The sequence below is a fragment of the Rhea pennata genome, chromosome 2, assembly GCF_028389875.1.
Source record: "Rhea pennata isolate bPtePen1 chromosome 2, bPtePen1.pri, whole genome shotgun sequence".
Lineage (NCBI taxonomy): Eukaryota > Metazoa > Chordata > Aves > Rheiformes > Rheidae > Rhea > Rhea pennata.
The window spans coordinates 18,749,805-19,038,162 of record NC_084664.1 but is presented as its reverse complement, the minus strand read 5'-3'; the positions used below and the strand labels follow the sequence as shown (position 1 = coordinate 19,038,162).

The following is a 288,358-nucleotide window of genomic DNA, read 5'->3' as shown; positions in this document are numbered from 1 at the left end:
GGGGAGGCAGGTGCCCTCCATGGTCGCAGCGATGCCGGGGCTGTTTCTGCTCTGGGGAGGAAGACACAGGGCAGAGTCAGGCCGGCGAGGCCGAGGGGCGGTGGCGGCCAGGGACGGCCCCGGGGCTGGGGCCGTTCGGCAGCTCACTTGTTGAGTTTTAAGGGGAACAGCAGTAGCTGCCCGACGGATGGGAACTCGTGCTTTGGAAGACGTAAGAGTAAACGGACCAGTACGAGTCAGTACCTTGCTCAGCCAGGCTGGTGTCCTTCCTTCTGGAGCTTACGGCAACTTCAGCACAAGGATTCCTTCCCAGACCCGCTCCCTCACTGGCAAGGTTAAAGCTCAGAAGTTTCTGATTATTTTCTATCAATTTTTTGAGGTGTAAATGTGCGCAGAGGTGCAAGGTTGTCTTTCTGATTAAAGAGTGGATCTTTCTGAGTGCGTCTGTCTGAGACATTTATCATTTCTCCCTTTTTTTCCTTTCTGACCAACCCAGCAATTCCAGCACCTGAGGCTTAGCTCTCAGAGACAAGATCTCTCATTAAACATTGAAAACCTTCAGGGAGACCAGTGAAATTTCTCCGTGTTGCCAGTGGAGTAAATGAGACTAGAATGTTGTCCCCTTTCTGCTGAAAACTGGCATGAGCGTTGCACGGAAGTTCGGCCTAAGAGAGACATTTGATTTAGCCTCCGTGCACTCTGGAAGGCCGCTCCCGGTAACGTGGGTTGCTGTGATAAATCTGAACGCTTCAGGAGCATCTTCGGCCAAGCACTAGCAGAAAGCTCCTGGCACTTGGATTGACTAGGATTGACGAGTTTTCTGTTTGGAGAAATGCAAAGGCTAGATTTTGCTACAGTGCACTCAACTGGTAAGACACAGAGTAAACTCAGAAATTATTCCTTCATTGATTCAGAAGTGTTTGTTTACAGCTGAAGAAAACCGAAAAGTTTAATACAAAACTTATCTCTGGAACCACTCTGTAAAACAAAACAAAACAAAACAAAACAAAACAGTTTCTGTCCACGTACTCAGTGAAAAGTCTCATCAGTGAAAAGGAGCAATAGTTTAAACTGTGATTTATACTGGAGCTGACTTCTTTCTGGCAGTTACATCTGCCTTGACACGGAGAATCACTGATTTACCTATTCCTCATGTCTTTCTTCTTTGCCTTCACACATTTCTTTCTAGCCTTCCTCCAAAGCCTATCTCTTGCCAGCCCAAAGGCTGCAGCCTAACAGCAACTGCCTTCCTTGTTGATATGCATGTATTGCAAAAAATGCAGAAAATGTCTTTCCTAAACTGGGCTATGCCTGTTTCTTTGTGTGCAATTATCTACTTAGCTGTGAAAGCATTTTTCTCCTTTCGTGTATACATGTTCTTCTTGCTTTTCATTAGTATTTGCTATGGGAAATGGATTTCTGAGCCTCATTGTCTGATGGACAGGTTTGCCCACGTGACCAGGCTAGCACCTTCTCTCTGCCAGGCTTGTTTGCTTTTCTTTAGAAATTGTATATCGAATTCTTCATGGAGATTGCTGGGGCAGGCAGAGCCTCATGTGTGTTGTAGTTATGGCTGATTAAGACCAGAAGCTCTGTGTGCAGCTTATTTTTTCTGTATTTGCTTATGTATCATTTGGTATGCTGAGTAAAGACACTGCAAAATTTAAGTATATTGAATGTGTAAAGGCAGATTGACATCCCTCACTTGAGTTAATACTTCAGCTTTGTTCTGCCAAGGGAAAGAGATTCATGGCTGCCTGTTCCCTAGTGCTATGCACACTGAGGCCCCAGACTGAGGCTGGCTTCAGGTTGCTCTATCTGGAGCTCTCTTTTGTACTGTCTTTCTTCTAGCCTGTCACCCATGGCTAGAAGATGACCAGTTAAAGTTTCACGCCCGGTTAAAGTTTCATGTTCAGACAGGAATGCCTGACCCGTTTGTGCATGGGACATGCACACATTTCCAGTCAATACCTTGACACCATGGACATCTGCAGTATCCACTGGTCTGGACACATGCCCCTCATTCTTAAATATGTGAGGATCATGTAGAGTAGTTGATTACAGCACCTATAAGCCAAAATCTTTGCTGCACAGCAGCCTCCAGAGTAATGAAGCAAAATCTGTCTCTATTGATGTCATCATGTCTTGAACAGGCACCATCTGAATATAAGAATTCTGTCATGGGTCCCACACAGTTGGGGAAACTGAGTCGTCTGAACTTTTAGATGGCATGGAGAGGACATTTGTGATGCCTACAGTGCCCATTGATGGATGGCCTTGCGCCCTTCTTTCACCATCAGCTTGCATAAAATATCAAACAGGTCCTTCCCATCCTAAAGCTGTACTCATATTTGTGGTTTTCTGTAGTCCACTAGCAATGAGGTTGTTCCATTGGTTGCTCCTTGTTCCAAAACTGGCAATCAGGGGTAGGTATAGTGGGTAAAACTGCACTGCCAAGCAGGTGTTGTCATCCACCTGCTGATAGGATCCTGTGATAGAGGTGAGGGTGCCCTTGGGGAAGGTCTCTTCTGCTTATCTGAGTTTCATCTATCTCTCTGATGACAATATTACTAAACAGTCTGCTTTCTCTGAAAATTTAGCATGGATATTGGGAAGCTAATAAGACCGCATCTTCCTACATTGAATATTGTGAAGGTCATGACTGGTAAAGAAATATATGGATATGGATTTCATATCCTCAAAAAGACAGTCTGAAAAACCCACCATTGCTTCTTCAGGAATGTAGTCAAGTTTATTGACAGAGTAAAGCAAACTAGCTAGCTGGCATTTAGTCTGGTCTGGCACAAATAGCCCTGAAAGCTAATACCCAAAGTTACTCTTCCCAGGGAGACAGAGAATTTGTGTAAAGTTATGCATACTTCAAGGTTTCTGCCACCCAGTATGATATCTGAAGACTTTTGGAGGGCAGAATTCATACTTTACGCTTCTTCCTAGGGCTGGATAGATATTTAATAAGTACTTATGCTATCATAGCACATCTATACTGTTGGTAAACAGTGGCAAGCGATGGCTCGTGACAAGGTAAGTGTGCAATGGCAGGTAACACTAGTTAGTCTAGCTGGGTGCTTAATGGGAGCTCTTGGCCAGCAAGTGAGCAATATTGCTCTTTCATGAGTACACAGATAGTGTACTGTAAGTTTCCTAAAGTACCAGATGGAGGCTTGAACTGATGTCATTTAAGTGTTTTCAGATGGAATATTTAGAAATTGAACCCAGGCCATTTTACTGCCAGTTGGTTACTGACAGAAGAGATAAACAAACATCAAGGAAACAGAAGAGAAAATAATGTTAATGATCTAGTTTTCAGGGGTTCTTAACATTATATAATATTCTATAAAAACCATGCAGCAGAGAGATGACTCTCCAGAAAAGCGCTGTAGATGGCATAGTTCATTAAAAGTCTGAAAAATATTTTCATTCTGCTTAAGCAGCACATTTTCTGTGCTTAGTGTTTAAATCATTGCACTTAACTCTATTTCTTGCCAGCAAAAAGTTTAATTTCCTAAGAGTGAAAGCTACTTAGTTTATCATGTACAGATGCACAGTACAAAAATCACTGCACTGGGGGCTCAGATGCAGTCTCCTGCAAGTGCAAAGGCACAAAGCCTGTTCATCTAATCCAATGACAGACGTTATTACTGACCACACTCAGAGCATGACCCGGAGGTTTCATTGAGATCCAGGAGTGCCTTGGTCTTCAGGGGTGCTGGCCACTCACAGACCCAGGTGAAGCCATGATTATTCAGTGTTGTGAAAGCCAGGTCCTACAAGATTTGCAGAAGAGGGAGAAAAGTACCCATCAGCCAGGATGGGACACTGCTCAGATCTGAGGCACCTAAACGTGAATGTGAGTGAGCTGTACAGTGAAAATGTGATCAGTTGAGCCATGGAGCCAGAGAGCAGTTCAGACCACACTAACAGAGAAACCAACTGACTGACTGCACAAATCACACTCTAAGTTTCACTGACAATGTTGACTCCATCATCTATAACAAAGCTTACACATATAGCTCATGCTTACACACATATGCAGATAACAGGGCACGGATATGTATTAATACCATGCTGAATCCCACACCCACAAAGGTCCGAGGCCAATGCAACCAAAGCCAACCAAACTACTGATTTTCAGCTTAACTGTAAGACTGCATGTGAATTCATAGGAGATAACATCTTACTTAAAGCCATACTAAAGGATGAGAAAGCTTTTCTTAGTACTGTGATGTTTCTGTTTTCTGCCTCAGGCTAAAAATCAATAAAAGCAGTTTTGTGGTGTGTTGAGTACATCTCCTACAGGACTATGTCACATGCTTTCTTCATTGCATAGAATAAAGCAGATCATGATTTGCTTCATCTGACACTGGGATATCATGATATACCACATTTAGTGCTGCCAGATACATACTAACCTACTTCTAGATGGTGCAGAACCATCAGAAGATGAGCTCTTCTCCTTGGTTGGCTTCAGTACTGCTCCTGCACTTGTGGCAAAACTGCAATTTGCTTCTTTGTTGAAGAGCTGCAGCAAAAAAGGAAACCAAAGCAGGCTGCCAGCCTGAAGAGATGCCAGTTGCCAGTTGCCAATTGAGTGTAAGTGGTCCCAGCTGCAAAATATCCTGGAAATCTCCTATGGCACCAAACCTTTAACTCAACAAATGAGGCTGGCCTCTAGACAGATGCGCCAGACTAGTAGTGTTACTGAAAACCTAGGATGGGAAAGGAAGCCCTCAAAGCTGATGCACTCCGGCCTCAAGCAGAGAGTACTGCTAGCTGCCACATCTTCATTTCAGAGTAGCCCTCAGATAAACTAAATTCCATCTTGTCTCTGAAATATTTTCTTTGATACCAGTAAGGCGGAGACAGCCTAATTAGCATTTCCTTTTGACAGCTAGTTGTCTTTCTTGCAATACCTGAAACACAAACATGTTCTACCATGTGGTAGCTTGTGTTTAAAAAAGTGCTCCATTTTAAATGTTTGCTGATAAAAAGGTTATGTCTCTGTAGAAATGCAAAGCAGATGATGAAGTGTTCAAAGACATATGGCTTGGTGACATTGTAAATAAGATACTGTAATCACCACTTTGCTTATCTTCATGGATATCCAATATAATTGACTCAACATCTAGAAATGTGCCAGCTGTAAACTGGCACATTGTGAGGCACGCTGGTTTCTTACAACTTTAAAATATGGATTTATGGTGTATTTGTATTTTCTTCCAGTATTGTACCAACCAGGAGTATAAAATACTGCCCTACTTGGTTGCCCCCTTAGTACTCCTAATATTGTTTTCCAGTTTGTTCTTTGGCTGAAGATAAACCAGAATAAATGTTTCAGAGCTCTGTCACATTACAAATGTGTTTGGATTCTTGAGTAGGTTAAATTGTTGATAAATTTCCAAAGCTCACAAATCTCCTGTTCTTATAACAAGTAGCATCTGTTGATATTAGGCAGGATCTGCCTGTTCGCCATATCCAGTGCATTTTGCTTTAAGCTTTACCTGCAACCTCTTAGAGTGATGCCAGTTATTCTCTAGCTGCACAAGTGGATAGAAGTGAACTACAAGCCTGTAAAGAGGAGACTCTTAGAGCAGTTTCTGTGGATTCCCCCACCCTGCTGAGTCTCTGAATCATTTGTCCTGCTCCATCCTTCATGGCCTCAAAGACTGGTTGTGCTCCTCACACAGGCTCAGCTCTGGCTTGGGCTTACATAAGGATACATAGCAGGTCAGAGATCTGATACAGAAAAAGGATAAAAAAACCCCACAGGCCAGCACATCTAGAGTGTTACTAAAAGCCTGCCTTTACTGCAGAAATCTGAACTGATAGTACAAGGGCTTTGATGTTCCCAGATTCAGCTAAAAACACAAATAGTTAAAGGTATTCAGTTCTTGGTAAAAAAAATAATCCATCAGTGGAGAGACTGCCTGTGTGGTCTCTGGTATGGGTGAATCCTAAACTTTCCAAGGCTGGCTTTCCCAGCCAGCAGCAATGTGAGATTTGGAGGGCCATAGGTGGCCATGTTGCAAGAAGAGTTCCTCAGGGAGTTCAAGAAAAAGAGGTGATGGAGCGAATGCACTATAATATGACTTTGTTAGCCAAGAAGCAGGGTCTGCACTGCCTGGCTGCTCACCTGCTTCATTTTTCCCTGCCCCAGACCAGGTGAGGTAGCACAGATGAGTAAAGAGCACAGCTATGGGGCATCCTCCCAACCCAAACCTACCAATCATGGCAATGGAGCTCCCTTTGGCTTGAGAGTTGAATGGAACATCCTCTTTTTCTGCTAATACACCCACATAGGATTGGAGGGAAACTTAAAACTCTTGGAAAGGGGAAATTTATTCACTATCTCTATCTCAGGACTACACACAATGGCATGAACATACACATAGCAGTGTGACTCTGTCTTTACCATGGGTCTTGTGACATGCAGTGTGTTTCTTCCAATTCTTGGAGCCATACAATATGCAAACATCTCAGCTTCACTTTTAAAAAATGTATACAGCTGTGAAGAAAGACATGAGAACTTGATGCAAGCACAGTCTACAAATACCAAATTGAATAGACCCATCATACCTAGTGTAGAAGTAATAATCTGAATGATTTTAATTTTTGTCTGCTAATGAGATGATTTGGAAGCAATCCAAAATTGGGACAATTCTGTTCAAGCAAAACCTGTCCTACCAGAGTAAATGAAGATGAAGTCAGTTGCACAAACTGAAGGTGAAAACTTTAAAAAAATGTATACTCAAAACAAGTGAGATTTTTAATCCCTTAACGCTCTCTGTAAATGGTTGCCTTTTCTGTAGTAACTAATCTATGTGGGAATATGTTTTCTTACTATGAGAAACAACTAAAATTTTTAACTTTTGTCTTTTCCCTGCTAGCATCTGATCATATTTCTATTTTTACAGATCAGCAGCTCTGCAATAGGTAACAGCATTCATTGTACCTCATGTAGTTTCTGAGCAAGACAAAGACAATAATTAAAGAGTATGCAGAGCATGAAAGCTATTTCTCCTGGCACTGCTGTCAAAATTGAGTAACTTTATTATACTCTGCCTTAGTTGCATTGATTGAAATGTGAGATTGTGTTAGCAAGTGGCTCTCTCCTGCCTATTTTTTAGGGTTCATTTATTCACTCAGGTAGGCAGGCAATGGCCCAGGTCTAATGCTGAATCTTCTACTGCCTGGTACAAGTCTCTCCTCTGGCTAAATGAAATTTACCCTTGAAAATCATTTTGAAAACTGAAGTCAAGCAGTGCAATACAATGACAAACCTAACCAAGCCAATTAAATACTACGATTAGATTAATCTATTAGGAAAAGTCCACAGGTGATGATGGTAACATTGCTGCTTCTGATATCCTGGCAGAACAACAGCAGGGCTGTTGTTTTAAGCCACTTCAGCCATTGAAGCCATCTTTCCCTGAGGTATCGCCAGCCCATGGGTCATTACACTCCACCCATGCAGTTCATCACTCAGACAACTCACTTCTACCTGTGTTACTTGCCAAAAAAGAAGACCTGAATGCAAGAGGCCTGTATGGCTTTTTGACTCTCGTGCAGTTCTGAGCGACATTTTTCAAATTACCAAGTTCATTTTGTTCTGTGCAAAAGGTGTAAAGTTCATCTAACACCAGTCAACATTTGGACTTGAGAATTTGCCCTGTGTGTTAGGTTCTGTATACAAGGGGAAAGAACTTCTTCTGAGAGAAAGAGGTGTATCAGAGGTAGGAATGTGAAAGAAGGTGAATGATGTTCTACCTAGATCCCTTAGGCTAACGGAAATGTATGCCACAAATACACTATCAGCTAGTATAGTCTCTGCAAGGACCAGGAAGCTGGCTTCCTCCTCCAAGTTAAAATGCAATAGAAAGTTCAGATGTTTATTTAAAAAAAATACTTGGTCAGCCCAGGACACCTCAGCTCACCTGTCCCCAGAGCTGGAGTGCATTGCCCAGATTCACAGAGCCCTGGCTGGAGGGGCTGGGGGTGTCCAGTGCACTGGCTGGCCCTAGGCGAGCTGCTTTCCCAGCAGCTGAGAACTACATATGTATGAAGAAGATGCAGACCCGAGGCATTAGAAGACAGTGTCAGGTCAATGCTGTACCATGTGCTGCTACAGTAGAAATGACCACAGACCGTGTTGTGTCAGCTGCTAATGGCAAAACCTGTGGAGCCCAAAGCTATGCCTCTGAATTAAAAGCACCAGCATGCATTTTCAGTTATAACTTAGAATTAACTGTGCCATTTGCTGTGCTGAGTAGAGGACTGTTAGCCTTCAGAACAGAGAAGACAGAGTATAAAGAGGTTAAGAACCTGAAAGGGTGCTACCAATTTTTTGTTACAAATATTTGTTACAAATTTCAAAGATTTCTATTAGTCAAGAAGTCAGGCTAAGGGAATGTTAGCTCTACTATCCTTCTGTGGCAGCAGTTGTAAAAACGTGAAAATAAAAGAACTAGTATAGGTACAACCATGGTGGTCTCAGCGTAGAAGTGAAGCAAGGCCAAAGGAAGGCATAATATTTTTATTTTTCCAGTTGGTATGTAGGAAAAGCAGACAAGCTTTTAGACATGGAAAGCCTTCATCAGATGTGAAATATAAGCAGCAAACTTCAAAGCCAAATACAGGTTGAGAACAATTGTTCTGCATTTAACTGGATTATATATTTTTCAGTTAGACAATCTGGGAGGAAAAAAGGATTGGTTCCCAAGGAACAGAGATGAATGTTAGCGAGAAGATGGACAGCAAAACAAGATCACAGATAATCTCAGTTGCAAGCATAAGAAGAAGAAATCCATTATACATCTATGTGACAATACAAGGTATATTCCAAACACTGCTCGTTTGAAGCATTTATTCCTTATAAGAAGCTCATAAGTCTTCCTATCCACTACCGTACTAAATATGTATTTTATTACATCATGGCATGACTTAATTCATGGGCTTCAAGCCTCTGCTGAATGACATTAAACGCATACCTGCACTGAGGCAGTGTTACTACCATAAGGAATTGCATGCAACTATCAAGGTTTCAACCTGGCTAGGTCTCTGAAATTCATAACAAATAGAAATTGGTAGTGTGTTCTTCTCAGCCTTTTAATGCTCTGTCTTCTCTGTTCTGGAGGCCACCAACCACTCAGTAAGCAAATGGCACAGTTAGTTTTCTGTTGTAGCTGAAATTGCATCAATTTCTGTGAAATTCCAGTTGCGTGGAATAGCAGCATGCATCTGGGAGCCCAGCCTGCCCCAGCACTGTACACCATAACTCAGCATTGCTTTCCTATGGCCAACATTGCTGAATGCAGAGATGAAGTCTCTAGGTAACATAACATTTTATCACTAAATGTCTCCTTGACTATGTTAAGTTAAAGATTATGGATTAGTTCTAATAATGATTGTGCACATATAGATATCTGTGGTGCAGAGCAGCTGGCATGCAACTGATATAGGGGAGGAGCTGGGTCCCCATCCCGTACACCAGCATGCTTGTTCTGGCGTTCCCCATCTCCATAGCAGGTGCCTGGATCCCCAGCTGTCCGAACCCTGAATATTCAGTTGTAACTTTAGCTCACTCTGTAGTTACATCTCTTACTTTTAGAAAGTTATTTTGCTTTTTTAGCAACTGGTTTCAGGGTGGGTTGCCTATATTTCCATGATAATAACTATCATCAACTGTTTGTGTACAGCTCTATCCTGTAGGACACAGGACCCAGTTATATTTACGAAAACGAGTGTGTCGGAAAGTGCCAGCAAATTATACCAAAGAAATCTCAAGATAGTTGCACGAGTTGTTGTTATCATCATATGAGGTCAGGAGGAAGCTGGTTTGTTTAGTGACACATTGTTTGATTTAGCAGCTGAGTGACTCACATCATATTGAAGATTTGTTGCTACACTGAATGCTTAATTGCAAAGATAAGCCATGCTGTTAGTTCAAAGATAGTGTGTAGGCTGGGACAAGCGGATGCCAAATTCATGAAGACAATTAGTGAAGTTTAAATTATAAAGTCTGAATTGAAAGCTGTGATTAAATATGGACTGTTCCTCATTAATCACTATTTAGGTTTTCCTTCTTTGTTTCATTCTTCACTTTGACAGAAGCAATCCTATATGACTGCAAAACTCAGCTGTAAGGAACTGAAGCAAAGCTAAATACTAGTGTCTGATTTGAATCTTGCTTACATGGATCTTCCATTTGCTCAACTTAATTAACATCAGTGAAGCTACCCAGGTGCAAAAGTAATCAGGATTTTGGCCTTATCTGTTCTGTCTGAAATGTGATGACAGTACATAGACCTTTCCAATTGCCTATTTACCCTGTATTTTTCTTGAAAGGCGTGTACATGAAGCCTCGCAGAGAACTTTTTCATGTAATTACTGATATTCATTCCTTCTTCATTTACTTACCTGCCTCTGAAAGAAGTAAGAGCACTCCCCAAGCGCCCCGTGTGGGCGAGCGCTCAGCGGCAGCGAGCGTCCGCGGGACTGGGAGGGAACAGGATGCGTGAGACCTGGACAGCTGGAGCTCCTCGACCCAGCACTGCTTGGGGCGGGGGGAAAGGGCGGAGGGGAAGTATAAAAGTACCCCCTTTTCTCTCCCATTAAAAGTGTTTGCAGAGGCACTACCCGTTTGTTACTCGACAGCTGGAAGTGCCAAAAGATGCCCTTCAGGCCTTTGGAGAAGGGAGGCACCTCTGCACGGAAATAAAGTGGCGTGCGAGTGGCGTGCAGTGAGTGGAGAGTGAACTGTTTATATTCTTATCCAGTAACTATAACTTTTTATCTGATAAGTCCATGAATATCACAAGTCATGAGGGCTAGGAAGACTGTATTTGGTTAAAAGAGGATGTGCCACCTGAAGCTGTCATGCCTGTGACTCGATTGCCCCCATAATCATGGGGCAGGTATTAACTCCGGCCAACACTGCTACCACAGCATCCCACCAGGGAGCAGCATCCTCTGACCACCACGCACCTCCTGGCCAGGGCCACATCTCCCGGTCCCCTGCCTGTCCCCAGACGCATTCCCCATCACTTCAAAGCCATTGCGTTGGCGTTTCAGCACCTTCGTTACAAGGGTGGCAGCGCGTCGCGTGGGGTCTTGGTGCCGTCAGCAGGGAGCCCACAGGGAGCCCAGGCGGCAGCTCACCGCTCCAGCCCGGCCCCACCGGGGTGCTGCTGCTCCAGCCGCGGCCTCCAGCGTCCCAGGGAGCCCAGAGGCAGCAGGGGAGGGCTACCATGGTCCCGGCAAGGTGTCCTTGCGGAAAAGCGTGGGTATGACAGCAGGAACGCTCCCATGCTGCTGTGAGATCCTGTGATCCGCTCACCAGCAGATGGTGTACTCTCTGCCACCGGCACCCGCTCAAGGCAGCGAAGAAGAAAAGCTTAATGTTTTCCTCTCTCAGTTATTCCTGAAAGAGACCACATATGCTTCTGCTGCCCTGGATGTGTGGAAATGGGGAAGGGATTTACCTGCAGGACACTGCCTGCTTGTTTTCGTTCTGTGGACACCTGCTTAAACATTTCCTCTGCCCTTGTGTCAGCCCAGGGAAGAGGGTGCAAGACCACCTCCAAGTGGTGCCGTTCCTGTGGCTCCCTTAGCAGCTCTGCCCTGCAGTCGGGCGCCTCACCTGCTTCAAGATAGGCACGCATTGCTGGGTTTTGCTGAGAGGAAGCTACGGGTTATATCTGAACAAGGTAAGCCTCCAGTGAAAACTAACAACAGAAATAATCAGTAAAATAAGCCACAAAGCTGCTGGCTGAAATTCCACAAAACGGGTGCTGCAAAAGTTGCAGCCCTAGGCTTGTTGCACTCTCGGTGTTGCACTCGGTGTTTTGTACCACGAAAATGCCATGCAAATACACTGAGCAGATGCAAGGCTGGGCTCGTTGTGCACGCAGAGCTCTCACTGCTCTTAGTGACAGGCACAAATGTGCACAGAGGCGATAACAGAGCCCTTCATCCACCGTCATTTACATGGAAGGGAGCACCCTGAGCGCACCCAAGTTGTTCTCTTCATATCCAGCATTCATATCCTGAGAACTTGAATATTTTCAATAAGTTACAGAATAGAATATTCCTTATCAACAGAAAGCTGACAGACATCTTTCCCCATTGCTCTAGGAAAAATAAATAAGGACCCAAGAGTTTATAGAGGTATGAAAAATCAAAGCAATAATTGATTGGTTTGACTCAGAAATCACAGTTTTGGGGGGCAAGTTATTCACAAAGTAAGGCTTTCTCTTCTGTAAGAGGGGGAACAACTGCACTGGGTGAATCATCACTCACAGTGGGAGAATAGTTCAGTGAAAGCCTCCCCACTGCGCCTGTAAAAGTGCTGTCTCTGCCCAATTGTTCCTGTCGAATAACAATGTTTGCTGCAGGGCTTTTTCTTCTCCCACAAATAAATTAGGCTGCTGCCTCTCAAGCTTATTGGAGATATTACCCTCAGCCCTCAGGATTACCTTATCAGCAGCGAGCAGATGGAGCGTATCAGGACCATGTCAGTCATTCCACACCTGTTGAGCATGCGGGGGAGCCAAAAAAATTAATTGCTTAGAAATGTAAAAGCAGAAGACTGAAATTATATATATAAGATTAAAGGGAAAAAAAAAGGCAAGGTCTGGGAACTTTTGCCTGATATTGGTATCAGTGTCAGCACATTTTGGAGAATGACTTGTGCAGTATCTGATTCAGTTTACAAACGCAAGAGAGGTGGATACTCCAGAAAGCAGATATTTTTGGCAAGAAATATCTATTTAGCAGCTACCAGTCATGTTTAATTTGCATACATTTAACTTGTGGAGATAACAGAAAATGCAAAAATCCTTTTCTGAAGGGATGCTGCACAGCGATGCTGTCAGCTTCCAGCTCCCTGAAATCCTCCCATCATGACTGGGGCTCCCTTGCGCTTGGCTCTCAGGATTCCTGGAGCCACGAGGAGGAGCTCACACATCGTTGTGATTCCTTACACCAGGGCACTTTTTGTTTCCAAAACTCACTGCACTGTAGAGTCTAAAAGAAAAGTGTTTTTCAGCACCCTGTCCCTGATGATCTCCAAGTGGTTGAGTCAGGAGCATGAGCCAGGGTCAATACTCTCTGCTGCCATGGGGACATGCACCAAGAAATAGCTCAAGATATAAGCACACAGAGAGCTTTCCTGGACAGGGATCAGGCCTGCTCCATCTTATACAAGTTACTAGTCATGCTTTGGATGACAAAGCAATAATGGCAGGAAATTTGGGGAAAAAAAGGTAGATGCACAAATTGATATTTTTAGCCTTGACTCCTGTACTGAAGAACCTCAGAGCTGAATAAAAAAGTGAGAGTGAGGGGATGTTACTAAGGTCTGTTGACTTGTGTAGTCTGCTGTAACGACCACAGCGTCAGAGGGCAATGGAGGTCTGCAATTTCGTACTGCCCTAGGCCTCATGGCATCTCTCTGAACACTTTGCAGATCGCTTAATTTTATAAGTGTAACTGTGCATGCAGCTCTGCCTGTCACACACATTGACTAAGACCAGGCAGGCAGCACAGCAGTCTGCTTTGATAACAGCCACCCCTTTGGACATCAGTGCACAGAGTGAGCGGGGCTGGCTGGGCGCTGCGGAGTGGTGCACTCAGCTTTCTGCCCTGCCCAGGGCAGCGTGAAATGCTGTCTCCAGGGAGCATTGCACACCACAGAGCAATGCTCTGCGTGTCCTAGCAGGAACCACCGTACTGGTCGTCATGAAAACAAGACCCCCTACTCGCAGATAGGGTGTCAGCTGCAGTCACCTAGGGGACAAGCTTCCTTCCTCATCTTCACAGGTACAAATAGATCAAAGTCCCCAGTGATGATAGATGTTTGTGCTATTCAGTACCAGCATAACCCCCACGTATACTCCATCTAGACAGGAGGGAATTGGGTGGAGGCCCTTCCTAGATAACAGGTAACAGGATGAGAAGCAATGAGAACAAACTGAAACATGGGAAATTCTGCTTGAACATAAGAAAATTCATTTTAACTGCAAGTGTGATTGCACACTGAAATAAGTTTTCCAGAGATGTTGTGGAGTGTTCTTCCTTGGAGATACTGAAAACCCAACTGGACACAGTCCTGAGTAACCCACTCTATGTAACGCTGCTTGAGCGGAGAGATTGGACCAGACAATCTCCAGAGATGCCTCCTAACCACAGCTATTCTGGGATATTGTGAATGGGCAGAGGCAGAGAGTACTACAGCCAGAAGAAGATGAGTGTTCACAGGCTGACCTGCTGGGTTGCTTCATTTCCCTTTCCCCAGTGTGAGTGTTGCAAGCATCCTTACCTGCTGAAGAAGCTCCTGAGCAGGCACTTCTCCTCATAGCAGTGTTTTAATTCTCTCTCCATCTCATTGTCATGTTTCGCACTGGCCCTTAACTCCAGCTCCTTACCGCAATTTGAAAATACCTGTCACACCCCAGATGAGCCACATTTCATGAGGTTGTTCCTAGAAGCCTCATCTTTGGAAATGTCTTTGCATTTCAACTCCCTGATACTAATTTTGCATGATTCACATTTTTTTTTTGTGCCTTATCAAATGATGGTTGTTTTACACAAATCATTATACAATCTTTTATCTATGGCTACAGAATTAAAATAGCACTACTAAAAACAGTACCAACTGGAGTTTTTCAATTCAATTTGCTCAACTAGCAATATTCCAGTGAGCGGGTTTGCCATCATTTTATAATTCAAATTTGCAAAACTCTTAGGCCAGCCTGTGCTCTTGATCATTAACCCCAAATTTATTAACTCCTTGCAGGAATAATTTGGTTTTTATTCTCAGAACCTGTCTCTTTTTTTAATTCTACAACATCAAGTAATTCCAGAAACTCTCTGAAACTTCTTATTCTCCTTATTTATGCTTTTCAGACTTACCTGACATCTTAAGATGAGCTGGATTCTGATACTGAAGCCCACAGTTGATATCTTGCTGCATGGACCATTGGTGCTAAGTTAGGGGACTAGTATCTGGATGCTGAAGTAAATTCAATTAGTGATTCTGCAAGCAAACTTTCAGGGTTGGAGCCATGAACATGTGTACCAGGAGCCATTTTTTAAAGACTTTAGGAGCATTGATTCAAATTGATCCATGTGGGACCAGCACAGCCCAGGGACATTCCTGGGAGACAGTTTGGCATGGAGCACTTGGCATTGCATGCTTTTTATGGCATGTTTAACATTAGAGAAAGATGTGGAAAGTTTGCTCTAAGACCATTAATAGACATACATAATTATGTATGACAGATCTAGATATTATTTCAAAGAGAATCCTGCATTAGAAGTATCTCTAGCAAATAAAATGGGTGGGATTCATCTTGTCTGAATTGTATTAGCTGGTCAACATTTGGAGAGTCAATGGGGAAAAATAGGTGCTTTCCTCTTCTAATCTGTGTGGTAGAAGTTTGCTTGAAGATGGGATGATTCACTTTCCTAGAACTGCCTTTTTCTCTCTATTTCCTCTCCATGACTTTAAAGAGAGTCTTGTGTCTCCATTTGGCCACCTGAATACCACCTCAAGCAACTTAAGGAAAAAACACCTTTTCCCCTGTGCGAGAAACAGGGCCTGTTTTTCTCACTACTGTCTTAGTACCTGAGGCACCTAATTTAGGGGCAGAGTCGCTGCACACTCTCTATAATGGTGGAGAAAAGCAGCCATCGCCAGGAGAATTCTGATTTATGAGAGCTGAACTGCCTTCTGGCAACGCCTCTCTCCCCATTGACCGCAGAGAGAGACCCCGAGGTGATCCTGCTGCTAAGATGGCAGCTCGGTTGGTCACCTGAACATGGCTGCAATCAGTCAAGCTGAGGTCAGTTACAACATTTTTTCAGAAAGTGGTATAAATGGAACTGAAAAATTAAAAATAAAAGTATAATGTGTTATTGCAACTCTGCCACACTCTACATGTACCACTGTAGGAAGCAATTCTTTATGGAAAAAATGACTCTTAAAGTACCACAAAAGGAAATATAAATAAAATCAATGCAAAATAGTCATAAAAGTGAGAGTGGGAGGTGGAGGACTCACATTTTTTCTGCAATTCTGAACCTTGTGCGAAATGTTCAGGAAGGAGGAATATAAATACACAGATATTTATTTACAAACATCTGTCAAAAAGCTGTCATCAAACTTTTGTCTTTCATGAAACAACAGTGACATCCAGTGGTACTGTAGGTGTATCCAAGGAAAGGTAAAGTCGTCCCTGGAACACGCGTCTGCTCCCCGTGCCCTCGCCCGCTCCACGGAGCCTGGCGGGATCGGAGCAGCGCCGCTGCCCAGAGCCTGCTTCCGCAGGTCAGCAATGGATGAACCTGCAAAAGTGAGAAGAGGACAAAATGCACTTTTTTCTGACCATGAAGTGAGAACACATGCATTTCAGAGGCTTTGTAACTGCAGATAGAGCGGGGAAAAAAGAGACCAGCCTGTTTTCTGAAGAGCAACATCTGCTTGTCAATCAAAGTCTATTTCCATGTAACCAAATGCATAGTATAAAAATTATTCCCAAGCACTTCACTTCACTTGCTCTAAGATATAATTAAAATTGATTCTTTCTTTTCTTTTGTTTTCTTTTTACCTGTTTTCTATTTTGCATGCTGATTTTTATTTTAGAACCATTTCAAAAAATGTTTTCCTTGGGCTTTCTCTCTAACCTTTTACAATTTCCCTTTATTTTTTCTATCATTTAGATTTGGGTTGACTCAGTTAATTTTTATCTTCTAGTACAGACCCATTCTCTTTAATAAGTTCTCAGAGGATGTCTGTCTCATTTCATTGTCATTTTGACTTACTTCCTTGTCGCTTTTCATTGATTTTCTTGTAGGACTTAATTTTAATCCAATTTACAGTGCCAGTAATCTGGGTAGCTTCTTTTAGTTAGATTTAGATTCCAAATCATTTCCTTTCCATTGACAACTGTCCAACTTTCTCTGCTTAAATCATTATACTCGCTTTTTCTTTCCCAGGCTGTTCATTTTCCACCTGGGTCTTGCTGGTTCTGCTCTTGCCTGATAGTGGCTGAAAAGCGAAGGGAGGAGTTAAATGGCTCTGCGATCAGGTGGCAAGAAGCAGAGCATGGGGGAGAAAGATGCTCTCTTTGCTTTATGTTTTAGTTATTTAGCTGCGGAAGGAGCAAACAGGGGGAATGCCGATCTTTCTCACGTGCCAGTTCCCTCCCTCAGCAAAGAAAAGCGCGGGGTCCTGTGCCGAGGCAGCGTTGCGCTGGGGGTGCTTACACCTGCAGAGCCCCTGCAGACCGGGCTGCGCTCCCAGCGGCAGCAGGATCCAAATTCCCACTGGAGTCAGTGGGAGGAAGGCTCCGTCTGGAGTGGGTGCATCATTCCTGGTGTGTTGAGTAAGAGCTGTTTACTAGAGGCATGAGTAAAGAGGCATTAACTAGCAGTGCGAGGTCAACATTCAATAATTATAGCATTTCAAACACTCCCCCTGCCTCACAAACACACAGGGTGGATGCTCTTGTTTCCAGTGGTCAAAATGTACTCCTTTTTTACTGCCCTTTGTCAGGCACGAAGCCACAGCGAGCCACGAACACTTTGCTTCTCAGGGTATCTCTAAGAGGTATCTCTAACTACATCAGGCTCTTCTTCCTTTGGGGCCTTTCTTTTTCTTCTGTCTTTTTCTTTTCTTTCCTGCACAATTCACACATCCAATTTCTTCTTTGAAATCTAAATGGAAAAGCTGCTCCATCAGATCTGTACAGAGAATCCTGAATGTCATTATCTCTAAAAGAGGAAGTAAAGCCGTAACCACTTTTTTTTTTTTTTTTTTTTTTTTGGGGGGGGGGGAGTGAAAAAACCCTGTAACTTGATTATATTTTTCTCTCAGAAATGTATTTCTTTATAATTAATTAAAGATTGAAAAATAATCTTTCTAATGATTTTGTGATAAACCTGTCTCTCATTTCTTCCATAGGAATAGTGGTCACATACTTAAAAAGGAACTGAGAAGTAGCTATACGTAACAGAAATATTGTAGCACTTTCTGCCAATTACATTGAATAATGATTACATATACACTGTATTTACTAGAAAACGTTGTGGCTGGATGCTGGTGTAAGCTATCTTTGAGTGCTCTTTCACTATCATACACCACATCTTTTGTCCAGTTGCCAGGTATTTTAATCTTTCATCAGCAAATAATTTTCATTCAGTATAAATTTACTCTTAAGTACATTTTCCCTCAAGAATAGAGTTTCCCTCTTTGTCCAGCATGAATCTTTCTATGTAGATTGCAGCAGTTACTGGAGCATGATGAGCCTTATTATAGGTATTGATTGGTCTTAGGCTGCTGTCTAGACAACTATCTGCATTGAACCATTGCATACACAGGACCTAAGATTTGCTTTCATTTTTCAATGGCTACTTGTTTTACTTGCTGGGGCTTCAGCAAACTTATTCTGCTTAGTTTGATCAAGTCTGGCGAGCCTCTAAAGCTGTACTGCTCAATAACTTGTGAGGACACAGAAAGCAAATGGATGATAGAGGTTGTAATGGACTGTCACATTTCACAGACTGAAAATGTTTATTTTTAGATCAGTACATCAGAAACATATTTGAGTGATGGGAACTTGCACTTAGCTGCTCCTTTTCTAAGTGACTTTCTGAAGTAGCTCATCACTTCTCCCCACTATGCCTTCTCTAGCCTGCGCATGTGAATGGATTTCCTGAGGGACAGGAAATGGGCATCTGGCTGAGCACGATAGGAGGCAGGCAGAGAAATGGGAGAACTACAAGAGGAATGCTGAACACAGCAAGAGCAGCACCTAGCCATGAACATGGACAGAGTTGAAATTCCCAAATCACTATAAAAGGCAGAGGTCATTTAAACACCCCTTGATTGAGACAAGGAAGAAGACCTCGAAAGGACAGGTTGGAAGAGGGCGTAACAATTCAATGTTTAAAGTATATGTTTGGGAAGGAGGTAAGAGTTGCCTTCATGTTATACTTGAATTGGATGATGTGTGGAAATATGTATCCCATCCACCTGCAAGCAGTGGAGTCAAGGTCACTGCTGATGGGTTAGGAACAGACTCGTCTTATTTACTGGGTGAGCCCTTAAGTCAGCAAAGCTCTCCTTTGCTGTGTACCTCCCACCACCACTACTCCCCAAACAATGCAGATCTACCTTATTTCCTCTCTGTGCTCATGGTGACAGGAGAGGGCTGGCAGAAGCAGGCTGCCATGCTCCTCTGGGATCCCATCCTAGGTACTCACTAGGTACACTTTGGGCCAGTGCATTGAATAGTGCATGGCACTGTTTCCTTTATCAGATTTTTTTTCTAAATTACAATTCTATCTGTAAAATTTCTAACAAAGTTTTGAGAACAAAATGTGTCTGTGCATTTATTCAACATCTAGTTGTTTGACTTATTTTCACATAACCATTCCAGTCTGCATAGATCAGTCTTCAATTACTCTTCTTAATTCTGAAAGAAGTTAATAATTATATCAATCTGGAAAGATTTTGGGGGGCAGAACATATAACCTTGTTGAAGTCCTTGATAAACTTATCCTCAATACACTCTTAGCTTGGCATAATTTTCAGAAATCTTGGGGAATTTCTGAGGAACCAATTCATTTAAATAACTTGGATCTTCTCTTTATTGTACCTGCTTGTCATCTGTACCGCAGATACCACCACCAAGGAATTCTTCTTCACCTTACCTCTGGTATTTTTAACTGGTAGACATTTTCTTGCATAACCAGAAATAAGCGTCAGTGCTGATCCACCTAAGATCAATCTGTAGTTGATCAGTGGATGACACTGGTCATCCTCTCCAGAGGAGAGATGAGCTTTTCTGGCTTGTTTTTAATAAGCTAGATCTTTAGGCTGCTAACTTTCCTAGCAATATTATAGTCACTTCAGAATTAATTCTTTCCTCTGGAGAAAAATGTTCATAGGAAAAAAATCTCTGTGTAATTCTGTCATTCTGAGTATACCTACAGATTAGTGTTTTGTTTAGTAGAAAATATTTGTTCTATTGTTCTTTAATTTGTTTGTTATTCTTAAGAAAACCCCTGTCCCTCGAGGATTTTGAACACAATCATTACAAATGTCTTCCAGATGTTCTATAATGAACTTATCTTTAACATGGGTTCACTTCCTGCCACACTTCTTGCACTTGCTTAATTTTTAGCAAATGAGAAGTGCCACCAGATTCTTTGAATCCAAAATTTGATCCGTCTCTAACAACAAATAAAAATGCTTCAGGGAAGTTGTATGAGCAATGTCAGGCTGTTGTCTTGCATGTCTGCATTTTCATTTGCTATGTTGGTGACTGAATTTATAAATGCTTGTGTTTAAACCATGTTTCATTTCTGAGGAAAATGCTGCCTTGATACTCTGAGTACTACTGCTGTATGCAGTCCTACTCAGGACTTTCCAAATACCAATTTGCAAACAGAAAGGAGATTAATTCCCTTCAAAGCACTCCACTGGAAAAGATGAATCCTATTTCTTGACTGTCTCTAATACGCTAGAGCTGGTTTTCATAGGCATAAAGATCTTTACTGAAGTGGTGCTGTTAAAGTTATTCAATATTTATATATTCATATTTTAAAGACTACAGTTTTATTTCCACAGTCTTCATTTGGCTTCTTCTCTCAAAGGGGAAAAATGAATACTGAAATGATTATCTTGTCTGGCAAAAGATGAAGAAGCCCTGTTCTGGAGTAATTTTAAAATCATTAGACTGAAAGGTTCTTTTTAACAAGATGTGGTAAAATAGCTATAAAAGTAGCTTTTTATTTTTTATGTTGTATTCCGTGCTTACATTTGTTGGGGTTCTAGACCTGGCTTTCCAGACTTCATCGAACCATGAATTAAAACAAAGAAAAACACCTTGACAATAGGGCCACAGCTGACTACTTACTTAAGCTGCAGACAGGAGTTAGGCTTCCTTCCGTACTGCCTTCATTGGGTTATGCTGTGCTCCTGGCTGTGCTCATGCTCATGCTCAAGAAGAAAAGTCACCTCTTCAGCACAGCGCTGCTCTGCCGGGAATGATGCTCTCCTAGATGTGGGAGACCCAGTCCAACCCCTCTCTGGGGGGTTGCTCTGTCTCTTCCTGGAGAAGCAGCCTAACAAAAGCACAGTCCTCACAAGTGGTCTGGGCAGGCCAAATCCCAGGGGTGGGGAAGGGCACCTATCTTACCGATCCCTGGGATCTGGTCTGCCTGGACCCCCTGTGAGGGCTATGTTTTTATCGGGTGATGTCTACCTTAGCTTACCCTTGAAATGCAGAGCTGCCAGAGATGCACTGTTCCCAGATCAGCGCAGCACATGGACACATAGCCCTGTGCCCTGCTACTGTAGCACCAGAGCACCACTCCTCTTCCAGCACATCTCCTCCCAAGCACTGATTAAGATTTTTTTTCTTAAATTCAAGAATCCAAGGAAAGTAACATGTTAGTGAGCCAACTTAAAAAGAAAAGATATGTTCTTTTATTTCTGTATTGCAATAAGGATGCCAAATCTGCAAGTTTCCCTTTGATTTTTTGTCTTTTCTATCTATCGTAAGATTTCGAATTTTCATCTTCCACCAATATATTACAATTTCCATTGGTCAAAATGGAAATTGCCACTTAAACTATGGACTGTGAATGAGAGAATAACACATGCCCTCTGTATTAGCGTAGCATTCTGGATTTCGTTTCTTACTGTGATGCATATTACAGATCTTCAACAAACAGACATATAGTAATGGAAAATCTATGTCCGATCTTGGATCAAGACCCAGTTAAAGAGACAAAGTAGCAAAGTGAAGGCAGGCTAGCAGTCACACCTCCTCATATTTTCAGAAACTTTAGGTACGTTCCTGGGTGGCATTAATAAGGAGCCTCATCACCCCAGGATCCCTCAGTCCTGCCAAAACATGTAGTCATCTACAGAGTACATTTTATCCCATTGCTCCTAGAGAAAGCCAAGGCTTACTGTGGTCTTCTCCCAACTCAGCTGTCATAATTAAACAAGACTACTCCAGTCCCACTTTCACAGCTTTTAAGTTTGGAGGGATTTTTACAAGTACTCAGTTTGTTTGTGTAGGTCCAGGGTGTAGTTCATCATCTTAAAATATCTACAATCACGTGTCAGCTGTGTCAAAGTACTTTCGCCTCAGCCTGCATTTTCCCATTGACTGCTCTGCTGTTGCACTAAATAAAACAGTGTGTTCTCGTTAACCAACAGGAAGACCTACTATTGCCATCTTCTTACAAATCTAGTACCTTTTAATCAAAGAAGGAAGCTTTGTATTGCAGCAGGCAGCTTATAAAGTGGCTTTTACAGAGCTGAGCCACTTATTTGTAAGCCTCTCTATTAGGGAGCTACAGATAAGCCATTCCTGAACTGACCAACATCTGATGGCTGGAGACCAAATTCTGCTTTCAGCTACATTGGTGCAGATTTGGAGCAGCCTCCCTGAGGTTGGTAGATGGATGGACAAAAGCTGAATAACACTAACACCAGATTCTCTCACAAAACAATTTGCAAATATTTCTTTTCTAGGACTACCTATTTTTATTGAATTAAATATTTCTTTAGAGAGAGAGCTGAGAATTCTACTCTGTTTCTCAGCACCCTTTTAATCTTGCAGCAGGATTAAAATGCTTTTCGGTTTAATGCTAATCATATGCCCCCTGATTTTAGAGTGGCCTATAGTTCCTCTAAATTGTTAGTGCAGTGTGATGAGGTTGCTTCTGAGAGCATTAGAGAATTATACATGTCATCTAAGGTCAAAGGGGTCTTTCATTCATTTTTGAAATATCAATATTTATTTTCCTAAAAATTCATTTTCTCTACAAATACAGCAGTATATATAACATTAAGAACAAAAATACCTGCTGTATGCTTCAGAGGACAAAGTGGTAAGCAAGCAGCCAGTCTGTGACCAGGGTAGTGATTACTTTGTGCTTTAACTTCTAGAAGGGGTGTCCTGAGATACACCCAGTGTTCAGCTCATGACTTAAAATCCTGTCCAGCACCCTGTTTTCACACCAACGTGGCGTGTCCAAGCTGGATGCAGTCACAGTGTGGACAGATTTGCTTTGCAGCATGAGGTGTCTCCCCTGCCCAGCAGCATGCCTTTGCCACCTCTGTCCTGCACGTGGTGCATGATGTCAAGCTAACGGGCGAATCCAAACTCCATAACCCTTCACTTCCCTTCTCCTAGCAACTCCATTCTTTGCAAATTGCTCTTGCTTTACTTCAGGCTGAGATTTTACTTTTTGTTACTACTGGCATTAACTGTGCTAACAACTTGATAGTGGTTTCTTTCCGCAGTGAGGGTTGGTGCAAAAAATCCTGTTATCCTTGGGGGCTTTCCCAGGCCATTGAACAGCAGATTGACCTCTTCAGTGGTCTTCCTCTGGCCACTAATCCACTTACAGCATGGTTCCTGTCACCCTCCGTGCCCCTTCTTACTTGCATTTTTGCCACCAGACTGCTTTCTGAGCTGGAGGAAAGCTGCCTCTGCTTGCTTCTACCCTTGCATTTTGCAGCCTGACTTGGTTTCCAAGACTTGTATGCCTCCTACTTGTGTCTGAGGGCAAGGAAAAGTACATGCTTTGGCCCGCTGGCTTCTCTGAATTTCTTCTGCTTTTGCTAAGTTGGTATAACATTGTTTCTTTGAAGTATTATTATCTCCTTTACTTTGTTTTCCCCCCTCAGGCAAGGCTCCCAGGAAGCGTGGGTCCCGTTCCTGCTGACAATCCACTCAGGGTTGCATAAACATGGATTAAACTCTCCTTAAGGCTCAAAACGTCTGTCTGCAGATCCAGTGTGCATTTTGAAAAGAGCTGTTGCACTTATATAGCCTGCTAAGGTCTTAGATACAGTGATAAAAGGTAGAGAGATTAAGTTATCCTGGAACACTAAATTATTTTCTTATAAATTACCCCTATAGTCAGCTATTGGATATATTTAACAAAACCTTACAATATCTCTTTCTAACCCTCTATTATATTTAAGCACAGATTTTCAGTTCGTGTGTGATGCAGGTCATTTGAAGGCTCAGGATTTTTGTTAACAGAATTCACTGGCATCCTGGGGCAAAAATAACTCATCGTAGTGAAAAATGTACGGAATTATTAATTTCTAAAGATCAATTTCTTCTTGCGTTCAAATGATTTTGGGGAGGGAATTTTATATGTTGGCTTCAACTTCTCCCTTTCTTCTCCCCTCCTTAGGTGATCACACTCCTTTAGGAATCACACTTAGGTGATTCTTGCTAATAATTTTGCTGTTTTTCTATAGCTATATATATATATATATATATATGTATGTATTTTAATTTTGAGTGTTTCAATTTGTTTCAAGAGCAAAAGGCTAAATGGTGAAAATGATCTGACTCATCCTAATACTACCTGATCTCCATCTTCAAATAGTTATTCTTTTATAGGCATATTAGCATTATTTTAAAACATTTTGTTAAATTGTTTTACTTGCAGAACATCCATTTAATATTCAAATCTTGCCTGTAGTTATACATTCTACATAAAATAAGTTTAGTAAAAGAAGTTAAGTGCGAAGAGGGAAGACAGAGGCCAATAAAATCATAATTCGGACAGAGAAAGTTAAAAATTAGTGATTGCTGCTCACAATCCAGCAACTAAAGCGCATTAAATGACATTTCCAGCAGGTCTAAAAAATGAGACAACTTGACACAGAATGCATAATTAAACTGTGGAATTCTGTGCCTGCCACAAAATACCAAATATGGTTGCCCATGCAATGCTGGGCATGGGAGATAGGATAATGAGCTATATTAAGCTTCAGTCTGGCTTAGTCTACTGAGTCTTAAATTATCGGAATGTTGTTGTTTCTTACCTACCTCTGGAAAATTTAGGAATTTATCTAGTTTCAGAATATTAGATAACAAATAAGGCCATGCTAAAATGTAGATGTAGTGGGAATTCTTTCCATGATTTATTCAAAATACACTGAACACCTAACTCTTTCACCCCATGAGGGCAGGATTCATGTGGTTTTAGATGACTTACCAGTCGTAGCTAGATGCACCATTTGGCACGTGGAATAAATGCACTATTTTTTTCTTAGCCCTCAGGGAGACTGATTACATTCAGATGGCAACCTACTTTTTTAGAATAAGAAAATAGAATTTGGATAGACATGACAAGTAATGATACATCAAAGGTTTGACAGGGTAAAACATGTAGTTTCAGAGCCAGTCCCTCATTGTCTTCTCAGGTAAACACACTTCATGCCAAGCAGATCCACTATTTGCATGTACACAGAAATATGCAAACCGCTGTGGTGGTATTTCAAGGAAGGCAATAGGTGTGAAGCAGTCTGGACTCAAACAGTCCAGTCATGGTCAGACTTTGGCTTCATGTCTTTTTCCTTTGACTTCAAAGGAAAGACTATGGCTGTACTGTTTGAAAAGTTCTGCATGGAAGCTACTGGCAACAAACTTTTGTGTCTGTTCCTGCAAGCAAGACAAGCCTGTGGCTGGGGTGGTGTTGTGTGGCCATGGAGGTGACTCAGTGCAGAAGCCCTGCTCAGGAGCTTTGCTCCTTCCAGGCTCTTTGCTGTGGTGCTCCATGCCATTTCCTCACCACTGCCAACTGCCATTTTGTGGAAGAACCTGAATGCATTTAAATCGCAGCTGCCCATTCGGATGAGTCAGCTACAAAATGTCACCTCAGGAAGCTCTGCAGTGTTTCAGAGAACTCATGTCCTGTTTTTCTTTTGTAGGCTGTACACTACTGGATTAGCTAAACTGTGCAAAGATGTCTTGACTCAAACAACATGGTCAAGCTAGTCTAGCAAAAACACATGACATTTTTGGTGGAATCAAATTAGGTTGGTTCCTAAATTAGAAACTCTTTTGGTAACACAGGGACAGATTGAAACCGAAATGCTGACCTTCCTTCTCTTCATAGTATTTCTAGAGAAGACCTAGGGCTACTGCCAATGTCCTGGATTAAAATGTAGCTCTAACATACTAGTTAACAATGACAGCATCAGTCAAACCTTTGGTAATCATTAGATGCATATAAGAAATCAATGTTTCTCGCAATTTAGGCTTCAGTCCTTTAACTGATACACAAATTAAACACTTTTGATAGGAAATGAAATTGAATGGGAGAGCAGAAGTGGTTTGATAGCCTGTTTTAGGGGAAAGAGAAATTTGGCCTAACTCTTGCAGTCATTATGCTCTGATGATTTAGAAATATGAGCCTTTTCAGGTTGTTCCCCTTTTCTTTGGAGACAGAACATGCTGTGATCCTCCCTACCCTCCCTCTAACTACACCAAAGATTAAAAAAAAATGCTAGCTTTCTATATATACATATATATATACATAAATATCTTATTGTCAGTATGTTTTCTTGCAAGGCTGGAAGAATATTTGAGAGCTGCAAGGTACGAGCATGCTCACAGGATGTAGCACTGCCATCACTCTGGGGCTATCCATGTTTGCAATGCTCATTTGTGTAGCGAGCAGCCAGGATCCTCTCCTGTAGACAAGACGGTCGGAGGATGCAGCGTAGAGGTTCTACAGCATTTACCCACTCCTTCTGCCTTTAGGACTGTGTCCATACCAAGGGTCTATACCCAAGGTAGCTCTGTGGTGGCTCTTTTTGCAGGGCCACAGGGAGTTTTCCTGCTGCCAGTTGACCTCCTTGCAATGCGGTGACAGGGCACAGCTGCCCTGCTGCACTGAAGAATCAGTATGCATCTCTGTCATGAAACTGAAGAAAATACAATCTTTGCACGTAGTTCCTGTAACTGTCTCGGCTAAATCTTCTTTTTTGGTTTAAGCAATACTTTAAAATCATGCGGCTTCATAGGGCAGCATGGCTGCTCTTATACTTCCTCTGCTTGAGTTTTGCACCTCCTCCCTCTCTGCAGCTCAGCAAATCAGCTCCCCTTAGTTAGAAATAAACACCATGGAGTTCAGCACTGGAAAGCTCCACACTTTAAGAGGAGAAGAAGGAGTCAATAATCAGCTGCCATGTGCATGAGCTTTCTGTGAGGGCTTTTCTCAGACTCAGCAGGGGAAATGAGATTCAGGCTGGCTGTGTAATCAGTGATTCTCTCTAGCTCTTGAAAAAGGGCAAATAGACTTAAACATCCAAATTAAAAAATGCAGCTGAATGGGCCATGAAATACAGTACCTACAAAACTAGCTTTCTTTGAACAGTGCTGTTTGCTTTGCAGAGAACTCAGCTTCTGTATATTAGTAGCTGGGGGGGGGGGGAGGGAAGAAAATAGAAGACAGTTGTGCAAAACAAATATTGCTTTGCTTCTGTTATAAGTATAAAATATCTCTAAGCTCATCAGGGTTTGTAATAGAGGGGTATTACTTTTCATAAATGAAAATGTCAGAAGTCCAAAGTATGGGTTCGTGAGTTTAATAGAAATTGTCTCTGTTGTAACAGTGTGCTTTATATTCTAGTCACGATGCATCAGCAGTTTATTCTGGGGTTCATTCTGAGGAGGTAATGACTAGGAAAATGACAAAGAAAACTGTTACTGACCATTAGTGAGCAATCACTCTGTCATATTACCAAGATAATTTAGATAAATGTGGGGTTTAGCTGTCTCCAAGGGAGATGGGATGCTGATATCTTAGATAGCACTGCTTTTTAAAGCTTTTCCATTTGATGAATATATATTTTTGTCTCAAAGACATAGACTAGTTCCCTGAATCTTCTGGATGGAAACAGGAATAGCTCATTTCAGTGCTGTCATCTTTTGCTCAGTTGTGTAGTGCAGGAAACTACATAGTTTTGCAGCAAATATGGAAAGCTCTGTTTGGAAACATAAGGTATTTAATAAATGAATGTAGAGCATACCATGTTTTTCTTCAATTGGCTTCCTTTATTTTAGCAGCTGCTAATTATGCAGTGTTGATATTTGGAGAAACAGTAACAGATTTATCTGTTCCATCTGGATAATCAGGCTTTTAGAGCATGTCCTTCTACCAAAAAAAAAAAACTTAACTCTTACTGTTTCTTTTGTTTCTTTTCTCGAGGTCATATCAGGTTAAATTAAAAGATGCAGAATTTCAGTTGAGATAAGTAGATAATTTAGCTCCACATTTTAAAAGTAGTTTCATTGCAGTCATCACTGGCATGAGATGACTTACAACAAGCTGCACTGGATCAGCTTGGTGTTAACTTTGAAATCTTCATGATTTTTGCAGGGTTGAGTCATAATTTCTGGGCTATTCACATTGCCACTGCCAGGTGAGAGTAGACACAACTACCCAGACTAAATAAACACTCAGCAAAGTAGTCTGAACTAATTTTAGGTACTCAGGTGCAAGTAATTCCTCTCCCTACCACTGCAATCCCGCTGCCTGGGGGAAAGCAGTCCCTCTACATGTAGTAAAAAGAGCCAATGGAAGCATTATTAACAAAGGCTAATTTTTCCTGATTAACATAATGTTGGTATATTTTACTCCATTTGCTCTGTTGGTTTATTTTAGTCAGCCTAGAGTTTTCTGCTTTTTTAGCCTGATTTTTAGCACAGCAGAAGTCATATTATTGAACACGTGATACCACAGCTATTTCCATAGCAACAGGCTCTTCTAAATCTTGATTAGGATTTCTTGGCAGTGTAGTTTTATCAGTGCCTGGCTTTTGAAGGAGAAAGCTTTAGTCAGAAATAGACCTTTACAGAATAGGAAGACATATACAGTGAGAACAACTGGAAAAAGAAGATATCTATTGTATGGAAAAGCTCTTTAGGATGTTTTTCTATAGGGTTTCTGAATAAGCAACAGTTTATGAGATGAGATAGATATATGCTGCAAATACCAGCTGGTATGTAGAGGCAAAAAATAAGTAAAAATATCAGCCCTAGTATAACAGCTGTTGATTTCTTCCTCTCTAAAATACACATTTTTTCCAAAATAGCTTGTTATATCACCTCATTTTTTCTTTACAGCAAACTAATTCAGTGTGCAAGTTCGTATTTGAAGTCAGATGTGATTTCGTCAAAGTCGCTGGTCTTTAAACAGTGAACAAAGAGAGATTATATGTTCCTCAAGTTAATTCACTTAGCTTATTCTTGTTTCCATTTGTTTTCTTCTTTCATTTGTTTTCTAACACATCTTTACTTTTCTGAACTTTTCAGCTTCCATGTGTTTAATTCAGTGAAAGTGCAGTTCTCAGAGGGGAAAGGGAAAAGATATATACTTGTTATGCAGTCAAAAAAACTTGGACTGAAGATGCTGATGAACTAGCATAATCTCTCTAATACTATGTAAAGGTTTCATGAGCTTTCTGATTAATCTGAATCAATCCTAAGAAATAACAGAAGAACAACAAAGTCCCAACGTACTTTCTGCAAACAGTAGCATAAAGGCCAGCAATGATTTAATTTGATAATCTTACATGAACAAAATTTTTTGATTTATCCTAGCTGGTAAATCAGCATGAGCACAATCACCCTCTGGCTTCTGATCAGTTCCACATAGGCAGTGCAGATTCCTGCAACTAGGTCAGTTACAAAATTTCAGTTTTGACTTCTTTACTAGGATGAACAGCAGGTTACTCCACAGAAATCCCCTCTTTTTTTTTAGTCTGATTATAGGTGAAAGTATTCAAGTCTATCACAGATGGACAAAATATATAGAAACATATAGCCCAGACAGATACCAGCAGGACAGCAACTGCACAGGATCCGTTACTGCACTTTAAGAGATTTGTCCATTCGCTGCTTTTTGCCACTTTTTCATTTGTTTACTTATACTTTTATTGAAATAATTGTTATTAAATGAGTGGAAGGTACTTCTTGTTCAATACTTTTCTCATGAGAGTGGTCATAGTGGCCAGACCAAAGATACCCATGCTCACAATACTCTGCCAGCTGCAAAAATTTTTACCTCAGGGACTTTTTGAACCATAGATAATAGCTTTATATTTAATATCTGGTACTGTATTTTTCTTTCATATATTTATCTCTTTGATCCTATGTAAATATTCAGAAGCCACAACAATTCTGCAGCAAGGAGTTACACAGCTTTACATTACTTCATGGGAAAAACAACCTCATTTGTTCTAAGTGTATGATCTGCTTCATCTGATGCCTATTAGTTCTTTTCTCACTGTTATATTCACACCGACCAGGCCACTCACAGTTTTTACTCTTTTCATTTGTCCCTACTCTGAGCTGAAGCATCCTAGTATACTTAATCAGTGCTTAAATGGAAGCTGTGTTATACTAATAACCATTTTTATTCCCTTTCTCTGAATCTTTTCCAGTTCTACTATATCCATTGTGGGCCACCCTCATTTCTTGAGTTAGCTGAGAACTCTTCTCTTTACAAAGTGTAAAACACAGTCGTATTCCTCTATGTGCCTCACTACATTTTATCTATATTCAACTTCATTTTCCAATTCATTGCCTAGTCACTCAGTCTTGTAAGGTTCTTCTGTTGTTCTTGACAAGCAGCCCTTGTCTTTTCCTCCCTGAACAGCTGTGTCACCAGTAGGCCATGTCATCTCACCAGTCACTGCCTTTTCGAGACCAATGTACTGCACATCTCACGCCCCACTGGTAACACCACTATTGTTAAAACTGACCATTTATTCTTATGCTTGTTTTCATATATTGCAACCAATTAATTTATTCAGGTGACATCCATCTCTCTTCTCCCCTGATGGCTGAACTACTTGAAAAGCCCTTGTTAAGGGACCTTATCAAACAACTTTTGGAAATGTAAGTACATCACATCAGCTGGATCTCAGACACAGGTTTGCTGACTCCTTCAAAGAATAGCAGGAGGGTTGTGAGGCATGACTTCCATATTCAAAAACTACCTCTGGGTCTCTGGGCTGCTCTGATTTGTTTTTAAACATTGGCATCACACCAGTCTTCTTCTAACCCTCTGGTACTAATCTAATTTTGAGTGAGAAGCTGCACATCCCACTTACTTATTAGTCCATCCATTTCATCCTTGAGTTCCTATAGGACTGAGTGGATACTATCTGGTCTTGGCAAGTTGTTGCAGTTCGGTTTGTCTATATTTGTTATGTAACTTCCTCTACGGACCCTTTAATTTGGACAGAATCTCTGATGAGTCCCCCTGGAGAAGGATTCCTGGGAAGGAACTTACCCAAATTCCTCATTAGTGAATAGAGGAGTGACATTTATTCTTACAACACTATTGTAACAATTGTACACATTGATTTTATATCTCATGTGCTTTATAATGCTTTTTCCAGGGTGCTTCGGCTTTTTTTAGTGTTTGCTCCCATATGCTTCTAGTACAGTCTGACAGTTCATAACCAGCAGCTGAAGCACAATCTGTACCTGGCACATACAAAGAGTGTGGAAGGTAAAATAATCTGAGTATTACTAGGACTGTCTTTTCACAACTTTTCACCTCTTAATTCAAACACTTGTCCATTCATGCACAATATGGATACACCCCTCATACACAAACTTGTTCTTTGTTGACAATTTGACATAATTAATGAATACAGTAATTATAATTTTGAAAAAGAAAAAATGTAGCATGAGGAACGGGGTACAAAACCTCCTGTCCTCTTTAGAGTAGAGTAGATAAAGGTCCAATACTACTCTACACCTGCTAGTACTGCACACAAATAAATCAGTTTGACAGGGCATTGATGAGGTAGAGAAACCATTCAAAAGCTAAGGTGCCAAAATGAAGGTTGCTCCTGCATTGTTGAGAATGTATTAGTGATGTTCTCCCAGCTCCTGCTGGGACCCACCATGCTGAACCCCATCAAACGCAGGGACATCACCATGTCCCTCCCAGGGCTCAGGTCACAAAGTGCTCTTGTTACTCCTGCTCACAACTCCAGTCCCACAGGCTCACTGCACTGTTGCACCTCCCACACTGACACAGACCCCGTTGTCTGCCTGGCTGCCCCCCATGCGTCCTCCTCTGCAGTGGTCTGGAGAGCATGCAGCCACATCCTCACTGTATGGCCAAGAGAAATGGCTCCCACCTCTTGGTGTCAGCCATCTTGCAGGCTGTGTGGTAACATCAAGCCCTCATTGCCAAGAGCCAGGTGCATTTCTTGAGGCTTCCCAGGAGGGGAATCATGCTGTGGAGAGCAACAAGGCTGGGGTGCAGGCAGGTGGCTGGAGGTGTGGTTGAGCCATGGGGGGCTGCCCAGATGCAGACCATTCAGAGCAGGGTTTCAGCTGTGTGCTGACCCAGGAGCAAGGCACCACTATGATGGTCACAAACACCCACCTGCCACTGTGTCCCATTCCAGTGCAATGATTTACTGACTCTATTTGCACAGAGCTCCTCCAAGTCAGACTATTCCATCAGATAGGTGTTTTCACCTGTTGCCATGTGTCCAAATTGCAGTCATGGATGACCCCATAAAACCAGTTCACTACTCTTCTTTGACACATGTCAGAGACTGAGCTGTGCAATAACCACAGCCTGAACACAAGCTGAGGGAAGATAAATCACAGGATTCCCAGTTCTGTTTAAAAGCTAGACACAAACTTCCTCTAACTTCACATTTGCACAGCTACCTCTACGGTCATCTGGACACCGCACAACTAACGTGTTTTAATAAGCTAGGAGGGAAAAACATAGATGGAAACCCAGAAGCTGCCAGTCAAATAGCCTAGCAAGATGATATATTTCTCTGAAATGACGATGCTCTTACAAAGTCTAGTGAGATTTTAAAACTGCTGTTTCTTATGTTACCTTCATTCAGCCATAGATACCTAACAGTGTGAGGGGATGCAAACCGCACTGCTGGTGGATGAATGTGGCCTTTAAATGCAGGCTGTTCACCTGTGGGTGGGAAAGACTTATGACCCAGAGTTGCAAGACAAAGACCAAATTCTTTATTTTCATGGTGAAAATAATTCTATGCTATTCTTAAAGAAGTGACTGTACAGTATTATTTGGCTGTTCTGTCAGTACCTCTATCTCTGCAAACTCTGTTTTCCAAAAGCAGGAGAATAAAATCAACTTTTTATCATGCTTTTTAATGCCACGTAGGCAGTCACTTGAAGACACCATTAATATCTAGTGATAGACACCATTAATACAGAGTGCCAGCTATTGTTTAAGCAGGCGTTTAGATACATCATAGCAACTGATTATATGCTTGGGTTAGTCAATTTGTGGATAGAAAATGCACAGATATACGAAGTGAATGTGGTAAGTAATTGAGTTCTCATTCTTGCTAGATCACACATAAGGTCACTGTAAGACAAAATAGGGTCACTTCACATATAAAATATATTTTATAATATCAGTAAAGAACTAATTTGATTAAAGATAACTTCTACAGGAAGTAAGTGATGTTATGAAAGCAATTTCCAAATACAGTTGCAAGATAACCTTTACTGCACTGCCTTTATGGTTATCAATTAAAATACACATCCCCATGAAATTTAATCTGTCAGTTATAATACCTTTGTAAATTTAATGTTCTTCTACATATAGTTCAAAAACTAATTCAGGATGCAAAAAGAGGAGATATTTCTTCCCTTCAGGGAAGTATCAGTTTAAATACATACAAATTCTTACGTATTTGCCATACAATAAGGTTGGAAGGGACCTCTGGAGATCATCTAGTCCAACCCCCGTGCTCAGCAGGGTCACCTAGAGCACGTTAGACAGGGTTGCGTCCAGGCAGGCCTTGACTATCTCCAGAGAAGAAGACTCCACCACCTCTCTGGGCAACCTGTGCCAGTGCTCCGTCACTCTCACAGGGAAGAAATTCCCCCTCACGGTCAGGCAGAACTTCCTGTGCTTCAATTTCGGCCCATTGCCTTTTGTCCTGTCACACGGGACAACTGAAAAGAGTTTGGCCCCATCCCCTTGACACCCTCCCTTCAGGTACTTCTAGACATTGATAAGATCCCTCCTCAGTCTTCTCTTCCCCAGGCTGAAGAGGCCCAGCTCTCGCAGCCGTTCCTCATAGGGCAGATGCTCCAGCCCTCTGATCATCTTTGTAGCCCTGCGCTGGACTCTCTCCAGTAGCTCCACATCTCTCTTGTACTGGGGAGCCCAGAACTGGACACAGTACTTGAGGCCTCCCCAGGGCTGAGTAGCAGGGCAGGATCACCTCCCTCCACCTGCTGGCAACACTCTTCCTAATGCACCCCAGGAGACCATTGGCCTTCCTGGCCACAAGGGCACATTGCTGGCTCATGGTCAACTTGTCATCCACCAGCACTCCCAGGTCCTTCTCAGCAGAGCTGTTCTCCAGCAGGTCAGCCCCCAGCTTGTACTGGTGCCTAGGGTTATCTTCGCCTAGGTGCAGGACTCCGCACTTGCCCTTGTAAGTAGCTATATGCACGCATGAAAAAGTTATTAAAACCAATAATTTTTTACATGTGCTGCTTTTTACAGTGCTCTGTGTTGGAGTAGGCAATTAACTGCCTTATTTTGGGCAGTATGACTTCAACATCAGCATAAGCCAGCTAGACATGGATTCCCCTAGTTTAATGAAATGGAAGCAAGACAGATGAACAAGAAAAGTCACATCACCTTTTGCTTAGGTTTATTTTCAGGCAGCAGATCATGACCATGCCTAATGATAATATCTGTGGTATGTTTAGCAGCCTGGCAAGTTTCTTGAATATTTCAAACTCTAATTTGACCTAATTAATGCATTTCAGCCCTTACAAGCTAAGTTTGGCTTCCTAGCCCCATACACTTCAGTTCAGACTAAGCTACATGTACCTCATCGCAGCTGCTTTTGTTGACTGTGAGCATACCCCCTAACACAAGCATGGGTGACACGGTGGTACAATCTTGCACGGTCTTCATTAATTCTTTCCATGTCACACAACTCCAGGCAATTACCCTCCTTTTTCCCAAGCTGACAGAAGATAATCCTCAAAAGTACCTCAGTGGCAAAGCCTTTGGGAAGATTCAGCGTGCTATAGAGAACACACTGAGATAGTCGCAGTTTAGGTACCTGACTATACTGCTTTGATCTCGGATAGACTCCTTTTGTTATTATTCTATTTTAACAACCTGATTAGTTAAATGTGTGGGCTTCTTCCACATCAAGAGGAAGCACAGTACTAACTTTGTTCCAGAATGCTAATAGGGGCATTCCTTCTTCCAAAAGTTATGCCTTGGACAAGACATGTCATTGATTGTCATTGATCAAAGCATATATATTATATATATATATGTATATATATATATATTATTCAAACATAATCAAGCATAGTTTAGGTTTGGTGAGTTGCTTAGCATCAGAACCGTAAGTTCTATATGATCATTTCTCCAAAATAATGCAGATACCTCTGGCAAATGTCACTTATTACAGCATCTTTCTATTCATACATGCCTCTGCAGATTTATTAAAGTTTTCTTCCCTCAGATGTCCTCAGTCTGCTGTAGACAATAGGTGTAAACCCAGAAGTCTGACCTCCTCAAATACCAGGCAAACATAAAACCGTTGCAGTGCGTTACACAAATGCATCAGTCTGTCATTTCTCAAGGTTGCAATTTTTTAATCTGAAAGAGAACTTTCAATCTATCTTACTTCTTGCTTTCTGTGTCCTTTGTCAGGCTCAGGATTTGCCTGATCAAAAAGATGTTGAAGGGTCCCACTCAGAATGAGCTTGCTGTTCTTTGCCTTCCTCCTGGAAAATTTAAATTGATCTACTTTTTAGGGGAAAAGATTATTTCACTTTAGTACAGTTGTTCCATATTCTTCAAGAGGTGCCCTGGTGCTGCCCAGTGATGAAACTGATGGATTTTTTTTGTTTGTTTGTTTTAAATATTGCTTGTTAACCTCAGACTCCAGGCACCACTTCCATCTGGGTATCTTTTTTTCAGATCATTCCTTTCCATTGTAAGAGCTTATTTTCTACTAAAACAGAATCTTAGTAAATTATATCATGCTTACTCTTTATGTAGAGCACCTTGATTTAGCGAAGTGTTCATACCAGAGTATCACCTTAATCCTAAAGCTTGTCCCTTTCAGTCTGGCATGCTGACTTGATTGCATATGTTTTGGAGTAAAGCAGTGCAGAAATCCCTCTGTTCAGTATCATGCTTGATTCTTGGATTCTGATTCAGTTGACATTGATCATAACTTGTTAGATACAAAGTAATCAATCTTATCTGTGAAGACCTAAAATAATGTCATGAAGAGATTTTGATGTTTTAACTTGTTAGGCTGACATTTTGTTTGCTATTGAGCAACAACAACAAAAAAAAAAAAAAAAAAAAAAAAAAGAACAGTCAAATGCCAGGGTTCATCAGGACAGTCATATCTGATATATCTGATCCAGTAATTGACTATCTAGAGTATGTATACGTTTGTTCTATGTAGCAGCAAGAGGTACTGCTCTTAGCTTTGCATTTAGGGAACTGATCATCACTTCCTATTGTCTTTAGTTTTATCATAGAGAAAAACTTAATGACTTAGGAATAAAATCAGTATAATCATGATTGAGCAAGATAAGAAAAGAGTTTGCCAGGAACTGAGCAATTTCTGCTCCTTGGCCTCGTATTCTATTTATTGAATAATAATATCATTTGGAATACAAATCAAGACTAACATTAGTCTTGCTAAAGAGAAGACAAGAACTGCTATTGAGCAACATTTTCTCTGAGGTTATCAAAAATAATGTTCCATAGGTTTCAACATTTCTAATTTTGCTGATGTAAACATTTTTCTTTCTACTAGTGACTTAAACTATATGGCCTAAAGATCCAAAAAGACACTTGTTCCTGATTCAGATAGCCAGATCTTGCCTTCATGTCAAGGCTGATTAACCCTAACTTCATATTATAGTGTTATACTACTGGCTATGTGAGTCATAAAATGGGATTTTTCCTGTTTCTTGAAAACCCAGAGCAGATTGTCTAGCAGAGTTTCTCCATGACCGAGCCATTTCTATGCTATGTTGCTGGGTGGATGTCTACATTCTCATTGTGATTCCAGTCAAGAGACCACTGTTTAAGTAAATTTCCAAATCAGCACTTACCATGGGTGAAGCAGAACAGAAGCTGCACTCCACAGGCATACCTAGAGCACTTCAGCCAGACTGGGTATTTGGATCAGCAGTAGTCCAAGTAACCTCCCATGGCAGGTAGCATGGGTGTGCAGTCCTTAGCACCAGTTCTTGCACTCCTCAACTCTACTGCTGTTGTGCTATCCCACCTGCTAACACAGACAGTTACTTGCTTGCTCATGGATCAGGAAAAATGATGTCAAATGAGGAAGTGACAATTCTGCATTAGATATCATTGGTAACCACTGGGCTTTATGGGATTGACAGATTGGTGTATTGTAAAGGCAGAAAGTCTGTTGTGTTCACTGTAGCACGACTGTTAATATCGCAAAGGACAAGACAACCCCCTCCATCATTAATATCTGTAATATCCAATAGCCAGAAGAGCCAGCTATTTCAGAAAGAAACCCAAGCTTTGCTTACATTTTCAGGTGGAGGCAGTGAGGACACTTCATTTATAATAATTTGTTCCCATGGCTTATTACTCCCTCTATTCAAAACAAGTGACTTATTCCTAATCTGTTCAACTTGCTGAGCTTCAGCTACTCGCTTTTGCATGCACCTTTATTGCTGCCATGCTAGCTGGCTTTGAAGGCTGCCTCTGTGAGGGCACCTAGTCCACAAACCCTAACTGCCTCCTGCAGCTCCTCTCCACAACCTCACACATGTCCTCATGGCTCTATTTGGCTTTCTTGCTCTCTCTGAATGAAGTTGGAAAAAAAAAAAAAAAGAGCAGATGCGGACTTCTCTCTCACTCACAGAGCTGGAGACTGTCTACAAGAGGCTGCTCATTCACAGGAATAATTCCTCTGGCCTCCATGATAATCACTGTCTGCATGTATCTCTGATGTAAATATAGCATTGGCATCTGCTTTAAGATAGGGAGAAAATACAAGAGGTTAGCTGTGTCACACGCTTGTTTTAAAAAGACCACATGTTTCATTTGGCATTTTTGCCCATCATCTACCTGTCAGTTGGGGGTTAGGAGGCAGGAGTATCTTTCATATCTATGAATATTCTTCAAAAAACTTGTAACCAGTTAAGGTGAAATTTAATAGTCTCACACAGGGCAATTATCTGAATTCTAATAAAATATGTAAATATAGTAAGAATGAAAATCTTCCTGTCAATAAAGAATTTGAATCTTTAAAAGTTCACGCTAAACCAAAGGGACTCTCTCCTGACACAGCCCATTCAAATAAGCAAGATGTTATAGCTGTGGCTTTGCATTAAAGTCTGGTCAAGAATTAAAGTCATGTTCTGCTCTTTCCCCTGCACACTCCTGGACCCACAGTGTCAATTAGCTGAAGGGCTTGCAAGGTTTTCACTCATCACATGCCCTTATTTCAGTTCTGTGGGCACATCTGGCAGTGTCATGCTTCGCTAATACTAAGCAATAGTGCATAAATGGCTTGGAAACAAATGAAGGAATATTATTAACCAATATGAAACTCCATCAGTCATGTTTAGGTAGTTTTAAAGTAATAGCTATTGTCATTTTAATTATAAGAAAATGTGAACTATTAATAGTGTCTAGCAGGAAACTCTAAATAGTTCCCTATCAATATGCTATGCCTATTGATTTTATATAATAAAGCTGAATATAGTCATAATTGAACTGCTTTAACAAGACATTAGCCTATTTCTGTAAGGTATTTATTTCCAGGAGGTGACTTAAATCCTTTCAATGCATTTAGAAGAATGTGGGATGTCTTACTTTTTAGTTCATTTCTGTTTAGCTAAAACCAAGCACATTTATTCTGACTGCTGGACAAAGCGTCTATGAAATGACTTAGTGTATGGCATCTCTTTCAGTTCTTGTACTGACCTAGCATACTGTGTGAGAAATTCACAATATGCAAAGCTCATAGGCCTCCAAGTCCAGCAGCTGCTGCCTGATTGCCAGTGTCTATGAAACATAGTTAAGCAATAAGGCTTGTGCATGCAGATAAGGTGCTCCACTAATCCAATACAATGTTAGAGCCACTTCGCTGCTAGCAAGCGGGAAGCTGTGCAGTTTCACTGGAATGGGTTAATGAATCTCTATGAATGGCTGTATTTTGCCACAAAGTACAGAAGTTATTTAAGAAAAAGAAATACACCAGAATTTTATTCTGATGGTGTTTGGCTTTTAGGGATTCACATAGTTAAAAATTACTGAATAGATGAGAATATGAATCTGAATGTAAATGCAAACTGGTGGGGCAAGATCAATAGCAATCCATATAGCTATGCTTACTTCCTTTCTGTTTCTCAGGTAAATCCAGTCTAGATAGAAGTCCTTGTTTCTCTACAAAAAAAAAAAAAAGAAAGGAGCATAACTACTGCTACTAGTAACACAAAATTGACCCTTTTATCTTTAAAATATTTGCAAATATTAACAAAGTAAAATCCATAGCTCTCCAGAACGCATAGCCAAAATAATTGTAAACATTTTCTAGACCCTCAAGGCAGAATTTCTTTGTATTTTGGCAAGCTTTCAGAGCCTTAGCAAGGCATATGGTGGGATTTTAGAAAACATTGTTTTTGTCATTAAGGTGCAAGATGTCTCTGTACACACAGGCTGCAGTTTGATTTTATGAACTGCCTGCATCCTTATGTCTCAGGACTAACTTTCAGGACCCACGTAGACCATGTACGCAATTTCCTGGGCTTCTACAAGGCTTTTGAGAGCTGGGGCCTTGCTACAGCCTGCCAATGCCAGAGCCCTTGGCCACCAGCCTGGCAGCTGTTGGCACACAGGAAGGAAGGGCTGATTGACAAAACAGCAGTTACTGTCAAAAGCATCTTGAAATGCTTTTCCTCTCATCCCCATCCTGTCAGCAGCATCCAAATACACTGATGATCTTTCACTGCTCCTGTTTCCTCATCCCACAGCTCAGCCATACCTTCATCCTTGTTCAGCTGCTCCTCCTAAAGCTTTGCAAGACACTCTCCCTCAGCGAGGAAAAGTGAGGTTTACTGTGACAAACCTTTGTCAGCTATGCCTTAGCTTTTTCTATATATCCCCTGCTCTTGAGTTAAGAAAACAAAGAAATGGCACGCTACGAAAAGATCTTGTCTGAGAAGAAAAAGGACACTAGCAGAGCAGAAGGAGTGGAGGACAGAGGAAGCTCAGAGAAGAAACTGCATTTTGGTAGGAGGCGCCGGTTATGGAGTCCCTTGCTGCATGCCAAAGCGCCAAGTGCGGTGAGATATGGATTGTGCATTAACACATTATCACCTTGTTTAGAACTATACATTTTTTATATGATCTGAAGCAAAGAAAGGGCCTTTTCCAAAACATGGAGCCATTCACTTTCTGAAGCTCCTATCTAGGGAGAGGATATGCACTGAGCTGGAGTGAGAAATGAGGAGGGGCAGACACTACATTATCTGTGAAAGATCCCAGTGAGGCTGAAGCACGAGATAGATAGTTCTAGAAAGTTCCAAGAAAGTCTGGAGCCATTTTAAATCGTGCAGAGGCAAAGGAAGGACTTTTCGCTCAAGAGCATATCTATTTAAATAACATAATTCAAGCGATTAAAATTTCTGCACTGTGAGTGTAGGCAAGGCTGTTCAAACACACGGAGAAGTGGAACACCATATACCAGTGCAATGACACTAAATGCTGTGCAGCAAACACCCTGTACCTGCACACCCGTACAAAGCATTTAGGCTTGTACCATTTAAACTATAGAGCAAAGAAAACTCATCCCTGGAAAAAAACAACAGAACAACACAGAAGAGTCATGAAGGGGCAACGTTACAGATGAGCTGGAGGAGGTGGTGGATCACCCCAGATGGTCCTTAACAAAACACGCCTGGGATGGAGGCAAGCAAGGCTTACTCTTCACTCTCTGCAGATTCAATATGAGGACATATCCCAGAAGAATACTCTCCAAGGTATTTATCATTAGGAAAGGAGTGATAGCAAGAATCACATTTCTTACAGATTTTTTAAATATTTACATTTCCTCCTGCCCACACAGAAATGGAAGGAGAATAATGCTTTCCACTATTGCATTATAAACTGTTTTTAGTTACTTGGTTTTTTTCCCCCCCAGTGAATCTTCAAGCATTTTAAACAGCAAGGAGGACAAAAAGCACCCTTCATCATTATAATTATATAATGTACCTGCATCAGAAAAGGGACTTGGATTTAATTGCTTTAAAGAAACAAAAGCATCCAATAGCAGACAAGAGAATTATAAATCTATTATTTGAGGTCACTCCATGACCATAAATCAGTGGCTGCATCCCTTAGTTCCATTTTCAGCCTCTCTAAACTTCTTGGTACCCCTTAATTGGTTTGATTCTCCTATTGATTTTTACAGCTTGCGGGGGTCAGCAAGGTTACAGAGAAGCTGTCTCTCTCCTTAGTCCATTCTCTATTACCACCCCACTGTATAATAGGCCTCCTGTTACTTTTTAAAATGCTATCTTGCTGTCTTTCAACACTTGAAACAAGGTACTAAAAATCAGCATTAAGCATACAAAACTCAACTCTCATTGACTTTAAAATGCTAGATTTTTTAAAAAATAGCTTTGAGGGCAGTAAAATATTGCAAAATTTGTAGGAATTTTGGCACAACAAAATTTCACTTACATATTCCAATATCTATGTCTGGAAGAGAGATGAAGAAAAGGAAACAGAGAGTGTCACTATTCAAACCTCAGTTGCCTGAATTTCAAATCACAGTAGATATATGATAATGTCCCTCCCCTCCATCATTGCCATCACCTGCAAGGGTTGCTAATAGACATTCTGAGGATCTCTCAACTATAGAAGTGCAAATAGATGCCATTCTAATGCTGTCTATCATAACAAATTATAATAATTTACAGAACATCCTTAGAGAGGTAGGGACAAAGCAGAGATTAGTAATTGAAATAGTGCAGTGGCAATTAAAACACTTGTGGTTAGCAGCTGCTTGTAAATTGCTAGAAATGGGTATTTATATAAACAAGGGCTCCCCTTTAATGAAAGGAGTTTGTGTGCTGTGTAGGTTTTTGTTGTGCTTTTTCTGGTTCCTGTGCATCTACCAGCAAATGGAGAACTTCAGCTGCATGATCATATTTCATTCTTCCTCTGACTTACACTGAAAAAGCTGCTTTATGGCATTTGTATGACTGGGTCTCCCTTAGTAACAAAGCAATTAAATTACCCTGGAGAATAAATTGTGCTCTTATGTGGTGTTTAAAATACAGACATTTATTTTTTCATGTGGTTTTCAAAAGTCTTCCTTAGGTATTTTGAGATTTAATTGGAGATTGTCTTCTAAATAAATCTGTTTGCCCTCCAAATCTTTGAGGTAATTCCTATATGAAGCACAGGATTTGTTTGAAATTCCCCTCCATGAAATTGTCCTCTATCCCTAAGGATACACAGAGGGGTGATTTTGCAAGATAAGTTTTTACTACTGGTGGGTTTACTTTTCCAGTTCTTCTAGGTATTTTTCAAGCAGAAGTAAGATGAAACTAATAGGGGAATTTTCTATGAGAAGCAAAGAGAATAGTGTCAAAGAACATACTGTTTTTCATCACTTAAAAAAAAAATTCCCCTTTGCCCTCACTGCATAACAAGTAAGTGTTCTCATAACACAGATTCTGTGTAGGAAGGCATTGCTAGCCTCCACAGTCCCCCAGGGATTCTTTTTTTTCTTTGTTTTTTTTTTTTAACAAAAGCCAGTTTTCAAAATCTGTTGACAAGATGATGTGCTAATAAGATGGTGCCTTACTTTTTCTTCTATAGGAAAATTTTGTAGGTAAAAAAGAACTTTTATACAAGAGAAAAGAGATTTTATCTCCATGAATTGAATACTGCCAGTTAAGTTATCAAATACAACAATATAGAACAGTAATGTATTACAAATGTTTTTTGTTAACTTTTATAGACCAGCTACTTGACTTGACTGCATTCTATAAGCATCTGGAGAAGGTGAAGATTTTGGATTGCATAAGTTTCATTTTTTCAGCAAATAAAGGCATTTGATCTAAATGTCATCTTGCAGAAAGGCAATAAAATCTAATAGCAAGAAATTAAAACTGAACAATGTCAGCTTGATAAAGTGGGTACCCCTAATGTTATGTGGCAGTTAATGATTAAAATTGAGGCACTAGAATTGTAGTAGTTTCTCTTCTGAGGTCTTAAGACTGCATGTTTTTCTAAAAAGGAGATTCTCTGGATCAAAGTTTGCAGCTATTTTATGCAGGAAGTCAAAACTAAATGAACACAACAGTCGCTTTCTGCCTTTAAAAATCTATAACTCTATCAGCAATTTATCGTCTAGCCAGAAATATCAATTTGCTGGAAACTTCTTCACAGTTGACAGGGGATTCTGACATACACCTTTCATTCATTTTAATTCCCTTGGACAACTTTGCAAAGCCTTGATTAATATTTTTTTTTCTTGAAACACTAATCTTCTGAGCTACATATCATTTCAGTTTGATCTCTAGGCTGGCAATGATTACACTATGGAAAATAACAAGGATTACTATTATGGATTTCTATGTCATAATCTGTTTTGGGTTCTTCACCACTGATGAAACCAGCACTGGCTGAGAGCCTTTCACTGTTGCACATGCGGCGCCCTATTAAGCTCAGACAGTTGTAGCAACTCTGTTTTCCTGTTGTCAGGAACAGTCTTTTTTCATTCCTCACATTTTATGACACAGAGAGGTAACTGTGCTATAACAATCCTTTTCCTTGGTTTTGTTTCTTTTCTTTTTTTTATACACTCAATGATATAATATATCAGTCTTATGTGATAAAGTACCAAAGCCATTATTCTGTGTTTTTTGATTTGTGTTATAGCCTTCTGTTCCTTATCATTGATTAATGATTCTCATAGCCTTTTGCCTTTGACTTCTTTATTTTCCCATTCTTCATATTTTATGATGCATGCAGACTTCTGTGATAAAGACTCATCAAAGTCAGCATCATTCTACATCTATTTCTTTCCCAAAGATTACACTTTCTGGCTGCTTCTCTGTTTGGCCCTTTCAGGGCCATGTACTCAAGCTGTCTTTCTCCCTGATACCTTGCTTTATATTGGCTGTAATTTATGTATGTACATTTGGGGTTTGCTTTGGCTTTTTGTTTGCTTGCCTTTTTTTTTTTTTTTTTTTTTTTTTTTTTTTTTTTGATATGAGGTGTCCCAAATCAAAGGTGAACCAATGTATCCTTACAGCTTACACAGCACTGAAGTTTGGAAAATCTCTATGGAAAGAGTTATAAATAACTGAAACGCACAAGTCCTAGCTGCATTTATATCCTGCTGATCTACTTACTGGTGCTTACGGTTTTTCAGCAGAAGAGAGGGAATTTCCTTCAAAATTGCAAATGCCATGAGAGGATACTGTTAGAGAACTTGAAAGTGAGCAGGTTGCCATCACCATACACAAAAAAACTTGCTTCATGGAATACAGATGCTTTTTTTCTTGATGATCTGCTACAACTTATGCACTTTTCCAGTAGCATGGGTTATTGCTTCTGGCCAGCTTCACTGTGGGTCCAGCCTGTCCATCCATGCTATGTGCCACATCCCCATCCCAACTTGTCTGACAGGAAGAGGCACGAAGTGGTGAGTGTGAGAAAACAAAGACAGGAATAAATATGGATCCAATCTTTTTTTCTTCTAATGAGTATTCTGTGCAATAGCATGAAACATTGCAGGGCCAATCCCTCAACTCCAAATGTCCATCTGTATTAAAATAACTGATTTGCCACCAACACAGCAGCAGGCACTGCTCACATCCAAGATTTCAGTACACTCACCAGACTTGTGTATTGCACAAGGCATAGGTGATTTGGGGGCAAGGAACTTCTAACCTGGCATGACAAGGATCACACTTTTGCATGCTCCAGTGTGATTAACATGAAAGGGCTGAGAACTGATAGGAAACAAGAGCACTAACAATACACACTCCTTGGGACAGAGCAATCGCACATGAGGATGGGGCACATAGGCTCCAGTCTTTGATTCTGTTAGTACTTAATGACTGGATGCAACAGAGACCAGTCGTATTTTTTTGGAAAAGAAACACCAACCAAAAAAAACCCATGTCACATCGACCTCAAAATTCTTTTTGAATTCTTCAGTTTTGCTGAGGTACTGAAAAACTACAATTATTTACACAATTCCAATTTTAATATATGATTTGTAATTGCAGCTTTACAGTGGAAAGAACCTACCTCAGAGCCCACAGTTCTCTGTTAATCTTTCCAATAATCTGTCAGCTTCTGATCCATCACTTTCTCTTCAATGAGAAAATGACAGTATTGTCCCTGCCAGATCTTTCTGTAGAGCATGATTAAAAGTACCAGAATATTAGTACATATTTTCATGACTATATATGTGGCCAAATAATTTTCTTGCTAGAGTTCAAAGCCTTCATCAAAAGTCACTGTACACAGCAATATGGCATACCCAGTGCATAGCTACCAATGGCTTTAAATTACATATTTGTATTATGTTCATGCTAGAAAAAACATTTAAAAATTTTACATTCATTCCATTATATCATTGACAAGAGTAGAATTTTGCTGTTCTCTCTTCCTAATTAAGAGAAAGCTATGTAATGACATGTTGTGACATGAGGCAAAAATATTTGTTTCATTGATTTAACGTAATGCTGTAGAGGAGTCTTCAGATGCCTAATATTTATTTGTTGGAATTTAAATTACACTGCAAAGGCTTTTAACCCAAGCTTCTTCTACATGGTTAGTGTATTAATGGTATTACTGATTTCTTTTATTTCTAAGAGAAAGTTATGTTCTTCTTTCTTGGTCTAATAATTAATTCAATAGCCAGCTGGTACCAGATATGTCCTCTTCTAGTGATTATTTCCTTCTTTGTAGGGTTTATGAGATAGGCTTGATGATCTGATATGATTTCTTACCTCACATTAGGCTGTTTGCAAAATGAGGGAGTATTGCTGAATGAGTCAGCAAAGTACTTAATCACCAACTCAGTTTTAAGTAATTCTTAAATCTCATTGAAGTTTTAAGTGATTGTGCTTTGGTGAACATAGGTATGATATAGACCACCAGGATGGTCAGAGAAATGGTATCAAATACCTATATCTGTATAAACTTTTTATGGGAGGGCTAGGGTGAATCATTACTTGAGGACTTGCATTTTAGTTGACTCACTGCTGAGATAAGGCATAGAGGAGAGCTTAGCAATTGCACTCCTTTCTTGAGGGCGCTTGTGGATCCTATCTTGTCACTGTAGGTCAGATATAAAATACCAGAGGATGTACCTTGAAGAACATTAAATAGTCCCTCCTGAATCCATTGGTGCTGTGGGATAACTGGCAGCTTAGAGGGAAGCAATTTGCGTGACAGTGTTAAAACATTGTGGCCAATTGCTTCCTTCTAACATGGTATGAGGGATGTCACTAGGACAAGAGAACCTTGTCATAATACTATTGATCTCCACGTAATGATGCTTCCTAGAATCATCTCTGCCTTGGCCAGCCTGCCTTCCTGTAACAGCTTTTAAGGAACAGTACACAAGTCCATTGCTATTAATCACCTTTGGCTGGCCAAGAGACTGCAGACCTTACAGCATTCATCCACGACTCTGTCTCCGCTAGGTTTGTTCACTATAATGCAACTATTTAAAGTTGTTTGCTGAGCAGCACTGCTGATGGAGGGAACGCCAAAAGCCTTCTTGAAAGATTACCCCAATTAGGTATGTTCTTTTTTTAAAATAATTTCCCATGTATATTTATACTTCTAAGTACAATTAATTTCTTTTCGATACAGAAAAGTGATATAGTGAGATCTGGTATCGCATTATTTCTCTGCTATTTCTGCCTTTTAATGCTAACAAACTGTCTAAAATAATAAACAAGACATTATCTGTATTACGGAGTAGGAGTTTGCACACAATCCATTGAATTATAGACAAAAAGAGCTTATGAGCTGCTAATATGCTTTGTGGTAAAAATGTTTGTTGATTCCAGGGTGTGCTGGAAATGTACACTCAGCATACTTGGAAGCTTAGAGGTCACTTCTTTTAGGAGAGGAAATAAGCAAGTCAGTTGTCAGATTAATAAACTGGTTGGATTTTCTTTTATTTACCCGGATTTCTCCAGACAGACCTGGAGATTTGAAGCTGTCCAGCGGAGGTCTGCAAAAAGAAAGACTTAGTAATGAGATTTAACTTACTGTCTTCCCAGGATGAGTCTTTTCATATCTCCATATTTGCAGAATCTGGCTTCTTTCCAGTGAGGCTTGATCTCATCAACTCCCCTGACAGCTACAAACCTTTCAGGCTTTTAAAGGACTTTTAAAGAGCACTTGAGGTCACAAATTGATTCAAAATGGGCAGAAAGAGGTCCATTTCCCTATGTTCCTTGTCCCATCCTGTCCTGTCTTGTCCCGTTCCCCTCCCTCCCTTCCTCCCTTACTCACTCACTCATCCACAAGGATGGAGCAACGATCCCTACTGCATGGCTGTGGCTCTAACACTTTTTTAAACATGCTCCTTTTCTAGGCGAATTGAATTCCAGTACCACAGCTGATTTCCTGAGCTATTTGCTAGGATTGCCCCCTACTGGGCCAGGACCAGCCATGCTCACATCCCAGTGCTGCAAACAAGGGAGGCACGAAAGAACTGACAAAAATCGCTGTTACCTACTCACCGCTGTCCACTACCTCCCCCAGCTGTCTTGATAGCCCCTCTCCAACTCCAAATGGCACTGATGATTTCTCAAGCAGGACTGCCTTTCTCTGTAGGAGAGGCTCTCTGTGTTCCCTGGGAAGAGAACTCAGAAAAAACCCAGTCACTTTGCAGCCCTGTCATGCCCCCTGCTAAGTTTTGTTCTCTTTATTGAGAGACTGCATGGCAAAAGTGCACCCATGACTCATGTGTCTGGCAGCACTACTGATTCAACTGATTACGTCTTCTCATAGTAATCTGTCCTCATGGCACTTTCAGTGCATCCTACCCCAGGTGTCCAGCAGCCAGGGCTGACCCACATCCAGAAATTCCAGCTAAACGGAGCAACAGATAGCGCAGCTACTTAAAATCCTCAGTTACCATGTCTTAGTATGTTCCTGTAATAGGGTATGAGTGGGCAGCAGGGTGGAAGGCTGCTTTTCAGCTGCTTGCCAGTGACTGCCCTCCTGCTCTGATGAAACCTCTTGGAGAGGAAGCCACTTAACCAGCTCATGACTTAGAAGTGTCCAATATGCAGAGCAGGGAGGGGGAAAGGGTGAGGGGAATGCAAAAGCCCTGTGAGGAAGTAGGGTACTGAGAAAAGTAGGATGCAGGCACGAAACGGTTTACACAGAATTTGCTGCAACCTAGGAAGCCACTGAAAGGATGTTAGACAGAGGAGCAAGCCTCTGTGTGTCATATCTAGGGCTTCTGGGTCTACTAATGTCTGCATGTTTGGGCTTAAAACAAGTTTCCTCCAAAGTAGACAACCTAGTCAAGTGCTGTCAGATGCTTTCTGTTAACCAGCTCAGATGCTAGGGCTGATAATTCTTCCTGCCTCCCTTTCACTAAGGATATACATTGTGGAAAGTGACTGTAGGAGACAGACATGGAAAGCAACCTAAGACCAATAGGTAACAATGAGTGTCTAGAACTGATGCTAGATGTATTGTGTGATCAGTATTTCACAGTTCTGGAGAGTAATACAGCTGCAGAGAAAATTATATGCCCCAGTGACCATAAAAACTGAATGGTCATAGCCACCTTTTACTTAAGTGTACATAGAAACCCAATACCTTCAGAGAGCTTTACATGCATAATAAATGTTATTATCTATTAATTGTGGCATCAACTGTTCTGTGCATGCTGGATCTGCAGATCTGCCTACAAAGGCTGTGACTGTATTAGTTAACATAAGTTAACACATGTTAACACCAGGTCAGGTTAGTAATTGCATGAAGGACATCTGGATCCCACAGAGAGGCAGCAGGTAGTATTCTTCCCTCTGCGTCTGTCTAATGTGACATCTCAGTGTGGCTTAGGGACATTGCATTGCTATCCCCTTAGTTTTATAATACAAGAGCTATCTGGGTAATCTCCATGCACCTGAAGAGGCACAGAACAGTCCAGGAGAACTCTGGCTTTCCTGGTCGCTATTTCCTATGACATGTATGTTTGGCATAAGAAGGATCATTAGTCTCAACTTCCTAAACCATTTCCTCTTTGTATAATTATGTTCTATTGTAGCAAAATGCTCTCTGCAATTTCACCTCTCCATGGTAATCTTGGTGTGAGTTGTTAGATGTGGGGTATATTATGAATCAGCAACCAAGAATTACACCACAGCACTCTATTTCAGGTGTGGATAAAGAGCTTTCCCTTTACTCGTGCATGTGTGTGTTGTAATTTGCTATTACCCTTGCCTTATCTGGAACATTGAGACCATTAAAGTATTTCACATAGGTCTACTGTGACTATGGGGTCATTCAGTACTTAAAAAAGATATTGGAAGTGGCTAGAAGTAATGCCTTGAAATGCAAGACACATGCTAGCATGTGATATTACAGTTTCCAGTCTGTTTCGCACCATTTGCCCAGCATTAGCTGTAAACTGTCCCTTGTGCAGAGCATTTTACAGGAGCAGTTTACTGCACATGGTTTCACGGCTACTTAGTATCTTGGGATACTCTCCTTAAATGCTTGTGCAGTAGATAATCTGATAGAGTTGATTACAGCATTTGCAGTTCTGCTTTATATTATTATTGACTGGAATTTCAAACTGAGTCATTATAGGGGACAATGAATGACTGAACAGGCATGTACACTGCCTCAAATATGAATCACAAAACTCCACGTAGCCAAGCAATGTCCAAACCAACCCCGTAACTGCTGATTTTGAAGGATAATCAGTGTGCAAATCAGAAAACATGTATATTTGCACATACAGGAATAATTTGGAAAATTTTATCTGTTACTTATGGGAGAATTATTTTATTTAGACAGTAGTTAAAGAGAAGCTTTGATGGGCTTACAAAGTTGGTTTAAAGCTGCAGTCTTTGACTCCAGGAGGCTTTTCTGCAGCCTGAAGCAGTGGTTTAGTTGGGCAGTTGCAGGAAGGAGTGAGCTGGCAGAATCCTTGAACATCTTTCATTTGTATCCTAGCACTCCAACAAGTAACACAAGCCAAGTATAACAGGAATCAAGAGACAGACTAGTACTTTAACTGTGCTCTTTCATCCTTATGCCAAATTACATGAGAGCCTTCTCTTTGCAGCTTCTCTTTGCAAATTGTTTTCTGAAAGGTTTGCAGGATATGGTCCATTGGGAATTTAATCCCAGAATGGAAGAATTAGGATCCTGTGAGATAGATGCTGTGTGTGCTGTATGCAGATCTCTCACTGATATACTCAGCTTGATTCTTCAGGCCCTAGCAACTTGAATAAGTGCTTAAGAATGCGTTAACTTGTGATAAACTCACATTTATCTTGGTTCACAAAAATGCAGCCAGAACTAATAGTAATAAAAAACCTATTTATTTCAAGGAAGACAGGCATTTACAGAAGGTTTAGATTTGTTCAGTGGATATTTAATGCAGGCAGAAAGGATGATTCAGCAAGACGTGAGATAAAAGCTGTGTGGTTCCATGTGAATACACAGACATGTTAACCGTGGTCCAACCTTTGACAACACATTAATTCATTGTTGGATAGCTGATGTTTGGCTTTTCTGCCCTTTGGCATATCAGAGAGTTTTGGGTGCTCTGTGGACCTCTGTGTTGCTCTGGAATCTTTCTTCTCATGTACCACTGTGCCTAAATTTTCCTAAACAGAAGGCATTGTTTGGGTTTATGTCATTCAGAGTTACAAACCACCCTCCTAGAGCCTGCTAGGAGGTATAGGAGGAGGTCTAATTGCACATACTCGCATGCATTTAAATGCAGCATTCTGTTAAAAAAATGTATGTTTATGTGTATGTTTATGCTTGGGATGTTAAAACAAATAATATTTGGGATGTTAAAACAAATAATATTTGGAATGTTACCCATAGAGAAGGTACAATATACACACAAGGGCTAGTAAACCCTACAGTTTTATTTAGTGAAGTCTTAAAATCAAAGATAGTCAATAGTCCAAGAATCCAACAGCTCAGAGTAAGGGGAAGGGAGCTGGAGGATGTTAAGCATATCAGGCTCTTACAATGGATCTCAAGTCCAATTTTATTGGATGCTTGTTTTTGTTCATAAAAGTCCAGTGAGCTCAATGGCCACACAGAGTCTGTTACTCCAGGTGTCTATCTCACCGTCATTAACTGGCTGTGTTAGTCTGTGTTACTATTATTAGTGTATAAGCAGGACTGGATAGGTTCAGGTGCAGCTGGTATTTGTTTCTCCAGTAAACCCAGTTCTCTCTCCTGTTTGTAGCTTTGGTGCAGCTACAAGACCAGCTCTCCTTTTGTCTGCAGCCCAACTTTATTCCCCATTTGTGATGGGTTATCTGTTACGCAGTCTTGTAGAAGTCCTTCCTCTCTTAGTTTCCTGACATATCATTTCTCTTTTTAACTTCCCCAAGGCTTATTGTCTCCCACTTAAAAAGCATGTGAAAGTTTGTTTCTTCGCCTGTAACTACGTAGGTAAATGACAGCAATTAAAAATTTCAACATATATTTGGATCTCTCAAATCTGTGGTCTGCCTTGACTGGCAAACCTACCTAACCTCTTTAGTCTTGACTTTCTGCAGTCATATATGACTGCACACAGGCAGGCTTTGATATATATTTTCAGCTGATGTAGCAAAGGAAATTGTTGTAACGAGGAACTCTAGCCATTATGTTGTGCTCACTGATCCGAAATGCCATGCTGAGCGAGCAAACTGCTGCTGAAGCTCCACTGCAGCATTGCTGCAGCATGCAACTGTTCAACTTCAAAACTGTTTCATTAGTTAGTCTCTTCTAAGGTGTAATTTCTGATAATTTAAACAGAAAGGTAGCTATATTTGGCCTGTTCTCTTTCATATTGTCTTCTATATTTAGCCTGGATTTCATTCATTTATCTCCAAAAGCTATGTTTCTTAGCTGGTCATGTGCATGCCATGTATGCTCCAGTCTCACCCCCGGGCCAGTCCCCTGGCTGCAATGGTGCATTGCCAGTGGGGTTCCCAGACACAGAGTTCTTCACCCAGAATATTCCCATTTCCATTCATTTCCTTTTGTATTCTTAGGTGGATAATTTGCTACTTCCTTTTACTTCAGTGTAGACTTCAGCTCTCCACACTACAATACTGAAGTTGGCGTGACTATGGTGCCTGGTATGGCCAAGTTTGAGCTCCAGTCAAGTGCCTCCTTCCATGCTTCATTGTTTCTTGGCAAACTAAGAAGGTAGACTGCAAATTTAGCCCCTGCTTCTGGATCCAGAATGGAGAGGAGGGTGGGTGAGGACAGCATAATCATGCTAAATCACAAAAATCACGGAGTCGTGAAATTTTGCCTTGCCAGAAGAAGGAAAAATAAAGCCTACCAAAAAGTTCTGTGTGATGGATGCTGCTTGAATTACCATGTTGTTAGCCAAACCACAGTCCAGGGAAGAATCTTGCTTTGAAAGTCAAACAAGAAATTCAGTTTAAATTACAAGAAAAATACATTTTACACAATTCAAAAATATGGTCAGTGAACTGAATGTCGATAACTTGATAGATACACCATCATTTTGAAACTGTTGCAGGAAAAGAGAGTTCACAGATGTTTCCACTTTCTTCAGTAGAGCCAAAATGGATTTTTGGTTGTTTTTGGTTTCTGAATGATAAAATATTTAAACAGAAAAATAAAATAAAATAAAATAAAAAACATACTCAGCTTTAGCTCTGATAGGAAATGGATGATTGGTGTTTTAGCCAATGCCTGCAGAGTCTTTTCAAGTGAGGTTTTCCAGCTCTTCTTTTCTGTGGTGTTTCTGCTTTTACTTCCTGAAGAAATGCCTCAGTTTTTCTGTCTGGGGTCCTCAGCATTTTGAAAGACCTCCAAGGCACCCACAGGCCTTCTGAGGTTCTTGGGGTACATTTGTGAGCCATGCTGAGCCTCGCCTCTACCACCTTCTCTCCCACTTCAGGGAGCAGGACAGAACCATTCAGGTGCATTTCACGACTCAGTACTGTGCTGGCATCAAAGCGGACTGCAGAGTCACCTGCTAATTTCTGCAGGGGTGACCTGTGTTTCCGGGCACTGCAGAAGCTCTTTCTTAGCTTGTCTCCTTGGTGGCATCCTTTTGACTGACTTTGAATCAGACTAAAGCAGTAAGTTGGTATTCATATATTTAGCAAATGCTGTTGCACCTGCACTGCTTTTGACATTTAAATACACATAGAAAAAAATAGTTGAGTTGATTAATTGTTTACTCCCCATGTTAAATGAGAAGTGCTGCCAGTACGTCAACTAGGCAGTGTCGCACGTTCACTGTGAGAGCCCTGCGGGCGGCTGCGAGGCTGCACTGGCAGGACAGTCCAGATGGGCGTCCCGAAGGGCCAGACTCTGTGCCCCACTGCCTCGTCCTCAGGCTGCCCCTGGGCAACCCACGAGCGTTCCCACAGCACCATTAAGCACGGTGAAGGTCTTTCACACAACTGTCCCTACCGTGTTCCCTTTTAGCGTTACCATTTCTAAAGCAATGGAGCAAGAATTTGGAAAGACATACTGGTAGCACTGGTTTCCAGTTAACAGTAGAAGTGCTGGATTTCATTTTATCATTGAAGAGCCTTGGCTTTATTGTAATTGAAGTAGTGCAATGGTAAGCAAATAATACATGTTGGGAAAAATCTATAAAATCACACCACAGACACAGAAAACAGCTAGCAAGTAACTCATGGTGTATTACAAATAAGCATACATGTGTTTATAATGGGAATATATGTTTATATTTCAAATAAAAAGTAAAAAAGTGAACATAAAATGTACTTGTTTTACTAAAGTAAACATAATCAAAGCTTTTTCTTTCTTGTTACTTTCGGTTTTATATGGTCTTCTCTCCAGTCCTATCCTTACAATGTGGACTTTAGGCCAAATATTTATGTTAGCATTCTCAGGTTTTCTTAGAAGCTGGAATGATGCTCAAGCAATTTATCAGTATGATAAACTCCTTCCCCCAAATCCTATCAGAGGTGTTGGGTGTCGGGGGACACAAATTCATTTATCTTTATACCCATCCTGATTTTAGACTGCATAGTGTTAACACATCAAAAGTATTATTTTGTTGTTTATTCTTGTTATTTATCTATTATTACATGACTCAGGTTTCTGTAGTTCCTCAAACACTGACAGTATTTTCCTGTTCTGTGGCTGAATGGATTTATTCTTTCATCTGTACACGAGAGAGTAGCATGTCACATTCCCATTAGCATTAATAGGAGCTACAGCTACAGGGGCTATATGAATAGGAGCAAAAATCTCTTGATGCTTATGAGCCAGGTCATTCATTAGCAATGCAGCTTTCACCACTAGGTGCTCTGGAGGCAGCTGCATGCTGTCTATGGACCTGTGTGAAATGATTTAAAATGCTGTTGTGGACTCAGTGTGTCGTGCTGAGTTATGCCTAGCAAAACATATGCTTGGAGAAGAGAGTAACAGTGTCTTGGCATTGAGAAGTGTTGTCTAAAACAAAGACCCTTGAATTTTGTATTCTGCATTTTTTCTCTTAGTTCTACTGGTTCTCAGGCTAGAAAAAGAAAAGGCATTTTGAGAAAATAGTAAATAAAAATGTTCCATCACCACTTTAGTAAGGTTTTCTCCTTTGAGTGAGATTTCACAGAACAAAAAGAAAAGCCAAATAATAACACTTCTCAGTGTTATATCAATGGACAAAGCTTTCTGTCATATAGTTAATATAACTTTCCTGCTATTGAATAAGAACCTGCACAAGGTAAATTGTAGAGGCAAAGTTAGATGTTGCAGTTAGTTAGAATCAAAGTCATTGATCATCCCAATTTACTTAGCTAGATTGTGAAACTTCAGAACATACAACACATGAGAAGAAAAGGCATTTTGAGATATCTAGAGTACAAAAGCACAGACCCTGATTCTGTTGGTAGTCTGGGAGGTGCTGCCGAGGAAATCCAAAGCAGTTGGCCTGGGTTATAAAAAACCTCGGCTTCTAGCCCAGGATTACGAACAGGAAGGAGCCTCAGAGAAGACTGACAGAAGCTGGAATGATTTTTTAAGCAGTTCTGGTCTGAATTTGAAGACATGTACAGCAGATGAGGTTTGCCTGGAAGCCGTATGAGTCACATTGATTTCCCAGACGCTGTTTGGAGGCTGGAGGACTGACAGAACAATGATTTGTCACAGTAACTTTGAATGTAAGCAACTTGCTCTGTGTTAGGAGCCTTCACCACTAGGTGCTTCAGCACTACTGACTGCCTTATCCTCCAGTTTCCCAACAAAGCTGGTTTTGTTTGGTTCTCAGTTTTCTGTAAAATGAGTTACACATCTCTCATTTGAGAAGATACAGGCTTCTCTCTGTGAAACAAAGCGTAACTATCTCAACACTGAAACCAGCCTGTGTGGCTGCAGCTTGCTTTGAATGTTTCAATCCTGAATCTCATGGTGAGCTTGAGAATGTACTTGAGCACTCTGTCCATCAGTCTTTAGAGACTGAGGATGAGTCCCAAAACTTGTGAAGACAGAGCTGAAAAGAAAAGAGAGATAATGCTTCTCCTGAGAAGAGGATGGTGGTATCTATTATTCATCCTTTTCAACTTCACTAAAAATAGGCTTTAAAAATCCTCATCTACATGGCAAGTATTTCTTCCAAGGTGCTGAAGTCTGTGTAATTATAAAATAACTGCTTGGTGTGTCTAATGTGTCTGATGAACAGTCACCTGTTTCTGAGAGCGTTTTAAGGCCCTGACATTATGGATGGGTTCTACTTCACTTACATTGTCTAACTAAAAGCTCTGTCTCCCACCTACGCTAGCTAGCTCGGCTCTCACTAGAGTTAGTGAAGAAAAACAGGTATGTGCAGAAAACAATTCATTTGTGTGGTTATTCTCTCCTGTATTCCCTCCCTTCATAAGCCAGAGAGATGGTTTCACTCTGCTTCAGAAATCACAGGTGAATAGACTGTAGCTCTGAAATTAATGGTGCTCTTTACAAGAAAATAGATGCTGCTGGTGATCTGCAGGGGATGCTCACATTTTCTAGGCAGGACACGGGTTTGTTGTTCTATCCATCCCTAGCTCCCCAGCTCCCTTCACAAATCCATCTTAACATTCCCATGCCAGAAGACTTCCAGATGGGCAGATGTGTAGTCATCTGAGGTTAGATACAGCCTTTCCAATTGACAGGCTGTAGAAGTACGATATAAACTAGAACTGGTGAAAAAGAAAGATTCTTCCAAGAGTATTAATTCAGTATTGTTTCATTTTGGCATGGTCTTCTGCACAAAAATGTTAGCATCCCCGCTAGAGCAACCACTACTCCACTGAGGAAGCCCTCTGTCTCTATGGAATAACAATATGTAAGTCCCTCTGCTTCAGTTAATCTGCACCCGACATCAGAGGAAACACTGTAAGATGGTACTGCCACCTTCATGAATAAGGAACATTTGATTTATTTATTAGTTTGAAAGTGAGAAGATTCTGGGAATTTGCTGTCAAGCCAAAGGACTTTCTACTGTATTATCTGTTCTTCCAATTCATATTAATGAAGCTGCAAAGAGAAAGAAATTAACAACCGTGTTAGTTGTTTACAAGTTATTTCCTCAGTTATTTCCTAGGATGTCTAAGTGAACTCACAAAACAGTGGAGTCCTCTATAGTTCTATTCCCTAGGTAGTGGGTTAGGGCCTAAGTCAGGTCAGGCTGTCGTTAGGTACCAAAGGCATAGCCCCATGTAAAAAGTGCCTAGGAAATGAGAGTGTCCTGTCACCTATGTGACAGACGTCATCAGCACCAGCTGGAAAGCAACGGAAAGCTTATTTGCTATCTTGTTTTCTCATGGCTGGTCCCTGTAAACAAACAGTGGGGTAAGATATGAGTAAATACTCACTCCAGTGTACCTTGCTGTTTATCATTTTGACCATCAAGGAATACAGCTTAATGGTAGAGTAGAACATTTATTTGGATAGTCATAGATGTTCTTTATGCAAGGCTTGCATTAGTTAAGCAATATTTTGCCGTTCTGAAAGAGGTTTTTTTTTCTATCAGAAACTGTAGACAAACCTCCTGTATGTTGATGGAATAGTTTTTATAGTCCCATGGGCCTAGTTGTTCAATAAATTAAGAGGAGGAAATCCAAGACTTGTTATCTCTTCTCTCTAACACTAACTGAATTAATTGGCAAATTGTTTTTTGTTGCGTAAGAGGTGCAAAACACATCACATCCCACGTCCTGCTCCTTCTGAGATAGGCATATGCACTACCTGTTGCATTCTGTGCAGAGGATCCTCTATATCAGATTTCAATACTGAAATCTTGCCCACTTTGTGTGAGTATGGAGAATGCTATTACCTATTGTAGGATGTTGGGCAGATAGGTTGATTACATGTACAGACTGTGGTGCATTCAGATGTCCTAGGAAGAAAATTCTTGGAATAAAAAGTACCATAAAATACAGAAGTATTGCTTTTGTGTATCACTTACAGCGAAAATTTCACTTCACTTTCAGTAAGTGAAATAACTGAATTGCATTAAAAAATTTTGCTTGCCAAGCATGCTTTAAGCCAGATAAGGCAGGTTTTACATAATGAATTTTGGAGTTCTCCCTCAAGTCAAGCACGTACTAGTAGTAGAGAATCAGGATCGCTACACTTTATCTGAACACTTATAAATGGAGCAGACAGTCAGGAGGTTTGTACTCTTTGTGGACATAAGGAGGTAAGATTTTGAGGCAGAATCTGTCTCAAGCTGCAGAGAGCCAGCTGCAGTTCCTTCTTGAAAACAGTATTTTGCTTGTATTTTCAACACACAGAAAGTTTGTAGTCAATTTTCTGCTTGCTACACACAGCTTCCTTCTTTGGATTCAAGAAGAACTGAAACTAGAAATCCAAGCTCAATTGTCAGATGTAAGCAGAGGAGAACGTGGGTGGCCCTGCTCTTTGATGTGTGCTTGCAGCGTGTACTAGCCTCCCCCCCGCTGTTCTGATTTCTCTTTCCCTCTGTGTCCTGTGGTGCCTGCTAAGTAAGGCAGTTGCCACAATCAAAGCTAGAACCTCGAGACACAAAACTGTCTCAGGAAAAAAAACAACTTATTTTATCCTAGAAAAGCTGATTGATGATGACTGTGCACACAGGACAGAAGCAGCAGCAGCCTTGACCACCACATGGCTTAGAAAATCAATAAAAAATTACACTACTGCCTCAATTGTATGTGAAAGTAATGATTAACTAGTATGTTTTAGCAAGAAGGGAAAAGCAGATAGAGTCTTAGTTTGTGCTGGGGATGTTCTCTAGAGGAGAACTTGGAAAGCAACAATGACACTGTAGGCAGGTACTTTAGTCTTAAGCCCAAGGTCAGGGAAAGCCTGTCACCTACATGATGCTCAGACTTCAACAGGATTGAAATTAAATTTCTCTTTGTATGATCCATTTCTCAGAGACCATTAGGTATTAGCAGCTGCAAAGACTGCTGAGCCTGAGAAGCAAAGTTTATTCCAAAGACTGCTGAGCTCGAGGAGCAAAGTTTATTCCACTTAGCCTGTAACCTAGCCTGGAACCATTCATTTCATAAAGACCATTTTCATATCCAAAATTGGAGAATGTAACATGTTTGGGTACATTTAGACTTGTTACAGCTCTTCTGCAGTTTTGGTTTATCAATGCTTTTTAAAAACAATTTAAAAAGCAAACTCTACTTCTGGCACTGAAGAACAGCTAGACATAGTAACTGCTGGACCATTACACTAATTGCAGCTTAAATGTTTTAAAGAACAGCCAGATAAGTTTACCTCAGCTCTGCAAAGGTATTTTATTTAATAAACATATGTCGTACAGTCTTCTCTGCTACTTACACAATGGTAGAAAAATGGTTTTTGATTGTTGGCTTTTTGATTTAAATCTTCTTTACTGAAACCTTTAGAGATTATTCAAAAGTTTTACTTCCTCAAGACAATTTACATTCTCTGAGGACCAATGTTGTTGTGACTTACAAAACATCGTATTGAACTGTCAGATGCCATCAGAGGCATAAGCTTATAAATATATGAACAACAGAAACAGTATTACCTGATGCAGAAACTAAATTTCTCTTTGTATGATCCATTCCTCAGAGACAGTTCAGTATCAGCAGCCACAAAGATTGCTGAGCCTGAAAAGCAAAGTTTATTCCACTCAGCCTGTAACATAGAACATCTTCATAAAGACCACTTTCATATCTAAGATTGGAAAATGTTACATGTTTGGGTACATTTAGTCTCATTAAAGCTCTTCTGAAGTTTTGTTTTACCAACATTTTTTAAAAACAATTAAAAAAGGCAAACTTTGCTTTTGGCACTGAGCAGCAGTTAGACACAGTAACTGCTGGACCATTACACTAATTGCAGCTTATAAAATAAACCTGCAAAATACATTCTGTAACACTCGTTTTAATTTCTTATAATGCCAGGCCTTATGACCAACCATAACATAGTACAGGTAAGATGCATTTGAGAACTGGGGTCCTAGCTGGAAAATCATGAAGGTTTACTAAGTTCATGTTGATTGCTTCATGAGTGTTTTTTTACAGACTCTTTTATCAGGCATGTTCTTAAATGTGAAGCCTTGATTACTATGGGATCCCATATGAAATACCAAAGCTGGTTGTTCTTGACAGTTTGTATTAGTCACAAGATGCTATAAAATCAGCCTGTCATCATCAGATGGATTAAAAACTGGCTGCCTGTAGCTTTCAAAATTTAACATGAAATGAAAAGCCATGTTTCTAATGGAAATCTACACTAATCAGTATTGGTCCTACAGAGTTCTTTTTCCCACAGTATCCTGGAAGATAAAATATTTTCTGATAAAGTTTGCAGATGATGGTAGAAATTGGAGGAGTTACAAATAATGGATAGAGATGGACATGGACAGAGCAATTGGGACTATTTGGTAAACCAGCTTCCATTATAAATATGCAATTAATACTTCCAGGTATCAGGAAGTACCTGGAAAATAGGTAGAACATATAAGTATATATGTACATATATAAGCACATGTTAGATGATATTACCTTATACTGAGACATTCTGAAAAGGATTTTCAGGTCATGGAAAATAATCAGCTGAGCACAAACCCACACTGAAATTAATATCCAGTTCTGATGTGCAGAGTTAAAGAATATTAACAAATTGGAAAACATTTATAGATGAGCCATAGAAAAAGGTGTTAAATACACCTTAGAGTATAAGACTCCAGATCAATTTCATTAGTTTAACAAAGGAAAAATTATTAAGGGACACAATCAACATGAAGACTTTAATAACATACAATTCTTCAATTTAATAGTTAGATATAAAAGGAGCTAGATAGAAAGGAGCTAGGTTGATACAAAAGGAGCTAGTTTCAATTACAAGTTGAAACTAGGAAATTATCAACACAGAATTACGGCACACCTTACTAGGGAAATTTATCATAGGTGATATCTCCTACTTCAAATGTGAATAAGTGAAAGGAATCTTTAAATCTTGTACTTCTTACAAGAGTTTACATTAAATTGTCACAGTGATTCCTTCTAGTTGCACAACTTCCTTGCACTCCTCTTAACCAGTTGTTACACAGGTTAGGAGAAAACAGGCTCCCCTTTCAACTTCCAAAGCTATCCTAAGAATCACAAGTGAAAGTCATGGGGACCTAGGCTGCTGATAAAGATGTAATAATCAGAAGAACTGGTTAACTGGATGGATTTGGTATGTACATTTCCAAACTGTTGAGATGTTCAAATGAAACAAATTTCATTTTTTTTGGGGGGGGGACTTCAGTATTTTAAATAATTCTTGATGCTTTTAACACCCTTTCATTGTTTTAAAAATGTGTCTTGACAGGAAGGTATCCTGAAATGGATAATTTATTGCTGCTTTCACAATTCACTTCAGTGTTCAAATTACCCTCAGTGTTTAAAAATCCATGCTTTCATCTCAAAGAGTGCCAGTTATTCAGAATATGTCCTAAGGAAAACTTTGCTCTAAAGAAACTGTCACTGCAGAAATACTCACGGAAATACTCGCACAAGCAGTATACTTGCAGGAAACAGGAGAATTGCCTCAGTTCCTGCTATCAGCCAAGATGACAGTGCCTTCCTGTCATTCAGGGGGAGGAAGCATTGGAAATGCTATACCCAGTTAACTGGTAAAGCATTGGGATGCAAGTCAGGTAATAAAGATAGAGAAAGGCCAGCATTTTTTATTTTTCTTTTTTCTTTTTATTTTTTGGTAAATATGCATTTTTTTTAAGTGAATTATTTCAAATGTGCTTAAAATCAACCACAAAGGAGGAGCAGGAAAAAGTAGGGACAGAACAAAATGCAAAGCAGGAAACTGGAGCTGAGAATGTTTGTGTTCCCTTTGCATAACTAGATGTGGGCCCCTTCAAAATGTAATCCTGTTTGTGCCACTGTTTGCTATACTCCTTAATTGGATTTAAAAGAAAAAGAAGAAGACAAATCCAAATCCTCAGAGGGCTATCTTTAGAACATCCCCAGAGATTAATGACACTCTGGAATAGGAAACTGTTTATAAGAATCATTTGTGGAGTGCCTCTGGATTAGGAGGATGGGGATTATTCATAATTATACTAGAAGAATAATGTGCAAAAACTTCTAAGATCAACTTCCAAAGTTATTCCCAGAGTATTTTACCATCTCTTACTCAGGGCTAAGATGACACAGATAACCTGTCTCTGTTTTATTGTGCCTAAAAGAGAATTTTCTAGTATTTATTTGTTTTCTTGCAAATATTATAGATTAATGTGATCTTTGAAGAAGCATTTGTTAAGTGCGTGAACTCTGGCAAAGTGCTTGCTATCTTTGACTTCAAGGGGAGGAAGACCTAGACTTCACCAAATTCCAGATATGTCTGAAACTGTGTAAAACAGAAAAAAAAAAAAAAAAAAAAAAAAAAAAAAAGCAGAACATAGGATGCTTGAGACTTTCTGTGTATCCATTGTAAGCATTCTACATATTATGTGATGTTCCAAACTTGAAATTATCCCAAAACAGTAATTTGAGTATTTCCATCCTCAAGTTTGCAAGTGTCATAAATTAGATCTCTTCAAAATCATAGCATTGATTTTAAAAATTATGGCATTAAGAACGAAGACATAGCAAAATATATGTGATCATTACTTCTGGGTATGGTGAACACTCAGAAAAATCTGACACTAGCCAATGCTGACTGAAAAAATCACATCAAGTAGAAGAAAAGAATGAGCAAGTCACTAGGGGGTTAGGTGGATCCCATACGCAACCTTCCACACAGAAATGTTAAGTGTTCTGGCTAGAGATCAAAACTGATTTATTCGCATTTTCACCCATATATAGACATCAGTTATCATTCTTGGCTGACACACTGTTTGTGCACTGTGACCCCTACGCAAGCAAAAGAGAAGTCACAATTTCTCAACACTGGGTCTTTTCCTTTATTCTCTGATATGAAAGGACCTCTGCCCCATTCATAAACATGGTTAAATGGTAGTATCTGGCATCCAACCAATTCAGAGATTGGGTGTTAGATGCTGTACAGGTGTATATATTAAGCAAAAGCCTCTACTCTGAAGAGCTTCTGGGTGTCAAGTCTTACTTAATTCAGGGGGAAAAGTATAAATAATCTTATTAAAAGGTGTAGGGTTTTTATTTTAGTTAAAGGTCTTTGCAACTCTCCCATAGAGATATACCACAATAGCACAGATAACTTGATGCATATTCCAAACATTAATTTAGCTGTTTGATTGAATTATCAATGCATTGTTGCTGGACTATACTTTAGCTCCATTAGCTCACTATGCTGTTCATGTATCAAAGCACATTTGTGTTTAATAAATGTTAATGGTGATATTTTTTAAATGGATATTTTTCATAATCTCAGATTGCTGATTACTTAAGCCTTCAGGGGCTTGGGAGAAATACAGCTATTGAGAAATATACAGTTTACATCTTATGTATTTTTGTTTGCTTGGGTTATGCATAACATAGGGGCTTCAGTATATACTCTGTATGACATGGATATTTGACCACTGAGCTTCTCCGTGGATCCAATTCAAAAATATTTTGCAAACCATATAAAATGCTAAACCTCTAAGAAGTTAATGGGGGAATTGCTGTATTACCAACATGACTCCCTGCTGTTTACTGCTTAGTTTAGCTTTTTAACCTCATGATTTTCAAGCCAGTTTCATGACTGAGAGAGACCTGTTGTTTGCACATTTGGAAACGGCAGGACTGCAACCCCAAATCTTTAACTACATGTTTTCAAGATTGGTACTTAATGTTATACAGATATTCAGAAAGCAGCAACCCTTAAATGTCTCACTCTCTTCTTACTAGTTCACATCACTGCACGTAATCAAAATCCTTTAAGGTTATTTTGGTGATCAGCGAGTTCCAAGGAAGGGATAAGTGTACTCAGTAAGTAACTACTGACACTAGAAGCCATTTTGTAGCATAGATCTTCTCTGCTGTTATGAGCTGGCCTCTGACCTTACCTCCTGTGATTTCAAAACAACTGTATTTCAAATTTTCCAAAACTCCTTTTCATGGTATTTTATAAAAGAAAATATTAAAAGGATTTTTGAAATTGAGTTTGAGACATGCAAAGTCAGGACTTCAGCAGATCGAAAAAATGTATGCAAAAACCTTAAACTTGGCTGTCTCAAAACCTGTGAAGTAGAAACAACTGTGAAATTTCAGCAAAAGCTTTGCAAATGTTTGCTTGTTTGATTTTTTTTTCTTACTGGATATAAATCAGTGAGTTACACTATTATTATTCAAATGCAATAATTCTGTGCATAAATAGTTTCGCAATTAGATAGTTTTCCTGTGGGAAATGTGGTCCATAGTCACTAGATCATTTTCTGATGCAGTGCAAATTGACAGTTTTGATGTAGGAATCTCCTTGGTTGGTTTGAATCCAAGTTAATTTCAAAACCACCTTTGACCAATTCAGTCCTAAAAAGGAAGATAATCTCAGGTACTCAGACATGCAGCTCCTGGATCTAATGACATGGGATGATACAGGGAAATTTCAGTGAAGAACTTGTCAGTTTTCTAACCTGTTCCTCATGCTTTCTAGTGATGTCTGTTTTTTTATCACCTGTGCTCATGTGCTTGTCCGGACTGTGGAGATAGTTTTGGAGCGGGAATTTTGAAAATTCTTTTGATTGCAATTTTGCTCAGATTCATTAATTACCACTGAACTTTTTAATTATTTTCTGTTCACCAAATGTTCTGTGTTACATGTGTAGTTTAAAAAGCCTGAAAACCATACTCTATATATTAAAAGCAATACAGACATTTCTCCATTAGAAACTGGGCTAACTCATAGGACATCAAAGAGCTGTTAAATGGTCATAATTGTTCATCTATACTGATCTGGGTTGGATGTGAAAGGTTTTGTATCCTATTAACAATCTCCTGAGCTAACTAGCCCCTTAAACGTGATTACAAGGATCACGCATTTAAGACCTTCAAAAGGGGTTACAGAGCTCTCTTGATCAACTAAAGAAAATATCTGGCAAAGCCTGGGGCTTCTTCAAAGAAATCTATGCATTCAATAAATAACTCATGTTTTTGGGCATGCTTGGCAATTCATTATGGTGGATGGTATTTAAGATCAAAAGAATAATAAGCTATCTGTAGACAAACTATGTGGTAGTTTTCCTAGAGGATATTTGCTCAGGTGTCACAGGAAGTATTGTTTCTCTGTAATAAACACCAGAAGGGGAGGAGTTCCTCATATTTACTCCAGGCTGTGCTCAGTTAATCAGCCAGAGAGGTCAAAAAGCAGAGGTAAGTAAACTCTTTAATTCTTATAATAGTGGGCTGTCTTATGCCATTTAAACATGCTTGTTTATTTTTCTAATCTATCTACTGATACACCTACCGATTTTTTTCTGTATCACTTGTTATTTGAATATGTACATAATTAACTTTTAAAAGACATCCTCGGGGGTAGCATTAAATGCTCAATTATAAAGAAAAGGAAATAGATGAAGAGAGAGAACGTGTGCCTTTGGTCACAAAAACCCTTCATGGCCAAGCTCTGCCCAGACTTCACACTAGCAGCAGGACCTTATTTTGGGGGGGGGGGGTCTGCAGTGTCTAGCACAGCAGGACCATGACCCTATCTGTATGTAGTAAAAGCTTTCTCAACCCAGAAAATATTTTACTAAATATATTATAGTCTTAAATCAATGCTTTAGTCATAAGAACATATTTTTTTCTCTTTTTGTCATTCTAATCAGTGTCATATTAGCTGAGCATTCTCCGGGGACCTGGAAAGTGTGAGTTTATTGGTTCTGAGTTTAAAATGGTCAATTTTGCTAAAGTATGCTTTTGCTTCTTTATATTATGACAATGAATAACTATGCTATAACCTACTGTACAGTGTAAACAACTGTGTGTGTTGAACATACTTTGAAAGTGTATCATCTCTTCATATTGCTTTCACATCTCTCATATACCTGATTGTTAATTTTAGAATAGTTTTAAGTTATATTCACAATATTTCCAATGAAGCTGAAAACTATCCAAAAAATGAAGAAGTTGAAAACTGAAAGGCAAGGAGAGAGAGAATGTGAGTTTAAAACCTATGTAACTGTGATCTGTTAAAAGGCGTGAAAGATAGCTTCTTGTAACACTAAGCACAGTGGGCATTTGTATCAGGTATAGCTGGAGAATGATCATTTCTAATATATCTTCTTATACAAATCTAGATAGTGTCAACAGGTAATATATGTTCTTAATTATTTAAAATTTACTTTTGGGGGGAGAGAAGAAATGCCCATTTTCACTCAGGAGCTTTGAAATCTCCTCTGGAAAGTCTTCCTCAAGGAAAGCAAAGCCATAAATGTTTGGAACAAGAAAGGGGTAAAAGCCAAGCCAAGATGGATAATCACTTGCAGCAAACTTCTCCCATACATCTGCTCAAGGTAGGGCATTCACTTCTTCCATCTACAGCTGTTCCTGCCAAAGAAATTACCTCTCCTGCTTTCTCAACACTGTACTGCTGCTGCTGGAGGGCTCTCCCTGCCTAGCCTCTCTTTGCCTCCCCACGCTTGCCATTGCGACTGCTCAGCTGAGCAATCCGCAACCTACTTCAGTTCTAATGGACTCAGTTAGCTTCTGAAATTTAAACAGGTTTTTGCTCTTGAGGGCCCTTTGACAGCAGCAGGAGTGCTCATTAGGAGTCTGAAGTCTTCAGAGCTAAGAAAAATGGCAACATCAGGACAAGGATAATAAGAGGCACAGTCCACCATGGGCAGCAGGATTTTCAGCCAGCACTGCCACATGTGGAATCAGGTGTATGAACTGACCACAGAAGTGTTCTCCCTTTTCGGGTTTCTAAGACAGTGCCTAAGCACTTCTGAACTCCTAGCTCCAGGCCTCCATTTGGGAGGAGAGCTGTGAATGTGCACTATTCCTCTCTCGTACTTGGGTTTCTACTGCAAGGCTTTTAGGCATTTTTTGTGGCATGCTCCAGTCAAGCTTCAAAATGATCAAATTAGACTGTTGTGCTTCTGCATGTGACCTGCCAGCATGCCAGACAGATAGCTAAGGGTGGTGGGCACTAGGCACTCATGATTACAACTAAAGTCAATGATAGCTCTCTGAACAAAAAAGCTTTGCATAAAAGCTGCTTATGTAGTAGTTAAGGCCTAAAGGATACAGGTGGAGCTTTTATTTATTTTTTTTTAAAGGCCCTATTCTGCTAGTGCTTCCACCCTCAAACAATAAAGTGGCATTATAATACTAGGAAGTTCATTTTATACTTCTATACAGAAATTCACTAGCCTTTATCATTACTGGGAGCAAATACAGATCTGATCAGGGCCAAGGAACGGTTCTGGAGCAGTGAAAAATAAACAGTGTTAATAGAAATTACAGCACATTAAACTTTCCCTCATAAATTTGTACAATGAAGAGTACAGACTAAAAAATGTTAGCAGCTTTTTTATACAGTATAGTGAACAAGTAGTGCTTTGAAAAGGGGAATTAAGGATGCCTCTTTTCCTACAGATACCTGGCTTAAGGATGTCTAACTTCGGAGTTTAAGATAGATCCTATCTGTGGGAATAGCATCCTATTGATGCTTTTCCCACAGTAAGGCATTTATAAGGCTTCTTGTTCATGTGATTCCTCTGATGTCTGGGATGGGGTGAGCAGCCTTTTCCTTGATGGTATGTTCACACAGAAAGCCCAGTCCACTCACTACATGGTCTCTACTTTGCTTCCATGAAGGACATAGGAACTTGATAGCTCTGAAAAACCTGCTTCTCTGTTGGGCTTGTCTGAGACCAGTTTTATTAGAAAAGATGGAGGGAGACACACTTCCTCGTGATGGCACAGGTCTCCTATGAAGTCGCATGTCCTTGGTGCTGGTGCAAGGAAGTAGATGTCCCTCTGAAAACTTTGGCTTTTTCTGTGCAGTGGATGAGGCAGGGATTCTCCAAAGAAAACCTAAGCAGCATAACTGAAGACTGGTTCATGTCACGTAGGAGCTGTACTATGGTAAATGGCAACAGCCATTTCCCAGCTTCTCAGTACTTTGTGTGCAGCTTCCCTCGGCATCCTGTACTACGTCTGCGCTGCGCGGCCACCACGCGTTCGCTTCTCTACAACCGGTAACGTGGAGCGCGCTGGTGTACGCACCACATCTCAGTTATGTGTGACGGGCCAGGTTGAGCCCCGTACTCTTACGCGTTAAGTCAGCTGGACAGCGAGGCCCTCGGCGGACCCCAGGGCCGCAGGGCGCAGCGTTCGGGCCCAGGCCTTGCCGGCGCCGCCGCCGCGCGGAGCCCGGCAGCTGCGGCGCAGTGCGACGCGGGGCCCGGGTGACCCTAATCCGGCCGCGGCGCCGTTAGGGCACGGGTTGCCTGCGGCCCCAATTCAGGCGGCGGCGGCGGCGGCAGGGGGGCCTCGGCGGCGGCGGGGGATTAGCGGTGCGAGCCGCTCACCCGCTGCTCACCCTGGCCGCGAGGAGGAGGAGGAGGAGGGCGAAGGCGCGGCAGGGCCAGCGGAGGCGGCGCGGCCCCAGCCCCCGGCGAGCCCGGCTCTGCGGGGGGACCGGAGCCTTCGCTGCGGTAACCCCCGGCCCTGGCGCGGGGCTGCGCTGCCCGCCGCCGCCATCGGCCTGGCGGGCTGCCCCGGGGCGGCGGCGGGGCGCTGCGGGGCCGCGGAGGTGCCGGCGTGCGGAGGGGAGGCGGGGGCTGGCACCGGCCCTGCCGCCGGGCTCTGCCCTCGGCCCGCGTGGATGCGCCCTGCTGCTTTCGCCTTCTCGTGTTCCGTGTAAGTGATCTGCCGGAGAGCGGCGTGGGGGGCGAGCGCAGGAGAGGTCTCCGCACGGCTTGAATCCTGCGATGACCTGATCCGATCCGATCTGATCTGATAGCCCGGCACCTCTGGGGCTGGAGGTGGTTGCGCTCGGCCGCCGGGCCCGCTAGCACTGCCCTAGCTGAACTAAGTGCAGTAATATGGTTATGGCACGTAACACCTCAAATGCAAAACCTTGCTGTGCCTGCAGCATCCCCTGTGTACTCTCAGCCCTGAGCTTACTGTGTGCTAATGTTAAGTGCTGGTAAATTTGCTTGTAATGCCCTCCGTATCTTGCTGTCAAATGACTATATCAGCTTAATTTCAAGCTCTGCCGAAGCCAGTTGATATAGCTGGTAAATTGATTTTGGGTTGCTACTTCAGTTTTGTTAGAAGTTGTGAAAAATAGGCAAGGAGTGAGTTCACACCATATTGATTTTTATGGCCTTATTTTATTGTGTTAAGATAGGAAAATTAAGTGATGCTTTAGCTTGGAAAGCTAAGTTCTTTGCTAATATATTGATCTAGTGGGTAGTCATTGAAAAATTATTCTCATCACTTGCAGCGCCTCTCTTCCGAGAGCCACCAAATGACTAGGATATGATTCAGTTCATGGATTGTTAATGTCATTTCATTACTTCTGGTGGCACAAGGTCCAAATACAATTTCATAATGACACCATTCCCCCTTCCATTATTAATCCTGTTTTCATGGTTGTAATGCCTCTGCATAAACGTTCTCTGTTGGATGACAATTGTCATAAAAGCTTTTAGCTCACATTTGTTTTCAAAATAGCAGTGCTTTTAAAATTGACTGCAAGAATTAACTTTAACATTTTGGTTTTGTGTTCTTTTCATACCCTCTTATTTTAGCTAAAGGTTGACTCTAAAAAATTGTAATCCTGTTTTGATTTTGAGTTTGACCTGTGAAGAGCTGTCATCCAATGCACAGCCCCTATGTATGAGGTAAATTAGTAAATCTAATGCTTACAGCCCTCATCAGTTCTATAGCCTGTTGCTTCAAAAACCTCCTTGAATAGAGTTTCATGAGAACTGTAACTGTAAATCCTAAATGTAGGATCATTACGGTTAGTGGGGGTCAAATGGAGGAAAACCAAGATGGACTATAACACGGATAGAGATATCTTCCAGCAGCACCCCCTAAGCATGTTTCAGAGAGTAAAGAGCTGAAGCCTCCCATGAGCACTGCTGGCCAGTTCAGCTGCAACAAGTCAAAATGTCACGATCAGCTGAATAACAATCAGCAGATGAAATGTCAGTGTGGACACCCTATATGCATTTATCAATAGAAGGAGATCAGGTACCAGTACGACACAGTACTGTTTCTCTGTTGCATGCAGTAGAAGTTTGACAAAGGTCTAGGAGTCCAGGGGCATCAGGTTACTCAGAGCTGTTTTGCTTTGCTGGAAAAGTTGTTGCTGAATAACAGTCAGTAGAGAGTAAAGATGTTTTAGAAGCAGTTGCTCTGCCCTTTGGGGAGTGAACACTAAAAAGTGCCTTCAAAAATAGAGTAGCTGTAGCCTTAGGATTAACACAGATATTTTGAGTTGTGCCCAGGATATATGTTGTTGAATTTATCAGCTCTCCTTGCTTCCAAATGCTGTGAAATAGCCATTTACCTCTGTATTTACATTAATTTGAGGTTCAGTTGTTGGGTTTAAAGTTTGCTTGGCAATGTCATTGAAGGCTTCTTAACTTTTCTGTGCATCATCAGGCAAAGCTCAAGACTGGCAATTTTCAAGTGGTGTTGTGAGACATGCTGATTTTGATTTTTACTTGACTGTAGCATGGAGCTGCTATTACTCATTTTTGACAGTTCTCAAACTACAACTCCTTGTTTCCAGCAACTAGCTAGATTAGGATTCATTTCACCTAGCTTAAGTTGTCTACATCTGAAGCTAGATAACTATCGTTATCTACCTATTGTAGTCAAAGGAGACTTAATATAATCAGTGGAGTGGAGAGAGTGAGTCTTCTTACGTTAACGTAGATGCCAGCCAGATCAGGTGAATCTCTTTTTTCTTGAATTCCATTGACTGTTTTTGCTGGGTCTAAAATGGGATTGGATGCCAACAAGCGTATTGTACATTAGTTAGGTGAATGCCAGCTCTTGTATTTCTCTTACTCATGTAAGCACACTGTAGTGAAAGCAAATGAACTAAATGTTATAGGACTACTGGACTGTATTCTTCATCTTCCACAGCTGGGGCTGTGATACTACAGCATAGTATTCAGCTTTCTCATCTGTAAGAACAGTTAAAAAGCCTGTCATCACATATTTGTCAAATCTTCGTAGATGATGTATTTAGACATAGGATTCTCAAAAAGATGTGACATTACATTTATTTTTCCAAATAATCACTAGTTAAAAATAATACGTTTACATGCCAACAGTACAGTAAAAATGTAGTCAACATCTTCGGGATATGGTTCTGTCATCTGATCTACCATATTTTGTGGACAACAGCACCAAATCTCAAAAAGTAAACCAGATCTCTTATTCCCTGAACAGATTCCAAGGTAGCATTTCATGTTAAATTTTCATTATAGAAAAGAATTTAAGGCTGAGGGCTTGTTAACAGTTGTTTATGGGCCAAATACAATTTACTGAGCTTTTGCTTCGCCAGAACTCCCAAATGATGCTATCATTTAAGTAAAATAGTAGTCAAAGCTTTCTTGCTCCTATTGCAGTGTCTATAAATAACTGGTTTGTTGTTGGTCTTTTTTGTTTCTTTTTTTTCTTCTGTAGAAAGTTTCTTGCGGGTGACAAAGACTTAATTCTTCAGTTGTGGAAAAAAACTGGGGGATGTATAGAGCAAAAGGTACTAAGCAAACATATACGGTCAGAGATAAACACATAGGTGGTATGAAACTTATGCAAACATGCAAAATGTAAGTTTTTTTGTTTAAATTAAAGTTAGGATATAGTGTTTACTGTATTCAGCTTTTGATAAATGAAGTAAAAACAGCAGATAGTATTTCATACACTTGCTTTTAATTAACTGCCAGACTAGATAATCTGCTCACGTTGAGCTTAGATTTAACTGTAGTTCCCATTCTGATGTTGCTTGTATCATTATCAAAAGCAGAGGTCCAATATCCCAGTGAACTGAATGAGGATGGCATTGGGATTTCAGGAACAAAACTTATTCTCTTAGGATTGCACGAGATACTGTGCTATGTAAATGCACAGCTACACTTACGCTAGTTTAGGATCTGAGTTGCAATCTATGTTAATGGTTGAACCATCAAATGTGGATGTTTATCCAGAAAGCAAGTACCAGGTGTTAGTTTGATTAATATCGTATTATAGCCTCATATGCTCTTGGCTTGTCTGCGAATTTCATGCAGCAGCCATTAACTTTCTTATTAAATACTTCTCAGCATAGACATAAAATTGCAAAGTACGAGGAAATAAGGTGTTGTGGGGTTTTATTGTCCTGTTGTATCCAGCACTTCCAGATGCCACTGTGCTTGGTGCTCGGTACCTGACCAAAGGGCTTATAAATAAAATATAGGACAAAAGCAACAGGTGAAGGGAAGGTTAGCCGTGGTAGAAAAGTTTTCTTGTTTTATATAAAAAGCCTCAGATCTCTGCATGAACATTGCCTGCTTTTTTTTTCTTTTTAAAATTTTTTAGCTTTTTATGAGCATTTTTAGGGATCCAGTAAGCAGGAGTTTTGAATTTCAGAATCTGAAGCAGCGCTACGGGGAGTGAAAATGTCACTTCCACAGGGGGATTGGACCAAATAGGCGACGTGAGCTAATGCTGTCAGGTTCTGACATCTACCTCCCCTGACAAACGTGAAGCTGTTTGACAAATTACAGGGTCACCCTCTGTGCCAGACCTGTCTAGTTAAACACAAGTAGTGTTTGCAATGGAAAAGAGGAAATAATGTGGACAAATGAAAGAGCTATAAAAAAGAGCTGAGTAGCTGTGTTTTGAACTGAATCAATGAGGTCCAACCTCTAATTGTCAAGATCAGTAAACACAAGATTTTGGTAGGCAAGAGATAAGATGCTGCTGAGAACCTAAAAAGGCTGGATATTTAAGTCAAGTATGAACAGGCATCTACGTTGCTAATCATCTAGGCTCCCCATGTGGAGAAGGATGAACTGTGTAGAGAAGTGCCTTTGTTCTCGTCTTCTTACGTGAGAAGTTCCTATGCTTATGTTTACGTAAGAGATGGAGGTCCATTCAGAAACTATTTGGGAGATGGAAGAAGGAAGTTGTAAACTTTCATAATATGAAACAGTGACAAACTTAGAATGCTGAAATATGGTAACTTTTTAACTAGTACAAATATCAGATTAAAACAATATTCTGTGTGAGATTTTGGGACCATTGTACTTACACATCAGGTTGCAGAAGAAGAAACTATTGCCTATTCTTGCTTAACACCATTGTTTGTAATGCTCTGTAGTCTTGACCATAAAGCCCTCAACAGTGCAGTTGTTCAGGGTTCTGAGTTTCTTTCTGTGGTTTCTTATGATAAACATACTTCAATGAACTGCCATTGCAGCAATGTAGCGGTCTATAAATGATATACTGTATTCTTCATGAGATCATCTCTTTCCTTCCCTTCCTCTGCCCCCTCCAAATTAGCTAGATATTGAAAATGATAGAGAATGCCGTAATCTGCTACCTTTGATGTGGCTTGGGGCGTCTCTGAACATCTCTACCGCATGGGCTGAGATCTGCTGCATACAGTGTGTGTGTTTGATATGACCTGTGCAGTTAGTCATGTAGAGCTGGCTCATCTGACAAAAATTGTGTGTTATAACTGTGATTGCCAAATCCTGACACCAGATACATATACCCCACTCACCCACACACCCCCACACACCTTCTTTTCTTAGGACTCCAGAACTGTCTGGGTTTTTTTTGTTGTTGTTGTTTCTAAAACCCCTGAAGTTAGTCATTTTTCTGACCACACTGGAAGGTATTTTAGAAGGTTTTTATAGAGATTCAAGGGTACATTCATAGCTCAGAAGTTTGGGTCAAGTAAAAAGTTGTTTTTCTAAAGCATATTTTTAATAGTGAGGGGTAAGATAAATTACCCAGCTGTTGTTGCACCCAGACATATTCCAGAGACAGTCCTATTTATTGTTGAAATATGAGGTTAAATCATTATCAGCTATCTCAACTTCACTAACATGTAATAAACCATAAACCATTATTCATCACTCAGAACAGTACACTTGAAATCATTCTATTTAATATATTTTTGTTAACAGAGGTGGAAGCTAAACAATTTATATGCAAGAGTTTGTTCTTAAACATGGTGGAAGTGAGGAAATATGATGTTCTATATAGCTTGTTCAAGTCATGATTCTGACATTGTAAATCAAAAGACAAAGGATTAGAGTGAATAATTCCTTCTGGAATAGTGTCCTTAAATTATGGAACTAAGTATGACAGTTATTGAAAGCCTTTATTTTTAAGTATGTGTTTTTTTAAAAACAAGTAGGAGCATAACTGGTACAATTTGCAGAGGAAAATGCAAGCATATGACAGTATCTCTAGCACCATTTTCCGGTAGCCAAATAATGCCAACAGGATCTTGTTTCTTCAGTCATTTAACAGTTCTGCTTGTACTGGTCTCCATAGAGAAAGAAGCAGTTGATATGGGAGTCAATTAATTTCAGCTGCATTCTGTTAATGTGTGGGAAATCTAAGAAAACCTGGGAAGTTGTTGGAGGTTGCCATTCATGATGCATGCGGTTTTCTTCAGAACATACTACCTGCTGTAAAGCTTTGGGTGAAAGGATGGGCTTTTGGTTAAGGCTGTGGTTTGGGATCAGAGATCCCTGTCTGGCTCTGCCCCAGGTTAAATCCATGAAGCTGATCTTTGAATTCCTGCATCTCCAGTACGCCTTCTCTTTAAAACAGAGGTAATGAGTCTTCCTTTCTTCCAACTTCCACCTATCTCCTAGAGTAAGCTGTCTGGGTCAGGAACTCTTACTGTATGTCTCTGTAACAGGGGGCATAGGATAGCCTAAATCTTGGTGACCTGCTGTGTATACTGTAGTCAAGAATCTGTAGATAGACACCGGTATGAGTTGGACATCTCTGTTCTTAGGAAGATGCCTCCCTACTCCTCCCTGCCCCCTAAAAATCTTCAATTATGGCTAGAGTATCCAGTAAAACTGTATACAAATAGTTAACCTCAGTCTTAAAAACTAGTGCTCAGAAAGAGAAATTCTGAAGTTCTATGACTGTGATATTCCTCAGAGCGAGGGTTTGGGATTATGAATCATAATCTCATTATCACCTCAAAAGAATTTGATTATTATCTTATATAGGCTTAGTTAAGTGCTAAATACAAAACATTTATATACACAAGTGACTTTTTAAAATAAACATTCTAGTATATAAAAAAGAGTTTACTCTTATATTTGGGCACCATTTTATAGGCAAAAGAAAAAAAATTCTCTGCAGCAGTAGTGTTAGTGATTATTTTTATTCTCTGGAAAAGAGGTGGTTTTGAGTGGGAATAGTAAAGCCTCTTAAGGTGTGGATAAATGCTATCTATGAGGTGCAGAGGTCTTCAGGAAGAAACTGCAGTCAACCTGCTGACTGAGTTATGTTTATAGGAATCCTGGGGAAGGGTCAGACAGCAGGATAGAGAAAAATTTTGAATCTAGAATAGAAATTTGGAGATTTGCATACAAAAGCTTCATGTCTCCAAGTCTTGATCCTTTATATAAACAAGCTTATCTCTACTTTGACCTTAACCTGGATTTGTGTTAAGGGAGATTTCATAGTAACAGGTAAAATTAGGTCATTTTATTCCTACAGCCCTTGAAATCAAATTGCTTGGCCGCTATCACAGTATTCAGCATGCAATGGACTTCTGTAGGGTCAATGGTGTTAGGAGGGTATTCCTCCTTTGCTGCATGGGCTAGTATAGAGACTGATAATACCATTGCATGTGTAAAAAAAAAAAAAAAAAAAAAAAAAAAAAAAAAAAAAAAAAAAGGTCCGTCTTCTGACTGATTAGTGAGCTAAGCAACCAAGAGCAGAACAGCAGGAAGAATCGTGAAACCCAAATCCCCCAAAGAGCTTGGATCATCCAGTGGAAAATTACTCTAGAATGTGCCTGAGTGAAGCTCTGATAATTTAAAGGGCTGATACAGCATGATGATTGTATAGCAGCCCATTTCAGCTACTTCTAGGTGATATACATACTGCTGAATGAAGAAAGCATGACCACTATGATGGAAGTCACTGATGAAACTGAACTGAAGCCATTGTGTTCACTATTAAGAAAGAAATACAATATCATAGTGCAATTTCTGTCACTGGCTCAATACAATATAAATTGCTTTATAGCACTAAATATATGCTTTTGACATGAAAAATCCAAAAGTAATTACATTGTAGAATATTTTTAAAGAATTATGTGAAGATTGATAGTGAAGAAGACTCTCAATAGCCGACTTGCTTATTTACTGCGTATTTACTGAGTAGGAACTTAAGTCTGTCCTGTTCCCTCCCCTTTTTCAATCTTAGCTCTGCAATTAGGAATATGAGAACAGGTTTTAAAGAAAGTTTCTAATGAGTTTTTAATGCCTTGTAAAGGTAGGGCTTTCACGGGGGGAGGGATGCCCTTTGCTTTTTGTATACTTTTTTTAACACAGTGTAGGTGCTGAATAATTAGCCAGTGTGAAGGCTAATATAGTGAATTTTATCCATCATTGACCAGAGTACAGGTGTAATCTTTCCTTTATGGTATGTAAAATAGATGTCAATGAATGTACATCAGTAAACACATTTTCCATGACAGTGAATGTTTGGTTGTCAGAAAACTGTAATATTGTGAACATATCTAGCACTTTGATCTGTTTGGGCTTATGTGTATAAAATATACATTAAAATATAAATATTAAGAGTTGAATTATAAAACTGATGGTCTGCTATTGAAGTTTGAATGAACCTAATCCTGCTCCTTAACAGATTTTTTCCCACCTTAATTTCTGATTCTTGGTACTAGAGCCAAATTCTTTTGGATTTTATGTAACGATAATCTGTGAGCTTGGCACCCACTTCACCTACCCCTCAAAAAACCCAAAAGAGTGACATTTTAGCTTTACTGAGGTCTGTGGGAAAGCTTCCACTGGCTTACCTCAGGCCAGAAGCTAGTTCAGATGATCATTTGAATCTCTCTTCATCTGATACTGGTCTGACTGCACATACCTTGTTCCATATGCTTTCAGTGCATGCACACTATGTGCAAAAACATTTCTAGTGTTTGAGATTGAAATATATATTTATGTTCATATTTTTAGTGAACCAATTGTTATTAATCATTTGTTCAGTGATCACTGAAATTTTCACTTTTTCCTAGGAACCAGCATTTGAGATGCTTCCATTAACTGGGAAAACAATAATATTTGATAGCTTTCCTGATCCTTCGGATACGTGGGAAATAATTGAGACTATTGGCAAAGGAACATATGGAAAAGTTTTCAAGGTATTAAATAAGAAAAATGGTAGCAAAGCAGCAGTCAAAATCTTGGATCCTGTTCACGTAAGCTACTTAAATTACTTGTGTTTCTATTGTAACTGAATTTATTACATAATCTTTTTTTTTAAGCTTGGTAGATTGTTTACGTTAGAATTGATAGAAATAAATTGCTTCAACCTGTTAACTGAAATATATTCTCTAGATATCAAAGCATTTTCATTTGGTAAGTGATCTTGGAAGTGGCCACATATGGTAAAAGTCAGAAACAGGAGTACATTTGGTTATTTTCTCTTTGAATTCTTCCTTGTTTATCTTTTACTTTCAGAAAAAAGAGTTGATTATTTTCATTGGCAGTACCTGGAGTCGCAGCTTCTTACAGTTTTACTGTTGTTCTTTTTCATTTTTATATACCTTTTAGCTAGTAGGAAAATTATGTACTTCTAAGTGTATCAGAGGTACCTTCAAGCATACATTTGGAGTATGTGCTCCTGAGTGACATGCTACAAGTGACACTTCAAAAATAGAACAGTGTACTTTATTATTGGTTCTGCATTTTCAGAATGTGAAAAGTACTTAGATATCATATAATGATCCATCTTTTCAAATGAAAACACAAAGGCAATGACTTCTACACACAAAGCACCAGGTAATGAGAAGGTGGAATTGTTAGGTAGTAGAGTGTGTTTAGTTCCCAGTAACTTGCATTTGTTGGGTGACAGATTAATGCTCAAAGAGCAGAGAAGAATTTTGTCCATTAGTCTGGTTTGTAAAGGCAGACCCCATTGACTTTGGTAGTGGTGCATGTGGCTTTGAGGATTTTTCTCAAGAACAGTAACCTGCAAATCACAGACAAGGAGCTGCTGTTTTCCCAGTCGAAAGACTCCATTAATCCTCATTGTTTGCACTCCCAATGCAGAGTCACGTTTTCCGTTTGTCTTGTACGTTTGCAACCATCTAGTGCATGCATACGCACCGTGGCACTTCACAGCAGCAAGGGGAGGTCTTGCTAACCCCTGCTGCAGTCTAAGCTTGTGCACATCCTTTCCCTCGACTTGAGTTGTGTGTTTCTACTGCGTGATTCTCGAGAGGAAGAGAGGGGCATGTCATGCCTCAAAAAATGCTGCAGCCTATGCTCTGAGGCTGCATAGCGGCACACAAGGGCTATGCTGATGCCTGTGGCCTTTAAGTCTGTGAAATGTGTTCAGTCTCTTGCGTTATCTTTGCGTTCCCTGTTGATGTGCTTTTCCCTTCAGTACGCTTTCAAAGCAACAAAAAGGGGCTTATCTCACTTCAGCGTCATATACCTCTACAAAAGCATGATTCACAGCTGAGCAATAAGGATCTTGGTGAATTCAAATGCACTGGAAACATTTTTTGACTCTCTTGCTTTATGTAAACAAGGTTGCTTGTTTTGAATAAGCAGGACTGACTTGCAGTTGGTGTTCATCTAAATGCTTGAGTGGCAGGAAATGCTTCTGCTTCCGTGTATTTTACAAGAATTCAGGAATGATTCTCTACCAGAGAGATTCTCTACCAACTAGTTATAGAGGGGGTCATTGAAGGAATTGGGAGAACTTTCAATGTTGTATACACTTTGAAAGTTGTAATAAAAAAGGATGAAAATGGGAGGAAGTAAGAGAAAATAAACCTGCTGCTAGGAGAAGGAGAAAGAAATTAAATAGAATATAGGGGAGTAGAATGTGAAGAAGCCAGAATAAATGAGAGAAATACACTGGGTAAAGATGCAAATTAGGAAACTGAAGAAGGAAAAAGTTAGAGCTGCTAAAACCAGATTCCTTATTTTAATGAAAAAAAAGTTAGAGGAAGAGTGCCATCTTCTTGCTGTTTCTTTGGAAAATCATTCATTAAAAAAATTTTTTTTTCCTTCTTGAGATCACTTGAAAATGAAGAGTTTTTCTCATTCCAACAGCCAAAACCCCTAGTTGTCACCCTGACTTTCCATAAACTGAGAATTTTCAGTTGAAAACACTGAAAAATTGGTTTCCTGTCATACGCCTGATATTTTTCAAAGAAGGCAGATGCCTGTTTTTTGGAAACTTCATCTTGTTTGAAAACTAGATTTTTTTTTTCTTCTAATGAAATTTCTAGTTGAAATTTTTTGATCTGCTATAAAAGATGACTTGTTCAGGAGCCAAGGAGGTGAACTGAGAATACTGGTAGTGGAAAATCAGTAATGCAGTCAACATTAAAATCTAAGACTTTATTTTTCAACTGAAAATATACTCCTTCTTATTCTAAATATATTGTATTTTTCCTCCCTCTTGTTTGTGGGATGTCTGAAATAGCTACTGAACCTACATGTCACTATTAAAATCACAATCCAATTTTAGAAATGGGGTGAAAGAAATATACTAGGCATCTTCTTTTTGTTGAAACTGAAAATATTATTGATGGCTGCAGAGGGAGCTGTTGCAATGAAGAAAAAAGTATTTCAGAGATTTTCTTTTAAATTTTATCTTTTTTTTTTCCTTGAAGATGGTTTCAGGATTGTGCGACTTGAGGTAGACTAAAAAAAGGTGAGGGAGTGCTTTTATATCAGTAGGTATAACTCATACTTGTAAATTAAACTAAGAAATTACATTATTATAGGTGGCATGTGATTGCAGAGAGCATTTCATGTTTAATTCTTTCAGAGCTTCCATAATCTCTCTGTTGAATAGCAGCTCAGATTTTTGATACTGAATGTGTAAGTGAAGGTGTTGAAATGAGATTAGATGAAGACAGAACTGAGATCAGGGCTCCATGTAAATACCATTGTACTTTAGGGCTCTGAGCCAAATTATCCTGCATCTAAGTTCACATGAAGATACTCTTTGTACTATTTCTAAAAGAAGTACTCTCTTTGCTATGTTCTGTGCAGATAAATATGTTAAATTCAACCAAATTGTTAAGTTTTCTTCTGTCATACAATGCAGAGGAAGATTTTTTTTTTTCTTTCTATTACAGATAAAACTAATATCCTATTCATTTCCTTCTCTCTCTCTTTCCATTTCTCTTCATAATGGTAAAAAATCTCATAAAATCTGAGTACCCCTCAGGAGATAGAAACCTCTATTAAATCACAGTAGGACAGTAGGCTAATTCTCTTCCAATTTCCCCAAGGCAACCATATCTTTTGTGTGTAGTTTGGGGCTTTTGGCTGTCTTTGGTTTTTTGCTTTATGATTCCTCCTTCTGTTTTACCAGATGCATTCTCTCTCTTCAGCCTCTCCTTATCTTCCACTCTTCCTGCTTCTTCCCTATCCCTCTTCAGTGTCTTGGTTTTGACATGTTCTTATTGACACTGTTCTGTGTTGTGCTTATGGGAAATTGGCTTAAAGTGAGTTCCTCCTCTCTGGAAAGAGAGGGAAATTTCGGCTGTTTTTTGGCTACTCCAGTGAGGTGTCTCTAAAGCTTGGCCTTGTGAGAAGACTTATTCTCATAATCTCAATATGAGAATTTAACAGCCCAATTTCTGAATATACTGTGGAAGAGAGAAGAGAAGGAGTTCTTTGAGACCAGCCAGGAAATGGCCCAATATGAAGATCATGAATTTGATTTAAAGCTGAAGAGATCTGTGTATGAAACAAGTGAGCAAAGTCCTCGTGTGGCAGCATAGGGGCAGATGCCTTTCATGCTGATCAAAATGAGAGGAAATGTTGTTGGTGGGGAGTACAAATGTCCCTTTTCTCAACTAGAGTGTCTTTCCTTTAGTGGTAGTGGGGCAAGGGAGCGGGGAGACAACAGGTTTTCAGTGTTGAGTAAGTGCTTTTCACTGAGGTGTGGTTAATGGCATTCATAGGTAGCTTACCTCTAAAATTGATTTTTGTTTTTGCATCTTCAGATTTCTCTTTCAGTTGTTTGAATTACAAATTATAACAAATAGCATTTTTTTTCCCAAAAACTAAACAATGAGAGGAAATGACTACAGCTATTCTGGCTCTACTTGTGACCAGGATGGACTGAATACCTTTTCAGCATGACTGAACCAGTCTGCTAGCATCCTTCTGGGGACCCTTCCAGGGCCCAGATGGAAGGGATCACCTGAGTCGCCCAGGGCCTACAATTGCTGGCATCCGTGTTTGGTCTGAAAGGGCTTGCACAGTACATGGTGCATGGTTGACAAACCTTGTCCTCTTCTCTTGCCTTCCAGAGGACTTGCCTCACTCTTTAAGAAACCCAAATTCTGTAAGAAAAGACTGACAAAAAGCCACTACTCTTGCAGCCCAGAGGAAGAAGCGAAAGAGATCATGTATATCACTAGTTTCAATGATAGTATAGAATGTGTTAGAAAGTTTCCAGATGATTCCAGAAAGAGAAATAAACTAATAAGATGTGGCTGCAGTCATGTTTAGTTGTGCAGAGAGGGGAAGAGAAGTAGTTCTAGCTGTACCGTTTTTAGCTGGGGACACCTTTGAGACTAGAGAAGGAATTTGTGACTTCCTGATACCCTGAGGTATCTCCATGCTCTGCCAAAAACTTACCAGTCCCCTCCAACCCACTTGTGGGTTGCAATGATTTCGTGTAGGTTCCTCTTCACGCCATGATGTGGTTACCTTGAAATGTTCCTTTCCCAACTGCCTGGGGGGCCCTCTGCCACCATGTGCTTTAGCTGAAATTGGTAAAAGACCAAGTGAAGAACAGGTGATTGTTCTGTGGTGAGTAAACAGAATCAAGCTTTGTAGCCCTTCAGATGGTACACTAATGCCTGGTTTGATTGATTTTTTTTCCCATTATTTCAAAAAAAAATTTTGAATAGCCTGAAAGCCCTTTGTGGTGTGTGTGTGTGTGTGTGTGTGTGTGTGTGAGTGGGTTGTTTTTTTTTTTAATGCATGTCATGGCTTTACTAACTGCAATGTATTTCTCATTTGTGACATTAGGATATTGATGAAGAAATTGAAGCAGAGTATAACATTTTGCAAGCTCTGTCTGATCATCCCAATGTAGTCAAATTCTACGGCATGTACTATAAGAAAGATGTGAAAAATGGAGATCAACTTTGGCTAGTACTTGAGGTAAATAATTCAGAAAAATAGGATTTTTCTTTGAGCTGGCTTTTCTGTGTTGAGTATAAATCAACAATTCAGATGCAAGTAATTTGTTGGATTTTTTCTTTAGTGTGGTTGCATGTATAGTGGTAAATGCTATTGTTTAGTCATCTTCGTTTTCTCAATTCAAAGTGTGCTTTGATTTCACCATTCTTATTTTGTAAATTTATACTGTTGATGCTGTATCTTCAGAATTAGGGTACAAGGATTTTCTACCTAAAATCTTTCTTTGGTTAAAAGCTTGTCATGGAAATCTTTCACCAGTATCACTTGCTTGAATGTCATTAGCTATGGTATAACAGTTAAAGAAACCAATATGATGAGTCTTTTTTCTAAATGACATGATAGAACTTAATTATTTGAGAAGCTTTTTTTGTGAGTAAAATACACATACATACATAGACAAATAAGCCAAGAAAAAACAGATTACCGCCTCATTCATTTGCCAGGTATTATTGACAGCAGCAGGATTTCCCTAAATGAAATCAGGGGAAAGCAGGACCTGTAATTTGTTTCAGTCTTTAATTTTGACTAATTTAGGAGCAAACAGCTTCATCACTGCTGTTTTCATAGATTCTCTGAGGCCTATTGTGCAAAAACTGCCCCAGTCTCCAGGCAGGATTCTCTCTGATATTTCAGGATTGACCTCAAGATGCCACAAAAGCAAATGAACAATGTGTCTACTAGGAATTGTGTGGCTTTCATAACAGTCAAGGCTCTTGCTGATGTTTGATCAGTATTTGATGAAACTGAGATTGAAGAATTTGCTGTATTTTATCATTTGCCAGCTAAATGAATACAACCCTTCTGCCAAATACTTCAGACAGCAATGGGATCTTATCCTGGAAACAAGCTCTAAATACTGCCTAAGTTCTAAAAGATTTTCCAAAGTCTTCTGACATGCATAGAATTTTTTAAGAATATTTTCCCTTTGAAATCATAATAATAAATGATAAGGTTACACTGAAGTGAAAAGATGTCAATTCCTCATGTAGTGAGAATCTTTGAAAATATAGCTTCTACTGTGTCTGCTGGGCATATGAACATCCATCTGTGAAACTTCTGGCATGTGCAGGGCTGATGCCAAGCAATCAAGGTAGGACAGACTGTGTAAAGAAGCACATTCAAGTGTTTATATTTTAACTTTATCTTTGGCATGGCTTTATTTTTTAAATGTGAAAAATTCAAGCTACATCTGGAGTATGTTTCATACTTACTCTTTGGGCACAAAGCTGTATGCATGCATGTGCTGCTGTGGAGTCTTGGATGCTTTCTGTCATTACACATGTAGAGCTGTGGATTCAGTGGGTTTTAGTTTATGTTTGTCCAGTGGTAATTTTGATAAAGCTCTTCTGTTAATAAAAATACCTGTGAAAGAAAACCATCATGGAACAGATTCCTCTGTTGAAGTGTCACCTTCCTTTTTGCTTGTATGCAGCTTTATTCCATTTCTGTTTGCCATTTCAGTTTGCTTTTTGCAGTAGCTATTTAGGTGTCTTGCAGTTTATAGAAATGAAAAAAAAAATTCTTTTCAATATATGTATTTATAAATCCATAAAAGTGATGATTAATCTCTACTTTAGCTTAGAGAATTCTGTTTCCATTGTTTAGTTTTTTTGTTTTTATCATAAAGGAGCATTTTCACTTCAGAACAGTTGCTTCCCCTGAAGAGGAGAATTCAAACTTGAAATTTAGATTTGGGGAAGGTCTGTATGATCCTCTGAAATGAAGATGAACCTTTTGTAGTCAGAATCTAGTCTGAAGATAAATTTCAAAGGAAAGGAGAGACAAATAGTGTAGACCAGTGCAGACTGAAGAATCTGAAGCAGCTTCCATAGTAGCTGGATGCAAAATGTTAAAAAGAGAGAGAAGTAGGGAATTCAGTGTAGAGAGCGTTCTCCGGTCTTCTGTATTCCCACAAAGCTGTAGCTGTTGGGAAGAACTTACACGAGCAGAGTGGCATTGAAAGCAGAGCTTGTTGATCTGCTCTGCTTGGTGATGGGATTTGTGGGCAGGAGGTTTTGAAAAAGCTTCTGAAGCTCACTAAGAATAGGTTGTGATAAATGGAAAAACACAGCCTTTAGCAATGGACTTAGAGCCCCTGTTTAGCAGCAGTATTACATCGTGGAGAGTTAGACTTCACCTGTGCAGGATGAAAACATTTTTTTCTAGAGAAAAAAAAAAAAACCCTGAGTCATGTCTCTTTAAGACATGTCCCATGCTATATATCAACAGCAGGCCAGACTGGGAAGAAAATATGTTGTTAGGTTTCTTTCTCCCTAATTCAGTCTTCCACATTGGTTATATGAGCTGTACTGTCCAGTTCTTACATGTTTTTTAGTACAACAGTCATATAAAAGTAACATTCTAGCTTGTAAATATGCTGATTTGGTTGAAAAAATGCTGACTGGTTGGCTGTTGTTTGTTTCTTTGTTTTTCTTCTAATCAGAACAAAGATCCATCTACCCTGTATCTTCTGTCTGACCAGGTACAATTGTAGAGGTCTGTGGAATAATGCAAGATCAAGGTGAATCTATTATAGCTTCCTTAAGAAGCATGGGAGAATTTTTACAAGTTGCTCTTCCACTCTCCAGTAATTTAGGACTTAGTGATTTTTCTGAAACAGAAGTAATATTTCTGTTATGGAAGGGAGGTACCTTGATCGTGTTTGACATGATCATAACACTTGATTCTGTTTCTTCAGGTTTTTGTTAGAGGTAGAGATGATTTGAGATGATTATACTAAGGTAAATGATGATTGAGTTTAGGTTTTGAGGCTAAAACTGATCAAGCAGTTAAAAATAATAGTTTACATTTGTAAAGAGTTCTTGTGAGATTTTAGATCATGATATATGAATTGTCATAAAATCATTAGATCTCTCAAGTTATCAGCCATTCTGAATACTAGAAAAGTCCTTAAGTGGTTTTATGATGAGATTATTGCTGTCTTGGTGTTAAATATTGCCCTTCTTTCTCCTTCCGTCTCTTTTTTTCAGGAAGAATCTATTCTTGCATAACTTACTCCTTTTTGAACTGAACTCTTTCAAATTCCAGGACAAGATAGTTGGACATTGCATTTTTAATGAAAATTGATGCCTTTATTTGGTGCTCACTCTAGAGCATTTAGCTAACTATGTCAACAGTGAAGCGTTTGATTTTCACAGTCAAGGTTGAAGGTATTGTCCTTGATTAGACATTATTAAACCAGATGAATATCAGAAAATATTTATCTACAACTGACTGGATTTAGGAGATGACCTATTGGCTTGGATCATCTGTCAGTTTTCTGTCTCTGTATAAGCCATAAGCATTTGCTTCAGTATGATGGTAAAGAGCTGTTACAAAATAATTCTGGATAGACAGAAAGTTTCTTCATAACCTCATCATTTGGAATTGCCCAATAGCATGTGCTTTTACAGAAATTCTTTTTGCAATTTAAGGTGAAATTCCTAATTTTCTACTGAACATTTGGATTTCATTTTCTTAGTTCTATATATCTATCTCTATGCTAATGTGCAGAATACCTAGATGATTGTGTAAAGCCCTTTTGAACATGCAGTGTTATGGATTGGAAGTATGCTTTTGGGAGAATAAGAGCTGTTATTCATTTGAAAAATATTTCTTTCAAAGAAACAAACACCTTTTTGATAGAATAAAGAATCAAGAGATCTCTAGTCAATCTTGTACTTTAATCTAACTGAGGTACCATAACGAACAGGTTAAAAAGTGCTAAAATCAATTAAGTGCTAAATTAGTTAGAAAGTGCTAAAAGTTACTGATTATGGCAATATTTCAGAAACTTTCATAATGGTTATTTGGAAAAATAAAGTTAAATAGCCTTTCTTGATAACACTGCTTCTGTATATGGCCTATGTAATACAGTATTTGTAGAAGAGCAGAATTACTGTATAGTGTTCATCTTAACACACAAAGACCTGAATTTGACACCAGTAAAGAATATAGATTTTACAAACCATAAACAAGCAAATAAGAACTAATATTGTAAGACCTTTTAATGTGATTAGCATTCTTTTTGGTGATAAGGTAACCTAATTCTTAATTCAGCATTTTTTTTTACATAAGCAGCCTATAGGAGTAAATGTGAAAAAAGAATACATCTGTATGGAATAAGAGTATTCTTACTCAGCTCATGAACTCCCTACTCACTGTAGGTTGAACACCTGCTCCTGAGTGGATGCTGTTTCAGTCACACTTACAACAGTGAACGTTGCTAGAGAGGACTCCTGCAAGGCTGATTAAGCTTTGTCACATGTGTCCAGGGATGCAGGCAAAAGAAATTAGCTATTCAGTCTGTGATGAAAAGAAACCACTTGGATATTGTACTTGGGATGAATCAGAAAAGCAGTTTCATGTCAGCAGACATCAGTGTGATGACAGTGCTAAGGCAGTGTGTGCTGTAGCTTGTTTCTTTCTGCTCTGGATGCTATGAAGGGAATGGTTCTAAGATAGTTGGAAGTCAGCTGCAGAGAAGCAAGTCATGTTGGGTCCTGCAGAAGAGCATGCAGGTCAAGGGCCAGTGGGGAGCACAAGTGTAACAGCACTTGCCTGCAATGTACTGCTAGAAAAAGCCTGGTAAAGACTGAATGAAGGCTCCAAACACCACAGCAGAGTATTACACAGCTTTTACTTGCTACCGTGAGCCAGAGGCCAAGAATGGAAATGGAATATATTTTCATAGTTAATTTCCCGTGCAGGTCAGGTAGATCTTTAAGAAGCACTTAAAGTTCCATTTTTAGAAGACACATTTTGTCATATTTGAGATGAATTTGGATTTGCAAGTCATATAAGAAAGCACTAGTTTTCTTTATATTTTACCATTCTCAATATATTTTTATGCTTGGGAAATACAAGGAGCATCAATTATTTTTATAGTAATCAGAAGAGTTTTGTACGAGCTAAAATTGAGCTTGGTCAAGGGAAAAAAAAGTTTGAAAAGTTTGGATGCAACAGCTTCTGACCCAAAAGAACAGTTTTGTAAGATCAAAGCATTTTGTAGGGACTTTTCCATTTCTGGAGGGGTGGAATGAATTGTCGGGAAGATACAGAAATAAATCTATTTGTCTCTGTTCAACTGCAGGAAGTCTGTCAAAGCATTCTGTTTAGGTGTTTTGGTTTTCCTACTGCATATGTGAATACTTTAGGAACATTTTGGATGTCCTACTGAGACAGACCAATGGTCTGTGTAACCCGGCACTCTGTCTTCTATGGTAGCCTTAGAAGATGCTGTTGAAGGTCTGTCCAATTTCTGCAATCTATTTCCTTCACACTCTGCAGCACCTATGATTATTATATTATGTATATCCTTATAAGTATTCTATTTACTATCCGTTTGTTTATCTGCTAAACATGATGATATTGTCATGCTGCACTGTCTCCTCTTGGAGCACAGAGTTTTGAATTTTGTGTCAACATTATATACTTGTTACTATATATAACTCCACATAGTAAATATTGTGTTTTTGGCATTATGAAAACATTTCTGAATCGTAATACTTTTGAATGTGTGTCAAGCAGTACAGAATTCATGAATTTAGAATCTTGTTCATTTGAGAGAGGAATATATTGCAATTTCTAGTGGACTAAAAGCTCTGTTTTCTAACCATCTCTATTATTAAAATACTTTCACAAACAATGTTTGAGTAGATAGGACTATCTGTATCATTAATACTTATGCACATTCTGGGTTTAAATCAACCCAATTCATCTCTGTTCTCATGAAAAACTTTTTGTTCCAATATGTCATCTTTGTCAGAAGAATTATGTAGAAGTGTGGAATAGCTTGTGATTGGAACATGCTTCTCTAAAGAATCAGCATGCTAGCTTTTTCTACTTCCTCAGTCTTTTTCATATAGTCTTTTCATACATTAAGGAGATTGGTAATTTGTATAGTTCTACATTGTTGTAGGCAAGTTTGTAAACTTTGAGTTTTATCTTCTGGATGGTTCTTGATGTTAATTAAACCTGCTTATTGGACACTGATAACTCAGGAGAATTATGGAAAGATTATCATGAGGGATTATTATAATCCAGTTGGCAGGTATGATTGCTAATTCAAAATCTGCCTGCCACGATTCAAAATTATTATTTAACTTCGATCTTTAGAAGTTAACATCAAGAGGAAAAAATAAAAAGGTACAAATATTTAAATTCTCTCTTTACATCCTTGGGACACGTCTACTTATATGGCTTTTTTTCACCTCAAAAAAGAGCAAAATGAGTAAACCCAGTGGGTAGAAGCTCCTAGGAGTTAGATGTAAACTAGACTTTACAGAAAAAAATGTAGTGCTTCAGCTTGCCTAGTATTCTTTTTGCAAGCATAGGTGAGGTATCAGCGCCTTGTGTGGATAGGATTTGATCTGCATGAGGACACTTTATAACAACATTATAGCTGATCCTACATGGAAATAAAAATAGACTGACAATATGCCAAGCTGCCCAACTGCCAGCTCACTGTCCCAGGCTAACAGGAGTCCATTTGTACTAGATTACTTCTAGTGGCTTGTGTGGCTTGGGAGAGCTCAGGCATCTAATCAACATTCTTTTAGCTGTATAAAAAGTATGGGAGAACCTGCCTAACAAAGACTGTTACTGGTACTAAACACATAGCAAGCCTGGGGAGAAAGTGGCAATTTAATGTAGTCCTTATTTAGTCACCAGTTGTGAGGGCAGTTGCAATTTTCTACTGAGTACATAACAAGCTAAGGTCATAGAATCGTAGAATCACAGAATGGGTGAGGTTGGAAGGGACCTCTGGAGATCATCTAGTCCAAGCCTCCTGCTTCTGCAAGGTCACCTAGAGCATGTTAGACCGGGTTGCATCCAGGCGAGCTTTGAATATCTCCAGAGAGTGAGACTCCACAGCCTCTCTGGGCAACCTGTTCCAGGGCTCCGTCACTCTCACAGTGAAGAAATACCCCCTCACTTTCAGGCGGAACTTCCTGTGCTTCAATTTTTGCCCATTGCCTCTTGTCTTGTCACATGAGATAACTGAAGAGAGTTTGTCCCCATCCCCTTGACACCCTCCCTTCAGATATTTATATACATTCATAAGATCCCTCCCCCCCCAGTCTTCTCTTCCCCAGGCTAAACAGGACCAGCTCTCGCAGCTGTTCCTCATAGGGCAGATGCTCCAGCCCTCTGATCATCTTTGTAGCCCTACGCTGGACTCTCTCCAGTAGCTCCATGTCTCTCTTGTACTGGGGAGCCCAGAACTGGACACAGTACTCAAGATGAGGCCTCCCCAGGGCTGAGTAGAGGGGCAGGATCACCTTCCTTGACCTGCTGGCAACGCTCTTCCTAATGTAGCCCAGGAGACCGTTGGCCTTCCTGGCCACAAGGTCCCCTGATGTAAATCTGTTATGGATTTATTTTCATCTTTAGAAGAATAGCCATTACTGAATTTGTGCCTGGACAGTGAGCCTGACACACTCTGCCTTTCCAGTTGCAGTCAGTTACTCTGACTGTCCCAATACTAAAGATCAGTCTTCATATCAAATAGCTTACATCAACATTTAAAGTCAGAGCGAAGAAATGGATTTGGAAATAGAGAACTGAGGGGATAACAAGAGTCAGTTGTGGTCTCAAACAGCCACCAGAATTTGTAAGCATTGCTGCAAAGGAGAGTTAATAAGGAGGGATTTGAAGGAGGATAGCAGTGTGGTTTTCTGGTTGTTTTGGCTGCTCCTTCAAAGCAGAAAGGAAAATGTGTTATGCTTTCAATTAACAAGTGACGAATGTTAGGCACTGTGAGTTAATAAGGGCTGGGAGCAGATCTGTTGCTGTCAAAGAAGAGAGAATGTCTGCTATAGGTCTTGAAAGTAAAAGCAAGTAGCTCATGCTTGATGTGATTGAGGAGGGATGGCCAGCATGAGTTTTCGAAGGGAGAATGGCATGGTCACAGGTGGTTACTCAGGGACAAGAAATCACCGAGGCTAAGAAAAGAAGATGTTGCAATAACTCCTGAATAAAATGAGAAAGTTCAAAGGTACATCAGTGCTGTTGTATCTGGCCTTGAGCGAGTCTTCTGTGCTGTTACACAGAATATACATGTTTAGTGTTTGGGGAGGAAAATTTAACAAATAAGATACTTACAGATGTCTGCAAATACTAACTGTGGTCACGAAGAGAGCCCTAGAAGTCATGAAATATGTATAAATTTTCCTTGCAGCTTCATAAATGAATGGTGACAGCATGATTTACATATATATCAGATAAAAAAAAAGTGTATAATTAATACCCAAATCTTGTGTTGGTAATGTTTTTGGATCCTTCACTGACCTACTTTACATGGAAAAGTTTTTGATCATGTTGCCTTTTAGACTTCACATGTAATTTTAATATTTGGTGAAATTTACTTAAAAAACTCCTCTGTTTTATAATGTCTCATCTGTGAAATATAACTATGCATCTAAAGAGACATCAGCTTGTGGAGAAAGTAGTGGAGTGAAAGCAACAGGTCCAATTGCTGGATTGTGTTGGAGAAATGAGTTTTCAGTTAGACGATAGAGATGCCAACAGTACAATTCTAGATTGCAGTGTAGCGTGCTCTAAAAGAAGAGCAACCAGTATCTAAAAGAAAATGTAGTTATCAGCAATTTTTTAAAATTGAGGCTGAAATTGCCAGAAGCATGATATGAACTTTTAGGCTTAAGACAACTGTTATTAAATTCAGGCCCCTTTTCTACCTCCACACACATAAAGGAAGGTAGAAATGTATCATCCACACTGCCCTGCTGGTGTTGTTTGACTTAACATGGATGAGGCTTCAGCTGTTTGAGAGATGGGAGATTTGAGTGATGTAAAACACCAAAGGCAAGAAACTGTAAAAAAGAGGCTCCTCAACTTTTACACTCACCTCTGACTTTGCAGTAAGTGATGGTGTATTTACTTTAGATTCATTAAATTTGATTTTATGAGCTCTGTAGGTGAACTGATAATTTCTGTGCACTAGGTAAATAGATCCATGTTTTTAAAAAGCTATTTGTCTGCATAATGTTCCTTGACCAGAGCAACAGTTCCTTTAGACCTCGATGCCATATCATATCCCAGTTCCAGAAGGGCAGAGTCCTAGAGGCAGGGAATGCTTCATGTATTGAGGATGTGCAGTCACCTCCACATGGCTGACACAAAAACTCTTCACAGGATGTTGCTTCTTTTCTGCATCCGGGAACAGATTATTGCTTCAGAGTGGTGTTAGTGCCAAAGCAGGTTGAGGACAGAGACGAATAGCTCAAAGCAAGGCAGGCAGTTCTATCCTTTTCTCTTATAGTGCTTTTCAGTGTCATATAAGAATCCCAATGGCTATTAGTAAAACGTTTTTCTCTCCATTAGCTTTATCTCTGTCCTTTCTCAGCTCATGGCATTAGCAGGCTTCATGGCACCTCTTGGTATGTGGAAGAGAGGGAGAGGAACTGCAGGGAGTCTTGCAAAACAGCTTTTGGTTGTTCATGCTCTCGGACGGTTGGCTGAAAAAAATGTGCAGCCTCCATGTCATCCTCGGTCCAAACGCTCCTAGCACAGGAAGGCTCAGCGCCGAGGGAGGACCTAATTATGTGATTCCCTTTGGGGATATTCCACTGTATATGTGACTTAGACTAATGTATCTAAAGTTTAGCGTGCAGTTCTGTGGCACTGAAGTTGTTAGGACTTCAACCATCAAAACAAGATCTAGTCTTAAAAAAAAAGAGAGAGAAGAGGCCTGGTTTAGAATATGGAAATTTGAAATAGTGAGGAACTATGTGAGGTGCCATGCTCTAGTGATCATCCTGTGGATACTGGCATAACCCGCTCATAAACCTTGTAGTCCTGTTTTAGGAATATGAATTAGAGAAACTGGGTATTTGGCACAGGCTCAGAAGCTGCAGTGAAGGACCCTACTCTTCCTTTGGCCCAATCTTTGTATCTTGTTTGGAGCTATTTTTAACGTCTGGTTGACTGCTGTAATATGGAGTGGGCAGATTTCCTGTCCCCTTCCAGAAAAGCTGCTGTAGACTTCTTAAAATACAAGCCTTCTTGATGCTGTCCAAACAGAATCTGACCCCCTGCTCTCCCACGTTCCTTCCTGGTTTTGTCTTTAGAGCCACGTATGGCCTGTGTCCTTCCACGTTGTACCAGCTGTCTGGACTGGATTTCTTATTTCTGTGTTGATTTTGGTCAGAATAGGAAAATGTTGAAATTGCGTTTCCTTGTGAGGCCTCTCTGGGTAGTACCACTCTCAGACTCCCACAGCAGTCTGTGAGAACACGTAAGAGCAGGACCTGATGGCCTCGGGATGAGTCTATCCGAGATAAAACTAAGGACATTAAATTATATCTGGAGTGCCTTTTTGTTGTACGAATGAGTAATTTATTTCAGATTTCTTCTTTTGCATGCTTACAGTATGTTTCCATTAGATGCAACAGTTACTGTACACAAGCATGTTTCCATCTATATGGAGATAAAGGCAGATTTCTGGAGTTTTAAAAAGCTGCAGACTGAAGCTGCTCATTATAATATAATGAAGTATTGTAATAAGAGAACAGATATGAAGTTTTTTTAGATGGAGATTTACTGTAAAAAACTTATCTTTCAGAAAATCAGCATAGTAGAAAACAAATCTCTTTTGTTTTTGGAAGGGTGGTGTGATTTGTCTAAATATTATCAGATATTTCAAAATGACATACATAGAAGAAAAATGGAACAGTTGAAAATGGGCTTTTTCATATTTTTCGATGTGGATTATTTTTCAGTGATGTCTTTGGTTATAATTGCTCCATTCAGGCCAACATTCAATACTTTGATCCATTATACATCTAAGCCTTAATTTCTCCATTTCTAATATGTACCTCTTTGCTTGCCAATTATAGCAATTTTTCACTCTTGAATTATATCCTATTTTCTGAAGATCAAAGATTTGTGTCTACAACCATCATTTGACACTTCAAAGTTTTAGGAAATACTTGTAATTTTTTTGCAAAATTAGTACTTGCTATTACACTGTTGTTTGCACAGTCCACATCCTTTAGGCAGCTGTTGAGCATATGTTGTTGCCCACCTTACTGTAGTATTTATTGTACCTGCAGAAAGATGGGTCTGATAAATCTCTTACACTTTTTGCCAAGTAAAGCCAAAGCCCAGAAAAAAAACATGATTTTTTGTTTTTTAATTCTACCATATGATTTGGTAGCATGTTAGTACTATGCCCCCCAAATTCTAATATTTAACATCATTTAGATTTCTGTACATTTTAATTTTGATCACATCTTTGTGAAAGGTATGAGGATATTTTAAAAAAATCCGAAGTACATTAGTATAGCCATTCATAGAGCCCAGGTTACATTAGCTTTACTGGGAGATAGCATCAAGGACAATAAGAACGCTTGGGGTAAGACTCTGCTCATTTAACTTCAGACAGCTGAGAGTTAAAAACTTTAATGCAAATGCGATGGACAGTACCATTTTGCTGTGTTTCTTCTCAGATTGTATGTTGGGTCTCTTTACAAAGGGAGCGACTGAAGCAAGTGGGCTTTTCTGGCTCAGGCAGACAGGGTTGGAGGCTGCAGGGTTTGAGGGAAGAGCATGACAGTGAGAAACTAGAAGTTGATGGACAGAGGGACAGGACCACTGAGAGGTGCAGGAAGCAGACGGCCAGGTGTCAGTGGTGGTGGAAAAAAAATCATTATGACCTCCAGAAGGGACTGCAGAGTTTGTTGCAACTCTGAAAATCACTGAGGTAGCTGAAGCCAAGTCCTGCAGCCAGCATCTGCGTTGCCACAGACACAGTCAGAGGGGAGATTTGTTTATTTAGTTTTTTTATTTGACCTCGTTATTTTGAGTAAAGCATTTAAATTTGTTTATTTTAATAAAACCTAAGTCTCTGAAATCTTTCATAATTGGTAAAGACTGAGTAGAAATGTGATTCTGAACAGGTAATAAAAGCTGTGAAGTGCTCACTGTTATCACAGGGTGCCCTATTTACTTACTAGATTTTATGTTTTCTAAAGCCTCAATTAAGTTTGCCGTAGTCAGTAAAAATACTTCTGTTGACATTATTGATCTTGATGTTAGGCCCTGGTTTTTCACCCTAACCAAGGGAGCGTGCTTTTGCACTCTATTCTTTTTTACCACTGCTCCTTGAGTATAATAAAATGATGAATTGCACTAAGTTTTCTGTATTAAAATGTTCTTTCTTGGCAAGCATCTTCTTGCATTTGTTCAGAAAGTTCTGGACTCTCTATTAACTATTGGCATTCAATTTTGGAGTTAGATTACTTATGATTTTGCAAAATGACTCTTCCATTTTCCTTGATTAAAAAGATTACAGCTACATTATGCTGTTGCCATGCTTCTTCAGAATTTATTATAAACATATTTTTAGGTGATTTAGATCTTGATTGCTTTCCATTGCACTATTCCAAATCAGTGTGATGTTACTTCAGTTGCATACTTTTGGAGGAAGAGTTGTGGGCAGAAGAGGTGGGATGGATTCATTTCTTTATCGACTTCATACAGATGTAAATATATTTTATCGACAACAAAAAGAACGTGAATTGTGTGATGGTATGATACGCAGTTTTTATATGGCTGGAGTTTCAGTGGTCACAGCCTAAGTGAATTTCAGTAAAACTTTTGTACAGCACTGTCACTTACTTGCTTTTGCTCATTGTGTTAGAGACAATCTTAAAAATGTTTTAGGTTCTCTGAGTTTAAATTATTTTGTTATGCTGAGTCCAAATTATACTGAGTTTCAAGAGCAGAGCATATTTTGAATACTGGATATGTGATAGAAAATAGGTTTCTTGTATGCAGTAATGTCGCAGTATTGTGTATGGATGACCTGATACATTCCAAAAGTACGAATGAGCCCTGAGAGCCATTACTAAAATAGGAAATTTCTTTTTTGGGTATTTCCACAGCTGGAAAGTTGGTATCATGAAATGCTACACTTTAAAGCCACAAGCTTCTGTATATAAGAGAACACAATCTTGACATAGACATGGTCTTTCCCATTTTGGCTATGTAGGTTTGCAAGGTAGAGAGAACTACATTTTGATCAAGAAAGAAAAGTGAAAAGGAATGCCAGCATTGCACAAGATGGAATAGGAGAACTTTTCCTCTGGCATGATGTCCTGTCAGTGCATGAGCTTGGCAAAGAAAATAAGAAGTTAAAAGCCAAACTCAGTATAAAGAAATCAGAAGTAACAAACAAATGCCTCTGAGGCTGTGACTAACACAGCCCTGAATGTGCTAGATGATAAGATAGAATTATAAATACAAAATGGTCTGTAGTCACTGAAGCTAAATCAGAACTAAGGAAAGAAATCTATTTTAGTGATGTATTTCATTCACACTAAATTGAAACAGTCAACTTTACCTGAAAGTGTAGAGTGTTAGTATGATTTCTTTTGGCTATGGATTATCTTGTGCAATTGTTAGGAAAAACAGGAGATACCATGCACATCTTTCTTCCATTTGAAGTAAACTTAAAAGTAAGCTATCAGGACAGGAGCAGCATCTTGAACTATTTGGCCCATTGAAGAAAGTGAATTAGTTTTCGCAAATGTTGTACTCTGACATATTTGTGGTTATATTAGCTCCTGTTAGTGGGGTGTAACCTTTAGCCATAGGTAGTTGTAAAGACGTGCATAGAAAATAGGAATTTATCTGGTCACAATTGACACTGTCACAGATGATATGGTGGGACATATGGTTCTTCAAGTACTTGGAGACAGAATGCAAAGAAAGTAACTGTGGAAATAGCTATATCAAGTTGATTCTGCTCTAATCAAGATCTATTCTGAAAAGCTGAAAATGGAAAGGAATTTGAATGAAAAAGAGGAAAATAATTAGAAAAGTAAAAATTTCAGTGAAAGGAGTAATTGTGTTCACTTTTCTGAGGAAAGGAAGGATGAAGGAGCAGTGGTATAAGGTTAACAAACTTTATGAAAGTACTCTTCAGCCAGCTTGGGGAACTGGTAGGTAGCTGTGGTTAGGAAGATAGGGTAAAGAATGAAGGAGAGCAGGACAGTTGGTAGTTACTAAAAGAGACTATGCTAAACACACAACTGGAAACTGATGTGACACTGAGAAAAAATAAAAACACAATAAGAGACCAGTAAGAATGCATCAGGATTTTAAATTTTCAGAATGGCTTCAAAGAGGAGTAACAAAAATGCACAGCTAATGTACAGGCATTTACTGGTAAGCTCAAAAGGGCTAATATGGGATAGCAAAGACAAGATTGAGGATGTTATCGCAATCAAAGAAACCATAGGTCTGTTGCTTAGAGAGATAAATGAGATACAAGAAAGTATATAAGTTTACAAAGTGAGAAAAAAGAATGACCTAGGGAAATAAAGACCAATCTGTTAACTTTGATATCCAGAGTGATTATAGAAAAAGTTACTAGAATACAATGTATAAATACGCAGAAGATGAACAGATTTGTACACTTAGTGTGCAAATACCCCAGTAACATGATAAAAATGACCAACTTGGACTGAGCTAAATCAAATCCTATTAGTTTAATCTCTTCTTTTAACAGCATAACTGGCATAGTAAGAAGAAAACAGTAGGTGAGATCATGTCTTTTGTGAGGCTGTGGTAATGTCACATAGAACATTCGTGTGAGGAAAATGTGACGGAAGCTTCATATAAACAATAAGGCTAGTTTTCATGTAGATAAGCTTGTTTTCATAAAACTGGACTCAAAGAATAGTGTCTAATTTTGGGCTTGGAGAACATCAAGTGGGCATCTCTTTTGGGCCTATTTCTATTCATTAATAACATAAAAAACTTGTGGTGACACCTAATTGACTTACAGGCACTTTGGAGAACAGCACCAGATTCACAATTGTGACATGCCTGGACAATTTTTGGAATCACAAGATAAAATTCAGTATATGCAAAGCTCTGCTGTCTTTAGGAAGAAGAAATGAGACATACCTGGCTAAGCAATAGAACTGCAGGGAAGGATTCTCTGCAAAGTGAAGATGATTCTATTCTGTCCAGCTTTTCTCAGCTAAGATAAGATTTCCAAAGGGATAGTGCGTGTATGCAGGTTGGGCAAAATGTTTCAGAAACATTAGTGGCAAATAGCAGAGAATCTAAATTTGGAAAACGTGACTGATTGGAAAAGGTTACAGGAACAAGGGCCCACTAGACTTTATTCTTGCGTGCCTTTTTATTCTTGCATGCCTTTCACACACTCTGAGAACTAAATTGAATTGACTTTCTCAGTTCACATCTACTACTACTTGTGCTGTACAAGTTGAGCTACCAGATCCCACTGCTACTTCTCCCCTATGCAGTTCTTCCCCCATGATTACTCATTGCTTAAAATAAGTATTATAAAACCAGCACAACACCCCAGAAATGTGTGTGTGTGAAAGAGTGAGAGTGCTTGTATGTTTGAGGTAGGAATGAAAGAGAGAAATATTGTCCCTTCTTTCCAGAATAGGCTGTATCTCATGTCAGATTGAAGGAAATTTGATCAGTTACTTTGACGTTTAGAGTGGGAAGCAGCCCTATAGCACAAATCATAGAGGTGGCTTCTACTGCATGTTTCTTAAGTTCTCCATGCATTTCCTGTTTACCGTTTCATCAAGGTATTCTGAAAATATTTTAGAATCTCTGTGAAAAAAAGAAATATGTTTTGTAAAGTTTAGCTCTGCTGCCTTGCTGATTTCTTGTCATACGAGCATTACAATTAGCTTAACTCAAACCCGGTAATTTTGGTAAGAAGATACACAGCTTTTGCTGGGGACAGCATGCTAATTAGAAACAGCAGAGATCATAATTATAAACTGCAGTATTTAACAACACCCCAGGAAATTTCCAATCTGGCTGTACTGCTAAATAATGTTTATCCTATAATCTCTTGTTAAAGAACTGCAAGTTTTAAGGAATTTTTTAAGATTTCATGCCATGGAGCAGATTTTCATCAACTTTCTGAAAATAAATTATCTTCTGTTTGCTCAGATTTCCACGTGCTGCTGCCAGTTTTGGTAAAAAACTCCTGCAACCATTGTCCAGAACTGCCTCAGGCAGGAGCACTGTAGTTTTCTGTGGCTTCTTTTGAGAGGGAAGAGAGGAGCCTGTCTCATTTTTGCTGCATTTAAGATAAGCTTACATTGAAAACACATTTAATTTGTTAGCCTCGATCAAAAGGAAGACCGCTGTTTGAACTTTATCTGTCCACATGGTTATAGAGACATGCAGCAGCATCCCCAGTAAAAAAGCCAGTAGAAATAGTAAGTAAGACCAGAGGCAGCATTTTATTCAGGAGATCTTCAGCCAGTAGAAAAATAGAACAAGGTTAATACTAACCTAAGTCGTCATCATCATCATCTCCTCCCTCTCGCCCCACGCAGCTCAGAGCCCAGGGATACAGTGTCTCCCATAATCTTCTTTTTCTAATTGTACTTTGTATTCCAATAATCCCTTTTCCTTTTTTTAGCTGCTTGCATTCTAATACCTAGCCATTTTTTTCTCTCCCTGCTATACTAGTGGTCACAAAGATCCAAGTAACCTGATATAAGCAAAAGTACAGCTCTCACAGAAGTAACAAAAGAAAATTTGGCCTTTGCATGCAAGAACCTGTGCCTGTAAGATTTTTAAATGAACTCTCCCTAACTAGCTTCCCTGCCTTGGGGCTCGGTAGTGGATTTCTGTTGTGATGAGGGTGACTTTTTTTAATGTCTAAAACTTGCTTAGTTGACCTTTTATGTATCCAGGTTTGGTTTTGGCTTCGTGTAAAGTCACCACAGTTTTACTATCTTATTTAACCTGATGTTTTATATATTTATTTATCTTATAATGCAGATATTTATCTTGTAATAGGGATTTATAACTTATGACAAGGGTAGAAAAATTAGTTAAAACAAGTTTAAGAAAATAAAGATTGCTGTCCTAGGCAACTGGATTAAGTCTTGGCTTTAGTGCCTGAATATTGAACAACGCAATTTCTGAGGTGTTCTTTCTTTTGTCTGCCACCTACAGAAAGAATATATATCTTACCTGATTAGTTTTCTTCAATTGGAAGCAAGACTAGCAGATACCCAGTTCTGTTACAAAACCAGAAGATCTATCAATAAGAAACACAATTTTAATACTAGATGACGAAGAAAAATAGTTTGAAGAGCAATATCATATTTATGTAATTTATTTCACAGCTGTTTTGTCACTCATTGCTCACCAGCCAGACTCAGTGCCCTGAAGTCCAAGTGCATTAAATTAAGTGGAATTGCGATCATCTGTTAGGTTCGATTAAATATGTCAGCAATGTGGGAAAGTTAAAACAATAGAGAGCCTAGAAGGATAATGACATTGTAAAAATTAAAATAAATAAATAAATAAATAAATAAATAAAAGGTCAACAGAGAACACAGAGCAGGATGGCTAAAGACCAATACATTCAATCCTGTTTGGGAATCTGACCCTGATCCAGCAAAGTGTTTAATCTCGTCTTTTAAGCATGAGTTTTTCCCTTCTTTAAGCATGCATATTATCCGACTGAAGTTAAGGGTGAGGTTAACTGCATTCCAAGATTATTGCCATAGAGCTCAGCATCTGTCAGAACAGAGCCTTCGCCGACCTGACTAGGCAAACATCTTGCACCAAGACTTATGTATTGAATGGTATTTATGTAGGTGTTCATGTCGTGCATGTTCAGTGCAACCTAGGGTTTCCAAGGTTAGTCATAAAATTATTATGATGTTTGGGTAGAAAGGTCTATAAAATGCTTTTTCCTGAAGCACTTCCTTTTTCCTTGCAGTTTCCTAAGGTGCAAGTCTTTTTGTAGTTGCTGTACAGAAAAATGTAGTGACATAAAGAACTGATTAAAAAAAATCAAATGCCTAATGTCAGGAGTTCTGCAGTTGAAAGGTTTTATTGATAAACTAGTCCCTTCAGTTGAGTAGACTCCAAAATCTGTATTCAAAAGAAATTATTATCTTGTATTAAATTGATATAAAGTCTTGTGTAGATTTATATGTTCATATGAGAAACTATTGGATAATATAGCATAAAACTTTAAAAATTTGTTTCACTTCTTTTGGAGGCATCTACCTCTTTGAAAGAGGTAATGCCTCTTCAGTCAATGAGTATTGTTTGGTGGTGCAAGTGAAATACATTATGAGTAGTTTAAGGGCTTAAGTGCTAATTTAATCTTTGCAGGTAGGTAACTGCTACAAACTGAGAAAAGTTACATTGTTGCTTCATCCTGCTGAAGAATTTTGAACATACGAAATACTGCAGGCCTAAACTAATCTGCTGGTAATTTGCACTTGCTAGTGTTTCTGGAAAGCAAGGTCAAACCTCTGCTTCCTCCTGCTTATACAGAAACCAGAGGACAGGTTTTTGCCAGAGTATAGCTGGAATTTAGTCAGGAGAAAGAGGAAAGGAGCCAAGAATAAATTGTAGTGTTCTGAATCCAGAACAAGGAGCTCACAGGGTTGATGCTGTAATGGCTGTGATTTGTTAGTCCCTTGGCTATAGTCTGTGTTGCGTTCCTGGCCAACCTTGTATTAGTGGAAGATGAGACTTTTTTTTTCCTAAAATGCTTTCATCATCTTCCATGATGTCCATCCCTCTTGCATGTACCTTCTAAACTAGGAATTAAGTGGCACTGGTAAAGAAGACAGCTTCTCTCTTAGAAGATTTCCTTGTTGGGGAAATTCTCAGCTGCCTGTGTTCCAATGCCTTAAATCCATTTTCTGTTGTACGTAGTTTTTCCAACTGAGAATTGATGCTGTCATAATCTGCATTGCTACTAAGTCACACATGATGAATATAAGCAATTAGTGGGCCCCAAAGAAACAAGCTTTCACAGGAAATTTATTACACTACAAGCTACTTCAGTTTCAGTGAAAGCCAACCAAGTATGTGAGAAAAGAAAGAGATGGGCTGCTGTACTTGCATTTGGTTATGAAGAATTAGATGGGGAAAGGAAAAAACATTTGATGTAAATTGTAGTGCATGTTATTTGTGTAAATGGTAGACACAAAAAGAAATTTGTGGTTTGCCAGTTTTAGTAGGATTTTGTTCATGTGAAAATATGAAAACTACTGAAAACTGAAATTTGATTACTACTCCAACATTTTTTAATACAGCATTTCTTAATTTTGTATTGCATGATCTTTGCAGCTGTGCAATGGTGGATCTGTGACTGATCTTGTGAAAGGATTTCTGAAGAGAGGGGAAAGGATGAATGAACTGATAATTGCTTACATTTTACATGAAGCTCTGATGGTAAGCTAAATTCTCAATGAAAGGGCAGCCAATATTCAGATAATTCTTTTTCTTTGAATGGGTGAGGATCAGTTCCACTATAAACACAGTGTCTTATATCATACTAGTGCTTAATAAAATCAAATTAATGTGCAATTCATACAATTCTTTTTGAATGAGCAAGGTGAAGAACAGTTCATCCGTTTGTTTCATTATTAAGAGAATGAAAATTGATTTCTGGCCATTGATTTATTTCCTCAGTAAATAGAATTCCACATCGAAACTGGTTTTCATTTTGAGATATAGCAGAAATTTACTCAAAATACTGTTCTACTTCTTATGTCAGAATCCAAGATATTTCTATAGCAAAATGATCATCAAATCTAGTTTATTCAAATACTATCATAAGAAAAATTGTCTTGGCTAATCAAGACCCAGTGTATTACTTTTTAGTTGTCTTTTAGTTGGAATTTGACTTTCTGCAATGGAATTACTGATAGGTCTTAGCACTTCTCTTTGACTGTACTCTAAAGGTATAATATATAACACAGATTTATAGTGCTTTTCTTCTGCTGCTGTCATAAAACTTCTAGGTGACAGAAAGTGGGGCAATTAAAAAATACCTATTCCATATAGTGGGCCAGGTGTTTTTCCAATAAGAATAAAATCTCTGTGGTTTGGATGAAAAAATTCTGTTTTGAAGTCTCTGATACTCTTGTGTTACCTTTCTTTTTCTGCGAAAGTAATACAAAGAACAGAGCTGTTGTTAGTAAAAAGTTAATGTCTTTATCTCACCTTCCAGGGCCTTCAGCATTTGCATGAAAACAAAACTATCCATCGTGATATTAAGGGAAATAATATCCTCTTGACCACTGAAGGAGGAGTCAAGCTTGTGGATTTTGGTATGTTATGTTTATTTATTTGTTCAATCAGCATTGGGCCTCTGAGCTGTGGAAAATAAAATATAACAAAGAAATTAGAAAAGAGGAACTATATTAGCTTTATATTTAGATTTTGAATACTTCATTAAAAATAATTTGGATAACTGAAGGTACTTGTTAATTTGATAGAAATAAATTATTTACAGGCTCAGAGTTCTTACAACTTTGTATTTTTATGTATTTATGTTCATTTTTTATCTTTAGATAAAATCTTCGGTTACAAAGCCATCATACTTGACTAAAAAAAAAGAAATCTAAATTATTTGCCATGTGCATGCTAGTAGTCTCTGATAGTCTGGAAGTTTAGTGTGAGGCAAAATCAATAGTTTTGCCCACAGGTTTTTAATATGTTGTGGATATTAATTTTTTTGAGGAGCGGAGGGCAATTAGAAATCTAGAAGATCAATGCTTCTGAAAATTAATTCACTTATGCAGATGTCAAAACATACTACCTGTAGAGATGAGAACCTTAATTCTTTATTCTCTGGTTACTGCAATCTGCTCTTAAGATTGTAATTGAAAAGTAACCTTCAAATCTTCTGAGCAAGAGTTTAGATCAGCAATGGTAAACAGAATCATTCTCTTTAACTACAAGCAATGAGAAGTCACCAACAGAGTCTTCTCCAAGCAGATCCCATGACCCCTTCTTCAATACTTGAATTCATTAGCCTCCTATACCTAGAAAGCTAATAAATCTTGCAAAGTCCATCTTTTCCTCTGTTACAAAAGGATGACTAAAGACAGTTTAACTACCTGGAACATTTGTGGAAATCAGCTGTTTAGCTGTTCTGATGGAAAATCTTTGGGGAAGATGCAAGTCTAATAATTGTAACAATTGTGCTTCAAGTTTCTCTTTGCTACAGCAAATAGAAATAATAAATAGCTGCAGTGTTTTTAAACCCAATTTATATGTTGAGCTGTAGGATAGGGGCTTGGCAGAAAAGTCTGCATTTACATTAAAATAAATGTCCTGCTGCACTTCAGAGAATGAAAGCTAAATAGCATGCTGTATAAAATGAGTTGGAGATAAGCTAAGTACAAAGAACAGAATTTTCTTTATAAATGTTCTTAATATTGTTCACAGCTGTTCACTAGCTTTCTTGGAAGGAGATTTGTTTTGTTTTGTTATAAGTTTTTATATAGGTTCCTCAGATTTCAGGTATTTTGAGGAGGATTCTTATGTTAAAGAGCCAGATTTCAAAAGATATCTTGGCCACTAAAGATTCAAATGAGCATCTAATAAAATTTTCAAAAACTCCTAACATGTAAATCTAAATTAATTAGATGCTGGATACCTTTTGAAAATCTCATGAAAAACTATCAGCATTTTTTACAGCCTTAGTATCTTTCAGTGTCTAACCTTGTTTCATCAGTTAAAAAGTCGCCTGAAGTCGCTTGCACACATAGCACCCTCATCTGTAAAAAAAATTCATGTAGTCATCTGCATCTTACAATTTGTAACCAATTTCGTAGAGAGCTAAGAGCATACCATCTGCTTAGGCTGAAAAATACTTGCTTATTTGGGTAGTCACACTCAATTTATTTCATTGAAACCAGAGCAAGGAACGGGCCATGCATGTGTTAAATAGTGTTAGTCTGAGACAGAATTCTCTTTCCTTTGAAAACTCTAATATGTCAAATAAAGGGCTGTTCCACAATGGGAGAAGAGAAATTCAGCTATATTATTATTGTTGTTGCTACTGTTTTAACTTTATTCTGAAAAAGCCCAAGTGACATTTCATTTTGAAAAATTTGACATGTTTCTGAAATCCCCTGCCATCCCAAGGAGCCTGGGAGCTTGGAAGTCAGAGCTCTTCATGCTTGTGTATTGTTGAAAGAAGAGGACTCTAAAGTCACATGGCAAGTGATCTTTTTGGCTAAAAAGAGGAGTGTAATATTTGGTGCAAAGCTCCTCCTCAGCTGTGTTTTTGAGGGTTGGACTTGTAGGCTGATAGTCTTGAGCAAGAGCATGTGTAGCTTATGCTTCTTTGGGACCGCTGAAACCTGCGTATCTCAGAATGAGCAGCTGTTGCCTTGAAAATGGCCCAGAAAATGCAAATATAAACTATATTGCACTACTTAGGCAAATGCATTATTTTTCAGCAGGTCTGTTCCTTGCTGAAGGCCGTGTCCTTCTATGAAGAAAGCATACTTTCATACTGCGTGTAATTAAGCTCTTGAACTTCTTACATTGAAGAAAAATTGTTGAAAAAAGAGTCAGAGAAAGCGTATTTCATTTCAGTATGCAAAGCTCTCCATCATTAGAGTCCCTAAATAAGCCCAACTATGCATAGAAAAGTTCCCCCTAGGTTCCAGGGGAAGACATGGGAAGCAGGTAACGCAATCTCACTGCTGCTGGCAGATGGGTGGAAAAATGACAAATACTGTTGTGAATGCAGTTAATAGAAGTGCACTACACTTCAAGAATTCCTTTAGGACTGTGGATAATAAGATTTCAATTTGCATAATTACCTGAAACATGTATTGTAACATTAATAGAACCTGTCTGTAGTGAAGATAGGACACTTATTGTATTTAAAACATGTTCAGATTACATTTTTCTACTTTCTTTCCAAGAGATTTCAAATGTTAGAAGTGTTGCATTTGGAAGTTGCACATGAATATTGTCATTTCAATTTACTGACATTGCAGTTTCAGACAACATACTGGACATAAAGTTGACACATTTTTTTTGTGAATGTATACTAGCCTGACTCAACTAGAGATTAACCGGAGTTTGACTCATTAGAGGAAAAGTAGATTGGGGGAGGAAGTACAGTATTTAGTTAAGACATACTTAAAACTGGTGTTACTTTGGTTGTCATTTGGAAGCTGCAGATAGACAGAGGTCCACTTTTGTATTTGGAATGTAGTAAGTAATTATTTTGCTACAGAGAGAATGATTATGGTTCTGTTAAAGCTAGTTGAAATCGTTTACCTTTAAAAGCCAAGGAAATCTTAATGCTGACATTCTCAAACTGCCTTCTTGTTATTCAAAATTGCAATTTGGTAAAACATGCCAAAAGTGAGAATCTTTCTTTTTGGTAGTACATTTCTGTATTAACTCTCCTTTTAAATTTTTTTTATGATTTTATCTTGGTAATACTAAATGAAGGTAACAAGTTCATTTCATAATTCATTTCAGTTCATAAATTGAATTTCTGGGTTTTCCCCAGAAAGAGTGTGGAGTAATTGTGTCAACATTCTCTGGTGTGACTCTTTCTTACAGAAGGAACTAAGTACTTCCAAGTACTTCTTTCTTACAGATTACAAAGTATGAATAACAATTCCCTATTGTACATCAGTAAGAATTGATCAATATATGAACTTAGGCAAAAAGACTGCATAGATGTTACCGTGTTTTGTTGCATAATACTTATGCCTATTGGTATCAAAATATAGGCCAAACTTTTTAAAATTCGGCAACTAAATAAAACGGGCTGTGTTTCTGAAGTGTTGATAAGCCAGCAGCTGCCATAATAACAAAACAGGAATAGTAAAATTAGTTATGCTATACAGCATGTTCAAATTAATAGATCCAATCTCAAAATAATTAGTGAGTCCATGGTAAAACTAATATCTCCATCTGCTTAATTGCTTACCTCTCCTGGTTTTCGGAGCTTTCTGCTCAGTCATGCAGGAAAAGCATCTAAAATCCAGGGTCAGAGGTGAGGGAGGGAACCACAGCGCTGAGCTTTGTCCTTGTAGTATGACACCTCACTGGCTGTCATGTTCCCCTACTGTGACACAGTGTTGTGGCCTCTCCCTTCCATGACCATATGTGACAGAAGCGGTGGGCTGATTGATCACAGATCAATCTGGCAAGATTTGTGTGGCACATGGCATTGCAGCGGAAGAGAAGGCTCATGGCACTGTATTGCAACTGCAGGCAGTACTGGTCTGGCTGCAGTGGATTGTGAGTCTAGAGCCACCTTGTGCTCAGGGAATAGCTTGAGAAATGAGTGATCCAAGTTTAGAACTGGGACATTTTGGGGAAGGACAGTTTGATCACTTCCCTTGTTAACGTATATCACAATTTCCAGCCTTGAACATCCTGCTGACATTGAAGAGAAGCTCAACATGACCTTGAGTAATTTTCCAAACTGATACGGATTACTTTTTCTGGAGTAGTCAGAATACCCTATTGCGTCTCCTTCTTCTTGCCCTGCGTTACTTACAAATGCTGTCTGACTCATTCTGCAAAAATGAAACAATTAATTAAAAACATTTCATTTGAAAGTATTCAAAAATAAAATAATTTTCTTTCTGCCCTTAGCTTACTTTAAGCAATGAGTCATAGCAAGACTTACATTTGCCTTAGTCATTCTAGCATGCATCCATAATAAAGCTGTCTGCTTCAATGATTCAGATCAAAAATGGGCTATCATTGTGTTGTCATTTCTGCATACCACATAGCATGACATTCACATGTTCCTTCTAAACAACTTTTGCTGGGGCTGTGACGGAAGCCAATAAAAATAAAAAAACTCCAGTGAAAAACCTCCTTCAAAGCAGTTTGACAAGCTACTCATGAATCCAATCAAATGAATAATTCCAAATTTCTCAAACTAGGGTTAGCAGGGATAAGATGGATTGCCGTGGAACATTTTCTTTATTGAATGTTCAAATCTTTGTTGAAGGTTTAGTTCTTAAAAACTTTTTTTATGGGCCATGTGTGAATGAAATCCTTTGTGCTGTCCAGTAACAGCAAGAAGAAATCATGTGACCAAAGGCTGTATCCAGGATAAGCCATTCACCTGGCTTTTTTAAACATTTTTTTCTACTAATTCACATAAAGATGTCACTGATGGCTTAAACATTGAAGAAGTCTGATACAGAAAGCTGGTGTGCTTATGCCAGAGATGCATGAAACTAGAAAATAGCACTCTTGGTCCAGAAAAGACTCCGTCATGGTTCTCTCAAGGGTCAAGCAATCATCTTTTCAGCCCTTTGCAAAGCCCAGACCATTTTGCATGTAAGATGGCAAGAGGGGCTGGCTGGAAAGTATGCTGCAATACTCCTGCATTCACTAGCATATGATCGTGCAGGAACGGTGAGCAGCTGTTATGAGGCAGGCAACCCATTTAGGACAGCTCTGGAACTTGTAGATTGACCTCTGACTTTTAGCCCAAAGGATTTTCAAGCTGGTCGTGTTCTGTTACTCTGTTCTTGTGTGCAGAAATTAAATGCAGTGATTGAAACAGAATTGCAAAGAATTGTCTAAAACAGCCCTGTAACCCCCAGTCCTTGGTGTAATTCAAGAACCTGTTTGGTAGAAACATCTGTATGGCCTTTTTTAATAAACACTTTTAAATCTTAAGTCTGTTCTACCTTGCTTTACTTCTGCTTCCTAAGTTTTTCTCAGAGACTTAGAAGTTTGTTCGTTTACTCATCTCTCATTCTAGCCTGTGTGATTTATGTGGTTTTCATTCAATCCCATCTACTTCCCTGAACTTTTGGACTTTTCAGAGACCTTCAGTTGTCCACATCCTCCTTCACAGCATTTTAGGAAAAGAGCAGCTTGTCAGGAAACCCCTGGTCTCACCTGCTGTACAGTACCACCTATTCATTTACCTGGCTGTTGAATGCAGTGACTCAGTTTGCACTAAAGTATTTCAGTCCTTAGTTGTCTTAAATAATCTCTCCCATCAGCATATTTGCTGCCAGTATGCAGATAATCCTAGCAGGAAAATTATGCCATGTAACAAGGAGAAAATCCCCTGTGTTTCTTCCAGTTGTACAGGGAAAATTTCCTTTGAAAGCTTAAAAAGTGGCAGTCAATTTGCATCCAAGTATGTAAAGAAGGCAGCATCTAAAAAGGAGGACTTTTCCTCACCAGCATATTGCACAAGATGGTGTGTAGCTGCACATATCCCTAAGGCTTTGGAGAAGACTAGTTCTCCCTTCGGAATACACCTGGCCAGTTATGCATCAGGAAAGCAAATGTTCCTTGCTTCCCCTTCAGGAAACCAGCTGAAGCCCTGAAGCATGAGATTTTATTAGAATCATTGGCCTCATGCCAAATCAGTTTGCTCAGAGCATGTGGAGGGCAGCCCATGGTACCCTGTTCTGCTAGGTCCTGCAGAGGAGGAGTGCAAACAGAAGCATAGACTAAGGGGGCTAGAATGCTAGAAGGTAAGGGATCCCTTACCATCTCCATCCTGCCCAATATCCAGTAATACAGAAGACCTCAGATTTCTAAAGGGAGCTATATTGATTTTTTTATTTTGAAAAAGATGGATGATACATCTCACAGATGTAGTGAAAGCTGTGCCTTTTGAGGTCACAATTTGCTGTTTTGTCATGTTCCTTGTAATGATTCTGTATCTGATTTCAGATTTTCACTTAGATTCTTATATACCTAAAAATGCCTCTTCTTTAATTCTAGCGATGACTTTACTGTGAAATCCACTAGACTTCAATTACTTTATCTTGTCTTATATATCACCTATCTTTTGATCTTATAGTTTAGATTCACTGATTTTTACCCCCTTTTCCTCATAGGTTTTTAAAAACACCTTCTATTTTTCATCTTCCAGGCAGCTCCTATGCATGGTCTTCCTTGATACTAAGTTTCTGACCTTTCTGAAGTTCTAAAAGGGCTCTTTGGCTGGTTTTTGGATATGGCCTGTTTTCATTTAAGATTTACATTCTGGAGTGTGTGTTTTCCTAAGTGTCTGGGAAATGCTGTCTTGCCAGTGACTGTCATCTTGGCAGTCTGTTTCACTCATTAAAACATTTTAGGTATTAAGATAATACATAAAGACTGGGAACATGGAAAAGACTGAGGTACTCGATGCCTTTTTCACTTTGGTCCCTACTGGTAGGACTTACCCTCAGGAATCTCAGGTCCCTAAGATTAGAGGGAAAGAAAGCCTGGAACAATGAAGACACACTCTCTGTGGAAGAGGATCACTTTCGGGAATGTATGAACAGATTGGACAGACACAAGTCCACGGGAGTTGATGGGATGCACACGTGAGTAGTGAGGGAGGGAGCTGGCCGATCTCATTCCAAGGTCACTCTCGATAATCTTTGAAAGGTTGTGGCGATTGGGGGGCGGTTCCTGAGGACGGAAAAAATGTCACTCCTATCTTCAAGAAGGGCAAGAAGGAGAATCCAGGGAACTGCAGGCAGGTCAGCCTCACCTTGATTGCTGCAAAGATGATGGAGCAAATAATCCTGGAAATTGTTTCCAAACAGAGGAAGGACAAGAAGGTATTTGGGAGAAGTCAGCATGCATTTATGAAGACAAAATCATGCTTTAGAAATCTGATAGCCTTCTGTGATAAGACAACTGGCTTGGTGGATGAGGGGAGAACAGCGAATGTTGTCAAGGATTTTGACACTGTCTCCCATAACATCCTCACAGACAAACTGAACAAGTATTACACAAATGGGCAGTGGGTTGGGCTGAAAGTTGAACGAACTGCCAGCTTGCCAGGAATCTTGTGAAGTTCAACAAAGGGAAGCACCAAGTTCTGCATGTGGGGAGACATAACCCCCTGCTGCAGTACAGGCTGCAGGCTGCTTGGCTGGAAAGCAGCTTTGCAGAAAAGGCCCTGGGATGCTGGTGGACAACAAATTGAATACGAGTCAGCAGTGCGTCCTTGTTGCAAAGAAGGCCAACAACCTCCTGCACTACAATAGGCAAAGTTTTGCCAGCAGGTGGAGGGAGGTGCTCCTTCCCCTCTTAATGCTAGTGAGAAACATTTGGCATGCTGTGTCCACTTCTGAGCTCCACAGTACAGACACGGACACAGTGGTGTGAGTTCAGCCAGGGGCCACAAAGATAATTAAGGGACTGAAGCATCTATCAAATGAGTGTTGAAATGATACTGTGGAAACTAGACTTGTGTTAACAAGACTCAAGGACAAGGGAGAGAGGATAACGTAAAACAGTATTGCAAAGGACAACCAGCTCCAGCTGAATAACCTTGAGGAAACTCCAACACTTTGAAGAATGTGATGGGTAGACAAAACAGAAAATGCAGAGTAACCCAGAGTAACCTATAAGTTCATTAAGGCTTATTAGCATATTAAACTACACTCGCCTAAATGAATAGTGAGATGGTAATGACATGATAATGATGTTACCACCTTCTTCTCCGCTTCCTATGCTAATTAACAGGAATGTTAAAGTACAAGCGCAGAGCGAATATTTGATGTAATAAAATTGTAACCAATAGAGAAATTTGTATAAAGCACTCCCCAAAGAGCGTGTATAAATAAAGAATGAGAAAAGGAGAAGGTGTGCTAGCTGTGTGGATTTACCACCTAGCAACTATCTCTGCGCAGAAATGAAATAAACAAGTATCTCGACCCTGTGTGTCTGTTGGTTGCTTCCACATGGGGTAACAGAACCCAGTTTTGGGACAACATGAGGAGAGATTGAGAGCGCTGGGACTGCTTGGCTTGGAGAAGAGAGGGCTCCAGGGCATCTTATCAATCTGTATAAATACCTGATGGGAGAGTATAAAGAAGATGCGGCCAAATTCTACTCAGTGGTGCCTAGTGAAACACAAGTGGAAATGGGCACAAATTGAAATACCAAAAATCCTGTTTAAACAGACAAAACACTTTTGTTCTTTATGTGTGATCAAACACTGACGAAGGTTGTTCAGAGAAGTTGCGAAGTCTCCATCCTTGCGGATGTTCAAACTTGACCAGAGACAAGTCTGCTGTTGTTGACCTTAACCTGACCAAGGGAATTGAACCAGATGATCTCCAGAGGTGCCTTCCAACCTCAACCATTCTATGATTCAGTGAAGATTATTTTTGTAAAAATCTTTTTTTGCCATATCCTTTCAAATGTCTTTTAGAAAATTCTTAGAAAATTCTCTCTTTTAGGTTTAGTGGAATCCTTCCTACCTTTCGTACCTCCTCCCCATTCATTATTCTCTTATTAGAGTTAACTAGTAGAAACACTAAGGTTTTGGTTCTGTCTCTGATATTTATTTTGCTATGTCTATTTGCTGCAGATCTTTTATTCTTACACCCTTGACCCTATTATAGTTGATATTTTATTACAGATGGAAAAAATTATGTGTTTCGGGCCCATATTTTCCCAGTAATTGTAACTTTTTTCCTTTGGTGGAGCTACATATAGCATACTGGACAACAAAACTGTAGGTTAGCAACAATAGCAATATAAAGTGCTGCTGGAAATAATGATCATTTTGGCTACTCATTTAAACTTCGTAACTACTTACCCCTTTTGTGCAGTTTCCTTTTTGCTTTATTCCCCTTATATTGGTCAGAACCTCATTTTCATTCTAGATTTAATTTGAGCACTCACGGTTTTCTGTCAACAGCTGATCCAAGGAATCAGTATTGCCCCTGTGCTCTTTCCATTTAAAAGTTTGGTTGTGTGGTCATTTGACAATCTGTGAGGAATTCTGAGTATTGGCATTGTTTGAAAAAGGTTCTGAAACATCTCTTGCAAAGCCATCTAGCCTACCAGTTGTGTCCTTATGGCCTTTTATTTTCTATTTTATTTTCTATTAAATACCTTTGCTTGGAATGGATAGAAAGCATAATTAAACATGGGAGAACCTCTTGGATGTCCCTTAAAAATCTCTCATTGGAGTGGATGTGATAATACTACGGCAGAGTTCTGCACGGTTATGGTGATGGTTATGTGCCTGGTGTGTTGTTACTTGCCATTTGGATTGACCAGAATTGCTTTGTTTGAAACTTGTTCTTTACCTGTTGTCTTTTGTCATTATGGAATGTAAAGGAATTACATGTATTTTTTAACATATTTTATGTATTTCAGCTGATCTGAGTGGAATTATCCTATCCGAATATGCACCATTGTATTATTGCAATCTGTAACAGGGAAACAGAAAAGGGACTGTGTCAAAACGAGTAGCAATTATAGAGGAGTTATGCCACTGTTACTGGGGAAGTAGCCACTGACTGCATCAAACTGAAGCCTAGGGTGCTAAAGAAAAATCTTAAACTATTACAGATTTAAGAACTGTTGTCTAAGGACCTGGTAAAAAGTTGGAGATGAATGATTCATGAGGGACTGCCTTGATGACACAGGACAGAGAGGCAAGAAAGGAGAGGTCAAGTTTTGCAGCAAACTGTATGGAACAGGAATGTCAAAGTCTACCTTGCAGAGAGTTTGAGAGGAATGCAATGTAGGATCATGATGCTGGTTTAAATGCATTTCTCTCAGGGATTTAAGGAAAATGTTGGCAAATAAATCAAAGCATTGCAGGTGCTACAGCTGTTTAGATCTGACAGTTTAACAGTGTGAGCAGTGTTTGGTCCAGAGACTAGCTTGAGGAATGGTTTAATTACAGGTTCCTGCTTCAAAGAAGGTCATAAAGGAGACAGATACTTTGATAGAGGAGTGGACACTGAAGGCACAACTGCAAAAGCGTTGTAGAAGGGGTGGCCAAAGGCAGTGAGATATTTAAGAGTTTAAGCTGTTTGGGGTGGGGTCTGTGTTTTCATGTATGAGTATAGTGGATAGCATAGTGGGTATGCAATCTCTATGCTGTGTGTCAAATGTGAATTTAGTAGAAATTACTAGGGCTTAAAGTGTGTCCCTCTCCCTTGCTGTTCCCCCATTGGTATCAACCAGTACAGTTTGCATACCTCTGTCACAGGACAGAGTCATAAAATGATATTGCACGACTTCCCAAATTAGATCAGAACAGTTGCTGCTCAGATCGGGTGCTACTATGAAACAAATCTTCCTTAATAACAGAGAGCTCATTTCGGCCCTCTTTTTTTCTTTTTTTGGAAAGCTGAGATCTTAAGTAGCTGGCTCTACTTTCCATTTTTTCCAATATGCCAATTTTTGCACTGAAAAGCTTGTGTAGTACTCATGGTATAAGGCTGCTAATAAGAAATTTCCACTTTTTACTGGTAAGCTGGTGCCTGAATTTACCAGAAGATATAAGAAAAAAAACCATTTTGCTGACTATAAGCACAATATTTTTTTTTCAGCATTTGTGTGTATAAAAACCAGCATGATGTGCATTGGTACTACTAATTCACTTAGTTATTCAGCTGCTCGTTTTCATAAGATTTGCAATTGGTGTATACTAAAATACTTCTTTATGATGTATTTTTAGAGTTTCTTAGGAGAGTATTTGATTAATTTTGCAACAAAGCAATAGTAAAGAGGATGGGTGAGGAGCATGATGTTATTGTTAGAAAAGGTACAAGTTAAAAAAAGCTGGCCAGCTATATGCTTGACTGGTTACTGAAATGCTGGAAGAAATGTTACTAAGTGTGGAATTACATCATCTTTCCCATATATGCAGAAAAAAGCCCAAGGAAATATCATTTGTCATAAGATGTATACTCCATAAATTGAAATGCCACTTTACTGCTAGAAGTAAAAGGATAAAAAAATAAACATAAGAGCCTAAAGAAAGTACTGATGAACAATTCAAATTAAATCATCTTTTTACTGAAGTAAAGAAAAAGGGAGGATGGGTGGAATCCTTCAGTTTGTTTAATAAATGCAGTTCGAAAAGAAAAAACTCTTAGTGCGTAGACAGAGAAGATGGTGCACATTAATATTGCTTTTATATTTTGCTCCGTCTCCATATAAAGCTGTAATTGTTTACAAAATCATACATTGGAATAATAAAAATTTGGTTAATACCTTTTTTTGTCAGCAGATCCAAATCCTGGTTCCTATTCCAGGCCTGCAAGAAAGAGCTTTGCAGAGGGGAGTTCCACCTCACATAGGCGGGCAGAGGAGAGAGTAGTCTCTCACTTCAAAATCAAGGATCATGTAATGATGTCGTTTTCCATCTTTACATCAGTGACAGACTTGGAATGATGTGTGCTTACACTTTACTTTCTGAATTACGTGTTTGGCTGAGGGCTCAGTACAACCAGAGTCTCCATGAGCCAGAAGCTGCTCCTCAGAGAACTCCCTGATACAGCAAAAGCAAAGCCCTTTCTAGCTGAGCTAAATCATGGCTCATGGGCTCTGTGCTAAGACTCACATTGTCCTGCTTTCCATGATGCAAGTAAACACTGGACTTTCTGCAGCCCCAGGGAGAGAATGAGACACTTTCCAAGCTTGGAATACACTGGGTGGAGGCAGCCAAAAAGGCAATGACTTTCTGTGTATTTGTCTCAAAGTAACAGGCTGATTTACCAGTCAGAATCTTTCTTGCTGCCTTATTTTCAGTAATTATATACTTGCTGATAAAATAATAAGTATTGTATGTATATATGTATATTATATTTATTTATATATTTATATTATATATGAATTTATATGTAATATAAAATATATATAGATGATTTGCGAATCAGAGTTGAACACACAACTTTAGAGTAAAACAGATCAAATTGTGTGTAGTGTGTTTCCCGCCACTGAAGAAGAAACAAACCGACAAATTCTATCTAGACTGAGACTTAGTACAGTATTTCCACTTAGTAGTTAATGTGAATTGCTCCTATTATAAGGCATCTGCAGGGTTTTCTGGAAAATAAGACCAAGCATATTCAAACAAGTAAATATCAAGGGTCAAAACTAGCCGATGGTGCCCATGGGAGTTTCATATGTTTCAGGCTAATCAAGTGGGCTTGGAGAATGAAACTGAGGCTTTGTATTTTTTTAAATAAAGGAGGAGTACGTATCAGAGCAAAATAGTTGAGCTTCAGTTTCAATAAAAATGAAGTTGAAAGAACAGTAGAACACAGCAGCTGTCTTACCATCCATGATATCAGTACTTCAGAATATCCTCTGATGGACCTCAAAGTTAATGATTAATTAATTAATGAGTCATAAATCTATCATTTTTCAAGACATGCTTGGCTGAGGGGCAGTTTTTCTCTATGTGTTATATTCTCCCCTTTGCAAACATTAGCAGTATTTCCAATCAATACTCCCTTACTTTGCATGAGAACAAATTGGTGGTGGGCTGTTCTCTGTTGCCATAATCAGAAACTCACTATAGTCCATTAGAATTCCTAATATTTTGATGGCTTTTAGTCTAAAACCATAGATACCAGAATTCATTTTCTAGCTCTTGGCCTGAAATAGTTAATTCATTAAACTATACAGCTCACGTTACAAAGCTGATTTTGCAGGCATTTGATGTTGCTTTGTGAATGAGGAGACTTCTGTTTTTGATGGTGCACTATTTTGTTCTTTCTTCGTTATGGCAGAGCAGATGAGGATAAGTATCTTCTATAATGTTTAATCCAAAATATATAAATAACGAAACAGAGATCTAGGTTCAGTACTGAGCTTTAAAAGAAAAAAATATATATATATGGTGCAGTACTTTTTTTTTCCTTAAATGCTTTACTGCTCTCATTATTACTTGCGTTTTTCTGCTCCTATGGAAAAACTGTAATTAGCCAGTCAAAATATACAGAGTCAGATTACTATTGGAACACTTATCTGGGGTTCAATCTTGGTACCACTGAAATCACTGGAAACAAAAGGATGTGCAGAACCTGAAGTGCTGAATACCTTAGAGGATTTGGCCCTCAGCCAAGAACTGGAAAGGTCCAACTGAGATTTGCTGGCAAAGGAAGTTGTAGCATGCCAAGAAAATATGAGGATGGCACCGTTCAGAGGGACTGCCTCCAATGGAAGTAACAGTTGCTCTGATTTAGCTTCCCTTCATTCTCCTAGGTGTGTCTGCACAGCTGACCAGCACTCGTCTCCGTCGAAACACGTCCGTGGGCACCCCTTTCTGGATGGCTCCAGAGGTTAGATTTATGTTTCATAACATTTTGTCAGTGGTATTCAAATGGCCGTGTTCTGCATTTCTACTCTTCCTTTGTCTTTCTTTTTGATCTTGGGAGCTTTCACCAAACAAGCAATATCCTTTAAAAAAACATAAACCCATTTTGTTACATGTTTGCAAAGATTAAGTTAAAAGGGAGTTTATTTTTGAAATTACAAAGTTAGAGACAAAGAGCAGAAATAGGATCACTCACTGAAATATTTAAGAGGAAAGAATACTTCCATTGATCTTTTCCAACCTTGCATGCTCTGAAACTGTGTCCAGGCATTATATCTCCCCAGGGATAGCAGAAGCCCTGGATGGTACTGTGATAACTGTAGCTTTGATTTGTGAGTTTCTCCATCTAGGAAATTTCTAACACAGTATATCTATAGCTAATAGCAACAGATGGAAGTGATTATTATGAACAAATAAAATATATTATGTATCTTTGGATCTATTGCCATCTGAAATTTGAAGGTTATAAATAGATATTTTAAGCTGAAGCAGTAAGTTATAGGTAAAGCTATATACTAACACTGTTTGCATGCACACAACATAAATGCACAAATATACACATCTATTTATAGCATGTGAAATTACACTGTTCCTAGGAAAACCACATTTGTCTAGCCCTGAAACAAGCTGGATGAAAAATTCTGGGTTCATCTAGCAATGTGACAGAGCTGGAATGCATATGTAATTACATACATTTGCTATAATCCAGTGGCAACCACGTTTGCAAAAATTTGACTTAATCTTGGAGCTGGCAGAATAAGGACTCAGTGGGATATAGTGAATTCAACTTCTGCTTTCCTGCTTGTTTCGTTTTACTTAGAGCTGTATGGCTGCATTACTTTTCTTGCAAGAAAAATCCATAGAGGGAGATTTAGAGTTGCTTTTTCTTCTTCTTCTTCTTCTTTCCTCAACCACAGGATGCAGTTTATCACCTTCCACTATATATGCCAAGGATTTGCTCCCTTTTGTCAGATTAGGTTATACCTGATCAGATAGCAATCTGGTGTTCACAAGAGATATGCTTTCCCTAATTTAAGCATTTCTTTTTCAGAAAGAGGATGCTTTGACTTGCTAAATTTGTGTGTTTATTTCACCCAGTATCTCCATTCAGTAAGAGATTCCTCCAATTGTGATTGCTCTATGCTATTTAGATATTTGACCATCCAGTGACCATCCTAGTATTTTACTCTTAACAGGTGATTGCCTGTGAGCAGCAGCTGGATAGCTCCTATGATGCCAGATGTGATGCATGGTCACTGGGTATTACTGCAATAGAACTGGGAGATGGAGATCCACCCCTTGCTGATTTGCACCCTATGAGGGCACTCTTCAAAATACCAAGGTAATAATATCTTGATGTGTTTATTTCTTGCCCAGTTAGCCTGAACTTTTCCATTTAACTGTTATGTCCTTCACACTATGTAAATATGTGCAGCTTCTTCATATTGTTGTGAGTTTGGAGAAGGTTAGAAATACTTTGTCTAGACATGTTTTCAAGCATGTGCACATATGCAGAAGTTCAGAGCTGACTGTGGCTACATTCAGGAAAAAGCCCTAAAGCCTTCCCCTACATGGACTGCTGCCAGTATAAATGAGCACAGGATTCGGCTGAGTTCCATATACTCTGCTAGAGAGAATGTATTACGATAGAAATGCACAGTCCGCCCGTGCACCAGACAGGCCTCACAACTGTCCCCAAGGTTTATGCTACATCCCTTGAAGTAGGATGTTGTTCCATCACTCAGAAACCATCCACTTGTGTTGCTTCTGCTTCTTTGAATGTTACTGTCCTCCAGCAGTGTATCTACCTACTTCTTTTGTGCTTTTCTTGAAGCTGGAGGTAGGAGTACCCACAGTGCCACTTACAGCCTTCCCAAGGACCTCGGTCTCAAAGACAGTGGGTACGATCATAGAGCAGTTTGTGGTGCTAACTAACTAATTCAATGATTAGGATGAAATCCACAATAGCTGAGACCAAGTAGCAGATAAGTGCTTCATGTTTTTTCAGGAAAGTCACCCAAATTAGTTTACACTGTGTTTAGTTGTGGTTTAAGAAGACTTGGTTCAGTCAGCACTGAAGCACAGCAGGAGTGTTCTTCTCACCTTCCCCTGCTAGGGAAGGAGTAGTGACAAACTGCTGTGTTCAGTAATTTCAACTAGGCCTTCAAGAAGACATATCCTTACAAACATCCTTACAAAGCCACTACCCTTTCTGTCTTGGAGCAAATGTAAGATCAATGCTTTTTCATTCCGTTAAGTAGAACACAAAAGAGCTAGAATGCATGCAGCACTTAAAGAAAAGTAGCTACAAAGATTGATTAGAAATAGAGAGAAAAAGAGTCACATCATCTAAAGGTCTTTTCTTTTTTTTGCATTTGTAACTACACTCAGTGGAAATGGCGCCTTTATTTGAAAGGAGGAAGACTGTTAAAACAATCTGAACCAAATTAACACATAAATAAACAGCTGTAACAACTGAAAGGGAGGAAATAGTAAATCCATTAGTCTTTCACTTGACTTCTGATTACCTTCTGATGAAATAATTAACAAACAGCTAGTTCAATCTGATACTTTGTTCAGCAGGCTGATTAATGCAGGAATTTCTGAGAAAAATTTGAAACAATTTCTTAAGGAAATTCTGTTTATAAGGTATATGGTTTCAGGCTTGAAAAGAGAAAGGGGATGTTAGTTTCATTTCCTTTTACTGATTTGATTAAAAAGTTATAGTCATTCTTAGCTATGTTTGGTAGATCATCTTCATGCTATTTCTCTTGTTAATTATGTAATGCAGGAAAATCAGCGATGTGGTGTAGTATCTACCCATGCTCCTTTTTCCAATGGAAATCAATTTTTTTTTTCACTGCCCCTTCTAAAATTCATTACTCAGCCTGCATTCTCATATCGTTTTTGTTAATTGAGTAACTCATTAACTCGTCATACTGACTTTTCCAGGAATCCACCTCCAACGTTACAGCAACCTGAACTGTGGTCATCTGAATTCAATGACTTCATTAATAAGTGAGTAACAGCTGAGACCACTGTTGCTGAATAAGGAACATGTGTAAATGTCTTGTGTAAAATATCTTTGTATTGTCTATGAAAATCAGTTACTACCAATATTTTACCTTCTTCATTTCCTTAAATTGTACGAATGACAAATGTGTGTATGAAGTTTTCTTTTTTCCTCTCATTTGTAGGTACATAAGAAATATGTTTTATATTCAGCTTTTGGCAAACTCATGGGCTTCAAGTGAAACGTTCCCACATTGGCCTGACTACTATCATATATGAACATGAAAGTTTTAACTGAGGAGTAATCAGCATATGCATTCCCAGTTTAAAACTTCAGTTTTTAGTACACTCAGTGTTTCTGATTTTCTTGCTGTTTACTAGATTAGAGAATATTTAGATTTAAAATGCAGTAATTTAACTTCTTGTCCCCATCTATTCTGTGAAAGTTTTCAGTTTAGAGCTGTTGTGATTAAGATAAATATACTTATTATAGAGTATGAATAAACTACTGACAAACATTTTGAAATCTAACAGTAAATCCTGAATGATCGTATGCTTTTTCTGCCAGTACAGGTGCTTGACTAAAGATTACGAGAAGCGCCCAACAGTATCTAGTCTTTTGCAGCATGATTTTATTAAGCAAATTGAAGGAAAGGAAAACATGTTACAGAAGCAACTCATGGAATTCATTGATGTGCACCAACAAATGGGAGTCACTGAAAAGGCAAGGTACATGGATTATTTTCATTTCAGCTAAAACTAGACCAGTTGGGAGAGTTTTGATGCTTTCACAGTTCCAGAATGGCTAGCACTCAGGGAAAGATTTATCTCCCATAACTTTAGCTGACTAAAAAGTAGTGAGCTTAATCGTTGGGGCACCCCATGGAAGCAATGGAAAGAGACAGGCATCATGATTCACACACATCTTTAGAAGTCTTTAGAGGTGCCTCTCGTTTCTTCTGTGACTAAATGCAATTAAGATTCTAGCTTTCAGAAAGCTAAGCTTAGGTGAAATGAATGTGTTGAGTTCTGTTACATTTACATGGTCAGCTCATGTTTAAACAACTATGCTAAAAAAAAAATCAGATTCCTGCAAGAATTGGATGCTACTACCTGAAAACAGAGATAGTGGTACCAAACCTCATTTTACAAATTAAAAAAAAAAGTTATCATAAAAACTCTTGTGTCTTACAGAGTTGTTACTTACTTTCTTCAACTAGCATTTAGTAACATCAGTTCTGCATAAATCACTGAGATTGTTTTTTTTTTTTTTATTTAAAACAATTGAAAATGGCTTGGCTCAATATTGCAATTTAAGAAAAAATCCACTACACCTAAGTAATACATCAGATGTGAAATGAAGTAGATTAGTATTGATGTATTATTGGAATGTTTTCTTTTATGTTTCAAAGATAATAGGTTTTTTTGAAGAACATAAAATTTAAAAGACCATTTTGATATTATCAGTGATGTAAGAAGCATAGAACTAAAACTTACTAAAATCTGTCACATTTCTTTCTATTTATCTTTATGGTGGCAATATATACAGAAGTCTTCAGTTCTGATCTTGGAGAAATTCATGATTTGCTTTTTATCTTCTGAGGATAATAATAATAAATACATTTCTAAAAGAATTGTGATTTTAACTCTTTTCGGACTCAGTAGAGGTGTATATGGAATGAGTAGTAGTTCCTTTTGTCTGGCATTTCTGTAAAAACCTATGCAGTTGGCTTAAATTTAAACCTCAGGCTGGATTTGCGTGTTCTACATGGCACAGAACTGCCATCTGCTTAATCCAGAAAGATTCTGTAGCTGAAGTAAGCTCATCAGATGTCAGCACTGAGCATGAAAACAATAGGAACATGTTCAAGACTTTAAATATTTATTTATAAAATCCCAGAAAATGAACCATGGTCAAACATGCCCCAAAACCTAAGCAGTATGAATTTATGTTCTGCTGGCCCTTGTGACATTGGTCACTTCAATGCTTAACTAATTTCTGAAGATCAGACTTACACTTCAAAGTCAATTAAACATTTTGAGCACTTTCACCCGTTTTGTAGAATTCATAGGTTTGTTTTCTGTCAAGAAGAAGACCTACTCTTTTTCAAAATTACTTATTTTTAATGTATATGCTGCATAAAGCAAATTACATAAGCTTTCTTTTCCTAAACAGTGCAAACATAAGAAAACTGGCCAAGTTGCTTGTTTGCAAGTTTGCTAGAACAATCAAATGGCACAACTACAAGATCATCTGTTGACACTTTCTTTGTCCTATTGACTGTCTTTTGTTAACTGACCCCTCTTCTTAAGAACCAAGGTATCACAGAATGTATTGCTATGTGACAAAGCTACCTGCACTTTTACAGTTGATCAAGTTCAAATTCTCCGTAGATTTTCCCAAAGCAGGATGGAATTTTCTCTCAGAAAATAATAATAATTTATAATCTGAGTATGTACAAAAAGTTACCTTTCTTAAAAATCATACTTTTAATTAAATGGCAGAGTTAAACTGGAATTATTTGGTGTATAGTGTCCTTCTTTCAGTTTAGCAGTTTAAAATACTAACAAGTTGGTCAGTACTGGCATAACTAAATCTTTTATTAATTTAGTTCAGTGAGGGTAGTATGAAAGTCTGCAAATAAAAGTTGCATTTTACAATCACTCTACCACTTCAGCTTTAATATGTTTATTGATTACATTTGCAGGAGGATTATCTTTTGTAGCGCTGAATGCATGACTAGATTAGTCTTCTCCTAGAAATACTGAGAATACCTATCTTAATATCTGTTGCCATCTCTGTACAAGCAAGAAAAGCAGTCATTATTTTCCTGTAGCTAAAATTGTAGTAGTGCATTGCTTCACTATAGAAGTTAGAATTCCAAGCCTATAAAGGAAGTTACTATAGAATGACATTTGGTTTTCTTCTGTTGAGCTGTGAAAAGATCATACAAACATCTTTTAATTCAGTAGTCCTTCTGTTTTTTAAGTCTTTAAAAACTAACATATATCTTCTGACCATGAATCTGCAAAAACTAACTTATATGTCTTCTGACCATGAATCTGCACAGAGCAAATTTTGGCAGCAGGAGTCTGTATAGAAGTACCATCTTCTTCAAGAAGTACCAAATCTTATTCAAGGTCAAGACTTTGAACTAGGCTATGCAATGATTAGTCACCTGGAAGAGTCTAATCTTAAAATCTCCTGGCTTCTTTTTTTTCAATTATCCTGTTTTGAAACTACTTTTATGCTGATTTGTTAAGGCACTATCTTGGAATTCCTGAACTTCTAAGGACTGGAAGAAGTCCTTATAAATCTCCCTCCTGTTCTGTAGCTCTTGTTCTCTCTCATCCATAATTCAATTCAGGGCCTAGGTCTCCTATTTGCTGTCATTGGGGAGGCAGGTATTTTAAGGGATGAAAAAATCCCTTCTTCCACTGAGGAGTTCCTAATCCACTATGTGTGTAGTCATGTATAAGTAGACATAGCCTATAAACTCAAGAAATTTGGTAATGTGGACTTGAAGTTGAAAGTTCCAGAGAAATCCAATCAGTTTCTCATTATCCATCCCCCCCTTCCAATTTTTATCGTCTTAATTAAAAAAAAAATGTATTTCAAAAGAAAAGAGTAGAACACCTGAAAGTTAATAGCTGAAGTCCGGTTACTGGGCCTTCCTGGATGCGCTATTGCTGTATCCACATTTCACCCTCTTCACCTGCTTGCTGAGGTGTGACTTGGCTCTGGTTGAGTTCTACAGTAGTAGTCTATTGTTGGGATTGTGGTCTTGTGTTTTTGCTTGCTGGATGTATCCTCAAATCCAGTCTTTGAGCACCTGTGTATGTCCAGGAAGGGTGATATAATGTCTAGCTGTAGTGTGAACCCACTGTACAGTCACTCCCTTTAGTACCATTGTTCTTACGGTATTTTCTAGCACTTATGAGTCACTGAGGCATTAGGCCATTGCACTGCGCCCTCTGAAGCTCCCCATTATTGTTACTATCCTAGCAAAGAGGAACCTAGTTTTAGATCATTACGCTGCATCCTTTCCAAACAGCTAGGAAGAGAAACAGAGCCCACCAACCTTTTGAGTAACTAGGGAGATCTCAGCTTAGTTGATAAAACCTTTAAACTGCAATATGTTGTAGACCAACTCCAGATATAATGAAGTCCCTGAGAACTGTAAGAGAGAAAATGTCACTCCTGCTATCTTCAAGGAGGTCAAGAAGGATGATCCAAGAAGCTACAGGGTAGTCAGCTTCATCTTGGTTCCTGGGAAGGTGATGGAGTACCTAAACCTGGATACTATTTCCAGACATATGAAGGACAGGAAGATGATTGGGAGTAATCACATGAATTTTCAAAGGGAAGATGGTTCTTGACCAACCTCATAGCCTCCTATGATGGAATGACTGACTTGGTGGATGAGGGGAGGGAGAGCAGTGGATGTTGTTTACTTTGACTTTAGTAAGGCTTTTGACAGTCTCCCATAACATCCTTGTAGATAAGCTGATAATGTGTGGACTAGGAAAGCATTAAGTGTGGTAGATTGAAAACTGCCGGACTCAGAGGGTTGTGGTTGGTGGCACAAAGTCCAGCTAAAGACTAGTTCCTAGTGGTACACCCCAGGAGTTGGTACAGAGGCCAGTACTGCTTAACCTCTTCATTAATGACCTGGACAGTGGGACAGAATGCACCATCAGCAAGTTGGCAGATGATACAAAAGTGGGAGGAGTGCTTTGATACACCAGCTGTTTGTGCTGCCAGTCAGAGGGGCCTCAACAGGCTGGAGAAATGGGCCACGAGGAATCTTGTGAAGTTCAACAAAGGGAAGCACCAAGTTCTGCATGTGGGGAGACATAACCCCCTGCTGCAGTACAGGCTGCAGGCTGCTTGGCTGGAAAGCAGCTTTGCAGAAAAGGCCCTGGGATGCTGGTGGACAACAAATTGAATACGAGTCAGCAGTGCGTCCTTGTTGCAAAGAAGGCCAACAACCTCCTGCACTACAATAGGCAAAGTTTTGCCAGCAGGTGGAGGGAGGTGCTCCTTCCCCTCTTAATGCTAGTGAGACAGACACATCTGGCATGCTGTGTCCACTTCGGAGCACCACAGTACAGACACGGACACAGTAGTGTGAGTTCAGCCAGGGGCCACAAAGATAGTTAAGGGACTGAAGCATCTATCAAGTGGGGAGAGGTTGAGAGCGCTGGGACTGTTTAGCTTGGAGAAGAGAGCGCTCTAGGGCATCTTATCTATCTGTATAAGTACCTGATGGGAGAGCATAAAGAAATGTGGCCAAACTCTTCTCAATGGTGCCTAGCGAAATGCAAGTGGAAATGGGCACAAATTGAAATACCAGAAATTCTGTTTAAACAGACAAAGCACTTTTGTACTTTATCTGTGATCAAATACTGACGAAGGTTGTTCACAGAAGTTGTGAAGTCTCCATTCTTGGAGATATTCAAAACCCAACTGGGTATAGTCCTGGGCAACCTGCAGAGAGTTTGGACCAGATGATCTCCAGAGGTTCCTTCCAACCTCAACTATTCTATGCTTCTGTGATGCATGCTAAATGTGTTTAACTTGCGGCTTTGCTGTTTAGTGTCTGACTTCTCACTGAACTGTTAATTAATTGTGAGTAGAGTTATTTCTACCACTAGGGCCCTGCTTCAGTAGAAATTGCCTTTATCATGAGTATGGCAAGAAAAACCTATTTCAGTGTACAGCATCTCCAAATGGCAAGGCTCTTTTCAGAGTGGTTCATGACTCATAATCATCTTGATACTTGTTTTCCTTAGTCTTTTCAAATTGATGAACTACCAACTCTTAGAAAAAATAATTTCTATTACATCGTGGTAGGATGATCTTAAGGTTTTGTGCAAATAAATTTCATCCCATATCTGTTACTCCAGTCCTCAGGACAACCTAGCTCTTTATGTACAATATTCTAATTCCTTCCTGTACTTATGACACAAAAAAACATGATGGTGGCATTTATTCTGGGATCTTTAATAAAAATATAAGAAAAATTCTGTCATGAAGAAGCAATAACCTTATTTAAGATAGAAGTTCACCTTTTGACACAGCTTATTTTCCCCCTCCTTTTCAGCTAATCCCTGAATCACATAATGTGACTCTTATAAGTTTCACTACAGCTAATAAAATTTGTAATTAATAATCAAAATAATTTTTAGCCATGAGTGATGCAGTGCATACCCAAAGATTGTTCTAAAAGTACACTTCTTGCTAGGCCAAGTGAGAAAAAGATAGCATTGTTAAAGAGTTTTACTTTCCAACAGAAATAATTGTCTTTGAAATGGCCTTCAGAACTGTCGTATTTACACCTGACAGTCAGGCTTGTAACACTTCTATCTTGAGTTGTTTAGCTGTCCTAATCTTAACTGCTCTTACAATAATATCTGCAGAAATACTCAATGATTAGTACCAATTGTATTTCCTGGGAATTATGACTCATTCCAGAATGAACTGCATACATGAAGGATATTTGATGCACCTAGATTTCAGCAAGTGACTCTGGTCCCCAGTTTAAGAGTCTGACCTTTATAAGCCCTCTAAATAAATATAGGAAAGAGACCCATTCTGCTTCAAAGTGATTCAGAGCAAGAACTTTTGGGTGAGTTGAATTACCCTACTAAGAGTTTGTCCTGCACTGACCATGTAGGCATAGCACTGAAGTCTAGTGGTAAGGTGTTGAACAGCTACTCAATTTAACTATTTGGAAACATCAGGGAGGTACATTCATAGTAACTCATGTACAACATGCTTCATAGTGGTTGTCAATTTATTCACCAGTATTAAAAGCAGGGAGAAAATTACAGTTGCCTTCCATGGCTTTTCTTGATTTACAGGCCAGACTTGTATGGCTTGTTTTCTGGATGTTCTCTCCCTCTCTCTGTTTCTCTGTCTCTCTCTCTCTGACTCATCCTGCAGTTGAAATCAGCTGATAGCAGTCCCTCCAGCTAAGCTGTGCAGAGCAGGCTGGAGTGTAGAGTAGGAGATCACCACATTAGCTTGACAAAGGCAGTAAGAGCAGCAGAGTAAATAAGCTCACAGAGTCACCGTGCTGACTTGGTCAGGGTCAGCATATGAAATTTGTAGCAAAGCAAGGAATTAAATTTGAGATGTTGGAGTTCCAGGCTAGTCCTTACACACTTCAAGCCACTTCTTCCTCTATCTTGTAACTCAATGTGAGCTTTATTATACCAACAAGGAGAAGGAATTCCTGCTTTGAGGACACTCCTATGTAGGATGGCTATGCTGCCAACAGCTCTTGGGATTTAGAAGCAAATGTGGAATATTTGGCAACACAGACCTCAGAGTAAGTAGGTCTCCAAAATCACATGCTCCTAGCATATACACACCTCTTTAGCAGGGTAGGAATATGGTTCCAGTTTCTTTCCAAGACCTTCTGGGAGGAAATCTTCCACTGCTGTTTTACAGTAGCATCAGTCAACTCACTGAGCAACTGATTTAGCCTACAGGCAGGATGCCTTGGGGCATCACTTACTTTAGGAGCTTCCCCACACTCTTCTCAGTATGATGCTGAACTTGGAGTTGGTCATGACTCATGAGGGCAGTAAAGAACCAATCCCAAAGAGTCCTTTTAGAGATATTCTGTTTGCTCAGTTAAAAACACATATTTTTCCCTGAGATTTGTCAGGAATACAGCCATTTCTTGAGTGTATTATAAGGCACCAGTAGTTTGCATTTTTGCAGAACGTGGTACACCAGCACAGACTGGCAAACAGACTGTACTGAGCAACACATGACCCAACTGGCCACCCCCAAACTGAAAGCTCTGTGGCTCTATTTGGCAGCACTGTGCTCTCAACAAGATTGCTTACATTAAGCTTGAGCACAGCTCCATCAAACTGGAGCTCATGCTGTGAAATCTCTTAAACACAGAGTGAGCACAGCTCTGTCTGGAAAACATTGTGCAGACATAGCTGGAGTCTTTCAATACATTTCATCAAGTTCAGGCACAGATTTTACATAAATACATTACTAGGGTTTTATTTCAGCATGTTTCAACATTCATCCTCTATTTCAGGTGGAATTTAGTTTTTAAAGGTGAATTAAGATTGCTGTGTACAGCCTTCATAAAAAATGAGTCAACAGCAATAGCCGATCCTGTACAGGTTTCACTACGTTACTTCTTTTCTGTTCATCACTTACAATGATATTTGTAACTGCTGGGAGGGCTGTGTCTGTTCCCACCTTCAAGTTACAAAAAAAACTTGATTTTTTTAATGTCATCTTTACCACTAGACTAAGGCCAGCCCTTTTCTTGTCACTTCTTAGTCTGTAGATGATTCTCAAACCAGTTTTGGCAGAGAGTTCAACAGGGCATCGTGAGTCACACTTCCTTTTTCATGGTATTTTTGGAACTATCAGAAATCTTTCAAATACATTCTGACAATTTGAAGAAGAAAAAGCTGCGGTTGCCTCATTTTGATTTAATTGAATCTTGAAAGATAAGGATGAGGGGGAGTGGTGTGCAGGGGGATGCAAAGAAAATGCTGCTTTGACTCATTTTTTTAGCCCATACTGCATTGATATATCTGGCCATTAGCTGCTTGAATTGCTTGTTGAACGTGGCTGTAGGATTTAATTCCTCCAACAAATAATTTCTGAACAAAACAAAGGAACATAGTTATTTCAGTTCACAATGTCCATGTGCATGATGATAATGAAATTTCAGCATTGATGTCAATAGCACCGATGTGTGGGGTTATTTTAGTGGTTGGAATTTTAGCAAGTGAAGCAGTATAACTGCCCTTGAGGGGGTCTGTGCCCTTTGACAGAAAAGCAGAAAAATATTGTGTGTTCTGCAAATCTGACTCTGCTGTTCTCTGGAAACATAGAATATAATCTGGTTTAACAAGTACTATTGTTCTCATAATGTCAGCTGAACAGGATTACATGAGAATCAATTTTATGTAATTAAACTTCTCTGGCATAGAGATCATTTTCTTGGGGGGGGGGGTGGGAGAAAATGTTCAAAAAGAAAAAGTCTCCGTGACTGGTGTTTTCCCCTCCCTTTCTGCAAAGCAGTTGTTAACCTTCTACATTAAATGAAAAATGGTAGTTGAAACAAATCTTGGGAAATATCACTCTCTCACTGATGCAGAAGATTTAAAAAATATATATATTTGCTGTGTGACAGTTTCACCAGAAACAGAAAATGTGACTTGACAGATGTCTTGTTTTAGGACTTCCTTAGGCAAATAGAACAGCAGAGCTTAAAACAGTACCACACTTCCCCTGTCTTTTCCTCCTGTCCATGTCAGTAGGTCTTTCTCAAAGTCACACTGATATTGATGCATTCTCTGACACAAAATGACCTTCATGCAGGAACAAAAAAGAAGTTGTTTCAACTGTCCAAATCTAAATTTTGAAGAGAACCTATTAAAAAGGATGGAGGTATAAATAGAAATATGGGTTGTAAAGGGGAGAGATTTCTGTGTAGGGATCAGGATTTTGTCTGCAACTCTGTTTTGCATGCAGTAAAACATCCTTTAGCTCTAAATGCAAATCAAGAAGCAGCAGACCACACAAGGCTGAAGAGTTAATTTAAATCTTAATATTACCAAATGCTATTTAATACAATCTGAGGGTACATAAAACCAACATTGTCTCACAGTGTTATTGCAAGGATACAGTTCTACCAGGTCAAAAAAAAAAAAAAAAAAAAAAAAGTTCGGACATAGGAGAAGTTTAATTGCTTTACATCAGACCTATCTCTCTGGATGCTACTTCTCTGTATTCCTGCATGTTTTCTGCTTGAGCATATTTAAACACATACCGATTCACAACTCAGTTATGGATTTGTTGGAGCAAAGGCAGCCTCTATTCACACAGATGTACAGACCTTACTTCCTAATTATTTCCTTGTCTGTTAGCATTGTTCTTATGGAAATAAGCCCATGTGTTCATGCTCTGTGTTACAAGACAGTGACAAAGCTCTAGTGCTGTACTACATAGTCTTCCAACTACTTTTTATTTCTGTCACAGCCTCACCATCATCCTTACCACTGAACCTACAACCAGCTTTTTGTCTTGTACTAAATACTGAAGGAAAGACAATACTTAAAAACTAATTGCTTTCCCGTGCAGCTCCAGGGTCACAATGATTGATCGACTGTTTGAGAGCGGTCTGCAAAACATCTGGGGGTAAAACTGGCAAGACTTGATCCCTTCCACTGGGGGAACGCAGACCCTCTGGCACAACAGTTTTCATTGAACATCCTTAGCTGCCGCACTGAGTGCTGGGCTGGGCTGTTGGCACAAGAGCATGGAGCAGTGTTGGTTCTTGCAGTGAAGTCTTACCTGTTCATGATTTGAAGTTAAGGTTGCAGAATTAGTCAGCTGTGGTGGGTTTGGCCCTCCAGAGGCACCTGGAGGCTTCACACTATGGACAATGGAAAGACTCTAATGGTACCTGGCAGCAGCCTAAAGGAGGAAGAAACTGCTCTATTACTGGCACCAGACTGAAGACGAGTCGTTCTCTCACCTTCAAGAAATGATCATTATAGCCTGGAGAGGTTGCAAGAAGTGCTATATTAAGTGCACCTGTGCCTGCACTTCCATCATTCTGATCTTGATCGTACTCATAATTTGGGAGGGCATCATTTCCAGCCCGAGTGCAGTCCTGGGAACCACTTACGGTTGCTAAGTGGGTGCCTGCTTACCTTTCTGCACCTGCATCCTGCATTAGTGAACTGAACCAGCACTTGTGAAATGGGTGGTGTTAGTGAATGAGGTACAACTCATTAACACCTGTAGTAAATCTTACCATGAGGGTTCAGGAAGCTGTTACCTTGCCTGTCAGTGTGATGATTATTCATTCCAGCTTTGCATCTTGGTGCGACTGCCCTTTTTCTCCTGTCCTGTGTTCACTGTATGTTAAAGGTCTTGCCTGGATAGAAAACACCTGTCTGCTTTAACTCTTGCCTCATATACAAATGTCAAAATTAAATAAAGACTTTTTCCTGCCTGGAGTCAAAGTAAAAAGTGATTGTTTCTCACACACCACAGTCTCACTACTGTTTCAGTTTACCAAATTACACACTCCATTTGTGTTTGAGAGCTGCCTTCCTATATACAGTATCCAGTGGGGCAAAGTCATGTCGGGAGGTCTGATTTACATGGTAATGTTTCTGTGCTTATGTTTTACTACATATCACAGCTTGGTTTAGTCTGTGAAGGCTGATGTTAGTCTTCCAATTTTCCTTCATCTCTTAAAGCGAGTATAAGTAACATGAATTATAAATCTTGACTTTACTATTCTTTTCACTTTCTTAGCAATGCCTTTTCATATGCATAGGGAATAATCCAATTTTAAGGGAATTTTCCTGCCAATTTTGATAAGACTACATAAGATTCTTTTGTTGGATTAAAAGAAAACAAGAAAAGTTCACTTTAAGTCAAACTTTATAGATGTTTCATCATAAGAAAAGATTTAGAAGTTTTGAAATGTTTTCTTGCTTTGTACATTTTCTTGTAGAATTCAAGTAAATTCTTCATACTCAGTCTGTATTTTACATACTGTAGTGGTTCTGTAGCACTTAACTGCAGTGTGACCATCTCAGACAAGCTTTAGAGTATTGTCCTTACTGATCTACTTTCCATCCTGAATACTTTGTCAACATCATTCTTGCCATACTGGTCCACTCCAAGTTTTGGCCTATCCCGAATGTTGACTGTAGTCATTTTTGTTTTTCTCGGCCACTACCAGAGTTTCACTGTTCTATGCTTTGTAACTATTGTCTTTTTTCCCCTATATCACATACCTCCTGTCCTGCAGCTGTTGCAGGTATGTGATCATGCAGGAGTCTATGCAATGAAAAATTTCTTTATGGTATCAGATGTGGGATCAGACTGCATTTTCAATGGTCAATCCAGATATACCACATTAAAATATTTTATCTTGTCCTGTTATTCAAACATTCATGTGTTTGAATTTGAAACAACAGAAAGCTGGAATGTTTTGACTGAATTGCTTTAAAGATTTTTACAGATGTAAGATCTACTCTGGGTTTTCTTATATCAAGAAGTTGTGTGTCTTTCTTTTATAGATTTGAACGTATTCATACAAAGAAAGGGAACTACAGTAAGTCACTAGTTTCAAACCAAGAAGAGGTAGATGATTTAGCAACCTTGGAAGTACTGGATGAGGTAAGAAACTTGAATTTTTCAAGTTTTCCTGAAGACTGGGGGGATCAGGTATTAAAATACATTGGTGGGCTGTTGATTTTGAAGTTCTGCTATGTTGCTGCATTTTTATTATGTAGGTGTACAATGGCATTTTACTAGTTTATAGCAAACTTTGTACATGAGATTTGCTGTGTCTAGAATGATTTCAACTCAATACTAAAACATCCTCCACAGTTAAAGCTTCAGACTGTGCAGTGTTACAGCATCATTTGTCTAACTGAATCTATACCACAAGATTTTATTGCAGCTAAATATCTAGTTGGCGATGATCTGTTAACTTGATATTGGTCCAGCTTCAAGAACAAGCACCTTCTCACATTTTGCTTGGACATCTAGAATTGTCCTGAATTAGCTTCCCATAACCTTAGTGTTTGAGTTCTCTCTGACTTTGGTGCGGAAATCCATTGAGATCAATTTGTGTCAGTTGAGGCTTGTGCCCTAACAATGCCTTCTGTTGATAACAAAAATTTGGATACAAATCTGACTGGTTTGTCCAGGTCTGAAAAGGAGTCCACTGTGTGCAGGAGAAATGCATGGAGGAGGAGGGAAGTCTGCTGTGGTTATAGATTTATGCTTCAAAAGCAGAAAGAAGAATTAGGATATAGCAATTCATCTGCAGGTCTTACAGGCCATCAGTGGTTGCAAGCATCTGTCATCCTTCCTTTACTGAGCTGTCCATGGGCTGGTACAGGCTATAATTCTCATTTTCTATCTGTAAAAATTTTCTGATATATTGCATCTTTGCCAGTCCAGAACACTAAATGTGGCTCTTGACCTAGAAAATTGCATAATATTAACAGCCCTCAAAGCACTTTCTGTCTTCCAAGTAGTTTAATTTTTCATTAAGAGTAGCTGAATTAATCTAGACTTTTCATCTACACAAGGATCAGATTTAAGCATTTTTTTATATTAGGAATAGCCATATACTAGCTGTGCTGGCTTTTATCTTCTGCCATGAAGCATGTAAACATGCTGAGATAAAGATAAGCTAGAAAACAAGACAAGTCTGAAGTATATCCCATCTCCTTAGAGGTGGAGTATTCTCAGGAAAGTCCTCAGGAAGCCTGCCACCTCAAGGCATCATTTGACTATGTGATGTTTTTGGAAATCCATTCCTCATGTATCCTTGTAAATCCAAACCTCCAGGGTTTATAACCCTGGTCACGTATAAGTGGCAGCTTCTCAAAAGTGTCTCCCTCATTCAAAATCTTCCAGTTTAAGTAGCCTCACCAGAAGAGCAAAGCAGGAGGCCTTCCAGGGTTTTGGCTATAGGTGCAAAAAAACATTTTAAAATGGCAGACCTTCCCCTAACAAAAATTTGTTAATGTGAATCTTGTCATGACCTAAAGCAAGGTATGTTTCAAAACCAAAATTTATCAATTTTATCAAGTCAGTAGAAAGCTTAAAACTTCATTGTTACATTTTCCTATGAAGGTAATGCAACTTTTTCAGCTTCTGATGATTCAGGTCCCAACTGCATTAAGCAAAATGTAGTGCACATCACTGTGAGCAGATGGAGGTGGAGAGAAAACCATTCTTATTGTATTCCTCTGCTGCTTGTGGTTCTGCTCCAATGGAAATAAGGCCTAAGCATTTTCATATGTAACTCAGAATAGTCTAAAGGCTGCTCTGAATTTCATCAGCCAGAGCTATTGCCTGTTTTTGACTGGAAAGCTTAACAGGCAATTTCACCCCAGCTCTATATATAGAAGTGGTTGAGGAAAAGTATATCAAGAAATTGGGCATGCCAGTAATGGGCCCCTCTTCTTTATTGTTTAGGGAGATTTGATTTGCAGCATCAAAGAGCAGTCACAACAGAGACTAAATGTTAATATTTTCAATGTAGGAATGTATTTATCTACTTACAGTGATAGACTCCAAACAGTAGAACATCTGTGATTTGAAATAACCGACAGTAACCTTAGAGAAGCTGCAATGGCAGATAGGAATTTAAGTATATAACACTTGCCTGATGAGTTAAATGAAGCTATAGAGTTAGAATTTAAGACAGGGCTATCTCATGAAAACCTTTGATTGGTTGAATTAAACACTACTTATTAGTTAACGTTTCTGTAGCCACTTGGACATTTCTAAATATGTATTGTTCAGCATCAGTCTGGACACAGGAAATTATGAATGCCAGTCTGACAGTAGCACTCACTCGTGATCCAGATGGTATGTATTCCTGACCATTAATATCTTCCCTCTCTCTCCCTCTCAGTCTTCTGTTTTATACATTTTCCTAATATTCTTCTTTCCTGAGAAATAATATTCCTATTCTTTCTCCATCAGAATACAGTAACAGAACAGTTGCAGAAGGGTTATGCCAAGGATCAGATCTACACATACGTAGGGGACATCCTCATTGCTGTCAATCCATTTCGGAACATAGACATCTATTCTTCACAGGTGTGAAAGTCTAGGTTTGGTTCTCTTCTTCCACTCATACTAATTTCCAGTAAAATATGAACATGCATGTTAAATATAAAGTAATATTGTTCTTGAGGATTTATTTGCATTTATTCTGAATAACAGAATTACTGATACGATTGCCCCTTCTGTAACACGCTGTCATACATCGTGATGTGCTGAATTTCAGCCTAGAAATGAGAAACCCCAGATGCCTTTATATCTATAGTGTAGAACATGTCTACATCATGTCTCAAGTTTAGATAGCTACATCTGAGCTAGTCATCATTATAATTAATAGATTGGAAAAAAAGAACTCTGAGGTCGTTGATCTACCAAGTTTCATCTTTGATGTAGGACAAAATAAACTGCACCTAAACTTCATGAGCTATGTTGACTAGAAACACACTAAGTGTAAAGCAAGCCAAGAGCAACTAGTTCAGAAGTAGCATGTGCACATGGAAGACAGGGAAAATGTGAGCCCGCTGCTGGATAGGGTGGATGCCCTGCTGACGAAGGATACAGAGAAGGCAGAGTTACTGAATGCCTTCTTTGCTTCATTCTTTACTGCTAAGACCAGCCCTCAGCAATCCCAGACCCTGGAGAGAAAATAGGAAGTCTGGAGAAAGGAAGACTTTCCCTTGGTCAAAGAAGATCAAGTTAGAGATCATTTATGCAAACCTGACATCCACAAATATGTGGGCCCCAATGGAATGCATCTATGAGTGCTGAGGGAGCTGACAGATGTTATTGCTAGGCCGCTCTCCATCATCTTTGAAAGGTCCTGGAGAACAGGAGAGGTGCCTGAGGACTGGAAGAAAGCTAATGTCACTCCAGTCTTCAAAAAGGGCAGGAAGAAAGACCCAGGAAATTACAGGCCAGTCCTCACCTCCATAACTGGAAAGGCAATGGAACAGCTCATCCTGGATGTTATCTCTAAGCATGTGGAGGAAAATAAGGTGATCAGGTATAGTCAGCATGGATTCACCAAGGGGAAATCATGCTTAACCAATCTGAATGGCTGGCTAGGTAGATGAGCAGGGAGCAGTGGATATTGCTTATCTCGACTTCAGTGAGGCTTTTGACACTGTCTCCCATAATATCCTCATAGGTAAGCTCAGGAAGTGCAGGGTAGATGAGTAGACAGTGAGGTAGATTGACAACTGGCTGAATGGCAGAGCTCAGAGGGTTGTGTTCAGTGGCACAGAGTCTAGTTTGAGGCCTGTAGCTAAGGGTGTTCCCCAGGGATCAGTAGTGGGGCCAGTCTTGTTCAACTTATTCATCTTAGACCTGGATGAAGGGACAGAGTACATCCTCAGCAAGTTTGCTGATGACACAAAAGTGGGAGGAGTGGCTGATACACCAGAGAGCTGTGCCATTCAGAGAGATCTGGACAGGCTGGAGAGGAACCTCCTTGGAGGAGAGGAACCTTGGGCAGAGAGGAACCTCATGAGGTTCAACAAGGGCAAGTGCCGAGTCCTGTACCTGGAAATGAATAACCCCATTCAGCAGTACAGGCTGAGGCTGACGTGCTGGAGAGCAGCTCTGCAGAGAAGGACCTGAGAGTGCTGGTGGGTGACAAGTTAACTGTGAGCCAGCAATGTGCCCTTGTAACCAAGAAGGCCAATGGCATCCTGGAATGCATTAGGAAGAGTGTTGCCAGCAGGACGAGGGAGATGATCCTCCCCCTCTACTCAGCCCTGGTGAGGCCACATCTGGAGTACTGTGTCCAGTTCTGGGCTTGCTGGCACAAGAGAGACATGAAGCTACTGGAGAGAGTCCAGCATAGGGCTATGAAGGTGATCAGATGACTGAAGCATCTGCCCTATGTGAAAAGGCTGCAAGAGCTGGGCCTCTTTAGCCTGGACAAGAGAAGACTGAGGGGGGATTTTATCAGTGTCTATAAATACCTTAAGGGAGGGTGTCAAGAGGATGGGGCCAGACTCATTTCAGTGGTGCTCAGGGATAGGATGAGAGGCAATGGGCACAAACTGAAACACAGGCAGTTCCATCTGAGCACAAGCAAAAACTTCTTTAGTGTGAGGGTGACAGAGCACTGGAACAGGTTGCCCAGAGAGGTTGTGGCATCTCCTTCTTTGGAGATGTTCAAAAGCAATCTGGACAGAATCGTGGGCAGTGTGCTCTAAGTGACCTTGCTCGAGTGGGGGGGTTAGACTAGATGATCTCCAGAGGTCCCTTCCGTCCTCAACCATTCTGTGATTCTGTGATATCGATACGTTTATACAGGTGTATCTTACTCACATAAAGTGTTAAATACTCATAAATGCCCCTACTTATGTAAAAAATACCAGCAAAGTCCATCATACACCCCCCAAAATGTTGGTCATATTGTCTACTAACGAGTTTTATGCTGACATACAGTGCATCTGAAAGAGGACTTGGTTATTGTGTTTACCCTAGTTTTACAGGTGACTGAAATAGAGTTGTCACTGATTTACATCAGTGTTTACAAAAAAAAAAGAGTTATATACTGAAGAGAGACTTTTAAGGAAGAAGAGTATTTATTTTGTCCTCCGTGATGTCTTATTCTGAAATGACAAGAGACTTGTGCAGATTATCCTGTCTTATGGCTGGTGGGAGTCTTAAAATAGCAAAATGGATGCCATTCTTCCACTCAGAATAGGGTCACTTGTGTATCTTCTGTGTACAGCAGAGAGGCTTTCTCTGAAGAATCTCTTTGTAAAGGTTGCTAGCTGAGATGTGGTCACACTGGATAAAATAGTATGTCCTTCCCCAATAGGAAGATGCCAGGCCACACAGACCATTCTTGTGCAGTCTCAATAACATGGCTCTACATGGCTGCATGACCTGGGGGAGAGAGGAAGCATTCCTCCTCCACTTCCCATGGAGAGCTTCTGCACTGAGACTAATGACCAAAGTGGGAGCTAGAGGGACTTCATCCTGAGAGCTAGGGAAACCATAGCTATTGATCTGATTAGATAGTTCACAAAAGCAACACTGTAAAACTTAAATTTCTGTGAAGTTGCCCCCCGGTCTACAAAAGGTGGCAGATGTGAAAGCTTGGGTTATATTAAATTTGCCATTATTTATTAGCAGTTACTGTGGCTGCAGAAAAGATCTTCTCTAAGTTTTGCCATCAATATCGTTCAAAAATACTGTGAGGATATGAAGGGCAAATAGAATGAAAGCATAAGCAGGTGCTTTATCTTTGATAACTTTTTTGAGTTTCATAGCATTGGCAGGGTTGACATGATACAAAATTGTGCTTACCGTTCTTTAGTAGTTCTTCTAGTACTAAATGCATACACATCCGTGGCGTAGTTAGTTCAGTAACGGCACACTCAAGTGGAAAGCATCACTGCTGGCAAGCTAGGCATGCTGTGCACTAACTGCAAAATAGAGCATCTGATGAAATAGTGCAAAAGGAGATGTGATGAGGATGCAGGTAATATTTCATTTTTCTTACATTTAGCATTCCAAACTCTACATTGGAGCCAAGCGCACTGCCAACCCTCCTCATATTTTTGCTGTTGCTGATATAGGATATCAGTCCATGGTGACATACAACTCAGATCAGGTAAAGATCAAGTGTCATACACCTTTTGCTAGGCTGAGAGATATGCAGTGATGCGATGAGCTCAGACTCATGCTCTTGTCCTCTACAGTGTATCGTTATTTCTGGAGAAAGTGGAGCTGGCAAGACGCAAAGTGCCCATCTTCTGGTTCAGCAGCTCACTGTCCTGGGCAAGGTATGTTCCAAAGGGGATGTGCCTGTGAGGCTTTGATATCTGAGGCCTAATTGACGGAATGTAGAAACAGCGCATTGGTAATGGGCCAAGACTATAATATATTTTCTGAAGAACTTCTGTAAGGACAGACTGGAACATGATGATCCACCTACTCATTCCTTCCTTCCTCCTGAACTAGGGTCACTTGGAAATATTTCTGTAAGGAAGTACCCATTGCAGTGAGGCCTGTGACTTCTTCATTCTCTGATTGTCTTCAGGTCACCCAAACTGTACTAAATAAAATTATCTTCTAGCTTTTCACCTCCCTCCACAACTAAATTGCTGTCAGTGGGATATGGTCATTCTGGGAAGTGACCAACATAATTGCCTGAATCAAATGCCATTTTTACGTTTCCCAAGTCAGCTGCAAGCAAGATGGCCTATCCACGTGGTACCGTGCAGCAGTATCTTAAAAGCAGGCTGGCCGTCTCAGGGTGATGAAGCACATGAACTAATTAGCTCTGTTACCACCACTATGCTTATATAATTCTGTGTGTTACCACTTTCAGCCAGCCATTAATTCTGCAGACTGGTATGTTGTGACAGGTTTCATGGTATATATATATGCCTTTCCACATCATTCACACTAGAATGACTGGTCTAATGATGTGCCTTTTTATTCACAAGTGTAGTGGATATCCACATGTGGGTCAGCTTGTGAAAGTTTGGTGTATCAAATGCTAGGTGTATATAAATAGTGGCACATTCAGTGGAAGAAAGAAGACTTTCAACAACTGATTACATTGTGTTTTGATGCCTTCTTGAGCCTGCAGGAGCATGTCTCTCTGAGATCTGTGGGAAGGTAGGGACCTGAGCATCTAAAGAGAAAAATTAATTGGTCAGTGTGATTGATGAAAACTCAAAGACTGTGTTTGTCTATACTAGGTGAAACTGTTTCCCCTGTGAAATCATTTACATTCCTTACTTACTTACTGAGACGTGCTCAGATGGGTATGTGTGAGCTAGCTCTGAACTAGTTCATGCACTTGCAATTTCACTGAAAATGAGGAGAACATGATCTAATACTCACATAAGCATAGTTTAGAGTTGTTAGCCTGTGCCACAGCACCTTCAGTACTGTAGTCAAGTATACTAATGAGTTAAGGTGTGAGATGTGCCTAACTTTGCTAACAACCTTGAAGCTGTACTTTGAGGTGCGCATTCACTGTAACAAAGCTGCCAGTGTCGATCTTTTCTGTGTTGAAGCTTATCTCCAGCTTGAGGTATTGAAGTAACCCCAAGGAGGTCATGTACATCAAACTAGACATGTAGAATTCCCTTCAATCTTTCTTTCTCTATTCAAAGTCTACTGTTTATTCTTAGGTCTAAATGTGAATTTTAAAAATACGTAATATAAGTCACACTTCATGATACTATAAGTGGAAAGAAACATTTAAGAATGGAGATGTTGGGATGATTACTGGTAACTTTCAGCAAAGCTTTTTTCATTACTAGGCTAATAACAGGACTCTACAGGAGAAGATCCTCCAAGTGAATAACCTGGTAGAAGCATTTGGAAACGCAGGCACTATCATTAATGATAATTCCAGCAGATTTGGAAAATATTTGGAAATGAAATTCACTTGTGGTGGCACTGTAGTAGGAGCTCAGATTTCAGAGTACCTCCTTGAAAAATCCAGAGTTGTCCACCAGGCAGTGTAAGTATAAAAATATTTGACCTAATTTGCAGTTTACAGAGTAGGTCAATAATTCAGGAAATTATCTTGGGACAAACAGAAGGATGAATAAGGTACTGGAATTTTTTCTAATTAATGACATAGGAATAGCTTATAAGTCTGTAAGCTAACTGAAAAATACTTCCATATTTTTTCATTATTTATTATCGCTATTTTTAAACAAATATTGTTTTTTATTTCATTATTAAGTAATGAAATAAAATAAAATGCATGTATGATATATAAAAAGAATACCAGAATGTGAAAAGAAATCAAATCTTTCTAATAATTTAATTTTTAAAATCTTTGTGGAAGTTTGAAGAAAGCTTTTAGTATTAATACATATCTTGGATTAAATTCCTTTATTTTTCCTCTAATATTACAGCTTTTGTTTGCAAAGTGTTTGTTTTTAGTTTTGGAGTTTTGGTCAAATAAAATAGAGTTTTTAAAGTATTATTAACCTATATACATCCATCTCTGTCATGTGTTTATGTATCATAATGCAAAATACTAGAGAAATTAAATGACATTTCCAATGAATTTAAATTCTTGAAATGTATTTGCTATCCTAATATAAACCATATTTAGATAAAAAATATTTTAACAACTCTCTTTCTGTCATAATAACAATAGGAAAAATAGAGTTTAGGGTAAGGAATTTTGTCATTGATTTAAATTTTACCCCCTGCTGATTTTGTATGCATTTTTACTCTTGCAATTCTGCAGACCTTGTTGCCATTGTGACATAAAAACATCTAAGTATCATTTAGAATGATTTAATAAGCAGTTTAAAGCTAGAGACAATTTTATGAGGTGTTCTTTTTCCCCCTTTTGAACATAATCTCAGAAACTGTTTTTTTCAGAAGAAAATAACACTTTTTCATAACTTTTTGTGGGTTTCTATTTCTGTCGGTTGGTATTTATGTTTACCTGCATGCTGAGATAGGAAGTCAGCAAACTATTTAGATGTCTCAGATGTTGTTTAGGTAGGTGTTTAGATGTCTGAATTCACAGGAAAGTGCCACTGAGCTCTTTAGTGTGAGGGCACTGTAGGAGGCTGAAGCATAAACTTCCAAGACTGCCTGAAGGCCGTTTGCATTCAGCAGTGCATTCGCCTCCTCGCTGAGCTCACCGTGTTGCTGGTCTGTAGAGCCATACCAGTGCAGGGAATTGGCATGTTGGTACCTGTGCTGCAAGGGGAGTCTGTTGTGCTCTTTTGGGAGAACATGACTCCCAAACTCAGTTGGACAGTAGGAATAATTTTTTGCAGAAAACTGGCCAAGTTCCAGGCCCACTTCACGCTAAGCAATTTTGAGCCTGCATCTCCCACCTTTCCAAGGTAATCCAAAAATGATCAGGATAGTGAGGAATCATGGGCACTGAGGGAGCAGTGCAAAACCGGAACCAGTTTAGCACATGTAGAACCCAGAAGTTTGAGCACAATCCATTTTTGTCCTTTAGTAGTGACCAACTTGGACATCTCAGTGTTTAGTGGTGGTTGTGAATTTTCACCTAAACATGTAGATGTTCTTCATAAGATGCACAAGAACCTTGGGTGTGCAAGTAAGTAAGTCTTCTGTCCTGAATTTGGGCACCTAACTTTTAGGCAAAGCTTTACAAGTCATAAGGCCCTTACATGAGTGCCCACTCATGTCCTTTCCTGGTTCAGAGCTAAAGGACTCAGCAAACATATTGGACTAAATGAATCAGGAGTGCACAGCTCTCTTATGAGCAGAAGCTTTTTTAAAAAATCTCAGGTTGAACTGCCCAATTAATCAGAGTGGTTGAGGCAGCATACAAGATCTGACCCAGCACCTACCAACTTCATCAAAGGCAGGATGGCATTTAACTTCCTGTGGCACAGAGCAGCCACATGAGCAGCTTCAAAATAAATGCACTATGCTACAGCAAGGATGTTCAGTTCACATGAACTTTCGAAATGCAGCACATTTCAGAGCCCTCTGTCAGTTTGCATGAGATGAAAGTCTTGCCTGTTAAAAAAACATTTTATAATAGCATCTATGTCTTCAGTAAATGTAACATTGTTACATTACTAACACAGTTTGTTGTTTGTATTTTTTCAGAGGAGAGAAAAATTTCCATATTTTTTATTATATTTATGCTGGTCTTGCAGAAAAGAAAAAATTGGCACATTATAAATTGCCAGAATACAGACCTCCCAGGTAATGCAGTTTATTTTTACATGAATTGGTTACTAAGAATTGCAGTGTATTGAATTCTCAATCTCATTTACATTCTAACTTTGTGCCTGTCAACTCTTTCAGATATCTGCAAAATGATCATTTCAGAATAGTGCAAGATTTTATGAACAATACCTTTTATAAGTCCCAGTTTGAGTTAATTGAACAGTGCTTCAAAGTCATAGGTTTTACACTGGAGGTGAGTGTTGATAAGCCTATTTCTTTTTTTCTTTCTTTGTTTCTTTTATTTTTGAACTTTAATAGGTACCTTGCTCAGGAGAAACTTATATAAAACATTCAAATAGTCTCCCTTGTTATTTTTCTTCCTTTAGGGTATTGCATACTCAATTTACTGTTATATATTACTACATTTAATTTTTGAAGGTATCAAGTCTGTTTGTATTCCCTTTTCTTTTGTTCAGTTTTGTTGGATAGCAACAACATAGAATTGGTACCCATCTAGAAGAGAAAGAGACTGTCCTTAAATTTTGGAGGTCCAGTCAGAATTGTGTCATTGGCCATGATATGTGCTCCTAGCATGCATCTTCATTTGACTAACTCAGCTAGCCACCATATGGTTAATCTGTGACAAACTGTTTACCTGTAGACTCCTCGCAATCTCAGACCTAGGTTGAGTATCTTAAGCAAATGAATTCTGATCACATGTGAGCCCCATCCATGTTAGCCCTGTCTTACCTTTGCTACAGATGAATTAGCCTGTCTGAGGTTGAGTGGTTGATTGCAAGAGTGAAGAAATAGAAAAGTCTTTTTCTTCATTGAGCTGTGAAACAAGATACAAGGCAACTCTATGGGACTGTATGGGTTTTCTGAGTAAATCTCTCAAGAACTGTGAAGGAGGCATTACCTTCTCTGCTTACAGAGCAGCTAGCAGAGAAAGCTACCATCAGCAGAGGAGTGGTTAACTTATTTCCGAATGGTAGCAGCAGTCTGTTGAGTTCTTGGATTGTGCCTGCATGAAGCTTCCCAGCACTTCCAGGTGAACTCATGGTGTCCACATGGTGGAGTGATGGCTATTTGCCAGAAATATAAGTGTATTTGTGCATAAACTATTTCCCTCCAGTGAAAGAAAGATACAGTATCTATACTGAATCTTTATCTATAGCTATCTAGTCTATAATTGTCTGATCTATCTAATCTGTATCTATACTGAATGAGTTCTTTCTCTAAATGAATTGTTTAGTAATGCAGCCTTATGCTTTAGCATTCATCCAGTGTACAGACAAGTTTCTATATATGCATGTATTTTATTCACAGAAAACTTGGATAGAAAACCTTCTTGACTCCAATTAAATTTCAGATCTAAGTATATTTTCTTTTAATTTTATTTTTAACTGATTGACATGCTTTAATGGTAACTCTACTGTCAATATTTTCTGTATTAAAATCACACTGTTTTACTTCAGGCCACATGGCAAAATTAATAGAAAATGACTACCTGGGGTGAGCAGGAACCATTCTGTATGAGACAGATCAACCTAGATTTAACATGCACTGGAAAAGGGCACAAAAATGTCAGCAGCTATACATATTGTACAACATAATTGCAGAAGTCAAGCTATCGATTTCTTTGCATTTCATCTTTGTTCTAAGCTTAAAATGAAAATAATTGATTAAAACCTAGACAAACTGTGAGGCAATTATCTAGAGCATAATTTTTTAGAGTGAGCTTATCTAGTTTGTCTTGCTGTCACTGGGATAATTAATTTATTAACTGCTAGATTAACTTCTGCATGTGCTGAAAACAGGATCAGGTCTTTTAGAGCAATGAAGGATTTTATCTGAGTAAATGATGCCTGACACTGTACCAGCAAATTATTAAATATTAGGGATAAAATGCTGTAGTATTATGAACAGTCTATACTAGTCAAACTTACAAAACTGCTCCTAATGAAACCGCTGTAAAACTTGCCGAACTACTGCTTATGAAATACACTATTATGTTTTCTTTGGAATATATAGTATCCCAGATTCCTAGCTTAAAACCTAGCCTGCTTTACAGAAATACCTTAGAAAATACTCAGAGATCATAAAATATACTGAGAAATGTTCACAGTTCATATGAAAATTCACAGCTGAAAGTTCATAGTTCGAATCTAAGTCAAACCTGCAATGAAAGCAATATTTCATTAATTGTGAGTATTAATTTGTCATGTAAAAGTTTTTAAAATCATTTATTGTATATATCACTTTACTGTGCAGACTAGTATTAGCCTTATTTGAAGACAGAATCCTTTTTTGGAACCTGCTAAATCATTTGAATTCTGTAGAAGCCAGGTACATGCTTCAGTAAAGTACATGCCAAAGTGCTTTAGTGGGCACACAGTTCCTTAATGACATTTTAAAGGTTAATGGCTTTGCGAAATCGCAGCCACGTGAGGTCTCATTCTTCTCCCATCTCCCTGTTGATGTCAGTGGGAGCCGCAGCAGAGCTATCATTTGGAGCACCTTTGTTTCCATGATCCTGAGCTTAGATGGAGATTTCTGAAATTTTTGTTGATTTGAGTCTACAGTTACAGTTTTTGTTGAGTTTGAGTTACAGTTTGAACTGTAAACTGATTACAGTTTTTGTCAAGGTTGTGCCTGCAGACACAGTGAAGGGTGGATATAAATAACCTCTGAATTCCTTCCATGTAATAGGATTATGTTCACCACTGTTCTGTGCTTCCCCTATTCTGTGTCAGTCCTGTCCTGTAGGGTGTCCTCTTTGGGTGATGTTATGCTTGAAAGAGGCTTGTACCGAGTATGGAAGAGAGAAAAAGTACTGAAGAAAGTATTCCTAAAAGTAGTGGGCATGTGGCAGACAAGTGAGAAAAAGTGATTGTTCCAGGTATAGGAAGCAACACACTCGACAGAACAGCATGCTGGTCACACAAACCAAAGTGACAAATCTGTCAGGCTATTAAGTGTTACATCTTTTTAATATACTTTCAGGAACTTGGAAGTGTGTACAGTGTTCTGGCTGCCATTTTAAATGTGGGTAACATTGAATTTTCTGCAGTGGTATCTGAACATATGATTGACAAGAGCAACATTTCCAATCCAGCAGCCCTTGAGAATTGTGAGTGGTTTTTTTTTTTTTTTTGATTCAAGATTACTTCCTTTAGTGTTTTATTAACCAATGTCTTTTACTGCAAAAAGGTTGAAAACTGTATTCACGTGGAAATTTGGCAAGAATAATTAAATACTGAAGTTGAATTAATTGCAGAAGGAGTTTTCCATTTTATGTGCCTGATTTTACTAACCAGATAGTGGTATTCAGAAAACATGATAAATACTGGAGATGCCTGAAAAGAAAATCTTTGATTTTTTTTTCAAGATATTTTGAACATTTTATGAAGAACTTTATGAACATTTTGATTTTTTTTTTCGTTATTTTTTCCACAGCCTCATTACTTACTCTCTGCCTGTATACAATGAAATACAGTTTACTCTTTGGAAGGGATACCTCACATTGTAGGTTGCAAGAGGCAGAGGAAGGGAGAGGGCAAAGACACTCAAGGAAGTTACTGTTCTTTTTCAATAATTATAGGAGGGGAGAGAATTAAGTCTTCACACTATCTTCTTACATGTTTCCTTGTCATAGGTAGAAAAATATTGTGCAACTGGGAAAGACACATGCCTTTTTTGAAGAAAGGAAGATAGCAGAGGATGGTAGACTTTGATTTGGCCCTTATTCGTAACATATACTTGCAACCTGGACCAAAGCAATGCATGTATTTCCTTCAAAAATCTGTCTCTGAGCTATGTTCATGACTTTACTTGTTAGGTGCTTCCTTGCTGTGTATTCAGGCAGATGAACTGCAAGAGGCCCTCACCTCTCATTGTGTAGTGACTCGAGGAGAAACGATTATTCGTCCCAACACCGTGGAAAAAGCAACCGATGTCCGAGATGCCATGGCCAAAGCACTGTATGGACGTCTCTTCAGTTGGATAGTCAATCGCATCAATAGTTTACTCAAGCCTGACAAGCATTTAAGGTAAAGGAAACATTTCCAGAATTAAAAGGTGTTTTCTGTGAAACTAATGTTTTACACTAGAGCATTAATTTTAATTAACTAAGCTCTTCTATTTTTTCTCTGATACTTTTTTATTTTGTTCTGTTTTTTCTCTGATACTTTTTTATTTTTGACAACACCAGGTAAAAAAGAAGTTTTTGTCCTGTTTATAGTATTTAGTGGGAGTACAGTAGATGTTGATAATACGGGCATTTGCTATTTTCCTATGTGTTGTCTACTTAGAGTAGACATTGTAAACTATGTGTAACTATTGAATGACATATTAACACTTCTTCCTTTTTCTCTTCCTGTTTACTCATAGTACTCAGGGTCAACTCTTGATGTTCATCTGTTGATTATACAGGTTGAATTCTGCTCTCATTTGCACCCATGTTGTTGCTTGTGCTGTTGCTTTACAAATACATATATGAGAGTGGTTTCCAGATGTATTAGCTGAGATTAATGCCCAACCTGTCCTTAAACAAGAAAGATGCTAGGAATGAGGATATACTGTGTCAGACAAATTCATCAAAGAAGGACTAATGCAGCTTGCGTTGTGAGTCCTGTAGGTCAGGGCCCTCTCTGGCTGCTAGCAGAGCTCTCTCCAAATTGAATACTCACTGTGACAAAGTGGAGGTTCAACTGTGCAAAAATGTTCACTGTACAAAAACCCCGAGGTCTGCTTTGGTTTTGTGGTAATAAAACAATTTATATTTGCTAGTTTATTGTAATTAGCTCTGGGAAGGAACTGGGCAGACAAATTTCAGCAGTTTATTCACCACAAAGTGTAATTTCCAGACAGATAAAATGATTACAAAATTCAGATCAAGATCAGGAAGTATTTTTGGTATCTCTGAAATGACACACTTTTGATTTTCAAATTGACTTCTCAAAGGGGCTTATTCACAGGTATCTTGAAGCAGGTTCTGCATACCTAATAACCTATATATTTTGTGAAAAAAAAAACAATGTTTAGATATAGCTCAAATGCGGTTTGTGGGTAGAAAGTAAGTTTTTTAAAAAAATTTAGCTATTAAAAAATACTAATGCCAACCTCAGTTTGTTAGAAAAATATATCTTTGTGTTATTTTTTGTTTCAGCCAGTAGGTAAAAGTATTAATGTTTTTTCAAGTTGCAGAAATGATCACATAGCTCTCAGAATTCCTTGGCCTAAAACTTCAAACTAGTAGTACTTATCTGGAATTTGACTGGTAGTGTAAATTCATACCACACTCCAGTACTTAATACTCAGACTAGTTACTTAGATGCATAAAAGTTCTATATATTCATTCTTTGGACTGTCATGTTCAAATAAGCAAATTTAATTGTTGAAGATCAATAATATGAAGGAATAATCTTTAATTTCAGCATGGAATTTCTTTGATTTGAGGGTACAATTGAGTAAAGCCTGTTTTATTACAAGAGAAACAAAAAGAACTGCATATTGTTTTTGCACTGTAGTGAGATTCTTACAGTAGATTAATGACTAATAGATATTATTTTAGAAAGAAAATTACAAATCCTCTATGATTATCAGTTTACTTTGTACTTACATGATTCAGTGTATCTGGTCTGCAAATACAGTCATCTTTGAATTTATGTACACTTACTATACTTCAAATAAAAATTTGTTATCTTAAGAGAAGTCTAGTTTAGCAAAATTCATCCTATTTAATTGCCTTACAGACTTGGCGTATTTTCTGCTGTTGTGAAATAATAATGGAGCTAGTCAGTGTAAAATAATTGAGATACAATAAAAAGTTTATTTAATCTTTGCAGTGGAAATGATGATGGTTTGAACATTGGAATTCTTGATATCTTTGGCTTTGAGAATTTCAAAAAAAATTCCTTTGAACAACTCTGTATCAACATTGCCAATGAACAGATTCAGTTCTACTTCAATCAGCATGTCTTTGCTTGGGAACAGGTATGTTTTGAATACTTTGATAAAGTTTAGTATTGCTGAAAATAAAAAACTTTCTCTCAGGAAATTACACTGTTTTTTTCTCCATAACAAGTTGTAAATTGCCGATTACAACAATTTTTTTCTGAGTATGTATTGTATGAAGTACTGCTGGATTGCTATTTGCAAGTAAAATGCCCACTTAAAATGTATTAAACTTGAAATTTATAGTATCTAAGCAACAGAATACAGTGATAATCAGTCTGATGCAAATGAAATGTTGTTTTCCTGAAGAATAACAAGTGATGTAACGTACAATTCTACAGTAAAAAAATGTAAATGAGTGGTAACATAATTTGTAAAGTGTAGCATTCAATAATAGGTTACTAACAAGCGTAATGAAAACTGAAATTTCATTGTTAAAGACTGGAAATCTTGCAATAATTTTGTTCTTATTCAGGAAATAAATAGACTATGCTAAATAATGATGGATTTAGTCTAAATGATTTGAGGTATAACAGAGAAAAGGAATAGAAACATAATTATAAAAGTTAATGAGATTCAAGGGGACAGTGAAACACCTCAAAGAGTGGTCATCTCAACTTTGTAAAGAATTCCATGAAAATGACATTAATCATCTTTAAATCTTTATTCCCAGTTATTTCAGGAAATACTGTCTTGCAGTCCTAGATCTTGTAGTTATTTTTAATAGATTCATGTTGGAGATTTCTCAGTCACAAATCCTTCTTTGTCCTTAATACCATCTAAGAGAGAAATTAGCTTCAACTACTGTAATTGCTTAGGTACCTTCTTTCCGAATACGTAAATTCACATAAAAATAGCACGTGGCTACTGCTGTTTCTAACAGCTTGTTGGGGGTGATGGCCAAGTAATGAAGAAGGAAATAGTACAGACTGAAGAGTTGTTCTTAATTCCAAACAGAATCCAGGCAATTAAAGATGCAACAGTCAATGAGATTTTATTGTGCCAGATGTTGGTAAAGAATGTAGTTTTCTTTCATGAAATATGATTTCTATGAAAGCAAAAGAAAATATAGAAGTGTATGTCGATATCTATAATATGGGTTCTGGTTATATAAGAACCCAGTTCTTATCTCAAGCTACTTTGAAAGTCAACATCAATAATGTTCTCTTCCTGCTTATGTTGGGAGTTGATAGTAAGGCAAGAGAAGGTCTTGCAGATTTCCTGTTAGTATGAGACACCCCATTTCTTAATCCTTAGGGACACTGTCCGTTTCACAGGGTTTTTGAAGGAAGAAAGTGAAAATTGGTGTAATTGTTATTTTAAGGAACTTCTTTCTGCTCAATTGTAGTTACTGATTCTCTACATGGTCCAGATTCACTCATGGACAGTGTGATTTCACTTGCTGCTCACTTCAGTGGCAGAAAGCATAGGAGGGGAGGAAAATTTGAAAAATGTTCATAGCTTTGCTTTCCTGGGGAATGTGGCTTTCTAAAAATATAGCCTCAGAAGTGATAGGGATAGTAAGTTAGGATATAGTCAGAGATCCAAAGCTTTGTTGTTTAGGGCATTCCCTAAACAGCCTCTCTTAAGAGCTACATTACCATTTAAAGTTGCTCTTTTAAATGGGCAAATTGCAAAGAGCACTCCCCCAGCATCCTTCAGGAATAAGCACCCTGGGCATAGTTGCCTTAGCAGAATTAATGAAGAATGTCATATGTCTTAGTAAATAGCATATGTTTGCCAGAGTGATATAGGTGGCTCAGTAAATGATAAACATACCAAAAACATGGTGTATTGTACCATTCCTTCTTTTTTATATTTGTCAGTGGCAAGGCAGGATGAAAAGCACTAAAATGTTAGGTAATGTCAGCAAATCAGGAATTAGACAAAAGGCGTGGATGTGCTGCTACTGTCACTGCTTTCAGTCTGGCACAGCTGTAGTTTCTTCTCTGCTCTCTCCTCTCGTACAAGTGAAAGAGAATGTAACCTGCTATCGCGGGTGGAAGGGGAGTGATAGAGAAACTGGTGTCTGCCATGTTGTACTTAATATTAAAATCTGTGGCACTTGCAGAATTCTGTAGCATCTTTAAAAACAAAAGAGAGCAAAAGCCCATTTTTTCTTACCACCATCAGCAAGCCATTGGTTCTGTTGCCAAATCTCAATGTGCAGACAGACAAGCACAGTCATCTCACATAAAAGACCCTGGTGTCCTTTGATGCACTTCCATTGCTCTTGGTGCAATAAAGAATCAAAACATTATAGATCTTTTGTTTCCTACGTTAAAAAAAAAATCTTGGTTGAAACCAAATGTTTCATGTTCTGGTGTCTTGTACATTACACAGTGCCTTACAAGGCTCTGTGCAAAAGTGCTGGGCAGAAACTGAGGACAGCTTCTACCTCTGAACCTCTCAACCTCATCAGTAACATGGAGATACTAATTCTAAACAAGCTTTATAATGTACTATTAGATCACTGATCTAAGAAAAAGTGCCATTGCTACTCATGTATCATCTGTGTCTTTTATGCATTGATGCAGTGAATGAGGGAACTGTAATATATAAAGAAAAACAATGTCTGGTTTCCCTAAGGAAGAGTTTGGTTTTTTTCCTGTAGGTGGCCATTGACCTTTGCTTATAAGATAGTCAGAGTGAGAAGTGCTTTCTGTTTTTCCTTTAGCTTCCTACCAAGCGATGCTGAAAATTGCCTACCGGGAATGAAGTTCACAAGAATTGTTCAATATTCAAAAATCCTTTATATGAATGTTTTTCATAGCATTTACTGTCCCTATTGTACTCCTAATATGGTTGTGCAGGGTTTTAATCATCTTCTCAAAGTTACTGATATATACAATGTATGCCAAAAATGTGGTGAACAGACAGAAAATACGTTCACAAAGGGAGCCTTCTGGTTATTGTAATAGGGTTTCTTGAGTAATATAATTACTTTCCCCTTCATGCATACACTTTAGTCCAAAATTATATATGGCCCAGAGCTATATTTGCAAAATGAATACAAGACAATAGATGGCATTTTGCTATTACAGGGAATACCCTGCGCTGCACTTTTTGAAATTCTTTGTTGCTGAAAATATAGAGTAGATATTTCTTTCTTTTCAAAATAATATTAAAATTCATTTTTTGTGTAAATTGTATTACAGTATCACTAACCCTCTAGTGTGGTATTGTTCCTGAGTGTGCTGCTTGTTAGCACTGGTCAATCCAGGATACATAACATCAGATATACAGTATTTTAGATGTTGAGGTTGTGGACATAACCTACCCATAGGCATTCAGCCATGCCTGTGGGAACATATTCAGCCTGACAGTGTTCATGTGGTCTGCCGCTGCACGAGGCTAATTTTTTAGTGACAACTGGAAAAACTGTTCCGTGCTCTATATTGAGAAATGAGAATCTGGAATTAAATCAATTCTTTGAGTGAATATGTAGGTTAAAATGAGATACAATATTTAATTTGGCCGTTTTCTATTGAAATCTGGTAATTATTTTGAATCTAGATGGGTTGTATCAAAACCTTGTGAGAATGACATCGTATAATTTTCTTGAATCAAAGAAAACATTTGTATCTTATAATGTATTTCCCCACACTATGCAGGTTTTAAAGGACTAAGAGGAGGCAGCACAATTCGTTCAGCATCACTGTCCCTCAGACCATTTTTTTTTAAGTTAGGAGTCCAAATTTAACAAGCACACAAGCTCCAACTGCTAATTTGGCTCCTAACTTTAATTTCATAAGCAGAAGTTAGAGCTAAGATACTCTTTTGGATTTTAGCCTGTCCCAGTGGTGCAACAGTTACCATGTTATTCCCTAGCTTTCATAGGTTGCTTTGTCATACACAGAGGTTGAGTATGCCTAGAGATTTCACGGGGATAGTCTGCATAGCAGCATGAGGCTCAGGGTGTCTGTTAGAGTACACAGAAGGGCCAAAATAGTGAATATAGTCTTAAACTAGTTTAGATTCCTTATAGTCAGTGGAGACCAGCAGATGCATCTCTGTCTTCGTGGATTGGGAAAGAAATGTGGGCTCTCAGTCACTTCTGTTCTGTGCCTGTAGTTAAGTGGAATGAATGCTGAGACGAACTTTTATTAGGTTGGTATAAAGCAAAGCATAACTTTTGCAGCATTTAGTCCTATTCCTGAAGAAAGTATTTTGCTTATATGTAAGGGAGTGCTGTAAATTAGTTCTCTGCCAGCTCCATAATCTGCAAGTAGCAAGGTCCCAGATAACCTTCCCATTTCATTCTCATTTGCAATTCTGCCGTAACAAGTGAAAGATATGATGTAAAGTATCAAAGATATGTTAGAAATGAGTGATTTTATTGTTATGTCAGAAGGATGCTACTTTTTGGATTAAATACATGCAATGCTTACTTTATATTCATCTTGACAATTTAATCTTCTACTTTACACTGAAGAAGGTTCATTCTGAGTAAGTCTCCAGAGTTTCCATTTAAACCAGAGAGGCATCGTACCACATTCTCATCAAAAAGCCATTACTTTTTTTTAGTAAGCATGAAGATAATTTCCTAATGCATTTAATAATTCTTTTGTTAGTAAGTGAAACCAGTTTGCGCAAGCTAATACTAGTTTTGATCACGAAGAAGACACCATGTGATACTGAGATAAGATAGGAGCCCAAGTTTCAGTATAACTCAGTTATTCCTTTTGACATTCCATCTTTAGGAACACTGTCTAGTGGATTATGTTTTAGAATTTCAATGAGCCACTGTTACTTTAAGGAGCTTTCTTGTCATAAAACATCATTGAGGATTACAGCATCCTATAGTTGATTCAGCTTATTAATTCAAATAAGGTCTATGGCATTAGTTTCATGATGTGCATCATGAAAGCTTTTCTCCTTGCTTCTCTTATCATAATATGATTGAAGACCAGCATTGCGTAAGAAAATGTAATATGGCATCTCTTATTTCTGAGTCATCTGTCACAGTGGTGCCTAGAAGGCTTGGTTATCAGCCCTCCTCCAGGAGCCCGTGGCCAGTGATGAAGTGAACCCATTCCCTGTCCTGCCACGCAGATGTTAGCATTGCAGGGACTGGCAGCACTGCTACGTCATTTAGTCGTCATGATACAGACACAGAAGACTGCGTGGTCATGTAGCTTCATGGTCAGGCCCTGTGCACTGGCAGTGTAAGGAAGGGGAGCACACACTGCTGTTGCGGTGTAGTGCGGCTATTGTAGAGGTCCTCTCGGTCTCAAGGAAGATTTCTTTCAGCATGCTTAACGAGCCTTTCTCACAAGCATTTAAAGTTCAGAGAAGTTAATCATTAGATGTGTTGTCTGTGAGAGCTTGTTTGACAGTGTCACAGAAACGCTCACTGTTTTCTGATATCCCTTTCCCCGCTCCTAAGTGTACTCTTGATAATCTTAAGCAGTAACAGCTGGTTTCATGAATGAAGCATCTGTGTCAGTGCAGTTATAGTCCTCAGTAAAGCTGCCCCTACTCTAGTGTTATCTTCGGGAGATAACGTAGACCTATTCCCTTCCTGCCACTAGCTCCTACAGATACGTAATTAACTTTTTGCCTATATCAGTGATGCATTTATTGCTCTCCTGTCTTGCCCTTCTACTCAGGTCATTGATTAAAGTGAATAGCAAAACTCCACCTGGTATATATCTTGTATTCTCTTTCAAATGGATAAGCAGATTTATTTATTTGGCCCTCTATTTCCAGGACAGTGTAATTGATTTTTTTTTCTACTGTTTTTCTCTGACTTAGAGATGAAGAGATATGAGATCTAAGAACATGTGCTTTTCTGTTGTATGCAGTTAACTGCTTTTCCAAACACACAGTGTGTTGCTTTCTTCAGTCATCCCTGACTGTCATTTAAGTTAAATTGAATGACACATAAGGAGAGCTCTTCCTGGGTTAGAGGTCTTTGAACTCATTAATATTAAATATCAGTCATGTTTGTGACACTCTATTTACAATGAATTCAGGGTAACACGTGTGATGTTACATCATATATTAATACAAGACTTTTATAAATAGAAAAAAGATAAAAGAGTTTATCCTTTGGAAGAGGAATGGTTTTTAAAGTAAACCAAAAGGCTTAGTTATGTGTTCCATATTGTGGGGAGCAGCCTGCACAGGACTAGAGACAGCTGTGGCATACGTAGGAGCATTGTGCAGTGGATAACTGCTACTGCTTTATACAACCCAGACAAAACTAATGGAGGGGCTGCAGCCCTTCTCTCCTCCTGCTCTTGATAAATCTGTGCCTCTGTCTCCCTGAAGGATTAAAGAAAGTCATTGTCATATTCCTCAAGTATACTTTTAAGTAGTTTTCCAACTAAAACCATTGCAACACATAGTGGACACAGTTTTTGTTATTAGTTTTTTCTCAGCCTCACAGGAAGCCAATGGTATTTGCAGTCTTCAGCAACTCCCCTCGCCAAAAAAAAAAAAAAAAAAAAAAAAAAGGAAGGTAAAAAAGTCCTCTATTGTTTTCTAATCATGCTGTATACCTTTCCCTATTTTTTTAAAAGGAGTGAAAATTCCATAGTGGCCAACCTAAGACAATTTCTAGGGCCTTAATGTTTAGAAAGTGTAGGCAACGTAAGAATTTTTTAAGTATTTGAGGATAGGGATCGAACAATTGAGGCCTCTTAATCTAGTAAGCACTTTGGCAAATTTTGGGCACTGCACATCAAGTAGATCTGAGCAATGAATTGGGAATGTAAACATAGGTCCAGATGATTAATAAATATTTTTCACACTGCAGACCAGGAAAATAAATAGACACTGAGGTCTTCCTCTGCAAACACTGTACTATATGTTCTTCAGCTCTGTTTTTTGTTTGTTTGTTTGTTTATTCTTGCATATTCGTTTGAAGCATCTTTAACAAATACACCATAAGAAGAACTTACATATCCAAAGGCAAATTAAAATGTATAGCTCAGCAGTGTGACACATCCCAATTGATATTTGTTTCTGCAAAACTGTGATGTTTTTAGCCCCTTGGCATAGTTTTTTAATGTAGCTTTAATTTTGTACAATTGACAGTTTGTGAATTATATTCTGAAGTGGTGCTGTGTACATGGACAAGATGTGTCTTTTGTCACTTGTTACAGAATGAATATCTATATGAAGGTGTTGATGCAAGAGTTATAGAATATGAGGACAACAGGCCCCTCTTAGATATGTTCCTGCAGAAACCAATGGGTTTATTGTCCCTGCTGGATGAGGAAAGTCGATTCCCCCAAGCAACAGATCAGACGCTTGTAGGTAAGTGTGTGGTTTATTTCATATGCCACAGAATGTCTCCCTGTTTGATTTTGGTTTAGTGAGTTCAGTTTAGGGTATATGCTAGTTGTGTTTTCAATGAGCCCATATTCACACAGGACCTTTCAGGGAGGCATGAGTGCAGGATTGGATGCATTCTTGAAGCTGATACAAGAAACATGCACATACAAGAGTACAAATGAACCTAAGCTGCTGATCCAGGTTTTGAACTCTCTTACCCTCAGGAATTTTTAGCTGCAGGGCTTGAAAAACAGGGATCAAACTGAGTTAAAGCTCTAGGTGCATATGCCAGGAACATTGTTTTCAAAGCTGAGTTGTGTTCAGCTCTGAGGTTTTTGTTGGACTATATCTAAGCAAGAGTTTTGGGACTCTGTAAAGATAATGGCTATGAACCTGATCCTCAGTGCCTTTCAGCAAATCATGTTTCAAGGCTTTTCAACAAAGAAATTAAAATTAAAACACCTAAATATGTTATAATTCAGATCCTGAATATTTCAGTGCTGATGAAATAGTCTCAATTACAGTTGATTTAATTATTTTAGTGGTATTTCTGTACAGGTGAATCTTTTTTTTTAACTTATTTTGGAATGTGCAAAGTGTCAGGATTTAAACCAACATCCAGTCACAAAGCCAATAACAACATTCAGTAACAGAAGCTTTTTATGTCCATACTACAGCAGTTACATGAGCTTGTTGTCTGTCTACCCTTGTATAGACTCTAGAACTGATCACTTCAGCCAATTACTAAATGTTTTCTCACAATTCCTAAGTGTGGTAGGAAGGATTACTACAATGATTTATATGTGAAAACCAAAAGCTTAGAGAGGCATTTTCTGAGATGACACACAAAAAAAAAATGGTACAAAGGGACTGATCCAAGAGCCCCCATGTTCCTCATACAGTGCCTTTTATGGTACCATCATGGTACCATTCTTCTTAAAAACATTAGAGTCTGTTTTGTGCTACTGCGTTTGTCTGAGAAAACAAGCAGTATCCTTAGAGGGATTTGGCTTCAGAACATAATTATTGTACAGTGATGCCAGTAAGATAAACTGTCTGTTTCCTTTCAGAAAAATTTGAAGATAATTTGAAGTCAAAATATTTTTGGAGACCCAAAAGAGTAGATCTAACCTTTGGGATTTATCATTATGCAGGAAAGGTAAGAGACCTAACAATATTAGTTGGGTATTGTGGAATCATAGGGCTGGAAGGAAATGTAAGAGGTCAGTTATTCCAGCATTGGTTCCCAATGTTCATCTCTTCAAACCTGACATGGAAAAGTTGGCAATGACCAACACCTCAAAAATAAATTGAAAAGTTTCCCTCACACAAAAAAAAAAGTAATGGAGCATGTTTTTCTTAAATGTCATCAGGTAAATAAGCTGACTGTATTTAAACAGAACCAAAAAATCGTGATTATATAATGCATCTCTGTGCCCCTCCACCTAGTTCCTCAAAGCCTTGTGCCATGTAGCCACTGCTAATGGAGGAAGATCCATTCTTCCTCCCTTTTACCACAAACCCTACCTCCTCTGCCCTATCTGCCTGAATTCTCGACTCCTTCCCTTGTCATCAGCCAGCTAGTGTGTGCCCTACTTTCTGCTTCATGTAGTCAGCAGTTTTGCCCTCCTGTACAAGATATTTAGCCTTCACACATTGAGGAAGAGCTAGGAGTTGTTGATGCACTAAGGCAAGATACTGTTGATCAGCTGTACCTTGCCTTATGGAAACAGGACCTCGCAGCTACTTTTGTGCTCTTTTAGGGAGTATAGAGTGGGCATTGCTGTCTCACACAGGAAAGTAAGTTGTGCTTGTGCAGTGCTGCAGCAGCTGGCCTGGAAAGAGGCAAGATACTACCTATCACTGACAGATGATAACTTGCCTTTATACAAGACAGCCAGATACAGAAGGCCTGCACTAACTCCTCTGAACCTCACCTCCAAGTGATCACATTTCACAAATGTGGCACATCTCACTGCTGAGAAGTACAGCCAGCATTGTACCCTTCTTGATATCAATCATGGAAGATGGAATTTTACCAGCACCCAGTCAGCCCTGTGCAGTGTTCAAAAAGCTTTATCATCAGGGAATTTTTCCTGCTGTCCAAATTAAATGCATTGCTGTGATTTGAGTTCATTACTTGTAATCCTGTTTAGTGTGGACCTGTAGAACAACTTATTTCCTCTTCCTTTACAATTGTTTTTGTAATTTAAGACTGTTACTGTTTGGCTTTTGAATTTGGGTTTTTTTTTTCTTCTGTTTTAAATATGCCAGTCATGCTTTCTTGGCCATGGATCACTCTCATTGCCCTTTCCCTACCCTTTTCAGACTCTCTAGAACTAATACAAATCTTTCTTGAAAAGCGGTGTCCCAAGACTGACACAGTTTTATATGTGGGTCCTTTAACGCATCACCGAGATAGATCTCTAGAGGTACATTTTGAGTTAGGTGCACTACACCATTCCAGGCAATTTTTAGAGAGATGTCATTTGCCAAAGTGCAACTTGTGATTTTGAAAACTTCCACTGTAATTAACACAGAGATGTCTAGGAAGAGATATTAAGTCCTATGTCTAGTACAACACGATCTGAACGGGTCAGAAAGACTATACGATCACATCAGTAGTCCTGTGTGATACAGCTGAAAGTAAGTACATTGTTAACTGTGCATTAACACTTGTGTTAGTGTAATGGAATACTATAGCAGCATTGTCCTTGTGATAAATACACACTAGCTAAAGCTATTATTAATGCATCTGCCCATTTTCCCTAATGTTTCAAGCTACTTTGGGGAAATAGATTTACTTTTAGAGATCTACATCATAATGGTTCTCAGTATTAAAAAGTTACAACTTTAAGTGACCACAAGAAAGACTGCAAGAGAGAGAGAGCGAGCCTCCTGACTGAAAAACTGTTTGCATCTCTTGTTATATTACAAGCAACATGCCAGGGTGCTGAAATCTACACTTACATTTCAAAAGCCCAGAAGATGCCTAAATGTATTTTTTTAAACAGGTTCTGTATAATGCAAGTGGATTCCTAGCCAAAAACAGAGATACTCTGCCAGCTGATATTGTGCTGCTGCTCCGATCATCTGAAAACAATCTGATACGACAATTAGTAACCCATCCTCTTACAAAAACAGGTACTGCTGTTGTGGTAATCTTTCTGCTTTCCTTCTCTAGCCTTTGTGCTGACCACTGCTGGGTTTCCTATGACCCTTATACGCTTTGTGGCTTAACTTTCCAACCCTAAAATCTATACAGAATGGAGCCCCTGCCATCTTGAGCTGCAGGGGAGGGATTGGTCTGTTCAAGTGACCAGTCAAGTCAAGTGACCTGGTCAAGTGCGAAGGAAGTGGTAAAGGCTCCTTTCAGGGTCCCCTCTTTGGGTTAGGGGAGCAGGACAGAGAGTGGAGTACATCACTTGAGTTGAGGACTGAACAGAAAGACTCAGGTAAATCACTGGCCCTTTTTGGACGGGATGTGTGGATGCTGCCTATTTTGTCCTGGTACAATTTCTCTCTAAAGCAGCAGAGAATCAAGGCTGAGGCTCCTAACATCTAATGCAAAGAGCAAGAAGACACTTCTCTTTTTCCCTAGTCTCTCAGTCCTTTACAGCAGGAAACCAGTGGTGAGCTGGGGCCAAGTTTGGATTGAAGGACTTAAGTTTGTCCCTCCTCAGGGAGTTCTTAAGTGGGGAGAAGGAATATGAGTGGCTCTACCAAAATTATTCTTAACTAAAGTAGTACCTTTGTTGAAGCAGGTTCCTTGCACAGTGTCCTACCTGCCTTTTTAGGTTGATGGGTAAGTCTGCTTACAATGAGAAAATCTAGATGGCAAACATCATTTGTGTCTTGTATTTAAATTCTACCACCAAGCTAAGTAGTGCCCCAGTAACTGGTGTTATTATATTATATATATTACAACCAAGCAAGGCTTATTGTGTTGTATTGCTTCCAGTGTGGTGGGCACTGATACTATAAAAAGGCAGTATAGAAATTTACTTTCTTATACAATTACATGAGAGATGCACTTGCAGTAGAACAGGAAGAAGGTTGAACTGAAGGAGCCTAATGGAAATTTCTCTAAAAGATTATCATACCTTATAGTAACTGAGGTTTTGGCAAAACTCCTACTCTTCACAAAGGGAGCTTAGCTGGTAGAATGCAATATTTGGTCTTGAAGGTCTACTTTTAGTCAATACTCTTGGGAAAACACTGAGCACAACATGCTTCCCTGAATCTTTTGACTCCTGATGCCTGTTAAGATACTAAACAATAACTTCTATGGAGCCAGGTTCAGGATCCACATGGTCCCAAGAACTGATTGCAAGTCGTAAGTAAAGTTTTGCAATGTAACCCTGAAAGTTATTTTAGTCTTCTTGTTAAAAATTATTAAATGCTGTGTGTGAGCTTTCAAAACTGGCCACAAACCATCCAGATGCAGCCAAGTAAAAGTTAGGTCTCTGGTCGAAGTTATTCATCTAGAATCAGTGGAAAGGTAGAAGCATATCCAGAATGTAGCCCATCCTGCCCGTCTCAGGTGTTTCTCTCAGGATGGGATAAAACTCCTCTGAAGGTACCTGTCTCCACTGAATATGGTGGGGTTCTGTAGACACCTCACTTTCAGATAGCTAGTTAGGTGTGAGTAATCCTCTTTCTTTCCTTCCCACTCCACGATGCTCAGTTAAGCCCAGTGAGTTTTCAGCGCTTGATATCATCACATAATACATAGCACTCTAGCTGGGAATGCATTATACTTGCATCTGTTCATCCAAGTCTTGTCCACCTGTTATGGATAAGAGGTAAGCACAGAGAGATTGTATACAGAGTCTCACAGTGCACAGTGAGATTACAGAGGTGTTATGTTAGTAGCAGAAGCAATGGTAGCATGCAGTAATGGTTGGAGTTTCATCAGCATAAAAGGACATTGTGTAAAACTCAGAAGTCCTGTTATTACTCTTTCAGAAAACCAGTATCTGCATAAACCACTCCAATGCACCTAGTCCTTCAAGTCATTATAAGGCTATTACTTGACTTACTTGACTACCAGTGCTGGAGTCATAAGACTATGTCTATGCTGGTAAACAAAGTAGGGACAGTGAACTGTAGCTGAAACACTGCCATGTTATTGCTCATTCTGATTAATATAGTTGGCATGCCTCCCTGCGACAATTTTGGTCCATGTCAGCTAGAATTCTCTCAGAAATGCCTAGGCACAGTTCAGGAGAAAGCACAGGCCAGAGATGGTTTCCAGCAAACTTTGTGGAAGGAGCCATCCCTATTTTTGCTGGGAGATTAGAAGAGGGGGAAAGTATAGAATTTAGCTGTATAGGCTTTAGTCATCCTATGCCGCTTGCCCTCAGGGCCAGAGAAGGGTACTACCTTATTTTATTAGCTAATATGTGTGTAACCATAGAGATAGATTTCCATGTATACTAATTTATACCATTTATAAATGGAGTTGGTAAAAAAGGGCCTTAAAGTGGAAACAAATTTCATTTGTCCTCATTTTAAGTCATAATTGTTAACTAGGCTGGTACAATGCCATCCTTAGAGTAAAAGAGTACGGGTGCTATAAGATACATCTTTTTTTTTTTTCTTTAGTAGGTGACATAAGTGCTGAGGGAGGAAAAATACAGCCCATGTTTCATCTTTGTGCAGCTTCTTCAGAGCTCATTCCATCCCAAGGGTAAAAGCGGAAATAAGGACATACTCAGGAAAAGCCAGCAATCTTTATAGTCAAATGATTACATTGGGGGCTTGAATAACATGGTATAATGTAGTTCTACATAGTATAAATGAGATCAAAGCATTTTGGTAGGTTGCTTTCTTTCATCTTCCTACAGGTAACCTGGCACACACTAAAAGCAAAACTACAATCAGTTACCAAATGTGGACCCCCCAGAAATCAATCAGTCGTACTAAGGTAAGAAAATGGATTCCATGGTTCTGCATCAAACCCTAATTTAAACTAGAAAGGCAATACTGTTATTGCTACTAAAAGTAAGCAAGTAACCCCTTCCTTGGTTTTTCTCCCTCTTCTATTTTCTTTTCTGTTTAGCTGGATATCTTTGTGTTGTGCAATTCATATTCCTTCCGTGAGGTAAAAAACTAACATTTCCCTTCTTTCTGGCTGTAGTTTTATAACAACGTCAGAAAAGAAAATTACTTCCTAACTGTATTGTGGTAGCAAAAAGAGAGATTAAAATATTGGTCTGGAGTATAGTCATGTTCTGTAGAGAACTACCAAAATAACAGTGGTGCTGAAATTATAGACAGGACCTCAGACATTGCCTCAGACCATGTCAGGTTATTTGTGGCAGTTACTTAGATGTTCAGTTATCAGATTGTGTCCTCTGTGTGTGGGTGTTTGTATATTGTGTAGCAAAGTAATGTAATGTACAAATGTAACAACTTTGTGCTAGTGATCATGCAGTAACTTTTGCAGTTTAGAATACTTTAAAATACTTTTTTTTTATTAATGATGTTCTCTGAGGAGCACTTTGTTGTGGTGTTGAAAAGAGCACTACAGGCTCAGTAGAAATAAGAGATGTCATTTTCTTTCTTGATCTGTATAGAATGAAACTGGAGACACCGGACGTCATCCAAGAGAGACAACCAGCATGAAAACACAGACTGTTGCTTCTTATTTTAGAGTAAGATATCAGATTTTTTTCATAAACTTTTCTAGAGTGGAATCAATATTTATTCCTTCACCTTTGAAACCCACCTGTCCTTCTGCCCAGGCACTTAGGGTCAACAGAGATCCACTTAGAGTTTGTGAGCTGCATATATGGTACAGGGACCATATGATATAAAGGTCTAGAGGATACTGTTATGCCTCACCTTTAACAGACTCAGTTACATAGATGCATTTCTGTCATGGTGCTGCAGGATGATCAATATTAAACTTCACTTTCACTTACCTGCTTTTCCCAAAGGGATATAAAGACACGTTGGACATTGGTGGTATGGCCTTTCTTTAAGAATCTTGGAAACAAGGGGCCAAATTTAATTTAGAGCATGAGCTCCACACCAATACCTTGATGATCACCAGTCTAGAGGCTGTTCTAAGTCAATCCCTGCAGCTCTTCGGCAGTCCTCTTCACTTTCCCTAGCACTGGCATGCTGCTTGGTCCTGCCACAGAAAATGGCTGTGATGAGCATTCTTTCCTGTGCAGTGAGGCTTAGAGTTGGCTCAGTGCAGCTCAGTTCTGAATTTCCAACTCTCATTGACTCATATCTTCCAGTAAAAACATAAAGGTGGCTCGGGTAATGTCTGTGCTTCAGGGTATTACTAGCAAATCTATCAGCAGATGCTGCAAGTGATTTGCGAAAGTGCAAGTGATTTGCACTTTTAAATTACTATTTTATGTAGTGGAAATCCCTGTCCAGATCATGCTAGCTACTGCTCTTAATGAAGGATTCACCCTCAATTCCACTGGTATACTCATATGCAGTAATCTGTGGGTGACTCAGAAAAGCATCTGCCACCCTAGACCAGGTAGTTAAAAAATGGATCCATTAGCCTGTCCTACTTGTTTGAGTTCCATTGCCACGGCAGTGAAGAAACTAATTAAACACTTTGCTGCACGATGCAGCTTCTGTCCATAATGGAATTGCACATTTTAATAGGAAACATATGGCTCTTGACGTCCTACACTAACTTCATGTATCTAACCTACTGCTGAACTGCATTACCTCCTGGCTGCTTGCTTCTGTTGAATCAGGTTGAATCTTGAGGAATGAGTCTCCTCCTTTGTGTTTTAATAAGATCCTTCTACAAAGCAATTTTATAAAACACATGTTGAGATTATTTGCAGCCAAATTCACCTCGGTTGGCATTTGGGGAGCTACAAATTGCACCCCCTCTAGTAGTCTGGTACCCTAGTAAGGTAGGAAGAGTACGACTTGAATTGTGATGTTGTGCATTTCTAGTTTTGCCCTCCTCAAAGGTTTCCTCCTGACAGGGCAGCTTATAGTATCACCGTCAGTCTATATAATGAACAGGATGTGCTGGACCAGAGCAGTTTAAGCAGATCCTGTCTGGGTTGGCTTTAATTTCTTCCAGGCTAACAAAGGGATGGTGATATTTACTGCCTTATTGCTCTTCAACTTCTCATCCTTAGATTGATGATTTACTTTCTGGATGAATGAGGATCTTCAAATATATGGCAATAAGAAAAAAAAAAAAAAAAAAAAAAAAAAAAAAAAAGGTGGATTTTAATTATCTAACAAGACTCACAGAGAAGCAAAAATTTTAGAGAGAATTCTGTCATAAATTAAGCCAGATGATATAATTAAGAAAGATGGGGGACTTTAAGGGATACAGTTCTTTCATCAGATCTGACAGCATTTAACGATAACACTGTTACTAATACAGTTCAGTCAGTGATGCACACTCCAATCCAGATGTGATTGCCCACAACACTTTTTCATTCCCTGTCTTCAGTATTAGGCATAAAATTTTCATTCATGTATGTATGTGTTTTCAACAACAGGAGAATGAGAGGTATGTTTTTAAAAATATTCCTCATTTAACCCTTCCTACTTCTGCAGTTATACTCAGAATTCAGTTGTGCTCTAGTGTACCTTTTTTCAGCTGCTAAATGTGCTGCTTAATATGAACTGCTGTGGCAGACCCAACCCAGCAGCTGCTGTTATGTCAACTGGTCATCAAGGGAACTTTCAAAAAATAGATCAGTTTTTAGAGCTGTGATTAAAGATACTGCTGCTTCCAATAACAAAGCTAGTGTTGGCAGTACCACAAATTATTACAGGTTGTGAGAATGTACTAGGTGTAATTTGATACTTGCATCCATTTGCAGTCAGTGTTGCTCTCAAGTAGTATTTACCCTGTTACTTAGATACCACATCACAGCTATAATTGCTGTTGGGCCATTTACTTCATTCACCGTTAAAGTACCACTTTACTGAAATGCAAATGGGTACAAGGTTCTGCTCATGCAAAATCAATTTTCAGATTCATAAAAACCTGCAGGTTTTATGAATATTCAAGTGGCAAATATCTTGTGATTTTCTTTCAGTATTCTCTGATGGACTTGTTATCCAAAATGGTCGTTGGCCAGCCTCATTTCGTCAGGTGCATCAAGCCAAACAACGACCGGCAGGCAAACAAGTTTGATAAAGAAAAAGTGTTGGTTCAGCTGCGTTATACAGGAATTCTGGAGACAGCAAGAATTAGAAGACAGGGTTATTCACATCGTATACTCTTCGCTAACTTCATAAAACGGTACATTGGTGTGAAGAAGTCTTCTTCTCTCTTTTCATTGTTTCTCAGTGTTTGCAAAGCATCAGCACTGTCTTTGGTATGATCTTTAAAGAAAAAATACAGATATTTTCTGTGACGAACATTACAAACTAAATGAGAAAGAATAGTTCAGGCACAAGGTTAGTGACCCCTTTTGGATTGATAGGGAATGATGATGCATCTCAGGATGATTGTTTCTCAGGATGACTGTTTCAGGCTCCCTGAGCATTTGGGTAGAATTGCCTTGTTTGGAGTCAGAAAGATTTGGGGATTAGAAATGTAACACTTCAAAGCATAGAATTTGGAGCAAGAGCCTTTGAGGAGCACTACAGTTTCTCTAGCACTGCTCTGCACTGTACAGCATCTGATTCTCCAGGGGCAAATGATAATTTGGTATTGCTAATTTAGAGCTGAGAAGTTCATTAAAGTGCATAGTTCTGTTTAAAAAGTAATTTCTAAATATTAGTCATTTGTCAAGAAGACTAATGAACTTGCTATGATTTTATGATCTCTTTAACTACCTCTTCTTCCTCCACTTCCAAAAATCAATAATGAGCGTTTAAGCTGTACTTTTCTTTTACAAAGAAACTCAACTGAATCAGAACTTAGATTTATGGAACAGGGATCTAAATTGGGAAGAAGCAAGCAAGTGGCATCCGTTTAGACAGAAACTCTTAAAAGTAACGGTGCACTGGACACAGACAGCTATCAGCACAGTGCTGCAGATGCCAAGGTAGGGAAAGGGCGAACACAGTGATGGTTTTACGGCATTGTGCCTGGAAGGAGCGTTGATGGAACTATTACTGTGTCAGTATTACAAATGCTGCATTGGAAAGGGTAGTTATCAGTGTACCAAGATGTGCTGTGGCTTTTGCTTGCTGCTTTCTATCAAAATTTTTAATATTCAAGTAAAAGAGAGGAAATCAGTGAACATAATGGGGAAGCTCTCCAGAGAGTGTGCTTCTGACGGCAGTGGGGCTGTGCAGATCTCCAGCACTGAGGATATGACCTCACGCAAGAAGAGTGAAGACTAAATAGCTATCTTCTGACTTATTTTTTTAATAATTGAGAATTATAGGTAGACCTGGAATAATGGTACAGTTCTTTTGTTAGAATGAAAATAAGTTGATACATTGTGTTGTTTTTTTTTTTTTAAAAAAAAAAAAAAAAAAGAAAAGAAAAGTAGCTGCAGAGCTGCAGGACTTGGTGGTGATGATGACACCAGCATTGTCTATCTTGTTATTATGCTATGAGGAAATTTGTCCTCATCTGATGTCTGTATATAGACTAAATAACAAGAAAAAAACCAAAAAAAAACAACAAAAAAACCAGAATACAGTGCCAGGAAGTACACATAATGGTATTCATATAATTTTGCTGAATTAAAGAAACAAGATAAGTAGGGCTAATTTTGTAATGAAGCATTCTGGAGAGTCCTGGAATGTACAAGAACTGTCCTACCCACTAGCTGAGCTGGTCTGGTATGGGTAATTTTTATGTATGAGCATCTTGACCTGTTTTTCCAGTCAAGGTTAGTTCTGAGAAATCAATCTGATAAATTAAATGCTTACAAATTATGTCATAACTGCACATATGTTCCAAAGACATCCACAAAACTGAATGCAAGGAGGTAACAAGACCTGGGATGCGTCTCACTGACAGCAACAATCAAAAGTGTAAATGGGTCTAGAGCAAGGTAGGTGTGAAATAAGCTGAAAATCTTCAGAAATATTTTTCTTTTGTCACTGAAATCACTTTCACAGTATGCACAGTGAGAGCAGCAAGCTAGCCAGCCACACCACTTGGGTTGCCCATGTTTTAAAAGCCTTCTAGTGTTGTTACAGACTTACACAACCCTCCAGGGTGTGTGAAATGTCACTCATCCACTTTTAACTGAATTTCTTGGTACTATATATAAATCACAGCAATTTTTTTTAGTATGTGGTTTTGTTCTGTTCAGTGCTGTTTTCTTTCTTGCAGTTGTTTTACTTATTTAAATGAATGATTTAAATATATTTATACCTGTTGCTTAGTGTTAATGGAATAAGGAATCCTGTATTTGTCTTTAGGTATTACCTTATCTGTTACAAAACAAATGATGATCCTCCAGTCAGCCCAGAAACATGTGCTGCCATCCTGGAAAAAGCTCACCTTGACAACTGGGTTCTTGGAAAAACTAAGGTAATTTTTTTAATATACTATGTTATTGCACTATGTGACTGTTAATTTACAAGGCAATTTTCCTCATCCATATGATTGGAGTAGCACTTGGTCTATATTGGTAACAAAAAAACAAAAACAAAAGCCACACACAACACTTTGCTGAGCACTGTTCCCTGATATATAAATTAGCAGGAATGCAGGAAAGTTGAAGGTGCCAGATTTGGATCACTTATGTAATATACATCAGATTTGTAAAGTTGGCAAAACTCTAAACCTCTTGGCCTTGCAAATCAACTTGTAATTACAGCCTCAAGTTGTCTTTCAGTGAAAGCATGAGTAAGCAGGGACCAATAAAGGATGTTGAAGGGGAGAGTAAGGTAAAATAATACCACAAGCAATCAGATTGTTTTTTGTTCTTTAACAAAAATAATCCTTTAGGTAATACTACTAAAGGATGTCTTCTTCATTTGAAACCAGCTTATAATTCTTGCTGATGTTAAATGGATTGAGGAAATGAAGGGAGTGAGAGAGCAAGTCTGTCTAAGTCACGTTAACCAAAACCATTGCTTCTTTGCTTACTCTTTTTAAGGTATTTCTCAAATACTATCATGTGGAGCAGCTGAATTTAATGCGAAAGGAGACAGTGGACATGATTATTTTAATTCAAGCTTATGTCAGAGGATGGCTGGGTTCAAAGAGATACAAAAAGCTAAAGGAGCAAAGGGAACAAAGTGCTATTAAAATACAATCAGGTAATTACTTTAAAACATTTTTGCTTAAAACTAGCATGTGTGTACAGTTGATAGGTGGATGTGCATGCTGAATGCGCATTTTGCTGTTCTCCTGCTGTTACATTTGACATCTTATTTGATGATATCCGTTCTGATGAAGAGAAATTTCTGTTAACCAGGTTATGGCAATCTCTTTCCTGAGGTTTATCAATTTTGCATTTAAAAGACAATGTTAACAATGGAAGGATATGATTGTATAAATGCTACTGTTATTAATAATATCTGGCATGGTCTGACAAGATGGTATAACAATGAAAACATAATGTATTAACTGTCCTAGATAATAAGACCAATTATGCTGTTGATGGAGACATCATTAATTGAAATCTTGTTGCACATTTAGATTCTCTTTTATTTTATATTCATTTAATTTATAACAACATTACTCACCAGAAAATGTAACTTTTACTTATTTTCGTATTGCTTGCACTTGTTTGCCATATCTTTTGAAAGACAAACCTCAGAATTTTTTTAGTGACTATTTTAATGGAGGTCTGTGTTTTCTTCCAGAACCTTTTTATTCTTATAGCCTTTTGTATAACCTAATGGATAATTTAATTTTTCCTATCTTTTTTCAGCTTACAGGGGGTTTGTTGCTCGAAAAGAATATGCAAATGCAAAAAGTAATAAAAATATGGAAAAATATATTACTAGACTTCAAGCAAGTAAGAATTGTTTGCTTTCCTGGCTGTTAATGTGCTGTCTATACACAATACATTAACTCAGATTCTTTGCTATTAACTAGCTGCACTGATAGATTATGTTCATTTACACCTTTTTAGGTATAATTTGTCTATTTTACATTTAAATGCTGTGGTAGAAATGGGTCAGTATACTCCGTTACCTAATCCCAGTGCCTCAAAGAGGTATCGGCCCTTTCCACAGCTGTGAAATGGGCTGAGATAATGCCACAGCAAGACTTTTCACTCCTGGTCTGGTATGTGTAAACATTATAGCTGGTCCTGCTGAAGTCCATGTGTCACTTACGTGCGTATTATATACATGTGCATGCTGTTGTATTAGGAATGTGTTTGTTACATATCAGTAACAGATGTTACATTTAAGATTATAACCTGCAATTACACTCACTTCCCTGATTCTTGTTTGCTATTGTCAGTCCCACCTAGCAAAATATTCCTTCTCTTCTGTGGCAATAAACATCTTGGGCTCAGATCTTTTCCTCACTGTGTTTCTGTGTCCCATTTCCCTGTAGAGATAAGTCCCAAAACCAGATCTAGTCTACCTCTGAAATCAGGAGCCCTACTAGAGGGTGACCAACCTAAAAACAGTTGGCACAAACCTGCATGGTGCTTTCAGTAATTAAAAAGGTGGCTACTCCCAGTACAAGCTGGTCACTACCACTACCCACATTTAAGCTATCTCAGATATAGCTGCATGGGTGGGAATACCCACACTAGTAATGGTTTTAATCATTGACAGGTGTATCTGTTAACTGTTCTAAATCAATTTGAATGTGTACTGAAGAGCACTTCCCTGCAGTCAGTAGAACTTTACCAGTGTAAAATCCAATCTAAAAGCAGAATTAAATCTAGAAGGATGTCAAAATTATTACACGTCTGCCATTCCTCAGTTATACTTCTTCATTTGCTAAATATCCTAATATAAATTTATCACTTTGCTCTGTTTGTTATCTCCCCAACGTTTCTTCTGGTATAGTTTCATTTCAATTTCTTTTCAGTGCAAGAGAGGCCAAATAAGGGGGAAATCCATTTTCACTTAGCTCTCACAGGCATTTTTCAGCTACCATCTCATAACAGGCTCAGCAAACTTCAGAGGGGAACCCAAAACTTTTAAAAGATCAGACCCAGTTTGTATTAACATGTCTGATGACGTGCAACTTGATTTATTTCAAAATAACTCCTGCTGAGTTGCTTTTGTATGGCAATGGAATGAGAATTAGGTGAGGAAATCGAAGAAACTTGGGAAGGATTCTATTTCCATACTGCTTCATCTTTTACACTTTTCTAAGGCCCTATCAAACTGCAGGATAAAACCCAGCAGTGTTAAGTAAGTATCAAATAAGTATCTGGGTTCCTTTACCCTACATCTAGTTATCAATATGTCCCTTTTACAAAGTGCTTCTTACACTGATCCATTGCATCTAATGGAGGTCAAGTTGGTGTAAATTATGGTGCAAAGTATGGGTAAGGAATGCAACAGCAAAAAAAAAAAAAAAAAAAAAAAAAAAAAAAGAATGTGTTAAAGAGAACTGCTTCCGTTTTTTTCCCATTCTTAGGTGAGCTTAACCTTTCCCTATGATGTAAAGCACTCCCAGTAGAGTTGGAGTACAAGTTCCTATCTCTGCCTTCTCTTCAGGATAGATAAATCACTGTATTCTCTATTCCATAGTCTTACTAGCACATTCAAAATAAGAATTCAAAAGAAATATTTTGACAAAACATTATGTTCTTCTTATTTAGTCAGAGATTAGAGGATTTGTGCTGAATCCCTAAAATTGCAGACTTGGCTAAATCACAGTGTTGTGAAAACGTGCCCATTTTTATCAGGAAAAGATTTGCAAGTTCAGGATTTTCTGGAACAACACTCTGAATGGAATTGAGCTTTAATTAAAACACCTCAGTGTAGATATCTAAAAGTATCTGGGTGCCCAAGCTCCTCTTATAGTCAGCAAGGCCTGGATCTTGATTTGTTTCACTCTAAAGCACCTAATAGCTCATTTGTATCTAGTGCCATTTGAAATTGCCAAGGTTATCCTGTCTGACCTCCAGCTATATCCCATATGGGATGCCAACTGTTCGCTCTCCATGTTTTGCCCTATCTGCCAGCTCCATGTGGATGCCTTAGCTATGCTAGAGCACTTCAGATGGCACTAGATACCCATGTGTTGGCAACTGAATTAAGTGGACAGTCAGCTGAGTCATCTCTAGGCTACATTGACCCTAATGGGAGCCTGGAGACCTAGGACAAGTGTAAGCACCTTCACATCCATACCTAAATTTAGTTACCTTAATCTGGAGCAGAATCCCACCCCTTAAACTTCAGCTGGCATAACAGTGCAGGCAACTACATGTCTAATGGGAGACCCATGTTTGAATCTTTCCTCTTCCTGGTTCAAACCAAAACCTTGAAGTTGTGCCTCCCACCTTGCCCCAGGGCACCTAGTTACTGTGGGGCAGTAATCCTCTGCTCCTTCCTTCTCCCACCCCATACACCTTTTATGCTGGGCTTTTTCATTTTAAACAAGCAGTCATTGCATAAGGAACATGAGCAAGGTAACTTTAACTGCTGAGCTATAAATTTTTCAGATTCTCCTCTGATCCAGTGAATGTTCAGCTAAAGAAAGAAAGTTCTGAGCTTGTGTAAAAAGAGTCTGATAATCTCTGTAGCTTGATAATTAGGACATTTCCCAGGGAAATGAAAGATCTTGAATCAAATCCATTGCCTGAACTAGTCAAAGCAGGTACATGAAGCTGGGAGCACATTGCTAAAGAGGCACTCCCATAGCACCATGCTTCTACCTCATTTGGCATCTTCATTTCCTTTAGTTCAGAAAGATACTAAGAAAGAGCTTGTTTTTATCCCAATGCAGAATGGCTACAGCATTCTAAAATCTCAAAAAGGTTTTGTGGGACAGAGTGATTTCAACTGAAACATAGTAACCATTCCAGTCTGTATTTCTTTATTTCTCCCTTATACTTTTTTAAAAAAAAAATACTAACAGTTTCATACCATTATCATTTAACTCTAAGATATATTTGGGATACCCTTTGCTTGTTGCCTAATGTTTTTTTCTAATTTGTATCAGTTGCCAGAGGATACTTACTCAGGAAGAAGAGAAAAGAATTAACTGAGTCAAGGAACAAAGCAGCAACAACAATTCAGTCTCACTACAGGGGATATAAAGAAAGGAAAAATTTCAAAAGTAGAAGGTAGTCATATCTTCTGTCTCTTGCATCACTGAAACATCCCATTTCAGTAGCTTTGCTGCTCAAAAGCAGCAATGTAATCTCAAAGTCTGAATTAATCTAGACATATATGCAGAGGTAATGTACATTTACTTGGAGGAGTCTTTTTAATGTCACTAGACAATTTTCTTATACTTTCATGCTCAGGAAATAAAGGCATATTTAGGGGAAAGATCAAGAATATCATGTCTACCTATAATGCTACTATTATCTATAAATGGGTCTCTTTTTGAAACTAGCTCATCATAGGAAAATTCACATACAAGAGAAAGAAATGGGTGTTTGAAGAGGACTGTTCTTCTCTAAGTCACTGTCTGAGATGAGTGTAGCTCTCCTCACTGCAGGAACCTAAATGACTAGTTCAGATTAGGCAGCTAAAAAATAGGGAATGCAAATCACATTCTAAATATCTCTATAATCTGGGGCTGCAGCCCGAGGTTGTGAAATGGAGCTGGCAGCACTTTCCTCATCTCTGTCTTGTTTTCAGTGGTAGCGTTTAAGCAGTAGCTGGAGACTCTGGAATAGTGAGCAGGTACATACCTAATCCAGAGAGGTGGAAAATGGCTGAGATGGAGTACAGTGACTTTCTCAGGAAAGAGGGGGAAGAAACAGTGTGGCGAATTTCACTTGGGACTTAAGTTTTGTTGATGCTGAAAGAGCAGTTTAGGGGATAGGAATACCCCTAGCAATATGGTATTTTATGGTATTTTTCTCATATTAATTTGATTTGGACCTACCTTTTGCATTCATTGAACAACATGAGGCAGTTTATTTTGTGAATACATATAGGGTTGTATGGATTTATAAATAGTGGAGATGCTAGAAAAATATCTACTTTATATTTTTGCTGAACTTTCAAATACTTCTTTTCTGTTTTACCACTTGTCTTCGTGTAACCCAGATTGCCTAGCCTAGATTGCTAGTTTTTTGTTAGGAATTTAACAGGGATATCCCTTTTCACTTTAAGCAGTGATGACTATCAGAAATGCATAGATTTCTTTTCTATCTTTAATTCCAACTATATATGGTAAATCTTTTCCATGTTGCAAGGTACCAAATTATTATTTAGTTCACAAACATTACGAAAAGTAGTTGTAAAGTTGTCACTATTCTTCAGCTGTAATATTTCCCCAAAACTCTATTCTATTCAGGGAATCACTTAAAACAACAGAACAAACTGAGAATGCAACTTCCATTAATGAAAAGGAGACAGGTGCCGAGCTTCAAAACAATGAGGAAACTGTAGCTGGAGGGAAGAGCACCCTTTCTCAAAGTGAAGAGGAAGCAGCTATTATTGTTCAGAGCAATTATAGAGGCTATATGGCCCGTAAAAAAATAAAGGAACAGCGCAAAAAACTAGTGGAGGAAGAGTTACCTGCTATGGAATACTTTGAAGCAGAAGTGAAGCCAGCTGAAAACATTACATTGGAAGAAGCAGCAAACAAGGAGAGCCAAGATGAAGCTGACACTGTTATTGACAGCAGGTGTATTGGGTTCAAGGACAGGGGGAACACACAGGAACAAAAGAAGGCATCTACTAAAGGAGAGAGAGATTCCCTGAAGCAGAACACTGCCAAACAGCAGGTTGGCAAAGATGAAGAACAGGTCTCTTTGGAGCAGTTACCTAACAAATCTGTCAAAATCACAGCTGAACCTGATCCCCAGCAAGAGCAAATTAATCAATACACAATCAAAGCAGATGAGCAGAATCATGTATGTGCTGTGGTCCAACCTAAGACCAACAGGCATCTGGAGAGAAACCATCTGAAACATGAAGTGATGACGACTACTGGATATAAAGGAATTATAAGAAAAGAGTCAATAAGAGGTTCACAGAAGCAAGTTGTAGCAAAAAAACAAGGCTCAGAAGACAGAGAGAAGGCAGCAGTGGTTATTCAGAGCAGTTATCGGGGCTACAAAAGAAGGGGGCAACTCAGAAAGGAGGGGAAATTACCTTGCAAAAATCAAGAGAAAACTATGAAGGAGTCAAAAGAAGTAGCACACGTTCAAAATAATGATCCTAAAACAACAAAAGATAAGAAAAATACTGGTACGCAGGCTGAGGACCAGAGGACTCTTAAGGAAGGCTCAGAGAAAGAGGCTTGTGATTTGGCAGCCTTTTCACGGCAGGTAAGAAGCTTATAAGCTAAATATGTTAACAATAATACACTGACTGAGAGAATGGCAAAGAAATTGTACTGGTCTCAGTGAAAACAAATTTTCTCTCTCAAAACTGAGACTGAGATTCTGTACCATGTGTTGTATTTAAATGCATATGTTGGTCTAAATGAGAAATACCTTTTTGGGAAAGAAGGAAAGACAAAGAGTTAAGAGAGCTGGGGAAAAGTGAGGTCCAATTTATCTTAAATACAGAAGCCCTGGCTTTGTTTGTTGAAATGCTCACATTTACCAGGTAAGGTCCTTAATTCATCAAATTGTAAAACATCTCTGTAAATAAAACTTTCTAAGTTTCTGTGTTAACATCAGTGACTTACACGTGTACAGAGAAGTACACCTATACCTGCAGAATCTATTCTGCAGCTGCCCTGTATCCCCTGATGTCAGTAAGACACTGTCTACTCGGATGAATGAACTGATAGCAACTAGCTGCAGGACTGGGCTGCAATGTGATGTTTCTTACATGTGCTGAGAGGCTTCAGTGAAGTAGCTGGAGCAATACCATATAAATTTACTATCCAGACAACATTTTACTGTAGCTTACCTTGAAGCATGTGTACTTATTTATATAATAATATGAAATCCTGTGTTATATTTTTAGATATCAAAACTATCTGAAGACTACTTAGCATTGCAGCAAAAATTAAATGAAATGATATTGTCACATCAGCTGAGACCTGTGATGCTGTCCAAAGATAAGCAAACTAATGGCCAACTTTCTTCTCATGTTTGTCAATCAGGTAATGTTGAACATTTATATTTATTAGCAGAACTTTTATTTGTGAACAGGACTCAGGAAATGACTCCTATTCTTTAGAAGTCTTTAAAGCTAGAGGACTAGTAAATGAGCTAGGTTTGGCTTCTCATATAACTCAGGCTGTTTGTTTATGTACTAAGCTCCATATTAGTATCTGGCTGAAGCAAATATTCCAGAGAAACAGCCAAGCCCACTTGGGAGTCAGAGTTGAAAGACCCATCATTGGTAATTTGACTCAATGCTTATTAAGATGGATGAGTGAATGGATGAATCATTGTCAGACCTATCCTCAGCGTCTCTAGAAATATATCTATTCAGTAAACATTTCACACTGGCCCTTATTTTCTGAGATGTATTTCTCAACTGTGCGTTATTGGTAAAATAAAGGTACATGTTTTTGTATCTGTGTTTTTTAAAATAAAGTGTTTTTAAGTCACTAACAAACAAAAGTTTGTTGCATTTATGCTGAGCAAAGTTATTTTTAGATATCCAGGAATGCAGTAAAGTTTATTGAAACTAGTACCTGCTATCCATGTTGGTGGGCATGACTTTTAAGCATAGGAACTATGACAACTAATATATTTGTTAGTAAATTTAAAAGGCTATTACCTCTCAGAACACACTCTGAAGTTACTTGCATTCCTATTAGCATGGGCAGCAGGAGCTCCCACAACGTAACCAGTCTTGGAGTAGGTTAGATGGTAGTGGGAAGGAGTACTGCGAGGATGGAGATGGAAGACCTGTCATTCAGAAAATGCAGATCACGCTGATTCCTGTGGGTAGGTCTACAAAGAGCTGACCAAGCTGCTCAAGCCTTTTCGGTTAGAACAGACGTAACAGAGGACTTTCTCAGCCTATATAGCAGGCCACAGGTATGGAGGAAGGCAACTCTGCTCACTTCTGCATAGCTCTAATTAGATCAGAACTGTTCCTCACTGCCCAAAAGTAATTGCACTTTTTTAAAATTGTAACATTGTGGATTTGGTTGTCATGTGTCCTAAAACTTCTTTTTTTTCTCATGGCTACATAGAAGAGGTTCAAAAGCACTCCATCCCCACTTTACAGTCTTTTCAAGTGGCCAGGCTACTACAATGAGAGCTTTATCGTAGCAAAATCTAAACCTCTAAGTGTAAAACTGGTTGGTCTTTGATAATCTGAGTAGTTTAACTCATTTCCAAAACCAAACTCTACAAGAGAAAACAAATGTGAAATGGAAAAATATTGTTCCATGTTTCATTCTAGACATAGAAATATTTGTGTTTGTTATTAACAGGTTTGTACTGATTTCTGTATTAAATCTTGCTTACTTTTGATGAGATAAAATTGAGGAATTAAAAATGCATTATTTGGAAAATAACTCTTGGTTCTTATACATTATGTTACAGAAGCTAGGTAAGAAAGGTTGATAGAATCATAGAATCGCAGAATTGGTAGGGTTGGAAGGGACCTCTGGAGATCATCTAGTCCAGTCCCACTGCTCAAGCAGGGTCACCTAGAGCATGTTAGACAGCATTGCATCCAGGTGAGCTTCGAATATCTCTGGAGAAGGAGACTCCACAACCTCTCTGGGCAACCTGTGCCAGTGCTCCGTCACTCTCACAGTGAAAAAATTCCCCCTCACATTCAGGCGGAACTTCCTGTGGTTCAGTTTCTGCCCATTGCCTCTTGTTCTGTCACATGGGACAACTGAAAAGAGGTTAGCCCCATCCCCTTGTCACTCTCCCTTCAGGTACTTCTAGACATTGATAAGATCCCCCCTCAGTCTTCTCTTCCCCAGGCTGAAGAGGCCCAGCTCTCACAACCGTTCCTCATAGGGCAGGTGCTCCAACACTCTGATCATCCTTGTAGACCTATTCTGGACTCTCTCCAGTAGCTCCATGTCTCTCTCGTACTGGGGAGCCCAGAACTGGTTGCAGTACTCCAGATGTGGCCTCACCAAGGCTGAGTAGAGGGGCGGGATCACTTCCCTTGACCTGCTGGCAACGCTCTTCACAATGCACCCCAGGATACCATTGACTTTCTTGACCACAAGGGCATATTGCTGGCTCATGGTCAACCTGTCATCCACCAGCACTCCCAGGTCCTTCTCTGCAGAGCTGCTCTCCAGAAGGTCAGCCCCCAGCTTGTACTGGTGCCTAGTGCTATCTTTCCCTAGGTGCAGGACTCTGCACTTGCCCTTGTTGAACCTCATGAGGTTCCTCTCTGCCCAGCTCTCCAGCCTGTCCAGGTCTCTCTGAAAGGCAGCACGGAGGGAAAGGAAATACAAAAATTTTTATTTTAACAGTTGAAGTTTTCATTACTTACTAATACATTTTTGCCTGGTTCATTTGTATATGTTTGTATTATGTACAAAATGGAACAACATCTACTCTTTACACTACCGCAAATTTAAGTAGCTCTACAGGAGGAAAAAGGATTCCAGAACTTGCCATCTGTCCGTGCAAGCCTACCTAAAGTGGTTGCCAGTCAGCCACTTAACTTCCCTTTATCTTTGAAAATGTCTCACTACTTTACACCTCAATGGTGTCATAATGCAGCATTTTTCCAATGGTAAGATGTGTGAAAGTTCTGCATTGCATCATTTTGAACATAGGCATGAAGAATGTCACACATTTCTTTGAACCAAGTCAAAATGCTTTTTAAGAAAACAGTAAAACAGTTGTTGAGTTGCATGGAGGCCAGGACTTCATCCTCATTTTGATGAATAGAGAGAAATACAATTTTTACGAACTAATGTTGTGTGATCTTAACAAAAGGAGGATTTACTTTCTCTATGTTCTTTCCAGACAAATGTTTGTATATTGACAGGATAGCACTTAGCTCTTTTATGCACCAGGTATGATCTGTTTGAAAATTCTGGCAAATCACAAAAAAAACACCCTTTTTAGTTTACAGGTATACAAAGGGAGTGCTTTTTATTTTAACTGTAATACAATTAACTACCCTTTGCAAAAAAATGCCAGTAATAGTAATTATAATAACTTTAATTTTTGTGATGTTTCCTGAATGTGTTATAAGAGCCCTGAATGCTCATATTTTTAAACATAAAATAAACGTGATGGACCCATGCTTTGATTTTTATTAAATTGCTGCAAGTTGGCATAGAGACAAGGCGAGTACAGTGTTTGGGAAGATTAGCTGTTTTCAAAGGTGAAGGCATTTAAAATAGAAGAGTGGGTGCTGTTTGACCAGGAAGTTATAGCTGAACTGACTACAAATAGTTGTGCCATTAAAACAAAGCAACCTGAAATTTTAAAGCATTAAATCTGTTGGCCCTATCTATCTCAGAGCAAACTAGTCTTTCTAGCCTATTTACTGCTACCCAACTTACTTAATCCTCTGCTCCAATAAGTAAAACTACTCAAAAACCCCTCCTTCTCCAGTTTTTATTAGAATTGTTATTCCCAATCCTTTTTGTAGTCAACTTTCACTTGATGTCATTTGGACCACGTCCAGTTCCTAGCCCCTTTTGCACAGCTGGTCTGAGTTGGGCAGCTCTAGTTTCTGTTTGCTGTACCTGCCAGTGCTCTGCTCACTCAAGTACCTCAAAAAACCTGTGGGACTCATCATGATAAATGTAATGAAGTTTTGGTTTTTTTTTTTTTTTTTTTTTTTTTTTTTTTTTTTTTTTTTTGCCAGGCATTGAACTTTTAAAAGTGAGAAGGAAGGCCCACTGGGCTCTAGTCAGACATTATTCGGTTCTGTTACCCTTCCTGGCCATAATGGGAAGTTTCACTTGCTGCAACCCAGACCGAGTTTGCCAGTGGATGGCCAGCTCAGCCACTTGTCTTGAATATGGAGAGACAGCAGCAGTGACCTGAGCCTTGATTTCTCACATCCCACAGCTGTATTTATAAGTGCTAGCCAGTCCGTTGAAGGACCTTTCCTGGTGTAGAATGTGAATACTTTTTCAACGTTCAAACATAATTCACACAACAGCAAAACAATTTCCTTTGCAGCTATGATCACTGAACAGAATATTGCAGTAAGAGAAGATATTGTAGTAATGCCCAAGGTTGCTGTTGAGCGAGCTGGAGCCTAAGCATTACAGAACTTAATCACAAAGCTCCATTGTCGTAACTTAAGCAGATGTTTATTATCACAAGCATTATCTAGATAAAGGTACAGAATATGTAAGTAAAAATATATCTGCGTTCATTTAGCTTGTACTGTCTACAAAACTTCATCAGGTATCAAAATTCTGGATTTCTTATTTTCCTTCTGGATGCAATCTAGTAAGATAACAGTTAACTACATAAAAGAAAAAATTAAGATTGTGTACTATAGGCTATCATGGTAAAGTGAACCAGGTAGGCATGGTGAGTGCTATACTATTTATTTGAGCAGAGAAGAGCCTTCCTGTCTTCTTTCCTCCAGTTTGCGTTACAATACAAGTTACATATGCACACATTCATGAAAGCATATGCTTTTACTGCAGGTTTTCCTCTAGGGCTGCCTTTGCCATCCTGCCCTCATGAAGGCGATGATTGTTGAGCTTTAGGTGTTTTTTAGGTCGCATTGTGTTTATCTCTATCTATTTACCTGTACCTGGTTACTCTGTGGTTTAAATTTATTTACACATTTTCCTCAGTTTTGGTAATTTTATATGTCATCTTCCAGCTGTAACATATGAATGCATTTTAAAGCAGTTTGACAGATAGGAATGCTTGTTTGCCTTCTTCTGTGGGCTGTTGTCCCTTTTAGGAGCTTAGCAGCTCCTCTGAAACTATTTTATTTTATTGCTGCCCTCAAAAGAGAAGGGACTATGGGGCAGCTTGGTGGCATCCGATGACAAATATTCAGATCTTTAAAAAATGTTCGTTTTAATAAAAAGGCAAAACTTGTGGTTTAAAGAATATACAAATTAAAAGCCTAAATGAATTATAAATCCATGAGGTTTTCAAGTTGTTTGCAAGGGAATTTTGTTGCATTTTTAAAAATGCATGAAGCAAGCTGCACAATGTTTCTGGAATAAACAATATTCCCTGTGGTTTGTTGACAAGTGTAAATTACTAAATAGGCTGTATTTCCTTCTAAATACATCTAGCTAAACATAATGCTTTCTGGGACTGCATCTTTGGACTGCTAGTGAGGCTTGAGTTACTGTAATATTAGAAATAATGCACAAACGGCCACTGTCTAGGTTTTGAGGTCGAAATCTGAAGGGTGGAGAATCTGATTCTTATGAAAGCAATTTGTTTTTTCCAGATGAATAATGGTGCCCATCGTGTAAGTACTGAATGACAGTTCAGGTACAAAATCTCTGGGAAAGAATCTGCTATATTTAGAAATTAATTCACACAGTGTGGTGAACTCCAGCGCGGCAGAACCTCATCAGATGCACGAAGCCATGAGATGGGCAGTGTTGGCATCCCAGGTTCCTCCCACTGTAGGCTGCCATAGCACTGTTTGCTCAGGTTTCTTGGGCTGCCTTTATAAGGAAAGAGGAGCTCCGTGTAGCACTGTGTGAGCAGAGCAGCATTTGCCAGTCTCTCCTCTTTGTGCATGAATTGCCAGCCAGAGAGCGTTGAGGAGCAGGACTGGAGGAAAGCAGTGTAGTCAAGTTGCTTCTGTTGCCTGGTCCTTCTCAGCTATGGAGGTGGCACTTTGAGCACCATGGCAGCCAGCATTTAGGAAGTCTGTCTTGGGAACTGGTTAGATCCATGGCAGACCATAACAGTTGGGATGTCAAGGAAGTGAGTACAGCTGCTTTCCTTAAACATCCTCTCCTAAATAGCAGTCATCCGAGGTCACTAGGCTCTCAGACTGAGAGTATTAATGTCAGCCAGAGACGAAATTGCTCTGGGCTTCGCTCAGTGGAGCTGGCAATATCTGAGCATTAGAAATTGCACATTGTCAGGTCCTCCTGGATGCAACTGAAGAATTCTCCATCCCACAGTTCTAAGTTCTACATCTGTACAGAATAATCCCTCTGATCTTTTCAGATTGCTAAATCTTTGCACCTATCAACAGTAATTTCCAAATCCCACTTTGGTAATCATCCAGTACTTAACTAATTACCTCCTCATACTGTGCAATTAGCGTAGTTAAAAGGTGTGCATATATATTTTGTAAGTAAGAGTAGCTGTTAACTCCTCATTATCAAGTCATGGAATTCCAGTTATCATATTTCATTTTTCTGATCACTTTCAAGCTCCCCCTACAAATCTCATACAATAACTGGTCTCCCTGTTATTTTTCTTACTGCTTTATTCTGAGACTGGCCTTATACTTCCTGTCCCCAGAACATGTGGAACGTTGCTGAATCAAACAAGTAACGTTTCATTTAAGTGACCTGAAGCTGGGTTTATCTGTTTCTCCAGGTGGCCTAATAAGTACAGACCTTTCATCACCACACTCTTTGTCTAGACTTCAGTATAAAATCTTCTGTAAGTCGTAGATTAACTTACAGTAGTATCCATGAATGTTGATTGCTCTGGATTGTCATCTTCCCAGTTTATCACCATGTGTCAGAACGTGCAGACACAGTTTGACAGAAAGGGCTGTTGATACTGACTCATCTTTATTCAAGCATTCCTTGCTCCTCCTTTTTCCAAAAAATGAGCATGAGCTCTCCGCAGTTTCTTTTGAGTTTCAGCACGTACATACATTAACTGTAAATGAGCCAGTTCTAAAGTTCATTTTCCATTTTCTCATTTGTTTTTCATTCCTTTTCATTGTTTTAATGTGTTTGGAGTTTTCAGTGAGGACTGAATAAGAAAGTAGTAATAACTTGTAATTAAACCCTGTACAGTCCAAATGTGCGTGCAACTTAGGTAGGAATGTTTCAGGTGGTTAACTTGGCAAGATGCTGATGGGATACAATGAGAGTGGGTAGCCCTAGCCTGAAAGGAGGGACTGTGCAGCCCCGAATGGCACTGTGTGGTGTTGAAAAGTGTGGCCTCCATGTGGTAGTCCCAGCAGGGGAAGAGGGAGTAATTCGTTTACTTTTCCCTAGCAAAGCAGCCATAGCAGCAAGAGAGTTAAGTCAGGCTACAGAGTGTACTTAACGCGCTATGTTCTTAGCTGGGAAGGCTACACTGAATAGCAAGCTGCAGTGGCAATACTAGCTCAAAGCTAGCTGAGACCTAAGATTTGGATAGACCCTACTTTGATTTTTGTTATGTGATGCCATTTTCCTTAGACATGTTACACCTTGCTTGATGTCACCTGGCAGCCACACTGTTCATATACTTTAGCTGACCCTATAATTAGTTCATACTCTTAGCAGATGAGCTCACTTATATTAAACTGTCCATCATTACTTGCTCAAACATAAGTTTTGACAGGATGCATCAGCAGAGAGGTTTAACTTCCTGGGCGTGAATTGCAGCATGGTTGATAAAAACTATTAATAAGGCTCAAAAGAAAAGCATCTAGGTCACTAGAGCAAAGCCTCTTGCCTCTTTGTATTGACAGTGTGCACTTGCAGTTTGAGCAAAATCTTTCTCCCTTTCAATTTGGTCAGCCCCTCTTGCAATTAATAAAACCTTTTTTTAAAAAAAAAAAAAAAAAAAAAGAAAGAAAAAGAAAGAAAGAAAGAAAGAAAGAAAGAAAGGAGTGTCTGAATAGTATCAAATCTTATGTTTTCTAATTTCTCCTTATCTTCTATGCTTTGCTTCTTAGGCAGATGCATACAGGCCCACTGTCACCTGTTCAGCTAGATATAACCAAAGCGTGGGCTGATGGAGCTGGGAGGCTTAGTGCAATGCTGTGGTCCAGCTCCTTGGCTATGTTAATGACTAACTGTGGCATTACCTTAAGCAAGCCTCTGTGTCTTGCTTTGTGGATCTCATTTACCTCTGCTAGGATCCAGATAATAGTAATAGCCTGACACTTCAGAAGTGCTTTGACAGCTTCTGCAGTGACTGGTTTGGAGTTTTTTTTATTGTTATTTTAACATATATATTTAATTGTTAGATTTAAAAAATCACTTTTCCTTTTAAATATAAAGCATCATCTTTTATAGATACTCAAAGCTTTAGGCAAAAATAGGCTATAAGATAACTTACTATGGAGAGACTGGGCTTCAAAAGGAAACTTATTTGTAATGGGCTGTAGAAGCAGCATAATTGGCCTATTAATAGGTGAATGATTTTGCTCCTGCTTTCTGCTTCATTGCCTACTGCAGAAATGTATGGGCCATCTGGAAAACAAGCATATCAAACTCACCATTTATCAGGCACAAGTATCAAATTTGCTTTCCACCTCTAAACCTACTAAATAAATGATTTCTGGAAGTATCTGCAACTAATCAAGAAGCAGATCTTTTTTGTACATGAGATACCCAATACTACAAATACCTACCACATCAGTTGTATTTCAGTAACAATGAACAGGCAAATTCAAGAGCAGAAGGAAATCACAAGCTCACTTTCTAGTGAAATAAAGCTAAATCCATCAGGATGTAAAACTGCTAATTACATACTTTGTAATTTGAAGAAGAAATTGGGAATTTCATTTTTGGCCCTTTGTGCTAATTTAGAAAGAAATAGCAGATCCAGGCTTAGAAGAATGGCTGTATTTCAGTCCCCTCAGCTCTTCTGCATAGCTCATACATACGTAAAAGGCATGAGGCCAGTTAAAAAGCATTTTTTTTTCTGAAACCCTTGTCATTGTCAAAATGATTTTTTTTTTGAATGTAAGAGGAGTCATGTGGCAGAGCACATATACAAGAAGTATATGGCTAATTTCAGTGGGGAAAACTGAAATCTAGAATATGAGAATGCTTTATGTGCTTGACAGTGATGAATTAAATAACCTAACAGCATACATCATGATGAATTCATAGGGGACAATAAAAAGTCTGTAGGTATTATGAGAGCTTTTTCCTTAGGCATTTCTTAGTGCCCTCAAATTTTTTCCATTTTCTTTTTCCAGATTTTCATGCAGTTGTTACGATCTTTGACACAATTTTTGAAAATATCCTACAGGCAAAGGGTTAGTGTATCTATTTAATTACACTGAATCACTGAATTGATACCATTTTAAGCTGTTGTTTCCAATTTAGGCTCCTGTTGTGTTCAAAAATAACATAGGAAAGGTTTGCCTCTCCTCTGTCACAAATGGAAACCCAGATAACTCCAGGTGGCCCATTTGAAATGCATCAGGGTAACAACAGCCCACATAAGAGCACAGTCAGGCATGATATGCCTATTCAAAAGAAAGAATGTAATTTATATTTAATACAGGTTGATGAAATGAATTTATTGCATCTAAATTCATTGTTTAACGTGAACTATCTGTACCCTGGTTTAAAAACAAAAAACAAAACAACAAAAAAAACTATTGTTCTCTTAAGTGCAAAATGTTAAAAGATATTTGTTTATTCATTACATGAGAAACAGTCTGCATTTGAGATAAGAAACTGAAACAATAATAATTATCCAACTACAGTTTAAATTAACATTATTCATTCTGGCACCTCTGTATATCCATGACCTTTACAAGCCTTTATTTATCACACATAACAAAAAACTTACACAGCTAATTTTGCAAGAGTTAACACTGATGTATTACTGATCATTTCTCATTGTAATGATTGTGCTACCTCCTTAATTAAAAAGATGTCTGATGTACATAGGAGAGTGTAAAAGAGTTTCTGGTGACCGTTATAGAACAAAATACAGTTTTCCCTCTGAGACACAGTCACATGTAGTTAGCACCTCTGGGTTATGAAGACAGAGTTGTTTCTTGTGAAGAAGTAGATCGTCAAAACACACTTCTCTAATTCGTTGAGGGCTAGATCTTTATTCCACTTGCATACTATATTCATTTTTGAGTAAGGAAATGGCTTCTCTCATGGAATCTCATCTAAATACTTCTGTGATATGATAAAGACAATCTAAAACCTCACTGGACTATGAAAATGTATCATGTCGCACAGCTTCACTATGCCTAGACCTTGTGCTGTGATTTCCTTCTTCACCCTGTTCATGTCCCTTGTGACACATCTCTATCAGAGGTGTTCTGTTGCCCTACAACTCCCTCTTCCTTTATCACGAAGGAATTGCCACAGCCCCCTGTTAACTTCTCCCATAGCTGAAGCTGAATGTCACGAGACTGTGCTCACTACTCTGTACCTTTGTGGTCCCTCAGGCCTCCTAGAGACCTTTCCGTGCTCTCAAAGAATGAGGTATATGGATGTTTGGCCTTCCCATGTGAAAATGCGATGATTCACAAAGGGTCCTTCTGTGCCTGCATCCTAATCTCAGGACTAATTTTGTGGTTGCACTTAGTTTATTCATTTTTATGCTTTTGGAGAAGGTTTTCATAGCAGTAGAGACTGGCAGCTGAAAGCTCTAGAGCAGGTTGCTCTGTAGCCTGTGGACATTGTCACGCTGTCTTGCCCAATGGTACATAATTTTGCTTGAAGCAGAACAACCTTAGCAGGAAACCTTGGAGAAAATCTGACCCATGATGATGTAGTGGCTCAAGCTCCCAATCAGGGAGGAACGAGAACAAAGTGCTAGTTCCCACATTTAGCATGTTAATGGTTGACTTGAGACTCTGAAAAAATAACATCCTCCCCTCCAGCTCAGTGTTATGACAATGTAGCCTTCCAATAGCCGTTACCCTTCAGAGCACTTCTCTGAATGCCCAGCATTAGCTGTTCTCAGGAGGAGAAGCCTGGGCCAAGGAGACTGCTGGGCTCTTCCAGTGTGACATTACGTGATGTGCATCCATGGGGTGGCCAGAGCTCAAAAGAATAAACTCATTCTCCTTTCTAGTCTGGTCATGGGAGTGTCCAAAGCAGTTGCTTTCTTGAATTATCTATAAGTAGTAAAAGCGACTAAATAGATTTTTTGTTCTCTGTGGTGAAGTTCTCTCCTGTTTGTTTTTGTTAAAGCCTCCTATTTTGTGAAGAAATAAGCATTGCTATTGTCTGCGTTTTTACAGTTGCATTCAAAGCAGAGGACTCTCGCCCAAAGCAGAGACCCCCGAGGAGGCCGCGCAAGCCCAAGACATTAAATAATCCAGAAGATTCAAGCTACTACACTTTAATACATGTAAGTTTGGCAAGCTTTTGTGGGTTAAAACTGTTAGATAATTCCTACCTAAACTCTCTTTCTAATTGCCTGATTTCCTGTATTCCTTTCTAACACAGCATAAAAGCTGGGCCCTACTGATAGGAGGCTGGCCACAAAATTCGAGTTCAAAACTACATTTCAAACAACTAAGATTCAAAGTTACCTTGATTGGGGCTCCAGGTCAGGCCAATTTTTACCTCTGTAACATAACATATATACTATTGTATATGCATAAGCAGCATTCACACTTTCAACTCCTAAATTAAGTGCTCGGTCTCCCTAGATTCTTTGTAAAGTCATTGGAGAAAAACAGGTTTGTTCAGAGAGCTATTTTGAATGTCTAAATTAGTACTTGATCTTGCAGAGAGAGCAAATTTTAAAATAGGCTATATTAGTATGCAAACTGTAACTTCCTTTACCAAATGTGTCAGATTGTGATTATGAGGGAATTGGCAAATACAAACAGCTCAGGAGACTAATGGATTTGAGTATCTCTATATATAGTCCTTAGTCCAAGTTCAGATGCCAAGGTCTGCTTTCCACTCTTGACTTCAGTGGTCTTAAATATAGAAAAAGGCAAGAAAGTAAGCAGAAAGAGAGACAATGTAAAAGAAGATCAGAAGGTGATTCCAGAAAAAAAAAAAAAAAAAAAAAAAAAGGCAATTAAACTAATTTGCTCGAGGTGCATGTATCTTCGTAACCTATTTTAACAGCCGGCAAGAGCCCAGCTAATAAACTAACCGTAGCAATTGCTTCGCCTTTCAACAGAAGGTGTCACCAGGGCCTTTAGGGAGAGTTGTGTTGGGCATACCAGAAAATACTAACACGGCTGTATTTTCTTATCATGGCTTTGAAATAACACAGCTTTGGAACAGTGATATTCTGAAAAAGAAAGTATATTCTTAAAAAGAAATTGGAGTGTAAGGATAAGCTTTGTTTTGGGAAAACGAGTGGTGAGACTAAGGGCTGCAATGAAAGGCATGACATTAAATTCTGCACTAGCAAATTTCTGAGAAGTAACTCTAAAGTAAATTAGTATTTATAAAGCAGAGATTTTACAGTCACAAACATAATATTTTATGAAAGCAAATTTGCTATGTGGCCAACTCCTTATCAGAAAGCAGCCATCACATCAGTGCAAAGAAATACTGCAGTAATATTGGGGAATTTTTGAACAAATTTTTACCAGTTGTTTTTCAAGATATTCATCAACATCACTTCTGTTAGTTGTATTTTACAGAAGGGTTAAAAAAGAGAAGTCTGTCTTCCTAACACTAAATTCACTAGTAAGGGGAAGGTTCAGCAAAAACTTGTAATAACCTCAACCTGAACCTTAAATAGGGAAAGGGGCCCTCCCAGATCTTAAATTCTTGCCTCAGGCAAGCCGCTGAGCTATGAGCTGAGATAGCCAGGGCTGGTCAGCTTTCCCAGGCATTTCTGCTTTAATAAATATCACAGTGAGCTGCAGCTATTCAGTTGAATATCAAGCTGATCACCCGAAAGTTAAAGCATGCAATGTGAGTATATTTTTTGCAAAATTTCCTTTGCCTTATGGTTTCCCTCTGCAAAAAATAGGTATTTCTCTAGCATCTTGTTACAGATATTAATTAGATACTCTCTGTTCTCACTTACCTCCTTGCACATGAAATGAGATGGTGGCACACAGGTATAAAAGAAGCCTGAGAGTAGCCCTTTGTTCATACAAGGCATTAAAAGTTTATTTGGAGGTTTACTTCTTTAAATCAGTCTATCACTTTGAAATTATGTCTTGTGCATTTGCCTAGATATTGAATTGTCAGTCCATCAGGATTCCTGATTCTCTTGTTACAGTGACTTTAAAGTGGTACAATTCATTAATTCTAATAAGTTTTCACTGGTTTGCAACAAACATAATTAAGATTTTCTGTACTTAAAAATACTACTTCTGAAGTGTCATACGTTAGATGCTGCAGTGTAATATTTTTTCTCTGTAAAGACAGAAATCTATTAGAGATAAGAAATTATTTACATTCCCTATGAATCACGCTATTCTGCATCTCCGAATACCTTGTGTCCTAACGGTACTTTTGCCACCTAGTACACTGCTTTTTAAATGGAGGCTTTGCCCATTTGACTCTACTGAGTCCTGTGACAATGCTGCATTGAACAGGATTATGCCTTTTCCTGCTGCATTGCCTGTATTCAAGTAAATTGTCATGGCATCAAAGAAATCTGCCCCAGTGAGACAGTATTTTCAACTTTATTAAAACAACAATAGATATTTCAAGGTTTTATATCTGCTTTTCAACTCTGATCACAATTAATTTTACTTTTCTCACAATATGGCAGCAAAAATTTGGGAGTAACAATGCTAACCACATTCTTAGTGACATTCATATTCACAAAGATTTGGAAAAGAGATTTTTCCAGGGCACTTATTCTGCTGTTCAGCAAACTATGTTCTGAATACTTTTGTTTAACAAAAAAAATAAGAAACTGTCACATCTTGCATATTGATGAATTGTGCCTTTGTAAAAATATGCATTTCAGCATATTTAAAATTACTTAATATTTTCCTAGAAATCAATACAAGATGAAAAACGGAAACCAAGGAAAGACAGGTAATTTTTTTCATTATCTCACTATTTTAATTTTGGTACTGTAGAAATAGTTCTTCTCAATACTTCAATTGGGAAAATAAAGCATTAAAAAAAAAGCATAGTAATTTGGTGATTTACATGAAGGGCATCATGTAGAAAGTTAAAGTATGCAATTTTGAAAAACAAAAATGCATTACAGAATTCAGTCATTCAGTTTTACTGGTCCTTTACCATGGCAACACAAGCACAATAATAAGTTAAGATAAGGTCCACCTCAAAGACAGTTCTGATACAGAAAATAATTGTAGGTACTTAAAATTGCAGCCAAAGCAAATGAGCAACCATTTCTTTTTAGTTAGCAAAAATACAAAGAATGTTAAAATTTTCTCCTAAAAATATATGGCTGTTTAGAAATAGATCATAAATATGTAATCAGTATTATAATAATAACTGAAAAAAAAAGAAAGTAGACATTGAAATTTCAATCAGAAGTCCTTTTTTTTTCCACAGTGTAACCTATTTTGATGGATCTCTGTAAAAATAAAGGAAGCAGTACATGCATCCTACCTTTTCATATCTTAGATCCTTACATGTGCTGTAGACCTGGTAAATTCATAGTCTGCAGTTTCTGATATACATGTAAGCAGTAGTTTTACTTATTTGTGGTTCAATACTTAAGCCCTTTGACTGCTCACCTGTGACTTGTGTAATGCTGTAGTCTGTTCATAAATGCAAGATGCCTGACCACTGCGTGAATGAGCCCTTAGCACTAACCTTGGCTGAAGCTGTGAGAAAAAGACCTCATATCTAGAATGTATATCTTAGATAAAGTTACATGACATTCTACACACAGATTATGTACACACAGAATGTAGCTTCATTCACCCACAGCTAAAATTGCACTTGATTACATCATTGCCTAAGGAAGTCCATTAATGTCCATATGCCCTGTAAGCGTCAGTTCTAGGTTACAGCACTCTTCTGATGCCTTTTGGATCTTGAAAAAAATTCACATCTGTTGGTATCTCTCATTCAGCAAGAAAAAAATGCAAAACTTCTGGGTTAATCCCATTTGGCCTCAGTTTTATTTTACTCATCTTAAATCTAGATAGTAGATTCCATGTAGTTCCATTCCAGGTAGTTCCATGACAGCATCTTCTTTCATGTGCTGAATATATATTAGTATAATACAGAAGCAGAAATCAGTGCAGTTATTTCTTTTTTGTACCAATATGAGAGATGAATTCTGGACGTTTTTTTCAGGTTACTTTAGGAGACTATTCTTCCCCTAGCCTTTTAAAATTGGGTGTTGGGATTATTTGGTTTTTGTACCTGTGACATTTGATGACTCTCATCTGACAAAATACAGACATCTGCATCATTAACATCTATATATGAACTAGTTGCTGTGGACTCTCTTCTTGTAGTCAGAGGACAAAAAAATAGGCATCTTAGGAAAATGATTCATCTCCTCCTAAAGGAGATATCTAAAATAGGTCAGATGAATTATATCATAAAAACGCCTCTCCTCAGGGTATAATAGCAAATCCAAACAAACCGGTTCAGCTGTATATGACTGCCTCATGAACATCTAAGGTAGATAAAATTAATCCTGCTCTGTGAGACAAAATAGGATGCATGAGTACCACCAAATCACAGAATCACACAACGGTTGAGGTTTGAAAGGACCTCTAGTCATCCAGGATCATCTAGTCTAACTGCCCCTGCTCAAGCAGGGTATCCTAGACCACGCTGCCCAAGATTATGTCCAGATGATTTTTGAACATCTCCAGGGAAGCAGACTTCACAGCCTGTCTGGGCAACCTGTTCCAGTGCTCTGTCACCCTCACACTAAAGAAGTTTTTGCTTGTGCTCAGATGGAACTGCCTGTGTTTCAGTTTGTGCCCGTTGCCTCTCATTCTATCCCTGAGCACCACTGAAATGAGTCTAGCCCCATCCTGTCAGTACTCTCCTTTCAGTTATTTATACACATTGATATGATCCAACCTCAGCCTTTTGTCCTCCAGGCTGAACAGGGCCTGCCCTCAGCCTTTCCTCCCAGAAGAGATGCTGCAGTCCCTTCATCATGTTAGTAGCCCTCTGCAGCACTCACTCCAGTAGCTCCATGTCTCCCTTGTATTGAGGGGCCTAGAACTGGAATGCAGTATGCCAGATGCAGCCTCGCCAGGGGTGAGTAAAGGGGGAGAATTACATCCTTCTACCTGCTGGCAATGCTTTTCCTTATGCATTCCGGGATACCATTGGCCTTCTTGGCCACAAGGGCACATTGCTGGCTCATGTTTAACTTGTTGTCCACCAGAACTGCCAGGTCCTTCTCTGCAGAGCTGCTTTCCAGCACGTCAGCCCCCAGCCTGTACTGGTGCATGGGATTATTCCTCCCTAAGTGCAGGGCCCTGCACTTGCCTTTGTTGAACCTCATGAGGTTCCTCTCCCAGGAGAGGAGTCTGCCCACCTCTCCAGCCTGTCCAAGTCTCTCTGAATGGCAGCACAGCCTTCTGGTGTATCAGCCAGTCCTCCCACTTTTTTGTCATCAGCAAACTTGCTGAGGAGGCACTCTGTCCCTTCATTCAGGGGAATGTTGTTCATTGGTTGAACAACAGTATAGTGTAGTACATTCTTTTGTACACTCAGCTTCCCAGTAAATTCTCTTGCTACTGTTAACTTATAATTAGCAACATCTTGAGGCGTGTGTCCATTGCCAAGCTTTGCTGTCCTGGGCACATTTCATGGGCGTATTTCGTGGCCCTCTGGTATGGCTTCTTCATTGAAATACCAGCTGTGGTGCATCACACAAGCTATGCTACGTCCCTGCTTATTCCAGAACACAGAATCACATAATGGTTGAGGTTAGAAGGGACCTCTGGAGATCATCTAGTACAACCTACCTGCTCAAGCAGGGTCACTTAAAGCACGTTGCCACAAGGCCATTCCAACTCAGGAATTCAACTGAGTTGAATACACAACTTTCTTGTAAGCAGTTTCTATGTATTTAGCATATTCCTTTATTTCTTCAAACTGAGTTTTCTATTAGTCCTACTAAAGAAGATGAGCACACAATTTCAGAAACAGAAAACTGCAGATGTTAGACTCAGTATGAACAGCAGAGCAAACTCTTCCCCATCTTACGCTCAGTTTGAGCATGGAGAGATTACTCTCAAAGTCCTGTCCTTAATCCTTCCGCTGAATCTGCAAGAAAAGTTTCAAATGATATGCCCTGATTATTTGGAGACCAGCAGCTAATTTTGCATGCTGGAGGCTACAGAACCTCTCAGGTGGTTAACAGGCTAATTATTTCACTATTAAGATATAAAAATCAGTGTAATTGAGATGAAAATCTCTGTATCATATTTGCAAATTGTCTGAAAAATCCAGTTCTGCATGTTTTCTGCCCTTTTACCTATGAAGACCTGAAAGAGGTAAATATATAGGTGATTATTATCTTTTTATGTCTTGTCGATCTCCATGATGAATTTGGTTTCTAAGGTCCTCTAGGGAGTGTCATAAGTATGCCAATACACCTAAATGCTTGAATTTTAATTTGCTGAATGAGCTGAAAAACTTGACAACTAAATCACAATCTAAAGCATATTTTTGTCATTAAAACGTAAATCCTCTGAAGAACAATTCTTATAATGAAATTACTAACACAGTCAGAAATATATCATTGAAAATGACATTGCTGAAAGTGGCCTAGTAGTGTCTGACCTTGAAGTCCCAATACTACCTTGATTTATATATATATTTACCTATATAGGTGCACAGTGACATCAATGTTACAAAACCAAATGTAATTCTTGCATACCCAGACATCAGACTGGATTTTACTGCACAATATTTGCTGGTGGGATCAGCAAGTATTTAGCATTTCAAAAGTCTCAGCATCTGCATTGTACAGCAGTCACATTCAAGAAACTGCTTTCTTGTGTTTATATAGTATTGTCCTTAGACCTTCAACTCACAAACACAATTAATTATTTGTTTATCTTAATTTTTGAATGTTGAATATAATGTTGAAAAGTGGAATTTTTAACTTAATATACTTGTTTATTGACAGTCTGGGCAAAGTTCTAGATTTAGATGTCTATTACCAAGAAATTTCATCTATTGATTCCACCTCAAAAGACAGCAGTTCTACCACAAAAAAGAAGAGACAACCAGCTGAGCGCAGGACTTCAACTTTAAGAGCCACTGAATGGTAAGTCATATAAAATAACAATAGGAAAAAATAAATGTATATCCTACTTCAGAAAAGTGTGAGTATATATATATATATATATATATATATATATATATATATTTGTGTACACTTTCATGCAAAATAAAGATGCACTTTCAAATTAGATATAGATCTTTCCTTTTTTCTAATCATGGAATCTTGCAAACTTGTTTTGGAAACTGTATAACTAAAAATTTGCCATCTTCATGTAGCAGGGACAAATGATGCTGCGATTGGGGCTTAGGCTGCCTGCCAGGCTTTGGCTTCCCAAGCTCCACATGAGAGGGACAGACTTCCTGCTCTCAGTCTCTCATCTAAAGTGGAGATAAATGAAAGCAAAAATCTAAAACTTCTATTTCTGGCTCAGGCTTTAAATAGGGTGGGTGGGCGTTGAACTTTCTGCCTGCTTTTTGCAGCCAAGATAGCTGCCTGATGTCCCGCTTTTCCCGCTGGCCTGTAGCAGTGCAGGTAGCGATGGCCAGCAGCTGATGCCACCAAAGTGGACAGGCATGAAAAGCACCCGAAAAGCAAGGCTTGCTGTGCCTGCTCTTGCCCCGCATACGCTTCATAGAGGCTGACCTCTGCCGGGCGAAGGAAATCATATTCTGGCTCTTGCTAGCATGTGGGCATGCATTACACACACACACACACTTATATATATTTATGTATTTATATATTTGTATCTTCATATATGTGAAAAACTTGGAAAAGAGCTAAGTAAAAGGCTTAAGGATTGCTGAATTTTAAAAACATATCCAAAATCATAGAGAAACTGTTTGTAAAACATTTTGCGCCTATTACTTTACTTTACCTCTTGGCATTTTTCAGGTAGCATCTAAATTAGTATTAGAAAAGTGTTGTGGAATTAGAATGGAATTCCGTGGAATGGAATTAGCAATAACAACAATATCAGAGAGCTGCTGTACAGTTTCTATTCCTTGGAACATGTTACATTTCTAGATATGTTGATTACCTCAAATCTTTCACTAGGAAACTGTAAAGTAGTACGAGGCCTGGTTCAGATGAATGAGAGTTTTGCCACTGTGCTCACGGAAGAGAAGTTCTCACTTTATACCACGTGCAGCTCTCATTACATCCCGAATAGCCCCATTAAAAAAATCTATGTTAACTCTGAATTTACACTGTTACCTCTGAGGACAGATTTTACTCTTTCTTAAATGTAAATAATAAACATTTTCTGCAGATCACTGTCTTTTGAATAGGAAATTTTTGTATGCATACAGTCATCTGGATCTACAGAAATTAAGCCTCAAATCTGGTTTTCTGGCAGGTGGTGGTGCATACCTCCAGAGCAGAACACTACATAATTCTGTAGTTACTTTGGAGTAATATACTGTCTCTAAGTAGCTAGCTTTTGTTTTTAATCTTACTCCATGGGAATATCTGGTGTCAGGTCACCATTCCAGCCTGTCAGAGTTGGCTTCCAAAATGTGACTTGCCATCTGAAAAAAAATAAGATATGATGAACCTTTACGCTGAGCTCAACAAGCAGGTTAAAAATAAACCAAGCAAATTTACACCGATGGAAAATCTGGTCCCATGTAACCATCAGGCAAAGCACCTCTCCATGTTCTCAATACTGTTATTATGTCCCCTTCTTAGAAGAACAAGTTGTTCCTCAATGTTCATCTATTCTTAGCATAATGTGTTTGTTCTGAGGTGCCTGCTTTATGCAGCAGGAGGAGGAGAGGCCCGGAAAAGTCATTTGATTTTCTTTTTCTTTTTTATTTTGTTGAGGGTAGAGGTTAAGCAGTCGATTAGTAGTGTTTGCCAAGGTAAATATTTTGATTTTAATTTCTAAAGCATTTCTGTGCTTAATCCCTAGGTCAAGGGTTGCAGAAAGCCCTCTGGAGGAGAGTAAAACCGAAGATAATCCCTATGACTACAGAAAACTGCTGCGGAAGACCTCACAGCGCCGGCGCCTTATCCAGCAGTTCTAGCTGCTGCTGCTGCGGTTGCTGCTGCCATTTGGCTTTTATTAGCATAATCTTTTTTATGATTTTATACCATGTGCTTCCTTTTTTTTTTTTTACTCTCCAATGTTTCAAGTTTACAACATGTGTTCATGTGAATATGAACTATTGTAGTTTACAGCCCAACACAATTGCAAAGGGACACTGTCAATCACCAATCAGATACTTAAAAAAAAGACTAATATAAAAATCACAACTACATCTTAAAATTATTAGACATGAAGCAGCTTGAATATACTTTATCTTCCTCAATGCATATTTCTTTCCTTTTTACATTTTGTCAGTCCTAATCAATTAAAATAGATCATTCAGTTTACAGTTTCCTATTTAAGCTTTCAAATTCCCATATATACCTTCAGAAAACCTTAGTTATTATTTCTAGAAAAAGTGTTTCACAGGAAAAAAAAAGTACAAGAATTCTATGGGAAAATTTCTGTTCATTTCAGGTTTACAATGCCTAAATTTGGGGATAAACTATATGTGGTAAGTGTCCCTTTAAGCAAAATAAAAATATGTGATAAATTGGATGGATGGCATATTATAGCAGTATATTTCTTTATTGACTTTACCATAAAGCTAATAGGCAGTTTTAAAGGTCAATAATGTGTGTATAATCTTTATGTTGGAGATGTCCATGTATAGGAAGTATATCCCATCCTCTCTTCTGCTTCAGGCTTTGTGACTAAATGATGAACTTCTAAATCGCGTTTGCTTTGTTCTCCTTTGTGTTAGATTTTTAGGAACCTTCATCTCTGGGATGCCAGGCAAGGACTGGGAAAACGCTCTGTGGTCGATTGCTGCCTCAGTGCAATGATCATTCTTAATTAGTTCCACTAGAAATTAAGTGGAAGCAAAGGTAATAGCCACTGTGTTCAAAATTTCCCCCAACTCTTAATTCAGAAAACCTTATTTCACACAAACCACACAGATAATTGGTGTGTTTCCATTTAGGATTCATAATTGCATGTTCCCAGCTGCAAAACAAGAGAAGGCAAATTTCATCAAGCCTGTAGAAAGGCCTGATCCTGCTCTCTTGCTTTGTTTCCCTAAATACTATGACTGGCAGCAGCAGTAAGCCAAGGGGACTGAGTTTTTGTGTCCCTCTTTGACACTTGGACCTTTCCCCAGAGAAATGTAACCGTTGCTTCCTCTTGTGTAATTAGTTATAAGGTTGCAAACCAGATTAAAATTTGCTGCAGTATAAAAACTGTGATAAAATTTTGAAAGCTATTTTAAAGTTGCTTTCTCGTGTATTACTAAAATGGCAAAATAAATAAATAAATAAATAAAAATGCACAAAGCAGTTAAACGGTTGGCTGTGTCTGAATTACACCCAGAACTGATGAAATACTGTGGGCTGGGGCATGAGTGAGCAAGGCTGAGAGGAGCTCACAGCAGCCTCCTGACGTGGAAGGCTTGGGTTAGCTTCTGCATTTCTTCAATGGCGATGTGATCTGGAAACGGCATCAGACCTGTTATTTCATACAAAGAAATCCCTGAGCTGGTTTTCCTGTGCTTTCCCACCACCAGGGCAGTGTTGATAAACATCAAGATGTTGCAGTGAGGCAGCAGTCTTAGCAGCCTTCGTGGGTGTCTGTACAGAGACGAGAGACCTGAACCTGGCCTGGGAGCCCCCGGGGTCTGGCGCGAGGAGCAGCGGGTGACCCGCATGACCAGTGCTCTCTGCATGGCCAGATCCTGGCCTGGCCCAGCCTGGCCTCTCTCTTCGCCAGGGCTAGAGCTTGAGCTCTCTCCCCGGTGCAGGAGAGACAGACTGGCAGGGGCGGGAAATGTGTGCCCGCAGCCCTCGGGAAGCGGCTCGGTGGAAGGGGGAGACTTGATGGCTTCGAAACCGATGGTGGGGAGGAGAAGGGGTGCGGGAGAGGGGTGCTTTCTTCCAGCCACATCTCCGAGGCCCGCTGCAGAGCGGGCAGAGCAGCGGGGAGCAGCACCAGGCTCTGCCCGGCTTGCTGGAAGCAGGGCGGCCGGGGCCGCCCTGCGAGGAGAAGGGGGGCGCGGAGCCGGCGGCTGCCTGTCCCCAGGCCGCCCCGGCGCCGCCCGGCCCGGCCCGGCCCGGCCCGGCCTGACGGGGGCCCCGAGTGCCGCCGCGCAGGGCGGGCCGGGCGGCGCGGGGGGGGTCGCGGAGGGGCGGCCCTTCCCCGCCCCGGGGCTGCGCGGCGAGGGCGCGGTGGCGGGGAGGGCAAGGGACACGAGTCCTCAGCTCCCGGAGGCACTGGGGACAGGGAAAACCGTCCCCGCTGCCCTCGGGACGGGTGTCCCAGCCTTCGCCGTGGGGCACCGCGCTGGACACCCGCAGCCGTTTGCGTCAAGGCCCAGAAAAACGCCCTTTCCCCTCGCTGCGCGCAGCACTGGGCAGGGGCGCCGGCACCCGCGCTCTCTGCCTCGCCGGGCTGCGCGACGGCCTCGGGGCCAGCGGCGGCGGCGGGCTGCGGCGGCCGAGGCCGTCGAGGGGGAGAACACGGCACAAGGCACCTCGCTCGCCTCCGTTTCCCGAGGCAGCCGCTAGCCCTCCAGGGCGGGGCAGCCCTTCCCAGGCGCGCAGGCTGCCCCAGCGAGTCGGGTCCCCCCCGAGCACCCCCTGTCCGTCGGCGCACGGCGTCGGGGTGCCCGCCCCGGCAAGGCGCCTCCCCCCGTGCCCGCCCTCGGCCGCTGGGAGCCGAGCGGGACCGCCCGCCCCGTCCAACCGCGGGGGGCAGCGGCCGGCGGGGAGCGACCGCGGCAGCGCGACGGAGCGCGCCTCGGGGGGCGCCCACGGGAGAGGCTCCCACCCACGCGTGCCCGGGGCGCCCCCGCCCCTCCGCCGCCTGGCGCAGACGCGCACACTCGCACACACTCGCACACACGCACGCTCGCCTCGGCAGCAGCTCGCCGCTCCTCGCCGCCCGCCGGCGCGCCTCTGCCATGGCAAGCCCCGGCTCCGGCTTCTGGCCCTTCGGGGCCGAGGAGGGCTCCGCGGCCGCCGAGAGCCCCGGCACAGGTAGGGGCGGCGCGAGGCGGCCGCCGGGAGCTCGGCCCCGACGGAGCCGCCGCGGCAGCGCTGCCCGCCCGCCCCGGCGGCGGCGGCCCCGACGGGCGCTGCGCTGGCAGCGGCCCTGGAGGCTCCTTCGCGGCAGCGCGGGCGGGAGGGCGGCGCGGCCGGGGCCCGCGGGGGTCGACGGCAGCATCGGCGCGGCTCGGCGCGAGCCCCTCCGCGGGGCCGGGCCCGGGAGGGAGGCTGCGCGGGGCCCCGAAGCGCAGGCGGCGGCAGCGCCCGTCCCCACGGACCCTCCGCTCCGTTTTGTTTTGCAGCGAGAGCTTGGTGTCAGGTTGCCCAGAAGTTCACGGGAGGAATCGGCAACAAACTCTGCGGTAAGGGCGGCGAGGCGCCGGCAGCCCCCGCGGAGCGGCTCCCGCGCCGCGGACGGCTGCGCGGCCCGCGGAGCGCGGCGGGGGCTGCGCGGGGCGGGGGATCGGGGCGCCGCGCTGCGCCTCCGCGGTGCTGAGGCGCGTGTCCCTGTCGCTGTCAAGCCCTGCTCTACGGAGACGCGGAGAAGCCCGCGGAGACGGGCGCCAAGGCGGCGCCGGGGGCGGCGGAGCAGCGGCCGACCTGCACCTGCAACCAGAAACCCTGCAGCTGCCCGAAAGCGGACGTGAACTACGCGTTTCTGCACTCAACAGGTAACGGCGCTCCCGGGCGGCGGCACCTTTTAAAAACTAACGAAAAAACCCAGCGGTCTGGGGCCGTGAAATGCCGTCTGCTGCCGGGCCGGGGGCTGCGCGCCCCAGACACCTGCCTGGGCGGCTGTTAAAACCACCAGAAAAAAAGAGAAAAGAAAGCCCCTAAAACCGTAAAAACCTGGCGTGCTCGAGCCTGCAGGTCGCTCTGTGTAAGGAGTACTGACAGCAACGACCTTCTGGCTGCAGTCCCCGAAATGTGATTAAGGTTCACGGGGAAGGAGGGAGAACGAGGGCTCGCTCACTGATTTATTTTAATTCAGGGTATTTTTGCCGTTCTTTTCTGACCTTGGAGACGGCCTTTGCGCTCCTGAAGACCCCTTCCCCAGTCGCACCGTAACCCGGGGAAGGCTCTGTCCTCCCGGCCCCACCGTGGGAGACCGGCTGCAACCGCCGCGGCATATCCAGCTGCTCCCGGCTTACCCCTAAATAGGGCTTCCAGTACGGCTCCGCTCTGCCGAGCCATCGTACTTCAGTTTAAACAAAAGGGGCCGGTGTGGGCACCGATAGACCATGCAATATCACTTCAGAAAAAGGCATTAAATTATCAACAAGTTATTGCAAAACATTGCACTGGACAGTCTCAAGGAAGGAATTTATTGCAAAGCAAATGATAATTTTGAGAAGGCTTCTTGAAGCATTTTATTTTTTTCAATCCTTATTTTTCCAGTAATTCATTTTCCCTTCTTTCTTGTTTACTTCTCTCTGTCTCTCTCATTATCTTAAAGTTAGTAAATATACTGGCAACAATAGCCATTTTAGATAAGAAATCAAAATCTGGCTACATCTCTTAGAATGTTCCTTACAATAGTATCTTAACCAAATTGCTTAATAAATGAAAAAGGTCCTGTTTTTGAAGATAGTGAAAAGATTTCCCTGAAGTAAATGGGAGAAGACTGTGCCCCAAATTATCTATAAAGTCGTAAAATCAAGTTAACTTTTCATTTCTCCTTTCCCAGATCTTCTGCCAGCATGCAATGGAGAAGTAACAACTCTGTCTTTCCTACAAGATGTTGTGGACATTTTACTTCAGTATGTGGTGAAAAGTTTTGATAGATCAACAAAAGTTATTGATTTCCATTACCCAAATGAGCTGCTCCAGGAATATAACTGGGAACTGGCAGATCAGCCACAAACCTTGGAAGAAATTTTATTGAACTGCAGAACAACTTTGAAATATGCAATTAAAACAGGTAATAGCCATGCTCATTTTCTACCATGTATGGTCTCATCCATTGATTAAAGGTATCATTTCATTTTACCTTGAAGCATTAAGAATTCAAGCTGCTTCTGTATTTTGTTGGTTTAATGCAATTTCTGGCAGAGACGGGGATTGTTTTCCTAAATGATAAAATACCCCAGCAATTCTGCCTCTGTAACTGTCAGTGCAGCATTACGCACCCTTCCTAATTTAAAATTAATTCTCCTGTGGAGCATGGTTGCTGAATGGATCCCCGAGCAATGTTTTAACCATCTTCGCAACTTTCTTCCCTTTCTCTTCATCCATTTTACAAATTATGGGTCGCGGATCCTATCCTGCTCCCTGCAGACAGATGTGCAATAGGATGCAGAGTGCAGAGGCAGCCTGGATGTGCTTGCTCCGGGCAGAGGGGGGACGTCTCGGCACAGAGGGCAGCAGGCACCAGCCGATTTGACAACCAAAATCACAATAAACATCCTGTAAACGGGAGCTCAGAGCGGCTGTTTGCTATGTCTGTCTGCTTACCTGCAGGATAGAGAAATTGGAAAATCTGGCAGAATTGACCATAGGAGATTTTTTTTTAGCTCTGAGCTCAAGCAATAAAAATAAAGGCAAATTGTTTTAATAGCTATTATATTATTTTTCACTAAGGAGGGCAGGGATCAATTAATTCCCAGCTGTCCAGCACTGCTTCCATCAGTCACCCTCCCCCCCCCATTTGGACTTACCCTCCCCAGCTTAGCACCCACAGAAGCAGCACGGCATGGGAAAACATATGGCTCTGAATCCGAAACTGCAGAGGAGCAAGCAAAAAGCATAGCTACAATTATGGTTGTGATTAAAAAAATAATGTGGAGTCCAGAGATCCCTTAATGGAAATTTGAATTACTGAGAAATTACTTAAAAATAAGAGTGTATCAATTAGTGAAAGAGACACAGAGGTTGAGGGGAAAATAATAACAGTTTTTGTCACCTTTGAGGAACAGAGCAGAATGATCCCAGTACAGATTGCTAGGGATCTTTGTAATCCTGTTCTTTCAAAGGTGGAAATACCCAGCTGAATGCTTTTGATATATGACTGCTGCTATCAAAAAATCTGTAAAATATTGGAATAGTTAGATAAATGATGGCCACAGGAACAAAGTCAGTCAATTGATCCTTGCCATGTGTCTCGTTAGAAAAGATATTTTCACTGGATGCTGTGAAACACAGGATCTCTGAATCTGAAACCAAAGAACAGGGCTTCTTAAACAATTTTCATTAAGCTTTTTTGCCCTAGCCTCTTTCACATAATAGACCTGTTTCATTTTATGTGTCCAAAAAGACCCTTCAAAACAATGTTATCATCTCCGTTCACCCACATGAATATGTGAAGCATTCCTTTCTTCCTGTTTTCGTGTTTTTAGGGTTTTGTTTGTTTGTTTTTAATTAAAGTCATGTTGTAATGGTTGAACCACGGATGCCGGGGGAGAGGAGCCGCTGCGCGGTAGCGTTTGCCGCGGCTGCCCCCGGGCCGGGCCGGGCCGGGCCGGGCCGGGCCGGCGCTGAGCGCCTCGCTTGGCTGACGATGCTCCTCCGCATCCCGGGGCCGCTGCCACACCGCGGCTGGCATCCGCGCCGGCCGCGGGCGCCCAGCGGCGCAGAGGGGCCCCGGAAAACGCCTGGCGGCTTTGCCCCCCCTGCGGGGTGCGCTCCTTCGATGTAAAACGCTTGAAATGCCCCTTCGGGAAAGATAGCGGCGTGAGGTTTGTGGCGGTGGGAGTTTCTTCCCATTGCCCTGGCTGCAAGCGCTCGCGGGGCCCCGGGGCCGCTCGGACCCGGCCGGGCGCAGCTCCGCGGGGGCCCGGGGCTGCGCCCGGCTCCGCGCACCGGCCCCGCTCACAGCATCCTCTGGGATGAAGCGCAAGGCAGCACCTGCAAACACCGGGAAACGAGAGAGAGGAAATGTGGTGAAAGGTTTTCGGGGGGGGGGGGCAAAATGCAGGTGTTTGAGACCGCCTGGACGCGCCCCGCCGGGCCGGGAGGAGGAGCTGCCGCTGCCCCGCGTTGCTCCCCGCTGCACCGGCGGCCGCCGGCGAGGCCAAACCCCGCGCCAGCCCCCGGGCCGGCCCGTCCTCCGCGGGGGCTCCGGGGGCCGCGGGCAGCGCTGGGGGCAGCGGCGGGGCGGCCGCGGCGCCCCCGTGCCCCGAGCCGTCGCGCCCCCGGGGGCAGGGAGAAGTTGCGTATCGCTAAAGCGGCCGGTAAGTAGTGATGTCCTGTTTCTCCACGTGTCTCTCCCGGCCCCGGCCCCCGCCCCGGCCCTGCCGGTCTCCGCTGCCGGCACCGCTTTGCTCGCCGAGGACGGTGGCAAACGATCCGCACTTCAGCCGCGGACAGGCGCGGGAGAGGGTAGTCCGGGCGGCTCGCGTCCTCGCCTCGCCGAGGGAACCAGTTTTCTAAGCGAAGCCTCCGTTTGCCATGGCCATGCGAGTGCAGAGAGCTGGCCCAAATGTTGGGGCGTCACGGGAACAGCAGAATCTTCCAGTCTGAGATGGGGGTCAGGCGGGGCGGGGCGGGAGGGAGCTAAGTTTTCTGCTGTTCCATGTTAAAAGCTTTTTTACTAGGGAGGAGGGCACTAAAGGAAAGCCGGCTATTTAGTGCTGAACGCATTCAGGGACGTGTGATTTTACAGGGACAGAGCAAAGCAGGCAGTGAGTGTCCCTCCGTGGTGACATTTCCATGGTGGCACAAGTGCCCCCCTTCGCTGCCTGCCGGGCTGTGCCGCTGCCGGCCGCCGGCCCCTCTCAGCCAGCCGCTCCCAGAGCAGGAGGCGTTTTGTGAGGTTTCCTTGTAGAAATAAGTAGTGACAACAAGGTTATTCCCTGGGGCTAGTTGTGCGGCCTGACAGAGAGCCACTGAGATGTCGCAGTTACGAATATGAATTTTGTTATCCCCCAGCTTTTCTCTGCAAGTTTGCAGGACCAGTGTTTTTCTTAGCCTCCTGGAGCCTTCCCGTGGCCCAGATTTGACAGTGGCTCTCGGCTCTGAGTTTTCTGTTGCTTTCAGTCACAATTTGGGAGCCTAAAGCCAGCTGGGAGCCTGGCTGTGTTATTGAACCTCTGTTATAAATAAGGAACGCTCTCCAGAAAATCACATCCCCGGCAGCGGTGCTGAGCCGCGCCGCGGGAGGGAAGGCGCCGTCCCGCTCTCGGCGAGGAGGGCTCGGCGTGGAGGGCTCGGCGAACGGACTGGACAGCAGCAGCATCGGCCTCTTTGCAAATGACGGGCGCAGGGAGCTGGATTTTGCCCCCACCCCCCGCCTGCAAAGCCCAATTATGCTGCCTTTGTGCAGGAGAAGGTGGGGAGCGGGGAGCTCTTCTCCCTGCACAATTCTCCAAGCCATGTGCATGCGGCTGATAAGAGGCCGCTAGAGACTAAAGACAGTTTTCTCTTGGTTCTTGCTCTGCATTTCCTCCATCATCTTGCTCTATCTTTTGTTTTTCATGAAGGCAGTAACGTAGCCTATGGGTAAGGACAGGTGTTTTTGAAGCAGAGATGCTTTCCTCCGAGTCGGATGGCGTTTCAGTAACTGTTAACCTTCCGCAATTTGTGCTGGCAATTATGCCACTTACCAGGGGCTTGCAAGAAGCAACTATTAAAAACAGAGTTTTAAATGGTTTGTATTCCTGCTTATAATGGCTCTCAGCACATTTTTTAAGAAAAATCTCTGACAAGATTTTAGAGAAATTCAGGAGCCAATTACATTAAGCATGTAAATGGACCATCAGTGCATTGAGTGTGTTCTTGTGCATTGTTCTGATGTGGCAACAATGTTGTTTTAATTGGGTTTATTTAAAATCACAATTACAAGCAGCTATGCTATTTATAATTGCACTCTGACAGGGAAGAAATGACAAGAACTGCCACCTTCCCTGCCATCTTTGTACAATCATCAGCCTTTGAGTCATGTGCAAAGCAGTCACCAAAATGTTCCATTTTCTCATTTTGCTCTGTCTATTATAATCATTAGCCATTCATCACTGATGTTATATGTACTGGCAAGCTCTTCAGATGGTGTCTTGTGCATGCCTTTCAAACCTAGCCAGGCAAAAACACATTCAATGACAACATGTGACACACTAACGGGGACAAACAGCTATTTTTGTGAGGCAGCATCCTACTAATTTTCAAAGCAAAAGGATAATAGAGAATGTTGGAATTCATTATTCCATGTTCTACATAATTACTCCAATTTTACTTAGCTTGGCATGAGAAAGAGGAGAAATCCTGCATTTTCCAAGATTTTTTTTTTTATAGCTGGCTTGCTTTGTTTCATACCTTGAAAGCACTTCTTTCTGTATAGATATCCTGGGGTGAATATAGCATTCAGCACTGAATAATTTCATCCTGTGTCATCAGCCTTTTGATAACATTTTCCATTTTATGCAGGACATCCTAGATATTTTAATCAACTTTCAACTGGATTGGACATGGTTGGATTGGCAGCAGACTGGCTGACATCAGCAGCAAATACTAATATGTAAGTAGCAGACTTTTTCACTAATAGTATTTAGTATATTGTTACAGTGATGCTCTATAGTATTAGTTGCTGTAGCTGAATGAATCAGCTGTAGCTGAAGGAGCACATTTATGTTAAGGTTTCTGGAAAATAATTATCTCATTTTTTAAATGTTTGTTATATTTGTTATTTACATGAAGACTTTCAACATTGTCCTGTAGGCTGTCTTCTCTGAAATTTCATCATATCATATATGATATCAGCTTTGCTAACTCACCTTTAAATGTACAGAAAAAATATTTCAGTATTTTGCATGCATAAATATGGAAAATGAAAAGTGTGATGAATAAGCAGTAACATTTATGTAGAGGGGTAGGTACCACACTCAGAGCAGTTAGAGCCATTGCTTTCTGCAAGAAAGTGATGCAGAATTTAAAATATCATTTTCAGACTTTGGGGCTAGGCAACATTATTATGCCCCTGCTTAGCCTCATGAACTGTCTTGTCATCATGAATGTGACTATTAATGTGTATTAATCTAAACAAGCACTCAGGTTATTGCAAGGCTAGCATCTGGTTCAGCCCAGCAGGTCTTGCATGTAGTGTAAAGCTTTGAGCCTGGAAAAGGTGGGCATGAGTTGTTTCACTGAAATGGGTGGAAATGGAAGCACCAGTGCTCACAGTATTTCTTCTTTTAGATGTTTGACATCAAATCAGAGGGAAAAATTTCAGACATTACAAAACTGAGCGCTACCCAGTGCAAAATAGAGTATATTGTGGCTATTATGTGCTGTCATGTTGGAAAATTATGTGTTAGTGTTCTAGATTAAAACATTAAATATGGACATTACTACATTTCAGGTTCACCTATGAAATTGCTCCAGTGTTTGTACTTTTGGAATATGTCACACTAAGGAAAATGAGAGAGATGGTTGGATGGCCAGGGGGCTGTGGCGATGGGATTTTTTCACCTGGTACATGATATTTCAAGCTTTCTTTATTTTTCAGACTATGCTATGAAATCCCCTGTAGTTAAAGAGTAAATATAATGAAATATGCATGTTCAAGAGGACACTTGCTAATAACTGCCAGCGGCCTCTTTGAGATAACATATTGCATGTTTTTGAATTTCAGAGATGTAAATGTGAGTGCCTGTCTGAGCAAATTGCACTGCATTATGAACAGCTGTAGTGGCACATGGGAAACATAATCAGAAGAGATACTTGCCTTGCAGTTTTGTTTTGCCCCTAGTTTTCTAGAGATTACATGAAATAGAATATAGTCTTAATAATGGAGCAAAGAAACACAGCAATGTTCTCCATCACTGCAGGGGAAATTTGAGGAGAAAAAACATAGCATCCCTGTAAGTGAGTTGAATGGATGGGTAAGATCCCACCAACATTACACTGTATACTTAACTTTAACATGTGAGTTGGCCTATGAGCTCAGTGGAAGTACTTGGCTGGCTAGTTTTTGTGAGCGCCTAAGGGTCAGAGGCCTCGTTTCTTCAGGGCAAGTCAGCAAGGCAAAAAATGAGTGTGATTAACTAGGGCAATCATTGAATCTGAGCGCTACATTGTTGAGACTTATTTTTTAATCATTCCACTTAGTCTTTTGATTTATACTCTTTGACATCTCCTATCTCACTCTGGAACTCTATTGCTAAAAATTTTGGCCTGTCTCCTCAAATTGCAAAAACTGGAAACAACTGGGATTGAGCACAGCATCTTGGCTTGGCAAAAGAGAACAGACTGAGAGTGGGGAAGGAGCTCTTCTGGAAAGAAAGTCCATTGACCTAATGGAGAGAGAAAGGATGTTTTGGCCATCAATCAAAGGGACTTAATTGCTAGTAACCTAGGTTGTTTAAAGCTCCAAGTGCATGAAGGGTAAAGTTCATGCTGTGCAGAGGATAAAAAATTTGCAATTTAATTCGCACTTCTGAATGCATGTGCGGAAGGTGATGCAGGAGTTTTGTGCCTTTACACAGAAGTGGAAAAAAAAGATAAGAATTAATATTACTTCCTAACGAATCCTTATCTAAAAAGCACTGAGAGCAGAAGCTCTGACATCTTTTACTGCAGTGCTTAGAGGTCCTGACCAAGACTATGGCATCCATCACGCTGGACAGCATTTAAACACATCATGAGACCAGGTTCTAAGTCAAAGTTATTCCAGTCCGAGCAGTAGTTGGTTACTGTCCACAGTCGTTAAAGTGGCTCAGCACAGCTGGTCTTCAATTTTTCCCATTGCAAGCTTCAACTGGGATGGCCCAGTGGGACTGGACTGCTGCTCAGCCTGAGTCACAGGCGCAGTTCGTAGCCAAGTCTCTAGCTCAAGAGCATGCAGCACACACAGATGAAAGGCTCATCATAAGCATGAAATCTGCCAAGGTTTGGTAAACTCTACCTGAGATAGCATGACTCACAAAACGTATAAACAGTTGGAGGAAGACCAGTCCCTCCCAGGGCAGTGAAGGGTCCATCCCTGACAACAGTGGAGCCAAGATTTTACCTAGTGAGTCAAATTCTGGAACTTGCTTCATTTAGTCACAATGTTGGTGCTCTAGGTAGAGAATAGCAGGAGTAGAAATAACCTGGGTGGGTGAGGGAAGAAGGTGGGTTTCTGCATTTCTGAGCTTGTGTTTTCTGAACTAGAAGCAAAGACAATTACAAACCCTGATTCTTCTCTCCTCCATCTCACAGTGCAGTCGACCTCCCCAGCTCCTGGCTTAGCGAGCCAGTAAAATAGATCCTGAGGCAGCCAAAGCTGAGGCGAACAGCTTCTGTGCCACAATCCTCTGTCAGACCGGTTTTCTAGCAGGCATATAGGTGCTGTCCTTTTGGAGTGCTGCCTCATTCATTCCTTCTGTATAATTTCTGGTCTGTGGAAAGCACATGTTTCCAGTTCACTCTATTAGGGGAGCAATAGCTAGTATGCAGAGTCTGCTTTTTCAGGCAATTTTGAAAATCATCATTGTCTGTATGTTCTCTTCTCATTTCAAATCCATCACAGCTTCAAATTAAGACCTTACTGTTGCAAAGAAAAGGTTCTTGCTCTCTGAATTTTCTGTATTGAAATATACAGTATCAATACATACAATCCATAATGCCCTGATTGGGATCTCCAAGTTTTGTAGGTGTGTTTTGTTGCCTGCAATTAATTGTGGGTGTAAACATAGCTGCAAAACTAAAGGCAGAATGTGGGCTTATTAATAAGTTTAAGGTTAAATGGCTAGGTAATAAACACTGTTTTTTTTAAAAAAAACTGATATTGAGGAAACATTCTGTTTCAATCTTGATTCTTCTGACACTGAGCTGATGACTTTGGACAAAATGGTTAAGTTAAGCTGAATTTCTTCAACCAGGACATGTTAGTTCAGCTACGTAGCTAGCTGTTCAAGGCACCTGAAATTTTTAGGGACAGCTCTCTGAACATTTCCTCACGATCTCTCCATTTCTTGTTTCCTCATTTATAAAAAGAAGGATAGAAATATGTACATGCCTTGCAAAATATTTGACGGGGGAAAATGGTCTGCTTTGACCCCCATACCAGTGGTGCCGTTTCACTGTGGCATTTTCACTTTGACTCACAGCATGGCAGTGAGGTCAGGGAAAGCCCACTGCAAAAGCAGAATTAGGACACTGATTAGAAATGAAGGGCAAAGCGTGGCTTCTCTGGGCTGTGGAATAGCGTATATGTCTTTAACGGGATAAATACAAATCATACAAAAGGCAGGAGAATGCTAAATTTACCAGCACATATCCTCTGCCAGTGTTGCATCACTGTTGCCAGCAGAGTTACCTTGATCTCTTTTCAGGGGGGATTCATCTTACTCCACTTTGGCTGTCCAAGCATTAGGTGCCTACCCTGGGCTACTTGCAGAGACTCCCTTATATTCAGGAGAGAGGGACAGGCACTTCCACAGTGCAAGTCAACCCCCTTTACTGCAAAAAATGACCTTAGGGTGAACTGAACCATCTTCTGGAAGTGCCTATCTTATTCCCTTCACACCAGAGAAGAGTCTGGCCCCAAGTAGATGTGACATTTTTAAATGAATGAAAATTAAGTTGGTTCAACACTACCTCAACTGACTGTCTGACCCATTCATTTAAAAATCTAAATCCATAATCAACATGTGCATATACATACATATATATAAATAAAAGCATATTTTATTTATATATAAAATCAATATATAATCTGTATATATACACTATATACAGTATATATATAGGATAACACTGGTAGGTTATATATATGTGTGTGTGTGTGTGTGTATGTGTACATATATGAAAGCACTCAGACTTTGCCTCAGGTTCTGTATTATATGTGCACAGTGCTCATGCAGTGTTAATGTATAGCCAAACATTGCTCGACTGTAGACATAGAGGCTCAGTTTGTAAAAATCTGAAAAGAATGAAGAGCTCCTTTTTAATTTAAGCGTTGATAATTGACATATGGAAGTAAAATATAGTTTAGCATCTGATGATTGCAATGATTTTTTATAGTCAATATATGCCAGTAATTTTAAGGATAGTATTAGGGAGATCTAACTTTGGTTCTAGCTCTCATCCAAGGACAAATACAAAGGCATAATATTTGGTAGAATGACTGTTTTTCCTTTGTCTTCCCCCACCCTGCTCCAGGTTATCCAGATGACAGTGTCAGTTGGGACAGGCTGTGTGGGTTCACTCAAAGAGGGGAAGCAAACACCTCCCAGGTTTGGGAGAGGAGAGCCCAGACAAGGTTGCACTTAAAAGCCATTTGTGAGGTTGCCTTGCAGTGATGACCACTTGGGGGGTGGAATAGACTACTGAGTAGGATTACGTGTTGATAGCATGTGGGCAGATAAGGTTGGGGATGAAGGGAGATATGATCAGAAAAGAGAGATGAAAGGAAACCTCAGCCATGTTTACCAATACGACTTTCTACATAAACCATTATCCAGGTGTAGTAGGTCCCATTATTCTGTAACCCAGCTGTGAGGAACATCAGGAAGAAGAATCCATGTTTCTGCAATTAGGCAGAGTTAGAAAAGCTGTAGCAAGACTTGTCATTTGTACTGCAATGATATTACAATGCATAGAAAAAGTAACAGTATATTACTGTGGACTCCAGGTGGTGCCATATCTAACATGTATGCTATGTTGATTGCACGTTTCAAGATGTTCCCAGAAGTTAAAGAAAAAGGAATGGCAGCTATTCCCAGACTGGTTGCCTTCACATCAGAACATGTATGTGTTTCTGTTTTTTCCTATCTGTTACATTTGCTTTTAAGAATTAAATCATGATGAAGAGAATAGCTAAACAGGATTTGTAGCCAACTGTCTTCATTTCTGTTATTCATTCACAGGCAATTAAAAAATGGGAAAGGGCTGGTTTCTTGGTATGTGGAGGGGTAAGCTATGTACTTCTCTGTGGCTGAAATTCAGAAAGAGTAGGCCCTACAAACCACTGCAACTTTTTTGCTCTCACTTATATCAATATAAACATTAAGGTGAATGCTAAGAAGCTCTGCTGAAGACCACACCAAACAGTGAGAGCTCAGAATCCAGCTGCTAAACTTTCTGGCAAGACTGTCCTTGTTCAGGTCACTCAAGTGGAACAGAAAATCCCTGTGAATCAAAATATTAGTAGCTGAAGCCACTCCTACAGTTACTTAGTAATAGGGTAATAACACACATGAAGACAGTAATAGCTAAATGCGGTATGTACAGCAGAGCTGTTAGCACCGCGTTTGCTGTGGACTACTGTGGGGCCCTGGGCTTTATCACTTTATCTCTCTGTGAGCAAAACCTTCAGCACGTGGGACTTGTGGCAGGCACTTGCCTCAGCTGGCCAAGCGCTGCCTGGGAAGTGCATGGGAGTGGGTGCGGAGGAAACCGCAGCGACCTTCATGGGGGAACATGCAGAGTTTCTTGCTCTTTGCACAACCATACAGAAGCCGTTCTTCTGTCTGTCTGTCTTGTGGGGATTATTATTATTAAAGCCAAAGCTTTAAACTCCTTGTAGCTTATAGTGGAGAAAACGTGTGCAGGAAAAGGGGAAAAATGAAGGGGTATAAACAGAAGGGGCTACGAGCTGCCTTCAGGTTTTATGATCTCCTTCTAAATCTCTCTCCAGCTGGATGGGCTCAAACAGAAAAGACTCTTACTGCTGGGCTTAAGCAGGGTGCTGCCCAGGTTAGGTGACAACATCTGGCTACCTCCTTTGACTTTTTCAGAGACTGTGTTTCCACTCTTTACAAGTGTGAAGAGCTAAGTGTCCTCAAAAATGATCAGAAATGTTTGGGAGGAAATAAATCCCTTTGAGGGATTGCCCCTTCATGGCAATAGGAGAAGCGACACAGACCTGCAGGTTCCATATTGCAGATCAATTGTCCCCAAATCAGTCAGAGAGAAAAATATTTGCGAAGAAGTAGCAACTCTCCAAAGCTCGCTGTACTAGACCTGCATTATTCATATGAAAGCGTTGGATCTAATAAGTCTTGCAAATAAGGTTCAGCATGATTATTTAAAATAAGAAATCCTATTAATCATTAGAGAATTTCACAGTATTCATAACAATGGAATGTTAAACAATGAACCGAATTGTGCTATCAGTCTCAAAATAACAAAATGAGCTTCAATAATTGTGTTTTCATGCCAAGGAAGAAGAAATCTCAGCAATTTAAACATTCCAAAATCAAATATACTACTGAATCCACAGTAGCATCTGAAATCTGTTAAATTTTAGAAATATTTTATCCAAATTATCCATTCTGTACCTCTCCCAATCCTCTTTTCAATAAAATACGTAATAACACATCTTTTAGGGAAGACAAAAAAAACAAGTTAAGTGAAGTCAGAATCCTTTAACCCTTAATTGCCCAAGGATATGGGATCAGGGCTTTTACCTTAAAAATAGCAGAGGAATTGCAGAGGCCCAGGAGCATAATCCCTCTTTATAAAGGAAATGTCATTCCAAATCTGAGCATGGACTAAGATACGAGAATGTTGTTTATCTTATTTATCATGCCATGCTGGTCATCGTCTTCCTTTTAGATCATCCAGTTTGATGCTTGTTTCTCCCTACCATGTTTGGAGGCTGTCGTGAGGCAATGGCCATGGAACAAATGGTCTATAAACTAGCTGTTGTCATTTCCCCATGCTCTGTCTGTGGCATGATAGTAAACAAAGCTTTGAAGTTATTGTATTTATTTAGTTACATTGAGATTACTCTGGTGAGACTTGCAGTCTGAAGCAAAGATCTATCAGCAGTTCCCAGACAACAGAATCAGCATCACAAACCAGACTCCCTTTTAATTTCTACCAGTCTAGAGTGTCCATTACTATAAATGAATGAAGTTACTCTGCAGATACAACCAACATTACTGAAATCTGAATCTGGCCTTCATCTGATGCAACGGTAGATTCAGCTGCCATTGGGGGAAAAGAGAAGGGAAGAGTAATTTGCAATTTCTCCTGTGTAGTTCACTTCCTAACTTAGGAGTGCATTAGATGCCAAAATTCGGAGCCTTGCTCTCTGCACAAGCAGTGAAGAGGAGCACCTCTGGAGGGAAACTCTGGACATCTGAACTAGGAACCTTAATTTTCCTTAATCTAGATATTCTACATCACTTCCAGGAGGAGTTCATCTACTTCTCTGCATGGACCATACAGGAAGATCAGCCTCCTGACATATACAGTCCACATTAGGTGCCTCAAGTAGGTTATGTGACTGTTTCAGCTGTGAAAAATCCGATTACGCAAGTCTTTCCCACACAGTTCAGTACAGCTGTGACAATTCTTTCATGCTGCTTCAGCTTAATTCTCTTTTACTAGTGATAGTTAAGTACGTTATAACTGCTTATGTCAGTCTTGGCCCAGGTATAATTCCGCTAAAGTGCACTTGCTTCAGAACTTAATTTGATCTTATATATTCACAACTGCATCATCAGTAGTTCTTTCATCTGCACTGGTTCCCAGAAGGGTAAAAGTGATAGATGTCAATCCTAACAAAGTATTTAAGACTGTCTTTTTGAACACAGTGATGAAGACCTCCTGTGCCCCAACGCATCAGCTTTAGGCTGGTGTGAATGTTCAGCTGAGCAGATCTCTTTTTCAAAGCAGAAAAAATAGCTGAAAAAGAGAGACTTTTACAAAATATTTTAATCGATTCATTTGTCAAGTTCCATTGAATTTTAACCGCTTCCCTGTCATGGTATTGAGTGGGCCCACTAGCTCTCTTAGGCAGCATCCAGGAGTAGCTAGTTAGCATAGAGTAGGGATCATCCCTAGCAGGCAAAATGGACAAAGTCATTGTGTTCAGAGGAGGAGGAGGGTGCAGGGGGAAAGTATTTAGCTGTAGAGAACTAGTTAAGCTCATATTACAGAGCAGTCCTCAATTTTTTTGTTTGATAATATAAAAATAGCTTTAGAGACCTGCAGCTCTTTGGCAGACTTGGTGTTTAATTGGGGGGCATACAGGCTCAATCTTCAGCTCAGGGAATTAAAAAACAGTTGAGTATAATTGGAAAGAGTTAGTGATTTATTCCTACTGTTTGATCTTATCCAACCTGGCAAGACCACACTCATGTAGTCTGTATCAGCTTTCCTTGTTTCCCACCCCACGCTAGCAGTCTGGTCAAGGGGCAGCAATCTGTGAAGTGCTTACCAGGGAAATGGCAATACAGCGCCAGTATAGCTTTTAAAAATAAATTACAGAACAAAAAACAGGGAGGTAATTCAATCTGATCTGTGAATAGGGGACCTCTTCACCGAGGTAGAGAGCCAACAGGCACAGAGAGGATCTCTGTGCTTCCAGCACTACCCCACCTGCAGAATGAGGTCCTTGGCTTCATTGGGAATATGGCTCAGACAGCCACTGACTGCAAAAGGAGGTTCTTCTGGCAGTTTGGAAATGAGCTAGTCTATACTGTGGACAGCAGGATATACCTAGAGAAACCTCATCCTTCGAGGGGTCACTAGGAGTGTATCGGTGAGAGATTGCTTTTTGGTTTTGGTAGGGGAGCACCCCTGTGCTGGGAGAACATGCCGCGTCTGCACTGCAGTCTCCACTAGAGGAGGCAGCTGGCGACAAGTCATTGCTCCAGTCTCTTGCACACCAATTTACATGTGTGTACAAGCCCCATTATTTGCAGGGAGTACAGCAAATTACACCAGTATCCTTAAGAGAAAAATGCTTTTGACAAAGTTTTTGTCTGAAAGATTTCTGAAATCTAATATGGGAGGGTCTTGAATCTGGGACAGAGCAAAATTAAGTGACTTCTGTCTCAAAATAGACAGCTTGACAGGCCTCCATTTCACAAAGAACCTTCAGAAGATTTTGATTTTGTCTCTATGTAGAATGATCTCTTAATCCATTGCTGTGACATGTAATTGCTGCCCTCTAGCCAGGCTACTTTAGAGATAATTTTCAGGACTGTCACTTGCAAGTGATCCAATGGTGACCTCTGTGGTGGGGTTTCCAGGGGAAGACTCGAGAAACAATAGAAAACATGTCGTCCTTCTAGTGGCATAAAATATGAATCCATTAGTTATACTTCTAGCTGTACAGAATAAGTAGGATATGTTTTTGTTTCTATCTAAGAAAACTCCAAAACAAATTCATGGATTCACACATTCTTTCTTTGCATTGCCTAATGGACAATAAATAGGAGAGTGTTGTTTGTTGGTATTTGAAGCCAGAGGGAGATAGTGAAAAAGCTGATCTTACTTGAGGAGGAACATAATTCAAGTAACTCCATTAAAATCAAAGTAAAACCATTTTCCAGAAAAACAATGCTCGAGGGCAGACTGTACCAAAAGAGACACCTGTCATTTGGGACTAGTCCTTCATATGCACAATATCTCCTGACATTTTCACTGCTACAGAATCCTTATGAACTCAGTGGAATGTTTTTCATCCACAGATAAGATTGTAAAACCAGAATATTACTATCAGCACCATGTGGATTAAATTGTAATAACTGTATAAGTTTTCCTTGGATAAAACAAGCTGTGAGTCTTGCTGGATTAGAAAGGCAGTATAAAGTTATATCTTTCAAAACACAAGAGATGGAAATATTAGTATGTTGTGTATAAGCATTAAAATACTAATTTTTCCCCTGACATTAACAAATAATTTAAAAATTTTAATAGCAGTAGCCAAAGGAAATATTACAAATACATATACCTCATTATAGTGTGTTTAAAAATGTGGTGGGACATAGTAAGCTCTTTTTGTAGATAATTGAAGAAAAGCTATAGCTGCAATTAGACATTAGAGACAGGATTCATCTCACTTAACTTTAATTACCTAAAGTATAAAAATTTAATTTAAGTTAGTCTATGCACTTCGTATAGTCAATAAAAAGAGAGAGAGATCTGCAGAAGACATCCTGGTCTAAAATGGGTGACAAAGCCTCAGGAATAAAGTGCCTCCTAGAGGTACCTTTTCCACCCCTTCTAGATGGAGCCCTGACAGTTGGCCTTGAGCAGATACACATTTAGATTATTAAAATTAAGTGAGAATGAGCTTGGCCTTCATATTCAGGGAGCTCATCTTGGGTCCTCCTGGTTTTTCAAAGCCTAAGGGCAGCGGGAAGAAGACACTTTGGCTTCCTTCAGCTACCACAACTCCCATGAAAGCCAGCCATGGCCTTGGGGGCTCACAACATTTAGGGTGGTCCTTCCTGTCAGCTTCAGCCATGCCCAATGATGAGTTGGTAGTTTAATAAGCTATAAGACATGCTGGTAGATTGAATATTGCAATAACAAAATAAAAGGGTCTGTGTATTAAAGCGCTGTTCATTTAAGATGACAATAGTTTACCATACTCTTCAGCATCATAAGATTTTTTGATAATTCCAACTCTTCCTTTTTCCAAAACATCTGACTGTTTCATTCTTGCACCCGTAATAAATTTGCAGTATGTTTTTACTCTACCAAGTTAATTATGAAAAAGTGGCTTCCAGGGCAAACAAATTTATTCCTAACATTATTTGAAATTTTAGACAAAGGGAAGATTTCTCTGGCTTAAAATCATCATTTTTTTTCCTGACTAATAGTATACTCTTGTCACTAAGATTGAGTGCTATTCTATTCTTCTGTTTCACCATCAACCTTTAACCACATTTCTTCTCAAGAAGAAAATTAGATTCCTTTGAAATCTTGCCTGTTCAGATTTATCCCCATGTTAGGATAAAACATAGCTATCTCATACATCTGCCACCTCTATACTTATGCAAAGCCTTCAGCCACCTTTAGGAAATAACTCCAATTCTTCCAACCCTCCTAACAGCCTGTACTCTCTATGGGTATTTCTAGTTTTCCCTGCAACCTTTTGCAATGCAAGGCCACATGAAGCAGCAAAGGAGAAGGGCTCAGTGACAGCTCATGACCACCTGCCCCATTCCTGGCAAGCAGGGGACACTGGCGAAATTATGGCGCTGCCTGCTTTTCTGAGCCAATTTCTTTTCTTCAGGGCTAGTATCCAGCAATCTGCTTTATTCTCCCTTTTGGACCCCTCTTCTCCCACCATTGAACTTCAGACCTGAATTACTCCTACATGGCCTTGTAGTAGGAGATTGTACGCAATCTCGGTTCCTTGCATGGCTAGAGAGTCTGCAGCTCCATATTCCCAAAGAAGTCATAGCTGATGTCCTTCTTCGCCCTCTTAGCCCAGTTTAAGCTTTCAGTTATTTTGTCTGACCGCAAACCTTTCCTTCTGTTAGACCTTGATTACTTTTCTGTGTTTACCTTTATGTTACCCAGATGGCCACATTTTCAGCACTGTCCTAGGAATACTAAAACAACATTTACTAATCATCACCACTAGGAAAGTTTTCTTGCTATTAAAACTGCATTTTTTCCTTGTTCAGTTTCATTCTGACCCTTTAGAGTTTATCAAGCAGCTGGAGTAATTCCTCAGACATTACCCTGAGACGCAAAAATGCAACAGTCCCTATATGTGTGGATTGAGCAATTTCAGATTCAAAGTTTGTTTAGAAATTGTTATTGCATTTGCCCTTTTGTGCATAGACCTCTATATTTCTTCAGAATTTATCCCTAAACCTGTTTTGGTTCCTGCCTGCTAAGTTTCCATCAGTCTATATATGGCTTTCAGGCATCTGAGATGTTCATGGTACATTCATTTTTTTCCTGATGACATTTTACCAAGGCCATCAGACTTCTCTGTGAGGCAGCTAGGCTTGGCCATATTCCAGTGGATGCTTTTGAGCTTAGTTTTTGGGCTTAGTTTTCTTTTCACAGTAAACCATTCAAATCCATATTCTCTTTTTTAAGGTAGTTGGAATAGTTCTATTTTCTATTAGAAAGACAAATTACTACAGTAAATCTATTTTAACTAGTATGGAATAAGGAGCAAAATTCATCCTTGTTTTAATGACATTGACTTGAAACCCAGTGAAATATATCTAACTATAACTTCTCACTCCTGCTCTATACCTGTATTTATATATTGAACTACTCAATATGTACCCAAGTATTTGTGTAATAAAAGCACAAAGAATAAGTTTTTTTGTTGATAAAGTACATAAATTAAATTCTAGTTTCACAAAGCATAGTAATGAACTGCCATTAGAGTGAAACTATCTAATTCTGTTCCAATTTTGCAAAGATCAAAGATGTCTTCCTGACCTTGGGATTTTTTTATAAGCCTCCTGGTGCCTGCAGCCACCTCATAGCCTGTCCTCTGGCTCAAAAAGTTACATTTCTGCAATGCGTGGCTCTGGTGAGTTGCCAGGGCCTGGGAAGAGACTTGTGTATCTTCCACATATTGAGGTTTGTGAATTTAATTAGAGTCCAAGTCTCAGTCTACAGTACTTCGGAAGAAAGTCCCCTCTTCAGTGAAACTGAAGAAGCTCATTGAAAAATGTCCCTGCAAAAATTTGATTTCATGTAATGAAGAACATGCCGTGAACATGTCAGCATCATGCTGAGTAGACCTGTGATGTTCAATGTATAAATACTTCCTAGCACTTCGTAATCCTCAACTAGATAAACAGCAAGGAAAACTACGTTTCTAATCTCAGTCTATCACTAACCTGTGGTTTTAATAGGCTAGACAGTAACAGTGTGTCAAAATCAAACATTTACCAGTTTGCAGAGCTCTAATGCCCTGCTCCTAGAAGTGGCTGAGCGTCTTTGGCAGGTGCTGTATGCCCAAATGTCAGATATGACAGGACATTAAGCAAGGAGTGGAAATTTCCATGCCTAACTTCAGTCAGCTTAAAGTCAGGCCTCCACTCCAGAAGGGAACTAGCAACCCTTGTACAAGGTGGATCACCCTGCAGTGCGCCTCCTCCACTGGCTGGAGGAGACCCTACGTGATGACCTAGGAATGGCCATGCTAGCTGCAATGAATCCAGTCGAATACAACACTTAAGCACAGGAATATAAATCCCTGGAGATTAATGGAAGCACATGGGAATATGTTTCATTTAATCATCAATTTAGGCTGAAGTAGTCTCACAGGCGTATTTTGGAACATACCTAGCTCAAGGGCTAGGGTAGATTGCTGTACTAGGGCCTTAAATGTTGATTTTTGGACTAGACAATATCATTAACAGCTGCTCAATACATGTTGTTGGTATATTGCAGCCATATCCCATAGGGGAAAGCTATAGCAACTCATTGCATTCAAAATCAGTGCCATATGAAAAAATCAGTTTCCAGGAGAAGTATTTTCAAGTTGTCTATGTATCATCAGTGAATCATGGCTCAGTAGAAATCTGAAGTTCTTCACAATGTCTGATGATGTTTTCACTCAAACTTTTTTGAGAAAGTCTTTGGGCGGCATGAAAACTTGAAGCATTTCAGCCAAAATGGTGAGATATGAGCGTATGAAAAAAGGAGTTCAGACAGAAACTCTTGCACAACCTCAGGCACAGTAGTCAGGGCCCTTCACAGGAACTACCACTATTTTGTAAAATACAAGGGTTTTTTTACTTACTAAGCTGAAGGCATGCATTCTTACTTACTAAAGTAAAGACATGTGCAAAAAAGTCCCACTGAAGTGAAGCAGATGTGTAACTGTGGTGTCCAGCCCTTTCCATTCAGGACTGCTGGTTGCACTATGGTTGAAGCCAAACGCTCACTTGATAAAGCAGTAGTGGCTGATAATTTGCTTTCGAACCTGCTTCTCTACTCCTGCACTGGCAGGAGGATAAATTATATATCTTAGTGTCCTTTTTCTTCTGTAACATTTCTGACACCTAAAAAGCCATATTAGATTTTTGTCTCCTTTTTCTTTTTACAGTGTTACATCCAAGCTAATACACAAAGAAGTTCCATTTTTTTAAAGTTTAATAATCTGTAATTAAAATGACTTCAGACGGGTTTGTTACACTTGGGTCTGAGTTAATAAAAAATCTGATTTTTAGTGGTATAAATTGATATTAAACAATTTCATTATCATAATCACTATGAATCAAGTTAGAATTACAGACCAATGCTAATTCAGGAGTTAAATCCTGTGAGTTAGAGAAAATTAAACTGACTTGCACTACAGTATGTAACTTCACTTTTATCCTGTACATACAGATTAACTAATAATCTTACTAATAGTCTGATTCTGATTTTAAATTGCAGTAGTTCTATTTATTAATGGGGGTTATTACTAACTTTCATTGACTTGAGATCAGAATAAAGCTCCCCGTCTGTATTTATTCTCAGTATATTATTTGGTCAAAAGTTACATAGCAGAAGCACATGAACAAATTGAATTGGCTAAGGGAGAAGTTCCAGCGAATCAAGTTCATTGATGAATGCATACAAGCAATAGAAGCTGCAAACATGCATCAAGGACAGAATTTGGGTCCATCACCAACTGCAAATGTTTTTTAATATTCTGGGAATAAATCCAGATTAGAATGATTACTGTTGCTTTAATTGACTGCAGTGTCCTGGTATGAAGCCTCAAATGACAGTGCCAAGTTTCTGAAAAAGTGTATGAATAGAATTATTGCCTATGTGGGACCGCTTGCTGAAGGACTTGCAAGAGTGTAGTACTTTAAATTATTTAAGAAATAATAATAAAAATAATACAAAATAATAAATATGCTCTTTCAGAGTCACTTTTCTGTGAAGAAAGGAGCTGCAGCCTTGGGTATTGGTACAGATAGCGTGATTCTGATTAGGTGTGATGAAAGGTAAGTAAAGATGCAAACACTTCTCCTTTTAATAGCACGTAGAAGAGGATGATCAGGTGCTCAACTCAGAGAAGTATAAAGGATGCAATCAATAGCTGGTGTAACTCACTATAGTGCTGTCAGCTTCAGCAGCTTTACACTGATTTATCCTGCTTGAAGAACTGACACTCTCTGTAGCTTCTTTACAAGTCAGTTATTGGAGCTGATCAAATATCCTGAAGTTCCCTTCCTGAAGGATTTTTTTTTTCTTTCACCCTGAAGTGAAACAAAAAGTCAAACTACTGATCATTCTTTACACATTCAGTTAAGAAACTGTGAAGAAGCTTATTTTGGTCAAAATAAAACATTTAAACAGTCTCACATTTTGACCCATTAAAATGAACTGAAATTGGCCTTTTAAACTAGCTAAGATATAGAGGAGCATTTGCTAATGCAGTTTTGTTACCTCATACTCCCTTGTTCAACCACATTTTCCCCAGTACACTCAATCATGACACCTTTGCAGTGTAGAGTACAGTATGCTCAGGAAAGGGGTTTCACAGCATCATAGACAATATAGGCCATTGAGGGAGGTGGCCCATCAAGAAGAGAAGTACATAAGGTGCTTAGACTTCTGTTCCCAATAGGCACTACAAAACTGATGGTAGATTGTTGTTTAACCATTTAATTCACCCGACTGCTAGAGAAACCATTTTGAGAAAGCAGAGAAATATTAACAGAATCAACATGTTTTGATGAAGATTTTGAAGTTGATGGAAAACACATTTTCTATGGAAAAAAATAGAAACACTCTTATCAGTTCTACTGAGAATCTTTTCAATAAAGTATGCTGTTATTATGAGTCTCAAATGTCATTGTTATAAGATACTGAATTATTTATGGCTGTAGCTTAAATTGAAGGTTTTATTGCAATCAAAATATTCTGCTTTTATGATAAAAGAAGAGTATTAGCTAAGCAATTCACAGTATTAATCACAGTGCCTGCGTATTGACTTATTGACTTATTTTCTCTTTAATAACAAAAGACTGAGAACACCTTGAAAAGGAGTTAATGACAGCACCAACACAAATCAAAATAAACCTTTGACTGTTTCTGTTCACTAAAGACAGAAACAGATCAATGAAGTTATACCTTCCTTTTCTTCTTGTGTGAACTCAGTGTAATGATTTTCTGTAAAGACCACAATGCTTAACTTGTCCATCCTGAAGTAAACAGTACAGTTGCTGCATGTCTTACCAAATCCCAGACGAGGTCAACAGGACAGAGCAGGCTGCTTGCTAAGCTCATGTTCCTGATGAGAGGTGCTGGACTGATGTAGCAATAAGAACCTTCTGTTGGCCCATGGGAGAGTGAAGAAGGACCACGAGAGCTTTTTGATGTGTCCAGTATGACCAAGCTTGCTTCTTTGTGTCTCCTCTCCTCCCCATTCTGACCACAGTCACCAAGTTTTGTTGCTGTATCATGGGGCAATGTAAATGTATAGTGCCTTTCAGCCAGGAAAACGTGAAGAAAATCACATCTTGCTCATGCCCAGGATTGGATGATCATGCATTTTGGTAACTTGTTCCACTACCACACAGATATATTAACAGCAATAGAGTATCTCCTGCAGGTTTGGGGTCAAGACACTTCACCTTGATTTGGCAGCACCGAGGGCTGTAGATGGATATGGGTTATATGAGAAGACTTTGACCCCGGCGCTACTTCTGTCCTCAGCACCCTTCTGCTGCTGAGTCTCTTCAGCCTCCTCCTGTTCCCCCATAGCCCACCTGCCTCTGATGCTCCATAGCACATCTATTTCCTATTAAATGAAGAACTAACAGCAAGGGCTGGTTTCAAGATTAGATTTCTAATACAACTCTCTTTTGCTTCAGAGGGAAAATGATCCCATCAGACCTTGAAAGAAGAATTCTTGAAGCCAAACAAAAAGTAAGTGTACCAGCATTTCTACTTCCAGAAAGCAAAAAGCAAACATGAATAATACAGCTAGCTTGTTCACTTATTTTGGTAGCACAGCATAGGCTTTCCTATTAACTTTTGATTTATTTCTCAGGCCAGTAATTAGTAAGGCAAGAATTGCTGAAAAATATGTTTAAATATAGTCTTTATAAACTATTTGGCTCTTTTTATATATATATAAAACCTCTTTTTTATATTATCAGCCTGTGATGCAATTCTTTAGCTGAATGTTGGCAAAAGCTGAGTAAATATTTGGGGACTCCATATGTATTTTCATACATTGAAAATATTCCTCATAGAATCACCAAAGCAATGGAAGGCAAACTAAAATCCACATATTCTCTAAAATACACAATTTTTATATAGAATAGCCATTAATATATCCATCCATTAATAGAAGCTAGAATTTAACATATTCAGTAATAGGAACCAGAATTAAAACATCAGATTAAAGTATGCAGTGGATTTAGCTAGTGCCTACAATAAAATTTGTGTGAGTAATCATTAGAAACACAGAGTTCAAAGCTCATTGTAACACCAATCTTCCTTAAGACTTCATTTTGTCCAAGAAAAGCCATATGGTAGAAAAAATAAGGTAATATGAAAATAAAAGTTCCACCAAAACCTACTGACTATCTATTTCATTTAGCGGAAGGAAGTTCAGACTGTTTTTGCATTTTAAGACCTTCAAGAAGTGTACACCCTCATTTTCTCATTGCTGAGTACTATTTATGAAATCAACAGAATACAGATGAATTTCATATTAGATACTGGTATACACTACTGCAGGCTCAAGTGCTTATGATGCAAAAGCTGTGTGAGAGACACTGTGTCCTCCTCTGTGCTGCCCATCATTTAGCAGAGGGAGTCCAGGAGATGGCCCCAGGGTTCCGGGATAAATGGGATGGGGTGGAGGTGAGGGGGGCAGCAGTTGCTGCCACTTCCGTGGTGCCCACAGGGGAAAGAGATGATGCTCCCACTGACTGCTGGTGCCCCACCAGCTCAGGCTTCTGCACCTTCACTCGTTTTACTGGTGTAATTATAATGCAGCCCAGGGCACCAACCGCCAGAGATTTCATGCACCACAATGCCTTGTGGATAAGGTTTGTTTTACTCCACATCATATGGAGCAGACCTTTTTTTCTCAGGCAGGTGCTATGCAGAGGAATTGTTCTTCCAAGAGTTTTTACCTCTCTCATCTATCGTTACTGTAATAAATGGAGGATACTGGTTTGGAAGTTTGCTGCCACCTTAAGGCAGAAACTGTAATACGACTAGCTCTAAACTCAGAAAAAAAACAGTGTATGGTGGTAGGTATGTCCTCTAGGAGACACTTGTGGGTCACTTGTGCAGAGAGATATTGCTGCAGTTGAATTTTCAACTGCCTGATAGACAGGAGGTGGCAGCAGGCAGCCGCTGGGGCTGGGTGCTGCAGGCTGAGGGCCAAACACCTCCACGCTCTCTTGCAGGAAGTTGTTCCTTTCCTGGTGGGCCAAACACCTCCATGCTCTCTTGCAGGGGTTTGTCCCTTTCCTGGTGAGTGCCACAGCTGGAACAACAGTGTATGGGGCATTTGATCCGCTCATAGCTATTGCAGACATCTGCAAGAAATACAAAATCTGGATGCATGTGGATGTAAGTACCATCTCATTTGTGGGGCTGGATGTCAGCTTGACTTATCTTGGACAGTGTCATCTTGTACAGATAATATTATACTTGGTTCTTGTAATTAACTTTAAAGTCTAAGGACTGATTTCCTCTCCTCTGAAAGGCTCAGGTCCCAGTAGGTCAGGGGAACATCATAGAAGCTGTAACTGTGCAGTGCCTTTGGCAACCAGGACACTTCAGATCACCTAGTTTGAGTGCCTTTTGCCTTCACCATCATCTCTACATGTTGTTAATACAGAAAATACATGCCTAGCACAGTCTCAGCTTTTGCAACAGCTGCAGAATAAATGTGTAAGGAGAAGGCTACATTTGTTTGGAATTAAGTACCCCAAATTGCTGAACACATTAATGCAAACACCGTAGGAATTTATCAGACTAGCTACTTAGCTTTATCTGGATTCTCACCAGTAAATCTCTCTGGAGGATCATCTTTTAGCGCTCGAGTGGGGTTTGTGTCATTTTTTGTAAATCTTTTCTCTAAAAGGCTTAGCAATCAAATTTCTATAGGGCTGGAAAACTTTCTTTTGGATTACTGTGTTAGCCAAGGTCATTCCAATTTAAAGGAAGAATTTATATTTACCTCAAACTGCTTCTCAGTCACATGAAGTATCTGCTTGTCCCCGATCTCTGTAAGCAAAAGTGAAGGGGTGGGAAGGAAGCATTACTCATCAGAAATATGCTGAAAACCCACCACAGCAACTGAGATCCTGGTCCATTTTGTTATCATCACTTAGTCACTAAATGAGAAAAGACAACTTACCCATGGGAAGCTCTGGGAGATATTAATTACAGTCTGAGGCCGCCCAAAGTATCTCTGTCAGATCAGGTGGTGAGGGAGGAGTTAATGATGATAGGGGTTGGCACGCAGATCATGGTGTATGAAACACTGCTTCCAAGCTGCTAGAAAGAAACTGTTAGTTCAGCTAATGCCTCAGGCCCCATCTGCCTGGTCAGTTTGGAAGACACCACATCAGCAAGGAAAAGAAAGGGTCCCAAACTGATGTGAACTCACAGATGTCATCATAGAGCAATGCGGAGCTCTCTCCTCATTAAGATAATGTATCTTGCCTTCTAGGGAGCGTGGGGTGGCGGGCTGCTGATGTCAAGGAAACACAAATGGAAGTTAAATGGTGTTGAAAGGTATGATTTATTAACAAGTTAATACATAATTTATAAATATATAAAATATAGTTTATTAACAAGTTAAATACCGAGTAGGTATTTTAACATGTTATTACCACAGCAATGCCTATAAATAAAAATAAAAATCAGATAATATTATGTCCAACATAAAATATGAAGAAATCGTGTAAAATATCCTTCTGAAGTAACAATGCTAAGTGCCCTTGTTCAATGTTCACTGTTGTAGTGCTTTTTTTTTTTTTTTTTTTTTTTTTTTTTGGTAGAACAAACAGTGGACATTTCATATTAGTGTCTTTATTTCTTGCAACATGTATTCTCCAGTCCAGCATGGTTTCTGTGTCACCCTCTGATTCACTGTCTATAATGAATTAGCAATTCCATTTCTGTAAGAAATGAATCTTGGAGGTCTTGCACACTGAAGTCTAAATATGAAAGGTGGCTGCACCTCCCGTTTGGCCAGGCGTTACAGCAGTCACTGACCACTGCTCTATTGCTCATGGAAAGGATGCACTCCTCCAAGCCGTCCTAGTGAGGCTTTCTCAGTAAATCTGCACCTAACTGTACACAGTCATGAGCTCATGAACATTACAAATACACACAGATGAACATAAATGATAGCAATGTAGTTTAGTGTTTGAAAAGACCGAGTTTAAAATTATGAACAGCTGTTTATTCAGACACATATAGCTAAGCTGTGGCACTCCTTGCCAAAGGAGGTTAAGATTTGCATGCACTTAGGGGGAGACTAGATAAGTGCATAGAACAGACAAATAAAAACCATTCAGGAATTCTGTGAGCCACTGAGAGTACGTGAGGAAGTACTTGGGGATGCTTGTCTTGTTTTGTGTTATTTGCAAGCACCTCTTTAGGCCCCTTGCTGGAAACAATATACTGGGCTAGGTTTAGCCAGTTGCATGTGTATTTTTTTCTGAAGCTCATGCTGTTTAAGATTAGACTATTGCTCTCCTCTGCCTTTTTTATCTCCTAACAGAATTGCTGCTCCTTGCCAATTAATATTGCAAAAAACTTCCTGGTCCCATTCCTAATGATAAGGACAATATCTTGATGGTTCCATTCCTTTCTCATATATCTCACATGCAGAATTTGGAGAGCACTGAATGGTTCTATAAATTTGATATATTTTAGCTAAGACTGCCTTGAGCACTGCAAGCTTACATGCTGTGTTTAAAAAGGATATACATCCAAATATCCAAGGTTAGAAAAATCTACCCAGCAGCCTATGAGGATTGAGCACAAAAAACAGATTTTGCCTCCCAGATTGTCCAAATTCTGCTAGAATGAGATATTCAGGTCGAATCTGTATTAGAGATATTTCCAAATAATAAACTTTAGATCCACAACTCCACTGGAGTTCCTCCAGTATTTTGATAAGTGCCGTCTCCATATGGTAAGCAATGAATTAATGGAATTTGTCATTTCCAGTCCTGTTCCCCTGGTTGATGGATGCAACAGCTCACTTCAGTTTGTCCAGATATCAAATGTGGGCATCTTTAGAGGAGATTTGCTGGACCTCAGCCTGCTTTTATAATGTCTGAGGGCCAAATTCTGCCTGTCTTAATACTTTACAGTTATCCATTAGGAATCTCTAAAGGAAAACTCTTCCTCTTTTTTTTTTTTTTTTTTTTTTTTTTTTTTTTGTCTAGGATCCATAGTCACAAAATCATGTAGGTGCTTGGTATTCAGTTATTTAGAGTTGTTTAGACAAATGTGAGATGAAAAAGCATCTTATGTGTCCATGTAGCTTTTTTCCCCCCTCACTGGTACTTTCAGTCAGCTTTTTATTTAAGCACATGACTGAAGCCCAGAATAACTGATAACAAATGAAAAATGGTGGATTTTTATTTTATGTAAGCAATTTTGTTGCATGCGCAATTGGGATGAATATGGGGAAATAGATGACCTTAGAGTAAACTAAATTTTTAGGCAGATAATTAACATCTGCTGTTGTCAGTAAATAATTCTTTTGCTTGAGAAAATCCATACCACTACTGTTACCTAGAAGGCTCTTAAAGAATTTCTGCTTGGTTCTGTGTAGGCACGGATAAAAATGAAAAAATATCATATCAAAAGAAATCCATAGGCCTCAATGCATGTTCAGAATCATTAGCTCTGGCACTGTAATCAGATGATTGACTCTGAGCTGATTAAATGCTGCCAAATACTCAAAAAGCCAAGCCAAATGGCCAGATGTTGCCTGTGAAAGACTATTCCCTACAGATTTTTCATCAGACCCTTCCACAGTTCCCTTTGAATAGCAAAGAAGAAAGCATAGAAGTGCTGCACAGTATCCATGAGCATTTTGGATTTGCTTGTTTTGAAGACGTGAAAAGCCTTCTTGTAGGAAACGATAAGGACATACATATACCCATAACATTGCCTCCAAATCCTACAAAGGAAAATATTGCCAGATTTGAACATACTCACTTCTGCTCACAGATATGCTACCTGCAGGTGCCATCCTGGGTCCTTGAAGTAGTTACATGCCTCAGTCAACAGATTTATACCAATATATACCATCAAAACTCGTATCACTGAACTAAATGAAATCGTGTGCAGTACGCATCCTTGACAGCCTGCCAAATGGGATGCTAATGTATACATCCACGAGCTAATCATCGTACGTTATAACGGTAATTTACAAATAATCAGTCAAACATAACACAAGATTAAAATAATAAAGAACTGGACAATCCTCCTTTCCGTCCTTGCCACAGTCCCAAAGTCTCCCCTCTAGTTTTTATTATGCCAGCACCCTGTTTGTTCACAATATCTAGCTGAAAGCTTGTTTTGCAAAGTGTCCTGAAGGTCTGCACGCTCTGACTGTGATATAGAAGTGTAGTGCTATGTTTATTACGATAGTAATTTGGGACCTGATCCTCTGGCTGTATGAATTATCATAGCCCAGCTAAAGTCAAAAGATATCTGAAGGTTTACCATCAACGGAGCAATGAGAAAAATCACTTTTGGCCAGGTTTTCCAACCTGCTCAGAAACTTAGAGGTGCCCAGAAGGATTTAAGGAATTTTAAGGAATGCCTTTGTTACCTAAATCTTACTGAAACAAGAATCAATGGGAGGGAATCTGCTAATCTGCTAGCTTCTTATCTACATCTTTAGGAGCCATGTGCCTTGAGAAAGTTCATCAGTCAAGTGGGTGTTTTTGAGAAGCTTGTCCTATATTTATAAAGTACAGATGACTCTCCAAAAAGTTTTATATTGATTAAGCTTAGTGGAGAGAGCAATTATCCTGTGGTAAATTGCCAGGATTGTCATCCAAAAACCAACTAGAGCAAATTAGGTCCCTTACAAAGGCATTGCTTCCTTAATAATACTCATGATTATTTTCAGCCTTGCTTGCTCAGAAAAAGGAAAAGGTGCCCTTTGCTACATGGCCATTATTATTTTAATTATTACAAAATGTCTCCATGGTTTCACCACAGTGTCTCACTGTACACTTGAATTCACATTGAATGTGGTTTACTGTCACAGGGCCAATTCGGTGACCTGGAACCCACACAAGATGATGGGCGTCCCGCTGCAGTGTTCAGCCCTGCTGGTAAGAGAAGAGGTATGTCTCCATCTACTTGTTCCCCTGGTTCTTTCTGCTATTTTATTTCTGAAAATCCTGTATGTTTCCTCATAACTGTGTCATAACTAATATTCGATAATGTGATGAAGATTATGAAAGAAACTGAGAAATAAACCTCTAGTTATGTGTTCAGGCTGTGAGTGCAAAAGGGAATTAAAATGGCTGTCTAGCTGATTTGATAGAGGCAATAAATGGGAATATCTTTACAGAGTTTTGTGGCTTTGCATTCAAAATGTTCTAAATTATGTTGTTAGGGCATAACTCTGTAACCCTCTAGTTTCTGTGTAGCATAAATTGTAACCGACGGCAAAATCTAGTCCTTTTACAATGATACACTATAAATGCAATATGACATTTGGTTGAGAATCTAGGCATCATTACACTTTCCAGGCTTTTATGAGAAATATTTCAGCCCAGCTCTGATCCATATCTTCATTTTGGGAAGCACGGAAATAAAAAGGAAACACTAAGTTCACTTGGAATAAAAAGTACACATTTCATTTAGTACTAGGACTTGAATTACCTTTCAAGCCTGTAATTTTCATATAACCATTGGTTATTGAGACAGCTGCTATACAACCACCAGTTATCAGATCAGCTATCAAAAAGTTGGTTGCTGTTTTGCTAACAGCTGTACAACAGATTGTACACAAAGTGGTTGTGCTTAGGAAGAGAGAAGCTGGCTTTTATTTGCCCTCTGGGTCAGTTCGCTGAGACAAATCCTGCCTGGTTGCAATCAGTACCATCCTTGAGCTCTAGTGAGAACAGATGGCTCAGATTAAGAGAAAGCCAATTTTTTCCCCCTTCATTTTACCATCTTAGTTTTGAGTTACATATATAGGTTAGACTTCATGATAAATAGCCAAGTTCTGATTCTTCTTGGACTGGAAAATGCAGTTTTAAGCAACAGCTCTAGGGTGTATTTTAAACTTGGCTGAGTACTTCACCAGAACCAGAACATGACTCTCTGCACTTCACTTTAAAAGCTGAAAAGGAAACCTCATCCTTTCCATGAGACAAGTTGCCTCACCTTGTTGATTGTTGGCCCTCCCACAAAGCTGCCTCACAAAATGGTGTCTTTCCACCCAGAAGTAGCTGTTTAGAGGCCACATACTCTTTTATCTGTGCAAAGCTTTCGGCACTACCTAAGCACCCACTTCGCAGCACAGGGCTTTGCAGAGGATCTCTCCTTAGAAGAGATCTATTCCTACAAAGGAAAACAAAAACAAAAAGCACAGATAAAAGCAGTTAGGAAAGTGGTGTGATGTTCTTCAGATTAGTCACCAAATTACCTTGGCCTGACTCAACCAGAAAGGAGAAATGGAAATCAGAGCAAAGAATAAAGAGATAGATCCAAAATGAATGTAGGTGTAATTATACTCAGAACTGCGGTATCCAAAAGCTGATTTTAAAAGTTTTGGCTCTTGGAGAGGCCTACACATTGCTGGATCAAGTAGCAAAGTGTCCTGGGTGCTGGATGGAATATAAGAGACTGAATCCACTAAGCAACTAAGTCCGGTTTTGTCTGTTTTTTAGATGTTTCTCTTGTGGTTGGATACTTCAGCTGGACACTGAATTTGCATGTTTGTAATCTCTGCTGTTTAGACCTAAAGCAGCCCTCAAGACAATAGTCACATTTTTGCCAATGTTTTTTTTTTGTGTGTGTCTCTCTTTCTAAGGGGCTGATGCAGAGTTGCAATCAAATGCATGCTTCCTACCTCTTTCAACAAGACAAGCACTACGACCTATCTTACGACACTGGAGACAAGGCTTTGCAATGTGGACGGCATGTTGATGTCTTCAAGCTATGGCTGATGTGGAGGGCAAAGGTAGGACTGCCTGCAATGTATTTGTTTACATTAAAATAATGTGCACTAGATACAGGTTTCTTTTCTCTAATCATCATTTTGTAAAATATCTGACCTGAATTTCCCATATATAGAATGAAAGAAAGAACATATGGAAATATGGAATGATCTTTGGTAAAGCAGAGGAAAACTGATCAAAATATGTTCTTGGGGAATATGAGATAGCCATAATCATCTGTTCATCTGTATTTGTAGAATGTTGTTAAATAACTTCTTCCACTTATTTTTTCAATCTAGTATGTCAGGTTGCCTCAGGTTTGTTCAGAGATGACATCACTGTTTTTATTTCCAGAAAGCCTTAAAGACTTCATGTGGCTCATTAAAACTCTGGAAACAATTCTGAGACAGACAACAAATATAGCTGGAGGTGTGGGAGTCTGTAAAGAGGGTAGTGGAGGGCGAGTTTCTGTGGCTGAAATAGCTGTTGGACTCTCTCAGCTCGCTGGAGCGGCGGGTGGTCTCAGCCGCATACCTTCCCTCCAGCCCGAGGCTTTCTCCCCGAGCTGCGCTAGGTCCGCCCTGTGCCAGAAGCTCTGTCCACAGATGGATGATGACCTGGCTCAGAAGTCAGTTCTGCAGTGCCAGACCAGATTTAGCAGGGACATGCATCTATTATTCAGAGACTTTTCTTCCTAAAAAGCACATTTTTTCGATACGCCTTGTACTGCTTTTTCTCTCCTCACACCCTACTTGTACTGTTATTAGCAAATAGAATGCACATTGCTTAAGCAATTTATCCGCTCCAGCTGCCTGTTCCCCTTCTCCCCCTCCATGCTGTGATCCTCAGTTTGTGGCATCACAGCTAGTGACTGTGGGAGTAATTCCAATATCCCAACTAGAGGATTATGACTTCTGCTGGAAAACAGAGCAGGAACTGCTGAAGCTCTTAAAAACACAATCTCTGAGTTTATGCAGTACCACTTAGAAGAGAGACAAATACTGTGGAGATAGGGCAGTATCTAAACAGAGCGCTCAGTTGCTACAGACCTCAAGCTGGTCTCTGAAAACATCTGGCCATTTGAGATTTTAATTTGAAGAAAATAAATATGCTAGGAAAAGATACCAGATCATCCCTTCTGGAAGATTAAAATCCCCTGTTCTGAAAGAAATACAAGGCTCCCCAGGTATAGAGCTCGACACCTTTTTCTAGAGGCCCTTGTCCATGCCAGCCCAGGCTGTCCAAACCAGTGCTTGGACTCTCTGCAGAAACCACCACCAGCAGCACTCTTCAGCAGAGGTGTCACAAATATTTTGCTCAGCACTGAGCTGGATCTTGTGCTTATTTCACAAAGGTGATCGTAGAGAAGTCAGTGGCACAAGCTAGAGATAAATGAGCTCTGCATTAGAAAGTGTCCTTCATCTGACAGAACCACATCCTTAATCTTTCCAACGGAGACTCCCGAGAAGTGACTTGTACTGCTGCTTTGACAAGTGCTGCATGGTCCTGTCACTGTGTCAGTTCACAGGACAGATAGCCAAAAAACTTTCAGTTCTTTTCTCTCTCTCTCTCTCTTTAAAGGGAACCACAGGATTTGAAGCACAAATTGATAAGTGCTTGGAGCTTGCAGAGTACCTATATAATAAAATAAAGAACAGAGAAGGGTATGAAATGGTGTTTGATGGAAAGGTATGTATTGCAACATAGTGACCGAGTTCGTCAGCACCACTTGACTTAGTCAGGTATTGGGATGCTACGAACAGGTCAAACTAAGAAGTATGTGACGGAAAACTGTGTCCCTTCTGACAACAGCTGTTGTTGTGCCATTAGCTTCCCTCTCTTTGGGATCCAGGGGCAAGGGAGATGAGGCGGCTGTGCGCAGGATTTCAGTTTGCACAGTTTCACCCCGTGGGAACTCAGCACTGGCATCTTGGGCTAAGCAGTGCACACGCAGTGGCAATCGAAGGAGGCTGCGGTTGTCCCAACGCAGGGTCTGTCCTGAACGTGCTCTCTGGTGCCCCACATGACTCTGAAGACCAGTGGTGCACAGTGCTGTTACAGCAGCCTCAGGTGGTCAGTCGCAGCCCGGGGAGGGCCCAGCGGCTCCAGCTGGGATGGTCCCCCCGGTGCTGGGTGCTCAGCCGGCACTTGCGGGGGGACGGGCTGCAGCCTGCCGCGCGTCGGTGCCCGCCGGCCGCGCCGCGCTGTCCCGCGCGGGGCTGCAGCGCTTCTCAGCTGTCGCAGAGCGCATGCAGCCGGGCACACAAAGCTGCTCGTGTTTTGCCTGTAAGAGAAAAAAACATCTTATTTTGGCTTTTCCCCTCGGACCGGTGCCAGTTCCTGCTCTCCATACTCGCAGGGGAAGGCTTTGCCTCGCAGCACGCTGCTGCCTCGTAGTTAACCACACCGCTGGCATGAGCCTCGGTGCTCTGCGGCGCGGGATAGATGTCACCACAGTTCTTCAGACAGAGATCCCAGGCTCATACCCACGTGCCACTGTGTTATTTATTCCTGCCCCTCGTGTGGCGTCACTGAATTTGGCCCACCAGATCTAATGATGGCTAAAGGAACCGACAGCAGCGAGAATCTCTGTAACTTGTACATTTAGCAGCCGGCAAAGAGGAGTCTAGCAAGGCAGACAGCTGCTGGGAGAGTGCAAAAATGCATGAAGTTTCAATGGAGTCTTACTTTATGCCTTTCTACTTGGTGTTTCCATGTCAGCTAAGCCAGCTAAGATGCTAGGTACGTGCGTATTCATACAGGCACTATCTGCACCAAACTGAGAATTAATGAATTTCTCAAGTGTAAGAATAGCTTAGGCCATCTGTGAGTCCTGTTTACAGGACCAGGTTCTACATTATGCAGTCGTGTAATAAAAGTAATTGCCATGGCCCTCACATTTAAATTATCTATAATAGACTGTTGTCTCGTCCACACGTTCCCTTCAGCCTCTTGAGGGGACAGCATCTACAAAGTCTAGATGCTTCTCAGTTGGGCATAAATGTATTTGCACAGCTGGGTGATGTGTTTCTGCATCTGACATCCTGGGAATAAATTGCCTAAAATTATCCTTTCTGCATTAATAATGATGATGACTCTCAGAGGACTATAATAATGAAAACCATTGATTGCTGTCATAAAATGATGTATGAGAGAAGCGAAAGGCATGAGCATAATTGCAATTGAGATATCATGAGCATTTCTTACAGTCTGAACTGTTATTATTCTGTGTTTAGCCTCAGCACACAAACGTCTGCTTCTGGTATATACCTCCCAGTTTGCGCAGTATGGAAGATAACGAAGAAAGGATGAGCCACCTTATGAAGGTAAGTAACGTTATCCAGGATATCGTGTAGAGAGCACTGAAATCCTGACAGCCAGGCAATCCCCAAAATGATCTCCACGGAGGCACAGGGGAAGGTCACCTAGCTATATTCTAGCAAAGGACACCTCCACGGTCATTATCCTAAAGGTGAGTCTGGCACCACCTTGCTCTGGTCCCCCTGTTTGGTACTCTTTGGGTCTGCCTCTTCTCTGGAGTGTTTATTCGAACTCTGGCTACTTTTTCTGAAGTTCATGTAAACTGCAGTCAGTAAACTCAGCAAACACTGACAATAGCGTCATCATAGTAAGCCGCTCTGGCATACGATAAGAAGATGGAAAATGATTGTAACAATGTGTTTGAGGGCTACAAAAAAAAAAAGCAGTCCCTGTGTGCCAATTGCGTGTCAGCAATACTGAGAAAGTAGGGAGGATAATTCCCCACTGATTTTAAGAGCAGCACAAAGAAACAGGATAAACCCAACATCTTTTCAATAAGCCATTTATTCCTTAACAGAGGTTAACGTTTTTGTCAATATTGGACTTATGTTCTTTTTAACTGCTTCTTGTAGCTCTTTATAGAAAAATAAAACATGCTCTGCCTTTTGTTACAGTAATAATAATCCCTTGCTTTTTGCTATAATAATACTAATAACCCCCTGCTTTTTGTTATGCACCATTACAGGTAGCCCCGGTGATAAAAGCCAGGATGATGGAGTATGGAACAACCATGGTGAGCTATCAGCCTCTGGGAGACAAAGCGAACTTCTTCCGGATGGTCATCTCAAACCCAGCAGCAACTCATCAAGACATCGATTTCCTGATTGATGAAATAGAACGTCTAGGACAAGATTTATAATAATCGGGTGTGAAAGTCTGTTCCTGGACCTCTAAGTAGACAATTAAGTTGTCACAAACTGTGCGAATGTATTTGTGGTTTGTTCCAAAGTAAATTTATTTCTATATTGTGGCGTTGGAGTAGAGTACAGTTTAAAATCAAGAAACATGGCTCCTTTAAAGTCCTTTCCTGCATTTTAGAATACCTTTTTAATAATTAGTTACTCAAAGCTGCATTGAAACAAATAAGGTTGAGCAGAAGATATGTACAATTTTCTCCCCAATGTTAACACAATGACTATTTTAAAGTAAAAGCAATCAGACTGAATGATGCCAAACTTGCCCGAAATGGTGACAAAATCAAATTGGGGGAAGGAGGATACTGAGAAACAAAGTATACAAGCTGTACGCTTAAAAGTGAAAGTATTTTGCCTTTTTCATAGTATTAGAACAGAATTTCTAATTTGCCTATAGCAACATTTCAAATGTATTTAAATAGGTATAGTTTTACAAAAGGAAATATATATATATATATAAAATCCTATTTTGTAAACTAAAGATTTTATTTTATATGGGTTATAAAACTGCAAGGACAGAAGATGAAAGCTAACTAGGATTCTTTTTCTTTTGACGGAGGTGCCTCAAATATTTATTGCTGCTTATTTTAAAACATAAGCCCATGTATATTTTTAAGAGGTATCAGTGCCTCATTTCTCCATGTCACATGGATTGTACATCCCCAGGGTTGATTACTGAAAAACCTCAAGAGTACTGCAGCTCTTAAAACCCCTTAATAAGATCAATTACAGTACAACAATAGGATGCTGTTGTTCCTAATTATGTTTCCCACATGGCCTAACTAAGCAGACGCACAATCAAGACACAGTGCTAACCAAGACTGAAATAAGGTTGTACCTGGATGATTTCTTTGCTGTTTCTTAAAAAAGCCTATCCAAAAAAGTCACATATCTGACTAAGTGCTTGTGTCATAATCATTTCTACTCTGAGCAATATAAGATTACATTGAAAATTAAATTTGACTAAAATTCTGTCTAAAGAAATAGCATGAAATCTCATAGCTACATTAGCATGGTAAGGACTTCTTATAGATGTACAGGTCTGCAAGATAAGATCTAAATTAAATGTGAGTATAATCCAAATGACGGTAGTGGAATCTAAGTGACAAACTGGTTTGACAAAGGTTTCTCCCAGTACTAGACTACATCACTGTTTGCAGAGGCTTTTGAAATTGCTGGAAAAAAATGAGATAAGGCTACATCTGCCTAATACAGCCCAAGCAGAGCCACATAGGTGTTTTTAGACACCGTGGCACCACTCTTGCAGAACTCACATGCTGCATCATTCCTTAGCATTAGGAATGACTCTGACATGGAAACTTAAATTCATCCTTTTCCCCTTCAACATCTGGAAATGCTGGTAAGAATTCTGTGGCTTGGGCCTGTCTATTTATAACCCTATTAAAGTTTTGGTTTTAACTTTGCCTAAATGTCCAACTTTTGTTTGTAAGCAATATTGTTTTGCTGTCTCAAAAATACTTGAAGAGAAGAAAAAAGTGCAATGTGGTTTTAATTTCATCTAAAAAAGATAAATGGAGTATTGATTCAATGTAATAGGAGGACATGAAGTAAGAAGAGGAAATAAATTGTGTCTGTAATTGTGTTGCCTTTATTATATTGATAGTACTGTTTCGTCACCTCAGATTGAGGCTGTGCACTTTAGATTTAAACTGTACAATGTTGCAAATCAACATGTGTTGCTGTATAAGCTTGTACAATTTATTATTGATATGTCATTATTTGTGTGGTAGTAGTATTTACTCTTGGTATTGTAAGAACTGCCCTCACATCAGTCTTTCTGCTATATCTTTGCTTGACATTAGCCTCTCCTCATCAGCTTTTAGGCAGACCTCTCACTTCACTTCAGTGGATTTCCATTGCTGTCTACAGTGCACAACGTTACAAGTTAAGCTAGAGAGGAGATGCCAATTCTATCAAGGACTCAAATGTGACCTTTGCTGAACATGTCAAAATCAGCAGACCAATCACTGAAATACCAGAAAGAGCAGCAAATTGTATGTGTCTTTCTTGCTGTGAAAAAGGCAAGGAAAGAGCTTAAAAAGTAAAGTAAAGGGACAACGGTGGAAGTGATCAGTAGCCTGGTTACATCTTGCATGTGCAATTCTGTTTTTAAAATGCTAAGTGCAAACAATGTATTTATAGCTGTATGTGCCAATCCAAGACTTACGTTCAGTGTTCTGTAAGAACCAGCATTTTTTTCCACGTTACTATGTTTATTGCAGCCAGGAAAGAGCAGCATAGCAACCTGTTCTTGTGTTTGACCAAAGTATTTTATCTGTGTTGTTGACCTAAATCCGAATAAAAGTGTAAAATGTGACTGAGAGTCTTTTCTTTAGCAGCACTGAGAAAACCATCCTTACCAATTATGCCATCTCAGAGTAAGGTCCCACAGAAGAGAATGTTTAACTCTCTTCCTGGATTTTTTTTGATGAGAAGATTCCTGTGTGTTAATTACTATAACATTAAAAAAAAAGTGAATTTCATCATCAGATCCTTTTGAGGATATACTCAGCACTGGCATGCTAGTGAAAAACTGCTGTTCCTTTACCTTATCTTTACAAGATGGGGCTAATTGCTTTATTCTCAGGCAAGCTCAGATTTTGAGGGTTTGTTTTTTGTTTTTTGTTTTGTTTTTGTCTTTTTACTCCCTGAGTCTCTATCCCCAGATTAGCCATAGACCAAAGTCAGCCTACAACACAGCAGTGAAAGCAATCAGGGCACTTCTCAGACTATATGAAGGCAAAAGTTTAAACAGACCACAAGATTAAAAAAGGCAAAACAACTAATAAAAAAAAATGTTAATCCTCATGTTTCCCCTGGCCTAGGGCCTCAGTCCTCCAAAATCTGCTACCTGTCTGCTCTAGTTTCTTTCCATTCACTGAACTGCTGCACAGCTACATGTCAGATACAGAGAGCAAACAGAACAGAATTATGAAAATGGCAGCATTTAGCAAGCTTATGCCTGAAATGAGATTTTGTATATCGTGTCCTTAAGTCTATAGGAGCATTTGAACTGAATGCTGAGTGCCAGCACCCAGGCAGAGCCCAGTCAGAAGCTCTGTAAAGAAAGGGAGAGAGGGAGAAGCTGTGGGGATAATATTTTCCTTACTCTAATGAAGCACTAGGAGAGAGCACTGCTGTATTATTTTTTAACCTCTTTCACATGAGTAAATAAAGCTTGTGTTTTGCTGTGAACCTTCTGCACGCAGAGCTGCGTGCCATCTCCCTGAAAGACAGGGCAACATGGGACAGGTTTGCCCAACCGAGTCAAACATGTCCCAGCTGAGCTTGAAGAAGGTCAAATAAGATGACCAGCAAGAGAAGAGGCCCATGAAAGCCTGAGTAACGGAGCTTTACGAAGATTGGTTCCTTGTGAGGTCTGTTACAAGAGCAAAAGCTCTGTTTTGCTGCTTCTCTACTCTTTATCCCAACCCCCTCCCCCCCCCAAAAGAGCACTTTGCACAGGAAGAATCTTGGATCTTGAGGAGGAGGCTCTCTTTCTCCTTTTTCTTTTTCTTTTTCTTTTTCTTTTTCTTTTTCTTTTTCTTTTTCTTTTTCTTTTTCTTTTTCTTTTTCTTTTTCTTTTTCTTTTTCTTTTTCTTTTTCTTTTTCTTTTTCCTCCCCCAGTGGGAAGCACAACTGCATGGTAATTTCAAGTTTGATGCTGGCTGGGGTCATGCAGTGCAGTGGAAGAGCGTAAAGCCCCCAGGCAATGTCGCGGCTTGCTGAGGAGCTGTGCCCTACGTCATGGCCCCCATAGCAGCTTCCCCTTCTTTTCTTCAGGCCCAACCAGTTCCCCCACTCCTCTGGTTCATGGCTCACTTCTTCCCCTTTTTCCACAGCTTATTTCTACCTGAGCAGCTTAACAATCTTCACAATCTTTTTTTTTTAGTTAATTAATGTTTCTTCAAAATGCAGACTACATATCTGATGAAAGCTCTCCTACAGCAAGACTGAGTTCCTCAGTCTGGGAAGGAATTGTTCTTCAGGTCAGCATAAGGTTGTCCTGGTCCAAGAGAGCTCCAGGGGAAGCAAAGTATTAATCTGTGACCCACTCCATCCTAGAGCTAGGCTGCTACAAAAGGAGGATGGTGACAAAGAAGAACCCCGCAAAGCCAAGAAGAGTCCTCAAAAACCTGCCCAGAGCCATCCCGAATGGCTCACCTCCACCACTGCACAGGCCACTGAGCTTGTCTAGTGCGTTTGGTAACATATTTCGTGGTTCAGTTCTTAACCCTCGACTTAATAAAGTATGGTTTAGTAAAACTTCAATAAATAACATCCCAGAAATTAAACCAGGTTCTGCGAAGCAGGCGCTAGCTGAATGAGCAAACCTAATGGTGCCTGCACATAGCCAAATAACACCTCTGAAGTTGGGGATGCATATTTGGAGTGGTCACAAACTTTGGAGTTTTAATCTGTGGTAAATAATTTCACTCAGACAGACACTCTTCCAGTTACTAAACACATTCTTTATTGCCTAAATGGATATTCCTCCACAGAAGACATGAATGTCTCCTGATACAGAGTACAAAACTGCACTATGTTAACAAAACACAGAAGAATGTTTTACTGACGATGCCTATGCGGTATGCAGATAGAGGAAACATAGTCACTGCTGATAGCGGCACCACTCACTGACAGCAGAAGTGCAGTTTGATCAAAGTCTGCACCACAGCAAACCACATGTGACAGTGGGTAATCCACTCCACACACCATGGCCTTTTATTTATTTTATTTTATTTTATTTTGTTTTGTTTTTTTTTTTTATTTTTGCATGGACACTGGCACATTATTCTGACATCTGTAGCAGTAAAAACAGCAAGCAAATATACAAAATGGATTTTGCGACATAATTTAAGTTTAGAAAAGGGACACTCAGTACTTAATAGCTACCGGAGGCTGATGTAGAAGAAGTGGCCCAAATGATAGGCTCTTCTGCAATTCTTAGCAATCCTCAGACCTAGAGTCCTGTTAGAGCACAGGAGATGGTGAGGAACAGATGAGAAACAAAAGTTTGCAGTCCCTTTGCTCTGACAGTCGAAGATGAACCACCCCAGCACAAGACTGATGAGATGGTTGGGTCTCAGTCCTACAGAATTTTGGCTACTCATGAGTGCTGCCTGGTCTTCTGCAAATGGGCTCAAGGAGGGACCTGGGGAGAAGCCCTCACCTACCCTGGAACCCACAGCTTTAAAGAAGGGAAGATTAAATATCAAGTTAGTAGCATTAAACTCATATTCCAGCATGGTTAAAGAAGAAATAAAGCAAGAGAGAACTCAAGGAAAGGTAAATCTTTTATCTGACTTAGGCTAACTGCCAAACAGAAAATCATTCTAGGTAGAAAGTGAGTCCAGTAGAAATCCACAGGATACTGTCTTTTATGTGCTATTTTCTCAGACTTGCAATGTCTGAACTATCAGTTTTCTACCTGACTAGCCTAACTAAAGGGACCAATTCAGCCGTTAACAGAAAGCCAGGTGCTGCAGCTGGAAGAAATACAGATCTGACTTTCCCGTTCACTGAGAAGACAGAACGGCTGTAGGTCATGGCACTGTTCGTTATGGTGCTGAAGGATTCAGGTGTATATATTTTACACTGTACAGTGAAGCAAGAAATTGGGTCTGAGAGGAAAAGGAATATGTATCTATTTTTGTATTAAAATAAATGCCTATGCATACTATAGCTGAAATTCTTGCATTAGAATACACACTAGAGGTGAAACCTCTGTTCCATAAACTCACACTGCATGAACAGGGTAAAGGTTATTGCCCCAGGGCACAAGTAAGACACAAGTTCAGCTATGGTGTAAGCTGCTCATGTGCCTGTTCTTGCACAAAGTAAGTGCAAAACATGCCTGATGCCAATTCTTTCAAAGGCATTCAGACACTTTATTTTTCATTATATGAACCCCAAACCCTTAGTCCCAGTACAGTGTTCTGTCTGCCAGACTACTCACTCCCAGTCTGTGATTTGTAACCCGACATGGATTATTTCTCAGAGGTCTGTGACTGATGACCAGAAAGAACAAGTTCATGTAGCTCTGCAGCGAAATTTCTAAAGGGGTCCTCAACTTCCGCAGAAATATTTTGAGGGCTTACAATCAAAAAAGATTGAAAACCACACAAACAGGCAACCTCTCTTTTAAAGACACTTCTTTTTTGTGTTACAAGGAACAGTGCCCAGTGTAGTACCAGCATGTGTAATACTGCTCACTACATGGGTGTTTCCCATGCTTTACCAAGCAGAGCTCTGTCTATTTATACGTCACATTCCCTAAACTTATAGTAGATGGCAGCAGTCCAGAGAAATGGCCATATTCAAATGAAATACGAAATACATGGGATTAACAATTGTACTCAAAAATGTCAATTGATACAAACACTTTACTTACTGCCTTGTTTGTGCCTAATATGGTTCAATTTGTGTTGATTCGTTTCTCCTGTTGCCATTTGTCTTAATTCACAGTGTTGTGTTTTTATGAGCTGGTGCTCCAGGAAAATCTACAGGCAAAGCACGTATTGTTGATATGACACTTGCAACCCAAAAGGTATGCACAGATTATCTTCTCACTACATTGCCATTGCTTCTGAAAGTCTGCTTTTTATTTACCAGTGATTAGCTTTGTCTTTTGCAGATGACAATTTGCAATCATTTTTCCTCTTTTCTTCTGCTCCTTCAACTCCTGTCATTATGAAAAAAAGATAAAAATAATCAAACACAAAAAAACACCCAGTGACTGGATCTGTTTGTTGATGCCTGAATTGCAATGCAGCTGAAACCACTGGTGTATTATTGTTCTTGAAAGCAATTTTGTTGCAGTAATTCTGGTAAGAACCTTGAATAAATTGTAGCTATTGATCACTAGCCTTCCTATTTCCCACATTGTAGGCAACTTTACTCTCAGATTTTTTCTAGAAAGAAAAAACTAATTCTCGATAGGAAACTGGCCACATTTGACAGGATACCTCACTACATAGTCCATTGCAAGCAGACCATATGGATACAGGCTTTTACATTACCCCATGGGGCCTAACATCTGAAAAATACCCTTGCTCTCCCTCAAGTACAGCACAAACACACAGGTGTCACATATAAAGATGTCACTCCAAAGAGGTAACAGAGCTATCTCATTAATTCCTACAGTTTGGACCAAAAAGTGCTGAAAAGCAAAAATTATGCCCCAGTGCTACCCTATGGTACACAGAAAAAAAACTAGCCTAAGTGCTGTGCAGTGTAGAGGTGGCCAGTGTACTCCAGCGAGTGGTAGCCTTCAGCAAGGTCAGTACAAATCAGCCTACTCAGATGGTTCTAGGTCGTCTTCCTGAGGATGTCCGCAGAGCTACATCAGACAGCAACAGGGCAGAGGCACTCATGCTCCAAACACCTCACAGGAAGGATTAGGATATGCCAGGATATGTCTTCCTTTGAGCATTTCTGGTCAGGATTTAGAGTGAGATGTTGGATCATTTGCAAAGTGACAATGTAAGGGGTCATTTTATCTCTGCCCATCTGCGAACTGACAGGAAGGATATCACCAAGAATAGGGAATGACTTACTCTTCTGGATGGTAATGGCTTCTATGCAGGTCTCTCACTGACAGTTCATCCACTGTGAGGCTGCTGGCAGCAGCACAGCTGCTCCAGGAGGTCTTCAGAGAGAGTTAGCAAACCACTGTGCTTCATTAGCTGGTATGGGCATATTTAGAGCCAGGCAGCAATTGGGAGCAATGCCATAAATAGCTCTCTTCTCTGTACTTCCCTGTTCTCTAACCCAACCGAGACATTCTTTGTTCCCCTTGTTCTTGGGGGAGGAAACTAATGCTACACAATGCTTCTCTCCCATGAGAAAGCTCACCCTGTCATGAGACTTTTGCTCATGCTGGGGCTCTGCCCTGCAGCAGTGGCAACACTCCTACCCCTCTGCCCAGTGAGGAATATAGCCCTTAATTTCTCTGCTGTCTGTTGCTCCTTCTAGAGGTCAGATAAATACGTATAGTCACTGGCTCCACAGTTCTGCCAAGAGCCAGAAAGTAATTAAGTAGAAACTATTGTGTTCTTGACTGTCTTACCCAGTAAGTTCCATCAGGATACAGCTACCTCTGTTATTACTTCAGCTGATATGCCCCTACCTCAAGCTCCTTGTTGTCCAGGGTAGTTCTGTAAGCAGAAATTTAGGAAAGTAAGGGTGAATCCCCATTTCTGGCAACCAGTTCTCTCACGTTTTGGGTTGGTTTCAATGTCCAAGACCATGCATGAGCTGTTGTCTGTTATTACTCATCATCCTTTACTATATTACTGCACAGACATTGCTCTTAGTCACTGAATATGGACTAAACCCAATTCCATGAGGATTGCCATAGGGAGAGCTCAAGGCAATGAGCACCAGACAAAATGAGATGAAGATCAAGAAAGGCTCCCGGAGGAGGTCTCCCCTCTCATTATGTGGATTGGTGGTTGAGACCTTCAAGAACACCATGAAGTCTAAAATCTAATCTCTATTTCTGCCTAATGGGATCTGAATCTACCTCAGTACATTCAGATAATGTGCTCATTGGTGTTAAAAGAGGTAAGATTTGCTTTTAAATCCTTCTGCTGGAACACATTTGGGGTGGAACTACAATGGAGATGGTACAAAACTGGTTAATAAACATGCCCAGAGAGTTCTCTGTAGATCATAAAGAGAGTGTTTTGCAGGGGTCTATGCCAGACCTGATTTCGCTCAATGTTCTCATTAATGGTTTGGACAATGAAATACAGAATATGCTTATCAAATGCACAGATGATAGGATGCAGTGATGGGTAACAGGTTGGGAAGAACAGACAAATGACAACAGCTGAATTCAAGACAGTCAAAATTGGAAAAAAATAGTCTGAAAAATGAGTTAGATCTCAGTAAAGGCAAGTGAGATGCCTCTTTAAGCAGGAATAATCACAGTCATAGGTTAGGGACAGGAAAGTTTATGCAGTAGCTTTTCAAAAAAAAAAGAGGATCAATTATTAGTTTAAAATGTTTAAAATCACAGAAGAAAAGGATTTACCATTTTGGACTATACGAGCTGGAAAATTGCTTGCAACACAGACTGAGTCATTCCTCTGTTCTGCTCACCAGTGATTGGTAGAGCCTCAACCGGGACATAATATTCAGATTTGGGCATTACACTTCCAGGAAGATGTCCAGAGAAAATAATTGTTGGAGATCCAAAAAGGATGGCCTTGCAAGGAAATACTGGAAGAACTGCAGTGGTCTGCCTAAAGAAAAAAGTTGAAAATTATGATGAAAATCTAATATCTAGAGGTTTGCTATAGTGAAGAAGGAATTTTTTCTTCTCCATGGCCACAGAGACTCAGACAAGAAATAATATGCCTAATTCTAGCAGAAAATATTCAATTAGATATTAGAAATAGCTTTCCAGTAGTAAGGGCAGTAAAGCATTAGAATACATTACTTTGAGAGATTGTGGGATACTGTATCTTCAGAACAGGATGGGCAAATGTTAAGATAAAGCAAGGAATAGCTGATCTTGCTTTGAGCAGAAGTAGGGACCTGACAGTCTCTTGAAGTCCTTCTAGCTATATTTTTCTGTGACTTGAGCCAGCAACTCTGGGTTATTTTGTGACTGCCTGTACATCTTCTCAATTATACTTTTCAAGACTGTGTTGGTTCTGTAGATCAACACTAAGTTAATTTATAGCAAATTCAAGTAGCAAGAGATCTGTAGATATCTCAGATAGTCAATGTTATAACAGATGTAAGGAATTATAAAGATTACCCTTCTTCAGTAAAGCAGTGACCTTCTGAACTGAGAACTCTCCAAACTTCTGCAAACCATAAGTTAACCATGTGGTTACTGGGTACCTCCTAAATCACTAAGTGTTTCCAAACAAAAAAAAAAAAAAAAATCCCAAAAATGGTTCTCAAATCTGAGTACTGTGAGAGAGATTAGGACAGGAAATTGAGATTACACTCACAACTAGGTTTTGAAGATAACAAATGAAGAAGGAAAGAGAAAACTGTGAGTTCAGACTTACTCACATGTGCTTGCTAGATGAAATATCTGGGTGCATTTCTTAATCCCTTAAAACTGTGACTGTGGAAACAAACTCAAAATCTTCTATGATGAGTTCTAACTTTTAAGTTTGTTTTGCCTACATGTTCTTGCCACGTTATATATTGGCACATTAATCACTTGTTTATATAGATATTGTATGATTTTCGGTAGACAAAACTGCATGAGGTTGACAGCTCTCCTATACTAGGCTAGAGCATGAGAAGGAGAGAAAAGAGAGGGCGGGGTACAGGAACAAGGGGGCTGGTAGGGGAGGGTGCCAATTCTCTGGGGACTGGAGAAGGGGGAGGATGTGCCGAGTGTTGCAATGGGAGGACGTTGCTGACCTAGCCCCCAATGAAATATAGAAGCTAAATCTGTCCCGTGGTGACTCGTGTTTAATTTGTCTTTGCATCTGGGTGATCTTGGACACTCTCTCATCCTAACTGGTCTTGAAAATTAACCTAATGTTGTGGTGAATAGGTCACAAAATATCCCTGTAACGTTAGTTTCTAACAGATATATTCCTGCTCATCTACACCAACTCAAGCTGAGTTTGATCTAGCTTCTACGCAACTCCATGACAAAATTCCCACTGCCTGTAAATGGACTTGGACCGAGTTTATGATCCACATAATTTACAGGATGTCTTTGCTGCCTGAACTAATGTCCATCTGTTTGAATGCCATTTATGACTCCTAACAAATTGGTTGAGCCCTGGGGCCAGGCAGGGCCTGACTGACAAATGCCAAATGGACGCTGGTATTGTCACTGCTGCTGCAGAATAACTCTTCAGCTGTGGCACTTTCTCGGAGAGTGTGCCTCAGAGCTGCACTCATGCTGCTATTATTTATCACCTTGTGGAAGTGTTATCTGAGCAGAGCAGGAAGGTGTTTAGGGTCAGCCAGAATAATAGGAAGCAACTCATGGTCGAGTCCTCGTATCGCCCCTGCCGAGTCTCCATGCATTGTGTGAGATGGGTGTCAGAAGATATGCATTCATCTGTTTTCTCGCAGGTGAGACACTGGCAAATGATCACAAAGCTCTGTAGGATAAAAAGTCCTTTTCCTGACCTAAACATAATTTTAGGTATAAAAATCAAGTTTGTATGCATGAGGTAATAAGAATGGGCACCAGACACTGCAGAACAGCTACTATATATATTCTGACAGTCTGACTTGGAAAGCATATTTACCTTAAAAAATGAAGAGGGAGAAATAAGGGAATAAGAATGAATAGAGTGAAGAGACTCTGTAGAGGAATAATGGATTTTTCAGATAAGAGATTAAAAAAAAATCAGAATGACCTATTCAAGTTGACCTGAAATGAATTTTTATTGTTGTGAAAAAAAATTATCCCACTATTTAATTTCTGGTCAACCACAAGCTGTTGTTAAAGCTGTGTTGTGCTTTCTTTGAGAGTTATTTAGCAATTTAAACCCCTTTTTTTTAATTTAGATCAAATTTTCATCAAAAAATGTCATTTTAAAATTAATGTATCTTCAATATCAAAATGTAGAAATTATATGTCTCAAAAATGTTTAGATTGTAACTGCACTTTTGTCCACTGTAACTAAGTGATCAAAGTTGGCTGAATTCAGGTTACATCTGGAACTCACCTGGCCCTTTTCCCCTCCCAGACTTCATTCCATTTTTGGAGCAATTTTCCTTTTGTTCTACCCATTTGCTGAGCTCTTTGGAAACAGTCTATCACAACTGGCCTTGAGGAAGCCAGGGACTGAGGTTGCCTTGCACAGTCAGCTGGAGGGACCAAAGGCTGTAATTTGTGCATTAACTACAATAAAATGAGTCAGTTCCCTCTTTCTATATCATTTTGCCTGTGATAACTATGTATGTATAAGGCAATGAGCATAAGGCAAATGAGTAGCAAGAAAAAAACAATTTAGTTATCTGGTATATTTGTCACACTGTTGACTTGTATATATCTCACAACTTTTTGATGTTTGTAGAGCAGATTTGAATAAATGTATTGCTAATTATTTTATGTGATATTGTTTCTCACAGCTAATTGTGCTTGGAGGTGAAAGAGAAAAAGATATGTTTGCAGACAAACATCCAGAATTTTGATTCTTTACCCAAACTGTGAATTCCTAAGAATTCAAGAGAGGTAAGATGAACATTTGGGGGGTAAAGGTTTATAGGTGAAATTTCTGGCACTTACTGTTGCTGGCTATGGCAGAATGTCAAAATGAACAGCCTGGATGATCCTATCTCAGGCTTTCAGAAACAGCTAAATTCCAAAAGAGTAAAGGAACATGAAAGTGATAGAAAATGAAAAGGTTAGCTCAATTTTATAAACCTCAAGAAGTGATAGCTAAAAGCTGACTAAGTTTCTGATCAAGGTTTGCAACAATGAACATTCTTGTGTTTCCCAAATCTGACCACCCATCAGCAGTTGCATGATGAGGAGAGATAAGATCAAAACACTGCCTGATGGATGTGGCTTCTCCTCTTGCAAATCCTCAGCTCTCCTCACTCTAGAATCATGGGGCGAGCAATAAAAGCTTCCTAAGAGAAAATTTACTGTGCATGTAAATAGAATGCATTCATTTCAGTCTCATGAAGTCATCATTTTTTTTTCTTACTTCTTGCTACAATTACCTGGAAGGCTTATTTGTAGAACATCAGTGTTTAATAGGGAGAAGCAGCCTGCCAACACTCCCATACAAAATGACAAATTTCTAGCAGTAGTGGAGTAATAGTGCTACATGATCATGTGGCTTTTGCTCCACTAAACTCACTATGTACCAGACCCAGATCCTTTGGAATTTAAAAGAGATGACAGAAAACCAATCAAATGCTGTTGGTTTGTGTCAAAATCTTCTTATCAGACAATGAAAGAGATTAAAAGGCTAAAACTGAAATGTTCAGTGCAGACATAACTGCTGGTAAAAAGCAGTGTGGCTCAGAGTCCAGCAGATTTTCCTACAGGTACTGCCAGTTTGTGTTATTTTAATTTACCGTATGTTTTTTCTAAGAGGGAAAAAGACAGGTGGGGGGAGATGTCTGATTTTCTGCAGGTTTGCTTCCACTGAGAATGTTTTCAAGAATTTAGACTAATAAGTGGAAGAAGAAAAAGCTCATCTTGTTTAAAAAATATTGCACTATCACATTATACTGACAACACATATCTACCAAATAAGAGGAAAGTCTTCCACTCAGAGCTGTAGATTGTAAAGTGCTTTTAAGCTGTGCACCAAGACAAATGATAGCAATTGCCATCTGAGTGTGCTTGCAGCACTTTGATTCTGAGAGAAATGAGAGGTGTCACATGGTGGCCCTTCAGCTGTGGCAAATGCTTCTAGGTGCCATTATGCATCTATAGAGCACAGAAACTAATTTTTCCATCCTCTTTCCAAAATGATAGAAGGATCCTGTTTCTAATCTTGCCCCTACAAAGACCCAGAGCTGCTAACTATAAGTAATTCATCCCTAGATGCATTACTGGGGTGCTGAAACAGCCGGTGAACCCCACTGTGCTGCTGGGATCCAGCCTATGCAGTAGCTGAAATCCAAAGCTTGTGAGCCAGAGATTCCTTTATTTGATCATTTCTATTACATTAGGACACTCATTTTCATTACTGCTCTCCAGTATAAATCTTTCATATCCTTTCTGAAGTGGTCAGTCAACAAATCTTCACACAGAGCCAAGAGTCAAATTCCAGCTTGCTAATATCAGACGTTCAGTTCATGCACTAACTTAGCTACTGTAGATACCATATTCAGACATTTCCTGGGCCATGCTGCATCACTGCATGATGCACCTCCCATAAGGCACAAGTATCTTGTTCAGATGAGCCCACCATCAGCTCCTCTCTCCACCACCCCTGCAGCTACCCTAGCCCTCCACTAGCCACACAGGCATGTCTCAAGGAGCTCACAGCCAAGATAGTCAGGCTTCCTATTCTTTAGACCTACACAACCTACCTTATGCTTTAAATGCCACATACGACCTTCTGGCACACACATCTTCCTGCCCTCTGACAGAGCAGAGCCAGATGTCCTAACCTTTAGAAGTAAAGGTTTCCAAATGTCCTCTGCCTACACGCAGTAGCATAGGTAAAACAGCTAAACACCAAAGCACAGTTAAAACAGTATGGTTTGACCACCTAGTGTGACAAATCCAGCTTTTTAAACTACATAAATGCCCAGGTTCATGGAGAAAGCTGGGTGCCTTTTTAAGACCTCAGAAAAGACCCCCTTGCTTTGGACTGTGTGCCAAGTTAGATGGACAGGATCCTTCAGCATCATTCACATTCATTGCCAACACAGAGAATTAGATCTGTATTTTTTCCAGAGACCAGCCTCGTTGGAAGTCCAGATGTTAGATGGAAGTTAAGTAGAGAAGATCCTAAACCAGGCACTGGAACAGAGCAACAATCAATCGTATTTTGAAGTCACACCCTGGTTCGTCACATGGCTGTTTCACTGTTTCACACTGTGGTAAGACCCAAATTCAGTGGAGAAAGGTCTTTATCTGCACACAGAGAAGTTTATTTCATACAAGTGAGACTCTGGCTTTCCTGCAGCCAAGAGAAGCTTAAACACATACGAAAAAAGTGCAGCCCTTATAGCAGGCTGAATATTTTAAACCTACACATCAAAGCTAGTCTATGGTATGGAAAACGTGCTATTTTTGGTTGATTACAATAGTTTCAATTTAGGGAAAAGATCTACGTGGAATGAAGCTAAGACCTGTCTATCTAATGAGAAACTAAACTACACACTGTGTTGTAGTAGTGGCTGGCTGAGGCTGCCTGGCTAACTGCGTGCTGCCTACAGAAATGAATTCTGCACCTCAGCTGCTAGAGCACAGCCTGGCCTTGACGAAAAGCTCTCATTTCCTTTCAGGGTTTCAGTGTTCCCCTGATATCCTGACTGTGTATCCCAAGCTTTATTAGATTTTCTCCATGGAAAGGACTGTATTTCAGGAGTGGGTAGTAATTTCATACTTCACAGTGTTGTAATCTTGCTGCTCTTACAGAAATCAAACTTCTGGGACATGACAGTTTTAACTACTTAATACATACCTGAATTTGTTGGGGGAAAGGACAGAAAGTACCTCTAGATATCAAATATCAATAACATGGAGCTCACCTGACCTAAAATACCATAAGGATTTACCTGACAGGCAGGCAGTGGGAAAAACTGAATGTGAAAGTTTCTGCAGTCATTACGAAGATAGGTTTCTCTGTTAGCCTTTTCTCTCTGTGCCTCGATAGTGTTCATGGGACCTTGTAATTTTCTCCCCAGTGGCTCATTTACCAACCTGAAATTTTTATTTCATTTTTATCTATGACTTTATTATATTTAAAAAAGAAACTGGCTGTCCAAGGACTGTGCAATTGAATTGCTGAATTTGTAAATAAGCTAATAATAAATTGGTAGTGGTTGGGATATACTTTATCCTTCATTACTAGGCTAGCTGGAGGAAGCTGTTGGTACAGTTAAACAACATTTTAAATATGATTACAATTATTCCCAATTTTTTTTCTATTCACAAATTTCAATCTAAAAAATTTAATAACCTATGATTTATAAATTCACTAGATAATCATTTCTCTCATCTTATTTTCTTGCGGTGTTTCTAATTCATGAATCTGTATCTCTCTGCAGTAGCTCATTTTTCAATTTCTTTTTCTGCTCATGTTTGTGTCTGTATCATACTTTGGCTTCATCCATTTTTTACGGCCATATGGCTAAAATGATAATATTTTATCAAAGAGAATGAGGCACACATCGGAGGGGAAAAGCAGTGTGGAATTAAATGCACTAAATTGTGAATAAAAGAAACCTTAGTTGTACTTTGTAGTTGACTTTGTTCCTAGAAATATTACCACTTCTTTAAAGATACTTAATTTAATGCAATTTAAAACCAGAAGTTCAAAGCATAGGTGTCTAGACTGATTTTGGGAAGACTGAGGGAAAGAGACTATGGGTGGGCATGAAGTTGAGCTTTCACATTTTAGGAATTAATTGGTTACTAAGAAGGAAAAAGGGACACATAGGAGGTGGATTAACATTGGCGAATGCTAACAAAGAGCAAAAACTGCCCGGTACCTTGAGTTCTCCGTCCTGCACCAGTCTGAATTAAGGATGGGAGGATTTCTTAAAAGGCAAGGTAAGCAAATGTGAAGATACTGTGTGGAACCCGGGGGGTGATGCCGGCTCACAGTCTAACCCCTTGAGCTGAGTCTCAAGTAGCGCGCTCAGCCAGGTGGGCTGCGTGCCTCCCCACCGCGTGCTGCAGCACCCAGGACGCTGCGGCTGGCCGTCGCCACAGATGCTGTCCCTCCAACTCAACACACCAGCAGACTGTGTTACAAAAAAAAATGAGCTATAGAGTAGAAGTGACAGGTATTAATGGTGCCTCTGGGCTAACTCCACATGCCTGAGAGCCCGAGTAATTCAAACGGTGGTTGGAGAAGGCAAAGGACCTCAGCTTGTAAAAGTAGCCGCTTCCAACCGAGAAGGCAGAAATTTAAAGGCTGGGTCCATCTTCCATGGTTAGGAGTAAGAGTGGGCTGCCGAGCACCCCCCAGAAAGATTGATGTTGATTACTGCCCAAGCGAGTTCAAGGGAAAGAAGAGGCTGAGCAGCATCAGTTTGGCCAGTTTCAGGATATGGTGCCCCTTATTCTGGCTGGGTTGTGGTGTGACAAACCAATTCTTTGCCAAGAATCAAGATAATAATTTGCATTTCATGTGAATATGAACAAAATGTACACAAAGGCTTTAAAATACTTGTAAAATGATGAATCTCTAATGTTTTATTTAAATTTGCTTGGAAAACCTATAGAATCCAGTACATACAAAAGCACTGTGCTCCTATAGAAATGAACAGAAAATGGAGAGTGCCAGATCCTGCTGGTGTTTTTTAAAACATCCCATAGACCTGTGACAGAGATTGCATTCCTTGTTAATTCTGCTCTGTGGTTTATTTTCTGTAAAATTCTGTAATGCAAGGATACCACACGTCCTTTGAAAATATATCTTGAACAGGTATCAGCCCTGCTCAGAGTCTCAGAAATAAACACACAATATATATAGAGAGAAATAAAGCATTTGTTGAAAAATGAAAATAAAGTAAATCTACCAACATCAAATGAGACATAGTCTTTCATTTACTACCCTAAACCGATGTTTTCTATTGAAAGAGCTCTGGGTGGAATGTGCCTGGGACCTTTCGAGCAGAAAAACAAGGATCAAGAAAAGATTAACTAGGATGATGACAACCTTAAAGTATGCATTAGCCTATGTTATGTTAGCTTATGTCTTTCTGTATACCAAACAGTGGATTATATGTGTATGTCACATTATTTAGCAAGCATTAATGATTATTAGAATTTACATAAACTCCATTAAATCCACTGTGTTTCATGCCTAGTGACTAATCTTCTGCATTTTCTGTTTTGGTATAGAAATAACTTGGAAAATACATTTGCTTAAATGTATACTACAGATTTCTCCCTCTTTATGAACTGCTAAAACAGCAAAAAAAAATCTCTACATCTTCTAAGCCTGAGCCAAGAGAGAACAAGGATATTTGCCTAATGAAAGAGTTTTACATGCTCTTAGCCTATCTACTACTGTGAGAGCTCGAGTTTAAAAAGAGAAATAAACACAGCTATATTTAGTCATAATAATGTTTAGTAAGCAAAAGGACTTACCGCACATAGATGCAATGAAAAAAAATTAAATGTATTTTTAACAAGTTCCTAATTTAAAGTTCTAAAAAAAATATGGTTCAATTCTTATATGATGGCTTTACATTCATTATAATCTTCTATAAACCCATTCTTCTATAAACAAGGATATTTCTGTGGTGGTCCTGAACTGGTTTACTTCTGTAAGAAGTAAGAAAATTCTTATTTCAAGAAAATTATAAGGATTTGGTTATGTATATGATATCATGTTAGTCTGCTTCAAGAATGTATGTCTCAGCCATACATTTTTTACTTTCTGTAGTATGGTTTGTAGACTCTGGTTTGTGCGATCTCTTCTGTAAGCTAAACAATTGAGAAATACTGCAGAAATATTTATTTTCAGAACCATTGCCTATTTTACGACAAGAATCTACTGTATGCTTTTTCTCTTCTCTTTATTTGCATAAAGAGCCAGAAACAAAATCTGCATACAAAACTCAAAAATTGAGTGATCATGTGGCCAATAGTATATTTAGATGGACGTTTATTAGCCACAGTTATATAAGAAGAATAGGGTCTGTGCATTTATGGCATCCACATAAAATTTGCAGGCACACTACAGGCTGTAATTTGGCCTATAATGCTCTTGTATTAGGAATGATCAGCAGTCCTCATTTTCTGTCTGGAGATTCACAGTATTTAATATTCCTCTACAAGGAAGAAGGTAGACATTCTCTGCTTTCCTTAAGGTACAAATGACTGTTTAAATGAAACCAGTAATATACTGCACCTAACAGCAAAAGCCTATTGATGCTTGCCCCAGCGTTCCTTTGCCAAGACGTAGAATGACAATGCACCAAAGATTAAACTAAGAAGCAGGATATTTTATAATTCTGTGTCCAGCTTTTGTTCAGCTCGTTCACTGAGCTGAGTATCCTGGAGATTCTTCTGAATAATATTGCAGTTTGGGGAGTCAGCATAAAATAAATACATCTCTGGAAACTCTAGATTTTATTGTGTACCATGTTCAGGCACATGTTTCTTCACTCTACTGGAAGAGTCCACAGTATTGCTATTTTGAGGATATCAGTCAGAAAAGTTATGCCTTCTAACAAGTACAAGCTTTCCTTGGTGAAACAAATGTCATACTTTAAAAGTTACCAGGCAGCTACTGAAATCATGGTCTGAAAAATACCCAGTCAGCCAAAGCCAGCGATGGATCTGGAACTAAAAATACCAGCTTGTCAATGTTTGAAAAGTCAGACCCTCTTAAAGAGATATTTTACAGGCTGAGGTCCTCAAGAGCTTGGCACAGACATACAACAAACACTAACTTGTGAGCAAGAAGAGCAACGGGCTGGAAGAGGCGAAGGCTGGGGCAGGGGGAGTCCCGCTGCTGTGCGTTACCCTGGCTGTGCTAGCACAACGTATCATCCTCTCTGCTAGAGGGATGGGGTCACATCCACCGAGGATTGCTTGTAGGGGGGGACAAACTACTACCAGCTGCTTTCAGAGCCACAGGAGTTTTAGGGCAGAGGTGGACAGCTATGGGATCTACTGTCCAGAACTCACATGCTTGCCCTTCTAAGGCTTTTTTCTGCTTTGCACAGTGTAAAACTATGGACACTATTCCCCTTGGGTACTCTTGAGCCCTGGTTATAGACTATTGCAGATGGTTACCCAAGGAGCTTATCTTCTCTTTCTGCTTCTGAAGAGATCTCCTTTAATTAACCATCCCGCCCAAGTGTTATCCGACCCCCCTTGCAGTTTTACTTCTATTACGATTCTTGCTCCCATATCTTTCCCGCAATCAAAGGTGATAAATTGCAGCAAGCTGGCAGGGAATACAGTCCCACTAACATCCTGGCTCTCCGGTACTACCTGCCCCAGGGCTGTCCTCTCCAGCAGCAGTGTTCGCTCACCAGGCCAGCTTACCACAGCTGTGCTGTTGGCTCTCCAAGAGAGCTGGAGCCCAGCAAAGAGCCTATCACTTCCTTCCTATGAAGTGTGCTCATCAGAGTATTTTTAAATATTTATAGTAGGAAAATACCTTCTGTTTAAACAAAAAATATTTGTTCCACTTGCCATTTTTTAATTTTTATTCAAAATCTGCCTTTCTCTACTCCTTCCTTCTTCTTCTGTTTACCTGCTCACTCAAGGAGAAATTGGGTGAGACATGAAAATGGACATCACCTTTCGTTATGGAAAAAAATGTTCATCCTTTTTTATGTTTAGTTTTTACTATTCCTAATTTAAACCGAGGTCAAGCTTCTTCTCCACACAAACCACTTATTTAGGCAGCATTTTGTACTTTTGTTTCCTCTTTTTTTCCCAGTATCATTCCTAATACATTCAGAGAAAAGTGCTAAAGCTCAAACTCCCTGGTAGCACTTACTCAGCTTTTCAGTATCACCCTGGAAAGGGTACACTTGCACACAGCCAAAGGAATCGTTTTGCAGAGCTCAGCTTCTCCTGGCTATTTTCCTCTACTAATTGCTAAAGTTAACCTCTAAAGCCAGGTTCACTACCTTATGAGCCATTTCAGGGTTTTAAAAAAGACACAAGAAACAGTGACCAGTTTTCCTGAATCACTGTGTCAAGCCTATATATAGTCACCATACCAATAAATTTAAGGAGAATGAACTAAATAGCTTTCTACTGATAAAAAAGGCTTATATTTGCAGACAGAGCAAGGGACTTTGTTATACTATACTACTGGCAAGCTTCTGCTTTTGTCTGTCGTTTTCCTTCTCTGGACTCTGATTTTATTATCATATTGCTGTAATGAAAATCACAAATCATCCGGACAGCAATGGAAAGGAGCTGTATCTTGTAGCTCTGATGGCACCAGACAACAATATTTCACGGCTTTGTCAGCATGGAACTTCTGTGAAAAATAGCAACTGTTTGGAGGATTAGCACACGAATAAACAGGGGTTAGCTACACTGATCCCCACAGAGTCACATCACACAGCTAAGTCAGCCCTGCTTTTGCCTCTGTATTTCACTCCTGGCTAGACACAGCAGCTCCCTGTTCAGTGGGTCCCTAAGGAGCCTTTTGGGCTCCTCCAGGGGGGCTAGACCCTGGGGCTGAGGATTTACCCAGGTGGGAAGTCAAACATCACAGTGCAGCAGGAAAAATTCTCCTTTCCAACAGTTTCACACATTGCAAGCAGGAGCTTCATTTCTGTTCACGTGCATTCCTAATCCGATTACTACGCTTGCTGATCCCTCCCGCCCCGCAGCAGGAAACGCCACTTTCTGAACTGCACAAATGTATTGTGTTTTGTGTATAAAACTTCCACAGCAGAAATAGCAGTGTGATATTGTAGCTTTTTGAGGCTCAGCCTTTAAATCGAGAAGGCATTGGTCTGCAGCACTAACTCAGTATTGTTTCAGCTTTCTGTCAGTGTTCAGATTGCCTCCCAGCAAACTAAGCCCACTCATGTGTTAAGAAACATCTGTGCACAAATCTGACTTGGGTCTTTCTGTAAAAAGCCACAGGATGGAGATTGAATCTGAAGAAACTGAGTGACCTCGCTTAAAAAGGTGGCTAAACTTTAATGTCGTTAGATGAAACATTCCAGAAAGAGCTAATGATTGAGATAGGTAATGTGATATCTGGAAAACTGACCCCAATCTCTGGTTACTGACCCTCATCTTACCTGCTCCTGCTGCAGAAAGCTCAAGTAGCTGTGCAAAGGCAAGTACAAACACACACTCTGCCAGAGCTAATGATACATTTCTACCAACAAGAATTAGTTGGGGAAAAAATTGGTTGTTTTTGTTTTGAAAAATTTTGCAAACAATTACTTAATTAAAAAAAAAAAAAACTATCCAAAACCTATAAGAACCAAGGATACTGTTCTCTGTAAATCCTTCTTAACTATAACATTGTGAGAATGACATTTTGGGCTGAGGTTTTTTTCTTTTTTTTAAGCTGTTTTTTATGCACGTAAGGAAAAGAATTCTACTTGTATTCCTGTGCTTCTTCAGCAGCAAGATAGAGTCAGTGGGGCAGTGAGGAATTCACATGGATGGAGAGAATTTTAGGATAAGAAAAGGTTAGGAGAAAGGGCAATACAAAAAAATGCTCACTGGAAGCTATATTAAGCCGTTCTTATTCGGGTAAGTCTTCAGGGACTCTGTGCCTGCACTAGGTAGGCATAATCCCACACAACGGCTGCTGGACCAGTGCCCTCCCTTGCGAAGCCAGCCTGGCTCAGCACTGCAGAAATCATATTGTTTTTCTAGTTTATAAAGCAAAAAATTCTAATACCCAGACATCTGTGGCATGATGTGAATTCTAAGTAGTGGGTTTCTTTGTGAAAAAAAAAAAGCAACAGTGATATTTATATACTTAATAATTATAATTAAAATTAGTATTTAAAATCCACATAGCTCCAAACAGCAAGATAATCCCTCATGTGTAGATGGCATAACAGAAGTACTTCACTGATTTGGCCATGACAGCATTGCGAGGGAGAAGCTTATTTTGGACTGAAACACAGATTAAAGAGAATTGCATCTCATCATCACTAAATCCTCAACACCTACAGCCCCAACTCAAAACAAGAAAATTTGAAACGTCTTTGCCCAGGCTATGGCCAGTTTACAGAGCTTGCTAGGCAGCTTTCTGGGCACGCTCTGAAAGACCTAACTACTGGCAGAAGTAGGCAGGTGGGTGTTTATCTCCGTGTAATCCTTTCCGGATTACAAACTGGACTTCTGACCATTTCACCTCATGGCATCCTCCTGCTGTCTTCATTTGTGTATCAAAACACTGGGTTCAGCACATGCTCAAGGAGGTGTTGCTCTCCCCTTGTTAAGGCTTCTAAGCTCAGAGATGGGGCAACGACTCTTTCCTCTGCTTCAGTGGATTTAATCCCACACCTCATGGGAAAGTACCTTACACTATTTTCATAGTTTCAGACCCTTACTCTTGGAGCCATTCAACTTTTTTTCCCCTGGAATAATACATTGAATTACACAGCAAGAAGCTGCATGGCTCTGCAGCCAACTAATCAGGACATTGATCTAAGTGAGGAAAGAGCTGAAGTCTAGTCCATGCTCCAAGAAACACACACTACTGTATGTTTATCCTTTCAGAGGCTTGAACCCCAGTTTTCAGATTTGACATAACCAGCAGTTTATTGACAGAATCTCTCCCTGGCTCAGTGTTTGTTAAACAACTTCAAAGATGCTGTGCCAGACTGCTGCTATCAGTGATGGCAATTCCATGTGAGATACGGATTCAAATCATCTAAAGTCAAGAGCCCCTCACAAACCAGAAAAATGTGTAGACCCCTCACCCACAGAAGGGATATGCAATATCTCATACAGCATCTGTTTGTTACGAGTGAGAGAAGCTAAGGGCACTTAGCTGCAGAAAAATACATTAATCCTCAATGGGGATACACACTTTTGACTAGTTCAGTGTGATTAGTGTGACTACAAACATTTCCTAAAATTAATTAGCACGTGTTTATAAAATGAAGGCTTTATGTTTTCTTTCACACAATATATATATGTTATTTTCATATATATGTGTGTATATATATGCATATGTATATATATATACATAAATATATGTATATATATATATATACACACACACATATGTACACACATTCTATTGCACTATACTGAATATATAAACATATTGACAGCATTAAATTTGGATACCCGCACCACCCTTCGGAATACAGACAAATAGAAATAGGAGTATTATTGGTTACAGAGCAGTACTACATTCATGAGTCTCACCAACATGAACATGGTGAAAAATACTGCATGGAAGATGGCTCCTACCCCATGCTATGCGCAGTGTTCTGCCAAATTCCACAGCTGCTCTATGCCAGGTATGCTCCGAGGAGGAGGCCAAAATGTTGAATTAAACAGAGATTTTTAAATGTTTAAAAATCCATTGAGCGATGACATTTAAATCATGATTTCAGAGAAACTTCAAAGAAATATGATTCAGTCTGATTCTATTTTGAGTTGGGCACATGATATAAATCTTTTCTTGATGTTTTATACCTAATTACAAGGATTATTGAACTTCTAGGTTCCTGAAGATTCTACAGCTATTCTCGTGGCTACTTGTACTTTCATTTTATCGACTGAGAAACACTTCTTCTCTTCAGAAGAAGTAAGATCAGGCACTTAAAGCCAGATTCTACCCCACTGGACTCAACAGAAGCTTTATCACTTACGTGTTGCATCTATCTTGCCTGCAAATGATTTATTAAATTACTGTTTTGTTTTAGCACCTCTTTCAAAGATCATTCAAAACAGTGAAAAGCTATTTTGGTAAAAACAAATTCTTCATCACAATACCTCAAAAGCCCAGAGAATTAATACCATCATGAATATCATCACTGTTTTACAGAGAAAGATTTACAGAGGCAGCTTTAGGAAGTACAAAATGCAAGTGCAAAAAGAATGATTCAGTCACCTGAGACCGTTGGGCTAGCCTGGTGCTATGCCTCTGAGGCAGGTGTACATGCAGTTTGACCGAAGAAGACTGGTCAGAAGCAAAGACAAACAGAAACTCAGGACTGATCCAAAACAGAAGTTTGTAGACTCAGTGATTTCAACAATTTGTCCATGTACCTTCTGTGTCCTAATGCAGTTGGCTCTTTGAATAAGTGAATGCTGTAGCCTGTACCAGAAGTTAAGGAGATTTAGATTACAGAGGGTAGGTTCAAACCCATAAAAGCAAGACAATTCAATGTCTGGGAAAAGAGTTTGCAGTTGATATCACAGCCACAGTCATCTGCAGTTCCGTGTGCATTCCTGTAATGCCACAGACTCTGAACATCTTCCAGGAGTGCAGCAACTGTTATTTGTTACATGTGATTTGTTTTCTCTCCTCATGTTGCTCAAGGGCTTGGCATGTCGGTGAAATGTGTCCTGTATCAGGAGGAATTCTACCTGTCTGGGCATTTAGCCTCCTTACTGCTCCATGTGAGTTTTAGACAAGTGAATTGAAGAAAGTCCCTAGCAGAATTTCATCATGTGTGCATGCTTTTTGACTTATTCTCAGAAAAGTTCAGTCTTTATCCTCAATCTAGAAAGTGAGCACATATCCCCTCCTTCAAGTTTTCAGGGTTCACCTTCAGAGACTCTTTCAAACAATGGAAATACCATGGAAATTGTGCTCTTGGCTTCAGTGAAGCAGGAAGCATCATTTGTGTGTTAAGTATATAGAGACACCACAACTCTCCTGAAGAAAGCTCCTGCTACACTTAATTTGTTTCAAACAAAATTTTAGCATCTTCTTCCTCTGATGCCCTGATGGTCAAAACCCAAGACAGTACAAGGTCAGTTTTTAATCTCCTTAAGCCAGAAAAGCACTGCTCCTCTTTAGTGAAAGCAGATGGGAAATCCTGGGATTCCAAGCAATTACACACATGTGGTGATCGAGGGATAGAGCAACTGATGATGTGAAACTCTTTCAGCCTGCCAAAATGGATGAATCTGCTTTAAGAATAGACTCAAAGGAGTAATATTTTTCCAGTTGATGATTGATAAGTGATTGATTATAACCCTTGACAGATACTAAAAAAGAATAGGAATTTAAGGAAAAGGTACCCTAAAGACAAAACCTTTTGATACGCAACTAACCAAACTGAAAGTTTTCCATTTTCAATGTCTTTGTCATGACCCAGTATTAAAATTTGCGTGCATTCATTTAGAGTGAATTAAATAGGCCATGCCTCCATCGTATCCACTGAATTCTCTTTGCAACATCAGGAATTTTGCATCCCTAGCACCGCAAATGACTTGTGTTACCACTCCGTGACTGCATCTATTAAAGCTAGTCATAATTATAAGCACAGCACACAAGAACTGGGGAAAATACCCTGAACCACAATATACAGCCAAGATTTAAGTCACCTTTGGAACTCTCCAGCACTGAGCTGTCACAGACTAATAGTTTAAATAAAGCAGACCAAGATTCCTCTGAGCTGCAGAGTGTTGCAGGCTGCAGGTGAGCAACAGAGTCGTATCAGACAGCCTACTCTGATCCATGCCTGGAGACTGCAGGTTGCATTTTTATGGCATCTCATCACTGTGTTCATACTAGGTGATTCTTGCACTGAAGCACTGTAGAGCTTTTTTTTACTTCTGTACTCCCCCAGATCTGCTTACAGAGGCAGGAACTTGAGTAAGAGTTCCCCAGTGCCTGCTTTCAGTGCATGTTTCTAGGAGCTTGGCTGAGTTGCCTGCAAAATCAGAGGCCTGGACACTCTGACTATATCCCTTAATCCTACAGAAGCATATGAGATCTGCCAACAAGAAGGCTCCTGTGCCAGATTATTATTTAGAAGGTGCAGCAATCATAAGCCAGCAGTATAAATCAGCTTATTAAAGATCATGATGGATTTGTAAGAGGGCAGTTTCCTGAAAGAATCACTGATCTCCATACAAATATTCTTGAAGCCCCACCTTCTTCAAATAGTTGCCAAAGTCTATCAGCAGAAGGGTGGGGATAAATTGGGATGAAATGAAACACCTTGTTTAGATTTAAGGGCTTTCTAAGGTTGCTGGCTCTTCTTAATTTTAAGTAAAGTGAAAGCAATTCTGAAATAAGCCATTTTAATAAAATGGATCAGACATCACCAACAGTTCTGCAAATCAAGATGAAATTGTGAAAAAACTACAGATTGTTAACAAACCTATACATAATGTTGCAATGATGGGATGTGATCAGATGTGCTATAAAGAGCTAAAAGGAAGCCTTCTAGAAGCTTCTCCATTTCCTCTTTGCTGTTGTGAGCAGCGGTTGTTTATTGTGTGGCTGGAAGGTACAGGCATAGGTAGGCTGCATTCCTGATCCATGATTGTTCTTTCATGGATTGCCATGTTTCTTTCAGGGACTTGCACTCAGCTAAGACATTTATTGTGCATTTATGCAACGTTGTCTACAGCAACAAAACTGGCTTCAGAAGTACATGCCCCTGGAGCCTCCAGGGACTATTTTAAACATTTCAGTGACCTGATTTATAGCATTGCCTCAAAACAGCCATAACTTTACAACTTAGTCACAGTAAATTTCAGAATAGTACTAGACCTTTTTTTGGTCATGGATGTGGTAAAGAAAGGAAGGAACTTTTTAAACTAGTTTTCCCACCGTAACCAGGATACATGCTTGATGTGATTACCTACAGAAACACATTCCCATTAGGTACTGTGAGCTGGAAAATCTTGGGCTCTTTGTTGGTGGGAAATAATTTAGAAGTCTAGTCAATGTGGAACATGTCGCACAACTGGAGCAAGCTGTGATGTGAAGGAGTGTACTCCCCTGCCCCTCACAGTTTTGTTACAGCCAAAATACAATGAGCTAATTGCATTGTGCTGGATTTAGGATCCCTTTTCATGTTAGAGACAAGTCCACCTTTGCTTTGCTGGTCCCTTTGGTGCCTACCAAACTCTGAAGTTCAGATTCACTGAGGTCCCTGTCACTGGAGCCCCTTTGCCAGTGCAGGTAAGAGCTGTGCTTCCCCATATGTTTCCCATGTCCCTGCAGTATATTTTTGTCTTTATATATGTAGACCACCTACCCTGCTCTTCATTAAAGTAAACGTGTACCACAAGATCTCTTTGTCACTTTGCCAATGCTTTCCTACTACCTAAGTCAAATGCACAGAGCATTCATCTGGTCTCAAGACATTTCCTTTAGAAACAAGTTACTGATCAAGTGCTGCAAGTGATCAAGTCCCTTGATAATTTTCAGAGCCATTGAGTGTCTCTAACAGAAGCCAGTATGCCTGCAGATTGGGGATTTGCCTGAAATATTCAGTGAAAAATGGAGAGGAAATAAATTTAATCTCTTCCAGGAATTTTAACTCCTACATGAAAGCAGCAGAAAGTAACTACTTTCAGTCAGGATTAACAGCATGAGGCCATCCTGGAGTCAGACATCTATGTCAGCGCAGTCTCACAAGTATGGATAAGGATACTAAGAGTAGTAGCAATGTCATTTTTCCCAGCTGCCTACATAAGATGTTTTAGAAGATTTGGTTTCAGTGTCATCTTGTGTCTGAGGGGAATTTCAGTCCCCATGTCCCAGGTGAAAGTTGTGTGTCAGAGAAATCTGAGTGTGTAGGTTCTCTATGCTTTCTTTTGAAGCTGTAAGGATTGTAATAATTCAGTATTTGCTTAGGCCAGGGAGAATATGCTTTTTTTGGTATTTTGAATAAGACATTGACACAGCACAGAAGCTATCAGGCTTCCATTTACACCTCCAATTAGTGTTTAAGCATTTATAACATACTTAAGAATTTATAGGCAAATGTATTATTCGTTGTTAGTGACTTCTGTCCTCTCTTCCAGGTGCATGATCTATCACCTAGACTATACAATCAAGTTCACACTCTTTAGCTGGCCCTATGATTTAGTTGTTCTGTGGTAAAGGGACACAGAAAGTCACATCTCAGAATGTCCCACTATTTGAACATTGACTAGAAGAGGCTAGTTCAAATGTCCTTTGAGCAAAGGGCAACCCTATTAGCACAAAATAAAGGCACCTTCCAGTATGGTGCTAAAAATAAGACATGCTCCCTACTCTCAGAGCTGTATATTGTGTGCATCTGTTCAATAACTATGTTCGAAAAATACTTAGCAGATCAGGCTTTACAGGTAGATAATGTCAGGAAATATCAATTAACTTGTGAATCCAGGCGGGCTAGGTGTCAATCTATATAATATTTAGACAGCTCTGGTCATGTCTCCAAAAAGCAGACTTTTCAATGAGGTTCATCTGATTAAATGCAGATCTCTTGACTCTAGTTGCCTACAGCTGTATTATCCACTCTGTGCACATTTCTTGTCAGTAGAGATCTAGCCAGTCTAGGCAAAGGAGGATTCACCTTGTCTGAAAGCACATGTCTCCAGCTGGTCTAAAGGAGCCTAACAGTTGACTGGTTCTTCTGCAGGCTTCTACGCTGTAGATGTCTAACAGTAGGTGAGAGGCATCCCACCCTTAAGCTCTGGGAGAATTTGACAGGCTGAGATCAAGGTATCAGGGCACATTAGATACCTCAGTAGAAGCTGAGGAGATGTTTTCAGGATCTACATTTTGTGTGTAGGTATTTACAGTCACTGTTAGACAGCTAGGCCTTTCCCCAGATTTAATTTTCACTTTTGTTTTGAAGTCCCAATATCCGAGACAGAGAACAAGCCGCAACCAGTTTTGACTCCTTCGGCCTTCTTAGAGGAGTTGAACCCGAACCTTGCATCTTTCAAGTGAATGCTCCAAGACCAAGAAGGTCAGAGAAAAGCTTTTACTGCATTTAGATTGCCCTGTAACTACTTGCTATAATGTTATTCACCCAAATTTTTTGTGTCAGTGGCTATCAGAAAAGATACTGAACAAAGGACATTGTGGTCCTACACAAAAAGAAATCTCTGTGTTCCATATTTCTTTGTTGCTTTTTGCAGCATTTGTGTACATCAAGGAGTTCTTTATCCAGACAAAAGAAATCTTCCCATAAAATTATTTAATAAAAATACTGTTTCCCTGTTCCTTGTTCTCAAGTCTCCATTGCTTTCTCCCTCTACTTCATATATGGATACTATATGCCTGTGCATGTACATATATGTAAAAACAAAACTGCTTAACTAACTTACACAAGACAGTCTGAGGGAGGAGCTCATTAGAATCAAGGACAATGATGTTTTGCAATGCACTGATAGCATATAAATTTGGAACTGATTGATATTAACATTAAAATTTGTACACTGTGATTAACATCAATTTTAGAACGGAAAAGAATCTCCCAGGATTCCTGATGTCTGCAGCTGCAATGAACAAATATTACTCCAAGAAGCAGTCTTTAGTAGGGAGTGACTTATATTAGGCAAAAGGAGAGGTATAAACTCAAAAGAGCTAGAACATGCACTGTGAGAAGCAACTGCTGGAATAAGCTTCCTAAATCTCACAGAGAGAGATCTCCTGCCTGTTTTCAATGCTTGCCACAAATAACAGGACAGACTTTGTGGCCCATATTCTATGTATGTGCTTCATTTTTCATTTAATTATAAAACATTTATTAGCAGAAACTGATTTTCACATACAGCTTTTGCAATATTATATCACTTTTGTTTAGCTTCTCCCTAGGACACAACCCAGTGCAAATGCATGGAAATACAAGCCTGTTCATAAACAGAAGCACAAGTGAGTGAAGCTCCTATCAGTGTAAGCACCCCTCGAGAGCAGGCTGCACAGTGAGTTAATGTGTCACTCTTCCAGTGGTGGGAACTGAGATTCAAATTTTTCATGTAGTGACAAGCAAAGCATAGTAGCAGCAATTGTGCAACAATTTTGGGGGTGAGGGAAGAGGCCACAGAAATCATTGCTGGTTAAAAATGTTGTCAGGATAGATCCTCAGATCTGAGATGATGTGTCAGAAAACATTGCCTCAAATTACACAGGAGCTTAGGTGCCCTCCCACCACTTTGTTGCTTATATTGCCCTTGTATTTTTACATGGTAATATGGCTAAAGTCACTGCAAGAAGACCTGACCTCTTGAAATCTGTAGTTTTTCATTTCAAATAGATGATGAGTATTTAAATGAGAAATATTTGCTGCTCTGCATGCAGGGCCAGATCTTTGGCTGCCACAAGTCACCTTGCACCCCCAGTTCAAAGGAGGATGCAGATACTGACTGGCAGTGTTAGGGCTAGACCGCACAAAGTTTACTCACCGTGGTGAGCATTTGCCCACGTGAACAATCCTTTGGTTTCCATGGGCTATAAATTGTCACCTGCCTAGATAACAGATCAGAGAACTGCAGAGGACTGTTTGCTATTCATTTTACGTAAAAGCATTCATACTACCGTGACATGTGGCAAAATAGAGCTATTAGATAATAAAATATAGCTCTACACTGCTAAAAGAACAAATTTTACATATAACATGAATGAAGTATACTCAGGTCTTTCCCAGGGAAGCGAATACAAGGTTATCACATACATCTGCTGACAGTAACAGATGGCAGCACTAATAGTTGCTCAGAGAGTTCATATTGTTTTAATTTTCCCAAGGGCAAAGCATGGACATGGATATGGAGTGTTTCGATGCTGGTACGTTTGTACAGCAGTTAGAAAAGCGCTGGTGTTTCCCCCCTTTGGTGGGGTGACCTGGGGCTCCTGCCATGGAGGAGCCGAGAGCGTAGGCAGAGCCAGGCGCTAGGCTGAGCTCCCACTCGCTGCCTCCAGTATTTCCCACTGCCTTTACCCCAGCTTGGCACGGTGGCACTCGTGCATGTCCCCCCCAGCACGCCATGCTGCTCTGACCCCCCGAACGGCATCCCAGCACAAAATGACTTGCTTTATTTCATTTTTGCACCAGGTTAGTTTGCTGCCACTCAGCTGAACTGAATCAGCCCGCCGAAGTGGGTGAGCACTGACCCTGATGGTAGAGGAGAAGGGGAGCTGCACCTCTGGGGAGGCAGATGGAGAAAAAGCAGGGAACAAAAGAGAAGAATGTGACTGCAGCATTTCGGAAAACAAACTGTTAATGCAACAAAAAGAACTTTATAATAGCAGAATAAGAATGGGGGAAGATGGGAGCGAGCTTCAATAATGATACTTGAAATTTCCATGCACAGGGAAGAGCAGCTACAATAGGATAAATGCAGAGGCGTTGTCATGGAAACAGACATGTTTTGCTTCAGATGTTCAGTGAAGCACATACTCTAGACATCCATATAGCCTCATTACCACTGCCTCCAAATACCTCATCGTCATTAATAACAAATTCTAGCCTTGTAATGCCACTGCAGCATAGTGGCATTTTATCCCCTTTTCACAGGAAGTAAATGGAGTAGGCTGAGCCGCCTGCCGAGCCCTACGAGCGCTCTGCACCGAGCTGGGAATCGCATTCCTGAAATCTCAACAAAAACAAAGCAGTCCTACTGGTCATACAGCCAGGGTCATCACTTTGGTGGGGGCCACCAACAAATTGCCAGGGAAGAGTCTAAGAAGATGACCGAGATCTAGCTTCTGATACTGGCCATCAGACGACAACCTGGGAGTAGCATCGGGTTCGTTTCCATGGCAGTGCAATGCTTCTTCCTCTGAGTGTGGCAGGAAAATGTGGCTGTGATTTGGGGCTCAGTGCTTCAGAATCAAATAAAAGTAGAGGGAGAACTTCTTATCATAAGCACTGGGGTATTTAAAAAAAAAAAAAAAAAAAAAAAAAAAAAAAAAAAAAAAGCATCAATAGCAAGATTGAGCAGACGGACCAAAATCCCATCAATGGCTTTTTTTTTGCCAGGCTCCAGCTACTTCCACCATTAACACAGCACAGTCCCGCTGTGAGCTTAGGTGGGAAGCAAGAGTCAGAGCTCTTCTCTGCGTGTGGAGGATGAAGGAATGGCCCAGTCATAGGAACTAGACCATCTGATATGTTACCTAGTGTGCTGTGCTTTCCTTGCCTTTTATTTTACGGGGGTTTTTTATAGTCTATCACATGCTCAAACAACTTTGCTCTTATGCAGGAAAAGTAAAAATTGCTACGCTGATATCTGAACTTTCTAGATTCCTAGTGAAGAAGAAATGGCACAGAGGTCTCTGAGTAAGCTGAGGATGAGGAAGTAATACCAGGCATGGTAACAGCCTCTCTGTCCAGCCTCCTAAGGAATCTGGAGGTAGGTAGCATCAGAAAAAAGCTAAATAACGGTCCATGGTGAATAAAGTAGTCCACAATGATTTTGGGAAGTATGATAAGTATAGTTTCATCTTATACTTCTTCAGAAGAGCTGTTAGAAGCTCTGTGTGTCAGAGCATGTTCTGGAAAATTATTTTAAAAGGCTGGAAGTTTGGCAATGTCATTTTTTTAAAAAGGGAGTTTTCTAAATTGTGGCTCAATTGCCCAATACTATGGCAATTGTATTACTATGGGAACTATGAAAAGGAGGAATACAGTACCCTGTTCAGTCAGGCTTTGGCTAATTTATCATGGGTACTGTTTTCGTTTAGATTGTTTCATATGCACAAATGGGTAGCTAAGCATTAATGCACTTAAATGGTTGAAGATAACTCTTTGGTCTCTATTAATGTAGACTTAATTCAATATTACATCAAAAAGGGAAAATAATTGTGTCCTAAAGTCAGTCTTCAAAAATACTGACTGCCTATCCCATGCTTTTGTTTAAGGAACTTCATCTCCCCCTGAGAAATATTTTTTCAGATAATTTAAAATATGAACAAGCTGTAAAAAGATAAATAAAATTCAGATGACATAATCCCATTTAATTTGCCTTTAGAAACACTCTTAAATGCTTGAGTCTGTCATGAAAGTATAAGCTCCAAAATATTTTCAATGCCTGTGATGCAGAAATTCCCATATTTCTTTCCCCCACACATACATATTTTATAAAAACAAATTCCCTCCCCTCTGTTCTACCAAAATGAGGTTAAGGTTTTAGTTAAAATCCAGAGAAATCAAGGGAATATTGTGACTTCAACCTCCTCTTATAAGATAATATTGCAGGCACAGAGGGTATATGTCAGATAACTCATTCTTTGAAGATTTCAACATTGACCTCAGGCAACTGAGACAAGTTAATATGAAATTTCATATTCCAAAATAGACTCAACCCCATAAGGAAAGCTATCTAAAACATAGCATTTACAATTATTTGATCATTCTGATCATTCTGAAAAGAGAAGAAATACAATAAATTCTTTACTGCTCAAAATTTTCTGCATGGCAAACTACTCATAGAGATTGTGTACTTCTTTCCTTTTTAAAAGGAGTGTATATGCTGAGACAGCTTTCAATTACCATTTATCTAATTCTGTACAGAAATATCTAACAAATGGTTACAGTGAATATCAGATGATTTATATTGTGATACATTTAAGGAAATAGAAAAGGCAAGAATTGGTACGAGCAAGGACCAAAATGAAAATCTGTCATAAACTAATTGCAAATCAGAAGCCTATCTAACTTGCAACAAAGCAGTTTGAGGCAAAGACTTATCACAAACACAGCCGTTTAATGTACGGCACAAAAATCAAAAGACATCCTTTTCTTTGTGCCTGAGGAGCTCACTCATCTCTCATCCTCTGTACCCTGAAGGCCTCTTTAAAAGAAAAATGAGTTAACTACGAAGGGAAATGATGCCAACAGTAGATGAAGAGAATGTTTAACCACCTCAACTACATCTCCAGTAATTTCTCTATCATTTACCTGTAGCGTTACCTACATTCATTTGAGGAACCCATCTGTCTCCAAGCCAGCAACATGTCCAATCCAGTGAGCAGCCATTTGTCAAAACCTTCCTTGGGCATAGAGACCTGCCTTTTTAACTTCTCTTATCCACTAACTGTTATTGCCACTTTCACGACTGCTAAGCCAAGCCAGTGATAAATAAGACCCTACCCTGCTCTAAGCTTTTCACTGTAAAGAAGAAAGATCCTCTCCAGGGAGTCAGACCTGCTGATGGTAGCATCGCTGGGTGCAGAAGCATTTCTGTGGCACCACAAACACAGCAGTACTGATGGTCTTGAAACCAGAAAACTTTTCTTACTTTGTTTCTCAATAGGCTGTTCCAGACCCACCATCTCCAGCCTTCCCCAGCCTGCAGATGACCATTCTAAGCAGCATCTCAGCAGTGATGCCCAGCCATGCCCTGGGGTGATGTCTGGCTTGGTTCTTCCCTGCCACCATGCATGGCATGGGGGGATGTTGTTATTGCATGAGGCAGCGGGTACTTAGAAAAGGTTACTGCTTTCTGCAGGTACCTCCCTCACATGCCCTTTGGGTGTTGTAGAGACAGTCATTGCTTCTGCCGGTTTTCTGGGGTGCTGCCACAGTGCTGTTTTGGTGATCAGCCTGGCGATTTTAGTTTTGAAGTTAGGCTTGAGGGTTTGCATTTGGATTGAATAACTGTCTCTTAAAACAAGCATCCAGACCTCATTGCTGAGGTTCATTATTTAGTATCAGCAGTACTACTGAAATGAGCATTTTTAATTTACCAAAATTACTGCAATGCAAACATCTATTTTAAAGTGATTATTTGGTAGAAGACAGCAGGTCTATGTGGATATTTTAGATAGCTGGAAAGAAAATAATGACCGCAGAAGAGACTTCCTAAGTTTCATTCCATAAGTTTAGACATATGTGAGTAGGTGCCCTCAACACTTCGCAATCTCAAGTTCAGTGAATTTATTCCCGTTGGTTCCTCATGAGGCACCACGATATGCAGCACATGCTGTGAATGTGATGAACTGTAGTACACAGAAAATGAATTATCTTGATCGAGTTATGTCAAAACCAGTTTTTATTTATCACTTCTGAGATCAAGGACTACACCCATAATACCCACAAGATTACCCCGTCCCTGATACAGACCTAAAACCAGGCACTTGCATAGTTTAATACGGCATGCTGCAGGCTGCAGTCAAAGCATTAGCATCTCTTGGCAAAACAACTTACAAAACAGGAAAAAATAAATAAATAAAAAAGAGGATTCCACAACACAGTCAGGAGTTTGGACAAGACTCTCTTTAGAGCTGGTCTCTCAACCAGCTGATCCAAGAGACCGAACGGTACAGACAGACGTACATTCACAGGGCTCCCTGCGAGCTTCTGCTGTGTAAATGGGCTGCATTCGCAGCAGGCGCCCGGTGGCAGAGCCCGGACGGCCGCTGGCCGCGGCCGTGCGCGGGGTGCTGTGCAATGCGCCTGTGACCCTACCATGGTCACTCTTCTGTGTACACCTGAAGTAACTGTAGCCCACTGAAGTGGGCTCACACAACAACCATTAGGCATCATACGCCTCCTGCATCTGCCTTAAGTATGTAAATAAAATGCTAGCACTTACAGCTGAAGTCCCCCAGATTTAAACACCAGTGACAGCCACATTTATTGTGCATGCAACTACTCCCATTACTTCTAGGACTTAAGCTTTTACATTTAAACATATCAACATATTTTATATAAACAAACTCTTTCCAGAATCAAGGCCTGTATTTAGTATTTTATTCATTACATGAAGTTACATGAAGGGAGGGACTTTGGTAAGGGCATATTTCATGTGAAAACTGTCTAACCACGGTTAGCAAGTACCAAGGATTATTATATTTATTTTGCCCAGGGGACCTCTTACTGTTTATAAATCCATTTCAAAACCTGATAATGCTGTCAGATTTATACCAGATGAGTTGTGTGGAGCAGACCAGGTTGGTGGAAGGAGAAAATTTTAATCCACTTCTGCACTTTCATGGCCCTAAGAGCAGCTAGCAATAAAATGTCTTCTGGCATAACTTCAAAAAAGCCATAAAACTGTTCTACATAATGTAACTGCCATAATCCAAAGACCACATCCAAATAAGTGGTATTGGGAGAAAAGGCCTCTTTATAATAGGCTTCACCAAATTAACTTCTATATAAGATATTTGTGACCATGAGCTACAACATTGTCCATTTCCCCAGTCATGTACTACAAATCTTAAAAAACTTGTATTTCTGATTAGTCAGAAAATTAACATTAGTTTTAGAACATTTGGAGCATTAATCTTATAGTCATGATTAAAACAACTGAAGTATTTGAAGACTGAGCTTATCTTGAATTTAAAGATTATGAATTTTGAAATAGATTTTATTGGTACCACACCATCAATACGGTGAGTATTTATCAGCAACTTGTATGCAGAACACAAAATACACTGCTTTGTGCTTTGGCTTCTGGAAATCAAATGCCAGGAAGTTGGATGAGAGTAGATCTTTTCTATATACTTGACTTTTGGAGCAATTTAAAAGGCAAGAAAAGAAAAGTAATCCTCCTTTCTCAGGATGGAAGTGAGTGTGTGTACCCATGGACACACACACATAAGCCAAAAGAAGCTTTCAAGGACATCGGTGCTGCAACACTTGCTTAGAGCAAAGGAGGAGAGCAAGCGGGGGGGGGGACCACTGCAAGGGCACGCACAATGAAACATGTCACTTGTAGGTAGGAAAAGCAGAACTGTGGAGATCTGTCAGTGATTATATATATACTTCAAGACGTAGCAACAGAGAAAATGAAAACCACCACTGCAAACAGGGCCCACGTGCAAATGGCACACTGAAGGCCACTAACTCTTACTCCAAGCTGCCGAGTAGAGGAGGAATCATTGCTTGCTTTGTCACTGTTGCAAGCGTGTTGTAGACTTTGGATTCATATTTTATGGCTTACTTTGCCTAATATAATTTACATAAAAAAGTTAATGTTCTTAGGAGCAGTCCTATGAAGTTGATGGATAATCAAAAATGCTGCCTTTGATTTTTCCTCCTTTTAAATTTGGCTATAGTTTACCCTTCAAAGGCAAGCCCCTACCCTTGGGCTTGCTTGCCCTTCATTGACCTTCAAACATATTAAATACTTGTGGCCCTTGGCTGGGGCCACAGACATCTACCAAACAGTTCACAGAGGCCCGCAGCAAGCTGGCAGCATCAGGCTCACGAGTTGTTCAGCCAAGATGTTTGCAAAGCTTGCAGTGTGCAGCACAGGGCCACTTCACAAAAGTGCAGGCCATCTACTGCCTTAGTGTGAGATACACAGGTTAACAGGGAAGAAAGCTGGGAAGGGGAAAAATATGTTTTCAACATTCTCAGAGTTTATACCTCTTTTTTCTTTCTTTTTTTTTTTTTTTTTTTCTTCCTTTTGAACCACAGAAAGCGCTCCTGAGGATACTCTTGTTCTGTAGAGCTACTAAAGCACTGAATATCAACACCCAGTCTTTGCTGGGGGAGGACTCCCTGGAGCCCAGGACCACCTTGGGCTCTTCACAAATGCCACTGTTGCTGCTGCTGCTGTTTACGGCGAAAGCCACTACTCTCATCTCCCATGGGCAAACAGCCCCCAGTGGGACTGTACAGCTTCAGCTGGACACGTGTAAATGTCTTGGAGGTGTCTAGTGTTTAACTGCATGTGGTGCTTTAGGGGGAAGCCTAGAGCCAGCAAAAACAATGGGGACCACAGTCATGCCCTGAGACACAAGCAAGCAGAAGCGAAGGTGATCACCAGCAGCTGGGCTGGGGGAATGGCGAACTTTCGGTGGCATGGCTGAAAGGAGGGATGAAGAGAGAGGGGCAGAAATCAGGGGGAAAAGATTTCTGGCTCATACAAAACAAATAGCTGTAGCTTCCCAGGCAAGAGGGCTGCCCCCTCCCTGGAAAGAGCAGGCGAGGGGGAGAGGTTGGCCACTGCGGGCCCACGGCCGGAGGATGAGGCAGTGAGCGGGACCGTTGCTGCCTCACGCTCACGGGCAGGATGACTCTGGGGACACTTGTGACACCAGGCGCTCCGTTCCCAGGGTTGATCAGCTGTATTTGAAGAATATCGTGTTTGTCTGGGACTTAGACATGTGAGAGAAAAGCACTCTTGAAGAGGCTCTAGCATGAATCAAGTCTGAATCGTCACTGACAATAATTTAAAGTAAAGATTTAAACAAATCTAGGAGTGTGGTCAAGAAACAGTGAAGCGCTGAGCATTTTCAGGCATAATGGCATCTTAAGCAATTTGTCTTATCTACTTGGCATAAAGTACACGTTTTTATTCTCCTCTCCTAATAAAACCAACAAATGTATTTCTCCCTCAACAAACAGAATATTTTACTGTATATACTAAATCTTTTTACTTTTTTGACCTTCCAAGTAGAATATGAGGCTTTTATTTGAGCTTGACTCAAAGAATTTCCAGCTCTTTACTCACAACACCTGCATTTAATCTATGAATATTCTCAGAAGTTTTGATACTCACCAAGAGAAGGCTGCAATCTTGCAGCTCAGATGTGATTACCAGTCTAAATAACTCACCAGGTCAAATTTGCTTTTAAAGAGCTTATTTATCATATAGAATCCTGAAATGATTTCAATTCAAGAGTTTATAGCAATAAAACAATTTAGGAAAAGCTAAGTGTGACAGGAACGCACTGCTGTCATCTCACACATACAGTTTCCTGAAGGCACTTCTACACATCTACCTTATTGACTGCACTATAATAAACAAATACCCAAAGGAGTCTTAAATGAGCGATGTTAGGTACCATTAGCAGTCAAGTGACGATAACACAGAGCTCAGAGCAGGCTCATTTATCTAATGAGAAGCAGTTTCCAATGTAAACATACTTAAGAGGTAATGAAGAAAACTGAGTTTAGTGTACCAAAACCCACAACTATATCCAGAGATTTCCCAGTATAACCTGGCCACTTAATTAACCCAGTTACCCAACTCCAGTGTTCCAGCTCAGCAAAATACTTGAGCATATGCAGAAAACACTAACATAACTGATGTTTACAGAATCTGAGCAGGGGGGACAGGAGGGGGAGAGAAGTGGCCAAATACTTTACTAGGAAGAAGTCAAAATGAAGGCAAATGTGATATAATTCATTTTCAGTTCAAATTTTCAATTAGAACTGTTTGAATAGACAGGAATTTCTTTCAGAAGATTGCAGGGGAAACTAGTTAAATTCTGGTACATTAAATTAACCAAATACATGGGAGGGTACTTCTTCCTGCTCCCATTTTTCTCCTCTTCTGTCTGCGCTCCCTCTACTTTCATTTTCTTGCTTTCCTTTTTTTCCCCTATCTTATCGGTAAGAACAGCAGCAAAGGGGAAAGTCTGAGAATTCTTTTTTTCATAGAGAAGATGCAGCTAGTTTCAAAAAACTTTTTTTCCACAGAAGTTTTCTTTCAGAGAAAATGCATTTAACCCTCTGCCCAAAGATATATATATATATATAATATATATATAATATATATATATATATATTTTTTTTTAACATGACAGGCTTTTACTTTGAGCTTCCACTGAAACCAGGCTGTTTCACACCTGTCTAGGGAGAAAATTACGTCCAGGCTTTTAAGGCCACTTTCAAGAGATGGCATTTAACAGGATTGCAGTAGACTGAGAGAACAGTTGCAGTTTCTATTCTAAAGAGCCTACAGGCAGAAGATGCAATTTTGCAAGTCGTGACACAACTGCAAAATTAAAAGGGCGGACTGAAGAAAGCTGTACAAACTGCACCTGGTCAAGAAACCATGGTTCAGCAATACCAAATCAATCGATCAATGCAAACAAGAGCCTCCTGACCCCCCTCCCCCCGTTTTGCAGTCATTTGAGTTGTGTGCACCAAGAGCTAGATCATTAAAGAGCGGGCGCTTCTAAGTGGACACGTAGATGCTGAAGCCCAGCCTAGGGGAAGCATAGCCATTTTAGAGAGCCAACTCATTGCTTATTTCCATCAGCATCCGCATTGCCGCGACCGCAGTTAATGCCTCCTGAGCCCCAGGCAGAGGAAGAGCAGGCAGGCCTGATGGCAGAGGATGCTGCCAGGCACGACAGGAGGCTACAGAGGTGGCAGGGGCCCTGAAAGGGGAATGGACCATGACTCAGGGAGAGATGTGGCACACAGGGCTCAAAGATCATGATGCTTTTGGCTACTATGCAAAGACCGTAAATCAGATCAGCAGCTAAAGGCCAGAATGAAATGGGCAGTGTTTGGTCCAGATCTGAAGAGGATAGCTCTTTTTTTTTACCACTATTTTACAAATGCTTCTTTTCTCCTTCCTCCAGAATTCATCCTGGGCTAATTTAGACAAAGTAAATGATTCTTGTAATCCCCCTGTTGGAGGAACTATTTGTGCCCTTCAAATCAGTAGTAATACAGCTACTGAAAAACATGCCATATAACACTTTTCTTTTTCACAGAATCATAGAATCAGTAAGGTTGGAAGGGACCTCTTGAGACCATCTAGTCCAACCTCCCTGCTCAGCAGGGCCACCTACAGCATGTTAGCCAGGGTTGCATCTTGTACTCTCTTGTACTGGGGAGCCCAGAACTGGACACAGTACTTGAGATGAGGCCTCCCCAGGGCTGAGTAGAGGGGCAGGATCACCTCCCTCGACCTACTGGCAACACTCCTCCTAATGCAGCCCAGGAGACCATTGGCCTTCTTGGCCACAAGGGCACATTGCTGGCTCATGGTCAACCTGTCATCCACCAGCACTCCCAGGTCCTTCTCTGCAGAGCTGCTCTCCAGCAGGTCAGCCCCCAGCTTGTACTGGTGCCTAGGGTTATTTTTCCATAGGTGCAGGACTCTGCACTTGCCCTTGTTGAACCTCATGAGGTTTCCTTTTTAATGGAATAAGCTGAAAGAAATACCATTTCAATCCCGTGGTGTTTTTAAGTGGAATCTGTTTTAAAATACATTTCAAAATGAAAATCGTATTTATTATCTATCTTTCCCTCAGCTCTAATAAACAATAACAGCTTTGACAAGAAGAAATGGTTGTATAATTTAAAATAATTGTAAAGGGTTTCCACCACACTGGTGAACTTACTGAGAATAAGTTAGCTTTAACTAGCTCAGATCCTGACAAGAGTACAGTTGTGCTACCATAGAGGTCTGATCACGATAAGCCCTCAAAATACAGTCAAAGTTTCCAGGAAAGACAGCCTACAAAGTATCAAGTCAGCAAATATTTCTTTAAAAGATGAAAACATTCTCATTTTTGTTTTCTGCCCTAGTATGGTGGTAAGAATTATCATGATAAACTAGTGCTTTTCTGATAAAAGTATCTATTAGTGTAGGAGCATCAAATGCTTTTTTTAGCCACTCAGATTGATAGTCAGGACAGCAGGAACAGAAAAGAGGTAGATTAGAAGATTCCTGGAAATATGCTGCTATCGCTCTAACTTAATGTCACTTAAACACAGGTAACTAATTCAGATAACGTCTATGATATCCTGGCCCCAGAAAAGTCAGTGGTAAAATTTCCATTAACTTCAAGAAGCCTTCTTCAGAACAGAACGTACACACCAGTGAAGTCTTCTTGTTTTATTTCAGTAACATTCTCTTAAAAAAAAAATAGGATAAAATATTAACACAGACAAGTGTCCAAACAGTATTTTTAAAACAAAGCAATATTTGGAAGTAGGAAATTTGATTAAAAAACACCCCTTTAAACAAGAGCAGTTTTCACAACGTAATCTCTACAAACTGCAGCAGAGACCACAAAACACAGAAATCAACCACATTATTAAATTAAAGTATATTTAACATAGTCTGCCCAGTTTTGACTTTATAGTAAATATAAAAGCTTTTTATTGACAATAATACATATAATCATATAATCAGGTAAAACCTTTGAACCTGCAAAATGTTTCACAACAAATTGATGCAGGTTTTGTGAGCCAAATTGTTCTTCTCTTACATGAGTAGAGAATTATTTTCTCTAAAATTCTCCTAAATTATTTTCCTTCTGCAAAGTTTTCTATAACATGTTGCATATGCATAACACAGGTGAAGTAACCTCATGGCTTGCTAATTGTATTAATGCTAGCTTTTTCTGTATGGGTAGATTCTGCAAGCCTCAGACATACTCTGCATGACCTAACTATGAATATCTTCACTAGAAGCACTCTCCAGAAGCAAGGACTGGAGAGATTATCTCCAGATATTTTAACTATATTTAAGAACAAGGCATCAAAAGATGGAAAATAAAAGAAGTTTTTAAATGAATTTTGTACTTCACCATATTATATTGTGCTAGATTTAGAAAGAAATCATATGAAAACATGAATAAAAAAGTTCAAAATTGTAAAAACATGGTATACCTGTCGAGAATAAAACATGCAATTAGTTACAGCAAATGGAATAACTGCCATAAATTATCATCCATGTACATTAAGTCTGATTCCTTTTGAACTTCATCTTATTTAGGATCATAGTGCATGACTTATATTGCATGATATGAGGTAATATATATTATTTTCATAGATACAAGGGCTACACTACACTGTTAGTTAAACGAGCATAAACCCACGCTGATTCCAACGTACTTGCTTCAAATTATTACAATCGAGGTCAGCAAGTGGACATACCTATGGATTCAGGCTTTTTTTTTTTTTTTTTTTTTTTTTTTTTTTTTTTTTTTTTTTTTTTTTTTAATAGAGAGATGGAATAAAGGTCCGAACTATTTTGTAATTAATACTATACATTTTACAGGAGTATTTAGAAGAAACTGGATCTTTTCATCATCTGAGTAGCTCCTCACAAATGGCATCAGCAAAACAGTATTAGATGAATTAACACCACCAGATTGGTGCCAAATACTGCATTTCTGCCAATGTGCATCTAAAATTTACCTTGCATTTAAGGGCAATTATGAATATTCCCCTAAGAGTCCTCAGAAAGGTTTATTACACTGAAGAATTCATACTCTGGAATCTCTCTTAGCTGTAATATGTTCACTTGTACCTGCCTGGTAGTTTCTTCAGCCTCTAATAAGAGTGCATTTAAATGTAAGAAGTACCAACCAACATATACAGGATACAGGATCTGAGCATCATAAAAAGTCAGTCTCTTTCCTATTCAAGCAATTCCATTGAAACTACAATCTTACTCAGATACAATATACCCATACAAATCAGGCAGTAAGATTTGCTATATGCTATCCTATATGTAGGCAAATGCTTTTTTATATCCAACATCTACACTTTGCTAAAGATATATCAGATTATGTCTAATGTCAGATTCTGATATCTGCTACACAGGTTTGAAACCAGAATGACTCTTAGGCTGCCATTGCACTGGTAGCCATGGAGGGTGGCAGCCTTTAAAACAGCTGCACAGAGCAAAATGACAAAGAAAAATAAGGGGTTATGCCTAGGAGAAAGCGACTTTCTCAACTTCCTCCAGAACAAAACAACCAGCATATTATTTGAAGCCTTCTCTAAGTGCCCCCTGCTACAGTCCTTCCTTGGAAATACCCCGGTCCACTTCCTGAGGAACTCCTCCTATGTTTCAAGCATTCTCGTGAAGAAAAGAGCTACCTGCTTCCATGAGGAAGAAGCCCTCCAACCCTCCCCTAGCAAAATCACCCATTTGAAGGGTGGAGCCTGCTAGGGAAGACACGATGGCCTTGAAACGACCTAGGAGGGATGTTACCAGATCGCCTTACTGAACAGATGGATAGGTCAGGAAAAGTCAACTCCTGTGGCATTTTCTCTTTGTTCAGTCTAAGTAGACTTTCGGGGTCAAAGAGCCAGAAAAACTGCTCCATGCTTAGGTAATCTAGCTCTACTGTATATAATAGATACAAGTGCTCTAATTCCAGAAGTCTCCCTTTCTCAGCACTAAATATCCTCTGTAATGATAAAAGTATTTTGCAAATGTTGAACACTTTCAATATTAGCTTTAATCTATCCTTCCTTATGTCCTAGTCAGAATGAATGGGCCTGGCTACTCAAAGTCACTTAGAACCTACGTCACAGACCTCTGCGAAACCTGGGTTTAACTCACTCTGGTTTGCATGGTTATGCTGGCTTGCAATGGGCTGTTTAGACTTTGCAGCAGAGGAAGGCCTTTGGAAGCAAAGGAAAATTAGTGTTCCCTGTGTGGAGCAGGAGAGCAATTTATCCTAAACCTGCCTATCTATAACTTAAGTATAAACATGAAGCAAAAATGATAAGGGAAGGATAACTACAGGGGTTAAGGACAAGATTACAAGCTGTAGATAAAAATAGAACCACCAGATAGAAGTCCTTGTATTTGGATTCATCCTTTTCCAGAAAATTATAAGAGGAAACTCTACAGCAAAAGCAGTGTGACAAACTCCAAAACAGGTAAAGAGAATAGGAAAGTGCACATATTTTACATATATGTCCTCAAGCAGACACCTAAATTACTGTTACATTGTGCACAGTATTCCTGTTTTCAGTAAGGCTGCTGTTCACCAGTCAGTGAGTGAGCTATTAACGCCCCTTTCACACAACTGCGTATGTGACACAAGCAGTAGGGATGGTGAGGGATGCCTGGAAAGAGTTGAGCTGCTTTTGCTACGTGACAGAGCATTTACTCCTAACAAACAAACAAACAAAAAAAAAAAAAAAAAAGAGAGAGAGAGAGAGAGAGAGAGAGAGAAAGAACAGTAAAACAGCATCTGTGTAGAAGAAAGGAGAAAATGAGAGAAGATAGTCTTCACAGACTAGAAAAAAAGAACAAAAAGTGTGATGGAAAAATTGGAAGACAAAAATCAGTATCACTGAACACCTCCACTCTTTTTAGAATTAAATGGGTGGTCTAACCAAAAAAGGGAGTATATTACAGGACTAATATCTTGGAGCACTGAAAGTTCTCTTTTCTTTAAATACTGGTCATTCAATTACGATCATATTTAAATATTCCTAAAATTGGGACATTCTGTACATTTCCACACAGTGTAAGGTGTCAAACATCTACAGAATCAGAGTAGCATTCAAATCCAATTTAAACACTAGTTCTGTGCTAACTTCACTGTACAGAAATTAAGATGAAATCCATAAAATAGATATACTGGTTCCATGTTCATGAGCGATCTGGTTGATCCTTCCACGCACACAGTCAAGAGAAACTGATACCAGCGTTCCATTATGGACTTCGAAGGAGGCATGGAGAGATACGCTGGTCCACGTGCTCCCCTCTGGCATCTGACCACCAATCTGCTGAGCGATTGCTGCGGGCTGCAAGTGATCCATGGTCAACTGATTGAGAGTCATTCTGAGCACATTGCACGAGTGGATCAGTTTTAAGTTAAAGGCAATGCTGGCAATTCCCTTTTCAGTAAAAATGAAATACTTCTGAGCAAGCTGTCCAGAAGAAACCAGCTGTATCTGTTTCTCATTGGATGAGACCTGGGTGAAATCCAGTAATTTGTTTCTCACAGCTCCAGTAGGCAGACCTGTAACAGAAACTATGGCTGATATAGCAGTAGAAACTGCTGAAGGGATCCAGATGAGGCTAAACATACTAATCCCGGAACTGTCTCCAAAATATCGAACATTACACTGCGCAGGAGAAAGTATCTCAAAGTTAATCAGATCTCCAGCATCAACTTTTGTGGCTCCAGAAGCAGATATTGATGTGTCTCTGTAATTTACCCCAGATTTAAATACATTCATTAATTCTCTGTTAGTACCATTCCTATTGATATAAGAAATTAAGGAGAAGCCCTCTCGGACACATGTGTGACCCATGGAATACAGTGCTTGGTGGAACACAAATTTGACGACACCAGTTTCGGTGAACTTTATAGCTCTGCCATCATGAGATAGACTTAGCATGTAAGGGTCAGAAACAGAAATTATGTTAAAAGTAGGTCGGTAATTGGTTTGGTAATGCATTGCTGTTGACATCTGTGCACTGATTGCCACAGCACCCGTGTTGTGGGACAACCAAAACAAACTGAGTGGGGTATTAAGATCATAAACATGTAAGTCTTTACTTTGATTGCAGAATTGATTTGGACTTCTCAAAAACACAGAAAGCATTTGGCTGGGCTCCACTTCAGCAGCGCTGCTTAGACTAGTGCTCTGGAAATATTTTCCCTCCGGTTGCTCAATACGAACACCGCTCAGTTCATAACCTTCCTCACTGCCATTTAGTTTTAAGGAAAGTTGCAAAAAATTCCTGCAGTTGTGCTTTACTGCAAAATTTAGGTCAGTCCACAACAGACCATGCTGCCTGAATACCAAGCTGTTATCTTCAACTGATAGGATTTCACAGTGAAGCCTTCCCTTTATCTTCAAGTTTAAGCCAGAGTAGACCTGAGAGATGCCAGACTTCACAGAGGGTAAAATGATGTTTGCAGCCCAAGACTCTGAAAGCTTGTTTTCACTGGCTGCTGAACAGACCGTATCGCTGATGGTGGAACAAGGCACGGCCACCATTCTTTCTTCGCACTTTAAACACGCCTGACATTCCTGCATTTCCTTATTAAAGAAATACTCCTCTCCACACAGTCCCAAAGCTGCATCTTTCTCAGCAATTCCAAGGCATCGGAAACCACCTGTTCACAGGAAATGGGCAGTTTTAGTTGTTATATTTTTAAAACACCAAATTTTATAAGAACTCTACAGTTCTACATATCAACTATCTTTGATAACACATCTTCTAATCATAAAACAGAAAACCGAAGTTAATGCATTAGATACTTTGCACTATTAGAGGATACTTGATTTCAAACAGAGGAACAACTAGGGGGACCTCACCTTGTCCAAGCTGAATCCAGTGGTCTAGTGTGGGAAAAGAGCAAAATGGGGCTGCACAGGGACATAGAGTAATTCTAACCCAAACCTGTAAAGGATCAGGTACAACAATATTGCTATAAAGAGCCTCTCTCCCTTCCCTTAGGGAAAAGGCATGGTGACTGACTGGTACATTGAGCAGCAAAACCATTTTCAACTAATGGAGAATTCACCTACACAGGGAGAAATGTCCACTGAGTGCCTAGTCAGGATAAGGTGGTAGCACTGCTGTAGCTGTGATTGCTAAAGCAGTGCTTTGCAGCCGGAGGGCCACGGACCCCAGGCATTCAGCATAATGGTTTTAAAGAACCTGGAAGAGACAAGCAGGAAAAGCAAAACTGGAATCAGCAGGCTCAAATTCATTATGCAGAAGTCCGCACATTTAAAAGCCTGAAAAACATTGCCCTAAGGCAGAGGACAGCAGTGGTCGCGACAGTCTAAACCAGTAAGGCATAAATAAAACACTGCAGCAAACATCATAGAGTATCTAGAGGTGCTATTTGAAAATTACTTTATTTGAAATAAGGCAATTTTGTGCTGTTGAATGGCACACCATGACCTCCATGGATTAAAGAATGCACACCCAAAGAGCAGGTTTTAAAAGCAGCCTGCAATTTTCTACAGCAATTTTCCACAAGCACTGCCAGCTTCCAGTGACTCCTGCAGAAGCAGCCAGTACCAGCACTTTTGCACACTGGGCCTTCAGAGCCTAAATCAATAAATAAAACTTGGGGCATCCTAACGAATAACCACTGGCAGTTTGTGACTCAAAGCTTAATCACTAAAATGTGCTTGCTTGAGTGTTTCGGCCAGGTGTAACCAAACTCTGTAATCATCTTTCTAAAAGCTTCTCAGTAATATCTTTTACAATCTAAATACCACATTATTTTTTTCACAGTTGCTCCTTAGATGCATGCATTTGATTTATTCATCAGGAGGAAAGTTGCTACATCTGGGCTGAGATTTGCCCTGAGATTGGGAATACAAGCATTAGACATGGACCCCAACAGGTCATTTTTCTGCATTGCTAAAATCGGGACAGAGCAGGCTATGCAGACTGCTGATGCAAGCAGAAAAGCATGCCACATGTACTGAGAGCTGCAAGACAGAGCACTGCACGTGCACCTGGTGCACAAGAGAGGTCAGAGTATTGGCTAAAATTTATATCTGATATTACATTATTCAGCAGAGAACACCAGACACTGTGTTAATTTATACAGGTGTCATATGTTCACCCTCGTATCTCTTCATCTATTTATGTTTCATTCACTTAAGCAGTGATTCTTCACTAACACTCATATCTAGGACTATATAATTTATGATGTGAGAACATTTCTTCTGTGATCAGGTATGTTTTTCTCACAAGAGCTAAGCGCAGAAAAGTAAGATTTTTCCATTAAAAAAAAAATCAAGAGAAACTGAACACTTTGCTCCTCCCAAAAGTGTCTCTGGCTTTTTTTTAAGAGAAAAAAATAAAAAAAAAAAAAAAACATTTTCCAAACAAAAACATCCCACAGAGAATACAGGAAAATGTCCATGTTGAGTTTTCCTCTTCAAAATAGACAATTTTTGCCTAGGTTGAATTGCTGATATGAAACTTTTTAATCTGTTCTACTTGTCATATCAATGCTCCCCCAGCATTGAGAAATATAATATGAATTCCTGTTGCATACACAAATATAGCCAGTTTACACAGCAGAGAAGATCTGCAGCAATGCATAAGAAATATTTTTATGCTATTTGCTTCTTTTAATGTATTATTCATGCACACTTAAGCATTTTGATAAACATCAAATTCTACAAAAACATTTGATGACTACTCCTTCCAATTCACTGTCTAGTCTTTTTTCAGTTAAATCTGCAGCATGTTTCCCCACCGCATGTATTTGAGATGAGGGACTTCAAAGCAGCACGTGGGCTGCTTTGTACTGTGGACACCATGGCAAAAGAAATATCCTACCCTTTGCCAGCACAGAAGAGGTCAAGAAGCAAATGTTAGCCAAACAGCAAAAAGCCAGCACAGTAATATGCTGTGACTGCTTTCTATTTCTCTCCACCACCTTTCAGACAACCTCTCCCACTGCTGCTGCTATTCATAACTGCCTGATGAAGATTAAGCTTGGGCATCCATCATCGTCTTGAACCCCCTATGTCAGATTTGGATGCTATCAGAAGCCTGGTTAATTACAAATCAGAGTTAACTGTTTAGGCTCTCATTATTCACCAGTTCTTGCCTTCGCAGTATTTTATCCTTTCCTGGGGTCTCTTCAAGGGTTGTCCTAAAGAAGACAAACCTGCAGTGCCTAAATGAGCCACCACAAAGCATGGCTGCCTAGCACAGACTTACTTGGAGAGCAGGGCTGCTCACTCCATAACGCACACTTCTGTTAGAGGTTGCTGAACTTGGCTGCCTTCAAGAACTAGGGGAATTCTTCCTCTCTCAAACTCATAGATGTGAAGCTGTCCCAGTTTGGTGTCCCTACATACAGCCAGTAACAAGCCACACAGATGCATACAGACAGAATCCAGAGCCTTTACTGGCACCCACACAAACTCACACAGCTCTCACTAAACACAGATGGCTCAATCCTGTTCCTCCTCTCTGGCTGATGAGGATTGAAGTCCATTGGTGGAATAGACACATGCAATGTGGGTCAGTGGCTGGTCCTAGACAGTCTCTCCCTAGTCTCCTAGACTAGACAGTCTCCTAGACAGGCACATAGATCCCCCTCTTATCCTACTTGCCAGGTAGTTTAATTGTAGCACTCACTAGCTTCCACTAAATACCCCATAATAAATTTCATACACTCCTATAATTCCCTTAAAACACCCCATAAATTCTATATAATCCTGTAATTCTCTTCTTTCTGCATCTCACGGTAAGGTCTATATTAAGTGCCCTTTAGTTTGCATGGCATTCTGGGGAGAGAGTACCTTTGTCAGCTCTGCTTGGTGGGTTTCATACCAAGGACAACACTCTGATCACTTTCCTGGGACAGTCTAAGAAGGAGCTGATTCACTGTGCTCCATTTTCACTGATTAGGTACCTCCATCTGTCGCTGTTCCTCTGTGATCAGCCTTTAATCACCTATCCTAACAACTTTCATCTCAGGTAACAGAGGAAAAAGCAGCAGGTGGAGAGGATATATGATACAGAGGAAAGTAGAAGGGTGAGGAAAGAAAGGCTCCTAGCTACTTACTCACTTCTTTACCATAATTTGCTCTGTTCTCCTTCACATTGTGCAGTGAACAAGAGTTGCTATAGATGCAACACTGCATGCAGCTCGAGAAACCACATACAGCATCTAGAACTCGTATGTAAGATCACATCCCCATCTACCCTACATTATCCAAATCAGACCCAGTGTCAGCCTTCCCTTTGACAAGTTAATTGCACTTGTACAAGATAATGAGCTCTCATGAACGGACAGGCTAAAAGTAGGAGTCTTCTCTAGTAACAAAAAAATAAGAAGAGCACCCTCTCTTCCACAGCAGAATGGGGATATTGACAGGATATTGACTCTTGATCCAGATGACAGGTGATAGTTTACTTCCACATATTTATGGGCCACCATTAAAATCTGGACAGGAAGAAAAAGAGGAAGAGGAGTTCTTTCTTTTCAGATCCATTGCTACTGACTTTCTGTGGTCTGACACACTACAACCATCTGCCTAGTTCATGCAATATTTTCCTCTTGCTCACTTCCTACACTTTTCCCGGATCCCCACATCATAGAGTCTTCAGGATAAATCCCTTACACCGTCCCTCTTCCAAGCCACAAAGTAGAGCAACACCAGACAACTAACACATTGGTGTTTCTCCTTCCCTAGGGCTGGGGGGCCCCATGGACTTCCTTCCACAAAACCACCAACTCAAGCACACCAAATCCAGCCTTTTACTAAAGAAGAGATAAAAGACTTAGACATTTCCAATGTACTGGCTCAAATTTTGTGCTTCTCCTAAGCTGTCTTACCTCTAACAGCTCACTACCAACTGCTAAGGCAGAATAGTCTTGCTTCCATCTCTTCTTTGTAACATTGTCAGTACCTCCTCTACTGCACTTGCCATATAATGCAACACCAGCTCTCTTCCTCTGGTCATTTCCTGCTTCCTGCAGTCTTTGTAGTAATTTCATCTAGCACTTAGAGCTCCTGCCCTGATGAAGCATGGGCAACTTAAATGAGCCCATGTCCTCTTCTAATGCTTTCCTATGACCAACTCCCACCTACTTTTTTTTCTCCACTTCTTTCTTTCCCTGACAGTGGTAGGGCTGGAATAGTATAAAATCAGTCATAAGGAGCTGAAAACACTCAGAGGCCATCCTATTTTCACAAGTAAGAAGTTGAGAGGAGGAATAACATATAATCTGGCAAAATTTCCCTCAGTTATTTTACTGGGAGCCCTCAGGTAGACAACCAGTGAAATGCTACATTCACAGATCATAGAGTACCCTTCAAGTCCTTCTCTGTTGACCAAACATTAGACAAATAAAAAGAAACCTAGCACTTGGATAGAATTTGCTCAGTCCATTTATTAACTTTGCTCTTCTGTGTCTGATTCCCATGAGAAATAATGAAGGAGAAACCTGCAGTACACAGCTACAGCCAAACCTGCTCCTAAACATCTAAAAATCCACCACCTCACCCAGCAAATGATGAAAACTGTTGATTGTTCCTCATTATTTGACAATATTATCACTAAGGGAGAATGAGATTGATGCAGAAAGGCCTTCTAAGAACATTCATTAGATCAAATCAAATAGCTAGCCCTGTACAGCAGAATGGAAATGACAACTATTCTTCTCCATTAGGAGTAACACCTTTGATTTTGGTGCCACTTTCACCTGCATAAACAAGAAGAAAGGTCAAAAGTGGATGTTAAAACTAAAGCACATAAAAACCCATTAAAATAAGGTAAAGGGGAATATCCACATTCCTATGGGTATTATGTCCTACATAGCTCATTGTCCACAGGAACTGTTATCAACTTACAGCTGAGTGTTTTTCATACTCTTTGATTCCAGCAAACTGAGCATGTCATTTCTCACAAACAGGTCTGAGTCCTTATCTGACTCTCTGGCCTGCTCCTGAAGATCTAATTATCTTTGCTCTTTAACTATAACAGAATATAACTCACCCGGTGTATTGAGGCATTTTATCCTCTCACCACAAATGCTTGGAGATTCAGTGCATTCATCTCTGTCCTGTAAACACAAGAATCATACTGAAACACTTTAAGCCTGTAACTTAAATTTTGAAACATGCACTTTCTCCCTCAGGCTCTGTGACACCCATTTCCCTGCAAAAGGCATATGTACGGAGGGAGAGGGATTTGCTCTCATAGGCATGTTGGAGTACGGCAACTTATTTGGGATTTGTCACCTGTATTACACAGGAATCCAGATGGGTTGGATGGTCTGTACAGAAAGCTGTAGCATGCAGACTGGTTGTACAACTAATATTCACTATGAGGCCTGATCTGCAAGACGGTACTATATCCCTGAGACTCCTGCATCACTCCACTGGTCTTGAGATATTGTAACAACCAAGAAAGTGTTATGAGAGGCTCTTTAAGGCATTTAGGCTGGTAGGAAGGTGCTAACTGAAGAACACCAGAGTAAGTATCAGTGGTGACTGATAACTTTTATTTCTGATCTTAAAAATAAATGCCTGGTCTTAATTTTACTTAATAAAGATTTCCTTTACTTTTCAAACATATCTAGTAGTGAGTGTAGAACGGAGATTAAATAAAAAAACTTAGCATGCATAACTGAATGTGTTTTAGGATGTCTTTTCCTATCACGATTAACAGAATGTACGCACTGCCAGCCATTAGATTTGTGAAAGCTTTACAGTCAGCAGGCACAAACTTGTGACCCTCTTGGGGGGACAAATGGTAAAGAGAAAACTCATGGAAAAGTCTAGGTAAACTACAGAGCATCACAGCCCCAATCACTAAAACATAAGCTTCAGTCTCCACTCTTTCTGAGCAGATATTTCCATAACCTATCCCTGTATGTTTGACAGAACACTTCCTAAACAATACCTGAAAGATAACAGAATTATATTTCACCTGACAAATCCGATCAGAGTTTGCAGAGCACTCAGCCATTTGGAAAAAGCCAGCAGGACACAATGTGCATTTTTCACATTGTGAAGGTGTCTTTTGGAAATTGCAGAATTCATCACTTTCACAAAGACCACAGTCCAGCACAGACTCCCCAACATTAATCACTTTTGCATCCACTTCTACTTTATGGACAGAGTATGACTTCTGGAGATGATTTCTGACCTGGTTCTGAAGTCCTTGAAGATGACTTTCAAAATAATTTTGAATATCTTCTTGCAAACTCTGAAATGACATTTGTTTCACTGTGTCAAAAAGCATGCCATATTGAACTTTGATCAGATCCATTTGCTCATACATTTTTCTTTGCTGTTCAAGAATTTCTTGTTGCTGGCTAACCAATATATGCTGCTGTTCAGCAAGTTTTTGCTGCAAATCCACAATGATCTGCTGCTGACTTTTTAGCATTTCAGTAAATTTCTCATGCCCTTTTGCAAGCTGCAGCTGTAGTATTAGAGCATCTTCAGATGGAACTTCATTTTCTCCTGAAATAAAAATGATAATTATTGTCCAATAAAAATAATTTTCCAGCTTGACTACTTCTCCAACTGCATTCAAATTTTAATATATTAATGAGTAGTCTCATTATATTCCAGTCAAAATAACAAGACTGGTTCATTTATTGTTCTTTGCAGCCCCTTCATGGGAATGCCTGCTGTTCCATTTCATGAACAACATTTATAGCTGTGGACACTAAAAAGTTACAATCAAGACCCATGCTTCAGGTTATAAATTAATCATCACTGTGGGTCAATAATAGAATAATCATCATGATGTACATTTTCAAATATAGTAGAAAGTAAACGGTCAATTTTTGCTATAGAGGTGATAAAATGAGGTGATAAAACTTGCTGAGAATACTAAGTTATTCAGGATAGTAAAAATAAGGGTGAGCTGCAAAAAATGTCTACAATGTGGAGTGAGCAATAAAATGGTGAAATAAACTTAATACTGAGATAAATGTGAAATGATGCACTCACTGAAAAAAACAGTTCTAAGCTTTTATACAAAATGTTGTGTTTGGAGCTGATTATTACTACTCAGGAACAAGACCTAAAGATAATATATCTAGATATAGATCTTGGGCTACAAAGCTACGTAACTATCAACTCACTGCCCAACAGAGGTCAAAAAAGGCAAAGAAAAACCTAGGACTATGTAACAGAAGAGAAAGTATCATTATGCCATAGAATAATTAACCAAACATCTTTAATACATCTGTAATACAGTATACAGTCCTGGTTCCCCACCTCAACAAAGGTCATACGAGAACCTAAAAAGGTTCAGAGAGGGACAACAATGATAACCCAATGTACAGAATTGCTTCAGCATGAGAAAGTAGGTAGGACTTTTCAGGCTGCAGAAAAGAAAACTGTGCAGTTATGCTACATACCCAGGTGGTACATGGTGTCACATGGTGCCATGTGGTGTCCTAAAGTAAGTGGATTTTGAAAGACTCTTCACACTCTCTCTCAGTTCAAGAATTAGAAGCCATTAAATGAAGGCAGCAGTTTCAATGCATATTGAAAGTACAGTCGGGACCAAAGATATATATATATGTATATATATATATATATACACACACACATATTTAGCCTCAATATACAAAATAAAAATCTAATACAGGCTAAAAAATACACAGACATCAGTTCAGGCTAAGGAAGTCTTTGAGCTACAAACTTTTGGAGGTGGGAAAATGATCAAAGGAAATATCATCCCACGCTTTCTGTAGCATGCACTGCTGAAGAGAGAATCCAGAGTCCAGGATGGTGCTTCTTCTGCTCTTATGCAGCACCAAATTTTCTTGACGTAATTGCAGAACATCACCAACAAGACAATGAAAAAGACCAAAAACCAAGTTCCTGTTTACAGTTCCCAAGATGTTCTGACCTTTAACTACTTTTACTCATAGCATGTGTCACATTAATCATCTCAATTTTTCAGTATTCATTTACATATTGAGATAGTTTGCAGGGCATTGTATTTGAGAAATTAAAGTTCATGATTCAGGAAAGGCCATACTCACCATCTAAGCTGAAAATCCAGCATTTTGAAATATCTGGTAAATCATACACCACTTCTTGTCTAACATGAGTAGTTCTGTGAACAATACCAATGTCCTCTGATTCTCCGTGGATTTATGTCTTTCAGCTCACTGAGTACATAACTAGTACTCTCTTCACTACCTTTCTACTTAAGAGTAAAGAGCAACAAGCAAGCTACTTTTTGTCATACCAGTCAAACAATAGCTAGAGGTAAACTTCTAAATGTCCAGATCCCACTCTCTCTTTTCTTTATCCATCTTTTCTAAAGTTTATACAACCTTACTTACTTCTAATACCTCTCTCTTGCCATGTTTGTCTGAAATCAGTCCAGAGTCCCAAAAGATATTGGGCAAGAGTTACATGCATATGTGATTTCATTTCTGCATTGCAGTCTGTGTGTTTTGCATAAACTTACAGAGGTCTCATTTGCACCTGAGGCTGGAAAGACATTAACAAATTCCTTTTCACAAAATTTGTACTCTCAGAAGTCCAGCTTATGACTGAGAGTTCAAGCAGAAAAATACAGGTCTGTGCTAAGTATTCTGACTGTCCAAGTGACAACATAGTGTAAATGGACCATGCCATGGATCAGTAAGAGTCATGTCTTCAAAGCAGAAAGAGAATCTGTGAGGTAAAGGGCAGCCTTTAGCTGCCCAAATACAACATATACGCCTAGAAAAACAGTTGTGATAACTGGCATATTGAGGCTTTGGCTATCAGGTCGACTAGTGTTATATAACTGTTTCTTGGTAGATCCCCCACATCCAGACTGTAAGCTTTCTGAAGTGGACTTCAACCTCTTGCTCTGCATTAACATGGCTGGGATTGTGTCTGATCAGGGTACCATGCTATTACTGCAATACAGTTATCCAATCTTAATAATATAAATGTAGCAAATAATCATTATAACATTCTTATAAAAACATAAAAGCTAAAATCAAAATACATTCCCCTAGTAAACTGCTACATAGTACCGTCAGCCACCACAGAGAACTGCCAGAGTGAGAGAATTCTATAATTAAGGATTTATCACCAAAAACATTTTTAT

The 288,358-nt window shown here is 39.8% G+C and overlaps 2 protein-coding genes across 2 annotated transcripts; both read left to right on the top strand.

Annotated features, from left to right (window-relative positions):
* The first annotated feature begins 76,821 nt into the window (after positions 1 to 76,821).
* Positions 76,822 to 193,291, top strand: MYO3A (myosin IIIA). The gene is made up of 36 exons (XM_062567690.1): positions 76,822 to 76,989; positions 81,806 to 81,940; positions 101,117 to 101,221; positions 102,003 to 102,102; positions 115,772 to 115,848; positions 117,080 to 117,225; positions 118,836 to 118,901; positions 119,469 to 119,624; positions 130,992 to 131,091; positions 133,423 to 133,539; positions 136,994 to 137,098; positions 137,187 to 137,270; positions 138,765 to 138,967; positions 141,070 to 141,168; positions 141,271 to 141,385; positions 144,139 to 144,265; positions 144,974 to 145,184; positions 146,982 to 147,129; positions 154,203 to 154,356; positions 155,445 to 155,533; positions 157,389 to 157,518; positions 160,224 to 160,303; positions 160,439 to 160,480; positions 160,956 to 161,033; positions 163,425 to 163,630; positions 165,718 to 165,829; positions 166,401 to 166,563; positions 167,181 to 167,267; positions 170,390 to 170,513; positions 171,701 to 171,845; positions 171,915 to 172,679; positions 173,329 to 173,467; positions 184,384 to 184,493; positions 187,074 to 187,114; positions 191,169 to 191,309; positions 193,177 to 193,291. The coding sequence occupies exons 1-36, from the start codon at positions 76,822 to 76,824 to the stop codon at positions 193,289 to 193,291; spliced, it is 4,983 nt and encodes a 1,660-aa protein (XP_062423674.1).
* A 2,955-nt stretch (positions 193,292 to 196,246) lies between these two features.
* On the top strand, positions 196,247 to 232,277 carry GAD2 (glutamate decarboxylase 2). The gene is made up of 16 exons (XM_062567689.1): positions 196,247 to 196,322; positions 196,634 to 196,693; positions 196,853 to 197,002; positions 198,019 to 198,252; positions 202,689 to 202,779; positions 203,620 to 203,732; positions 207,877 to 207,992; positions 217,833 to 217,912; positions 219,788 to 219,842; positions 221,391 to 221,507; positions 222,616 to 222,680; positions 226,192 to 226,270; positions 227,971 to 228,120; positions 229,679 to 229,786; positions 231,334 to 231,423; positions 232,104 to 232,277. Exons 1-16 carry the CDS (start codon positions 196,247 to 196,249, stop codon positions 232,275 to 232,277), a joined length of 1,758 nt encoding a protein of 585 aa, XP_062423673.1.
* Positions 232,278 to 288,358: the final 56,081 nt, after the last annotated feature.

What these genes read in the sequence shown, in the direction of transcription:
- MYO3A (XM_062567690.1), top strand. Translation starts at nt 76,822, where the DNA reads ATGCTTCCATTAACTGGGAAAACAATAATATTTGATAGCTTTCCTGAT. An exon ending in AGAGTTGTCCACCAGGCAGT is followed by an intron (nt 138,968 to 141,069) that starts GTAAGTATAAAA and finishes GTATTTTTTCAG; the next exon opens with AGGAGAGAAAAATTTCCATA. An exon ending in AAAAATTTCAAAAGTAGAAG is followed by an intron (nt 170,514 to 171,700) that starts GTAGTCATATCT and finishes TATTCTATTCAG; the next exon opens with GGAATCACTTAAAACAACAG.
- GAD2 (XM_062567689.1), top strand. Translation starts at nt 196,247, where the DNA reads ATGGCAAGCCCCGGCTCCGGCTTCTGGCCCTTCGGGGCCGAGGAGGGC. An exon ending in TCAGCAGCAAATACTAATAT is followed by an intron (nt 202,780 to 203,619) that starts GTAAGTAGCAGA and finishes ACTACATTTCAG; the next exon opens with GTTCACCTATGAAATTGCTC. An exon ending in TTCTTGAAGCCAAACAAAAA is followed by an intron (nt 219,843 to 221,390) that starts GTAAGTGTACCA and finishes GCTCTCTTGCAG; the next exon opens with GGGTTTGTCCCTTTCCTGGT.